Here is a 245,118-nt window from a genome sequence, read left to right as displayed (position 1 = left end):
TTATTATGCTAATAATTCTTCAGTTAACATCAAGCTAGGTGAGCAGGGGATCTAACACTTGATCCCCTGCTAAGGCTGTGGCCATTGCAAATGCTGAAAAGCCCCTGTGAGACTACACAGGATGCACAGAGGCAGCAGCTCAAGCTGCTGGGGCCTCAGGAAGGGCTGCTGATTGCCCAAATCTGCCAGCACACACTGTTTGTGCCCTGGCTCCTGACCTCCACACACACAGCCTGAAATCCAGCATGCTCCTGCTCTCCAGCATCAAACACAGCCCAGGAGGATGCATTTGCAGCAGGCAGGATAGCTCTGGCTCCCGTGTGATGCCCTTACAATGTGAGCACACCTCTTCAGAAGGCTGTGATCCTCCTCTGAGCCTCACATGCCTTCAAAGAGGGATTTTTTTTTCTGCAGCTCCAGCTCCTGAGTCTGAGTCCGTGCTCATTTTTCACTTCCAAACCCCAAACCAGAAGACCTTGCAGGTGACAGGGTGTGCAGAGAAGTGTGTAAATAGCTGCCCACTGAGATGATCAAGTTAATTAGGAGACAACGTAATATAAAACACAATAAAGGACTAATGAATGAACAAACAAGCCTCATTTGGGATCTTTTCAAACCCTTTCAAGCTTTGACTATTGGATGCTTGAGAGCCTGAGGAGAGGCAGCACCAGCACTGATTGTAGAATCCCAGAATCACAGGATGGGTTGGGTTGGGAAGGACCTTAAAGATCATCTCATTCCAACCCCCTGCCATGGGCAGGGACACCTTCCCCTACTCCAGATTGCTCAGAGCCCCATCCAACCTGCCCTGGACAACCCTGTGCCAGGGCCTCAGCAGCCTCACAATAAAGAATTTGTTCCTAATATCTAATCTATAGCTCTCCTCCTAAAGTTTAAAACTGTTCTCCCTTGTCCTATCACTATCTGCTTCTGTAAAAGTCTTGCTGTGTTTTGGAAGCCCCTGTTAGGTATGGAAGGTCACAATGAGGTCTCCACAGAGCCTTCTCTTCTCCAAGCTGAACAACCCCAGCTCTCCCAGCCTGTATTTGTAGGAGAGTTGCTCCAACCCTCAGATCATCTTTGTGCACCCAAAAACGTCCTGCCTTGGTTGCCACTGGCAGCACTCCTGCTGTTCTCTTCACTGGAGGCAAGTTTTCCATCCAGGTTTCTTCTTTCTTCACACAGGTGAGGGAAAACAAACCTGTCAGGTGCTTTTTGTGCATAAGGGAATTCTTTGTGTGCTTCACCTGTCTTTTACAAAAGTGCCGCTTTCACTGATCCTTTCAGACCTCGTCACCATCCATCACATCACCCAGGACACCCAGGAAATGTGAATCATACTGACTGGATCTTGTGCACAGAGAGCAAGGAAAATGCCTGGTACTTCCTCTAAGTTTGGGAGGATATTTAAAATGGCCCTAGATTATTATTAGCAATTCCTTCCACAAGCTAAAGATGAAAGACAAAAGAATCTGAAGGAGGAGGAATGGCATGAGAAAAGAGGGAAAGAAGAAGCAGCAGCATCCTTGTATGCTGTGGAGACAAGGAATGGGTAAAAAACCATCATTGCTGGTGCCTACATGCCCTGGGGAAGGCTTGTGATAGCTCACAGCAGCCACCAGGTCACCTAGCTGTGCTTGGGGGCCTTTCAGTGACACAAAAACATCTGAAAGGGCAATGATGCTCACCCTGGGAATGCCTCCAAATCCTGGACAGCCTGGCATCAAGGACACAGCACAGCTTGAACAGCTGGGGGAACAGAAATAGCCCAAATTCTCTCCTGAACTGTTTATTTCAAGACTGAGGTGCTTTGCACAAATCACTATCGATGCTCCTCTTCTCTTCCTGCCTCCCACAGCAGCTTCCTGAGGCTGCCCAGGGAGAGCCAAGGCTGGCACTGGTTCCAGGCTGGTTTTGGCTGATGGAAAACAGGGCAGGCTTGGTTCGAGCCCAGCACACTTGGTGCAGCACTGATTCCAACCCTGAGGGGCTGGCTCAGACCAGTGCAGCCTCCCAGAGCCTCCCCAGAGCCACACAGCCCTGCTGCCCTTCCACCATGCCCTGTGCATGTCTGCATCCCCCTGCTGCCCTTCCACCATGCCCTGTGCATGTCTGCATCCCCTGCTCCCCTTCCCCAGCCCTTCCACCATGCCCTGTGCATGTCTGCATCCCCCTGCTGCCCTTCCACCATGCCCTGTGCATGTCTGCATCCCCCTGCTGCCCTTCCACCATGCCCTGTGCATGTCTGCATCCCCCTGCTGCCCTTCCACCATGCCCTGTGCATGTCTGCATCCCCCTGCTGCCCTTCCACCATGCCCTGTGCATGTCTGCATCCCCTGCTGCCCTTCCACCATGCCCTGTGCATGTCTGCATCCCCCTGCTGCCTTTCCCCAGCTCTTCCATCACTCCCTGTGCACGTTTGCATCCCATATTTCATGCACAAATGTAGGTCATTGCTAAGACCATGTCTCAGCACACTGTGGAATCTCAGCTTTTCTCACCTCCCATGGCCCCGGGCTGCTGCCACACTGAGCTCTTCCTTCTCAGAGCCCCTGCTCCCCAGCCAGGGCCAGGAAATCTGCTGGCAGCAGCAATGGCAGATGCCCTGTGACAGGGTGAAAAGAGGGTGAGGTGTGACAAACCCCAGCCTCTCACCTGAATATCTTCAGTGCAACCACCCATCCACCACCCCCAGTGCCACGGAGACCCCTCCCAGGTGTGCCTCCCCTCTGTGCACTGGGGTGAAAGGAAAATCAGTTTGTTTTGCACACACAAGGCACTGAATTCTTGCAAGCAGGGGGGGAAGCTCCACATTTGTGCTGGTGGCAGCAGGAGCAGGGTCCGTCCTTCTGGCTTTTTACCGCTGGGTGGGCAAAGTCAAAGAACCGAAACAACACGTCCATGTACTGAGAACAAAATAAGAATAAGGGAGCTGGCAGCACAGGAAATCCACCTTTGTGCCATCTCAGCAGAGGCACAGCTGACCCAGCTGCATCTCTGGCAGGAACCCTTCCTCCCGTGGTCAGTATGTGCTGCACCAAAGGCCAATGCAGGCTGAGTGACACCAAGCTGTGACATCCTCTGCGTGCTTGGAGGTGCCACAGCACATCTCCAGGGACCCCAGTGATGAGAGCCAGCCAGTGGAGTGTGATGGAGAGAGAGCTGGAGCCATTGAGCCAGATGATTCAATGTGTTGGCCGTGTTACACATGGGGCTGAGCTGACCTCCTCAACAGCAGCAATTCCAGATTCTTCCCCCAGTGCTTCAAGCCAGGCTGTTTCCCCTGCACCTTCTGCCTCCATCCCAGCAAGGCTTCTAAGCCAGCAGAGTTATTACTGTTAAATAAAAGTAGCTCCAAACAAGGGCTCCTGGTGTCTGACCTAGCAGTTCATGGTTTTTTGGAGGGTCACAGACGTGGTGTACAAAAGCTCAGTGCAGCACTGACACCACTGCCTAACCCCACACCTGCTGAACAATCCATATTTGTGAGCTCCATGAACATTTTCTCTGTTTGCACACATCTTTATTAGCCCTTAATAGGCTGAAATAAAGCATTTTCAGGTCCTGCACAAAAACAAAATGCCAATGGAAGCCTAAAATTCCACATTCCTCATGCCCTTCCTCAGATTTCACCTTTTTAGACAGCACATCAAAACAGGAACATAATGGAGCTGCTATTACTGCTAATGCTTTTCCCATTATTCGAGGTGCAGGGAACAATTAGGTGGCATTAATGAAATGTTGCTACACTCAGATCTGCCAAGCTGCAGCTCCATTCACCTTCTCCCTTCCCCTTCTGCTCTTCCCCAGCTGCTCCCCATCAGAGGGCGAGGCACAGCCAGCTTGCCCTGCTTCCTCTGAAAATCCCATCAAAGAGAACTCCAAAGGCTCCGAGTTCCTTTCAGAAAAACAAAAGGAAGTGAGGAAGCATTGCCTTTCCGAGGCTTCTGCCCCAGAGCAGCAGCAGCAGCACCTTGATGCCTGCAGCCCAGGGCACATTGCACAGCAGCTGCCCGTGCCCGGCTGCCTGCTCTGCTGGTGAAGAGCCTGGCAGGTCTCCTCAGTTCTCCTTCCCAGCTTTTGTGAGCCAGACTCATTAATCACCTCTCCCTTACCAGGAGAGACCTCAGTGCACACAGCCTGCTCGCCAGCTTTGGAGTGAAAACAGGCAGATGGGGCTCCCAGGCTTTTGACCTGAGCTTGTGGGAGCTTTAGGTTCTGCAGCCCTGTGTGCACGGTGGTGATGCCCCAGCTGACTTGTGAAGTCCTGGTGAAGGGCTGGAGCTCTGAGAGGTCTTTCCTGTGGCTCAGGATGCCCAGGCTGGCATGGGCTGCAAGCCCAGCCTGATGGAAAGCCAGCCAGCCAGCCATGCAGTGATTCCAAGGCCAGCCACAGAGTTAAACAGCTGAATAACCCTGCCCTGGCACTGGGGAAGGGAGTGTCACTCACTTTATGGCTGGAAGGAGCCAGGAGAAAGCATCTTGGAGGGGTAAGAAAAGCTCACAGCACCACTGAAGCTGTTGGAGGATTTTGTATTGTGAAGTTCTGCATGCAGGAGCTCCAAAAATGGCATTTCCCCAGAAGCACAGCCATGGTGCCACAGGCCAAGCACTGGGGCAGCCTCAGCACCCTTGCACTTAAAGGGATGTGATTTGGGGAATCTGTATAAGAAACTTTCAGCCCGATTTCTACACAAGATGCCAGCTCTGTTTGGATCTTCACCAGACTTCCTCCTCCACCTGGGCCCCATGGAAAGGATGGGGTGAGAGCAGCAGCTTTAGAGAGGACAGAACTTGGCAGGTGTTTGGTTGCTTGATGAGACTGAAGAAAAGAAGGGTCAGGACCAGAAAATGACAAAGGGCACAAGTGGAGCAATCACTGCACGTGGTACAAGGTGGTTGGGAAGTGTTTTGTTAGCTACAGGCTCATGGAGATCAGCAGAGCTCCACACCTGACCAGAGAGATCTCCAGAGGCCTCCTCAAGACAGGTAAGGTAGGAAAAGTAGCTCAGAGGATTTGTTCTGAGCACACAGAGGTGTTTTGGTTTAAAGTGAAATAATGCTGGTGTCAGAAACTACATTTGTACATCTGCTTGTTTGCTCCTGGCCCCCCTCTCCAAGTGGTTTGATAATGCTCAGGGTGGAGAGGGGATGCCTGAGACATCCAGATTTGAGCCTGGAAAAGGGTGAGGGATCTGTGACTTCCTTCCAGCAGCAGTGAGGTGATTGGTCCCCTGTACCTGATCTTCAGGCTTGAACCCACCCAGGTGGACATCAGGACTCTTCAAAATCCTGACACTTAAAATGCCTGGAGCTGGCCAAGGGTAGTGATGCCAACTTGGGGAGTGAGCACTGGCTGTATTGAGCCTGTGCTCTCACAAGACTGAAGGGTTGTGCTGTGTTCAAGTGGGTTTAGAGCAAACAGAGCAGGGATTGATACATCTGGAGTGCTGTGTTCTGCATTTGACACCGAGCGTGCACCTCGTGTGCGTGTACTCATCCTCCAAACAGGCTCCTGCCTCTTTGCTCTCACACTAATGAGATATTCTCACTCATTTCTTTGTTATGCCAGCCCTAATTTCCAGCTCTTTGACACAGCAACCATTTTTCTCTAAAAGGCTGAGATCACATGGCAGGATTATAAATTTACTCCTGAAATGCACCATTAATAAATAATAAAGTGTTTATAAATATGCAAAATAGATTATTAGTCAATTCTATAAAATCTTGGCTACAGGAGCATAAAAGTGTGCCCTGCAGCTTGTATATCTATTATAAAAAAAAGAGGAAGAACTAAAAAGAAATTCAGATTCCCTTTTTAACTTCCAAGCAGTAAACGCTGAATAACTTATTTCTGATAATGATTATGTTAAAAGCAAATCATTTGTTTCCTTGAAGAGCAATGAACAATGCACTGCAAATATGTGATTTTAAAAATATTATGTACAAGCAGAGGGACAGAGTATGTCCTCCATTTGAGCAGCTCATTAAAAAGAAGCTCCTCAGTGAGAGCACCCTGAGCAGGACCACTCTTTTATTTAAGCTTAGCAAGCTTCAGGAGTGCTAAGAGCATCTAAATCTGCCCATGGAGTCAGACATGGGAAAGTTCCTGAGGATCTCAGCATTGCTCTGGGTAACCCCTGCCCTTCTAGCAGCACCCATCCTCATCAGGAGGTTGTTGCAGCAATGTTTTGCCTCGTTAGTCCAAAATAAAGAGATTTATTTCTCCTTTGCCACAGCTTTATCCACAAGGGTGTTGTTAATCTGTAACACACAGAGGCTGGAGGTGGGAGTCAGGAAACTGGGAATTTGGTGGCAGAAATACCATGGGAAGCTGGATGGCAAAAGGGGCAGGAGGGGAAGAAGAGCAGGGACCACTGCGTTCACTGCTGAGCTCTGAAAGCATTGCTGCACCATCAGCAGGAGGAACTGCTCTGACCCAAAAAAGGTTACACACAGAAAAGGAAACAGGAGACATTGCCTAAACAGACTGGTTTGGCTTTTTTCTGTCTACCTGAGAATCATCTCAGTGCCACTGGGATCTGTGCTGAGTCCTTATGCAAGGAGATGGAGAGAGCCAGGTAATTTCAGACACTGTCCAAAAGGCAGTACTGAGACAGCTCTGCTGACAGCCAGGCAAAAATGAAGTGGGGAAATGTCAAATGTTCTTGACCTGAGCTTAAACTTTTATGAATTGAGGGCAGAGGGAGAGAAATGTGTCTGTAAAGAAGAGCTTCTCTTCAGATAAATATGTTTGTATCAAGGCACAGGCAGCCTGGAAATCCATGGAGGGGAAACATCGGGGGGAGGCAAAGGATTTGGAAGTGATGCTTCAAGGAACTGATGACAAAGAGTTTATTTTTGCTCATCAGCAGTGCAGTGGCTATTCTGGGCTGGCATCAGAGCTGAGGAGAACCAGTACATCAACACAGGCCCTTTTAACAGACTTATTCCCTGGCAAGAAATGCACATCTGAAACTCACAGCTGAGGATTCACTGGAGGGGAGGCTGGCTTCTGTGATCCCATAGCCCAAGGAAAGTCTCTAAGTCTCTTTCCAATCTGGATGTAAGAGGGAATTGTGCCACAGTTATTTCACTGGCATTTAGACTTGGCAGAGGAGCCCCCTAGGGATGTTCTGTGCTGCTCAGCACAGGTCAGAGAAGATGTTTAAATTGGTTTATTTGGCTTTTGGAATTGGTAAAGGTCCTGGGCAGGTAACTAGTGCTAGACTGTTGATAAAACAGAATAACAACATGTACATTGAATTAAATTATCTCCAAAGAGCCACTGCAAGAAGCTCAGAGGAGTTAGGCTGAGCTTTAAGCAGGTGATGTGTTACCCTTCACAGAAAAGCCTTAAAATAAATTGTCCTGGCTGAGGTGCTGCAGTGGGTCACCTAATCCTTATCCCTCCTCATCCTTCAAACAACAGTCCCCATCTGCACAGGACAGAGCTGAAACCCTGGCCAGGGGAGTCCCTGTCCTTGCTTCACACTCAGATCAGTGGGTTCCCTCCACCACTGGGCACACAGACAACAGCCAGGAGAGTGCTCCCAAGCCAGGGCTGGCAGCCTTTGAAGGCTGGCAATTAGGATTGGAACACCTTCCAAGATAGAGATTAAAGATGCTGGTGGAAGCTTTGGAGCAGCTGCTCAAGCTCCTCAGGACCTGCCTTCTCCTTCCTTGTCCATCTGCAGCCTAAATGGGTTCTCCCCATGGAATTGGAGGGAGCTGGGCTCCCCTGTGCTGCTGGTCCCCCAGCATGGAGACAAGTGAGGGAACAAGGTGGCTGGAGACACCAGCATGAGGGGACAGAGAAGCCTAGAAACCAGCTTTATGCCTCCTGAGCCATCAAAAACGGCATCTGGATTTTTAACACCCTTTGCTTCTTAGCTTTAAAAGCAATGGCCACGCCTTCCATGCTGCTTTCTTCAGCTGAAGAGTTGTTTTCCATGAATTAGAAGTACTGTTTTGAAATTTATTTGGCTCATCTAGCATGCTGTGAGCAAACGGCCAGGGAAGAAGTGAGCCAGCCTGGAGTGGGTGTCTGTCTGGAACCAGAGCTAGAAGAGTTCCTGGCCTCTTCAAAATTGGTAATTGCCAGCTGATAGGGAGATTAACTATCCTCAAGGCTTCTGTGCAGCCTAGTTACACACTACTCAGTCTTAAGCAATTAGAGCTGTTCCTGTTTCACACTCTTAATAGAGCTTGTTGTCAGGCATGATTCCAATCATCTCAGTGCTCAGCTCCTGTCTCTGATAGCATTTGCCACACATCACTGACAATTTTGCAGTTATCAGTATCAAGGCATCCAAAGATCACTGGCACTGAGACACAAGGAAGACATCATCTCCACACCTTTTCCAGGGTTGTAAATGTGAATTAGCTCTGTTCACTTAACCTCACTCCTGCACACAGACTTACCAAGAGGACCAGCAGCTTGTACGAGGGTGGTAACAGCCACCCACAGCAGAGGGGAAGCTGTGCTGTACTTTGGCCCATGCAGAACTCTTCTAGATACTGCAGAAACATCCCCTTAACAGGATCCATTTAGAAAAAACATATATTAAGACTTGCCTGAGAAAATCTTTGTTGCAGCTTTGGGCTTTCCCATGTCAGAATTCAGGAAGGGCTAAGCTGAGCCTTGCCCTTTCCTCACACAGCCTCAGCTGCAGTCACCTTCCTCAAACTCAGCTCTTACTTAGGTAATAATTTCCACAGGTCATTTGCTCATCTTCCACTTGAGACCCCTTCAGAAAGGTAAGTACACCAGCACTGCAGCTTCTGCCTTTTGTTCTGTCCCATCCTCACTCCTGCAGCCTGTCCTGCTTAGCCAGAGTTAGGCTAGGGATTACCTTGAGGGGTTTTACACCTTCCTACACAAACCAGCTTAGCTGCTCAGCAGCTGGCTCAAGGCTGACAGCAGCAGTTTTTTGGGTATTCTGAATTAGATTGAGCTTCACTTTGCTGGCAGGACATAATTCAAAAAGCAGAGGCGGGACAGCAGCTGCCTCTTGTCTGCAGCACTGAATTACTCTTCAACTGTTCCTGAGGAGATGAAGACATCAAGGCAGAGAAATCATGGCAGAGGAGAGAGGCAGAGCTAATCCATGCACAGGGTGCTGGACCAGTCTCTCCTGTAGCTGCTCCAGAGGCCAGGAGTGTCTGCTCTCCATATCCAGGAGGAAAAAGGTCCCCTGAGAGCTGCCAAAAGTGTGGAACAAGCAGCCTCAGACTGCCCTGATCCTCATCACCAGCACTGCAGCATCCTGCCATGCCCTGAGAGCCACAAGGCAAAACTGCTTCAGAGATGGGCAACTTCACCAAGCAAGACTGGAGGGGAAGGAAGTCTCCTGAACAGCTGTGGTGTGACCTGGCCACCCCAGGGAGGGGACAGGGCTTGGCCCAGTGGTGCTCAGAGTCTGGGACAACAAGTGTGGATACACTTTGTGGGCTCTGAGGCACCAAACACCTCAAACACCTCATAAAGTCAAAGGCACTCAGATCCCTTCCCTGTTGCTGAGGATTTTGCCTTTGGATCCCAGCAGTAAGCCCAGCTTCCTGATGGTTGATGGGGACCTTTTATGATTAAACATATTCCTCCACCATGCTGCTAAAACCAGGTTTCCCCCTTGTCATGCCCTGATTCAGAGTCACAGGACAAAGGGACTTGCAACCCTCTAACAATGGAGCACACAGGAGATCTGACATCCACCTCATTCCAAAAAGCATCAGCCCTTTCCTATTCCTGCCTGAAACATAACACACAGCACAGGGATTTCAAGAACATGTTTAATGATGGCAGTTTCTACTGAAACACGTGAAGTCCATTCAAACACAACCAATTTTTTCCTTAAAAAGAAGCTTTGGTCACAATGACAAATTCTTTTTTAAAAAACTACAAAGCAATTGCACAAAACTGAACACATGGTCCTGATACCTCCTCACACACAAACTGCAGCAGCAGAAACTCATCTAACAAGGAAAAAATCTTTAACAAAAACCACAGCCCTCCACCCTGCAGAGATTATACCATGTACATGGAATTAGAGGGAACAGTTATGAACAAAATGTTTGGCTTAATTAGTGTCCATGTGTTCAAGCTTCATTAGTGCCCATAGACTGTTACAAGTAAGTTTGGTCTTAAGATAAACACCAGGGGATCACAGAGTCAGTGTGCTAAACAAGTGTTTGCAGTCATCTCTGCAGCTTCCAGGGAACAAAAGGGGGGAAAATGCAAATACAAAGCTATCTGTGTACTTAGTTCTGCAGGTAAGCATGGCACACTGACTTCTGGCTTCTCAAGTGTAATCTCTGGTGACAGGGCTGTGGCTGGAGCAAAGCAGCTGCAATTCTGTGCAGGGTTTTCCCTCCACATGCACAAAGAGAAAAGCCTCTGACTCACATACTTGGTTTGCCTCAGCCAGGAGTTGGAGGATTCTGTAAGCAGTAAGAGAGCTACAGACAAGACAGCTGTAATAACATTTCTGTTTTCATTTTCTGTAACAAAAAAAATATGCCTTTTAAAATGCTCTTGAACAAAGCAGGTTTGACTATGCAACACAAAATAGCAGCAGATACTAAGACACGTTACAGTCACAATCAGATTAAATCTGCAGTGTAAGATACACAGAACATTAAGGTAAAAAACTCATGTAGTGGTTAATGGCTATTTCTTCTCTGATGAACTCCTAGAACTACCTGAACCAAACAGTTAAAATTATTAAAACTATGTTTTAAACTGATTTCTACAATTAAAAAAATATTCATATATATACTATTAGATGAGTCACGTCAAGTGCTCTTAAAATCTTAACTAAATATAGCTATAGAATATTTAACCAGACACTTAAAATCACATACAGCAAGTTTTGTAGAGGTAAACATTGCCTCACATTTGCAACAGCAACTGAGTATCAGACAAAGCATTTGGATTATTTTCATGACTGTGAGCAACTGGTCAGGTTGACCTTTTATTTCCACCAAGCAGCTGCTGCTTCCCTACAAGCACTTTTTAGCTTATGGCACACAGTTTGGGACTTCCTCAAGGAGCCAGGAAATCCCAGCTGCTGTTGAGCACCTCCATCTTCAACATCTTAAAATACCTGATCCCTGTCCACCATTGAGATTTGGCCATGTTGTGAAAACAGTGGGATATTTTTGGTTTTTTAAGCTACAAGCAAGGGGAGCAGAGGGCCTTTGCCAGCCTAACTCAGCAAGTGACCTGAAGCTGCTGGAAAAACTGATTTCAAGAACCACCTTGCTCAGAAGGCAGAAGTGCCCTTCATGCTTATTTTCTTCTCATCTCTGTCCTACATAACTTGGTCTTGCCTTTCTTTTGTGCAAAGAGATGGTTTCATTCCCTGTCTCCACTCTGAGAGTGCCTGATGCTCAGCTTAATGAGTGTGGCAGGAGAGTGGGCATGAACATGTTGCCATGGTGCCTGCACAGACAGGGCAGCCAGCTCATCCCATCCCCTCCTTCCCCAAATGCCAACAGAAACTTTTAACCTCCCTCTCTCCTCTCAGCATTGCCACTTCTCTGACTTCAAAAGGGCTTGCTCTGCCCACAAAGTTCAATTGCCAGCCTTCACTCTTGCAGCCCTGAATAAACTCAGTATTTCCTTCTGGAGCATCCAGCCTAGAGCCTGAAACCTGTTTTACTGAGGTGAGGAAAGAGCTCCAGACCTCACCTGAACCTGCAGCATCGCTCCACTCTCTGCTCCCTGTGGTTCCTGCCAGCCAGAACAACCTGCCCAGCCCATCCTCACCTCACAGCTGACATGTCAAATATTGCTTGGTAACAGAGGCACAGAATGACTCAAACTATTCCATGAATGAAAATAACAGAGCATTTTATAGTGCCTTGATGACTAATATTAACACAACAGTCTGCTTTGGGATTTTTCCATCCAGGCTGAGTTGGCTGTCTGCAAAGCCTTTGCTGAGTCACAGCTAGGGGAAAGCAAGCTGTGGTATGGCAGCTGCTGGGATGAATGCACAAGGCTGCTGGAAAGGAAGAAAAATTCCCCTTCACCTCTTTTTACTGGCTGGAGGGCCAAGGGGAACCACACAGAACTGGCGCAGGTCATGGTATCATGACAAAGCAGTTTGGTTTCTCAACAAGCCTCAAATCTCAACAGGGCTTTAAAAAACAGATAAAAATCCCAAAAGTGGCAGCCTGCTGCAAGGCTGGTGCTTTGCCAGAAACTGCAGTCTCCTTGAGGGATTGCAACTGCAAGGCTGGGAGAGGGTCAAGCAAACAGTGGGACAATCCTAAAACAATTGGAAAATATGAATTCTCCAAGAAAAGCAAGGTTTCAGCCAGCTTAAAAACCCTAAAAACCCAAAATAGAAGGTGTTAAGGAGTGCAGTAAATAGTAAAATCTGAACTTCATCTGTGGTTACTCTAAAGGAAAACCACAAAGTGAAGAAAGTAACCCAGTTACGTTTGCCCTTTCTACCGCTGGCCTGGAATGCCTGGATGCCTGTGGTCTCCCAAACCCAACCTTTCCAGATGCTGCAATCCAATTCCCACAGTGTCATCCCACAGCTCTGACCTCTGCAGCACAAAGCACAGCTGGGAACAACAGCTAAAAATTGTCCTTGAGTTAAATGAGCTTTGTCAAGCAGGTAGTAAAGGAAAATTTCCAGTTTGACAGAATAGGATCATTTACATGAAGCTTCCATGAAAAATAAGACATGTTCTCTCTGCAATCCAATCATTCCACATGAGGACTTACTTTGCTTAGAAAAAGGTAATGAATTGTAGACAAGTTACAGTCAGCACAGGACAGTACAAAACACTGGTTTTACTCCCAGTGGAAGGGCAGAAAATTACAAAAATATATCTTCTTTAATCCAAGATTGTTGTAGTTTAGAGCATGCCTGATTCTTCCTATTTCCCTGTGGTCTCACTTACTGAAGTTGATCTGATCAGAGCTCCTTGGGACAATGAGAGTGTCATCATGAAAACTTAGTGCAATTGTTGTTTAAAAAAAAAATCAGTAGCAAGTCAAGAAAATTTCCTACATGAGTCAACCTCCCAACCCCCTCCCACCCAAACCCTACACCAAACATAGTGTGGCATTTCAGCATGGCTTACATTTTTACCATCTTAAGTCCTAAGTCACCTCTGTAAGGCCCAAAAATACTTCTTGATTTTTTTTTAAACACATGATCCGTTTAACAATGACTGAAGTTTAACAGTGACTGGAGTGTTGAGTTAGGATTTTAGAAAATAAGTCCTTGGGGCAGCTTGTCTTCCTTGTCTTCCTCCTTCTGCAAAACTTATTTAGAGTGTAAGGAGCTGCACCTTGTAATGCTTTGGTGACACTGCAGCCCTCCTAAAGCAAGAGAGCCCAGTTTGCAAAGAGGAACTCTGGTCATTCCAACACAGGAGCTGGGACACCAGGGAACCAAATGGTGCTGTTTGAGTCAGAAGATCCACAGCCTGCTGCACAAACAGCACCTCGAGGAGGTGCAGAGATGAAAGCCTCCCCTTCCTTTCACAGTTATGGGTTCAGCAGGTCCCTCGACAGCAGAGTGACGTCTGGCAGGGCACTGATGCTCCACGGAGCTGCTTTACCTGGAAAGCAGAAGAATTAATACAGCTGGAGATTTGCAATTCAAATTACTCACAGGCAGAGATGAGAACCCACGTGTGAAGTGGAGAAAAAAAAATCCCAGTGGCCACAAAGGAAAAGGCAGCATCATTCACTGGGATTGCCACTGATCCCAGCAGTTTGTGTATTTGGTGGCAGTGATGGGATCTTAGTGCCATGCCAGAGAAGAGATACCAAGGCAAGACAAAAGCAGAGTTAGATGAGGGAAAGGCCAGATGCTGGAAGATCCTGTGGCCAGTCCCTGTGCAGAGCAGAGAAGGGAATGTGCACATGAAACCACATTCTGCATCTCACAGCTTTTACACACCAGTGCACCCCTTACCCATCAACACACATGGACCATCCTCCTTGGACGTTCCTCCTGACATCCTAACTGCTTCAGGGTTCAAAAAAAATCTTAACAGGAACCTGTTACACTGCAGGAATAAGGCAAGAGCCCTCCCATAGGACTGCAAGAGCAGCAGAACATGGTGTGCTCTGCAACAACTGTCAAATAGCATCAGGAAAGAACTGGCCTTCAAAACCCAGCAAAAATTGCATTTTGACTATCGCTTTTTCTCCCCTGCTGTGGACCTATGGGAAATCCTTGACAGCAGCACCAAAGCTTTGGCAATTTGTTGTATTTATAGTGAGCTGCTGCCTGTGTTGGTGATTTGCACCCCCTTCAGATGAGGATAAATGATACCCCTCCATTTACACACAACTTGTCACTGCTGCCTGCTAGGGAAAAAAAAAAATAAGCTGCTATAAACCCCAGTACAATTCACCTGGCATCATCCAGAATTGCCTGCAGCTTTCACTGGAAAAAAATCCATTAGAGCTGCTCCCTTGAGAGTGAACACCTCGCAGTAACAAACGGAACAATCCCATGCTCCATTCAGAGCTGCACACACAGCCAGGATCTGGAAAGGATGTAGTCCTAGAGAAGGCACCAGGAGTGTAACCCATATTTTACAGAGACTCCCAAGACTTGGGTACATCAAAGGCTGAGCCCTGCAACTGTGCTGAAGATGTTTCTCTACAGTTCAAGGCTATCAGTGCCTGGAAAAGGGATGAATCCAGGATCCAGCCCTTACATGTGGTGTATCTTTCCTCTAAAACATCCTGCAAGCTCTCAAAAGCCCTTTAGACCCACAATGGTAGAATAAATATTCCTGTCCTCTTCCCTCAGCCTGCCACTTCTCCTTACACATAAATCCTTCTCCTTTCAAGAGCACTTTGGAAGATGCATTCCTAAACCACTTCTGTGTTCTGCCAGCGCTGCTGCTGCTGTTAGAGGAAAAATGACAATCCACAGGGAAAATAAACTGAGGAATTTTACTCAGCCGACAGGAAGGACAGAGGCTTCAATCTGCCCCAAGAAAAACTTTCTATCAGTATTTATTTAGGAGCCTGACACCAGGACTGGCATTTAAATTCCAGGTTCTTTCCCCAGCTCGGGGCTGTCACAGGGCACATGTGGCCCTGGACAGTTGTGAAATTCCCCCAGCTGGGCCCAGCAAGCGAAGCAGGAGCAGAACTCAGGAGCAGAACTCGCTGCCTCCAACAGCTGCAAATCAGCAGGGAGAGGAGCCACTGCTGATATCCCAGATTACTGAAGTGCTTTCAAAGCCTTTCATGTGCAAGGCACCACGGAATTTATTCAGAACCTGTTTTCAGTTTCCTATTGAAGCTGACAAGAAATCCCCCAATGAGCCTCGCTAGAGTTAATAAGCTTAACAAGCTAACAATTTTATTTACCTTTTCAGAAACGGGTTCTTTTTGCAGCTGTTTTAATCTCTTTCCTCTTATTACACAAAATAAGCAGAGTGCTCTGTGGTGGGGGATGGACACCAGTTTGTTGGGGATGTTTGCCTGTAACCTACTTTACTTCACTGCTCTCTGCTCAAGTATCCCTGAGTGCCAAATGCCTGATGAATTGATGGCTTAGCTCCATCCCAGAGATCACAGAACCCGGGCAAATTCCCTCTGCCTTCCTGAAAGAAAGAGCTAAAGGAGCAAAGAGGAGAGGGATATCTTCAAATCAAAATCTATTTGTAGGATGAGAAAAAGCACATATGGAGAGTGGGATCTAGCTTTCCACTAACTCATTTTTGAAGATGTGCAGCAAATCCCATCATAAAACTTGAAAAACTACCTGACATCTGGGAAATGATGACCAATATAGTTCATATGATCCAGGAATCAACTGGACAAGAATACTTTTTGGCCTTCAGCACAGACTGGATCGATGATCAAGAAGCAAACACTCTTTCCATTGCTCTGTTTGCTTTCCTTGTGTAGCTTTATAGCAATTTCAGAACAATTCCTGAGCTATTTATTCAAATGCCTCTCTCAACAGCAGAGCAAACATATAGAGAAACACACATATTAAAACAGTGGTTTCCACAAAGCTTTTTAAGGAGATATCAATGTCCAAGTGATCTGGCACTTTTACTCTGTGACAATGTTTGTTTCATACTTTCCACCTCTTTTCACATAGAAATGGTGCCTGCAGGATTAGAGGCCATTGACAGAGCTGCTTCCCTGCTACTGGAATGAGGTTGCAAAGAGGGGGTCTGATCCAGCACACATTTGACAGAGGCAGCACTGAGTGGCTTTTGCATCCACAGAAAGGGCTCTGTTTGGGTAAGATTTTGAAGTGGTCTCATTAGTCTGCCTTACTGGAGAAAGGTGGTTATTTCTTGTTGCTCCACTGCCCAGGGGAAGCCAGGGGGGGGAACTACTGGGAAGCCTAAAACTTTAAAGCCTCCTGGGAAAAAAATGGAAAAAAATAGCAACGACCTTCATCCAACAGCCCAATTTACACTGTCTGCTGTTCTTTGATGCCTCGTGTAAGACTGGAAACGAATCTGCACAAGGACAGAGCATTAAAGGAAAGAAAATTAACTGCACAAGAACCAATTGGAGAGGTAAATGTCGCTTCTCCCCTGTTGCTGCTCCATACCAACTGCCTTTTAATTAGAGAGCTGTTTGCATTACATGGGGAGAGAGCTCAGAATCTCAATTACTCCCCCAAAGTGCCCCCCCCACTCCGTGCAAGTGCCAGCACGGATCTTTCAGCAATGGGAGGGGATCTCAAATAAATCAGCTCAGAGCCTCCCACACTATGAATACCAACCTGGGGGGCAGGGGAGGACTGAGGCAGAGATACCAAGAGAAGACCTGTTAGAAGTTTGTCCCCTGACTCCCTGGGGGCAAGTCTGAGCTGTTCTTTCTGCAGCTCTATCCCTCTCTTCCCATCTGAACACAAGCACCTATGAAAAAAGTCCTGAATAGTTCAATGGTCAATCTCAGCAACTCAAATTTGCCAAGGAGTCTCTTTACTGGTGACAGGATTTGTGAACTGTGTGGGATATACTCTCCAAGCTGCACAAAGGAACCAGAGAGCTTGACACCTTCCACAGCAAATGTATCCTCAAAGAAGCTTTCCCAAAACCAGCACTGCTAAGGGGCTGTCTGTAAGATGATCTTCCCCTCCAAAATGAGCAGCTCTGTTTAAGCTAAACAAAAGTATGCCTGAAACAGCAAGGACTGCAGAAAATGTGCAATCTAATGGCTGTTGCACTGTGGCAGAAAGGAGGAATTCCCACAGCTGAAAAGAGGACTGGCTGGCCAAGAACAGGGACCCAGGATGAGCTGCTACCTTCAGTGACAGCAGCAGAGCTCCTTCTCCAGGGAAGCAACATCAGATAACACAAACACAGCTCTCAAGAGACAAATGGTCTCCAGCAATCTCTCTTTGTTCATCCACTATTTCACTTTTAAACATCTTGTCCTGAAGCACTGCCATGATTGAGATTATTCTGTTCTCACTCTTTGGGGAAAAAACCATCAGATCCCATTTCCAAAAGTTCACAGAGAAAGTATGGAGTTAAAAGGAAAAGGGTGGGACATGGGAGCTGTTTAAACAGTCATGGCAACTCAGATCTCTGCACTCTGGGTTTAACAAAGCTTCATCCCAAAGTACAAACTGCACAAGCTGAAATTATTAGAGCAAACCCAGGGCAGCTCTAGGGAATGGCAAAAGTCAGGTAAGGACTGATAGGAGTCTTCTAAATCAAGAACTAATTGTTTACACTAAGGCTTGACTCACACCCTTCATTGTTTCATGGCTCTCAACTATTTCCTGATTTTTAGAGAGAACTAATGCAGTGATCTGGGAAACAAGCAGTGGAGCATATGGTGGGGTGTGGTTCAGATGTTGGCACACATGTGCTCAGAGCAGATGCGGTGTTCCCCCTTTTCCAAAGTTAGGAGATGGGCACTGAGTAAAGTCTGTAAAATCACCAGTTGGAAGTTGTCAAGATCTGCATTTTTATAACTAGGAGAGCTTATTTCAGCCAAAGTAGGACAGATTTTAGAGTAGGCCTTATTTGGATGAGAACACAACTTGAATAGTGTGGATGGCTTGATGCAAACAAAAATAAAAGATGCAGATACCCTGATGCCATAAATCAAGAAGCAGCATCTTTATGTGCTGAGTTGTTGCCATAAATCTTCAGGCCCAGAATAGGCAGCAGAACTTTGGGGTTGTCACACCACTTCCATCTCAAGAAGACAAACATATTTAAGGAAAGTTTGTTGCTAAGGGGTAACTGCTAACAGCATCAGTGAGGGCCCACAGTCCTCTGTGTCACAGACCAACACAGGAGCACTCTGGTACAAATCTTGTGGAGATTCATTCTGATTTCCCTCCCAGGCTCACAGCCTGGGAAAGAAGCCCTGGATCCACGACCCTTGATCCACAGCCCTCCATCCAGTGTGAGCACACAGGAACGACTGCCAGCAGCTGCCCGAGAGGGGAAGTTCAGTCTGTCAAACCCTGTCAGCTATCTGGGACACGTGTACCCCGTTGTGCTGCTCTGCAGGGGAAAGAGGAGTGCAGACAGCCTGGGGCAGGGACAGGGTTATTGCAGGAGCAGGGGAGGACAGAGCTGTGTGCGCTGGGAATAGGCCGAGGAGTGTAAAGGAAAGGGATAATGCTTGGGCAAAGAGGGAGACTGTGACTGCCTCATCCCTGCCAAGTTAGCCCAGCAGAGAAATAAAAGAGCTGTTTTCACTAACAAGTGCTCAGTGAGCAAGTCTAACTGGATGGATGGCAGCAGTACCTGTATTTCACATCAAACACTGTTGAGTCTTCGTCCTCATCGTCTTCTTCGTTCAGAGGAGCCATTTCCACCCTCTCGGCCGGGGTGGTGATTATGTCGTACTTTCTGGTCTTCTTAATCCTCTTGCCAGACCTGAAACAGAGGTGGGAAACACTCTGTATAAAATGCCTTTATACAGCATTCCTTGGAGAGGCTGAAGCTGCTCCCAGCAGCTCTGACCCTGCTGGATTCAGACCCCCTGACAGGAAGGTTGCAGAACCAGCCTCTGTCTCCTCCTGCTGCCTTCCCAAGGCCACTCTTGGTGCCTGTGTGTGGAGCAGTTCCTTGCCAGCTGCAATCCAGGTCAGTGTCAGCCTTTCACTGCTGACAAACCAGAGATGCTCTGGCACCCACGGCAGGCACACGAATGCTGCAGCCACCACGTGCTCCTGCTGCCACACTCAATAAGTGAGACATGGGCTTAATCAGCTGAAGCAGCCAGAGGTTTAGTGAACATGTTCAGATGAGAAAGCACAGGTTAAGCCCTGCTGAGCCATGGGAATGTTCTAGGCAGGATTAGGAGCAAGGAGGTGATGCTGTCTGGGTACAAAATTGCCTGCTTTCCTTGCAGTCAGGCCAAGCTCAGGACTCTCACAGCAACAACCCTGGGTCTCACCTGAAGCAGTTTCAGGCTCCATCTGTGCAGGTGCTATGAAAAATAACCAACCATTGTTCAAAGCTAACTGTACCTACCACCTCTCCTCCCACAGATGCCAGCCTTACCTTCCTTTGTAAATGGAGATACTCACAAACCTGCACATCCCATGGTTTTGACAGATCCATTTTCTAACACTTACTTTCAATTAATAAACACTTTGTGTGTGGCTTTTCAACTTATTCTCTGCCTCCAGCTTGAATTGTGTGGGTCCTTTTTATTTACTTCACCTACTGTTTTCATGTATAGTAGGAAGGTCACACTGCTCATGCATGAATGCATTTTTGTGATTATACATTCAGGAACATGTTGATGTGTACTCGGCCAGCCTTCAGGGAGAAAAGTGGATGGTTTTGGTTAACAAAATGCAGAACTTTCCCTTACACCTCTTAGCAAACAAAACTGCTACCTGCCAAGCATGACAAGGGAGCTGGTGCAGGCACAAGCAAGCAGCCCAGCAGAGTTTTGGTAATCACAGCTAGTGCTCTGAGCACATCCCAATTGCACTTTCACCATCAAGAAGCCTTGCCCTGGCACATCATGCAAGGTGTGCCAGATTCAAAAGCACAGCTTTTGCCTCGAGAAGTCTTTAAAACAGTTACACAGCAACAGGAACTGGGGTATGAGCACTGCAGAGACACTGGGACTCCAGCCCTGAGTGTGCATCTCCACCACAGTGGTCCCTTCTAAGCTTAAAGGTAAGGAAATTTAAATCGGCGACCAGCTCTGATGTGGAAATCTCAGTACCTCTGCCAAAGCACTGCTTTTGGGCAGTAGTCCAAGGCTGAACAAACAGGTCCCAGCCCTTGGGATGAAGCAGTTTGCATTTCCTCCCTGTTCTAAAGGCTGGGGTTGCATCAGGAGTGAGGAGAAAGTCACCTCCTGGTCTAATCTTTAGAGCTATCTGTGCTGCTGTGTCACGCAGAGCAGTGGTGGTTTGCTCTTTTACTGCTGTTGTTGAAACAAGTGATTTTATATCCAGTGCAGGAGGACTCTTAACCCAAACACTTCAAAATCCTTTTGAAACCACTTCTCTGTTACTCTGCTTCCCTGCTAAAAACTAGTAGCAAAGTGATGGAGGGAGGTCTCCTCTTGCAAGTAAAACATTGTTTTTACATGAAATATTTACTCATGCTGGGAAGCCTAAACATAGACCAAGACTAACCTGACAGAACTAACCAAGCACAGCCTTACCACTTTGCACTCACATACAGGCTACAGGGGGTTTCCATGGCTTCCATTTAAGATCCTACCCAAGTATCAGGCCCACTTTACAGAGACCCTTCCTCTCTCATTCCTTCCCATCAGAAAATGTAACTTGTTCCCCAGAGTTCATCATAAAACTGTTAATAATGTAGTGGTTGAAGAAATTACTGCAGAACAGATATTTTTAGAAATGGGAAACTAGAATCCTTTTGCCTCCAGCCATTAATTAGTCTATTTGGGCTACATTTTTAAGAGGACCTGGAGCAGAACTCACTGTACAGTGACCTATTAATCCCCACAACCTCATTTAATGACGGTGCTCATCTAGGATAGGAAAGAAGCTCATTTTGCTGCTGGTTTTTGGCTAAGCTGCTACAACCAGTTGTTTGCCATTGATAAGGCAAAAAGGTCTTTCCCTCCCACCCTTTTCTCAATCCATTCCACCCCAGATTATCTAGGTAATTTGTCATTAATCTGCTTTCCAGAAGTCAGTTTTCTCATTTGCTCATTTGCACAACTCCCCCAGGCTTCATAAATACCAGAATTACCCGAGCTAACTTTGCAGGAAAGCCTTGGGAGTTTCCCTACATGCCTGTCAGGAAACTGTTTCACATTAAAACTCCTGAACCTCAGTGGGATCCCTGTAACCATCAGCAATGACAGCACAAAAAGGAAAAGCACTTCATTCAGCAGGTGGGATGAGGCAGCAGAGCAGCACAGGGCAGGAACTACAGAACACAAATGTTTCATGAACTTTGGAGACCTCCTGGACAGGATCAGGACACATTAGACCTCTTGGGCAAACAGAGCATCTCCTTTCCAGCCACATTCATTTTGTGGGGTTTTTCTAAAAGCAAACAAGAAGCATGCTGGAAGCTGTGGGCAGAGTGTGGCCCTTGCACAATGACAATGCACTCCCCAGGGTAGAAGTGGTTCTGAGTAGTTTAGCACAGAAAACCATCTTCCACTTAAAAAAATGCTGTTGCTTCTGCTGATTCAGCCACCCCCCATAATTAGGAGGGAGTGCTACAGGTCTTGCCCAGAATTATGAGGAAGAAAGAAAATCCAGGCTAACTGGGGGGATATGAACCTTTCACTGCAGACCCAGCGCTGAGGCACCACACCAGGGTCTGCCTGCTCCACCTCACATCCCTCTCCAGACAGCAGGGAATGACACACAGAGAGCAGAACGCTGCCTTTGTGGCTGTACTTTGACCAGAGGCTATTTTGATCAAGCACCAGTCATATGCAGCACTTCATCCTCCTTTCTGAGGCATCATGTGGTGGGGTAAGTGCTCAAATCAACTCACTGGTTCTTTGTATTATTTACGCCTCTAATCTATTTTAGTCCACAACCCTGACATTCAAAGATTATTCTTTTCCTGACCCAGAGAGAGAGAGGTCTCCGCATTTTTTACCTCCTGCTAAGAGATGTAGAGGGAGGGGACCATCCCCTGGAAAGGAAAAATATAAAAAAAAAAAAAAACAAAAACCCCCAAACTCAAAAAAAACCCTTATCCCTTCTAAGTAGAGTGCTTACTGGAAGTCTGATTAAGCCAGTCCCTCCTAGAACTGCAGCAATGTTCTATGCAGAATGGAATCAGGACCAGTTTATTTCCTGTTAATGAACTCCCTTAGCAGTTAAAAAAACAAAAAAAAAGGGACTAAAAACCTCAGGAAACTCCAGGCTTCCTACCAGCTGATGAATTAGATCAGCAATATTCCATTCCTGTTGATCTCTCTGGGTATCTCTGCTCTCTGGATGCTGCTGTGTACAACAAAGTTGAAGCACTAAGCCAAGTGCTCATGTGTTTTCTGGAGATGGGACATGTAGTGACAGGCCAAGGAGGAATGGTTTCCAACTAAAAGACAGCAGGTCTAAATTAGATATTAGGAAGAAATTCTTTACTGTGAGGGTGGTGGTGAGCCCTGGCACAGGCTGCCAAGAAAATCTGTGGCTGCCCCAACCCTGGAAGTGTTCAAGGCCAGGTTGGATGGGGCTTGGAGCAACCTGGTCTAGTGGAAAGTGTCCCTGCCCATGCAGGGGGGTTGAAATGAGGCAAACTTTGAGGTCCCTTCCAACCCCAACTGCGATTCCATGATCAATGCTGCCGCCTGCCCATGGCTTTCAACATAGGTCACACATACATATATTTTAAGGTTGGATATTTGGTTGATTTTGGGGTTTTTTTCCTCTCCATTTAATATAATTTGAGTTTTTCTTCCCTGTTGCTGGCAGGAACATAAAGCCTTGTCTTTGCTGGAGTACTGTAACTGGCTATAATACAATTAGTTTTAAATCAGTAAAACTCTCTGGGGTTAAGCCTTGGATGGCCTGGAGCAACTGTCCAGCTCATAGAACAAAGGGTCCTGTATCTTATGGTCATATGCTTGAACCTCTCTCCTCAATCTCATTTATACCACTTTTGCTGTTAGTGGAAAACTAAGCTTAAAGTGGTATTTGATGAAGAAATCAAAATTGAACAAGAAGAAAAAAACCAATACAACGAGATGCAAAAGAAGCAGTTTTTCTCTAAAAATCTAGATATACAGCAGCCTTTCCAGCCTGGATTCTGTTTGTTCAAGGGCAGGTTAAGACATGATGCAAACACTTACAGAGCAGAGTTTTCTGCAACTAAAACTTTGGGTTGCTCTCAGCTGGCCCATTGGAGCAAAAGTAACTTATCAGATTTCCCTAGAATGCACATGGTCCACCAGCACAGTTGGCCACATCTGAAAAATTCTGTTTCCTGTGAGCTGATCCCAAAAATTGCATTGCAATGGAATGAACTGAGCTGCACCAGGGGAGAGAAACAGGGCAGAACATGGAGGTAAAAAGGCAAGATCCAAAACTCAGATCAAAGAGTGAGTTTAGGCACACACAATCTGTTGCAGACACTGTGTTTCTCGGTAATGCAAACTACCCAACTATTTGCTTGAGAATAACATGGAATTTGGTTTGTTGTGGAAATGGTTTTGGGTTGGGAGCATGCAGAGCCCACGGGTGTAGGAAAGAAAGCAAACCCAGGACTGAGCTTGCAAAAAAGAATAAATAAATAAATACTATAGCAAATTAGAGCTTGCCACATGCAGACAAATAGCAAAGTCTTGGCTGGCCTTCACAGACCCCAGCAGCCACAGAGAGAAAGGAAATTCAGACCACTTCGGGTGACACCACATTCTGAACCACACAACCATCAGATGAACTCAGAGCACAACATTTCCAAAAGGAATGAAAAGGAATCTCTGAGTGCTGCCTTAAGAACTGAGCTGAAAGCAGGATAAATACATCTATTCCTACTCAAACAAAAAAGGGCAATAATATCAACAGAAAAATATGTAAAAATGAGATGTATATAAAAAATAAAATGCATAAAATATTAATCCGATGCCTGTGACGAGTATCTGGCCAATCAGTGGTTTATTTCATCTCTACAACTTATATAAAAGTATAATTGACTTCCAGCAATACAGAATAATTTCAAAGTGAAAGTTTAAGCAAAGACTGGATTTCAGCAAAATCTCTTTAATAGGAATCCATGACTCTTCAGAAAAAAAAAATCACAATGTTTTTGACTAAGTGTGAACAAAGCTTGTATTCTGATGGAGAAAAGCTTTACATTTATTGAGGGTAAATCCCTTATCTCTTCTGCAACAGAATCTCCACTGATCTGTGTTGTCAGCTACAAGTGTGATGCTGTACAAACATACCTGTTGGTATTCTTGTCTCGTTTGCAACTGGGATAAGTGTTTACAAACAAGTGCTCTGTCAGATAAAGAAACATACTCAGAAGCCAATAGCTTCATTTTCCACTTCCCCAGCAGGCTCTACCAAAGATACACATGACATCTCAGAGGGTGTTTAACATATCTTTAATGCTGCATTAACTCTGATCAGCTGTATAATGACGACTCTGGCATGGGAGAATAAATCCATCTTTCCCAAGGTGACTTTAACTTGGACCTGTTTTTGCTGATAATGGTATAGGGAAGGCCTTTAAAGGTTATCAGTTCGCCTTCTTTGGCTACCAATATTCAGCCAGGTCTCCTTGACACAAGATATTGCTTTATACTCAGAAGAAACTATGGCAAAGAAAAAAAACTCTCTAAGATCATGCACAACTAGGAGTGGAAACTTAGTGCAGAATGAAAAGCCTTAGTTATAGACTTCCTAATTCTAGCTCATATAATCTCTACCAATTCTGCTGTTTGTATGTGACAACTCTGTACAGCTGCAAAGCAGACATATTGATAAAAAAAAAACCAAAAAAACACCTCTTCAACATTTTATTGGGCTCTCCCAAACCACATCACTTTATGAGCACATTTATTTGCATTGCATGCGCCAGCTGCTGCAGACACTTAAGCAGAATACAGTTAAATGTCAATTTCTTCAGAAAGTACCAGCCCTGATCATTTCAGTTTATAGACCACACTTTGGAATACTACCACCGTGAACGCTGCCCTTCCTGCACGGAATGAGCTCAAAGTAGGAGAGGCAGAGCACTCAGCCATGCACAAAGGAGCTGCCTGAAGACAGAACAAGGAAGAATGCGCCAACTCCACTTGTTTAACTGCCTCTGTCACCTGAGCCACGGCTTCGCCGCCGAGCGCCAGCTGTTCCCGTCTCTTTCCGGCTGGCCCTGCCCAGCAGCCGGACACCGAGCTGTGACACCGAGCTGTGACACTTCGCCATCTGGGCCTCATCTCCGCCTGGGCTTTGTGTGTCTCCGTGGCCAGGTTTAAGGGAACTCAAGACTGCCTGCACACCATGGCCAGGCTCCCCATGGCTCCTCGGGCACCCACGCCAGTGTCCCACCACCGCCTCCGCCAACAGCCCCGCGTATTCCCACATGTTCCAGCGGACTCTCCCGCGTTCCCTCCGTGCCCACCCCAGCCGCACACAGCGGGTGCAGCCCCGCTGGAGAATCCCACCCGGAGCCCAGCTCCTGCCCCGTGTTTCTGCAGGAGCGGAGCGAAGCGAGGCCGTGCCAGGCCGGCACCTCCGCACGGCTCCCCAGGGCCAGCCACACGCACCGAGCTTAGAGCACATCACTAGCAGGTTATATAATACGTGATCATCTGTAATATACGTATTATATTTATAAGTAATAAAACAATCAACCAGGAGGGGTTTCCCCCCTCCGGCCCCTCGGGGGTGCCCCCGATGGCGGGTCCCGGCTGCCGCGGGCGGTGCCCACCTGAAGACGCGGAGCAGGAGGCAGGCGATGAGCGCGGCCGTGAGCGCGCAGGCCCCGATGACGGCGGCTTTGAGCGCGGAGAGGTCGCGAAGCATCGCGGGCACGGGGCTCAGCCGGGCCCCGCTGTGGTTGCCGGGGCCCGGCGCGGCGGGCGGGCGGCTGCCGTTGCCCGCCGGCGGCTCCAGGCTGCCGCGGGCGGCGGGCGCGGCGGGCAGGAGCAGCGGCAGCAGCAGCGAGGCCGCGAGCAGCGGCAGCGGGGCGGCGGCGGAGCGCATCCTGCCCGCTCCGGCTGCCCCGGCTCCGGCCGCGCTGCACCGAGCCCCGGAAGGCAGCGCCGGCCGGCCCGGCCCGGCCCCCGCCCCCCGAGAGGCGCCGCCTCCCGCCGCAGCCGCCGCCGGGGCCCCGCGGCCGGGCACAGCCGGGGCCGGGCCGGGGCCTCCGCTGACTCCGCGCCCGGAGCTTCCCGCGGCCTCGCCGCTGCCTCGGGCCCCGCTGCTGCCGGGGCCGCCGCTGCTCCCTCGCTCAGCACGAACAGCTCGTCTCAGAGAGGATCCAAGGGGAATGCGATGGTGGAGAAGGGTCTGGAGGGGCCATACGAGGGCACTTGGTTGTTCAGGGTGGAGGAGAGTGATACAAACAGAGAGGAGAGTGAAGACAGAGCTCACCGCGGGCTGCAGCTTCTCCGGAGGGGCTCTGTGTGACCAGAGACAGGACCCGAGTGAACGCTGAAACTGGGTCCCGGGAGGCTTAGGATGGATATTGGGAAAAGGTTCTTCACCCAGAGGGTGGTGAGCACTGGAACAGGCTGCCCAGAGAAGGGATCACAGCACCGAGCCTGACAGAGCTCAAGCAGCATTTGGACAACAGTCTCAGGCACAGGGTGGGACAGTTTGCATCTCCTGTGCAGAGCCGGGATGACTTCGGTGATCATAGCGTGTCCCCTCCACACAATTCTCTGTTTCTGTGATTCTGTGGCCACTTTTAATTACAACACACAACATGGGTCCAGCTGCAAAACAATCACAGGGTTCATGCTGCCATCAAACAGGTCACAGACCTCCCGAGCTGCTGGGTCAGCACGGCCCAGCTGCTACATCAAACAATTCCTACATCAGATTTATGTCTTTTTGCCTTTTTGCTGATCACCAGGGCTCTGCTTCCAGGGTAATGTATTTACAGATCTTTCACATCTTTAAAAATGTAAGATGTGAGAAAATCTCAGCCATCTTCTGCAAACCATCCTGGGGCACTGAGCATGTGAGTGGTACCATCAGCCAAGCCAGGCAGGGAGCATAAATCATAGAATTATAGGAATCACAGAACATCCTGGGCTGGAAGGGAATCACAAGGATCACCCAACTCCTGGTCCTGCAGAGGACAGCCCCCAAAATCCCACCTGGTGCCTGAGAGCGTTGTCCAAATGCTGCTGGAACTCTGTCAGGCTCGGTGCTGTGACCACTGCCCTGTTTCAGTGATCAACCACCCTTCTCTAGATCCTCCACCATCTTCATAACCCTCCTTTGAACACTCTCTAATATCTAATAAAGATATCTAAAATATCTTTAAATATCTAAAATTCTAAATATGTAAAATTCTATCTAAAAGATCTAAAGTTTCTTTAAATATCTATATTAATAAAACACTCTCTAATATCTAATAAAGGCTTTATATCCTTCTTGTGTTGTAGCACCCAAAACTGCAGACAGTGTGTGAGGTGAGGAGTAAATGAGGGAGCAAAGTGCCTGTGCCATAATACAGCCAAAAACAACTTTTGCTTTCAGTCTTCAGTATTCGCAAGAGCTTAATTGCTGCTAAATAATTGTACGTGGAGAGAAGGGTATGTAGGCACTGAAATTATGTGAAACAAAGGGGAAAGATGAAAGAGCTGATTTCTGTCCTATTAAGCTCTGCATTTCACGGCTGGCAGGGCAGGGTATGATCGATATTATATGTGTGGCTAAGCTGTGCAGGAGATGACAGAGGTGTGTTTCTGCAGGCAGTGTCCCCCCAGAGAGGTGGCAGTGGAATAATGCCTGGTTCATTGGCCTCCCCAGCCAATTGGGATGCTGTATCAAATGCCACCCACTCGGTAATAAAAGCATCCTGTGTGTTTTGCAGGAAATTCTTTGCATGAGGAAATTTTGACATGGACACTGTGCAGAAGGCCCCCTAGACCGTCTGAATTGGGCATTGTTCCGAGTTTATTTCATTGCTGACTTTTGTGCAGTTTCCCAGTTTCCAACATGGGGCCTTGGTTTATTTCTGTTCAGAAAAAAAAAAAATAAAATAAATAAATCAGTAAAAATTCCATCTGGGCAGGAGGTCAAATTGGTGGTGTGGGCTATTTCCCAAACACTGGTGTGAGCGCTGCTCACATGAGTTATCATTTGTAAACACTGACCCTGTTGCTGGCCCTGCCTGTTCTGAGATGTTTGCCAGCTGCTGCCCGGCCTCTGGCAGATCCCTCTGGCATTCATCCTGGCAGAGCAGGAGGGGGAAGATGAGGGTGAGGGAAGATGTGTAAAGGACTTCCAAAACAAGAACCACCTCCTGCAGTTTGAGTGAATATATCGGAGGTGAAGAGCCATTAACAACACGAATTTGGAGAGCCTAATTTGTTTCAAGTGGTTTCATGATTTCTTGTTTTGGTTTGGCTTTTTTGTAGGTTTATTTTTTTTTCTCCTCAGATCTTGACTGATATTTCCCATGTCATTTGCCTAATTTGGGAATCATTCCTGGGTCCCGGTCTGGAATGTGGGATTTCGCAACTCTGTTCTTCAATGACATCATGTGGTTTGTTCTGAACACAGCAGTAATAAATGAGAGCAAGGGGAACTTACCAGCCCTTCTATAATAAACATTTTATCTGAACAGTGATCTTTTGGGGATCTGAACTAATTTGTGGGGTTTAGATTTTACCTAGTAAGTCATGTTTTCCATGTATGTAGGACAAAGAGTCCCACTTGGATAACAAGGAAGGATTTTGGTTTCATCTCCCCCTTAGCAGTGGTGGCTGTGAAAGCCAGAGCTCCCGAGAGCTTTGGTAGAAGAACACGACTTTGAGAAATCAAGAGGAAGTTCAGACAGTAAAAAATGCAGAAAGTATTTGGTTTCCCCTCTGATGAAGCTTGTGTTTCATTCCTGACACAAACACACTCCTGGAGGAGAAGGCTCTGCGGGTTGCAGGGCTGGGAGTTGGTGTAGCTTTTCTCCCTGCTGAGTTTTCTTCCCATTTACACCTGCTTGGTGTCATTACAAGTTGGAGCTCTCAGTAGCAATTGCACTTTCTGTAGAAGAGCCTGTGCTGGCTAAATAGAAGGAGTGAGCATTTCTGTATGCAATTGCTTCTGGGAATGGCAGATTTCTGTATTTATGGATGCCTGATACAGGAGCAGCCCTGTTTGTTGGGGAAGGCTCTTCATGCACTGCTTAGCAATGCATATGAAGCTCGGGCTGTCCCTTTCTTTGTGCTCTCAGATGGCCTCCAGGCAGCACCCAGATGTATTTTTAGCTCTCAGAATAGGGGGAAATTTGCAAGAAATTGTGCAGAGAAGAAATAAGCAAAGGAGTGGAAGCTGGCTCAGTCGTCAGATTTGGGCAGGCTGGATTTGCAGGAATAAATAAGTGTTACTGTGAGAGAAATGAAATGGGTGCAAAATGAGGCAAACTACATTCCCAAGGATTTGCTGCAGAAGTAATACACCTTCTAGAAAAGACCAGGGTCCAGTAAGGAAGGAAATAAAATGGAGCTGGTAAGATACCTGTGCTCCATGAGCCCACCTCTGACATCTCAAACCCAAAAAAGCCAGGCTACCAGCAGAGATATAAATTCAAGGAGCAATCATCTCTCCATCAGAGAGAGTGCTTGAGCTTGGATGTCAGACAAGAGAGCACAGGGTAATTGCAAGATTTAATCATTCTTCCAGTGACTGTTTCTAGATAACCTCAACCAGCAGTGCAGTAAAACTGCAATGCCTCATCTATCACGAGTGGTCCAAGGGCTGCAAATATGTCCTATTGCTAAGTGAATAGGTAGAGCAGTGGTGTAGAGCAAGCAGGAGCTTCAGATATACTTGGACAAGTCTTTGCACATTCCTAGTTAGCACATTACATTAGCCTGTTATTTCTATAACCCTCTAAAACATTTATGGCTTTTTGCAGACATTAAAAGCCAGTGTTACTGCTGCAAAAGGCTTGTAATTTAAGTCTGTGATAAGCAGCAGATTCCTTTTAAACGAGGTTGGTGCAGTCATTAAGCTGGGGTGCAGAGATTATCTCTTGAGCAGGTTCTACAATATTGCTAATACACAGAATGTTGCAGTGCAGCAGTTAATCTAAAGAAAACAGGGAAAGGAAGGACAGCAATAAACCACAAATCTTTGTTTAGTTTGGATAACAATAATCAAAGAACACAAAAGCCGATTATGACTTTGCCTCCCACTGCTTCACTGCCTATTCATGCAGTCTGTCCTGGCTGGCCTGCTGAAGTGCAACCTGAAGGAAACTGACAAATAATTCAAGCCTTCTTTTTTTCTTTTGTCTTTTTCTTTTTTTTTTTTTTAAGATAACTTGCAAATGATGTCCTTAGACTGGTTTTCTTCATTTCAGCTGCATGGAATAAACTTGTCAGGGCGGTAGTGGCTAATCTTGCAGCCTCAGATATGGTTTTAGAGGTTCATTGATGATGTTAAAGTGATTGCCAAGTAGCAGGACTCCATCCAGAATTGCAAGTGACCAGGATATGGAATAAACAGAATTGGATTTAACCTCTACACTATCTCCCAGTGCAGCTGAACCATCGTCAGACATGCACTTATTTTGCCATTGCAGGAAAATCAGTCAGACCGGCTCAAAGGGGAAATATCTGTGCTGTGATAGTGCTTCTCATCCATCAGAACCTACTTACCCACGTCTCAGAAGTCTGCTCTGGCAGAAGAAGCAGGGAATCCAGCTGAGCCCTTGCAGGATGCTGCTCTAACACGTGGTGGCCATTGCTGCTGTGAGAGCAGCCCTCAGCAGCACTCATCTCTCTGGAGAGTGCAGCCAGGCTCCAGAAGGGCTGCAGGGCACAGAGGGGCCCTGTCACTCTCGTGTCCATCCCACATGGAGCCCCTCACCCTGGCAGTGCCTCTGGAGAGGGGATCACACTCCCTGTCCCACACTGTGCTGTGATTTGGAGCTGCTTGGTGCTCTTCTGTAAATCATGAACCACCCCAAAGGGCTACAGAAGAGGGAGTTGTTGGGAGTCACATCTGGCCAAACATCTGTTTGCAGGTCCCAGAAATGCCAAGACCCAGCAGAGCAGGGAGCAGGGGTGAGGCACACTGGCCCTCCAACACATCCCCCTTTAAATCCTGGTTTAACCGAGCGCTGCCTGTAAGTGTCATCCCTGCACCAGCCTTCCCCCTGGAATGACAGTGATCTTGAGTTGCCTGGAATAATTCTCTGTGTGAAGCAGCTCCCCTGGAAGCTGTGAGATTAAATCCTTGTAGCATCTTGTTACAGGGATCAGCTCATAGGGGATTATGGATGTGCAAGTGGCACCCGCTCTCTGGGGAAAGTAGGAAAACATCTGTTAACATCTGCAGCCAGGCTCCCAAATTCCCAGTGAGAGCCAGCCCTCAGCCCTCCTGTGGCAAGATGGATATCAGGAGGAAGGTGTGCTGACCAAAAGGTGTGCTGACAGCAGGAAATCTGTGAGTTCTCACTGCAGTTTGTTGCTTTCTAAAAGGGCTGAACCCTGTGGTTTGTTAGTGGGGTTTTTGTTTACTTGTTTCTGTTGTGATTTCCAGAGAAGGATTTTTCTGGTTTTACTTTAGCATCATGAAGCCTTATCTTTGTGTGGCTGGAGGGTCTCTATGGATGAGTGAGGAAATAGTAGGATTATGACTTTACTAGATCCAAAAATGAAAGATAAGCAATCAGGAAAGGAAGGATTATTTCTTAAATTGCCAAAAATTCACTGTTGTTTGTTATAATCTATTTAATTAAAATATCAGAAAGACACCTGGGATAGGAATTGAGCTGCTCAGAAGATTCAGGTATCTCATCCCTGTGAAAAAAACCTTACACCTATTTTCCACTCCCTTTAAAAAGCAAAGCAGAAAGGGAAAATGTCTTGATAGTTCTTCAGCAGCAAACCTGTTTTTTTCAACTGAATTTTGACACAAGAGGAGTGGGTGTAAAATATATTTGTTTCCCTTCAAAACCAACTAAATAAGTGTCGCTTCCTACCACACAAATTGTCACTTAAAGCAGCCTTTGTGAGCTGTGATTTCTACCCATCTCTTGTTTTGCTTCCTGAAACACCATTTAAAATATTTTCAGCATCACCCCAAATACAGCTGATGATTTTTGGAAGCAGCACTTCAAATGATGTTGGCTGTGAAGAATTAGCCTGGCACTAAACATCTGCTGTCAGTGCTGTTATCAGCTGAGTGCCACAAACCCTTCCTCACCTGTGGGATGCTAAGAGGTTTCCTGCAGTTCAGATGAAAGATGTCTAGTCCATAAGCCTATCCTGTTTCTCCCAATTTTCTTTCCCCAACCCAAACACCTGTGAAAGAATGTGGTGTTTATGAAGCTGGAGTCTGATAGCACTATTTGGAGCCAAACAGAACATCCTCCCTAAGGATGCACTGGGGTTCTAGCTAGGAAGATTTGCTAATTTAGTCCCTACTCCAACTCCTGTCCCTGCCAAATCTGCCATGCCTCTAAATCCTGAGCACCAAAAGCCCTATGAGCCCTTCCCCTGAGCCAGATGTACTTACTGTCTTCCAGTGTACCATAAACTTCATTTCAAATCAAACCCCTTAAAACTTCAGTCCAAAATTCAAATCCTTACTGGTAGAGTGAACCTTGCTAGAGCATGAAGCCTCATCCAGTGCAGGGAACAGCATACCCATTCTCTAGGAGAAGGACTGATAGAAAAATCAACTCATTTGAATTCAGCTCAGAAAAATTTTCCACTTTATGTCATGCTTCCTGCCGGCAGAATGCAAAGTCTTTTTAATCAGACTAAACATTCTCCAAATCCCTGGCCAGTGAGTAATAATGTCTACTTCTATAGTGTACTTCAAAGCCTCTCTTCAAAGCCTTCACTACCTGCAGAACACCAAAATGACCTTTATTTCACAGAGATAAAGGCACACTGGGCAGCAGTGCCAGCCAGGGGAGGATGGAGACATGGCACAGGATGCTCTGCACATGGCTTTGTACCAGCTTCAGTCAGAGGCAGGGTGGGACAGGCCTGGAGGTCACAGAGCAGTGAAATCATGCAGACAGCCTTTCCACAGGCAAGAGGACTTTAGCTAATGCCAGGCAGGGTGGTGTGAACCTACAGGCAATCCTCATTCCTCTGTTCCCACCTACTCCAAACCCTTTAGCACTGGGTGCTCTGGAGCCATCTCAAGCAGTCTGGCAGTGGATGCTCTTGTCTCAGTTCCCTGGCTGCACTGCTCCATCCTGCCTCTCCTCCAGAATGTCCTTCCCTGGCTGCTGGCAGTGTCCTGAAGGGAAGGATGCCACAGCATGGCAGGGACACTTGCACAGAAGAGATGCTCCAGCTGGCTAAATCTGCCCAGTTTGCCCAGGGCTTACAGATCAAGGATTTATTTTCAGTTCAGAGTGTCCCTTGGAGTTCTGTCCCTGTCCTAGCCCCCTGCTCTTCCAAGCAAAAGCTGCTGGGAGATGGTTTAAGGGAACTCAAGACTGCCTGCACACCACAGCAGGTTCCAAGGCCTAAACCTTGTTTGGAATCTCTAGAATCCCTCCTTAAATCCAACTCCAAACACCTAAACCAAAGGAAATACAGTAGAATTTTTAACTTGTAAATTTTCATCTGCCAGCAGAGGAGCTGAGTGTAGATTTCAGGGAAATAAGAGCGAGTTAGTTACGCTCCCCTGAATAATCCACTCCTGTCAGCAGAGGTGGCTAATAGAGGTTCTTCCTGGGCATTTGGATGGAAATTAATGCATGGAGGAGACAAAGCTATGTGCAGTTTGCAGACATGACACCATCTCAGTGAATGGAAATGACACATGGAGTTTTATTAGAGAAGATTCTTGGTGGACATGTTTATTAAATGACCTGCCTGCCAGAAATGCCAAAGGACTCTCTGTTTTCCTTCTGGCTCGCTGTATCACATCTCTAGGGCTTCCCATGGAGCATCTCCCCACACACTGCACTTTTTAGGCTTTTCACCCCATGGCATGATCCTAATGAGCATCACCTTTAAAGCTTATAGGCATCTATAGGCATCTGCAGAGATGAAACTTTCAATCTGCTCAGGTCTGAGATTCACTGCACTGGGATATTTTTGCCCCAAGTGTCTAGTCTATCCAGATTCCTTTGCATTATCTTTCAGCTTACCCTGGTGTTTTTGATCCCTTTCAACTTCATGTCACTGTGTGAATGCCTGTCATCCTTTTGTTTAATCCTTCCTTAGAGTCATCAATAAAAATGTCAGAAAAGACCAAAGACCTGATCTCTGTGATGCTCTAATAAACATAATTCTGTAACAGAATCACTCTCTGTTTAGTATTCTTTTTTGCAGCCACTCAGCTGTGATTTGGTCCATGGATTATTGTATTCAGATCATCCAAAGAGCTAAGTTTTGTGATATGCTATCAAGTGCTTTACCAAATCCAAAAAGGCTCACTGATTTTTAAGATCAGAAAGAAGCATGAGAACATCAAACCTGCTCCTTCCAATCCTTGAGTGAGCTTGCTAAGGTACCACTAAAGCATCTCTTCCAGAATGTCCAGAGTTGAAGATCCCACGAGATGAAAAATCAGACACTTTGCTTCATTAATCACACATATTGCTTTTTTTTGTTGTTTTGTTTTAAAATACTTATTGTTAAATTTAATCAGTCTTTGCTTTCTAGGCATTGGGTTTGTGTCTTTTTTTTTCTCAGATTAAAGATTGCCTGGTATCCTGTTGTTTCTTGCTGTGCTTGTTGATGTTTCATGCAGTGATCTTTGGGGTTTTTTTCCTTTTTTTTTATTAACACTGCTCTTGATTCTACAAACTTTTCTTTTGACATGTGCCTGTGTGGAGAATTCAGTCTCTGTGATGAGGAGGCCCTGCTTTCATGGAGCAATTTGCAGACTTTGAACCAGAGCTTCACATTCTCCCCATAAACAAATACCTGTCAGTCTGGCAAGGCTCCCTGTCCTGCACATCTTGCTATTGCCTCTGGGTTCCCTGATGTACTTTAATTTTCATGTGTCCATGCATAACTCATTTTCAAGCATTTCAAAGCTTAGGTAAGTTTCAAAACTATCTTTAAACAACGGTCCAGATTCTCAACTTGTTCAAATGTGGGCAAATGCAGAGCAACTGCTTTGAAGTCAGCATTGGAATACAGGTATAACTGTCAGGGGAGACAGCCACAATCTCTTTTGATATCTCTGGAGCAGGTCATGCAGAAATAGAATCCCAAACAATATCTGTGACCAGCTGTTCTGTTCATCCTGTGCCTCCAGTCATTCTCCACATACAGCAGATCTCATCCCAGCTGACAAGAAAACCAACTAATCCAAAAAATGGAATTACCTAATTTTCTTCCCCATTATCTGAGGCTCATAATAGAAATGTGAAACGACCTCCTCTATTTCAGCAGCAAAAGCAAAGATGCCAGTTGACTCTCAGTTCTCAATTCTCACTACATCATATTTCCATTTGCAAAGGTCAGGGGGTCAAGCCTGGTGGGGATTTTTGTTCAGGAAAAGCTCCCTACAGATTAAATGGGATTCTTTCAGATTTAAAGAGGGAAGGGGAGAAGGAGAAAGAAAGAGCTGCAAGGTTTTATTTAATGGAAAAATCCTACTTCTCAGGTGGGGACAGGCGGCTGACTTGACACCAGTTGCAGACTGGGAGCATCCTGTGCCTGTGCTCCACTGTCTCATGCCATAAATGGTGGCCAGAATCACACAGGCTTCCCTGTGTCCCCTCATTTCAGCCAGCTAGGGCTGTGCCATGCCTTTCTCCACGGGAGGGACAGGGAGTCACCCACCATGCTGTGGATTCAGGGATTCCCTGGAGCCATCAGTGAAGGAGAGATGGGAGCTCCATCCTCACACTCGTACCTGTGATGGACAGTCATCCCACAGGCAGGGAATCAAGAGGAGGGAGAGATATTTAAGCATTTCCTTTACTTGCTCAACCTCTGAGCACAAATATATGGGTGCCCAGGTCTGGGCTTCATCCTGTGAGCTGTAAATAAGGACCTGTAAACCATCTTAAGCTTGCAAATCTCCCTGTCAGCCTGAGAAATCAACTGATGTCGTCAACCAGAGCCAGCAGAACACATCTCATAACTCTCATTCCTCAGGGCTGAGAGCAAAACCAGCTCTGCCTGCAGAGCTGGGACATCACAGAGCACATGGAACAGGGACAGCACAGACCCATGCAGAGCTGCTGTCACCACCACCAGCAGAGCTGGGCTGCTTCCTCTCCAGGGCTGGAGCCCTGGATGAACGTGCCCAGATGCCAACAGAGCCAGTGGCATGTTCAGGCTCCTGGCACTGCCAGGGAAGCAAAGTCACAGCATCTCCTCCATGACATCTGGCATCAAATCTGCCAAGGAGATTCCAAATCAAATTTGCCAAGGAGATTTCTCCCCTGGGCCATCATCCAGATTGGTGACATGTTTGACTTGCATGGTAGTGAAGGTGAGCAGTAAGGAATGATTTTGCTCTTGGGTTTGAGTTTCACAGTGTCAGAAAGGCCCACACTTTATGTCTGAGCTCCAGAGCTCTACATGCCCTAAAGGAGTGTCAGCCTCAGGCTGTGAATTCAGGCCAGGTGGTTTGGCAGGGCCCTGCAGCAGCTTTTTGTAACATGCTGCTCTCAGAGCAGCTTCCTCAGCTGCAGGGCTCCAGGGAGGTGATGGAGGGCACAGTACCTGCCTGCAGCATGATGCCAACAGTGCTAAACTTATCCTTGTTCCCCTGACTATCCTCCCTTCCTTTTCCTGGCCACCCTTCCACAGCAGAGGCTGCAGTGGGACTGTGGAGGCTCAGGTTTATCCAGGACTGTGAAGCCAGAGGGGTGAAAGGGAGCAGCTCCCACAGCTCCTGAGAAGTGAGGAAGGGGGCAGTGAGTCAGGCAGGAGCACTGCTCCAGGTCCTGCAGGGTGAAGCTGCTGTACAGCACATCAGGGGCTTTTTGGAGAGAGAAGCCAAGCCCTGGCTGGCAGAGTTTCATCCAGACAGTAGCAGTGATGAATGGGATGTGATTCATGTAGCAAATGTGCTCCCGTGATGGAAATCACTTTGCTGCAGGATTGATGATGCTCAGCATGGGTCAGTTCATCTCTCCCAGTTCCCTGTCCTGGATCCTGCCAGACACAGAGAGCCCAGCTCACCCTGCAGCAGCCCCGAGCATCGCTCATGCTCTAGGACTGACTCAAGGCACCAAGGGGATTGGCTTTTTGCATGGAAGATTTTCCAGATCCATTTGTTGGGAGCTTGGGCAGCACAGCTGAAAACAGCTTTGCAGCCCCAACTGAAAGCTGCCCAGGGCTGCAGGGAGGCTGCAGAAACTATGACACACGCTATGCAGTCTGGGGGAGACAAGCAGATTTTGAGGGAACAAAGTGGTGTAAAAGAGGGTGTTTCTCACTTTGGCCTGCAAATAAGAGTGGAAGTTACAATAGGGGAAATCCTTGCTGGGAAACATTAGGAAGAATGAAAGCTGGATACTTCTGTGCTACCAAGTGAAAAGATGTTTGGGACCCAGGGATCAGATGTTCCTTTTTAGCTCCTACTTCATCCTGCATCAGGACTGCACTCAAAAAACAGTTTGAGAACAGTGATATCACCTGGGATGGGACTCCAGTTCCCCATAAGCAAGTGGTTAAACCCATGCAATTTTGTGACTTTCTTTTCCCAAGGTCAGGACCATCTTGCAGAACCTCTGGGGATAACAGAAGGAATTTTTCCTGCTCATTGGAAGCACCATTGCCATGTGATGGAGGCCAGCTGGGGAGAACTGAGGAGCCGCATGTGGTGGAAGAGCAATGCCAGCCTGCCTCTGGGACTGGGGCTGCTGCAGCTTTCTCTCCTGCTGTATGTCAAGAGGGTTTTAGTAACTCTTGGGACCTCTTAAAACAGATTGTCTGATTCCTGGCAGCGTATTTTGAGCGCCCAATTTGTTTCATGGCACAGAAGCATTTGTGGACCATGATGTTTCTATGTCAACACGTGCTTGAGGAGGGTTTTCTTTCACCAGAAGTGGCAGGTGTTAGAATCCAGATCAGAGCTCTCTCCACATCATTATTTTTAGAAAAGGATTTCTTTTTTTAATAAGACATGTTGATATGTTTTCTCTATGTGGGATTAAAAGCACTTCAGGCTCATGCATGGAATTTTGCTTTATAAATCTGTGGGAGTGCAGATTTCCTCCACTCTTGTCCACTCTTGTTATATTGCCTTTGTGAAATGGGAATAATAAACCTTGTCTGCCTCCTGAAGGGGCAGAGAATTAACTCTTTGAAGTTTGTCAGACCATATAAATGCCTTCCTATTATTAAACTTACTACTGCTCAGGGCTTTTAAACAGCTGCCACATTTCACTTCAGAGGAGGTTGCCTTGAATTGGTAGGTGAAGTGAACACAGTATATCAGGGTGTTATGCTGAAAAAAAACTTTGGGATCTGTTAGATTGAAAGGCCCTATATAAATATGAGTTATGTGCAGAAATAGATTTTATAACCCTATCATTCTCCTCTGGTGTACCTCTTAATCTAAGGGTTTCACTGTCTTTTATGAACACTTAACAAGACCTGTATTAAGCTTCAAGCCTCTTCAGAGCACATATTTTACAGGGAGTCAATGCAGAGGGGACAGACCCATTTTTTTGCCCAGCTTACACAGCAGGGCAGCGAGACAGACCCACCTGGCCTGCTCTGGTAATTAGTAATTTATAATGATCTGCTGCACAGAATATGCTGAGAGAAATACAGGAGCTTCAGGAAAAGATGGCCTCTAATGCTGTCATGTTTTGAAAGATTCACTGTCTTTTCCTCTCCTTTCAGCTTTTCTAGGAATAGCTGAAGACTGATGGTCTCGTTTAACACATGTAGGCTCCTGTTAAGTGGTTTTGGATTACAGGCTCAAGGGCCAGTCCCTGAGCCTGGTGTCTCTGTGTTTGATCTGCATACACCCATTCCCATCCTGTTCAGGAATGCTGGGACAAAATAATAAGAAAGCTTGTGATTGTCCCAGTTAATGCTGCTCTGGAGACACAATGGGGAAAATGAGGCAATTCGAGACCATTCTGTATTGAGTGCCAGAGTTTGCATTGATAGAAGATGTAGGAGAATGGCATATAAGCATTTATTGAAGAAAGACGCATGAGGATTTCACTGCTCTTATTTATTTTATAATATGCATTTCTTGCTTTGTGTCTTCAGACTACTCAATGAGCAATGGCTAATCGATCTTTCCAGTGTGGCCTGTAAAATTGGTAAATATTATTCTTGCTCTAGAGGCAGAGAAGTGAAAACAAGAAGACACAGTGGCCCCATGGAGCTCACCCAGAAAATCGGTGTTAAGGCCAGAAGTGAAGGCTCCTGACTGTTGCTGGCCATCACCATCTGTGCTGCCATGGGTGTGCCTGGGTGTGGCACCTTTCCTAGAGGAATTCACAGCACAGGCCTCATTTGTTAGCATCGAGATGTGCTGAGGGGCAGCATGAATTCTGGTTTCCAGCCCTGTCAGCCACACATGCTTCCCCAGGCATGGGGCTGCTAGAAGGGACAAAGCAGAACCTGGTCCCACTGTGCATTCAATGCTCAGCACGTTGTGTCAGCTGCATTTACAGGTACCATGTGAGTTAGAAATTAAATACTGTGAGACAGCCCCTTCCTTTATAGACACTTTATTTACAGCTGCCAAGTAAATTGGTTTTAGACAAGGCATCTGAATTTAGGATGTTTCTTTCCACCAAACTGCTGAAATTCCCAGGCAGATGAACTGTGAAGCATGAGGGTACCCTGGATGTGAAACATAAACCAGTTTCCTGTACCTGCTCTCAGATTGAGCTAAAGTTTCCCTATTAAAAATAAGCAGCCAGCACTATGGATGGAAATCATTTGCCTTTTTTGGGTAACATAAGTCTTAATAAAAAAAAATAAAAACCAAAAAGCGAAGCCTAAGAGCTTCACACCATTTCTCCCAGTTTGATGATCAAAGGTGCTTTTTGTTGTTTCTGCTGCCCCTGTTGTTTTACACCGAGAAGATTCAGTAAATAGGGAGCATGGGGAGCGTGCGGGGAGGAGGATCAAACTCCAGGAGCGAGGCACAGACGGTACCTGGAGGTGCCACATTTTGTACTGAACATTTCATTAGCTCCCACAAGGCTGACGCCTGTTCATTAGGCACAGACATCCCAGCCCAATTGCCCATGCAGCTCTGCGAGGGATCCCATCGCTTTATCCCAACGGTGCCGCATACAAAGCAGGAAGGCTCCAGATTTCAAGCCAGCTCCTCAGTAGGAGCTGTAATTAGGGATCCTGGTCCATCAATATTTCACCACATCTGCTCCTGATCTTGCTGTGGGATGTTTCTCTGTAGCTCGTGTAGCTGCTTAAACTTATCTCCTTGACAACTCTTTAGTTTAAACAAAGATTATTTTGGAACAGGAGCTGTCAAAAAACCCAGCAGCTCCGGGAAGTTTTCTTGTTAAAATATGTTGGCTCGGCAGCACCATCTTCTGTCCTGCCCTTCAAACAGCCTGGGATGTCACGCTGCGAACGGGAGCGTGTGCCTGGGCTAGCTCGGGGCTAAAGAACAGTTTGAAGAAGATTGAGTCAATGTTTTCCGTGCTGGGAGTCGAAGCCATAATGCAGCGATAGCACAGCAGATGGAAAGCCCGAGTCCAGCTCTGCAGGGACCGGCCAGCCCTGGAATCAGATCTCTCCCAGGCAAGGCTTTTGGGGTGAGATACCTTGGCTCTGGGGTTGTTCTCATGCTCAGGGGATTTATCACGGGCTGTGACCCCCTCGCTGCTTTGGAGGGAGCAGGGGCTCGGTGCTGCTCAGCACAATCCGTCTCACACTCGCTGAGCCACGCTTTCCCTGGGTTTTTGCTGCTGGGTTTGCTCAGCTTTGAGGTCATGATGTTGCTGGATGGTTGCTCCTTGCTTGTGCTGCTTGAATGGCAGGTCCCACTCAGCAAAGCCCAGGGAGATCCAGGGACAGGAGAGGAGGAAGGACTCAAAGGAGCCAAGGCAGACAGTGAAAAATCAGCAACGGTGAGAAATCGGGAATTACAGAAAGAGCTGCTCCTTGTCCCACTCCTCCACAGCACATTGGGATTCAGGCAGAGATTTGTGGCATGAAGGTTAAATTAGGAGGGCAGCTACAGTCATTTCTCATATGTTCCAGCTGGCTGCTGTCTCCTCAGCATCCTGCACACACCCTCTGGGCTGGCAGCTCACTTTACCTCCAAAATCAGCTCTGCTTCTTCATCCCACCACTCAGGCAACACCCATGTACATCTCTACAGTGTGTACAGGAGAAGGAGAGACAATATCTGTATTTACCTTTAACTTTAGTGTGTTGTTGCAGGCCTTAAGTAATTAATATCTGAGCAGCTCAGATCCTGGTGTGACAATCATCACACAAGAGAAAAGCATTCTTATGAAAAAGACAACAAAGCCCTTAAATCTAAACCACAGCAGCTCCCTTGTAAGAGACACTCTGTGGCAGGATTGTGCAGCACAGCAATCAGTCTCGCTTTAATATACAGATCAGGGGAATGTAAGAAATACTTGGAGAGCAGCCACAGCTTTCACAGCAGCTGCTGCTACGTTTTTGTCAGGATTAAATTCATTTCAATTATAGAAAGGCTTGTGATCACCTGCTAGGAGGAGGGTTTCAGCCTTTCAGGAGGCCGGGGGTGTGTATACAGCTATATTTAAATGGCAAATGCACAGCACACTCTGGTGCCATCCCATTTGCAGAGCACTCTGCACACATTCCCTAATGAAGTGTTGAACTATAGGTTCCTTCTTCCTTTATAGTGTGATATGAATGGACTTTTAAAGGAGGAAATTTAAAGGAAGTGAGGAGAGGAACTAAAATGGACATTTGTGCTGCTGCATTGCTCAGGCTATGTCAGGAGAGGGCTAAGCACCATCCCTTCTGGTGCTGCTGCAGCCCTTCACTTCCTACAAGGCAGCCATGGAATGTTCTGTCCCAGTGTAAGCACACAGACCCACAGCAAACACTCAAAATAACAATTTTATTTTGCACAGACATTGATGGACAAGATGCTGAGAAACCCATGTGGATGCCTGGAGGGAGAAGAGGAGGGACTGGAAGCTGGGACAGAAAATGAGTATCCAAGAAACGACCTCTGGTGAGAGGATGTGCAGTTTGACACAGCCCTTCTGCCAAGCACTGACCCCAAAGGGCTCTGTAACTGTGCCCAAGCAGCCAGAGCCTCATGGCTGCAGTGTGAAAGGGAAGAGGCTTACAGGGATTGTTCCAGGTTAAAGTGTGTTTTGCACAGTACTTCCAGCCTGTACCAGTTCCTTCCTCACTCCAAACCAGGTGGAGCCACAGACCTCTGCAGCTCCTGGAGTTTAATCATATTGAGACTTTGCCCTTCTGGGCCCTTATGTGTAGGAGGTTTGCAGAATTAGCAGCAGATGGTCCCACAAGAAATTCTGGTATCCCAGTGTGACTGCAGGAGAAGGCAGAGAGGGAGAGGGGCGCCCATTCACCTCCCACTCCCCATCAGGTGGCTGTAAGGGATGTCACCTTGCAGAGCTGGCCAGCAAGGTCACCACTGATGCTCCCCTTCCCACTGTGTCTGTCTTGTCATCATCAGAACCCACAATCACTGTGAAGGTGTCAAAAAAGGGACAGGAGGGCTTGACCACTCAGACAGAAGGGAAACCTTTCAGGGTGACAACAGCTGTGGGAAGTGACTTTTGGTGAGGAGGTCTGGCACCTCATGTTCTCATAGCACTCCTGGCAGGCAACTCACAGCTCCCATTTGACCTGGGAAGCAATGTGGCTTGATTGTCCTTTCAAAAATAAATTAGGAAATGGCTAATGCCAATTTTAACAAGTGTCAGAACAAAAGAAGCTTCCTAGCACTTTCCAAAATGATGCCAGAAGGTTGCTCTCAAAGGAATTAATTTTGTCTAATTAAATATCTTCACAGAGCTCTCCAAGTAACAAACCACAACATCAACATGCAGCACTCTGCAGACTAATGGGAGTCACACTGGAATTGGCATCATGTGCTGAAGTGTCAACAGATGGAGAGGGTGATCATGATGGAGGAGTGGGACAACAAACCTACCTTTCCACTTCTGCCCCAAATGACACACTTCACCCCCATCTCAGCTCACCCATCTGTTAAATCCATGGAAAACACTTCCTACAGCACAGATTCACCCAGAGGGCAAGCTGGCTATGGGTACAGAACAGGGTGGCAGAGGCCTTGAGGGAGCTGAGAGCTCTGGATTTTTTAAATGAGGTTCAGATGAGTGGGGGTAGAAGGATCTGGGGGATTGCATCTCACTCTGCACTGCAGCAATGGAACCCTCACTGTTTGCACCCCCTGAGCATTCAGGCCTGCCCAAGGACTCTCAGATCTCTGTGTTTTGTTGTACCTTGCAGCAGAGACAGCCTGGAGGGTTGAGCTGCATCCTGGAGGCAGAGGGCTGCTGCCAGCTCTGCCCTGGAGCATTCTCTTCTTGGATTGCTGATTCACACCAAAAAATCAACCAATTTTCCTTCCAGCCTGATTCAGTTACTGTCACTGGCTCCTTCTTTTCCTTATTAATGTCCCTAGGAAGTGAAAACCTTGTAATTACAATCAGCTCTCTTGCTACCCCCAAGTTGCTGTTCTGAACTCCTCCTCCTTTTTATTGAGGAGGATTTACACCCATGGCCATGTTTTGGCAAGCTGGAGGGGTTTCTGACACTTGCAAAAGAGAGCTTTTTAAAATGTACCATACGTCAACACCTCCTGTTTTATAAAACGAGGATTATTAGTTACAAATCAGGTCAAATGAAAAGAAAAAAAAAGTGGGAAATAGCAAAATCTTCAGAGGAGTATAAATAGCCAGTGGAAATTGCTAGTGCAGCCTGGTATAACACAGCCATTCCAGGCAGGCTCAATTATTTCTCCAGCTGCTCTGAAATCCCCCTCACTTTGCTACCTATTAGGAGCATTTGCCCTATTTATAGGAGACATTGTAACACTGAAACTCTGGATGAGATTGGACGTGGATGCTCCTGGAAAATCCTCCCTGTGTCAGCTGCAGCTTGCAGTACAAACCTGGTGCCTCAGCACTGCTCGGGTCACCTGCCTGCAGACAGGAGCATCTCACCTGCTTAAAAATGTCAAATCACTGATCCCTTGCAGCAGACAATATGATTATTCCAGGGAATTCTGGCTTTTTTAGTGAAGTGACAGGCTCTCAGATGAATTGTTTGCATGCTGGATGATTTCTGTTGACAGGGATAGTCCTTCTGCAGTAGGAAAAAAAATCAAAAACTGACTTTTTCTCTTGCAAATAATACAGGAGATGTACAAAATTGTCAGTGCTGTGTGTCTATGTCCGTTCAAATGTGTTTTTTTTAATGGTATCTCCCATTGCCACGGATCTGATCCCTGTAAATGCTGGGTAATAGAACATCTCCCACGGGTGGACAGGGGCTAAAGAGATTTTTCAGCAGGAGAGGGAGCTCTCTCTGCACCAACTGCTGGGGAACCAACGCCTGCTGCGGGCGTTAAAATGCCAGGGAAAAGCTGTGCTCACCATTTTGTCCTCGTGTGTTCTCTCATATGCTTGCAGGAATTTCACAGGCTGTTTAACTGCAGTGATTTGGGGAAATACATCTAGCGACGCTCTATAAATCTAATAGTTAAAAGAGCTTCCATGTGGGGTGTGCATTCATTTGGTCCAAGAAGAAATAACACACACACACAAGCTTTTGGAGGAGCTTGGCATTGGACAGGGAGAGCACACTTGTCACATCCCTTAGGGAGCTGCAGGTGGGAAAATTTCCCTTGTTTCAAGAAGCTTACAGAATGCTAAAAAGCTGTGCAAGACAGAGCCACAGTGATACTGAAATTCCTATTAAAAAAAAAAACAACAACTAGATCAGATGAAAAGAAGGGAAGGGAAGGGAAGGGAAGGGAAGGGAAGGGAAGGGAAGGGAAGGGAAGGGAAGGGAAGGGAAGGGAAGGGAAGGGAAGGGAAGGGAAGGGAAGGGAAGGGAAGGGAAGGGAAGGGAAGGGAAGGGAAGGGAAGGGAAGGGAAGGGCCCACGCTGCCTGGCATCCTGCTCTGGTGGTCAGGGAGGCAGGAAATAGATAGATAGCTGGATAGCTGGATAAAGAGTTGGACAGACAGCTCGACAGACGGCTGGATGGATAGATCCTTACACCCTTGAGCTCTCTGAGGCCGGAGCTTACAGGCACAGCTCTCACTGGGCTCTGCCCTGGCCCCGCCAGTCCCGGAGGGGAGCGGGGGTGCTCGGCTCTCCGGGCCGGGGCTCGGCTCTCCGGTCGGTCCGGGTCGGTCCCGCCGCGCGGGGGCAGCAGCAGCCGGTCTCCAGCCGGTCTCCAGCCGGTCTCCAGCCGGTCCCCAGCCAGTTTGTAGCCGGTTTCCAGCCGGTTTCTAGCCGGTCTCCAGCCGGTCCCCAGCCGGTTTCTAGCCCGTTTCTAGCCGGTCTCAAGCCGGTTTCCAGCCGGTTTCCAGCCGGTTTCTAGCCGGTCTCCAGCCGGTTTCTAGCCGGTTTCCAGCCGGTTTCCAGCCGGTTTCCAGCCGGTCTCCAGCCGGTTTCCAGCCGGTTTCTAGCCGGTCTCCAGCCGGTCTCCAGCGGGACGGGAGAGGGAGGCGCCGCATCCCGGGAATGCCGCGGCTCCCGCGGAGCTGCCCCTTCTCTCAGCCATGGAATCACGGATGGTTTGCGTTGGAAGGAACCTTTCATGGGCTGGGACACCTTCCACTACATCAGGTTGCTCAAAACCCCTTCCAACCTGGCCTTTAATGTTTCCAGGGATGGGGCATGCACCACCTCTACGGCAGCTTCTCCACCCTCGTTATAAAAAAAACGTTTTCCTTAAATCTAATGTAAATCGACCTTCATGCAGTTGAAAACCATTGTCCCTTGTCCCATCCCAACAAGCCCCGCTGAAAGGTTGGTTCCCATCTTTCTTGTGAGCCCCTTTACCTTTCTACTGGTATAGATTTGATTAAGAAAACAACATTTTTCATTTTCTGTTGTTTCTTCCCTGTTGGGATATCCTCATACACTAGGAAATTGTACAATTCGAATGACTGCTTAACTCAAAATTGCAACAGCCTTTGGAGTGAGCTCATGCCTGACTGCTGAATCGGAATATTCACTGATAAAATATTATATAGAGCTCCCTTCAGGGAGCTCTAAGGTCTCCCTGAAGCTCCTCCAGGCGGAACATCCCCTACTCTCTCTCCCTGTCTCCAGAGCAGAGGTTCTTCAGCCCTGTCAGCATCTCTATCCCCTGCTCTGGACTTGCCCCAAGCAGTTCCATTCCTTTCTGTGCTGGGCTCCCAGCGCTGGAGGCAGCTCTGCAGGTGGGGATTGCAGAGAGGGGCAGAATCCCCTCCCTCCCTCCCTCCCCTGCTGCCCACCCTCCTCTGGATGCAGACCAGGCCGTGTTTGGCTCTGTGTGCTGCCAGCACACGTGGCCAGGTCATGTCCAGCCTCTCCTGGCCAGTCTCACACCCACCAGCACCCGCCAGCCCTTGTGGCAGAGCTGCTCTCCAGCCACCTCAGGGTGCTGCCCTTTGTCACCCTCCATGTGCTCCATGAGGCCCCTGGGATGCCTTTGCTGGGAATGGCTGTGGGTGTGGGTGGGATTTAGCTCCAGTCACTGATAAGGGCAATGCCAGGCAACTGGCAGGGTGTTAAAGTGGATTAGAGTTTCATTTAGGGTCATTAGAGTGGATTAGGGTTTGATTTAGGGGTGTTAAAGTAGATTAGGGTTCGATGTAGCAGGCCCCAGATTTAAGGAGTCCATGCTGCTGCTGCTGGATGGTAAAATAAGGCTCTCCTACCCTTGTCCTCTGGGATCCCCAAATGGATCTGTGGGAGCTTAGTTGGATTTTCTCTCATATTTTTTGCTTTATTTCATCCTGAATATTTAATTTAAATATCTGATTTAGTTCAATTCTCCTGGCTGTTAACACACTGAATAAGGCAGATTTTAGCAGCCCTTTCATTACTTTATTTTGCTTGTGATTTTTTCTGGTTGCCTTTTTTTTTTTTTTCTTCACAATAGGAAAGTCTCATTTCCAATTTACTGCTGTGGACAAAGCAGTATATGACAAAGATGTATTTCCTTTTCAGACTCTGTGTTGCTTTTGGCTGGGTTTCAGGTCTGACCTCTCCCTATATACCAGATGTTTGTGCCCTGTTGTGGTTGGTGCTGGACTGAAAACATTACCAGACAAGCAGATCTTCTTTTTACTCCTTTTTAAGAAGAAAATCCTTGAAAAAAATCCTTATCCTTGGCTCAGAACAGGAGGGATTTAAGTCAACTCGTATAGATTTGATTAAGAAAACAACATTTTTCATTTTCTGTTGTTTCTTCCCTGTTGGGATATCCTCATACACTAGGAAATTGCACAATTTGAATGACTGCTTAACTCAAAATTGCAACAATTGCCTCACAATTGCCACAGCCTTTGGAGTGAGCTCATGCCTGACTGCTGAAACAGAATATTCACTGATAAAATATTTATGTGTTTAAAGAAGAAAGCCTGCAATACATACCTTAAAGCCATGACTTACATTTCAATCCCATAAACAGATTTGGAAAACCATTGGGTTTGTTTTGTTTCTCACTGTAGCAGAGCCATATTCACCTCTCAGCTTTGGGCACAAAGTTCATGGCAGAGAAATGGCATTTCATTTTGATTTAATCTCCCTGTATTTCATAGTTATTTCCATGAGGCACACAGGGGACCTCAGCATTTCACAGTGACAACAGGACTGAGTTGTGGACCTGCCTGTGCAAATCTCCCCAGCCAGCAGCAGGTAAAGGTTTAGGGGCTGGAACAGTCCCAGACCCAGCTAGAAGAAGGAAATGGGACCAGTGGGTCACATATTAACCAGTTCTTTAATGGAAACTCTAACAGAAACTGGAACAGCTGGCATGAAAACTGATGCAACTCTCCCAGGAGGTCACTGGTCTCATTAGGTACATATTTAACACGAATAGATTCCAGTGCTGAGCCAAACCACAGCATCAGAGGTGAAATCAAAGTCCCTAGGGAAAGCCAGTATCCTCTGAGCACTATTTTAATCTCTCACCCACCTTTGGTATTGACATTTATTTCTCCATGAAGGGGATTTTGTTTACTTGGGATAATGTGTCATTCTTCCCTGGGGAGCTGGAATTTTAGCCAGGTGCAAGTCATGGCAAAGCTTTGCCAAATGCCCCATGCACTGCAGTGGGTGGCACAGGGAAAACTGCAGTTCCTGGGTGGAAAAGGACAAGCCCTGGTGCTGGCATTCATCAGCACTGTCTAACAATGTTTGACCCAGCCTGCTGGGGGCTTGAGATGGAGCACAGCAGCCAAAACAGCAGTCTCCCCTTTCAAGTGTTCTCAGGGGTGCTAGTTTGGCATTATGTGTGTCCTGCAGTGGAATGTGCACCCGTTAGCATATTCCTCCAGAATTAATCAGACACGTGGGACATGGTTCTCCATGAGCAGGAAGTGAAGCCTCATTTCCTGTAAATCTGTGTCCTGTATTACTAGAATCCCTCCCCACAGCAAGCAGAGAGTGTGTGATGTGTTGACGTGCACACTAATGAGCATGTCAGCTGAAAGACAGCTGCCTCTGAGCAGGATGGCAGATGGCCACGCTCACAGGCTTCCTACCCCGACTGTCTGGAGGTCAAGTGGCAGAAGGAGTTTTCAGGAGAGGCGTAGAAACTTCTCTTCAGTTCTAAAACATGTATTTCAGGGGCAGTTGGATGTGGCATTGGAGCTTGAAGTGTTTCAGCAGGCACTGGCAGAACGTGCAGCACAGCATTCCCCTCCCAGGAAAGCAGCATGGCAGGGCTGGGCTGGGCTGGGCTGGGCTGGGCTGGCTGCTGTCTCACCTGACTCCACAGAACCTCGACCAAACTCCACAGCATCTCCCAAACATCCTCAGCAGGTCTGGAGCTGCAGATGTTGTCACACCAGAACAAGATCCTGTTGGCTGGAGCCTGAGCTGTTTGCAGGCTTTGCCTTTTTTGGGGTAACACAGGAATACTGTGCTTAGAAAATGTGTAAATACTGAAACCACAAGTGGGGTAACTTCTTTCTAAGACTGAAAGAGTTGGTAGGCTCCCTCTTACAGGTGATCTTCCTGCAGTTCCTCTAACATCTGGGGTGGCAATGCAGAGAAGGCCAGGGACTCTCTCTTTCTCCTTGCCTGCTGATTTCATGGTGCACATGCTGTGTGCTGTGTGCTGGGTTCAGAGAGACAAACTTCCCCCAGTCCTTGGTGCTGCTCGCTGCAGGCATCTTGCACTCCTCTGTCTCACTCCCCTATCTCCACTCTGTGTGTGCTGGCTCTTGTGCTCATGGAACTGGTCCAGCTGAAAAATCAAGAAAAAAGGAAAAAGACGGAGTTTGAGCCTGGATGAATCCATCAGTCTGGCTGACAGCACGGCCACTCGATAGCAAGTGTTTCCACCAGAGAAGGGGCTGCTTTGTCCTTGAGCAGCAGCTGATCTAGAAGCCAGCTATTGAAAAACACGTTCCATGAGCACTCCTGCTTCCCTCCAGCCCCATCTGTTGTGTCCCAACCCAGCAGTGCCCCTGGTGAGTCCTCAGCTAAATTAATTCCTGCCCCAGCACCCTGGGTGGCTGTGTGTCACCAAGGGTGATGAGAAGGACATCAGTCTCTTCCCTTAACACTACAATGGATTTGTGCCCAATTAAAATGACTATTAACTGTGGCCTTCATTAGTAGGACTGACAATGGAAACTTTTAAGCAAGTGTTTGGCTTGCAAAGAGGCGGAGGAGAGAAAGGATCACTTCTCCATTTATCACGGGTGAGTTACGAGAAAAAAAAACAACCCAACCTAAAAAAAATTCCCCATGAGTAATTTGAGTGCAATACAGCTGGATTTTAAAATTCATGATTTAGGCGTGGGAGGGAGAAGATATATTTTAAACCCCTGCTTTCTCCGCCCAGCCAGATAAGTTTAGCAAAGATCAGGTTAAAGTGGTGACTGTTTTCCTTCTTGGCTCGAGTGTTTCTGCCAAAAGTGGATTTTTATGTCCACTTATAAGGGAGCTGGAGCAGGGGAAAGGTGCTGTAATGGAAGTGCTGACATCACCTCAGCACAGGGCAGCCCTGCTAATGGTGCCCACAGAGCTGGAGGAGCTCACTTGGCAGCTCACACCCTCCTAAGCCTGACAGAAAAGCTCTTTGAAAATAACTTACTGCTCCAAAAATAAACGCAGAAAGCCCAACCTTCTTCACACGGAATGGGTGGCAAAATTGCTCTCAGCTTTATGGGAGTCCCAGGACATTGTCCAGGGCTTTCCCCAGCCAGCACTGCCATGGGATAGGGTTCATTGCTTGAGGTGTGGTGGGAATTGTTGGGTATGATTTAATAACACTCTAAAATAGGAGGGAGGAAAAACCAGCCAGGCTGGAACAGCCCTGGCCTAGCTGAGGGTGGAGGCCAAGCAGGGTGAAAGGGTAAAGGTGTCTTAGCTATGTCATGTCCTTCTGTCCCCAAGGAGAGCTGCTGGCCACCAAATGTCCTCTGACCCATCCAGCACTGTCCCAGGCTGCTGTGGTCCCACTCTTGGCTTCCTCACATATTTCTCATGACTGTGATCCCTTTTGCTTGTGTGGAGTGGCAATCTGTCCCCAGGGAGGAGGAACAAAGGCTGGGTGCTTTAAGGCACCATGCTGTGGGCTTTGGGGAGTTTCTGGTGATGTTTTTGGAGAAGCTGCCTTTCTCTTTCCTCCTGTTGGAATGCATGTTGTGCCACAAACCACAGGGCAGAGCAGCCCCACTGCAGGTGTGGGCAGCAACCACCCTGCTCCACACAGCACAGAGCCAGGAGAGCTGGGCTACAGAAGAGAAGCTGCTGTTTAACACCGTGTGAAAGTGCTTCAGCTGGGGACACACAAGTTATCTGATTTTTCAGGAAAGCAAGTTGAAAACTGAGTTTAAAGCAGTGAGCTGCTTTCAGAGGGGAGAACTGTGCAGAAATCAGGAAGTTCTCAGGGTTGCTGAAGCTGACACACTCATTCAAACCACAGAATCTAAAGGAAAATTTAAGGGAGCCTGGGCCTTTCAACAAGAAATTGTCCTTTTTACATAATGACTGTTTCAGCAGGGAGCTGACACTTCGCCAGCAGGACTCAGAGCACTGGGAATGCAAGGGGGATGCTCAGAAGGTGGGAGAGCAGTGGGGCTATCACAAGAGCTGGGAAAATGAATTGAAAATGTGTATTTCAAGGTGAACTTCTATAGTTTGGAAAAGTGATGGGGTTACTTGAAAAGCAGGCTCTGAAGAGATGTTTTAAACTCAAACCACATTAAGGTGAAGAGCCCCAACACATGCTTGTGCTCAGTGAGGCCCCAGCACGGTGCAGCACAGCACATCATTCACTCCTTGCCCTCCCTTTCTGTGGAAAATGTGTTTATTTAGTGGTGGCCAGTGCTGTGTTTACCCATTATGCAGCGACAACAGTGTCCACTGTGTGGAAACCCAGGTTGCGTTAGCAAACCTAACAAAGCTGGGGCATCTTTGCATTCCCTCCCTTGTCTGTGTTGACTGAGATGAAACCCCTTTATGCTTTCTTTGTCTCAGAGCACAGGCTTGGAACTGCAGTAGAAAATTCCTTTGATTCCCTCCAGCCGAGCAGAGGCTGCCACAGGGGCAGGTCCATGCCTGACCACGGGTCCTCTGTGCCTCTATGCAAGATGTCTTTATGTAACCCCAGCCTCCGAGCCAGATTAGCTTTCAACGAAATGCAGGTTTGCAGCTCTTCCAGGGAGGCTCTGCAGGAAGCCTTGTGTGCTGCTGGAGGGTTTTATTTCACTTCTCTGTACAGCTTGTAAAAAGCTTCTTGGAAACCAGATCTTTGCGTTTTACTTAGAGTTCACTTATCTGCCAAAAGCTGTTTCAAGTTACTCTTTCCGAAGCACGTTAAATTAATCCTTAGGTAAGAAGGAAACAGCAACAAGGACTGTGTATCTTTGTCGAGAACTTGCCACTTCTAATTATGTGTCCCTCTTCTAAGGTTTAATATCGAGGACTACAAAATGAGGTCAACCTCTATTAAATATAATGACTTTCCCTGTGGAGCTTACAATGAAAACAGCTTCACAACAAAGGCTTCTATTTAAGGGAGAGGAAGTTTCTATTACAAAGTAGTCCCCTAACTTGGTGTAGGGGCTTTGTTTTCATTTGCTGGCTACAACAGAGTGAAAAAAGATTTGGGTTGAGGTTTAACCAGTGCTTATCTGAGACAAAACAGGCAAATTAACACACGAAGATAGGGAAGAACAAAAGCGCTGTTGCTGCAGGAGCTGACCTAGAACCAGTCTGGCATGCAACATGTGATCCTGACTCACACCAGGGCCACCAGGAGCTGCATGCAGTGAGCAAAAAAGGAAAAGCAAGAGCAGCACGTCTGCGTTTCTATTTTTGCTGCAGGCTGGACACAGTTCCCCATAGGTACCCCAAGAATAGGCAGCGTGGTCTGCTCCTGCAGGAAAGAAATGAAACTTGTAAGGGATACAGGAGCTATTTTGGAAGACTTCTGGGGAGAGCACCTTTTGGGGCTGTGCTGTCTTGCTGGGCAGCTCCTGTGTGCTCCGGGGGCAGATCCTGCCCTGCCCAACCAGTAAGTCTGCATATCTCTGGTTTTCAGAGGTGCAGTGCCTCGAGCTGGCTGTTGGGTGCTTCTGTAGCTATTTGCGTGGCTTTTTGGCTTGGTATTAAAAGCTAGGTAAGCACAATGCTGTCTTATTAACTAAATTCTCTTTTACACCAGAAATGGAGGTAAATATAGCCATAATTTTATTATTACTATTATTATTGCTGTTGTCCTGATAGCAGCTTAACCACTGCCAAAGTTTGCTCTTTCTTTAAGGGCATTTTTTTTCTTCCTGCAGCCTTGCAGGAATGTGCCAGGCAGTTGTTAAAACGCTGCTCCTGCCAAGTGCAGGAGGGTCATTTTGGCATCAGCTCGCAGGCCCTACGAACTGCACCGCACCAAGGTTGCGGTGTTCGAGAGAGCAGCTCGAGAACGGCAGCCCTCGGCTGTTCAGCTCCGGCTGCTCTGCTCCCCTTTCCCTCGCTGCTGTACGCTCCTGATGGCCGCAGCCGGCCGGAATGGCATGAAAATGATATTTCAGTGCATGAATGCCCCGGTGCGCGGTGACGCACTGCAGGCTCCCCGCAGGAAGCACGGGCTGAGCCCGGGGCGCGCTGGCAAGCGCGATGCGGATCAGCCTCCTCCGCCAGCGGCGGTGCTCGCCCTTTAAGAAAAAGCCTGCAGTAATTTTCCATTACCCTGCACGGTCCTGTCTACGTGGCAAGAATTGTTTGTGGAAGCTGGAGCATCGCGGGTGAGGCGCAAGCCCCAATCCGGCTGCCGTTGCCTGGCTACGCGCTCGGCATGCCGGCAGCACGCCAGGCTCCTGGGAAGCACCTTTGTTCCCGAAAAGGGATTTGAGTTGTGTTTTCATGCCGAAAGCTGGGGACAAATGCTGCTTTTCTCAAGCAGCCTGGCAGAACTGGGCTTTCCAAACACCGCAAGCCAGCCAAAATGCTCAGTAGTAGTAGCAATAATAATAATAATAATAATAATAATAATAATAATAATAAACCATGGAGTCCATATCTTGTGACAGTTTCTCTTCCTTTGCACAAGGAAATATCTTGTAATGTTTGTTTGCTGTTGCTCTGATCATAGCAGTCGCTTAATCAAGGCAGAAATACTGTTAGCAAAATCCTCCCCTGCTCTTGTCCTTTCCATCAAATAAACCAGACGGATCGCCGTTGTTCTGCAACTTGATAAACAGGTTATTTTTTTGTTTTTTATGTAAGCTCTGGAGTCCTGATAGGAGAGTAATCTGAAATGCCTAAAATATTTCAAATGCTGCCAGCAGAATCTGCAGCAGCAGGAGGAGCTGGTCGGTGTGCTGTCCCTGCTTGCTGGGGCTTAGCTTTAAGTATGGCAGCAGTGTCAGTGCAACAGGCATTTCCATGATACCTCAGCATGGGTTCAGCTCCAGGGTAGGTTATTTCATGTGTTTGAGGCTCGATACTTGGCATTAACAAGAGTTCTGTGTTCCTGCTAGCAGCCCATGCTGCCAAGGTCTCTCGTAGCATCAACAGACAAACTACTCTGGTAGTTGTCACACAAGCAAGTGTGCCCCCTCACAAGTCCCCCCAACTTAGGTAATGCTGCCACTTGCTTCCTGCAGCAGCTCCAAGAACCCTCAGGAGTTGCTCCCCAGGAGGAAGGAATGAAGATTGCTTTGGGGTGTCTGTCTACCACAGGAAACCTGAGAATTTAAAAATTTGATATCAAGTGGAACACACTGAGCATCAGCCTTAATTCTGCTTCATGGAGTATGCAGCCAGAGGGGAGTTGTGTGCTTGCATTCTGGCATCCTGCATTGCACAGAGGAACAAACCTCACCCTACAGAGCCCTGGCACAGCGACACAGGGGACCACCCACCCAGCCCCACTCGTCGGGGAGCTCCACTTGGATCATGGCTTTAAGGCATCTCTCCTGGGCACAGGCACAGCCCGTCCTGCAGCCTTGTCACCCTGTCACCTGTCTCCTAACCACAACCTCTCTGAGGTTTACAGTTAAGAGATGTTGGTTTCCTGCAGTTTCTCTCGCAAATTAGCAACGTTCTGTGCTTTCTGGGCTCCTTTTCAGTCCTATTTCCTCACACCCAGCCTTTCCACCACCTCCTCTTCATCCCTGCTGCTGAGGGCTCTGTTGCTACCACCCAGCAGCTCCACTGATGCCCCGGCCATCTGGGGACCTGCACAGTGTTCCCCACCTCTGGGAGAGCCATGCAGGAAGGGTGGAGCAGGGCATGTTTGGCAGCTTGGCTACATGCCATCCATCACCTGGAATATGCTGGTCCTCCATCATTGAAGTGTGCCTTGTCTGATGGGAACGACTGAGCAGACGTTTGGGAGGGTGAGTTTCCACATCCCTAGGTCAAAATTTCCCATATGGGTAACTTGATAGTTAGAATCAGCACCTTATCCATGTTACACACTGCTTGGCTCTCTGCTCAGTGAACTTTTGGACTTGTTTTATCTGTTCTTGGATGGGTTTTTGTTTGTTTGTTTGGATTTTTAAAGGAAACTACTGTCTCAGTATTTAAAAAAAAAAAGTATCTAAGAAAAGACGGGTTTGGCTCTTGAAAACCAGTAGTGAGTAGTTGCCCTTTTCCTTTTCAGTGTGTTTTCAGAAGTGAAAAGCAGTACTTGGGAACTCTTTATTTTTTCAAGAAGGCACATAAACACAGAGGTGTGCAAAAGAGGGTCCCTTTCCAAAATACATCTGCCCTGTGCTGTGTCTGCTCTAACACACCACCACACTCACCTTTGCTTGAGATTTGTTCCACAGGAGAATGTAGAGGATCCTGACTGCCAGAGGAGGGTTTGCCTCCCTTGTTTGTGCAGTTAGGAATGTGGGTGAGTCACTGCTTTCTTTGAGGGATGAAACCTTCCATCCCAACCCTTGATGCCTTTATTTGCTTTTAGAACTGCAGTGCTGTTAAGGTAACTCACACTCCTGTGGCTTCTCTGGGGCTCAGGTTTAACATCTGGTTTCACGTTTTGTATTCCCTTTTTAAAAGCACAGAAATGGGACTACATCTTCCCACATGTGGTCCAAAATCCATAGGATCCTGAAGATCGTAGGAGATCAGAGCATGCAGCTGGTCCCCAGTGAGCGAGGCTGGTTTCCAGCACCACCAGGGCAGCGGGGTGTGGCTCTTGAATAACAACGGCCCTAATTAAAAGAATCAATTTCCAACGACAAAATTAGAACGAAATTAAATTTCGTTTCAGGAAGGCAAGAAAAGCAGAGAAAGAAAAAACGTGCTAGAAAGATACAAACCCCAGAGCACAGTTTTCGAACTTTTCTAGCTTTCAGCGATTTAAGCTTAGGGACCTGTGGCCACTTTGTGAATTAATTATCTGATTTCAAAGGTTTTTAAATGCCTTGAATGATATTCCTGCTTTAGAAAATGAGGTCCTTGTTTTATGGAGAGGTTTAAGTATCAGTTTCAGTTCTTTCTTTTATGTTTTGCAGATTGAAAAAAAATATATAAAAGACTTCACAATTGTGCCATTTTTCTCGGCTGAAATTTGACATCTAAACCTGATCTTTTTTCCATATATAATAGATGGTTTCATTCTTGTGTTGGCTTTGGTTGTGGTTTTTTTTTTTTTTTTAACACTGTAAATCTGCAAGTTATTCCCCAAAGCCCAGTATTTATATTTATTCCATAGCAAGCATGTGACTGGTGTGACTGCATAATTATATCAAAATGAATTTGAGTTTCTTTTGTTGCAAAATGTTCTGAGGCTACAGATACGTTTTGAATGCATAATAAGCCCTGGGTATTGAGATTACAAGAGAAACTATCTGCAAAATCCTATGGATTAAGGTCATGCATGAGATATTTAATTCTCCCTCCTGTGAGGTTTGATTGCAAGATAGTGTGCTCCCACTGACTTCTTAAAATGAGAAAGCTTGAAAAATTGACCAGATTCTGTCAAATTTGCTGCGCTGCTAGTGGAACTGGAGGTGTTGAAGAAATGGGGAACTGTGAGGAAAGGAAGAAGCAGAGACCAGGAGGGTCAAAATCCCTGCTGGTTCACAGCTTGGAAGTGAGGAAAGACACCAAGATTTTTTTTTTTTCCTGCCACAATTTGATCTACTATAGAATTCACTATATGAGAGGGGGCAGCTCGTCCCTCTGTTGATGTGATTGCAGCAGTGTCTCAGGGCTGCACTTGGGACCAAGGTTTTCTTGTGCCAGGCCAAAGGATGGGTCCTTGAGGGTAAAGGATGCAAAGTGTGGATGGGAGAAATGTGAGGAGCAGAATGGAGGTCGTGGGGGAAGCACCTCAGTCCTATGGGGATTCAGTGTATATATGATCAGTCAGTACACCATAGAGACTTGATGGAAGGTAAAACTGGGTAAAACTCTCTGGGGGACAGCCAGTCCCCAAGACCACTGCTCTACTCCACATCTGCCAGGAGGTGGATTCAGTGAATTCTTTTTTTACTATTCTTCTTCTTCTTTTTTTTTTTTTCCTCTCCATAAACTATTGAAAATCATCTGATGGGAATAACTTCCAGTAACTGATTCTGTCATACAAATGGGGTGTATCCTTATAGAGGACAAACCACCCTGGGTTTAAGTTAAATATAGATCAGCTGCATGGACTCCCTCTCCAAAAAAGGTGTGGACGTAACAATTTCACCCTGTTGCAGACACGATTAGTCACTGGTGTTCTTCATGCCGTTCTGTAACTAGGGCATGGCTGCTGCCTCACTGCCTGTCCGAAGGGACCTGGGTGGTGTTTGTGCAAACGAGACCGGGCTGAGGAAGGGGTGGAGAAATGCAGCTCTCAGCCCGGGATATATTTAGTGAATGCAGCTGTGGGAGGCAGCAGGAACAAGAGAGCTTTTGTATTGCCTGTGCTCTCACAGCTCACATGCCTAAATAATCTGCTAGTTTCTTACCCATATGTTTCCTCCCCCTGATCCCCAGTGTTTTTAATTTGAATGTAAAGTTATACTTTAGACAAAATCCTTCCTAGAGCTTAAAAGTGGGATGTGTTACAGTGTTAGCCTTGGTACAGCACTTCAGACGGGGCAACCTGCAACTTTCAAGGACACTGGACTTTCTCCATGGCAACTAGGAAAATTTAACTTCATCTTTTAGAGAAGATAGTGATGTTCGAATATGCCTTTCATGTGCACTGCAGAGCTTGCCTGGGGTGGGAGCAGACCTGCAGCACTGCTGCAGCCCCTCCCAAGCAAATAAAGTCTGCTTCTTGCCAAGGCTGCTGAGCTGTGGTGCAGAGCCTGCTTTTGGCACCCTGGGCACTTCAATGAGCTGTACAAACTCTGCTGCTCCTCCTGGCATCCCTGGGAGTCTGATCCAATATTCACTGCTATGTCATGGGATAAAAAAGGAGGACAAAAATAGGTTTACTGACCCTCTGGGTCCAGCGGGAGCAGGTTACTGTGGCTGTGCTTTAGGACTAATTTGTCTGTGCTCTCTGGCAATGTTCAGACTTGCCCCCAGAGAAAAAGATTGAGGCTGAGAATTCCCTGTGCAGCTTCTTCCCTGGCTTGTTCAGTGACACATAACAAGCCACGAGCTGGCCTGCCTCAGGCTTTAAAGGTTTATAACAAATCATACTGCAGCATGTAAAAATAATTTTTTTTTTGGTCTTGTTCTGATGTGGTTAAGGGGTTGAAAAAACAAGACCGGTGCAGGGTAGTGCTGTCTGGATAGTGGAGACATCACATTTAGAGGGAGACAGACTCTGCCATTGCTTTCCTAGAGCTCATCCCACCTTACAGTGTTTTTCCACCCACAGCAGCATTGCTGGGAGATGTTGCAGTGACACATCTGTTCTTGGGTAGAGCAGCACTCTGACCCTTCCCAGCCCACCATGGATTTGCTATTCCTGTGGCAGGGACCTGATATCCGTATCGGAAATGCACCTCCTGTGGGTGGCCTTTATCGTTCCACCACAGGCCAGCCCTGATCCCGAAACACATCCAGCTTCTATTAAAACTGAGTGGTGTACGTGTGCAGGATATAGCTGTTTGTCTATCGAAAATATCTCTTTTTTAAAGTATAGGAAAAATGCATCTATGAAAAAATCTGTACGAACACGATGCCCTGGGAACTCACACGGTCTTTTCTGTCTCGAATCCCGCGGACTGCGTGCCCGGGACTGGCTTTGTTTCCGCAGTTAAATGGTTAACAGGAGCACTAATTGGCTCTGAGCGCTCCAGCCCTTTGCAACAGATTATTGGCATGCTGGTAGGAGCAGCTCCCTTCCTTCCCTTCCCCCTTCATTATAAAAACATGTACTGTAGAGAAACCAAATACCACATGGCGCTCTGCGCCGAGCCCGTCACCGCTCCCGCTCCGTGTTCAGCACAAAAACTCCTTTTATATTTGGGAAGCGGAGGGAGAAAATTCTGGAAAGGCAAGATCGTGGCGATAGCGGCTGAATCGGCACATTTATTTACAGTGTGCAGGGGCTGGAGCCCACAGCCCCACACTCCCACGCCCGTGTGGGGAGCAGTCCCGGGGGGCCTCCGAAAGCGGAGGGGAAGGGCCGTGTTATGAAGGAGAACTCTCCCCGACAGGTTTCGGCTTTGCAGGGGAGCCGAGAGGCTGAATGTGAAGAGAGAAAAATAAAAGCTTTGCGGGGAAAAAACAAACAAAGAAACAAAAAAAGAAGTTGCATTTCTGTTTTCCCGAGGAGCCGTGGGCGTTTTGAGGCAGCTGTCTGCAGAGGCAGGCGCCATTTCGTGAGGCGGCATTAATGCAGCGAGAGGAGACATGTTGTGTTCGTGCAGTTCGGGTTTAAGGTTTTTCCCCTTGGTTTGAAGCAAGAGGCTTATTCATCCTAGTTCAGTCCAAAGGCTTTTGTTTTTTAAACTTGAAGGAAAAAAGTTACGACAAGCGAGGAAAACCAGGGAAAAGGGGGAAAATTCTGAGGGTATCACAGTATGCAAGTAAAATCAGGTCTCTTTCTAGCAGACAAAAAAATCTTACATGGTTCCAAAAATGCTACGAACTGTGTGGGGAGGATAACCAAGATGACAGCGTCGCTGTACACCCAGCCCAGGTGTGCAGGGAAAATGTGGTACATCAGGAATGTTTTAAATAGAGGATTTTTTTCTGCTACAAAAATAAAAAGTCCGACTGGTCTGTGCACACACGAAACCGGACTTTTGTGATTTACTCGAGCTGACTTGACTTCCAGGTTTTGAGATGCTAGTTTTGATCTAAAAGCCCAGACTATTGCTAGTGCTGCAGAAGTGCTCTTTTGATCAAAGGAGAAAATGGGAATCGTGGCAGGAGTGAGCTCAGGCTGATGCCCTTCAGTGCAGAACTCCTGGAATAAGCTGCAGCATTTTCATTAAGGGCTTTTGGTATGGGAGTTGACTTTTTACCACTCCGGGACCTTTCACTTGCAAAATGCATTATAAGGCTCATTTGTTTAACAAGTCTCTGGGAGCTGGAAGAGGGAGAATTAATGCTGGCATTTGGGAATACAACTGATAGTGCTGCATTTGATTTTGGTTTCATGTCATTATTTTCTGCTTTCAGAGTCAGGAAAAGCTGCTCATTTATTTTTCATGTAGCTGTATTTTTTCTCCTGGCTTCTTAAGGAGGCAGAGCTCATGAAATGGTGCTGTTAAAGGCCTGGAGCTTTTGATCTGACGTTCAGTTTCAACAAATTTCTGTTCTAGAGGTTCTGCACTTTGGGGAAGGCTGCACGTATAGATATAAATCAGTGCATCTTCTAAAAGAAGAGCTACAAAATGAGTGCAGAGGGTCTCTGTTTATTTTCCTTGGTGACCCATCAAGGACCATCCCGTTGCCAGCTGACCGGTCCATAATGTGTAGCTCAGAAATGTTGCAGCCTCTGTGGGAATATGGTGTGGGATTGGGGATGCTGCAGCAGTGCAGCATACTTGGGTGTGGGGCTCCCAGGAACGCAGCCGTCGTCATTTCAGCTGCTCACAAAAGACTTGAAAACTTCCAGCCACAGTATTCAAACCCCAGCTAGGTTTTCAAGGAGTATTAGTCATATTTAAGACTCCTCCATGTTATGTGCAGCTGAATTTTGCAAGGTCTTTGATCTCCTCGCTCTGGGTCTAAAGGTTCCTTTTCAAGCTTGTCACCTGCAAAGATTTCTTTCAGACGATGATTCCTTTATTACAGAAAAGCCTCTTTGCCATCTCACGACTATTATTTTTCTTGCTTGCCCTTTTTTACTTTTCTAAGGTTACATTCCATCTGCAGTTCAAACATAACCTGGGTGCAGTGCACTGATGACCAGCAATAAATGTAGAAGAACTCTAGCATGACATTTGTGTATATCCTTGGTTTGTTTGTCTACGACTGTGCCTTATAATAATAACAGAAAGCATAAAATAGTTTCCATATATAAAAATCACTTTTTCAGCATAAACTAATGTGCCTTTTGGAACCTCTTAATTAGGTTATGTTTTCCCCTAAACCTAATTCCACATTATTAACAGGACTTGAGTAGACTTCAACATTCCAATTTTGGTTACAATTTTAGTTCTGTTTAGTGTGTGTGTGTGTGTGTGTGTGTGTGTGTATGTATATACAAGAAGATAATCCTTTATTAATCTTTTGAGCAGGACAGTTTTCGTTTGTGCAGGAGAAGTCCTGTGCCTGAATGTTCATTATCAGCACCTGATATGCTAGCCTGGAGCACAATAGCTTAATAATTGGAGTTTAAGGGGGGAAAAAAAAGCTAGTTATTAAAGTCAGTGTTTCATTTTCATGCATGTTATAATTGTAAATTATTCAAGCATTTGCCTTTAGCTCCTACACATATGAACTTATGCTCTCCACACATTTTTTTCCCCAGTGTTCTATGGTTTCCTTTGTCTTACACCCTAAGTTGGAGTATTCAAATGTACTATTTAATATCAGTAGCATGTGTGCCTCGTTACAAGAAAATCTGAGATAGTTTCTAAATTAAAAACATTTTATTTTGACCTGTTTGTTTCTACTTCTGTCTCACGTTTGGTCTCTTCATAGCCAATAGTCTGTTTTAGGGAAGGTTTTTAAAGGCGTACTGAAGGAGAGGAATAAGAGGTGAAGTACCTAGCACAATTTATATTCTTTGTTTTGCCATTATTAATAAAAACATGAATGAAAAAGAAATGTTGGGAAAAATTAAAATAATGGTGTTGCAATTGTATCTGTATGTGCAAAGCTACAACGTGCTTGCTCTTACTCTTGAAATTCAGACCTCTGCTTCAGGTTTTCTTTCCCTTCTACAGACTGGATTAGTTCACTTCAGTTGCATTTCCAAGTACTGCTGTACATGTTCATCCCTAATTCACTTCATGTGCTTCCAAATCCTTAGGACAACATTCGGTTTAGACACCAAGAAAAAACTGGAGTGATTCCACGGGCCTAAATGTAATTACTCAGCCCTGAGTTAAAGGCACAGGCACATTACTTATGTTCCACGTGTTTAGAGTAACAAGAAGATATCAAATTCTCAGCTTTTGTCATTAAAGTAAATGTTTCTACACTTAAGACACATTTGTAGAGAGAAGTGATGGATTCTGGTTAGATGCATGATTAAATCTTGAAGAAAATAAATCTTGTTTTGGGCATATAGAACCTTGTTGGGATCTTCCTCTGGGTGAAATGGCAATGAAGGTGACAGTCAGATTTTTCAGGTGGTGATCAAGCACTGTGCGTGTCTCAGCCAAGATGTCTTGTGTTTGCTCTGCTGCTTTAATTGCACAAAAAGCCATTGACCTAATTTTGTGACAGGATTGTACCAGCCGTGTTTTCTAGGGCTGCTTATGTTTTGTCACAGCTCACCACCTAATATAAAACGTCGAAAATAAAAAAAAAAAGTGCACTGTGAATGGTTTTCAGCTGAGACAAGATTGTCACCCTAACTGGGTTGGTCGGAGAGAAGGGGAGTATTTGTTTCAGTGTGAAAATCTCTTTGTCCGCAATAGTTACAGCTGGTAATTCTGGAGTTTGTGTGCCTGACGTGCCCAGAGCTGCTCTAGTCCCTGGGCTGATGAGCTTTCTGAGTTGGGTAAAGTTCTGGCAGGAGCCAGTTTATAATAAATTGACTGTAAGAAGAAAATAGAAAACCTCATGGGAAACATCAGCCTGACACAGGAGCTGTTTCTGTTCAGGTGACATTCTAATCCAAATGTGTTGGTGCCTCACTACAGCAAAAATTGGACTCCACATCCAGCAAGTATTGACAAATACAAAAAAGTTTGTTTTGAGCTACTACATAAGTGGTCTTTTATATATATGGTGCACTACAACAGGGTGATTCAGTGCTTTGTCACACTGTCTATGAAATAAAAAAAGTATATGCTTGTAAGATTGCGGAAAAAAAGGTACCATTTCTTTTCCCTGCATGTGGCAATTTACTGAATAATGCATCATTTTGTCAACTTTTATATACCAATCAATAAATGCCCTACGGTGCCACCTGCACACAGGAGACGAGAATGAGGATCATTATAGAAACAGGCTTGAAACTTGCTTGAAATAAAAATCCCAGTTCTATACTTGCGGTTTTGGAGACCTGGGCTGTTTTTCTTTTCATTCTAGAGTAGCTGTAATTTATCTTGTTCAGTCTGAGTGAAATTCCTCATGTTTGCAAGGCCAGTGTGAAACCCTTTGCCTCCAAAACTCCAAGGAGATGTACCAAGAAAATATAGTTGTTGTTACAATCATCATCATAACTTTCCAAAGTCTCCACTAGAACTCAAATGAAGAGTGTGTAAAAATAAGAATTAGAGCTCATAGTTGGAATTTTATTTTGTCCTCGATTTTGTCATGTAAACACATATTTGTGCTAATCCTGTTTTTCCTTTTCTGATCCTATTCCTTAAACACTTAAGCAATCAAGCTTTACTGGCTTTTGCAGGAAATAAGTTTCAAGGATGGTCAGGTAAATGCCTTTGGAAAATGAGCTTTAAATGTGCATAAGGAAGTAATCATGCTAGAATTTCAAAATATCTGAACTTACAAAAAAAATTAATTTCATTGTCTAGATCTTCTAAAAAATTTTGCAACGACATTTAAAGTCAGATATTCTGAAGATTTGGTTTAAAAGTTATAAAATGTTCTGATTTATTATGTAACAATAAATGTGAGAACAGTATCTATTTTGAAATGTAAGATGGGATGTTTTTGGTGTTTTTTTTTTAAACAAACTCTTGATAAAACAATAACCACAAAACACTCTCATGACTCTGCAGACTCTGTTTCCAGCCAGAATGGTGAGATAAAGAACACTGCTTGCAGCTTCTACCTTTTAAAGTGATTTTAAACCCTATCACCACATCTAATCCTTGTATGGTTCCAGTCCTGCAAGTTTGCAGGCAGGGAACTCGATCAGTTCAAGTGTGTAAGCCAGGTCACAGCACCTGCCTTGGTGTGCTGTGCCTCTGGCATTACAGTCCCTGGGAAGGTGCACTTTAGTTTCTTATTTGCTTTCAAAGGTGATGTCAGCAGTAAGCAATAATTTTTTTCATGTAAGGAGACATGTAATACCTTGTTAACACTTTTATAAATGCCAGTGTCTAAGTGGAGACAAGTAAAATGGTCAGTATTTTTCTACCATGTCCCAGTCCTCTCATAAAAGTTTTCCAAGCCAAGCAGAATAGGTTTGTTACCTAAAAGGCAACCTTGAAGAAACAGAACATTCCATACAAGAAGTAGGGGCTAAAAAGGGGGGGAAAGAAACAGATTTGTTGTTCCAAGCTCCAGTGGTTTGCTTTAAGAAGCAATTAAACATATTATTATCCTATCACCCGTATTATTTAAGTTTGAAACTGCCTAGAGTTTTAAACTCTCTTAAGATTTCACCAGAATAAGGACTACTGCTTCTTTCTGACTTTCTTATACCTCTAAGGCTGCCATTTAAGGCAATAGCTGTGTGTTAGACATTGACCAAATACAGCATAAATACCTTGACTGAGATGGTCTCTATTTCTCACATCCATTTAAGATGGCAGCAAGGGTTAGTTTGAAGATGATCTATAATAAAAACGAAGAATTTCAAGTCTCAAACCTCCTTAAGAAAAGTGGATTTGATTTCCCAAGAAAAATGTGTGTATATTCCCTGGTGGAATTTATATAAAGCATAATAATTAATCCTCTCACTAGACAATAGTTGCTGGTCTGCAATTTGCTTTATTGTATACAGGAACTCATGCAAAACTGAAACAGTTTTGAGGTGTGTCGGTTGTTAAGGAGCTCTTAGATCTAAACTTTGAGCTCAGGCCACAAGATCATGTGTACAGTAACGGTCCTGACTCTTTGATACATTGTGACCAACAAGCTAAAAATTTGCTTAGAAGAGACCATTAAGTCCCAAAAAATATGTTGGACCCATTAATGACTTCCATTTAATCTTTCTACTTTTTATTAATAACTTGCTTTTCTTTGAAAGCAGGAATAGAGAAAGCTGAATCTTGGTTAAAATGGCTTCATTTTGAAGAAATTGAAAAAACACTGGGGTTTGGCTTAGATCGAAAGATTTTTTCTTTACCATATGTTTATAACACTGATAAGAATTTGTTTCTAATTATTCATAGTAATAAATCTTTTTTTTGCTGCTCACAAGGTTCATCGTTTTGAAGAGGAGCCCCATAGAAGTGCCAGCAAACCCCCCATATTAACATAATCTCAGTTTTTGGTGTTAAAGCCTAGGAACAAGAAGGGCATATGTAAAAGTTCTCTTTATGTGCATCGATGTGTTTGCAATTATTCATTACCGGCTGGAGCAAAAGTCTGGATTTCAGCTCCAGTCCCAGACTTGGAGCAGAATGAGCAGCACGAGTTCATTGCTAGAACTGAGTTTTATCCTTGCTGCTAGTGGGTTTATTGCTTGTCTTGTGACAATAGCAAAAAGCTTTAGCTGGGATCAATATACCGTAATCATCTTCACCAGTCACACGGGGAATGTGGTTCCATGCTTAGAAGGTGAATTTGTACCTACTTGAGCAGTTGCTGTGATTTTAATGGTCAATTACTGAGGAAGGAAACAGAAGGGGGGAGAAAAAAAAATGCATAATGTTTGTTTGACCAACATGTTCCAGGTTACATACAAAATCTGAAAATAGAGCCCCTGCCTGATTCAGGACAAAGTGATAACTTCAATAAACACCCAGTTCACAGGAAGTCAAATGCCTCCCACAAACAGCTCGCTGTGCTCAAAGGGCATTCCATATCCTGTTTGCATATTCTCTGTCCGAGCAATCTAAATTATTCTGTTTGGCCTAGGGCCTAGGAAATTGGCATTGATTTCTTCTGAAAAATGAGAGTTTTGGTTGAAGAAAATTTTGGTGACTTTTCTTCTTGTTCAGACTCCTGTTTTCTACTTCAAAAGGCAGATATAATACTTGACCATTTTGTCCAGTATTTGCCTTTCCAACCATTTTGTCCAATATTTGTCTTTCCATTATATTTGTGTCTCCAAAGATCTGTGGGCCATAACAAAGAATAAACTGCTTCACCAACCTTTTGGTGTCCTCTGTTACAGAAGGCAGTTTGGGACAGGTGGGGAAGGGACACTGCCCTGTGGGATCACAGTGTGCCTTTGTATGTTGTCCCTAAGGGATAATAACATGGGGCTGGGGGAAGGAAGAAAGGTTCTAGAAGAAAATAGAGTAGCAGAAAGTCAGGTTCTGTGCCTCCATGTAGAATTCCAGCCATAGACGCAATCTCAGAAAATAGTTCCCAAATTAGTAATGGAAACATTAACTTGTCGTTATTTTCAGACATGTGGTTCATAAAATATGGCTGAAGTGTTTGGTCTAATGATACACAAAGGAAGAAAATGTGTTATCTGAAAAAGAAGGAATGAACTTTATAGAGGAAATTGCAGTGTAGAAATGCTGAATTTAGGAGGAAAAAGACGGGGTAACTGCAGAGGCAGTAGGAATGAGAATTTTGTTCCACTGTTTCATTAGGAAGAAGAATGCAAACAGTCTGTTCCTGGTAAGGAACAGCAACACCATGGCTCTGCAGAGTGACTGTACTTGTGTTCACCTCCATGCAACTACTCAGGGCCAAGGAGGAGAGGAGGTCATGGATACTCGTGGAAGGATTTTCAGAGCTGCTTCACATCTTGGTGCCCAGGAAGGAAAAGAGCAGTGCTGCATATATTTAATGAAGATATTAGAGTTTGAGTAATTTTTTGGTTACACATAGCAGCAGTAGAGTAACAGACTTCCAGAAACATTTATCTATAAATGTACATAGGGTTTTTGGTTTTTTTTTAAGAGGAACAGTCTACTAGACTAGACAGTCTGGTACAGCTAGAGAAAATCAGATAACAGTCTGAGCACACAGGTTAGGTCTTGTTCAGGCACAATCTCAACTCTCCTGGCTGGAATCACACTACTCTTACAAGGCACTGTTATGTCTAGAATCTCTGATCTCTTTTCTCCCTTTCATCTGGTTATTGCAAGTGATCACACATATATTCTGCTAGAAACGTTCTTGTGTTTTGGGAAGAAACAAGAGAAAGAAACAATGGAATTTCTAATCTTGGTCTTTGCTGTGAAGTTTTACCATGCAGGATTGGCTGAAAATGCTGACATAAGGAGAAGTGCTGTTGCTACACCCTGCTTTCATCTGGATCCTGCCTCATCCTTCCCCCTTTTTTCACTGCTGGTGGTTTTCCAAGGAGGACAACGTCTGAGTTCTGTCCATGCAGGCACCTTTAGATACAGTTATATCTGAGCAGTTCCACTGAGAGCAAGAGGATTGGCCTTTGCAGGAATCTAAATGGGAAAGAAGTTGCAGAGCAGGCTTTCTGCTATCCATAGTCTCCGTAGACTAGAACTTCAATTTTTCCCCTGTTGTGAGAGGGGAAAAAAAAGGCATTTTGCCCCTTTTCAGTGAGAAGCTGCATTGGCTCTTTAGTACCACCACTGATTCCTTGACTGGAGGTTCCCATGCTGTGGCACCTTTATGTGGGTCACCACCATCCCTTCTCTGAAGATGGTAACACCTTATCCCACTGTCTACAAGTAGTAGATATCCTCTGCTATCCTATACACAAGGTCATCTTTGCTCAGTATTTTGAAAGGAAATACAACTCTTGGCTCACAATCATTCTTGTCAGCTGGCCACTTCCTTGTGGTTTTTCCAGGACTCAGCTCAGGAGAGAGCTGCCAAAGTCCAACTGTGTGATCTCTAGTGCCAGACTGGATCCTGAGGCCTTCCATAATCATTGGAAGTATTGTTAGTTTAATTCTGTCATAATAACCCAGGTTCATTAATATGAAAAAGGAAGATGTAGACAATTTCTTTCTGCTTTTAATGGAGTCACCTGGACAAATGAAAGAAGGTGAAAGGTGTGCATAATATTCAAAGTGACTGCTGAAGTGAAACTTTATATTAGTAAAACTGATATAAATATCAGTTCTGTCATGTTTGCTGTGTATGCTTCTTGCAGAGGGGCACCATAACTGGGGCTGGCACAGGATTCATGGCAGTGACCAGGAATGTGAGGGATGTCTTTCCATCTTGCTGATATCTGAAGTGGTTTCCATGGCTCTAGTCAAAACAGGAGACAGTGTCCTGGTGAGGCTGGCACACCAGAGTTTCTATGGTGTTGGCTGAAAAAAGCAGGATACCTAGTTTTATTTGTGTGTCTGTTTCTGAGCAGCATTAATGGGGGATTGATGTGGCAGACGGGCAGGTGACTGGGGCTTGTGCTGGCTCTGTGCCCCAGCCCGGCTCTGGAGCTGAGGGTGCACAACATCGGGGTGTATCCCATAGGAATAGAGGGGTTCGTGGCCCCCCTTCCCCGTGGGGATTCCGGCGGATGAGCTGTCCCTGGCTCATGTCAAAGGCTGATAACAGAGGTGGTGTTTGTGGAATGGCGGCAAACGGGGCCGTGAGATGCGGGGCGCCAGCAGCCAGCTCAGGGGGCTGAACCCCGCTGTGTGTCAGTGCAGGCAGGCAGTGGCATGGGGAGATCTCTGCAGCGGGGTCTGGCAGCGCTCGGGCCCGGCGGGGTCAGGGCTGTGCTGGGCAGTTCAGGTGGGACGGCCCGGCCAGGTGGGGCTGGGAGGGGGCGGCGGCCGCTCCTGCTCCCGCTCCCGCCTCCCCCTGAGGGGCGGCTGCTGCGGCCGGCGCGCGAGGAGGCGGCGGGAGCCAATGGGGGGCGGCCGAGGCGGGGAGCGCGGACCAATGGGAGGCCGCGGCGCCGGAGCGCGCGGGGCCCGGGCGGGGGGAGGCCAATGGGGAGCGGCGCGCGGCGCGCGCGCAGCCGAGGGCGGGGAGAGGCGGGGCGCGCGCGCGGTGCCGCCCCTTCCCCGCCGCAGTGAGGAGCGACCGGGCGGCCATGTTGTGCGGGGGGAGGGGAGCAAGGAGTTGAGAGGAGACGGCGGAGGCTCCCTCACACACACGGCACAAGATGGCCGGGAAGCAGCCGCAGCTCCCGCCCGTCTCCCGGCGCTGTCCCCGCCGCTCGCGCCGGAGACGCCCGGCGGGCGCTCTCGGTGCCGCTCCCGGGCGCCAAATCGGGCCCGGCGCTCTGTGGGCTCCGGGGCTCCGGAGGGCGGCGAGCCGGGCTGCCGAGCGGGGCTGCCGACGGTCGGGCAGCAATGGCGCCGGGCTGCCGAGCGCTGCCCGCGCCGCTCCCTCGCCGGGCGGGCGCGGGGCCGCCCTTGGCCGCGGGCAGGGAGAGCCGGGAGCAGCGCCCCGTCCTCGGGGCCCCGGGTGCCTGTCAGCGGGCTGCTCTTCGCCGGGTAAGTGCCGGAGTCTCCGGGCTCCTCATTGTCCTTTGTCCTTGGGAGGAAAAACAAAATGTCCTTGGAGCCGGGAGGGGGAGGGGGCGCTGCCTCCCCCTGCCCCCTCCTTCCCCCCCCGCCGCTCGCTGAGGGGACCTGCGGGTACCCTCGGGGACCCCCGTCCGTGCCCGAGACCGGGCTGGGCTGAGGGGCAGCGGCGGGACACGGGGAGCCCCGGTGACCCTCGGCGGCTGCGGGCGCTCCCTTCGCTCTCCTGCAGCACCCGGGAGGCTCCGCACGCCCTGTCCCCGATGCAGCCCCGGGGGGAGCCGTGGCGGGTTTTGGCTCCCCTGTGCAGCACCGAGCACAGCGGGGGCTGCAGACCGGTTCCCCCCAGCGCAGCGTTCAAGGGGGGGGGGGTATCTGCAAACCAGCTTGGAACTCCAATGCAGCAGTGCAGGGAGGGGGGAGAGGTGAAGGCTGTACGACAGCATCACCGAAATGTTTAGCCCCGTGTCTATGTAAAGAGCGTTTCTTGCCCGTCGCTGGTCGGATGGGGATATGTTTTCGTAGTTTCTAAGAACAAAGACGCCATGTCCTTTTCTCTTAAAAATAAAACTTGGAGTGGTTTTTCTGTGGGGTGTTGGCTTTTAACTCTTTGTAAACCACTAAGAGAAACGGGCTGCAGATGAGACCGATTGGTACTTTATGAAACAATAGAGAGAAATTGCTTTCACTGGAGAAACAGCAATTCAGGTGCAGAAGTTTAAAAGAAAACTCCTAGGAATTACGTGCAAATTTGATTTTGCAATTAAAACGGCAGTGTAGAAACTTAAAAGCTTGAGAAAAACAAAGCTCGGTCATGCCAAGTCTACTGTTTAAAGTTGGCAAAATACTACAGTTGTGATTTAGGCGACACTACAAAAAGAAAAGAGTTACTTAAATACGAATTACACGATAAGGAAACGGATGAGTTTGCGTCTGACATGGAAAGCTTTTAAAAAACATTTAATGGGTATCACGTTTGTTTTTATTATTCAGTTTATAGGTTTTTCCGAGATCTCACTGTTACTTCTCTTTACAAAACATTTTAATCATCCTTTCGGTGTTCTGATAATTTAGAAGTTGTACATGACCTATTGCAAGACTTTCTAAAAATGCAAGTTTAAATGTAATGGCTGACGTTTGTTTTGGGTTGGCTTGCGTTCAGCAATTACCAATTTAAGGGTAAAATTGTAATTTTAAATATATAAAAAGTCCCTGTAGAAGAGCAAAAGGTAAATACTAAAAACTTTAGTTTTAATTGGAGGTTGTGTATAGCCATATTTGTTGGATTTTAATGGTGTACGCTTGTGCAAGGTTATAAAACTCTTGTGCAGATTTTAAATACTGCAGTTGGAGGTAAATCTACATTTTTCGGTACTTCTTCTGCAAATAAGAATCTGTCATTGCAACAATTGAAGTTAGCCCTTTTTTTGGAAATAGAAATACAAGTTTTAGCAAGCACTGGACTTCTGTCACCTTTGTGCAAAGTGTTTGGTGTCTTTATTTTAGATTTGGATTATGGTGGTTTTATAACCCCAGCAACAGTTCTGCAGTGTAGAACAGGTTCTGGCATACACACTTTGCCCTAAAGAAAGTTCTAGCTTTAGGTGGGTGTCTTCTGGATTTGTCTTAAGTATATTACAGGATAATTTTTAAACACTTTTGACTGGTTTATTTTAATAAAATAAATTAGCAGGTAATTGTGCAGAAAATAAATTACTTGCAATTCATAATGTGTTTTATTTAATACTTCTGCGGCGGGTTTTTTTATATTTAAGGTGTAGGTTAGAATTTATACATCTTTTAATCCAGCATAAAAATGGTTTTTAAAATTGTATATTTACAGAATGATTCTACACTTCTAGAGTATGAAGTAATGCTGGTGATAGATATAATTGCTGCAAAATAAAATGATATGGCTTTTCACAAAAGGCAAAAAAAGTTGGCTAGAGGTTGTGCAAATATGGTGTTCCTTGTGTTAAAAGAACACTGCTTGAGATCTGATTAAAGGTTAAAGAAGCTGAAGGCTTTAAAACTGTATTCTAAAGGGCAAAAAAGATGGATTTTTGGGGAGATGAAATAACTTAGGACTTAAAATTCTGAGAAGCTGATGACAGAAGCCATTTTAAAATAACCTTGCTATCAGCAAAGGTTTTATTTAATTTTGTATAGTCTACTGCTAAAGATTTAAATGTGGAAAAAAAAAGTAAAAGGGCTGAAGGATATTGTGTGATAAATTACTCAGTAAAAAAAATCTTAAATTGGAATTTTAACTTCTAAGTTTTTCTAAATTAAAGTAATGGGAGACAGAAGAGCTGACTGCAGTTCTTCATGAAAAACACAGATCGTGCATGTTGTATGTCAGTCACTCATCTCCAGTGGGTTTTTCTTCAGCCAGGAATGTACAGCCACTCATACTTTTATTTTTCAGAGTTCAGTTCAAAAGGCAGTTACTGTGATCATAAGTTTTTCTCAACTTAATAATTATCTAAAGATTGATAGATTTCAGACATATGACTAATGCTGCTTTTCTAAAGCAAAATACTGAAAATTTCCATACTTTGTTTTTTTCAGGTAGGATTTCATGAACAGAACCTTATTTCCTGATAAGCTTCCAGAGGATTCGTTCATGCCTTATTTTTCTTAGGTAAGAATGGTTATACCTTGTGTTAGTATGTTCATTTCCTTGTTATTTTTTTGAAACTGGAATTTGCCTTTTTGCTACTGTGCAGATGTGGAAAGAAGAAAGACATCTCATTTTTATAGGGAGGGGACACATTTTATAAATTGTCTTGACTTCTGAAAAGCTTTCCTTTGCAGTTACAGGTAGATTGTCTTCATATAATGTCATGCTTATGTGCTGCTTGGGTATAAATTTCAGTTTACTAAGGCTATTTAATAAGTGGACTGTTTATTTTTATATTATATGGGTACTATATATATGTATTGTATTTGGTGGAAAAGGACAGTATTTGCATATAAACTGAAGTTCTGTAGGTCCTATTTTACTTAATGAGTTTGTAGCAGTAATCTTTGGGGAAATGGTAGAATTTGTATTTGAAGGTATTTGTATTTGAAGATTTCAGGAATTCATAGAGAAGGAGATTTTTGGGGGCCTTTTTTGTGTTTCGGGGGACTAATGCTTAAAAACGAAAGTTTTACCAACAGTACAAAACCAATATTCTTTCGTTTATTCAAAGACATTTCCTTTATGTGTTTTCAGAAAGTTTGTCAGTCAAATGTTAGTACTTGAAGAGCTTGTGTGTACCTTGTTTTCAGACAAACCTGGTTTTGTTTTTTATCTTTAAGGGCTATTACTGGATATGATTCTTCCAAAGATTCTGATGACTGGTTGGGCCAAAGACCTTGAGCAAAATTCTGTACTGTGCATGCCAGGTATGTTATACTGTTGTGGGGTTTTGTTTGTTTTGTGGTTTTTGTTTTTTAATCATCCTGGAAACAGTTTTTTTTTTTTTCAAAATAAACATTAAATGTTTAAGTTTAAGTGTTTTACCTTGTTGAATTTATTTTCTTTTGAGCTTGGTGCATTTGGAAATTGTTAGTATGTACGTACTACAGCAATGCTAATGTCTCCTGCATCATTGAAGATTTTATGTTCACTCACAAGTACAACTTTTTAACAATCTGCTATGACCATGTTGACATGTGGTGAAGCCAAAGGACTGTCATCTCTTAAGGATATTGTCTAATCAAACTTCAGGAATACTTTTCCTTAGTTCAAGGTATTGGTTTATTAGCAAGGGATGCTCATAAACTTTTCCTTTTCAAGAAATTGCTTATACAATAAACTTTAAAATTCTGGTTTTGGTGTAAATTTTATTCTAAAAGCCTAAAGTGGTACCCACTTGTTACGAGGTATCTTGCTCTCCTTGCGGTGTCAACAAAGCATCTTTTTAATGTTAATTTTTCTTTTTACACTTCAAATTCTGCATTTAGGATCAGAGTAACCTTTGAGTCAGGCTTTTACCACTCTGTAATTAAAAGTGGGGGATCCTGTTTGCCTGTCTTAACTGGTTCCTTTTCACAGCTTCCCGTGCTCGTGTACTTCTGTGCATACTCAGGACCTCAAAGCGTAAGGCGTCTTCATGAGGACACATGTATCAGGATTCCCAAAAATACTTTTGATGATTTGCTTTTTCAAGTTACATAATGAATCATCATAACCAAAAAATACAATTGTGAGCCCCCACCTGAGTGCAGCCGGGTTTTTTTTTTTTGGCTTGGATGAAGCCTTCAGTCTGCTCACAGAAAAGAGATTGTACACAGTTTTCCATAAGCTTTACAAAAATGCCTCTTCAGGTTGTAATAAAGCTTTATCTGCAGTGAGTCACTGCTGATGTTCAAGGTAGAGTTCAAATTATATTTATAGATATTGGACATGTGCCACCATCATGGATGTCCTGCAGCAAACACAGCTAACGAGCAAGGTGATATGTCACAATGTTCCTGCAACTACATCGTGTGACTGTGTGATGGGAAGTGTGAGAACTAGAAGTTTGTGTTAGAAGTTATCTCATACCTTAAGAACAACCGGGCATATCTGAAATCCCACGTAAGTTTTCAGTTTAGAGGGTCAAAAATCACAGATACTGCACAGTCTGTTACGATAAAGGCAAGCTCAGCCTGGGTCACACAAAAGTCTGATAACGCTGATGGGATTGAACCTGTCAGACTTGACTTACATTCCTGGTATTAAATTCTGAAATGTCTGAATCTGCAATTTCTATCTCACCTGCTCTTTACAAAAAAAGAGTAGCAAAGTAAAAATTAGAAAATCACGGTGCTCAAGAGCAGATCTTGCCTGACCTTGGTGTTTATGGTAATGATGAAATTCAGCACTTTGATCTTAATGTTCTTGCATCTTTCCAGTATTGTCCTAATGCTGATAGTGCTGAATAGACATTACAATAAAAACAGCTTTAACTTTTGTGAGCTCTTCAGAGCTGTCTTTTCTTGCAAGAACAACTTGTTTTCAGCTAACAGTGGACTCCCCTCTAGGAAAAGTAGACCTCAGTGTGTTAGATGCACACTACTGGGACTTGAGGGGAGTTCCAAGTTCATGGCTACGCTACAGCGTGCTCGTGAGGATTGAGGGGCGGTCAAGGTGAATCTCTCAGCTTGAGTCCAAGCCTTCTTGGTAGAGGAAGCTGTTCCTCTGTGGGAATACAAACCCCTGTTAAATATTCTCATAGAATAGATTCTGGTAGCACTGACAGCGTACGTGGAAGAACATTGCTGTGGTGATACACATCGTCTTTGCCAAAATACTTTGTTAATTAAATAATACAAGAGAAACCAGAAAATGTGATACCAGGTCGTAGCTTTTGGATGTCTGACCTCACCTCTTGCTGAAAAAGGAGATGCACTGTGTGATGGTTAGTGCCAGTCTTTGGGGGAGGGAGCCATATACCTGTGATGCTGGGCATGTTCTCTGTGATAGGCTGTACTGTACTTGGAGTGTCTGTAATTTTAATACAAAAATAAGCCACAGCTGTTAGGTAACCTAGAAAAAGTAAATTCACGTTTATTTTTAAATAGGGGATGGATTTTTTTAATTATCCAGGCTACAACAATTATAGCAGGCAGTCTGATTAAAAGAATTTGATATTAGATACAGGAAATATAGCTGTTAACATGAAAAGTTAATTTCTTTGAGCCAAGACTTGTATTTCCAAGCTCTGGTTTCTGGCTCGTGGCATAAACCTGTAGCTTTGGTGATTTTTTTCTGTAGTTGAAGAGTGAATGTGTTTCAGATGTAAAAATTTGAGACTCAAAATACAAGGGGTATATTCTATAATAGTGAAAAATAACTAATGTGAATGAAATGTAATATATTATCAACATCCTCATGCTGTTTTTACAAAACTCAGTGTTTGGTTTCTCCACTCATTTCCAAGAAAAGAAGTGTCACTACTACTACATGCTACCACTCTGACACACCAAAGATTCCTTTTGCACAAGTGTGCTGAGGTCAGAAGAACAAAACTCAGGTGGAGCCTTCGTAACACTGTCATTAGGGGAAGGTGCTTTGTGGTGACAGCCGTGTTAAATATTACCCTCATTAAAGTTTCTGTCAAACTACCATAGCTGTGTGCCTGCTCTAGAACTAAAGAAAACAAGAGCCAACTTGGAAGTGATGATGGCTGTGTAGCTGTGCCAAGAATTAATAAAAATGGCTGAGAGCTGTAAACTGAGAGTCCTCCAGTCATTAACTTCACCTGCCTTCATATAGACTGTAGTTTCTAAGTGGCCTTTTTTGAATGAAATGATTCAAAGGGCCCAAGTAACACTTGCTTTCCTGGTTCATTTTTCATGCCTTGGATGCCTGGTGGATGCCTCATGGCTGATCAGAGTCCAGCAGCCATGTTGTGTTTCTTCTAAAATGGTGGATGGGCACTTCACAGAAGTTCTGTGCTTCCATTTAGTAGCAGCTGCTTGTGCACATTCAGATACACTTTAAAATTTCATTAATGCATTTTTAAACCTCGCAATCTCACGTGCATTAGGATATTCTATGTGTTTCTGCCAGCCTACTGCTATTTTTTTTGGTTGTTTCCCTTTTTAAAGCCCTTTTTCTGTAATAAGAGTTTCAAGTAAATTACATCAACAAAGAAATTACAATCCTGCTCATCCCATGTTTCTTTCTACACCTCTGAGTAGCTGTCAAAAATGGAAGAGAAGCATTTAGAGGATTGCACAGTATGCTGTCACTGGAATAGGTTCATTAATTTTTATGTATTTGAGGCTATATTTCAATATAAGTAGATTTTGAGAGATTACAAGGGAAGTGGTTTGCTTTTATGTGTCAGGAGGATAAACTTGAACGCCTTGTTTCATGGAGTTGAAATTTACCCTGAAAAGGAGGTTCATGAGTTGTTTCAGAGTTCTAGGTCTTTCTACCTTTGCTTAAGGTAACTGTGATTAAGAATTTATTGATACAGATTGCCAGTTGGCATTTTCAGAGTCAGATTTCCACATCTGGACCTTGCCCATACATGAGTAACTTTAAGGTAGCATAGATAATTTGTTCTACATAAATGTTACATAATTGCCCTGCATCCAGCAGATACCTCCTCTCAGTAAAAAGAGCATTTTATTTTCTATTGTGAAGGGCAAGTGTGTTTGCTTAAGCATACTTCCACTTGATGCCTGATTGATCTTTTTGAAAAACTTCAAAGAATATCTTTTTTGTTGTTTTTTCTCAATGAATTTGTGGATTGGGTCTGAATTTCTTGGGTTGTTTCCAGGTTCTTTAATAACAGGTTCCTTAGTGATACTTTATTTTTTTTATAAAAAAATTCTGTAGCACATGCTGTGAGCTGGAAATGGTTGGGTTTTTTGTGTTTGTGGGGAGGTTTTTTGTTTGTCTTTTATGAGGGCTTTTGTAATAAAGGCTAATGCTTGGTCTTGTAGACCTTAAGGTCTAGATCTCTTTTATTTTTAAATTTATTTTAATTCAAGTGTTTTAATATTCCATTTTCCCTACAGATGTGTTGAGGAATTGATTTACTCACTCTAAGCAAAATAGCTGCTGTTGGTTGAAGCACTGGTAAGTTGTTATTCCTAATAACATTTACTTTTTAGCTTTAAAAAAACCCCAGCAACCACACATGGCTATAATGTTTAAATGGCTGAAGGCTTTGGCTGAACACATTCTAAAAGTCATTAGTGTGTGGCCATGTGTGCATGTGTGTTTCAGAAAAGCTGAAAAGGAGCCTGGATCATTCCTGCTGGGCCCTGGGGAAGTGAGCAGTACTTGGATAGTGCTCTCTCCCTGGCTGGCTGCAAAACAGCTTTCAGAGCCGATTGTAGTTCTGGGGGCTTCTGTGATTTGCCTCCAGATTTCACTGAGAACTTTCATATCATAGTTGTGCTTGTTCAGAAGGGTTTTTGGTATGCAGATGTCTGTCTCTAGAGAGGTACTACACACAATTTGGATAACAAATGGTGTGGAAAGTATAGCAGGAAGAACTTGCTGTACAAGCATCTTGTGTTGTCCTTATGCTTCTGTCAGGATCAGTGGGAGCCTTTGAGCAGACAGTGACTGTCTCCTGTTCTACAATTGTTCTGTTTCTGTTCTTCATTCATAAAACTTTGGCTTTGCACAAAATAATAAATGCCAGTACAGTTTCCTGTATTTTTTTTAAATTAAACTGCTAGCTGATAGACTTGAAATCATTCTTCATATAGTCAAAACATAAAGTTGGCAGGCTTGAGTAGGTAAATTAATTCAGTTCTATACTGGATGAATAGAGGGACAGAATTTTTTCCCATTTCCTTAAAGTGATTTGGTCTTGACCTTTTGTTGTCTCTGGCAAATTTCATGACTTTCTTGGGAGTTGCTTGTGGAAAGACTCAAGTCTTTTTGTCTTTCTTGCTGCTTAAAATTCAGACTTCTTGACTCTGCATATTTGATTAGGGCATCCATTGCATTTTGTGTACATGGGTTAACTTTTTTATGTGAAGCTCTATTCCTGTAGCACTGTGCTCTGGAATATATGCTATTCTTTAAGAGCCAGTTTCTTTTAGTCTGACATGCTACCTGATTGAGCAAGGCCTTCCTTAGGCTTCAAATAGCTTGGGAAAATGTTCCAAGATGCAAATCCACTCCTTTTAGTGGCTGGATGACAGTGAATTTTAGCTGTCCCATGGCTGTGGTTGTTAGCAGAGCCCTCCAGCAGCCACTGCCTTCTGCCCTGCCTCAGGTGCTGGAGAGAAGCTGGTTTTGTACTCCAGAGTCCTGGCTTCTCTCACTCCATGGTGTGGAGACTAACACAGAGCCCTTCCGAAAAGGAAAAGGAATTTGTGGGAGGTGGTGCTGCAAGCCTTGCCAAGCTGTCTTAGTCTGGCCTCCTGCTGCTTCTGGGCCCATTTGATTTTGGACCAATTTTACCATTTGAGTTTTCAGTCCTGAAGCAAAAGAAGTAGAAAAAGATGTAGCGAAAGAGATCATGGACTTGAAAGAATTAAGTTTTAATGTGTGTACACGAACTCAGTTTTGCTAAGTATTTAATTTCTTCTACTACTGTTGTCTGTAAGTTTTATTACTTTGTTCTTTCAGAAATCTTAAGCTGTTTTTCCCACTGCAGGTGTGTGTTGAGCAGTATATTTCTTGATATGTTTCTTCTCCAGCTATTCCTCAAAACTCTTCCTATGCTATCCACTGATGCCTTCCTAGCCCCAGTCACCTGCTAGAATCTCTAAACATGTGACTCATGTTCCATTTTAATATTAATCTTTGTGTGATTGCTACATCTTTCTGTGTGCATTTTTGTTTTTTTCATTGGGTTTTAAATTAGCTATTGTCAGATCTGGCTCTTTTCGTAGAACTTGGCTTTTCAGTTACACACTGAGTAATTATTCCATCCTTTTCTGGTTTACAATCCTTACCTGAAGGAAGAGGTGAATGTGAAACCCTTAAATGATTTTGTTGAAATAGTTGTCTACAAAAGAAGTTGTTTCAAAAAGCAGTTGTTGAAAGTATTGCAATGTAAAAGGTCTGGTGTTGGATTCTCTGGTTAACATGGTGTTTAGTTGAAGCACTGATTTTTATTTTTAACACTCTTTTTTAAGACAAGAGAGAAAATACTCAAAAACAGCAGGGGCTCTAATAAAGTTGGCATACTTTGCTTAATGCAATAAAATTTATTATTTAAAAATAATACACACAAAAGAGGGCATTTGTGAATAAAGCCACGTGTTATCTGGAATTAACCTTGAAATCTGACAAACCTGGCAAATAGCCTTTCTTACCTAAAAATACCCAAACCTACATGAGTTGTGCTTTTACTGCTCTGCTTAAGGAACATCTGATGGTGGTAAAAGCAGATTTAGGGCTGTCCAGAGCACTTAGTTCCTGCTAAAGATGGTACAGAATAAAATAATGGACTTAGCTGCCAATAGAAGACACTCCTTTCCTCCTGTGTAAAAGTTACCAGGGGTGTTGTTGAGAGTAAAACCTTGCTTTAATGAACTTTTGAAGTGTAGAACTTGAGGTTTGGTTTGCTCAGAACCTCATTTTGTCCATTCAGCTCCCTCTGTTGGAGTGAATTCCCTTTCCCAAGTAAGTTACCTTGGTTAAGAGTCTAAACATCAGATTTCATTCTGGAATAGTTTGTAAATGTGTTGGTGTCTAATGCATGAGAATTGTTGGGCTTCAGTCTTATCCTTTAAGGAATGCAGGGTCACAGTGGACCTGAAATGGCTGAAGCCCTGGGTTTGGCCATAAGCAATGTCTATTGTTGCTCTGATCTTTTAATACAGCAACAAATAATGGCAAAAAAAAGCTGAAGAGAAAAACTTTGTAAACACAGGTGTTTTGTAATTGTTGCCTTGAACCTTTAGGCAGGTTGGGAATGGATGGCATGGAGTGCCAACATGTTACCAGTGGTTTTGAAGGAAACTTTGTCAGGATTACAGGACTACCCAGGTCCCTGATTTATCATGACCAAAAGAACAGTGCTTGGAAACCAAACCAGCAGCTAGTAGATAACAGAAGCTTGAAAAATGGGTAGATGCCTAATTCATTTTACAGAAGGTATGGTAAACTCATGTCATCTAGGGAAAAAAATGGGTTTTTCAGTATCTACCTCAAGTGTAGGATCACTGCATATGTCTTCATGGAGGAGTGTATTTTTGTAACATTATTGAAATTTCTTAGTAAAATATGCCTTAATTCATAAGTAAACAAACACTGTGAAATCTTTTAAAGCAAATGTAAATTTCACAAGTGTAGAGGCTGCTATTAATATTTTGGCCATTCCTGTGGCATCTTTTTGATGTGTAATAACTTGGAGAACAAGAATGTGTTCTTAGTTATAATACCTCATCAGTTCTGTTTACTGCTAATTATTTTACAAGGTTTAGAGAAGCATTTAAGATGAAGGTCATGGGGTTACTTATGAAGTTCTTGGTCCAACCCATCGTAGGTGAACCGAGCAGGGAAATTTTCCCTGAAATTGCTTTTGGCAGGCTAACCCAACTGAAAAGAGCCTTTTAAAGGGTGACTAATACATAACTAAATTACCTTTTGTAGAGGTGGGGAAAGTTGATGTCAGTAATTGGATTTCTATATATTAAGCTTATTAAAAATAACTAAAAATAATTTTAATGATCTTATTATTTATGGGATTTCCATTGTACATATGTTAGTACTTCAGAGTGTTTGATAGTGTCAATAATGGACAACTTTGTGGGGGTTTTTTTCATGTTTTGATACTTCAGTCAAGGCATTACCATGAAAAAACATTCCAAATTTTAATTAATCTTCAAATGCCTAAATAGATTTGAAATTAATTTGGTGAGAACTGGAAGAAAAAAACAAAACCAAACCCAAAGCAACCCCAAAACCAGCTTAGTGTGAGGGAAAAACACCTTTACTTAATACATTGTTTTAACTGAGGATGAGTTGAATGTTTGAAACAGAGCATTTCTTTACACTTGAAAGTTTTGTTTCTGAAAGCATGAGTGTCCTGGGGTTGAATACTCCTGCAGCTATGCATGTTTCACAGTGCAAAGTGGAATTACTAGATGCCATATTCCAGTTCAATGTGCACGACTTTCCTGTTCTATTTAAAACAAGGAAGTCTCTAGAAGAGCATAAAACAGGACATATGGGCACTTGTGAAAGTCAGGCTGGGGCTTGTTGCACTGCTTCCAGTGCTCTTGGCCTTGCTGTAACTGGTTATTTTGAGGTGAGACTGGGGAAGCTGGGATGCTGAAGCAGAGACCACTAGATGGCCCCACTGTTTTTTTGCTGGGCTGTGGGTAATTTCTGCATCCCTTGTCAGAATCTGCCCAGGATTATCAGGGAGCAGAGTGGTGGTGAAGTTGGCTTTCAGGCTAAAATGAGGTTAAACCTATACATATTCAAAAAAATAAATTGATGTTGGAGTGCAGATACTCAAAATCATGAAGGCATTTTAAAACCCTTTTTGCATGTCAGCCTACAGTCAGCATTGGTTTCAGAATGATGTTCCTAACACTTAGTAACTTCCTGTACCTAAGTTTTGCATGTGAGGAGGAGTAAGGTTTTACTTGAAGTAAATTGAACTTACATTTCTTGGAAGAAGATAGGAAGATGGGAACATTGGGTTTGTATTTATCCATGTGGATGCTGTTTGTTCAGTTTGGTTTGTCACTCACCTGTGAGCTTGGTTGCAGTTCCATGCTGAGTACAGTTGGAATATGGCTCAGAGCCTTGCTGAAGGTAGCTAGTGTGACTTGTGACCATTTTTGTCTGATTTCTGGTGTGTCCTTTCCCACCAGTAACCAAACCAGTCGTTCCATTTGCTTGTGTGTGTGCTGTTGCACTGTACATCTTTCATGAGCTGGAAAACTGGGTTAAGATGGTGGAATGTCTTGTGTCCAGTCACCATCTGTCTATAAGAAACCAGTTTTCATTGGTTTTGATGGATCTTTGTTTTTGAAGAAAGGAGCTTGAATAGTACTTAAAAATCGAGGTTTGTTACAAGAACCTTGGTGTTCTACTAAGCAATATCAGTTTCAGGAGATGGGCCAGTGCAATGAAAATGGTTGCAAGAGCAAATTTCTTTGATTTCCCACCACAGATTTCTCTAGTGGTTTAAAAATTTCAAATGGAATTCATGGATCCTGAAAGGGTTCTTGGACTTCTAATATTTTCTCACACTTTTTTATAGTTTTGGTTAAATTTTCTTTTCATTCTCGAATTGATTATTTGACATTGTTTCTGATAAAAGTAGATATTGTGGACTATGTAACATGGAATGAAGCATCAGTTACATGTTTAAATTATCTTCAAGGTACAGTAGTTGAATGTCTTAGTTTAAAGCAATGATGTGTATTCCAACAGCATTTTTCTTCTAATTTTTCATAAAGAATCCATTCAGATGAAGAGTGTCAAAAGGAATCTACGAATGAGACACCAAGATGGCAGTTCCACTGGGGAGTGAGAGGTTGAGGAAATGGACTAATGCATGAGTGCTGGGATGTCTGTCCAAGAAAAGGATGTTAAAACGTGGACTCTCATGTTATTAAACCAGAGAAGATCTGGGTTGTGATCATCCTATCAAAATGGACTTTGCATTTGAATTAATCAGTGATTATCCAATGATGGATCTGTTTGAGAACTGGGTGGCAAAATTTTCCTTTTGGGTTGTTTTTGCATGACAGGCAAATTAATTTGGTAAAAGATCTGTTGCTACTGCTGTTGAGAAAATGTAATTTATAAAGTGACTTTAAATAAAAGGTTTTGGTTTATTTCACACTTTGTGTTTGTCCTTTCTGGCTGAATATTTTTTATTGAGTTGATATTGAAGTGGGTTACATTTTTGGTTGCTATTAAACTGAGAAATACTTTAGCTAAGTACTGGAGGCAAGGTAAAATTTTGTGCTATACTTGGTATCAAATGTGGTTTTCATTTGCAAATTATGTTCACTTTGCCATGACTTCCAATGAATTTTTATTCGCTGGCTTGTTCATTCAGGTGCTTAATACGAGGGGTTTTCAGTACTTGGCCTATTGTCAGGGCACTGCTGCTGAACTTTGTGAAGTTATTTTAAGATGGAATTGATACCAATTGAAGGCTGAGAAAATACGACAATAAAAGAGTACTTGAATGTTTTGTGTAACTTTTTTAGGTATGTTCTTGGGTTGTGTGTGGGTACAGAAACTTTTCAACAGATTTCCTGGACTACAGACTTCCTGAACAGTCTCTTTGGTCTTAAAATTGTTCTGTGCAAGTGTCCAATCTGCTTCACTGCTCTTGCATGTAGCCTTAGTGTTACAATACTGTGCCATGTGTTTGGTGAGAGAAAATGAGTTATTTTTGATATGGCTACAGATGACATATTAACCTTTGCAAATTAATTCTAAAATGGTTCTAATATTTGAAGTCACGATTTCCTTATAGGTTTCTAGTGGATCTGATAATTTAGCTGTAGGCATTTCTTTCCTGTATGTTTCACATGAAACTTGAAGTTGTCTTTGTTTTGTGCTGGAGGGTCAAGATGGTAAACCTGGTGCTGAGAGAACCTTGAAATTGTATTTGAAAACCCAAACAAAATCCTGTTCATAGTCTGTGTTTAACCACATTTGCCTTGCTCAGACTTTTTTGGAAAGACCCATTTTTGCCATGATGAGTTGTTCATACCTGTTCCATCCAGTCATTTTGGTGGTACATGCTTGCCCCAGTTTGGTTTTGCCATGTGTTTTTATGGTGGAGTTGGATTCTGGGACCACCCCGAAGGGTTTCTCATTCAAATGAGTGGATTTCCTTAGTGTTACCAGAAAATGTTTGGAATGGTCTTGCATTGTGGTTTTTCAATTCTTGCAGTTGAGGTGCAAGGAGTCTTCTGTGAATAATTGGTAAAGTGGAAATTTTTTTAATGGCTTGTGGCATTGGGGAGTTCCTAATGAAGCCTCTTGAGAAAGAGGATGGATGGTTGTAGGAGATAAATGGCAGGTCCCTGGAGGAATTAAAGGGGATATGGTGTTGGTTCTACTGGTCGAAGCCAATGGTTTTGGGCTGTTGGGAGGCTGAGCCATGGGTGTTCCCATAGAACCCCAAACTAGCCCATTGCCCCTTTGTCCTCCAGTGCTCCCCCAGTGGCTGATGGCTCTGTCTTGTTGTGATGCTTATGAATATCCAAGATGTTCTTGTGCTTTAAGGGGTTGGTTTTGGTCGTGGAAGACAACTGGTAGTCAGAATCGAGTGGTCAGGGGATACTTGGATCACTCCATTCCCTTGGTGATACATCCTCTCAATTCCAGGATGTCGTGTTGGAGATGTCCATTGATTGATTTGCAATTCTGCAGCTTGGCTATTGTGCAGCTTTAAAATTAATTTGTTGTGTTAAAATCTGTTAATGAGCATGAATGGGTTAAGAAAGTGCATTAGAAATGAGCAGTTTGATGGTGTTGGACTGGCTTGAGCGCAGTTCCTTGGCGTAGCTGATGGAAGTGCTGTGGCTGCTGGATTTGAGTTGTTGGGGGAACCACTAGGGAGGCGCTGTGGAGCTGCAGGGCAATCTCAGCTCTGTGGGCTTGGCTTGGGAGCGGGTGATGCTCCTGTCCCCCCCTGCCAGTGCCAGCACTGGGGGGCAAAGGGAAGAGCTCTTGTCTGGGGATTCTGCCACCAAACTGGGGGGAAGCTGCCCCTTGGGTGGGGTGACCCCCAGGGTGGGCTGCTGCTGCCTGCATGGCTGTGAGCTCCACTTCCATGCCTTCAAAATGGCTTGTAACAGCACCACTTCCTGTCCAGGGAGGAAGTAATTTTAGCCCAGGCACTGAAATATTTAACAAATCTTTAAAACAAAAGGCACAAATTCCATTTCTTTCTGGCTTCCAAAGGGTGCCTGAGCCACATGGGGTTAAGGTGCCCCTTGAGCTGGGGTAGTTGGAAGGAGCCAGGGCTGTGGGGTAGCAGGCACCCTTTAGGTGGAGGCTCTCTCTTTTTTTGGTAGAAATGAAGGGGTGGGTCTATGGTACATCACCTGAGTTGTGGGGTAAATGTAGAGAGTGTCAATCAAAGGCAGAGCTCAGAGCTGGGAAGGAGCTCTAGATGGCGGCTGTGCCTTAGAGAGAGCGCGCTCAGCTCCGTGCCTTCCCCAACACTTTACGCAACTTTCCCTAACTTTCAGGCAGCCTCAGGGGGCCCCCACAGCCCCTTGCCTCTCCTAGGCACTAATCGGGGGCCGAGCGGACCTTTTTCGGGCAGAAAAGCAGCTTTTGAGGGCTCCCTTTTCGTGCCTTGCTGGAAAGAAGAAGCCGTGGAGAGAGCCCAGGTCGTTGTTTTTCCAGCTTAGAAGCCATGGCGTACCTCCATTTTTGTGCGCTCTCCTAATGAGCTTTTTCCCCCGGACATTTTTGTACTAATTATCGCTTCTTTTGCTTTATCGGCAGCATATTTTTGGGATTAGAATATATATTTTTTTTTCATTTTCTGAAATTTGTATTTTATCGGTATAATTACAAATATTTTGGATCTGATGTTTTTCCACTACCCGAAACTAATATCGACTTGGTCCTGGCGGCGGTGCATGGATCAGGTAGGTGAGCAATTAATAATAATAATTTTTAGATTTCTGCCGTTTTGAGTACTTTGATTTTCGACCGATTTGTGCTGTATTGGGATGACGCAATAAGATACAGAGATTATTTGCATCCAGTGTTACTTTGGGAAAGTTTGCAGGATGCTCCTCTCCTGTGTTTATTCTCGGATTTTTCTTGTAAAAATGATTATTTGTTTTAAATCTCCGGTTTGCCGTGTTGATCAGTGCTGTGTATTGTTATAACAATATCATTGCAGCGTCAGGACTTTGTTCCTGATAATGAAAGCCAGTGAAACGAACTGGGACCTTACCTTTCTTTCAACTTTTGACAGTAAATACCTGGGCACAGGACTTCAAAGCAAACAGACACCCCTGACCCCCTTTTAATATTTAAGAATAAAAAGATGATGAGAAATAAGGACAAAAGCCAAGGAGAGGAGGGTTCAGTCCACAGCAATGCATCGAGGTATGACCTATCAACTTTCTTTTTTTTTTTTTTTTGTAAAACCTGTGAATACCCTGTTTACTTTGACAGCCTTGGGTTACTGTCAGTGCTTAATAGAAAACATTTTACTGATTTTGCTTCCTTTTTAAGGAATGACCTTGAGATTGTTAGCATGCCACACCCTAATTTTTTTTGGTAGCAATTTCTGAAACTTGTGTTGTGACTTAAGGGCCCATGTCCTAGGCAAAAGGTACTGTACCTTTATTCAGGGCAGCCCTTGCCCCTGTATGATGTTTTTCCAGCTTTTGAATTTCAGTTTTTAGGTTTTTTGTGCTGTGAAAAATGACCTTGTCGGTTTAGCCATTGCTGCATTGCACCATTTTACATACAAGGCAAATTTTTCTTTGAAGAATCTCAGAAGTCTAAACTTTAACTGAGGGCCATACAGAAGCCTGGTGTAGTAGTAAATTATAGTAAATAGGCACAAGAAAAAGTTACATGAATGAAAAAAAGCTTATTTTAAAATATAAACTGGAAAGAGCCTGTTTGTTGGATACCTCTTACTTCAAATTTTATTTGAGCTTGTTGAACTTTGATTCTGTGGAGGTATTTTAGAATATTTTTATACAATTTAACCAGACTTTGTCCTGCTGGTGATGGCATTTTGTATCATAAAATATACACTGGGACTGTTAACAAGAGGCACCAAATGATTTGCTTGTTTTGTTTAACGTATTTTTGCTCAGAGTATTTTTATTTACTTTTGTCAAGTAATGAGATTATTTACAGATTTTTAGAAACTTAACCTTGATGTGGGAAAAGTATGAAATACTGAAAATGTTTGTTTGCTGGGAATGCAGAAGCACAATTACCAAATAGCTCATTTTATATTTAAAAGGTCGGCTCTTCCAAAAATTGGAAATTAAACTATATGCATTTTTGGGTTCGGTTTGTAAATATCACTGAGTTTTGCATTTTGTTAATTTCAGTTGAATCTTGGTCTGTTTCTTTTTCTCTGGTGTTGTCTTGCTGCATTTTTAACCGACATTAATAAAAAAGAACTCTGAACTGTCTGTTGTATCACATGTGCTCTATGTGATGTTCAGGTGTTTGAATAGTATTCTTGATGTCCAGTATTCAACCTTCCTTAAGCACACGAACTTGAAATAGTGTGGCTATATATATTATCAAATTATTGTAACCTTCTAATATAAACTTGGATGGTGTTCTGGGTGTATTTAAAATGCAGTCAAATTTTAAATTTTAAAATAAATGTGGGTAAGATTGTTTAATTTGAAATTATTAATAACTAAATTAGCCTCAGGGATTGTTGAAGCACTTAAACAGAGCTTTTCTAATAATGCAGTTTAAAAACACATCAGATTTTCCCTTGTGCTTCCTTTACTGTAAATGCTGCACACAAAATATTATGTAAAAAGTCACCATTTATAAAAATTATTTTTCAGATTATATACATTTTTATGCTTTTTTGAAGTTGATATTATCAACAAGAGCAGCAATTGACATACTTTGTTGAGGAAATTGAAAGTATTTTCCCAGTGTTGGAAAGGAATAGGAGCTAAAATCTGAGCCATGTAGCAGGAGTCCCACAGGGGGTTTTGTCCTTAGGGGTATGAGATTTGCATAACGTCTCGTGTGCTTTTGGGGTTTTCATTGAAAGGTTATTTATCATAATTGATCATTTACATTTAACACCTGTTGTGTGAGGTTACCCTTCTCCCCCTTCACATCTTTTTTTTTTCTCTGAATTAACCTGCTGTGTGTGACACCAGCACACCTGAAGTGTGGGAACAATTGAGCACAGGATATTTGCAAGTGAACCCTGTTGAGCTTATTTGTGAGGTGTGAGTCAGCTCAATGTCATAAAATGGGCTTTACTTCCTGAGGTTGACCTGAAGTAGGGGAAATGATTTCTAGGAAGTAAAGCCACCACTTTGCTGTATTGTAACCCTGAAATGCACCGGTGTCTGCACTTCTCATGCTGCTGAGACCAGTTTGGTATCCATGGAAGTACCTGAACATGGAAGCTGCACAGTCCTGGTGGGAACCCTGGGTGGTGGAGGAGGTGGATATGGCCGGTGCCATTCACCTGGGCTGGAGAAGGGTGTTAGAGTGGAAGAAAATACAGCTCTTGCACACCACTGTAGTGCCCTAACTGAGGAACTGACTCCTTCTTTTCCAGTTCTAAGGGAATACAAAGGCCTGTGTGGAATAAACAGAAATGCCTGAGAATTGTCCCAAAGCAGATGATTTATTCTTGGAGAGAGAGATGGTGTTAACTCTTTACAGTTTGTAAGCTGAGGCTTGTACTCCTGCCTCTCTCCAGGTGCCCAGCAACCTTGTCCTTTGAGCTTGGACAGTAAATCCAACTTGGAGCTGAGTGATTTCATGCAACTTTGCCCAAGGTAAAAGTTGCTCTGGGTCTGCTGCAGTTCCTGCTGACCCCCACCTGTGTGCCTGAGATTTGCTCAAGTAATTGAACACAATCTGCTGTATTTTCTAGCATCTTCTGTGCTGCATGTCTGAAAGGCAGGTAGTGTGAAGGTACATCATCCATGGTCTGCCCTCATGGGAAGTGCAGAGGCCAGAGGCAGGCTGGGGCCCCCCTGAAGCCCAGGAGTGAGTTTTGCAGGGATAGCAAGTAACAGGCGTGGGATACGTAGTTTTCCTTTCCCTTGGCCTGTATCTGTTGCAGTTGTTCTCCCACCTCAGAAATACCCTGCGTGGGAACGGTTTGAGCTGCAGACCCTGCGAGGCTGGGCCAGCCCTTGTGTCTGTGTCCAGCTCTGGGCTTCTCTAGCATTAAAACTTATTTTTTGGGGGGAAAAGTAGGTTGCAGTGGTCTAGTTCCAAGGCCATTTTCTGTGCAGGGCTGGAGCTCCGAGGTCTGAAATGGCTGTTTTTGCTCCGCAGCCACCTCCCAGCGCAGGGCTTTGCGCAGCACAACACCCTCGCCTGACGTGGCAGCCATTTTATGGAGATGTCGGAGCACACGAACCGGCATTTTGGCCGGGGGGGGGAGAGCAGGGAAACGATCGCGTTAGGCACAAACTGCCCCCGGTGTGTGGCGCCGGGAGCAGGGGGGCAGCCCGTTGTGGCTGGGGCAGCGGCGGGGCCGGGGCGGGCGGCCGGGGCTGGCGGCGTTGGCCGGCGCTGCCACAAAATGGCTGTTCTTTGTGCCGCACCGCTCGGGCGCCGCGGGAAGCGGCCGCGGGGTTCAAAGGCCGCCCTGCGCCGGCCGCGCCGCCATTGGCTGCGCGCGCCGCGCGGGCCCCCGGGAGCGGAGCGGGCCGGGAGCGGCGGCTGCCGCGGCCTCCCCCCGCTTCCGCTGCTCTGCCGGGCGTGGGCTCGCTCTGCTGGCATTTTAACGGGCTTTCATTTTAATACTGCCAGCTATTTTCAGCAGTCACTTGAAAAGAAGCAGGGCTATTTTTTGCTGCGGATTTTTTATTTTCTTTTTTTCTTTTTTTTTTTAAACTTCAAAAGGAATTGTAGAACGCCATAGTATTCCCGGAACATCTGGGTTTTTTTTTTTTTGTTTTTTTTTTTTTTTTTTTTTGTCTTTTCTTTTTATAGAAATGTACAGCTTTCAGTATCCTTAAATCACCAAAATTCACTGTTTGCTTTCAGTGTGTATTTTGCAACTGATTTTCTTTCAGCTGAGTAGAAAAATTGAACACATTTGTTAAAATGCTTCAAACTGTGGGTTTCAAGTTTTTATCCGAGTTATTTTTTGGCCATGTGCATGTGCCGAGGCTTTCAGTTTCATTTGCACCGCCGCATTCTTCAACAAGGATTTTTTTCTCTCTCTCCCTTTCTAAGCTTTAACCCTTTGTGAAACTGTCCAGAGCCTTTTTTGAAAAGGAAAAATGCTTGATCAGTGCGGGACACAAAAGGAGTAATGTGCAAGGAATTCATATGAATCATGATGTAATCTGTGTGCAGCACAAAGGAGATTGTTCTTGTTTTGCTTTGTTACTTCTGTTTCACATTACCCTCGTGAAGGAAGTGTCTCATCTAATTACGCATGCACAATCCTGAGGCTTTCAACTCCTCTGTTCCCTGTTTTGTGATTGCTGCCAGAGATGGATACAGTATATACAGTGCTATAAAAAGAGCTCACCAACTGCAAGAAGCTACATTTAGCTGTAGTTCATTGTCTTCTGGATTGTTTTTTTTTTTTTTTTTAGTTAAATATCTTAAGCTAATTAATCAAATTGCATAGATTCTCTAAAATGCATGCTTTTGCTGAATAAAAATTGGAGAATGGGAATAAAGAGCTCATCTGGGTAATTGTGTAACCCAGTTTGTGTGGCACAGGCTGTGCTGGGGCTGGGGCGTTGCCATGGCTGGGTGCACGTGTGTGCAGGCATGTTCCCAGCTCTGGGAGTGCCTCCAGCCAAGGCAAGGTGGTTCACATGGCAGCCTGGAGCCTGTTCCCCTTTCTGTCGGGTTGATGTTTCACCTGCCACACTCTGAGGGCCACAGTTGCCCTTATCTGCACCTTGCCCCACTTCCTCCAGCGCTGGAGCCAGCTGCGGCTCGGTGGTGCCGTTTCCAAGAACGCGGATCCCGGCTGTGCCTCGGGAGCAGTGCTGGGGCTGCCATAACCACATTTCTGTGTTCAAACAAACACTAACACTGGCAGCTTCGACGGGGCTCGGAAGGAGGGCCAGGAAGGCCCCGATCCTTCATTTCAATCTCCCTAACTCCGTATAGGGATAAACCAATTCCTGTCTTTGTTTGTGTGTTTCGCCCCTCAGAAAGTTGCTCATGGCACTAGCAGGTTACTGAGCTGCCAAACTTGTCTCTGAGGAGTTTTTATACTGGGACACCTCTTAATTCAGGTTTATCAGTGCTGGTGTTGAGGAGCAGGTGAAGTACCTGAGACAGCAAACAGGAGTCTAGGGACTGAGCAAGCTTCTGATGCCATGGACTGGCTGCTTTTGAGCTTGAGACAGCCCAAGTAAACCTGCTTTGGGTGAGTTTGGCAGCTTACATTGTCATTGCATCTCCTGATACATAACCTGGAGGTGTGTGTTATCTTCTCCATCTTGTTTCAGGTTGCACACCACGGTTCCAGCAGGAATTGCAATGTTAAATTAGGCTGCTAAGTTCTGGAGATGGAAAAGGCTTCTAAATCTCTCCTTGCCCCTAGCTGAAATCCAGCTCAGGAAGGAGCTGATAATGACTGGAGAAAGCTTCTGTTCTGCTTTATCTCTCCTCTCCTTCAAGGAAAATAAATACAAACAGCACAGCACTGGGGGAGGGGAAGGCCTGGGTTACCATAATTAGATAGAAGCAGCCTTCCAGCAAAGGATGTGCTGTTCTACTGACATGGTGTCTTACATCAATCTTTCTGGTGTGCTTTTATTAATAGACATGTGCTAAAATGCCATGTGAAGATGCTCTTTCAGTAGGTGCTGGTGTGTATGTAAAGCTCACTTTCACATCCTGTAGAGGAGACTTGAAATAAAAAAAAAAAAGCCCAGAGAAAAAGTTTACCCCTAGTGACTCGCAGTGAAGCTTTTGTAAGTCTGTCACACTGTTAATGCCTCATTTTCTTAGAGCAGGGAGTATCTTTTGGATATAATGAGCCAAATGTGGCTGATTCTTTCCAAATGTGCAGCAGCTCATTTTACATTACAGCTTGTGTAGCACTGCTGCTAAATTACAATTTTCAATCTTCACCTTCCTTTATATTTACCTGTGGGCTGAGATAACCTACTCTGTACTACATGTGCTTTTCTTACCTTGACTGATAGGGGTTAAAAATTAAAAAGTTTTTAACAGTGATCTCAGATTCCTTTCTGGTACTGTGCTGGAAGTGCTGGCATGGCGTTTGATCTTGGCAGGGCTCAGTTCAGTGTGTCTGCCAGGCTCCACAGACGGGATGGGGTGGGATGCTTAACACTTCATTGCTCACCAACCTTTACCCCGGCTATGAACAAGGGTGTTGCAATGTCAAGAATCCCCTGACTCCAGAACACCCGACCTTAGGAAAAAGCTGTGTTGCAATTAGTTATGTTTCTTGCAAGTGTTATTGTTAGGTATAGATGACTTAATAGAATTGCTAATACGTTAATTATAGGAGTCGTTTGCATCTCTCTGTTGGGTAGGAATCTCTATACTTCACTACAAAGTTGTCACCGGTTGAGATTTGAATGCCATGTGCTGTCTGTAAAACTTTAGGCTTACATCTCTTGGTTAAAAACAGATTTTAAGAGTCACTTGGAATAACCCCCTCAGGCCAGATCAGGCTCCCTTATTTTGAACTGCACGTCACTTGGAACCATAAAGGAATTTCTGCACCATCGTGGTCCTAAATTTCCATATACACTCCATGTCTTTAATCTGAGAGGTTTTAAAGGAAGTTTACAAATGTTAAGGGAGAAAAGGCACCCACTTTTTCAGTACTAATTGTGTGTGCAAACTCCTGCCCTCTCACGCATCCTTGTGTCCTTTGCCAATGGGCTGCACCAGCATGGAGAGTCCCCTTTGTGCTGCCACTGAGCCTCAGGCTGGCTGTCCATGGGGGACATGGCTGGAACGGGAAGGGCGGCGGCACAGGGACAGCCCTGCCCGCTGTCGGAGGAAGGGACGCACCCCCGGCTCCTGCTCCTCTCCTTGGCTGGGGCTGAGGAGGAGTTGGGAGCTCCGCCCGCTGCTGTGGGATGTGGAGCCCGGAAATGCTTCGGAAATGCTTGGCTGCCTCCCGGCGAGGGAGAGATGGGCCCTTTCAAACCCTGAGAACTGCAATTGTTCTCTCCTTGCTGTGCAGGGAAAGGGAAGGATGCTGCCTTGGAGATAATCAATGGCGCTCCTTAATCAACCAGACAGGTTTTGACTCCTTTTGTCCTTCTGCTGGCTTTTCTTTTTTTTTTTTTTCTTTTTTTCTCTGTCCCCACTAAACATCCCAAACATTTTCAGCCTCTGGGCCTAAAGATCAGAGGGCTAGAGAGCCAGCTCTCCCCATCATGAATGAATTGCTCTTTTTGCTTGCTTATGCAAACACAACACAGCATCTTACTAGTGGAGGAAAAACCCCCACCAGCTTTGGGAAGGTCTGTATCATTCAGGATAGCCCAACGTGCTTTGCTGAGCTGCAGCAGAGCAGTGAGGGATATATTTAGCTCTGCCTTTGGCATTTGGGAGTCCTGTGCTGAGATAAGTAGCAGTGGCCAGAACAGGCTGGAAGTTTGCAGACACAGGTGGATTCTCCATGAGAGCTTCTCACATGCCCGTTTAAGGGGAGTAAAAAAAAGTTGCTGATCATAAAATGAGGTTAGGGAAATATTTTTATGCTGCTTTGAAAAACTTGTTGGTAATCTGGAAGGGCCAACCCTATCACCACGGGAGTTTGTTGTGCCCCTTTAAAGCTGGCCCACATTTGGACAAATCATATTTTGAGTATTTAGAGTTGTTTGAGACTCACTCCTAAACAGTATGAGGAGCCTAATTGTGTTTAGAATATTCTAGTTTAAGTTCTTGCTCGAAGATCAATGTGTAAAAGTACCATGCATAGGTATGGAGAGTAGAGGAGCAGGAGTATTTTTCTTCCTTCCCTTCCCCCCATTTCTACTTTTCCCTGCACGAAATAAACTAGGAAAAGCTCTTTCACCAAATGACCCTTCTTCAAGGCTTCTCACTCAGAAAATCTTTGCCTTGGGAGACAAGCAAGCACCAATCGCTTTTTAGCAGACTTTCAGAATAAAATCAAGGGAACTGAAAAAGCTAGGAATGCATTTATTTATATTCAGTGTCACAATCTGTCCTTTGCTTGGCTCTCCTGCACACTCCATGTGCAGTGTCTGTATGGCCTTGTCTATGATTACTGTGGTATTTGCTCAGTCTGTGCTACTCATATTATCTTCTCTTTATCTAGTGATCTGTAACTAGAACCCATCTTGTGGTGTTCTCCCTGGCTTGTTTAGCCTAAAGGTTAAATTTAGTTTAGTGCCTTTTTACAGCTACCCTGTGACTTGAGTGCACATATCAACATTGATGGTGCTTATTTGTATTTGCAATATATGTAGCCATTTCATATATATGTTTATATAGAAACAGAGAATGGTTTGGGTTGGAAGGGACCTCAAAGATCATCTCATTCCAACCTCCCTGCCATAGGCAGTGACACCTTCCCCTAGACCAGGCTGCTCAGAGCTCCATCCAACCTGCCTCAAATGCTTCCAGGGAATGGGGCATTCACAACCTGTCTGGGCAACCTGCTCCAGTGCCTCAGCAAGCTCACAGTAAGGAATTTTTTCCTAATATTTAATCTAAACCTACTTCCTTTCAGTTTGAAGCCATTCCCATGTGTCCTGTCACTACATGTTCTTGTAAATAGTTTCTCTTCATAATAGGGAACATCACATTTGTAGATCAGATATTCAAAGGAAATGTTTAACAGCAGCCAGTCCTCATCTCAGTCGATGTGTTTGCCCTTTCTGTGGTTTGTCACAGTGCTTGTGTGCTTGTACAGTTTGTACAGGTCACTTTAGGAAGACAGATCTGTTTAAATAGTTTTAAGTTGGTGGCCTGCACAGGCCTTGCTGCTCTGTGCTTTGGAGTAAATCTCAGGTTGGTTCTGCTGGTGGATGGGAGTGGCAGCTGGCAGCCTGAGCTGAAGAGCTGTGCAGGCTCAGGAGCCCCTCTCAGGTAGAGTTGGCTCTGCCAGACACCCTCGGGCTGACCCAGCAGCTCCTCCAGCCCTGGCCTGTTCACCCCCTTCTCAGGATCATTGAGATTGGAAAAGACCCCTGAGATCATTGAGTCCAAGCTATTGTTGCATTGTCCACTCTGCAACTCACCTGCCCTGCCAAGTGCAGTTTATTTCCACTGTTCCTGTTCAGGCTTGGTCCTGCCTGGGCTTAAGCTGGCAGTGACCTGCTGTTTCTCTGGGCTGCCCAGGTGTGGTATCAGGAAGCCCAGCAGGTCCAGCCAGTGCTGGGAACACGGTGAGCAGGGATGGGAGCAGGGAGGGGCTGTGTCCCAGCCACCTGTGTGGGGCATTCTGGTGCCAGTGAGCTGCTGCTGTGCACCTGGGTGTCACTTACCCACAGCACTGGTGACACTGTGGCCAGCAATGCACAGGAGTTCAATAGAACAGTTCCTGCTGTCATCCAGCTCCTGATGTTATCCAGCCATGGGATAATCTGCCAAGGTCCTTCTCCAGCCTTCACAGGGTGGTTTGCTGGTGCCGAATCCCTGCATTGGAGATTGCGAAGCCCAGTGGAATGTTGCTGTTGGGATTCAAACTTGTTTAGATTCAAAACATTCACAACAGTTCTTAAAGCTGGGAGGAGCTTTGCTTGTGGGAGGGTGTTGGGTTATTAATCCTCCTTTATTCCCCTGTCTGAATTCAAGTTCTGTCCCTCAAAAGCCACATTTTAAATGCTGGGGCAGAATGGTCCCAGTTAGAGCCATTCCCCAGTCAGTTCTTGGTTTCACAAATGCATGTTGGGGTCATTTTTTCAGCTGTCTCACACCTTCTGGAGGCAGATCTACTGTTAGTTCTTACTGAGAACTTATAAAATGATTTGCTGCTTGCAAAGATGATCCTCTATAAAAGGAAGTCATATGTGAAATATTAAATGCAAAGTCTGGAGGCTTCGGGCATGTGGTAATTGCCTTTTAAACTCAGATGCCTCACTGTAAAGGGTCTTATCGCTGCCTTTCAGCTACTTATTTCTTAGAAGGATCATGTTCTTCTTGGTAAGGAATGATTTAGTTTTGCTCCCCTTCAAGTCAGGAGCAGGCTCTTAATTAAACCAGACTTAAAGCCTAAAGTATTTCTTAGAAACCAGAGGAATGTATTTGGCTGAGTCTTTGCAGATCTCAACTTTTTTTTAGGAGTTTCTTCAAAGAAATTACCAATGGTCCATCTGTTGCTTTCTTTTCATGTTCATGGGTGTTTTTGGAGGAGGGTGGTCTGGCTGAATTGTGATTTTTGTGATAAATAATTATCGCTTATTTCTTACTTTTAGTTTAATTGGAAGTAGGTCTTGTTTGGATGCTAACTCAGGGGTATTAAACCAGGACAAATTCCAGAAATAACTTCTGAAAAGAGGACTTAGGTCTCTAGGTATATACAGTGTTAGGCCTGATTTGACATCTAATGTTGCTAATACATTATATTCTGTTGACAGGTAGAAATGCTTCCTGATTGTACCAGTGACAGTTAGAAAGGATTCTTTTATGAAAACAGGCCTTTCAGTTATTTTTTTTTATCTGATCAACATAGAAAAGAAGATAAACACATATTTTGCCTCAATAACAGGTTGTTCCTTAATTAAAAAAAAAAAAAAAAAAAGCTACAGCCTTCAAAAGGACATAATCACTTCTCATCTGTATTTCTTTCCTTAGTAGGGGAAGCAGGTGTGCAGGCAAATATCTGCACATATAGATGTGTATGCCACCAGAGAAGTCTCCCTCTTTTCAGATGACACAGTTCACAGCCTGAAAAAAAGAATTAGTGTTCAGACAATGTTGTGGATAAAGCACATGAATTATGGCTCTTAATGTGCAGAGAGCCTGTGTCCCTGTGTCCTTGAAATAAAGCTTAAGGCTTTGAGGAACAAAGAGCTCCAGAGCGGGAGGAGGACAGTAATTACTGTTCTGCCTCTAAACAAATACTGTCAGAGCTGTCTGGCCTCAGTCTTGCCTGGGCTGTTAAAATTACTATTCCAGCTATTGCTCACAAATCTGACTGAAGGAAAAACTGTCTTCATCTTCCATGTGTCCCTGTGGGACACAGGACACCAACATGCCTCAAGCAGAGCCTGATGTTGCCACTTATATTGTGACAGCAGAGGTTTGGATGCCTCCAGATCCCCTTCCTTTGTGGAGGCCCGGTGGGATGGTGTCTGCTGAGGCCTGCCCATGGACACCATCTGTCCCCAGAGCTGCTGGAGTGCCATTGCCAGGAGCAGTGTGGCACCACCATGGATCATGTGTGTGGCACCACCATGGGTTATGTGTGTGGCACCACCACAGGTCATGGCTGTGGCAATGGAGAGCTGTGGTGGACAAAGAGGGGGACTGTTGTAAAGCCCACACAACAAGGGGTGTACTGGGACATTGTGCTTTTGGTTCTCATGGATAACCTCCATCCATGGACAGGGCCTGGGCAGCCTGGGATGGCCGTGGTTCAACCTGAATTTCCAGCCTGCGTGTGGGACGCAATGTGATAACCCTGTTCCCTCAAACCCAGGCTGGGACAGTGAAACAGCAGCCACGGGTGATGGCTGCCCTTGCTGCTTGCGGAAGGGGCTCCTTTTGTGCCCCCTCAGGCTCGGAGGGCCGCGCTCCCCACGGTTCCCCTTCCCCGGGGCAGTGCCAGGGACCCATCCCAGGGTTCCATGCCAGGGACCCATCCCAGGGATCGGGCTCAGCCCCGCGGTCGCAAGATGGCGGCGGAGGGGCGATCACGAAATGGCGGCGGCGGCGCCTGAGGGCGCGCGGGTGCTGCCCCCTGCCCGCCTCGCGGCCCACAGCCGCGGATCCCGGGGTTTGTCCGGCCGGGAGCGGGGCGGGCCGCGGCTGCCTCCGGGCATCCCCACACGGCAACGACCCCTGCGGAGTCGGATGGAAATGTACACGTGCACATGCTTGCTTTGGGTTGGTTTTTGGTTTCGTTTTATTTTTTTTTTAATTTTTCTTTGTATTGTTTCTCCCTTGAATCATGAAATCTGAGCAAAGCCTTTCATGTGCTTTGTTACTTTTGTACAAAAGTAGAAAAAAAAATAAAAAACCTGTTTAATCCCTCTGCAAAGTTTTCCTGACTCTTCTTTCATTAGTGTTGTACCTAAGCAAATCTTTAAATATCACAAACACATCTGGCTGCCAAGTGGAAAGCTGACTGGGAAAGGGGTGCTCCTTATTCCAAAAGTTTGTGGCATCATCATTGTGTTTTTGTTTGTGGCAGTGGGGTTTTAATGCTGCCTTGCAGCACACCTATGGTAAGGTGTCCTGAGATTTCAGTTTGGTTTTTTGGCTCTTAAAATAAAAAATATATATGTTGGGAATGATTGGGAAAAGGTATTTGAATATTTTGGCCAGCTAAAATAGTTTGGCCTCTCATTGTTTTGTTGAGGAGCTTTCATTTAAGGGGATACACTGGGTGTTAACCCATTTTTATATAAAGATATTAAAAAAAAAACAAAAAATGGGGGAACTACACCTACTTAATATTCTACTCTTCCATTATTAGCTTGAGAAACGCAGTCTGCACAGCACTGGTGTAATCCTTTAAAGAGGAGCTGCCCCAACCACAAGCCCATATAAGCTTCTTTCTTCTCCCCTGTTGCTGAATTAATCATTTTTGCAAAAAGCATTATATTTAGCATCGTTCATGGTGTTATGGGCATAGTGTTTTTGATACTGGCCTCTTCCAGAAAGCGGATATCTGGTTTATTTGGAACCACTGGCCTCACAGGATGCAGTGGAGAGCCGTGCTGGAACAACTGCTCATCGTTAATATTGGAGGATGGTCTGTGGATGCTGCAGCCCCCACTGTGCCTTTCTCTGCCTCACTCCAAGACACCCAGATCTATCAGGAGAACCTGTGCTGCTGGTACTGCTGATGCTTCTCCTCACCTACCACCACTGCTTTTGTTCTGGTGATGAGCAGGAGATCCTGGACAGGGATTTTTGGGGCTGCACTCTCACTCGTGTTCACTGCCAGTCCTGGGAAGGAATTGCCTCTGCTGCAGAATGCCGGTGTGGGGTGTACACACAGGGTCCACACTTGCATTCAGGCTTTTCCAAACCTGTTGTTGTGGCTCAGGATGTGTCTCAGGTTTGCTCCCTTCGTATTTCACAGCTGTGTCAGTGCAGTTAAAATGTAACCTCTTCTTTCTCTACCATTAGTCACTCGGCATCCGAAGAAGCCTCTGGCTCTGACTCTGCAAGCCAGTCTGAAAGTGAGCAGGGCAGCGAGTCAAACAGCAGCTCCGAGTCCTCTGAGAGTCAGTCTGAATCTGAAAGTGAATCAACGGGTTCCAAATCCCAGCAGACCCCTCCTGAAACCAAAGAAAAACCAGCCTCTAAGAAGGAAAGGATAGCAGATGTTAAAAAGGTATTACCCCTGCTGCTCTGCACGGACACGTTACTCCTGTCCCCACCATGGAAGGTCAGGCAGCAGGACCTCAGTGAAGCTGTGCCCAACATCCTGGCCACTTTGCACATGGACCAAACAGCCTCTGACCTCCAGTGTCCCCAGGGGCTGTTTGGGCTGTGTGCTGGAGCCCTGCTGCTGTCACCCTTGAGAGCAGGAGCTGCTGTGTTTGTGGACCCCTGGGTCACCTAGTAGATGGTGGCAGGGCTGACTGGTGTGAATGAGAGGCAGGTGCCTGTCATCAGTACATGATCCTGTCATTTCATCCTCTCCCTCTGTCTTTCCACTCTATCCTGTCTCTCCTCAGAAGCAGTAAAGCCTCTCCATGGGATAAGTACTCAGGAAGAAGGTTTGAAGTTTGTCTAGGGTTTAAAGTTTGAACCACTTTGTTTTTTTTTACATCACTCTTCCTCTCAAAAAAGCATAGGAAAAACAAACAAAAACGAACTTCCATTATTTATTAAGTCCAGAACAGAACAGTGCTTCTTTGTTGTGGGTTTTTCCCCCCTGTACCTTCCCAGCTCCTCCCTAGCAATATTCCTCAGATAGTCAAGTTTTCCCTCCACTTGCTGTCCAGCAGGAAAAGGGATTGTAGATGTTACTGCTCATGGTATCCCTCTGCACCCCAGGGCAGAAGCTGCACCTCAGGTGCCTGCTTTACCTGAGGGATGGAGACACCTGACTAAAACAGGGCAGTGTGTGGTGAGAAAGAGGAGCCCAAATACCATTTGGAGACAGGAACTCAGTGAACTGAGTTCGCTTGGAAGGAGAAAATTCTGGTTAGGTCAGCTTTGTTTGTTTGTTTGTGGTGTGTACCCATCCTGTTGTTCTTAGCCGTGGGTTGCACTGGGCACAGCTTGCTCCTGAGAGTGAGTTTTATGGAGAAAGGTGCTGGGAGTGTAAAGGATAAGGAGGAAGGACAGTGCTTCCAGCCTCTGCTCCCCACGGACCTGCCAGGAACAAGTGAAGGATTTTGTTACCACCTTCTCCCTCCACAAAGCTCCAGGCTGCTGGCTTAGGTAGTGGTTAAATCCTCCAGTGTTCGGACTGGCAAGGGAGGATGAGTTTATAAGACAGTTGTGGTAACACCATATTAAAATCTGTGGTTTATTGTTGATAAGTGGGCACCAAAGGAACTCTTCTCTCCCTCTGAAGGATTCTAAGAGCATGTCCCCAACAATAAATTTTAACATTATCCTGTGAGGAAGTGCATCCATACCCAGGGTGATAATTAGCACGGGTGAAACATGAAAAGGTCGGGACACCCTTTAATAAGAAAGCCTCTCCCTTCCTTAATTTCTCTGTTAATGGGTGTCTTCCTTAGCTAGGTCTAACCTAGGCATGTTGATACAACTTCCCCTTGAATAACCAATGCAATTAATTATTATATTATTGTTTATTTGGTATTTGTCTAGATACACCCATGAAGGCGAGGTTAATCTGTGTTAGGTGCTATTAAGATTTGTCATGGAAGTTGCTCCCACATTGAAAACCCATGCCATTTAATAGATAAAAGACAAGTTCTTCAAACGGTTTGGGGAAGGAACATTAAATTTGAGGGTTTATTCTTTCTTGAGAATGTACCTCAGTACTTGCATGCCCAACAGATACACACTGTCACAGTCTGTCCCTTATCCCATTACTCCTTTAACAGAGGCACAAAAATTGCTGGGCTGCAGCCTTGTATCCATCACGCTCTCAATCCCATCACTGCTGCACCTGGCAGCGTAGTTTGATTTCCTTTTCCTGCCAGTGGCTTGCAGAGGTATTTGAGGATTGGAGAGAGAGAGAATCAGAAGGAAATGAATCAATGTAGAAAACTAAGAGCTCTGCTGAGGTAGAGAGGAATTGCTGGTGTAGGAATTTGACCATTTGACCACCAAACCATGGTGGTGGTTTGTGTCTGCCCTGTAACCCTTGTGTCCTGTCACCAACACAGCTCTGCATTCATCCCCCTCAGGGCATCCATTTTTGTGTCCCCTTCTCCTGCCCATCCACAAGAACAATTGCATGCTCTTATACACAGTGTATTGAACTGGTGAGGGCCTCATTTTACAGCAAAGAGCACAATCATTGCCAGCAGTCACCTCTGCACTTCCATGTGTCCTGCACTGCCAAACCACATTCCCATCAGTGCATTCAGGAGAGGATCCAGTGGCCACTGCCTTGCCTTGCCAAATGACAGGGTATCTTGCTCTATTTGCCATCCAGACTGGGCCACAGAATTCACCTTTGAAGCTGCAGCTGGCCATGTCTCCAGGCAGCTGGTGGGGCTTTCCACCAGGAAAGGAATTGTGCTGGAAGCTGTTAGTGACAGAGAATGGCCCTGTTGAGTTGGTAGGTCTGTTCATTCCATGTCCAAGGTGTTGCCTGCATTCCTTTGGCACCAGTGCTGCAGAGGGCTGGTTACCTCAACACTCTGTCCTTCAGCTTGAGCGAGCTGGAGAGTGATTTGTGCCTCAGTGGAAAGATGGACCACTGTAAAGATAACACTGAGATAAACACATGCTGCTTTAGAAAGGTGTCAAATATCCCAAAATAATAATAATAATAATAATAATAATAATAATAATAATAATAATAATAATCTTTCCAGCCAGTTTTTTAAACTGTCCATCTGCTGGTTGCTAATTCCCTAATGGTTTTTGGTTGATTTTTTTTTAAGCCACCATCAAACTTCTCTAAAATGTCAAAAATAATTGGGGTGAAGCAGGCCTTCTGATGGTCTGTTTATTTTGCAGATGTGGGAAGAATATCCTGATGTTTATGGGGTTAGGAGGTCAAACCGAAGCAGACAAGAACCGTCACGATTTAATATAAAAGATGAGGTAAGGAAAAAAAAAAGGATGAGGGATTACTGAACATAAAAAACCAACCAAACCCAAAGAGGAAAGGGAGGTCTCAACTGCATTGCCTTGTAAACACTGAGTCCCAGTTTGGTGCATGGATGTTGGATCTCACAGTTGAGGTCCCAGTCCTGCAGCTGGATCCTTGGCCTGAGACCTCTGGAGTGAGCTGGACACTGCCTGGGCTGAGTTCTGCATGCACTGATCTGATTGCTGCAATGGGGCATAATGCAAGTCCTGCTCTGATGTAGGAACATCTGGAGAGGAGTCTGTGTAATTAAAAAAACAGAACAAGACCAAAATGAAACACAAATCCAACCAGGAATAAAGGAAAGTTCCCAGAAACACCTCATAGCAACAAAACAGTCAGTATTGCCCATCCTGGAATGGATCCCACTAATAAATGCATTTGTGTGTGTGCAGCTTTATGACCCATCACTTTTCTTTGGTTGAACATTGGGGAGTCTTTTGTGCTTCAGTTGAAGGTGACAGTGGTCAGAGCCTGGCAACCAAACCTTCTAATTGTTCCTGTTTCAGAATGCTGTTGGGTTTTTTCCTGAAGATGTAGAAATCATGTTCTGCCTTCATTTGCATCTGACAGGTTTTCTGCATGGAGCATTTCATCTTCAGGTCCTCAGGAATGTCGAGTAGCTATAGCATAGGGGAAGGAGAACCAGAGAGAGGCATCTGTGGAGAGCTTGGGGCTGGAAATCTGAAGATAAGCAGCAGATTTTGAGCAGAGCAGGGGCCCAGTGGTGCTGTCTGACTCAGGCTGTTTGTGCTTCACCGCCAAGATGTGTGCTCGGATGCTCTAGGGGTGACACACAGGTCTCCAGCTCCTTGCTCTGGTGCGTTATTGCTGAGCCTTGGTGGCACCCCAGTGCCACCAGCTGTCCCCCAGACTCCTGTGCTGGCTGTCCCACAGAGCAGAGCTCAGGAAGGGGCTCGGGGTGCACCACTGACGTAGCTTTTGTTTTCCTTTTCAAGTTGGCAGAGGCTGGGCCCCTCTGTGTGATGCCCTGGCATGCACTGTGCCAGCAACCTTACACCCACCCCAGAGCTCCACTCACCCCCTCTTAGGGGCACAGGTAAGTCCCTTCTTTTTTTGTTTTACAATATTACGTGGTTTTGCAAATGTTGTTTTCTTTTTCAATATATTTATTTCCTACTACTTAAGGTAAAAATTAAAAAAAAAAAATCAAAAATCTGAGATGCAAAAACTTTGCTATACCACAAAATATTGTAAAAAACAAAAAAACAAAACCACCCCAAAGGTCCTTCAAATGACCCTCATCACTGCAACTTCTGTGAAACAGCTGAAATTTAAAAAATTGGAGCATGCCCTCACCCCTCTCTCCCCAAAGCAACACTGACTGCAGTGTCCCCAGAGGGCAGTTCCCATCTGCAGCAGAGTCTGTTGGAGGGTGTGACCTGTCAGGAGCACAGTGCTGGGGCCTCGCAGAGAGCAGGAGGAAATGGAAAGTCTTGCTTTTGGAAGCCACCAAGAAAGAGGAGATAGCATAGCTCAAGCCTGTGTGGTGCTGAGCACTCCTTGCTGCTGCTGGAGGGGGCAGAACCCCGAGGCACATCTGAAGATGCATTTTGCCTTCACAGGGTTAATCCTGTCTCCAATGACCTGCACCTCTTGCTTGCTGCTTGGGACTTCCAGCACAGTGTCTGGGGGCTGTAATTGCCTTCTTCCCTAATGCTTCTCTGCAGATTAGCAAAGAGCATCATGCAGGCAGTGTGGCAGGCTCAGAGACCAGAGCAAGGGTGGATGAGCCATCCCATCTCCCTGCGCTGCCCCGTGACTCACCTGCACAGAGGTGGAGGTGATTCAGGTTTTGGGACCCTGCTCAATCACTGTGTCCTCTGAGAGCAGCACTCTGGGCAGGGTTATTTGTGTGTTAGACATGGCTACCTTCTGAGGATTTCTGGGTTCATTGTGTAGGTGTCTGAGGTGTGATCAGGATAACTCATGATCAATATCCAGGCATGGGCTGAGCCATTGGGGAAGTGAAAGTGCAGCTTTGCATAGGAGCGCAGATCTGCTCAGAGGCCCAGAGCTGTCTCCAGGAACAAGAGAAGGTGTGAGTTTTTTAGTAAAAACACTACTTCCCCAGGCATTTTCTTTGCAGTTCATAAATCAGCTTCAGGTTGCAGCCAGGGGATGTGAGGTGTGCAGAACCAGGTGCCTTTCACAGTATTTAAATTGAAATGGGGGAGATTTAGGTTAGATATATAAAGGAAATTCTGCCCTGTGAGGGTGGTGAGACCCTGGCACAAGGTGCCCAGAGAAGCTGTGGTGGCTGCCCCATCCCTGGAAGTGTCCAAGGCCAGGTTGAGATGGGGCACTGAGCAACCTGGTCTAGTGGAAAGTGTCCCTGCCCATGGTGGGGGGTTGGAACTGAATGACCTTTAAGGTCCCTTCCAACTCAAACCTTTTTATCATTCCCTGGTTCTGTGATTATGGGGCAGTTGAGAAATCAATGTGCCCAACCAGACACAATCTTTTTACTATTAAAAGAATAGTTTCAGATTGAAATTGGTGACAAATGTCAGCGTATTTTTTTCTGTTAGAGAGAGGCCAGAAGTCATGCACCAGTGTGTCCCAAAAATACAGCTGGTTTTCTTATTGGAAAAAAAAAGTGCTCATTTGCATTTTGGTCAATGTTTTGCCTCATGTATTTGCTGAAAATTTAAACTGTGCTGGTCTCACTGGGAAAGAGAAGCTCAGCAGATATAAAACTAACCTGGTTAGCTGAGATTCTCCAGCTTTTCTGGAGCACTGGAGTTTGGCCTCTGTTAAGCCTGAAATGAGCAAATCCTCACTTTGACTTTAGTCTGAAATACTTTTGGCTCTGTTTAAGCAAGTCATTATCTTCCCTAGTGTGAGCTCCAGAGGCTCACCTGGACCTCCTCTCCACTGGCCTGGAATCTCCATTTCTCCCAGCCTGGGCCAGTGGCAAGGACACTCCTGGATAATCTATAGGAGCAGAACTTTGAATTGCTGTGTTGCTCTGCTTGGTGCTACATGCAAACATCATTATGTTTGTTCAGTGTTGCTCCACAGCAAAAGACAGTGCAATTAATCTGGTAAAAGTGTGTGCACTTTATGTGCTGGGAGAGGGAAGGAATTGATGGGAGGAATCAGTGAGACATGGAGAGGGAAGGCTGATCCCTTCAGCTGGAGATGAGGAAATTGTAGGAGGCCAGATCCTAGTCCAGCTGGAAGCAGTGGTGCAGGAATAAGTTGGGCACATTTTGATAAGGGGGAGCAGGTTTGTCTTTCCCCATGGCCACAGCGGCAGCACCCAGCAGGGCAGCACTGGCACTTGGGCTCTGGTGTGAGCAGTGTGACCCCAGCATCTCGTGCTGGGCTGACAAAAACCCCACTGGGACTGGGGATGGACTTTGCCAGTCTAGCTTGTGTCATTCGGGGAGGTGGCATTACAAAAATGCAAGTTGCATGTGATTTCCCAACCAGTGTGTTCTGGTGGTGGTGGTGGTGGGCAGACAGGGCCTCAGGTGCACGCTCTGCACCTGGCATAGCCTGGCTCTCTGGCTGTCCTCTGTGCTTCCTTAAACAAGGAATTTACCACCAGGAGACATGAGGAGAGGCTGAGGAGCTGCAGCAGGGCACTTCCCAGCACTCCATTCTGGGATGGGGAGGATGTGGGAGCACAAGGCAGGCAGATGACTCAAGCTGGGGACTGGCTGTGTCAGAGGAGATAGGGCTGGGCTTGACACACATCCAAAACAGACAATGCTGCCTTTGAAATATGTAAGAGAAGGTGGCTGAGCTGCAGTCACAAGTTATGTTTTTCAAGGTGGAAGAGGGGAGGAAAAGTCAAGTCATTTAGAGATAATCATCAGCTTTGTGGAGACAAGTGACAGAGCAGGGGGAGAGTACAGGCATTGGGAAAATGGACACTAGAAACTTGGAAAATGGGATTTTGGCACAGAAGTGGAGTTAATTTCAAAGAGCTAAAGGTTGTATTTGGTTTTCTCCCAATGTGATCTCTGACGCAGAGCAGAAGAGAAATCCACCTCTCTTTACCTGAGGCTTGCCAAAAGACAGCAAAAGTAAACGAGCACTGAGGGGCAGCTGTTAAAATCATGCCCAATGATTGGAGTGGAAAAGCTTCAGAAAGTGGATAAGAGATTAAAAAAGGAAAACTGAGGACTTCTAAATTTTGTGTGTCAAAACTGAAACCTGTGGAGTGCTTGGCTTGTGTTGCAAGGGTAGGTAGGGCTCTCCATGGTGTTTGCCAGGCACTTGCTTCATGGTTGGTAAATGAGACAGGGATTTCATGCAGGGCCCTGAAACAGGTGGATGAACACGTGTTTGTAGTAAGATATGGTGCAAAAGCTGTTATTGTGCCACATGCAACTCTGACACCACATCCAGGAAAGCTCATGGTCAGACATGGATGGCATCCAGTATTTTAGTGAATACCCTGATGCAAATGAGGCAGAAATTTCTGTGGGTGGAAGGAAAGCTGGAGAATGGGAATGAAGGATGCATGTTACAGCTCACACCATTCCACAAGGTCCTTGTGTGCACAGCTGTGTGAGCTCTGTCCAGGAGGGCAGTGGGGGTGTCAGGGCATGCAAACTCTGCTCTCCATAGTGATGGACAGACAGTGCCTGGAGCCAAAGCTGAATACTGTGGCAAAAAGCAGTTAGAAGTGGAAGATTTCCAGTAAGTGTGTGCAGCAAGCAATCTTGGAGGCTACTTCTGTCATTTTGATACTTCTTTAGAAATCTCACATTGGTTTCTTCAGTTTTGTCCCTGCCTATTTGTGTTTTCTGGGGGAGGCTAAGGAGAAGTCACGTTATCTGTGTGGTGATCTGTTTTCATGGTTGACTAGTTTTTATGAAAATGGGGCTGTGTGCAACCAGCATAAAGAGATTATTTTAGCTATCTTGGTCTGTGGGAATTCGTGACACCCACTTTTAGACTAGAACAGCAAGCAGTTAGAATAGCTCTAGATATATTTAGCCAAAGAGACTTCACTGGTGAAGACTGTAGAACTGGGAGGAAGGAAAGCAGCAGGACACAGCTCTGACCCAGTAAGATCCTTGGTGACTTGCTGTGGGAGAAAAAACCCAACAGTAAGACAAGGATACTTTTGATGAGATTATTGCCTTTTTACAACAACATTTTTATTTCATTCCTTATAGGAAGTTTGTGTAATGAAGGCAGAGGTCACAGTGCAATTGTTGGGATAAATTCACCCGTGGGTTTGCAATCCCTGGGGTGTTGCACACACTGCAGGTCTGCCTGGCTGCTGCTGCCATGGTGGATGCTGGGCACTAGGGCTGGTACTGAGGGCTGGATGGCTCCTGAGCTCAGGCACTTCAAGATAGGTGATGTTGTAGAGCTCTCCAGACTTCCTGCAGGGTTTCCTTCTTCACACTGAGAGCAGAGCAGCGGGACTGAGCAGCTGAGGTGGCTGTGCTGGGAGGCAGCTGCTCTGCACCAGTGTCCTTCAGGCTGCAGGGCAAGGACCCACCAGCACGTGTTTCACTTGCATCCTTGAGGAGCCAGTCCACAGTGAAGCCTACAACTTGATTTTCTTTCTTTTCAATTAAAGGCAAGTAGCGAGTCTGAAAATGAGAGCCCAAAAAGAAGACGCCAGAAGCAGTTGAAAAGAAAGTAAGTTTCTAAGGAAAGGGTTTTGAGTGGTGATGCTTTGGTTTATTTCTCAGAACAGTAGTGCATTGGAGTGTTTGATGGGAGTTGTCAACATGGTGATCTTGTAAAATAAATATTTTAATAATACTTTGGATTACTAAAATTGAAGTGTGAAAATAATCTATAGATGGATGCAATTTTCCAACCCTTGTTTTTGTACGTTCCTTCTGTGCCTGTGGTGGAATCTGAATGAGTCAGGTTCACTTTCTGTTGTCAGTCTTTCACTTTTCCATCAGATTACTGCTTCTCCTTCAGAGACACTTAAAACAGTTTAATCCCTTCTCCTCCCACCTTTTTGATTATCTGAGAATAAAATACCAAATTATTATCTTCTTTTATCTTTTATAACCCCCTGTTAAAACAAAAGAACTTCCATAAAGAATGCTTTGGATGTCTAAGCACCATAACTTGAGTTCACTTACAGTCATATTCTATTACCTTTTCCCATCTAATAAGTACCTCCTGGTTTTTCCATACGCTAAAGTGGGGTAGGGAGCTATGAACTGCCTGATGGAGAAAATCTGAACAGAGCCACATCATCCTGCTTGCTTTCTCCTGCATCTTGTCTTTTAACTCTTCATTTAGTTGTTCCCATCAGTGCAGGAGGGAAGGTGATAAAGCACAGGGAGGCCTGTGGTAGTATGGACCTCTCCTGGACAAGGGTAGTGCTCCATCCTTGTGGGCCCTCCATGTCCTCTTGGAGAGAGGAGAGGCTCCTCCAAAAGGCATTTTGGGGCTGCAGCTTTGTTCCTAGTTGTCCCCAGAGAATGCGCTTCCTTCCACTCATGTACAATGTGGCTTGGCTTCACACTTGGAAACTTGAATTGGTAGGAGAATTTCCATGGCAGGAGTCTTGTTCCATTTTCTGGGCTCCAAGGAGCTCTTGTAACTCTGCACATTTCTTCAGATCCTTCCAGCCCATCTCCAAAATGCAGAAGTAAAGGAAAAAAAAAATCATCAATCAAAGCCCTTGCCCACCCAGGTTTGAGCAGTGCAGCTCTGCCACCAGCACACGTGGTAAGAGCTGCTCTCACTCAAGGCAATCCTGCCACTGTGTGAGCAAAGCCCCAGGTGACTGAGATCCCCCTCCTAAAAGCAGAGAATCACAGCACAACATCCCCCCTGCATTGCACTGAACAGCCAAGGAGAGAATGTTGAACTTTTTTCCTGCAATTATGGACCTGATGGTTTGTTCAGCCAAGTGTTTGTGCAGAAATATTGTTGCCCTTCATGACCTACATTTCTGACCACAGAATTAAATGGAAAAGAGAGGTGTCTGCTGGAGAAGAGGATGAAGATGGAGGGGAGCAAGGCACCAGTGGAGAGAGTGAGCCTGAACCGAAGAAAATTAAAGCAAGAAGACCTGTCCAGAGGAGGTAAGGAATGGTTGGTTCATTCTCTTTTTCTGCCTGTGCTGTGTGGAGAGGAAATCCCTATTTGTCACTAATGAATTTTTTATGTAGTGTTATTACCTTTGTTTGTGACTTAGTAAACCTAGGGCTTAGTTATTCCCTCATCTCCCTATCTCATGCTCCAGTGAGCACTAGAGTGGTTTCCATGATAGTTAGAGCAGATTAAATCCCTTAGGAGTCTAATATTTGAGATCTGTGCTTCCTTAAAGACTTATTGAAGTGGATATTTACATAAACCATGCTGTATTATGGCTTTATTAACTCTTATTTTAGAACAGTGGCCAAAACTGGTGTTAAAAAGCCCCACAAAATCCAGCGTGGGAAGAGGAAGAAACCAGACTCATCTGAAGATGATGATGATGACGAAGATGATGAGACCCCCAAGAGACAAACTCGGCGAAGAGCAGCCAAAAATGTCAGGTGTGGAGAAGTGTGGGGTTGGTCTGGGGTGAGAGCTGGCTGGGGAAGGGGGCCCTGACTCCTGTGTGGTCCTGCAGGGACCTGTGGCTGAGGTGTGGCTCTTTTGGCAGGTTCCTGCTGGGCACATCCAGGGTTTGTCTCATTTTGCCATCTGTGAAGGAGGGAATGTTTACCAGTCCCTCCTAAGAGAAACATGAGGAGGTTTGCATAATATTTCTAAAGGACTCTCAGATGAGATTGATAATTGCAAATACTAGATGAAAATGAGCAAAAGGGAGCAGCTGTGCTGGACTGGACCAGTTGTCTGAGGGTGACTGGGGACAGTGTGTTGAGCCAGGGTGGGGTAAAGCTTTATCCATTCCCCTGTGTACCTTCTCACCTTTCAGGCAGTCCCAATAAGGGACTTGCAAAGAGCCATCCGAGTTATATTTTGTGGTGGTTAAATATGCACCAAAGATGAGAAGTGCAGTTCCTAGGGTAGGCACCCATGCAGCCTTTCAATGCTCTGCAACCTCCACAGAATAATCTTTCCCTCAGTAGTGGAGACCTTCACTGTTATGGCCTTGCTCCTGCTGCAGGGATTGTTCCACTTTATGAATCACTTGATGTTGGCCATGGTCAGAAAAACTATGTGGGCAAGATAGAGGACTAGTCTGGTAAAGTGTAGCTATCTGAGCATCTTGGGTAAAAATACTGAATATTTAAAACATGTGTGCTGAACGTGCACTGAACCACAGCATAAATGCTGGAGAAGCTGCTCCAGTCTGAGCCATTCTCTGTGTTGGTGGGCTGGGAAGAGTCAAGGGTTTTATATCAGTTTGGTTTTGATCTTACTCAGCTACAAAGAGGATGATGATTTTGAGACGGATTCTGATGACCTGATAGAGATGACTGGGGAAGGAGCTGATGAACAACAAGACAACAGTGAAACTATTGAGAAAGTCTTGGACATCAGGCTTGGAAAAAAGGGAGGTGAGTGGCTCTGGAAGAAGCCTTTATTTCTCTTGAACTGGTGCAATGCTTTTGCAACTTGAAAGTGGGGCCAAGGGTTGTTTCAGTGCTTTTCCTCTTTTCGTCTATGCCTCTTAGTTGCATCTTGTAATATGTAATAGCTTTTGTAATATTTAAAATCCTAAAATCTCTATAGTTTATGTGCTCAGCAGCTTTCATTTAGCCTGCACACATTTTAAAGATGCAACCATTGTTCTGCAATTCCTGCTTTTCTCTGCTTTGAAATATAAAACAGATCTAGGAGAGTCAGTTTTCATAGTCCCATTGACAAAGCCATAATGAAAATAAATCCAATGTTTTCTTCTCAAAGCCTTACAAAAATGCTTTTTGTAAAACTGAACGGTTGTGAACACTTTCAAGAGGCCTTTGAATTATACTTAAAGAAAAGCTACTTATGACAGATTTAAAAAGATTCTGTTGCAGGGAGAACTGTGTGCCTGCCTTACCGGCTTGCAGAACCTTTTGGGTGTTCTTTGTGCTCCCACAAAAGGTGTATTAGAAGAGTAACTTTCTGTGCTGCAGCTGATGCCCAGGGGTGGCTCAGGAGGGTTCCAAATGCAGGCTGGTGTCTCTTGCAGCCATTGGAGCTTCCACCACCGTGTACGTGACCGAGGCCAACGGCAACCCCAGCGCCGACTTCGACCCCGAGAAGGACGAGGGGGAGGTTCAGTACCTGATCAAGTGGAAGGGCTGGTCATACATCCACAGCACGTGGGAGAGCGAGGAGTCCTTGCAGCAGCAGAAAGTGAAGGGCCTGAAAAAGCTGGAGAACTTCAAGAAAAAAGAGGAGGAGATCAAGCAATGGTAGGCTTCACTTCAAGCGGTGATTTGGCCTTGGGCACTTTGTGTTTAGCCTGAGGTTTGAGGAGTCATGACTGAAAATGTTTGATTTCTTCTTACAAAGCTTGTTTCATGTGCACTCTGGTCTCTCTTTGCCTGCTGAGGAACATCCCCCCCACAGAAATGATATTTGTGGTGTGGAGGCTGGAAAATGGAGAGGACAAGGCGTGAAATCCACACTATTGCCACTTCCTAGCCTTAAGAATTTGGAAGGCTGACAACCAATGAAGGGTGCACAGACTTACCTGGCCCAGGAGGTGCTGTGAGGGCTTGCAGCCTTATTAACCCTTGTTAATTATGGGCTTCTCTGTGTGCACGTTTTTGCATCAGTTTATATCCAGCTTCCCCAGGAACTGTGAGGGGAGCTACAGTGTCTTTCCAAAGTGCTAAAGCTGGAGTAGCAGCTTCCATCTCTATTTGATTCCTGTGTTGAGATTGATTTCTTGCATCAGAATAAGGCAGCATTTAACAGGGAGACAATCTGAACATCTATGACATTTGCTTCTCAGCAATAATTTACAATTTTAGGAAATTTAAGAAACATGTCATATAACAGTAATTTTCCCCTGTGACTTGTCTGAATGACAGAACCATATAGGAAAGTAGATTTTCTATATGCAACATCCATGAGCACTATGACAGAAGCATTATAGTGTTTTTTTGTTTTGTTTTGAATTATTTTGCATCTAGGCTGGGCAAGGTATCACCTGAAGACGTAGAATATTTCAACTGCCAACAAGAGCTGGCTTCAGAGCTAAACAAACAATATCAAATAGTGGAGAGGGTAATAGGTAAGTGGAGCCAAGACTTTGGTAAAGGGGTGAAGTAGGAATGGGAACTTTATTCCATGTGACAGCAGAATGAGTGTGCAGCTCTCTCTTCTTCCCTGTCCTCGAGTATCCCTGAAGAAAACCCCATGGTGTTTACTGTATTTCATTGTGTGAAATTTAGGAATTTGGACAGTAGAAATCCAGGTTTACAGATTTGTATTTGTGCTTGTAAACAAGCGATAAAAATCAGGGACTTTCATTGTCTGGAGTATGGGATGACACACTAGTTTCCAGCAGGTTGCTGAAACTGTTGCTGCTGAATTTCTTTGTCTCCAGCCCTTTGGATGCAAGATGTTTGTTTCCAAAGCAGCAGCATGGGCCTGGCTTTTGTGAGGTCCCCTTTCTGTGGTGTGGTTGAGGATGTGGTTAGGCTGCAAGGCAGCTCAGGGGTGAGATTTTCATGATTAATTGATAAAAATAAAACCAGAACTGACTGAGCACTTTGGTAATATTGCAGTCATGTCAGTCAGAGGTGCCAACGCCCAGTTGCTTTGGGAATTGGCATGGAGAGCTGTGTAAGCTATTTCCAATACAATTCCTGTAAAAACGTGGGTGTGAGGCAGTGGTGGCCTGCCCTGCTCCCTCTGCTGGCTGCCAGCATTCCAACCCTCCCTTCCCTTCTCTCTCCAAACACAGCTGTGAAGACCAGCAAGTCTGCCACGGGACATTCAGATTTCCCAGGTAAAGGCACTTTTTTTTTTTTTTGGTCTCTCTACACTTTTGCTATGAGCCAAGACCTGTTTTGTGGCTGCCTGGGCAGTTCAGCCTGTGAGCCATGCTTGTGGTTCAGCTGCTCAGCTACAGGTGCTGAGGTTTGGGCTTTTTTGCATATTTTACAGCAAGCAGTCGCAAAACATCCTCGAATGACCCCGAATACCTGTGCAAGTGGATGGGGCTGCCCTATGCTGAGTGCAGCTGGGAAGATGAGGCTCTGATCAGCAAGAAATTCCAGCACTGCATCGACAGCTTCAACAGCAGGAACAACTCCAAGACTATTCCCACCCGTGACTGCAAGGTTTGCTGGCTTTCCCTCCTTTGCTGGGTTCCTCCAGGCTGGGGGAAGATGCAAGCAGTGGGAACATGAAGTTTTGTCAGAATAAATGTCAGGGAACATTTTTCCCATCCTCCCACCTGCATTTGAAGGGTTGTTTGCTGTTCTTGTATCGCACTTCAAGCCGAGATGTGAAGCCCTTTGAGTTTCATTTACTCTGTGCACAGTGAGAATGTTATGTCCCCCTGGGGAGTGGGAGGCTTAATTAATCTTTGAAAAGTGCTTCCTCCTCAGAAGGAGCTGCAGCAGTTTTAATATCAGTTGGATGAAAAAACAGCACACCTGGGAAAAGAGGAAGCCTGCAAGATGCTGATACAGGGAAGGAGAGGGACAGAAATAATGGGAGAAAAACCAAAAGAGGACAAAGAAGGAAGTGGAGCTTGTTCCGACTCCTGTGTATTTTGTGCAGCTTACTACACTCCTGGGGGACTCAGAGCCCTGATCATAAACCAGAGGGCAGCAGGCAAATCACAAGAAATGCAGACACAAGCACTGGCTAGGAAAATGTGGATGGAGGAGAATTTCTCTTCACTCAAACCAGTGAATAGATACACACTCTTTGCTGAATTCATCAATATCATTGCTGAATTCTCAGCCTTTCAGCCACTGAGAGTTCTGTCTTTCTCTTCAGTGGACTTAAGGCAGTTTTTATTTCAGGTGCTGAAGCAGAGGCCGAGGTTTGTTGCCTTGAAGAAGCAGCCCTCGTACATCGGCGGGGAGAACCTGGAGCTGCGCGATTACCAGCTGGAGGGCCTCAACTGGCTGGCTCACTCCTGGTGCAAGTATGTACACAGCCTGGCATGTTCATTCTGTGCCTTTTTTGTCCCTGAAGGACCTGGCACACCTCCCTTTCAAGTGAGGTCTTTACCAGCCCTCCTTCTGCAGCTTGGAGGATTTCAAATGTTATCATGCCCAGCTGCATTGCAGACACTGCAAGCAGGAGCTACCTAAAGCATGAACTTAAGAAACCTTGTGTGAAAACAAAAAGCATTTTCCCTGTCTGGGCCTGTTCACATGATGGATTTGGCTGAGCCTGGTACATATAAGCCCTAGATTTCCATTGACTTAATGGGAAAAAATGGTTTCTGGCTCAGTGTGCTTATATGTTCATTGAAGTCTTTGAGAGATGTCCTTTTAAAATTAGGCCACTGATTCCCCTCTGCCTGTTTTCCTCCAGTTTGGAGTCATCATAGTTCATTTTTGCACGTTATTGTGCCATGTTCAGTCTGGCTATCCCTGGGATCCACTTAGAAGTGTTCAAATAGCTGTTTTTGCACTGCCCCTCTCTGTCCTTGTCATGGATTGCTGTGAGACCTGACTAGGGGAGAGAGAAATGATTGCATCTGACTCCACCTTATCAGAAGGCTAATTAATTACTTTATTATACTATATTATTCTATACCATATAACATTACATCTAAACTGAATCTGCCAAACTCAACTCTGCACACACTGCTCTGAATGTCATGACTCTCAGCCCACAGTCCCCCCCCCCCCCCCCCACACACACACACACTTGGCCCTGACAGGCCAAGGAAACAAAACACCATCACTTTGGGCAAACAATCTCCATATTGCATTCTACTTTTGCACAAACACAGGCACAGCAAGTGATAAGAATTGTGTTTTCTTTCTCTGAGGTTCAGAGAGCATGAATCCCAGAAATATAGAATCGTGCCTTGCTTTTCTCTGTGAAGAAAAATGTGGGGCTACAAGTAGTGGCAGAAACATGCACTCAAGACAGCATTTTTGTTTGTTCTCCTCTTTTCTCAGGAACAACAGCGTGATCCTGGCTGATGAAATGGGACTGGGCAAGACCATTCAGACAATATCATTCCTGTCATACCTGTTCCATCAGCACCAGCTGTATGGCCCTTTCCTGGTGGTCGTGCCCCTGTCCACCCTCACCTCCTGGCAGAGGGAGTTTGAAGTGTGGGCACCTGAGATAAACGTGGTGGTTTACATTGGAGACCTCATGAGCAGGAACATGGTGTGTAATCAGAGAGCAAAGGGTGAGGGCTCAGGGAGAAGCACTGGGTGCACAGCAGCAGCTCGTGTGTGATGTGTGTGACACACAGTCAGCTGGAGAGGCTGGTGGATAGTGCTGGCAGCACTGCAGGCAGCTGGAGCTGGTGTGGATGAGTGTCTGGGTGTAACTCTCTCCTACAGGGAATTTTCTGCTTTATTTTGCCTCTTGGAGTGAGTGCAGGAGCACTGGCTTCTCTCAGAGCTGATCTGGAGTGAAATATGCAGTGAGAAGTCCAGCAGTGTAAAATGCTTGTCTTCAGTATTTGGGATTATTCAGACAGTGGAACACACAAGTGTGGGGACTCCAGTGGTGTCTGCAGTGAGGTGATGTGTTCATTAATGTCACAACAGCAAGTTAACCTTATTTTGTTACCTGTGCAAGTTGAACCATGTGTGCACTAAACCAAATTGTTCCTTGGGCACCTTGAGCTCATCAAATGGCACCCTTAGAACAGCAAGGGTTTGGACTTGGTTGTAGTCTCTGGCTTACAGCTACACTAAAATAACAACTGTTAACTCTTTCCTTTTGATAACATGTGTTCAAGTTAACTTTTGTCTCCCCTCACAGATACGTGAATATGAGTGGATCCATTCTCAGTCTAAAAGATTGAAATTCAATGCACTTATCACAACATATGAGATCCTCCTGAAGGATAAGGTGAGTCATTACTCCAAGAATGCTTTTATTTAGACTTTCTGTCATTTCCAAAGGAGAAAGCCAGTTCTCAGCTAGTGGGTTTCACCTCTTCCCTATGTGGCGATGGACAACTACAGCCACTATTTGCTTTTCCTTCCCAGTAATGCAAGCAAATGTGGGAATGTGGGACACATTTTACAGTGTCTTCACTCTTGTACTGCACAGTTGTGCTATTTTTTTTACATGTAAGACATCTGGCAGGACCCAGCAGTACCTGAATTTTTACCTGGTTTAATTTAGGCTTGTTAAGAGGACAAAACATTAGACTGAACCACTGGCCACAGTGTTAACAGTATGTACATTTTTACATCTACAAGAAATCTGCTCAGGAAATATTCATCAGCCATGTCAGTGTATCACTGAGTCCTACAAAAAACTAAAAGCTTAAAAAAAAAAAAGAAAGAAAAATAATTTAAATCAAAACTCTTGGATTACCTGAACTTTTTAGGCCTGTTCATCTGTTCTCCTGTTCTTGCTCCAGTGGGACCAGTGCTACCCAGGGCCCCAAGGGCATGGAGAAGGGGGAGAATAAAGAGCTGAGGAAGGACTGTGCTTTCTGGGTAAAGCAGAGGAGGATTAAGATAGGTGTGCCTGCTGCAGCACTATTGAGATACAGCAGAGTGTTGTACAGCATGGCTGATTTTCACCTTTTCCTTTCTGGGAAGGCACCCTGGTCCCCAAATTAGCAAGAAAATCCTGTGAGGGTGCAGCCGCAGGGGCACCTTGGGCAGCCCACACTGCAGTGCTTGGAGAGAGACACATGTGCAAGTGGTGGGGCCTGTCTGACCCAGCATCTCCTGTGTTTTTTCCTTCTCTCCCTCCAGACTGTTTTGGGAAGCATTAACTGGGCCTTTCTGGGCGTGGACGAAGCCCATCGGTTGAAAAACGATGACTCCTTGCTGTACAAAACCTTGATTGATTTCAAGTCCAACCACAGGCTGCTGATCACTGGCACCCCACTTCAGAACTCACTCAAGGAGCTCTGGTCCCTGCTGCACTTCATCATGCCAGAGAAGTGAGTCTCCTTTCAGGCCTTCCAAGAAATGTCTCTGTTCCATTCTTGTCTGTTAAGTAGGCTCAAGGGAGTGCAGAATGGCAGAAATCCCTGAATTAAACTCAGTGGTGTGACAGCAATGATAGGAGAACAGACATTAGTGGGGAAATCAAAGGTTAAATAACTAACATGAGGAGCATTTCTGGCAGCAAACTGAATGGGGAAACCTGATACATGCCTTTCAAATCTGTCTGCTGTCTTCCAGGCATCTCTAAAAAGCTAAACTTGTTTGAAGCAATCATTTCAGCCATTTCTGAGGTTTCCAGTACGCTGTGGTTCAGGCCCCTCTGCCAACCATTTCATGGCAGCTCTGGGGGTGCTGTCTGGCTGATTGTGTGTTCACAGTGTAACAAATGTTTTGTTTCCTTTAAAATAAAATGAGCTGTGGACATCTCTAAGGCTAAGGCAGGCACACCCCAAAGCTCACTGAAAATACGTTTGACTGCAAGAAGAGCTGTCCCCCAAATTCTTTTCGTTGGATCACAGAAAGAGCGAAGGAGAGGCTTGAGGTCTCCCAGGTGGAGGAGAGCAGATCTCCACATTTCAAAGGAGCTGTCAGAGGAAGCAACAATCCCAAAAGAGCCTTCAGAGCAGGGTAAATCAGTCCAGTTGTCAAAGCTGTGCCTGGGGGAGGCACCGTGGAAAGTTCAGAAACTGCTGCCAGGTAAATGCCAGCAGAGTAAAATAGTGGGAAACTTGGGATTTTGGGTCCTGGGAGTCAGTGTGGAGCTCAAATATAAGATGTTAGGAAGGTGTCTAAGCCCAGAGATCTTCTAGCTTTGCCAGCAATCTGTTCAGTTAACCAGAGCAGAGTGAATCTGTTATCTTCCACTGTGTTTCCATTAAACTGCTGCTCTCCTGTCTTGTGGTGCAGCAGGGGTGTATCCAACAGCTGCTGTTTGGTGCCATAAGACAAGAGCTATTCTGACACCTCCCTCCTCCTCCTTTCTGTTGCCAGGTTTGAGTTCTGGGAGGATTTTGAGGAGGATCACGGGAAAGGAAGAGAGAATGGCTACCAGAGCCTTCACAAAGTGCTGGAGCCGTTCCTGCTGCGCAGAGTGAAGAAGGATGTGGAGAAATCTCTGCCAGCCAAAGTGGAGCAGATCCTCCGGGTGGAAATGTCTGCTCTGCAGAAGCAGTACTACAAGTGAGTCACTGCATGAGCTGCTGGCAGTGCCAGTGGAAATGGGCACAACTCTCTGTAGGCCTTGGCAAGGTGTTCCAGTATTCTGTGCATACTGTGGCCTTCAGAGTGCAGTGAGACACCATCACCTGTAGTACTGGGAGCTTCCCAGCAGGAATATGAGGTAGTTGATATCTTTCCTTCTGGAAGATGTTTGTGTGGAGTGATACAGTTCAACTGGCCAGTTTTGCAAGACAGAGGTTATGTCTTTCCTGGGGGAGTGACAATATGCACAAAGTTGGGATGCTGTTCAGTATTAAACAGTGATAATATCAATAGGAAGGTCAGGTCAGGGTTTTTAGAGAGGAAAGAGCATCCTGTAAGAGAAGTGAGAAGAAATGGAGGCAGGGAAGTAGACTGATGCCTGAATGAGCTGTTCCTGAAGGTTTTGTTCCTCCAAGGCTCTGCTCTGCACTGAGTAATGATCCTGACATTCATTTTCCTGCCTGCAGGTGGATTTTGACAAGAAACTACAAAGCTCTTTCAAAGGGAACAAGGGGAAGCACATCTGGTTTCCTGAATATTGTGATGGAATTGAAAAAGTGCTGTAACCATTGCTACCTTATCAAGCCTCCTGAGGAAAATGAGAGAGAGAATGGCCTTGAGACCCTGCAGGTGAGTGGTGTCCTTGGTCACCACCTTTTCTCCTTAAATTTCATTCTTTTGTCCTCCCAACAAAATAATACCTGGTGCAGCTTCATCTTCTGTAACTTCTTCAAAAATAGTTCTCACAGCTAAGCCATTTGAACCCCCAGCCCTCCACTTCTACTGTAGGCAACATTTTATGGCCTTCTAGAGCAGGAGCTATGGGCAGTGTAGGATCTGACTTGTGTGATTCATTGTGAGTGTGGGCTCTGCTGTGTAAATCCAGATGATTAGATTAGAGATGTACAAGAGATGAATGACCCCAAAAGGAGCAGGTCTGTGCAGGTCTCTGTGTGATGTACATAAGAGTAAGATTGGAAATGATGGTTATTTCTTCAGTCTTTGATCAGGAGCAGTGGAAAGCTGATTCTCTTGGACAAGCTGCTGACCAGGCTGCGGGAGAGAGGCAACAGAGTGCTGATCTTCTCCCAGATGGTGAGGATGCTGGACATCTTGGCAGAGTACCTGACTATCAAACACTACCCTTTTCAGGTGAGAAACATCAGCATGGAAAACAGTGGGATCCCCTTGAAAGTGTGGGCAAAAGTGGAGGGAGCTTGAGCAGTGGGAGTCACTGAGTTCCCCAGAGGCTGGTGGCTGGGATTACAGGTGGCACTTACTGGAAGGAACTGGGATGTCCCTTCCTTTCAGTGTGGCCCCATCTCTGCAAAACTCCTCTGACAGGCCCTGTTTTGGCTGTGTCATGTGATAAACCCCGAGGACAGTGAGCACAGAGAGCCTGGCTGGCAGCCTGTAACGGGAGCCGCGGTGTCACCCGCCCTGTGCCTGCTCCCCGAGCATCCCCCAGCCCTTGTGACACAGCACAGTTATTTTTAATTGGTGGCTATTTTTAACAATTAAACACTGCAGGCAGCACAGGGGGCTGCAGGGCTGGCAGCACTCGGGTGCAGCAGTGCCTCAGGGCTCCTTTACCTTCTCTCTTTGATCACTTTTGTTGATTTTTGCAGCGCTTGGACGGCTCGATCAAGGGGGAGATCCGAAAGCAGGCGCTGGATCACTTCAACGCCGACGGCTCCGAGGTACCACAGGCTGGGCAGAGGGTTTGTGGCTGAGCCACAGCTTGTCACTGACACCAGGGGGTTAGTTCAGAACAGTTCTTTTCACAGGAGCCCAGGTACCTTTAAAGACATGGATATGGCAGTTTTTGCAGCCAGCCATATTGCTTGAAATCTCTCAGATCCAAGAAGAAGGGCAGCAAGTCACGTTTCCAGAAAGTTCTGAAGAGGCTGGGAAGAGCCAAAATTTAGTAATTCTCTCCCTGTTGGTCTGGAGAATGAGATGGTTGCTGAGTGATTCCAGTCTGAAGCTGGTTTTGAATATGAAATGACAGAGGCAAAAGAAGGATTTTAGGTGTTGGCAGGCACTGGAGTCCGGTGCTGGAGGTGAAAGTCTCCAGTGTAATAGGAGAGGGCATCTGAAACCTCTCATCTGGGCTTGCTGACTCACAGTGACTGGTGCAAGACACTTGTGTCAGTCAGCCCAGCTGTGAGAAATACCTTTCCTCACTCCAGGAGCCTGGGCTGGAGCGGAATTCTTGGCTCACACAGGGATTGTGAGAGATCATGGTTGTGGGAAAGTTAACAAAAGGAAGTGTGAGGGGGAAAGAGAAAGAAAGCCCATAGAACCTGCCCTTTTCCCTGTCTTGAGGACATCTATGGGGGCTCAGGCATCTTGGCTCTAAGATGGCACAGTCTGTTCATTGCTGATCTCACTCCTAACAGGATTCAGGCAGCAAAAATCAAGTTTGCCTGCTGCCTTTGTAGGAGCTTGGTGAGCAATGGGGTCTGACCTTCAGAAGTGACAACAAGGCACCCCTGCCTTGAGCTGCTTGTGTTGCTCTCCCATATTGATTCATCCCTTCAACTGGGCCAGCACTGCCTCACCCTGGGTCTGGGCTTAAAGACTGGTGCTGCTCAGCCTGCATGAACAGGAAAGGGAAGGAAATATGGGAAGGAAATCCTTTTTCTGCTTTAAGAAGCATGAGTGCAACAGAACCTTCCCTTTTACAGCTTTTGAGTCACCACTGCTGTTTTATGCCCACAGTTACAAGCTGGTTAACTCATGGATGTTTTTATTTTTTCCTTCCCAGGACTTCTGTTTCTTGTTGTCAACAAGAGCTGGAGGGTTGGGAATTAATTTGGCCTCTGCTGATACTGTTGTTATCTTTGACTCGGACTGGAACCCCCAAAATGATCTTCAGGCTCAGGCCCGAGCCCATCGGATTGGACAAAAGAAGCAGGTCAGGAGAGCTGCCTGGGTTATTTCACTGTGGCCTCAGTGTGTGCACCTAAACATCCTCTCACCTCACCAAAGCTTCTGAAAACATGGGCTTTTTGTCCCAGTCCTTGCTCCAGAGAGTGCTGCCCAAGGGAATCTCATTTAAAAAGCAGGAGACAAAAAGTAGCCCAGATTTGCCAGGTGCCAAGTCTTTCTCTTGGTTTTGGGCATACCCAGATCCCAGCCCATGGCATTGCACTTCTCAGCCTAGTCCTAGTGGACTCTGTTCTTTCTTGCCCTGAAAAACTTAAAAAGTAGAACATCCACCTTTTCCAGGGGTTATTAGATATGTGAAAAGCTAGTTTGGTGCTAGTTTGAATTCAGAGCGATTGTTTCAGAAGATTTTTGCTCTGTGCTTAGGCACACCACAGGATCTGTGTTAATTATCCTTATTTTAACTGGATACAGAGAGAATGTGTTTGTTTTTCTTCTGAAAAAGCACATCTGCACATGAAGAGACAATGTCAGCAGCCCAGTGAAAACAGCTGAGGGATGCATTGCTGTATCAGCAGAGCCTGTGCAGGAAATAGCTGTGGTCTCTTTTTGCCTCTCAGGTGAACATTTACCGCCTGGTCACCAAGGGGACGGTGGAGGAGGAGATCATTGAGAGAGCCAAGAAGAAAATGGTGCTGGATCATTTGGTTATCCAGCGTATGGACACCACTGGCAGGACTGTTCTGGACAACAACTCTGGGAGATCCAAGTACGTGGCTGTGTCAGGAGGCAGAAATGTCTGGAACACGTGGCATAACCAGCCTCCCTCCCCTGCTGGCATTTCCCAGTATTTATTTGATAGGGTACAGGGCAGAAGGCTAATGAATCATGGCAGCTTCCACTGATTTGGCTTCTGCAGCCATTTATTTGGATACATAGGATAAAGATGAACAGAAATTTCAAATTAGTTTTAGGGCACTACTTGTTTTTGCTTCTTTCTCTCACCCAGAGATCATCCTGGTTTGAGGGAACCTGGCTGTGGAGCAGCTGCATTTTGGCAGTGACCTCAGATTCTCTTCATTTCCCCCAGTAGATGGAGGTGGTTCCCATTGCAGTCTTTGTGCTGGAGCAGGAAAGAGAATAATAACAAAGCTTTTTATGGTGCTGGGTAGAAAACTTACTCCTTGCTTCAATTGGGAAAAACTTTGGTATGGTTTTGTGCTGTAGCAGTTCTGACTGAACAGCTCAAAACATCTTTTCCTTCTTCTCCTCTTGCAGCTCAAATCCTTTCAACAAAGAGGAGCTGACAGCTATTTTGAAGTTTGGAGCTGAAGATCTTTTCAAGGAACTGGAAGGGGAAGAGTCAGAGCCTCAGGTAGTTTGAAATTGAAATCACATAGCAGCTTGTAGTGCTCTCCAGGTCTGCAAGAAGGACTGTGTGTGGTTGCTCCTGCTTTGTTCTTGACTTGTGCATGAGAGCAAGTTGGTGAATAGGACATGTGGGAGTCTGGAGAAGCTGGAAGCAGAGTCTGGGATTGTGGGATCAGGGATGAGGAGAGCCTTGTGTTGGGGATTAAATGGTAATGGTCACCCAGGGAGTCCCTTGCCTTCTGGGGATTATTAGCTAGTGACAGCACAGCCTGCTGAAGGCTCCTCTCCCTGCCTCTTCTGAGCACTTGCTCAGCACCTTTTTTGGTGATTCTGAACAAGGCAGGAGTCAGCACAGTGCAGTGAACAGGTCGCTCTCTCCTGCCTGAGTGCAACATTGCTTGACAGTTTAGCATGGAGTGTTTTGACCAGTTCTCTAAATGGCCCAAGCAGCAGAGCTTCTCCCCAGGGAGACAGTCTACAGTTCATACATTTCACTGCCTGGAAATGCTCCCCACAAATTTTCCAGCCTTGATGGTCCTTTCCTTCTGTTGTCACCTTATTTGTACTTCATTGTCCCACTTGAGACAGTTCATCCCTGCCCTCTGGGATGACACCCTGCAGATATTTGCACTTTATTTAGCTCATATCAGCACACCAGCCTGTTCTCAAAGCCTCTTACATCCTGCTGTGCCTGGCACCCTCTGCTTTATCCCTCCTTCTCCCTGACTGGCAGGAGATGGACATTGACGAGATTCTGCGTCTGGCTGAAACGCGGGAGAATGAGGTGTCCACCAGTGCCACCGACGAGCTGCTCTCACAGTTCAAGGTATGGACACCCCCAGGCTCTGTGCTGGGATGTGGGAATGTGGCTCCCCACACCCTGAGGTCAGGAACAGGCAGGAGCACCTCGCAGAGATCTCAGAATCACAGAATGGTTTGGGTTGGAAGGGAACTTAGAGATCATCCAGTTCCAACCCCCCCCGAGGTAGGTATTAATTTAATTTCAGGAAAGTGGTTTTGAAGGCTGTGAATAAAATGCAGAATTTACCAAATTTGGAAACAAACCCAATAATTTACAAATACTCAGCAGTACTCCTTAAACTGCACGTACTTCCTCAAAAGCTGTTAGTCCAAAGAAGGGCAAGGAGCCAGGAATGTAGTGGCATAGGGATCAATTATGGAGTAGTTATGGATGTGTTGGCAGAATTCCTGTGGAGAAGGAGTTGAGGCTTAGCAGACAGCTCTGGGGTGTTCCTGCCAGGAGAGGGAATTGCTAAAACTTCTCCCTTGCTTGTAAAAGGTCGCCAACTTTGCAACCATGGAGGAGGAAGAGACAGAGCTGGATGAGCGGTCCCAGAAGGACTGGGATGATATCATTCCAGAAGAGCAGAGGAAAAAGGTGGAGGAGGAAGAAAGGCAGAAAGAATTGGAGGAAATCTACATGCTGCCTCGAATCCGGAGCTCAACGAAAAAGGTACAGCCCATCTTGAGGGGATGAGAGGCTGGAGGAGAGAGCTGCCAAAGAGAATGCTCAGGGGAAGCCTCCCTGCCATCTGAGCATCTCTCCCTCCTCCAAAGTTGGTTGGAATAAAGCACAGAGGTAGCACAGTGATCTCTTGTTGGCACTGTGCATTGCACCAATGGTTTGGGATGCAGCCTGAGGGCCCAGACTGGACTTGGTGTAACTTATCTCACCTTAGCAGACAAAATCAAAATAATCTGTAGTGACCACAAAGCAAAGTACCCAATTGTATTGGATTTTGCTGCAGATTTTGCCATTTTTTGGTTCTTTTCCTTGGGCTCTCTAGCTTCCTGAGTGGCTCTTGCCTAAGTCTGGATCCTGAGGACCAAAAGAGATGGTGTCTTCCCAAGTTCTTCTTTATGTAATGGGATCTACCCCAGTACAAAAAAAAGCTGACTGTGCAAGGATGCTCTGCTGGGACATGGGACTTTAAGGGGTTAGAACTGTTCTATGGGGTGAGCTGGGGAAAAACATTGATGTGAAAAACACAGAGAAGGATAATTCATGTTGGATGAATCCAGATTAATTTCTGAGGTGTCCTGGTTTTCAAAATAGTCTGAGGGACTGTGGCACAAACACATGGAAATCAATATTTTCACATCTCTTAGTAGATCAAAATGAAAAAAAAAAATAGATCAAATTGTGAAACTGGTGGCTGTAAAAGGAGGATGACCACCACAGCCTGAGCCAGCTGGGAACTGCAAAGGTGTGCAGCCTCTCTGGACTGGCCACATGGGCTCCTGCATCTTCAGGAACGGATGCTCAGGTGGTTTACAGCCCATTAAATAGTGCCAGTGCACTGGGGACAGAAAAGGTTGTCAGCTCATTAGATGAGCAGTTGTTAAGTGTCCTGCTGTTTCTCTGGTACCTGCAGGCTCAGACAAATGACAGTGAATCTGATGCAGAGACCAAGAGAAGGCTTCAGAGATCGTCTGGGTCAGAAAGCGAGACTGACGACACCGACGACGAGAAGAGACCCAAGCGCCGGGGACGCCCTCGGAGTGTCAGAAAAGACACTGTGGAAGGATTTACTGATGCTGAAATCAGGAGGTCAGTGCTGGGCACAAGGGACAGTTCAGAAGACAAATATAGAAATCCCATGCAGGTGGGGAAAATCCCAGTTTAATCCAAGATGTGCTCACCTGTAAGCACGTCAGTGGTTAGGCAGAGCTGGTTCACTGGCACAGCTTCTGCACCTTTATATAGCTCAGCTTGATCCCAGCTGATCACCTTAACATTCAGGTCAGTGTAGAGTTGACTGGATTGTCTTTAGTCAGGCTACAGTGAAGCTGGTGCCTGCCTAAAATTAATCCACGCTGTAACTGCCCTTAGTGGGCCAAGTGGATGGAGCTAATGCTGTATAACATGTGAGGTCTTAGGTGCCATGAGCTGCAGAGCTGGAGAAGCCAAGGGCTCTGGTCTTCCTGATATTTTTCTGGCAGTCATCCTGCTGATTTCAGCTCTCAGTGAAAGGCAGGCTCTGGCAAAATGACCTCATGAGAAGCAATGGTCCTGTTAATCTGAATGTGTCAGTCTCTGATGTCAGCTGGAGACTGCATTTCAGAGCATTGTTTTCTTCTCCTATCTTCTAATTCTTGAGTCTTTCCCAGAGATCTTTGTCTTACAGCTCTACCCAGATGTTCAGCCAAAGATGGAAGAGAGGGAGTTATGAGTTTTCCTTAACTCTCTATCTCTGAGCTGGTGTATTTTTAAGCAGGAGATAACAGAGTTTTTGGGCTGTGATAGCTGCCCCATAACCATCTTGAAACCATGGAGCAGGAGGACATGTTATAATATGCAATATAACAGCCATTTAGGTTATTGTGATGTAGCAGAAAGGGGCTGAAAGAATACAAAATGAAAATAAGAAGGCAGAAAATTAATTAATTTTAAAAATAACCTGTAGTTGTAGCCATTGTGTCTACTCCCAGCTCAAGGCAATGTTTGATTGCAGCAACTCTTGCTCTAAAGATGTGTTAGCCACAGCAGGGATTTTCACAATAAAAATAAGACATGAAAATAAATAGCAAACCTCATCTGCAAACCTCTGTGATGGATTGAACCACATTTGGCTCTTCTGTGATGATCTTCTGTGATGGGTTGCTACATTTACAGCCCAAGCTTTAAAATTACTAATGACATTGATTTAATGCCTCTTTTCTTCCTGGAAAAATGAAGTTAATAATTACCAACATGGTGTGAGCCAATGCTTTCTTCTATTTTGTTTTTTGCCCTACAGTAACCACTCTTTTTTTTTTTACCCCTCATCTGTCAAACACTCAACATTCATGACAATGTTGTGTTCTTCTTCAGCCAAGGTCACAAAACTCTTTGTGGGGGCCAATGGATGAGGCTTCCCAGTGCTGAGGGATGCTGAGCTGATCAGTGGGGAATGCAAGGGTGATAATGTGACAGGCTGTAATTAATATATTCAAGCATATTTCTGATGTTGGACCTACTTTTTATGGCAGCTAGTTTAGTTTTTTTAATTTATTTTTTTTCTCCTTAGGTTTATCAAGGCTTACAAGAAGTTTGGATTGCCTCTTGAAAGGTGAGTCCCAGCCTGGCCCTGCTCCAGAGGGGAGCCATGGAGGCACATTGAGCACTGCAGGCACACACTGCTCTGGGTGTTTGACACAACCTGCACTGACAGCACAAGCCTTGCTGTTCTGCCACAGACCCCAAGCTCTGCTGTGCACTCCCTGGTGCCTCTGTTGATGGGCACTGATGAATGCTGGCTGAAAACCAGCTGGAGCAGTGGTGGTGCCAGGCTGTGACACAGCAGGGTCCTGCTGGCACAGTGCTGCCCTTGGGGCATTCCCACTCTGCCCAGAGAGGAGAGGGAGCAGCTGTCAGAACAACAAATGCTACCCAAAACACTTGCCAAGCTTCTCTATGCACGTTAGCCTCAGGACTGGATTTGGAGCATCTTTCCATGCTCTGTCCCTCCTGAAGGGAAACAAAGAGAGGCATCATCCTTAAACATGGATCTGCAGGGCCCTGGCTCTGGAAAGGTCTCAGGGCTGAGGCAGAGTTCCCTGAATGTATTATAGGAGAACTTCAGTGCCTTTTTAGCTGGTTCTGCTCTCCTGGTATGAATCGCAAGGCTTGCATGCGAGTCTTGATGTTACTGACTTCGGGCAGGCAAAAGGGACAGCAGATGGCAGCTTTGGACCATCAAATGGAGTTAATGTGGAACTGGAAAAGCCTGAGGGAGTACTGGACAGTCACAGAGGGTCCCTGTTGTCCCCAGGAGAGACAGTTCTCACCTTTGCTTTGGTACTAAAAAATCCAGAGGATTGGATCAGTTTTTCTCCATCTGCACTGCAGCTGTTAGACAAAAAAAAAAAAGACAAAACCTGGGTTGTTTCCTGCACGAACTCAACTTGTGCATGTTTTATACATTCACATGTGTACAGCACTGAGCTGTGAAACAATGGAGTAGGAAGTGATTGAGAGAAGAGCTGCTGTATCACACACAAAACTGTCCCTGTTCCCCAGGCTGGAGTGCATTGCCCGGGATGCTGAGCTGGTGGACAAGTCTGTGGCTGACCTGAAGCGTTTAGGGGAGCTCATCCACAACAGCTGTGTGTCAGCAATGCAGGAATATGAGGAGCAGCTGAAGGAAAATCCAGCAGAAGGTAGGCAAGGGGGTTGTTAGGGTGGTTTTGGGAGTGTTCCATGGAGCTTGTGAGGAAACCATTCCAGTGCTGGACAGGGAGGCCACATTTTGAAGCAATGAACAAGAGCACACTTAAACCACCCCATCTCTGCCAGGCAGCTCTCACCCTCAGAGAGGAGCCCCTGAGCTTTCTGCTCAGACTGGAATTGCCTCTTGGGTCTGTCAGCTTCTGCTGGACATGAGTTTTTGTGGGGAGAGGCTGCAGTGACCAGTTCATTGAATGCTGGGCCACAAAGCAAAGCAGATCTTATTTTAACTGGAAATCAAACTGGTGCTGTGTACTCCACAGTAAAGCTGGGTCCACAGCAATTCCCAGAGCTGGAATCACCACCCACTCTCTGTCTGGCTGCTCTTTGCTGTTTGTTTGGACATACAGAGTCAGGGATAGATTTCCTGCTGGGTCTCTGCCTGTTGCAGCTGACCAAGACTGCAGAATTAACAGCTACAGTGTACTTAGAAGTATTTTTAAGAAAATGGTACTGGGAGGTGTTTAAATTGCAGATCTAAGCGAGTTAGTGGAAGAAAACTTATATTTTGGGCCTTATATTTAAATAAGAGGTTGCAGGCAAGGTCTTGATCACTGTCTGTGAAGCCATTTTACAGAGACACTTCCTTCTGTAAGAGTTCCCTTAATTAATGCTGTGTTTTATTGCTGAGCAGGGAAAGGACCTGGAAAGAGACGAGGTCCTACCATCAAGATTTCTGGTGTCCAAGTCAATGTGAAATCCATCATCCAGCACGAAGAGGAGTTTGAAATGCTGCACAAGTCCATTCCCTCAGACCCAGAGGAAAGGAAGAAGTGAGTTTGGCTAAGTAGGCAATGCAGAAAGAGGCTCAGGGAATTTGGATTTTGTAGTGGGAAGAGAATAGCCTGGATGTGTGGATTTGCTTTGTCCTCCACAGCATTAAAAGCAGCTCGTGTTTGAAATGCCTTTAGGTACCGCCTGACGTGCCGTGTCAAAGCTGCTCATTTTGATGTAGACTGGGGAGTGGAGGAGGATTCTCGCTTGTTAGTGGGAATTTACGAGCATGGGTATGGAAACTGGGAGCTGATTAAAACAGACCCGGAGCTGAAGTTGTCTGATAAGGTAGGTGGCTTTGCTTGCTGCTTCCATCGGGTCCATTGCAGTGCTCGTAGCAAACACGCCTCATGTATTCCAGAAACAGATGTTTGTGTTTGTAACTACTCCAAAAACCATGATCAATGATAATGAGGAGAACAGTGGCCTTCATGGAATGTTGCATGCTGGATGGAAAGCAGAGTTGTGCCGTTTGGTGGGCAGTACCAGGTGAACCACACTGAACTGATGCAGGCAGGAAGTGGCAGTGCTGACATGTGTGGTTCCATGCACAGGGTGGAAGAGGCTTTGTGACTTGATGTTTCCTTGAGCATCTCACAAGAAGCTGAGTGTGAATTTCTGAGTGGAAATAATTTTTCACAGATTTGACACTGCTTATGTGAAGGCTGGTCCGTGTTAGCTTCGAGGGTATGGTTACACGACTGGGAATGGCAGCACAGCCAGCTGGAAAGCCTCCATCTAGTTCCTCTGTTCCTCAGTCATCCCCACAAGAACAGTTTACAGGCACCATGTTGAAATGATCTGGGTTAAAAATAATCCACCATCCGTTGTGTCAGTGTGGTGGAAAGAGTGTGGAAACTGCAGCACAGGGCTGAGGAGCACTGGGAGTCTCCACATCAGCTTTGCTGCCAGCCTGCAGCATTCCCCTGACATCCCTGCTGGTGCTTTTAGCAAAGATCAGGCTCTGCCTGAGAGCCCTCCATGTGTGGAGCTCAGGAAGGCATTTTGCAATGGAAACAGCTGCCTGAAACACGCCACCCATTTTCCAGTGAAGTATGAAGCAAACCTAGCTGGCAAGCTGAGCTATTTCCTCCACAAAGTGTCACCTTTCAGCCTTGTTTTCCACTAAGAATTGTGCATCTGTGCCCCTGCTGTAGCAATGTCTCAGGTTACCAGAGTGACTGGGCTGCTGTGACCAAGCTGCCACAAACAAATCTGAGGTGTCAAGGCGAGTGGACTCAGTTTTGCAACTCAAAGTCCCAAATATAGCTTGTAAAGGGTTTTTTTCCTTCAAGAGAACTCAGCAAGCTTGCAAGGCTGAGCAAGCCTTGGGATCCTTTAACTTGTGCAGGATTCCAAGGGGAGGGATGCTTGCTTGCTAGGAGCTTTGCCTTTGGCCAGACAGGGACAGGGAAAAGGAAGGCTTGAGCCTCCTTGTTCCCCCAGAAGGTGCAGCATCTTCTGCCCTTTGCTGGGTCTGGAAGGGCTGCTGCTAATGTGTAAATCTTTTGTCAAGCTTTGTGCCTACGGGTATATATATATATTTTTTTTTTTTCTTTTTCTGCTTTATCAAAGATCCTACCAGTTGAGACAGATAAGAAACCTCAGGGAAAACAGCTCCAGACCCGAGTTGATTATCTACTGAAACTGCTGAAAAAAGATCTGGACAAGAAAGAAAACATGAAAGATGGGGAAGAGGTGAGATGTGGCTGCTTGATTGTGAGGGTTTCAGGGGGAGTGGTTGGCTGATGGCAGGAGACACCCTGTGTTCCCAGGTCAGCAGATATAATTTCTATGAAGGAATATGGACTTATTGTCTGATTACATTGTGATAATACTCATTTAAATTATAATTAATAAGGGGCAGGTTATTACTGCTCTTACTGAAGGATTTGGGCTCATCAGGCTTCCTGCCAGCCTGCAGGACCTGCAGCTGTTTGCACAATGTTCAGGAGATGGGAATGGTCCTCAGGAAGTAGCTGTAGCTATTTGCTTTCCCTGACTTGTTCTGTTTTTACCAGGGCAAGCTAAAGAAGAGGAAACCACGAGTGAAGAAAGAGAACAAGGCTCCCAAAGTCAAAGATGAGCATGGGAATGAACTCTCCTCTCCTCGGCACTCAGACAACCAGTCAGAAGAGGGTGAAGTCAAGGTGGGTCAGCCTTGGTGAGAAGGGGCTTTTCCTTGGGCTCTGCTGTTACTGCCCAACCTCACCTTGGGAAATATTCCCAGCAAAGCCCCCAGAGTCAGAGGCACTAAGATTGAGTTCCCACAGGATTGGCAAACTCACAAAACCACCCATACAGCTATTGGTGTGAAAGAAGGACCTATCCCACCTATTCTTTTAGCTCAGTGCTTTAAGGGATTTGGGGCATCCCAGAATGGCCACAAACATCCACACATTGACTCAGGGGAAAGGTTGTCTCAGGACAAAGCCTGTTGCCCTTATAAAGGAGAGAAAGAAGAATTGTTTCCTTCTCCTTTTGGGCACGTCAGCCCGTGGTGAAGCTGGAGTTTACCAAGGTCATGCTGTTGCTTAGAAAATGTTCAGACTTTGAGTGGTTTGGCTTGCAGTCTGAGGCTTTTTGTTCGTGTGCTGATCAGTATCTACCTCAGGGGCTGATCGTTCTGGAGTGCAGCTGGCACAGGAGAGCAGGGCTGCTCTGCAGCTTGCCAGCTTGTCACAGAGTGGGGCTGCTCTGGTTTTCATACCCTTTTGTCACCTTTGGGGGGATGGCAGCTGCTTGAGCAGGGCTCGATGTCTGCATAAAGAGGTGTGAGGGTAAATCTGGATGGACCTCAAAAGTTGCCTGTGTTTTAAGGATGTTTTATGGAAGAAAATGTACATGAGGTGAGGGACTCCAACTTTGTGCTATGACTGATATTCTAGGAGGATGGCTTGGACAAGAGCCCAGTGAAAAAGAAACAGAAGAAGAAAGAGAACAAAGAGAACAAGGAAAAACAGACATCGTCTAAGAAAGAAAAGGAAAGCGATAAAGAGAAAAAGAAGACAAAAGACAAGAAAGAGAAGGTATGTGGTACTTACAGGAGCAGCATGATAGGGAAGACCCTGAGCAGGACAAACTGTGAGACTTTGGATTAGTTAAAGGCCCTGTGTGAAGAGACATCAATGAAGCACCATGGAGTGAGGGGGTATCCCTTTTTCAGCCCTTCTGAATGGCCATAAAAAGTAGAAAAGGCAATACGTCCTAAAGCTTCATGGAATGTGACCAAAACGGAAGAGATTTTTGTCAGGCTGCCTTTAAAGTACAGCTGTCCCTGTGACATGGGTATGGCCACAGAGCTGATGCTAAGGAAAGAGCCTGGAGCACTCAGATCAAAGTTCTGTCCAGCTGTGATTTATCATAGGGTTGGCAGGTCCTTGTCTGTATTCCCCTTTAATTTAAACTCACCCAAATGACCCAAGTGTCCACACCATCAAGACTGTAAGTTGTCATTGTCACTGTTCAAGACTCAACAGAATGAGTGTTTCAACATCACTGGTATGCTGGAGACTCAAATGTCTCTTGAATTTTGGGTACAACTGCCCTGAGGCTGGATGCAAATTGGAAGGGGGGTAAAAGCTTCCATAATAATGACCTGAAGTACCTGTCCAAGGAACAGGTATGTACTACATGCCCAGTGTGTTTTGACACTGAGGTCATAAGTGCAAACTAAGAAGTTTTGTTGCCTATGTAGGGGAAAGTTTGCTTTCCAGAGATTTTTGGAGTGGCTTTGACTGCAAGTAAGTAATATAGTTAAAAATGTACATGATCAGGCCATGATTTGAGAACTAGTGATAGCACATAAAATTGCAGATGCTTGTAGATATGAGACTACCCTGAGCTCTGTCCTTTGCAGGGGAGAGATACTCTTTATTTTAACCTCTCTTCCAAGTCTTCAACATTGGTTTCTCCCCATGAGCGTGAATATCGTATTCATGTCCAAACTGTTGGCTCTGACTTCTCCCTGCTCCCTCATGGATGACATAAAGCTAAACAGAGCCATTGCAGCTCAACAGTTGGAGATTTTGGGAAGAAAGTTGTAGGAACAGTGCCCAGGTTTAGCAAGTGCCAGTAACAACAGTGTGGAGGTTGTTAGCTGGGTCACTGGGGATCCTCCATCCTGGCTCATCGCGTGATGTGTGTAATTTGTCCTTGTAAAGCCTAAAGGTGGCGAGGCCAAATCTGGAAGTAAAGGGAAGAGATCACAGGGTCCTGTCCACATCACTGCAGGGAGTGAGCCAATCCCCATTGGAGAAGATGAGGATGATGATCTGGACCAAGAAACATTCAGCATAGTGAGTATTTTCCTTGGGAAATGGGAGGGCAGTGCTGAGAGCCCAGCGAAGTTACAGAACACCCTGTAGCCTTACGTTCCCTCTCTTGTAGAAGCCAAGGAGCCATTGAAGCTCTTTCAGGCAAGGAAATGCAGGGGAGTTTTGAGGGTGACCTTGTTGGAGGTGCAGAGCTGTGTAAATGCTCTCTCAGCAAACATGCCCACAAGGCTCATTGTAAAAATTGCCTTTTAGTCAAAGTTGTCATGGCAGATTCTCCTTGGCCGAAAAGTTCTCTCAATGCAATTTGAGAGAATTCTGTATTTGCTGGAGGTCCTGTGGGGTTTTTTGTCTTTTTCTTTAACTTTGCTTCTGTGATGCACAAAAGATCCAGGCAAGCAGTCAAAAACCCTGTCTGATTCCTTATCTGTGCGTGGTGTTGATGTGCCCAGGCTGAAAAACACGGTGCTTTCATTTCATGTCTGCTAGTTTTGGTAAAAGCAAGCATTAAAGTGACCAAAGATGGGATTGGACAGGATTGAATTCAGCAGTCTTTCAGCTGGAGTGGTTGGTTCAGTGTGTGGAGGCTTGGATTCACTTCCCTGCCTGCCACGGGATCTGTGCAAGCGCAGACCATGTGTGGTTACTGCTTGCAAAGCAAATTGTTCCCTCCTAAAAGGCAGGGGCAGTGGAGGTGGGGAAAATCTTGTCTTTTACTGATGATTGTCTGCAGCTTGTCTAACAATTTGCTATTTTATAGCCGATTTCTCCTTGCCTAATGGCCAGACAAAGCTAAATGAGCTTCTTTTCGATTAACGGGGCAATGATGTAGAGCCCTCCGCCAAATTAATCACATTCTTCTCTCTGTTGTTCTTTCAAGTGCAAGGAAAGGATGAGACCAGTCAAAAAAGCACTGAAGCAACTTGATAAGCCTGATAAGGGACTGACAGTCCAAGAACAGCTGGAGCACACACGCAACTGCCTCCTGAAAATCGGTGATCGCATCTCTGAGTGCCTTAAAGCCTACACTGACCAGGACCACATCAAGCTGTGGAGAAGGTGAGGGATCATTTTGTTTTCCTTAGCTGCTCTAGGATATTTTGAAATGGTAGTCAGAGGCTGCTGGTTTTTTTTTGTGGATGGATGTGCCATTTGCCTCTTACTTAACCTGTGAAATCTTGTGTTTTCTGGTCCACTCAGTCTACAGAATCACAGAATCATGGAATGGTTTGTGTTGGGAGGGACCTTAAAAATCACCCAGTTCCAACCCCCTGCCATGGGCAGGGACACAGGTCACTAGACCAGGTTGCTCAGAGCTCCATTCAGCCTGAACCTTGAACACTTCCAGGGATGGTCTTCCATCACCAGTCCCAAGCAAATGTTTTCTCTTCAAGTTGTCCTGGTTTCATTAAAATTGATTTCAAAGCTAAATCACACAAACCACTCCAAACCTCTTTATTTTACTTTGAAGAATGTGGTTCCAGCCCTCTTGATCATCCTGTTCTGAGCTGAGACTGTTTTCCAGAAAGGGTAGAAGGAATTTGATGTTGGTTTGGAAGTCATTGGCAGTTAAACTGCTGCTTGTAGCACTTAACAGAAAACGTTCATGTCCTTCTAGGAACCTATGGATATTTGTGTCAAAATTCACAGAATTTGATGCCAGAAAACTACACAAACTCTACAAGATGGCTCATAAGAAAAGATCACAGGAAGAGGAGGTGAGACCTGAAGTGCTTTCCCTTTGATTTCTGTCCTTAAAAGTTGCTGCACTGGAAGTACCAATTCTTTCTGCCTCTTACTGTGGGTGTTCTTTGTTGTTGGCACTGTGATTTGCTCAACATCTAAACAGTCTGATTGCATTTGCCTTCTTTTTCATGTGGCATTTCTGGTCACTTTGTCCTGGTGTCCTGACCAAGCAAAAGCATTGTTTGGTGTGGCATGTGATGTTCAGTTGCCTTGTGGAGTGAAAAGCCTGGGCGTGCTGCCCTGCAGAGATCAGGTATAGAAGCAGAGCTGCCAAACTGAGCCTGTCCTTCACCACGTTTGTGCCGTTCTTGAGCACAGAGTTGGCTCAACTCAAAGAGGCAGGAGAATCCAGAGCCTGGCAGACAAGGCCATTGCTCACAGTCCTGCTCTTCTGGTGGGAGAGCAGCTGAGCTGTATCCCTCTGTTCCACCTTGCAGGAGCAGAAGAAGAAGGAGGACATGTCCAGCATGAAGAAGCCGTTCCGCCCAGAGCCTTCCGGCTCCAGCCGTGATTCCGTGATGTCCCAGTCCCATGTGCCTCACAATCCTCACTCCCAGAAGATCCACATGCCCCCTTCCCACACCCAGCAGCAGATGCACGGCCACCCCCGGGACAACTATGGCCATCCAAACAAGAGACATTTCAGCAACACAGGTGAGCACTGGGAGGCCTGGAGAAACCTTCCCTTCTGACCTAATGCTCCTGGACACAAATCCTTCTGGGTGTGGCTGCTGAGGCAGAGTGGAAATCTTCCAGGGTAGAAATCCATTTTGATTTAGGTAGAATGGACATCTTTAAGTATGTAGCTTGCTGTGTAGTCTGACTGCAAAAGCCCAGGCTCAGAGAAACTGCTTCAGTGAAGGACAGAGATAAGGGGGGGGAGACAGAAGGTGATAGAGAGAGACAGAGACTGCTGTGAGAGCAGCTCAACCTGATCTAGGAATTCTTTCTGATAAAGAAGAGCTAGTGGCAAATGTCACGCAAAATTCGTAAAAATTAATATGTATGAACCTATTGTGAAATTATATGCATATGTATTTGAGAGGGGTATAAAAAGAGACCTGAAGTTCCCAGAGGTACGCATGTCATTTTAGGGGAATGATTCCCACATGTGCCCAGCACTGTAATAAACATACCGGCTTTACAACTTTCACAAAAGTTGTGGAGTTTTGTTTATCTCCGCTTAATACTGCTCAGGTTTAAAGGGGATGGGAGAGAACATGCACTGCCACTGTACTTACTGCTGGGCTAGAAAACGTGGTGATGTGGTGAGGAAAAGAATGTGAGTAAGATTTGTGAGGATGATAAAGAAATAGCGATAAAGAAATTCAAAGAATAAAATGGACCCACGTTGTTTAGGGAGGAGAAAGTTAAAGGAGTGTCAATAGCTAGTATTTCTTGGAGAATTCAGGGCAGTAAAACCAAATCATGACAGAGACTCAGAGGTGCTCTTTGCTCGCGGCAGACCGAGGAGACTGGCAGAGGGATCGAAAGTTCAACTACGGCGGCAACAGCAACCAGATGTGGGGCGGGGAGCGGCACCACCAGTACGAGCCGCACTGGTACAAGGACCACCACTACGGGGAGCGGCGGTCGCGCGGGGACCCCCACCGCAGCTCCGGCAACTACCGACCAAACAACCTGTCCCGCAAGAGGCCCTACGAGCAGTACAACAGCGACCGCGACCACCGCGGCCACCGCGACTACTACGACAGGTGAGCGACGGCCTGACTGGGTCTGCACGCGCAGGGGTCTGCTAAGGAAGGCAGAGCCTCCCCTGAAATGGAAAATGTAAACACCCTCCCTCCGAACTGGTGTAATTTTGAGATTAAGGCAAAGATACGGGAGCAGGAATAACAGTTTTTTGTTAGGGGAGGAAATGAAAAAAGTAAAATAAACAATGTAGTAATACAAAACAACACTGACAGGGTCAGAATATGACCCGACACCTTCTGGGTCAGGGTGTTGGCAGCAGTCCCATGAAATGGTGACTACAGCCCTCCTGCAGTGCCAGGTGTGGTTCTGTTGGAGCAGTGATGCTGTAGAAGGGTCTAGTCTTCCTCTGAAGGAGGGTAGTAGTACCTCCAGTGGTAGTGTAGATGAGCCTGGTCTTCCTCGGGAATCCAGTGGGAAAAAGTCTTCTCCTCTGGGAATCGAGAGGGAAAAAGGCTGCCTGTGGTGTTCCAGATCTCTGATTATATCCAGGTAGGAATGCTTGGCTCCTCCGCCTGGGCGGAGCATCTCCCAATGGGATGATGTAATTTTATCAGTCATACAGTGATACTCATGGCCATTAACAGAAGATATTTCCCAGAGGGAGGATTGGTTGTGGAAGAGATAAAGAAAAACTAAGAAGGTAACTAAGAAGGTAACTGCTCCACAGATAGGAATAGAATGCACACGCCCATTTCCAACCTAAGACATTGCCCTCACCTCAGTGGGCTTGGGGAGCTGATCTCTGTCCATTTTTCTCTGCACAGGCACCACCACGATTCCAAACGCCGGCGGTCCGAGGACTTCAGGCCTCAGAACTACCACCAGCAGGATTTCAGGCGGATGTCTGACCACAGGCCCCCCATGGGCTACCACGGCCAAGGACCCTCGGACCACTACCGGTCCTTCCACACAGATAAACTGGGCGATTACAAACAGCCCCTCCCTCCATCTCACCCTCCGGTGTCGGACCCTCGCTCGCCCCCCTCTCAGAAATCCCCCCACGATTCCAAATCACCTCTCGATCACAGGTCACCTCTGGATAGGTCATTGGAACAGAAAAACAATCCAGATTATAACTGGAACATTCGGAAAGCGTAAAGCGACGGAGAGGGCGAAGGGCACGCCCGAGATACTGGGATTGGTGCGACGGTGGCTGCTTTCTCCAAGCCAGCAACCAGAAACTCTGAACATGCTGCTATCATCTGGCTGGGTCAAGGAGGAATTTGGGGGAGTGGGTGAAGGAAGATTTTCCCTAGTTCTTGATTCTGGTTTAGATTCCCATTTCCTTTCCCTTTTTTTACCATTGAACTGTTCTGTCATGGAACCAGCCTTGCTGCCTCGTTTGTTGTTTTGTTTTTTGTTTTCCTCAGTCCAATGGACCCAAGGGAGTTTTTCCCCAGCCAGTGTTTCCTCAGAAGGAGAAGGCAGATTGATGCTGCTTAGGATGGTGCAGAAGGCTGTGTGCCTGCTCTGACTTGATGTTATGTGACAGATGCTGCTTTAGGGTCGGGATAAACTGGTTGGGCTGGGATTTGTGTGTCACCAGCATGGGGCAATGGGAGGATATGTTCAAGGAGGGACAGGAAAGTCCCTCAGCAGCCAAACTTGGTTGAAAGAGGGACTTGATGTCCCTGCAGAATGACTCCAAAGGTGCTGGAGCCGTGCTGGTGACAATTCATCACTTTCCTGGCTGTGTTATCATTTTCATGTCTTTATCCATTTCAAGAAACTGGCTCTGCTTTGATTGCTGTTGTGTCCCCTGCAACAGAAGAGGTGGGGGGATCTTCCTCCCATCTCCAGAGCTGGAACTGGCAAATCTTGACTCTGGGAGTAAGTGGGAGCTGAGAAAAAAAGGCCAACAAAAGGCTTAGTTCACTTCTAACCATCAGGAAAGAAATTGAGGTGAGAACATTATTTCCCAGTGGACAGGGCTCAGGAGTTCATAAGAAAACTCTTCTCTTCTGTCATGGGCAGCTTGAGTGGTCCAGGAACTAACAGATGCTGGCTGGGAGGTGCAAGATCAAAAGATGGCTCTGGGCATACTGGAACTCCTAATCTTCCTGCCACTAAAGTCTCTGGTCTTTGGGCAAATCATTTCTCTCTGTGCTTCACAAAGCAGTGATCACAAACCTTTGCTGTAAGTGAAAGGTAAGGGATGGTAGAGCAAAGTGAAATAGGAATATAGTGGAGTGATCACTGTTCAGGGAATGGTCACCTTCCTGCCACCTTTCCAGCAGTCAGCAGCGACTCTGAATTGCTAAAAGTACCTGCAATTACAGACCTTTTGTTTGTCTAAATTGGAAATGAACCTGAGGACTTAGCACCTCAGTGAGCAGGGACAGAATGAGGAATTCAGGACTGGTCTGTAAAGATCCTTGGAGCAAATGTCTTAAAGCCTAGCATGGCAGAGGAAAAAGAGGAATATGCAGCCCAGCTCAGTGAACTTCAGGGCAAACACTCCAAGCATTCAAACCACAGTATTTGATGCAAACCAGCATCCAGCCTGGACACTGGTGTGTTGAGGGGTTGGTTGTGCACATCCTGCTGGCCAGAAGCACCTTGGGTGATTATTTTTCAGGTTGGAGTTCCCTGGAGACCACAAAGGCTGCCCTGAGCATGGTGTCTGGGGCTGCATCACCACCCAGAGCTCAGTATTAAAGACCAGGCTGTTCCAGACTCCTGTTTGGCAGGGCACAGAAGCTGGGCCTCCTATTAAGATGCCAGTATTTGACTCTAATAAGCTGTGATGTCCCTTCCCCAAAGGACTGAGGGCAGATGGGTGTTCAGGGCTGGCTTCCTGACTCCAGGCAGTGCCTTGGAAGGTGCATGCAAACTGACACTAAAACTCCTCCATGCAGTGTGTGTCCCTGGAAATCTGCTGCCATCACTCCTCCCCATCCCGCTGCTCCAAGGGGACACACTGGAAGTGTTTTGTTCCCCTTTTGTTTTTATGTTGCAAGATTTCCACCGAATTCAGGGCAGTTTTGTTTCCTTAGGGGCACTTGCTGCCCTGATAAAGTGTTACACTTGTGTTTACCTGTGCAGGGTGAGGTGAAGGCAAGTCTTCCACAGTCCCCCTCAGAGGGGTGGGAGGTGTGGAGAGAGCACCTTTCCGTGGTGTTTCCCACTAAGCTGTGATTGCAGGCTGTGGTATTCAACAAAGAGGTCCTTTCTTTTCAGAGGTATTAGCTTTTAATGTGAAAATGGAGGCAGCAAAAAGAATTGCTGTTCTTGTCACGGTGCTGTCATGGTGGGAAGTCTGTGCCATACTCGTGTAGCAAAGGCAATACTGGCAACCAATGTGAGGGCTGGTGCAGGAGAGTCCCAGCAAGAGGCATTTTCTGTGTCGAGATACAGGGGTTTCTGCTCATCCCAGCATGAGGTAGGTTGGGATTTCCTTCTTGTGCAACAGCAAAAGCTTTACCCATATCCACTGGAGAGCTGTCCCCACTGTCACTTTAGCCTGATGTTGAAGTCACATCATGTCCACTCATGATGGGTGAATGTTTGCTGGGTTTGGCTTTAGTGAAGCTGGAGAAGGAGATTTGGGAGAAAGTCTTCCCTGAGCACACACACACACACACACTTATGCATTTTATGTCCCCTCAGCATAGGGACCATAACCAAACACAGTCACGGGGACAGGAGTGGGATCAGAGGGGACACATCCACAGCCATAAACTTCTCTGTGGTGTTTGTGACAGCATTGGTACAGCTCTCCCTTCCTAACCACCTGTGGGATTCCCTCCAGCCTCTTTGCAGAAAATAGCAGTAACTTGCTGGGGTTCAATTTAAAAAAAAAAAAAAAAAAAAAAGTTTTTCAGCCTGACCTCTTTGGAAATGGTGTAAAGTCATGAGTTCACATGGTGGAAATCCTGCAGACCAAAACTTGCTGTGGGGACAGGCGATGTGGTCCCAGCCAAAATGGACACGGAACCGAGTGCTGAAGTCCTTGTGTGAATGGTTTGTGATCCACACAAAAATATTTTTCTGCTTTCACCCGTTTCCTCCCCACCTCTGCCTCCCCTCTGGGGAGAGAAGGACTCTTACTGTAAAAATACGGACTTTTAAACCTGTTGACTAAAAACAGTAATTAATATTAATTTATATTTGTGAAAGAAATGCCACTGTCCTAGTGATTTCTGATGTAAATATGTTGTTTATATAGTATGTATGAAATTTTCCTACATTGTAAAACTGCTGTACTTTTGATTCTTGTATATTAAAAAGTGTTACTGAGATTTTCAGAAGGGCCCCAGTGTGATGTCTCTGGCGGGTCCTGTGGCAGGTCTGGGGGCTGGTTTAGGATCACAGGGCCCTTTCCTGCCAGCCACAGCCAAGCCACCATGGATATTTTCACTGTGCAGGAATAAGCATGTTCTGCTTGGCTGTTTTTCCACAGTTTCACAGTCTGTGGTGATAGAGACTTGGAAGCTTCTTCAGATGGGAATTTCCAGCTGATCAGAAGGAGCTGTACATTCTCTAACCCAGACCCACCAGGATTTCACTGGGATGATACTGATGATGATGTGTTTATCCCACCTCCACGTTTTATGGATCTCTGAGGATGTGTAAATTTTCTTTTTTACATTTTCTGGGGAGAATTCCCCTTTCTCTGGGAGAAGTGTTGCTCCTGCTGCCATCAGTGAGTTCCCCTGTCTGTTCCCAGCCCCTCCTGGGCAGGATGTGCCTCTCCCCAGGTGGGATGTGATGGCATCCAGTGGCTGCTTTGGTTTGGTCTTTACCCTCCACTGCTCACACTGAGGCCCACACAGAGCAGGGACTGGAGCCATTTCTCCCAAGTTATAAAAGCTCATTGTAAAAAGCACTTTTCACACCTGTGGCCACTGGGTCCAGCCCTTCCCAGTCTCTCTGCTGCTGAGCCAAGTTTCAGCCAAGAGTGAAATTTCACAGCTGAGTTATATGCTCCTGAAAAATGGATTTCCTAATGGAAAGAGTGACTGGCTGTTGGCCATGGGGCTCAGCTGCAGGGAGGCACAGGGGCTCAGGGAGCTGGGCTGCCTGTTACGTGCCTGGGGGAATCTACCTGAGGCTTTTAAACTTTTTAAAAGTTTAAATGTTTTTATTTTGATTTAAGCAGGCAGGTAAGGATGTGAGCACCCTGATGCCAGGTGTCTCCCCCAGCCCTGCCTTGCACCCACCCCAGTGAGGGGACAGGGCTGTGCTTCACAGAGGGGCAGACCCTCTAGAGGGAGCCGGTTCCTAGCAAAAAGCTCATTTTTGGTGAGCAGCATCACTCTGCAGTTGTGGCTGCTCCTGCACAGCTGGCCCTGCCTCACCCCAAGCACTCAGAGCCCAAGACAGTGGCCAAAGGCCAGGGGATGGGCAGGCAGAGCCAAAGTGGGGCTGGAAACCCACCCCAGGCCCCAGGTGGTGGCACTTGAGCTGCTGCCCTTCACAGAGGATGGGATGGGACCCTGGATCCCTCAGGGGCTGCCCCCTGAGCAGCCCTGAACGTGGTCTGGAGAGCAATCTGAACCTCTCCCAGGTGCCACAAGGCCACCACTGCCACCACCAATGTCCCTGCACATCCCCCCTTACCTCCTGGGGATGATTTACTGCCTTGTGTGGTTAATGGGGACGGGGCATCCGTGTGCATCAGGGGTCACCATTCCCTCACATCAGCACTTTGTGCCACTGGAACCTGCAGGGGCTGCCAGCTCACTGTCCCAGGCTGGACAGCAGGGCACCATTGGTGACCTCCTGGCAGAACAGACAGTGAGGGAGACCCCTGGCCCCTGCACTCTGGGCACTTTGTAGATGAATATTCAGATTTAGTCATTTCTCCCATGCAAGGGGTGGCAGAGGCAGTGGATTTGGATCTTTCCAAACACTGCCAGTTCTCTGGGCTTTGAACAGGGGAAGGCCAGATGTCAATCACATCTCTGGTGCTGGGCATCACTGCATGGTTTCACCCAAATAATGTGTGTTTTGAGCTGCTGTGGGTGTCCCACCTGCCCTCAAGCATCTCCCTGCTGCTGGGACAATGAGTCCCTTCAGATTTCAAAACCGGAAAATTTAACAGAAAAAAAAAATGCAATTTTGTTTTTCCTCATTAGAGGGCAGCAACAAACCCAGCTGGGACAGGAGAGCTGCCCAACAAAGGGAGGAATTGCCATTACTGGGATGTACACCCCAATGTGCTGTGGTGAGCAGGGGAAGGGTGGTGGCACCCACCTGGACCCCATTGCTGCACATCCCCCTTCCCAGAGAGGCAAGGCTCTAATGGTTTATTATCTACATTTTCACCCCCATCCCCTTTTTAATTTTCTCATAAATTGAACTCCAGAGTGAAATTCTCAGTAGGATTCAGGACAGAAATGAGCTGTCAGAGGGTCCTTCAGGTGGAAGAAAGCTGCTTTGGAGTGAGTGCAGAAATGGGGCAACACTTCATCCTGAGTGGGGAACAGCACCAGGCAACACACGGGGAACAAAGCGAGACCCACTCGTTTATTGTCAAAAAAACCTCAAACTTTACTTGTGTTCCTCTCAATAAATAATTTACAGTATTTACAGGCGGTGACACTCCCGTGGGTCTCAGCACAGGGAGGAGCTGGGGGGGCATTTTCAGCATGCCCCCCCTTTGCCTATGTTTTTTTGTTTTGTTTTGTTTGTTTCCAAGTATCGGGTCCTTCTTGGCCACACTTCACCTTTAACCAGAACTGGGTCAAACACAACCAAAATAAAGTGCTTCACTGTTTGCTTCTAAAACAGGGATACCCCAACAACCACCTCACACCATCAGCCACCACTGGAGCACCCACCTGGACAGAGGGAATGAGCCAAGCCATAAGCAGACTTTCCTTGGATGGAAACTGTCCCTAAACCACAGCGTGCCATGCTGTGGGGTGATTGTTTTATAGGAAGGGGAGCTCTTAAGGGAATTATTGACCTGTTGGCATGCTTTGGCTGGGCCAGCTCAGGCAGCTTTCAAGCAGCACTGTGTGCTCAGAGAGAGGCTGTGCACAGCTGCTTTTAGCTGTGGGATAAACCTCTTCTTTGCCCAGAGACAGATTTTAGCTTTTAAAAAGTGTGTTTCAACTCCGAGGGAAGATAAAAATTTGTTTTCTCTAGAACAAAGGGAACAGAAAGTCCAAATCAGCCTGGCTGAGCATTAGTGCATTGGGAAATGAAACTGTCCAGTGCTGTGGTCCAGTGGCTGCTCCCTCAGCACCTCCAAACTGTGATATCCTTATTTCAAAATCTCCCTAAACAGAGTATCTGGGGCATCAGCAAACAAAGCAAGGAGCAAAGTAGTAAACACATCTTTTTGTTTCTTTTCTTTCCTTAAACATTTAAAAACCAATTACATCTTTTCATCTGTACAGTCACACGAGATCAATGCCAGGGCTCTATATATTAAAGAGACAATATAAATTACATCAATTGACACAAGTTTGCATTTCTCTGCTGCTTTACAAATGGAGCTCTAGAGCTGTAAGGACACAATGAATAGTCATGTTCAGTATTTACACCAGGCTGCCTCTTGGCACCAGTTCAGACTGCCAAACCAAGCCTGTTCCCACCTCTTTTGGTGCTAAGCTTGTCTCATCACGCCCAGAGACCTCCCTTTTGAGAGCAGGAGGTGCCCCCAAGTGTGACACGTGTTTTGGGGCTCGTTTCTGGGAACTTCCCCCTGAGGAAAGGTGGGGGAAACCCACCAGGAAGTCGTGAAGGCGCAGACCAAAGGTGGTCTTGATGTTTGTTCAGTGAGCCATGGGGTGAACCACAGAGGAGCACGGAGTGGAGGAGATGGGCAGCACTACGTGGTGGGGGAAGGAGATGATGGATGGTTTCGAGGCAGGGAACAGACATCTGGAGGCAGCTGGGGGGGGTCCTCTGCTGCATCCCATCTCCTGGCTGAATTCTGACATTGCCCCATTTCTGATTCAAGCCCTAAAGGGCTTAAGGTGCAACTGGTCTGCAATGGGGTTGCAAGTCGTGGCCCCAGGACGGGGAGCAGAGCAGAGACCTAGCAGCAAAAATAAAGAGCACCATGCTCCTGCTCCATCCCAGGGCTGGGCCAGGCAGGGAGGGGCTGGAGGGAGGTGCAGTTGGGTCTCCCACTGAGCAGCCACCCTGCTGCCAGTTTCAGGGGACCAGAGAGTGAACGGTGTGAGGAACTCATCCAATGCTGGGCAGAAGTTGCAGAAACCCCTTGAATACTGGCCAGGTTTCTCCCATTGCCATCAAGAGTCCACGGTGGGTCCAGGCAGAGAGAGACAAGGGAGACAGGAGCCGAACTACTGAGTGAATCAGCCAGGTGAACTGGCTAAAATAGGGGACGCCTTTGAACCACAAAAAAATGCAGGCCAAGGCTTGAGGAACCTGTCCTCCTTCCACCCAGAAGGTGCCAGCAGCCAAGCAAGTGTGGGTTCATTGCCCACCATTTCGGCCCCTTGCACCACCCTATGCAACAGTAGGGCTGTGGGGCAGAGCAGGAAAAGCAGAGCCCAGCCCTGGTGAGCAGGACATCCTGCCCTGCTGTGCTGGTCCTGTCTCACTGCTCTGTGCCCTCCTCGTGGGCTCTGCTCTCTGAAGACAAAGCCATGTTCACACACGCCAGTGTCACAGTCACCACGTGCACGGCTGGGACCAGGGGAGTGCTACAAGCAGAGTAGCTACAAGGGCTCCCCAGCACCCCCTCAAATGGCAGCAGGAGGAGGGGGAAGTGAGCAAGGTCCACACAAGGTACAGTCCAGCAAAAACTCCTGTCTGGTCCCACTGGCAGCACATTCCTCCCAGGCAGGAGCTGGGAAGGTGGAGGACTTGCACCAAGAGAGAGACTGAGTTGAGGACAACCCATGTGGCTCTGATGTCCAACCTCTTGTTTTCCAACACCTGCATCTCATCTCTGGTTGCCTCCTGCTCCCCTTTCCCTTCTCTCCAAGGTGTGAAGGAGCAAACCTCTATAACAAGCACAACCAACACAAACACAGCAGTGCTACCCAGAGGGTGGGATGCGTTCCCGTGGGCGCCGTGTTGCCCGGGCTCAGCACCCGTGTCCTTTCATAGAGGTGCAGCTTGTCTTTGTTGGAGTGAAGCATCTTCACGTCCTCAAAGGCATAGTAAGCAGCCAGCATGAAGTTGACATCCCCCGTGGTGAGGAGGTCAAAGACACAGGACTGGAAGTAGAGGTCCTCCACGGGCAGCTTCTCCCTGCACTTGGCCGTGGCCGTCTCGTAGGTGAAGGCCTCGGGCGGGGCGGGCAGGCTGGGCCCCTTCCTCCGGGCACGGCCCTCCGTGGCCTGGGCCGAGCGGACGGCCTGGAAGTCAATCTGCTGGTTGGCTGGGCAGCCACGGAGGCACAGGTAGAGGCCCTGGCTGTCCCTGTCCTCCACGGCGTTGACCACCTCCTCCGGCATGCGCACGGCGAAGGTGAGGTAGCGGCCCACCTGCCTGACCACGATGGTGGTGCCGATGTACTTGGCCTGGATCTCGATGTGCTGGCCCGACACCTTCTCCGTGATCTTCAGGCTGTTGGCTCCGTGCTTGTCCCCTCCGTTCTTGGAGCCGTCAACGAAGGCGGCGGGGAGCTCGTCCATCTCTGCCTGGTACACTTTCTGATCCACACACTCCTGGAAGCTCTTGAAAATGATGGTGAGCTGTGGGGGAGGAAAGGAGCACGGTTACAGCCAGTGATGACCACCTGAGAGCACCCAGCAGTAGGGTGGGAGGTGGAAGGGCTGGATGCTCACTCCAGACAGGAGCATGACCTTCATTCTCACAGTCCTTCATCCTAAGAAGTGGCCCTGACTTTCAGCCCCCCCAGACATGGGGATCCTGCACCAGCCAAAGGGCGAGAACATTGTGTAGGGATACAAGACCCAGAGGCTTGACTGAATGCACCACCTGGATCTGCCTGTTATCTCCAGGCCCAGCAGAAGAGCTTCCTTGCAGCTGGAGCTGGGTGGAGTATCCCTGCTCACAGGCCTGTGGCAGCATGCCCGTGCACGCAGCACTGCCTCGCCTCCAGGGCTGGCAGATGGCAGCAGGGAAGAGCCCTGACTCCCTTGGAGGCGGTGGAGCTTCTCTTCTGACTCCCATGACATTTACATCCCAAGGGCTGGACCAATTTGTTTCCCTAACCAATTGCAGACCAACAGGATTTCTCCCATGGGCCCTCAAACACATCCTGCTCCATCTCAACCCCACAGGCACACATGTGCTCAGCCTGCTCCAGTGGGGTGGCCCTTCAAGGGGTGACTTTGTGGTGGCCTTGGCACTGCTGGGTTAATGGTTGGACTTGATCTTAAGAGGTTTTTCCCAGCCTTAATGATTCTGTGATTCTATGACACAAACATAGCCCAACGTGCCTCCTCACCCCTGGCTGGGCTCAAACACAGGCCCCTTCCAGAGGAAGGACCTCACTGTGCTTGCTCTTCCCTTGCTGGCCTGGCTTTTGGAGGGAAGACCCGGGGAGGAAAATGAGTAGACTTTGCATGTACAAACAGTACAAACTACGTTTCCTCTCCCAGCTCTTGCAGAGTTGCTCTTGCACCTTTCTGCCCATGAGGGAGAAGTGGCAAAGGGGACCTCCAGCCACATTGAGCCCTGTGAAGGGGGAGACTGAGACCTGGCCAGAGTGGGGTGGGCTGGAGAAGAGAGCAGAGAACACACAGAGGCCCAAGGACTGAGTGCTCCCATCGTTTCCAGCAGCGCAGTGCCCACAGCAGCGCTTCCCACAGCTCACGCTGTAGATCTCATGACTAATCCCTCCTCACCACAAGCCTCTGAGGCAGATAAGAAGAGAAAAGGCTCAATTAAGATGGTGATCCTGCGATCCCAGCAGGTCCTGGGATCCTTAAGGATCTTCCTCACCACCTTCCTCAAGCCAGACTTCCTTGCAACCTTCAGCAGGTTTTGATGTGTTTTAGCAGATAAGGACATCAGAGTATCATTGAATATCTTTTAGGGGGTTTATCTGGGACACGTCAGAACCTCACTGCCAGTTCCAGCTCAGGATAAAGGGGTGACATCCAGAGCAGAGAAGCAGCCCCTGTCCTACACGTGCTTCTCTCCTCTCCCCACACACAGGGAGAAGCAGAACTCCCAGACATGGTGGGACAGGACATTTCCCAAAAGCAAGAGCATGCCTCCTGCTGAGCCTCCCTTTTTCTTTAGCACAAAAAGTGCCCTGTTAGCTTCAGAGCTTGTGCACCAGGGGCAGCACACCAGTTCCTCAGCTCCAGGTCCCTCCTGAAGCTGAGCCTGTGACACACAGGTCCTGCTGTATCACAGCAGCACATTTTCTCTTGGGCTCTCTGTGTTTGCCTTGTACCTTGTGGATGTTTATTTAGTCTGTCAAAGAACCTCCAGAACAAACTGTTCCCCACAATATGTCTTCACTTGGCTGCAAACCACACAATTACAAGCCTGGGTAGAGGAGAAGGCAGTGTGAGGAGCTCAGCTCTCTCCAGGCTTTTCCTGCAAGCTGGAGCCTCCCAGAACTGGAGGGCAGTTCTGGGTTTGTTTAGGCCTTGGGGGTCCCCAAGAGGTGCCAGCATCATTCCTGACCTGGCTGTTCACAGCAATACCGAGGTGGGAGTCTTCTTAATTTGCAATACCTGGCTTGGCCATGAAGGCCCACTGAGGTGCAGCACCTCAGCCTGCTCGCTGTGCTGGGGCTGGATGTGCTCAACAAGAACCACATTTCAGTGAAGGCTGGAGACAAAAAAAGGATGGATATTGAGGGACAGACATTCAAATTCAGAGGAGCTTATGCTCTGTCTTACCCTCCCCAAGGAGATGTGGAAATGGAGGAAGACACAGAGGAAAGAAAGGCTGCTCTGAAGCCTTTCTGCCCAGGGGGACAAGGCTCACCTTGCTGGTGGCGGTGGCCGAGGAGCCGGGCAGCACTGGCGTGTTGGTGACCTGCACGTTCAGGTAGTTATTGTCTATGAGCGGCCAAGCCCCCTGCACCTTGCAGGTCTGGAAAGTGTCCGTGAAAGTCCTGAGGTGGGGGTCCCCAAAGAGCCCACAGTGGGTGTAGTTGGGGGTGGCCGAGTGCTTGTGGAAGCTCTTCTCGTAGTGGCAGATCTCAGGGCTGTCGGAGCGCTCCTGGCTGTCCCCGGGGGGCAATGTCCGGAGGCGGGGCTGGGACGTGGGGCCATCCTTGGAGCAGTTGTGCTGCACCATGAGATCGTCTATGCCATGCACGGCCGAGTGGTAGGCCAGGTCTCCCCTGCAGGTGCGGGCGGTGCGGCGCGTGCAGTGCGCGTAGGCCCGCAGCGCCGTGCAGAACTCGGGCGCCTCCTCCGCGCCCAGGTGGTGCGAGCCCGACGTGGCCGCCCAGAACTCAGAGTTGCACTTGAGGATCTTGCATGGAGATGTCACTGTGGGAGGGCAGGAGAACACAAGGGGGTCAGTGCTGGCTTGCCCAACTCCAGCCCGTCCTGAGGCCGCGTCCTCCTCCCGCTGCCCAAACTCATGACACCGGCCCGGCCGCGTGACGGGGCCTCGCTCACCAGACGTGACCCTCTCACATGACCCAACTCTCATGCATCAAAGCCAAAGAAACCAACAGGATCTGCCCCAATTGAAGCCAAAAAGGGAAAGAACATGCAGCCTTTAGATGAATGATCATGGGGGGAAACCGTGGTGTGGAAGAATGGGATATATTCATAAGCAGTGATGAGGGAGGATCATTAATGCAATGGGGTTTCTAATGCCCTTTTAGGGTTTGACATTCTAAGCTCTGTGCTGCGTGAGTTACTGGGCACTGTGTCCAGACTGATCTCTACCAGCACAAAGCTCTCTCCCTTTTCCTCCTTCACGGGCTTGGGAAAACAGAGCAGCATCACAAGCACTGTTGCCCAGGTTAGAGCAGTGCCAGGACCCACCCTGCAGCACAGCCAGAGGCCATCCACCATCACCAGCGCCACAGCAGTGACGCTGCAGCGCTCGTCCCTGTGCCTCTGTAAAGAAACAGGAACCAAACCACCTCTTTCTTGACATCTGTGCGGCTCTGCCCAGCCCTGGGAGCCCGTTCCCCACCACGGCCCGCTGAGAGAGAACAAGAGGTGGAGGAGAAAAACCGGCACAGCAGGTGCAGGGATGCCAGCGAGCCCCCGCCTTGCCTTCCCTTCCCTTCCCACCCGCCGTGTGCTGCCCAGGCGGAGGCAAAGCCAGAGGCTGCAGGGCCTTTGCCGGGCTCAGCCGCAGCCCTGGTGCTTCCTGGCAAGGCAGAGGAAGGCAAAGAAAATTCAGATCCTGCTTCTTCCCCCCACACACAACGTCTGCTCCCTGGGGCAGTGTGGCTTCCCTGGAGCAGACTTGAAAGCAGCTGTGCGAAAAGCACCCGGCCATTGCTGAATGTCGCAGACGCTGCTCTGCCCCTGCCAATTTGGAGTCTTGCTGGGTGAACCCAGGCTCACGCTACTTAAAATTCATGGCATTTTCCTTCCTCTCCTCTTAATCGACCCCCTTGGAGCGCTTGGAAACAGGATGGGTTCAGGCAGAAAAGGCAGCAGGAGGAGAAGACAAGCCCCACCATTTCCAGATGCTTTCATGGTGCCTTTTGCAGGCGTACCCATATATTCCTGTCTTGGGACTTGTTTAGAAGGAGCTTGGCAGGGCACCCGTGCCAAAAGTATCTCAGATTTGTTTAGAAAGAAAGTTACAAAAGCCAGTATTGTTTCAGGGAAAACAGTATGTTTGAGTTTTAAACATCACAGTGCTGGAAACCTAAACAGAGTTGGTGCTGGAAAATCAGAAAGGGAGACTTAAGACTATAAAACATTGAGCAGTTCAGCTGTGAGAAACAAGCCAGTCTCCTCTCTGTTTTGAAGAAGACTGAAGTGCAAATAGGAAACGGTGACAGGTTCCTCAGAGTTTTAAAATTCATTTTTAATAAACTCAGATGGTAGCAAACAGCACTGAGAACCCGGGAGCTGTTTGGTGTTGGCAGCATCCCACTTAAACCTGCAAGAAGCTCGGTGGAAAGCCTTTAACTCATCATTGACCAGAGATGACTCAACAACAAGGTTCTGACCTGGGACATGGGCTCATATTTCTGCATATAGGGGTCAAATTTAAAGATATTTATTATTTCACACCCCTCTCTTGTTCATCCCAGGAGTGTGGTTTTCCAGGACTGTCATAATGGAAGGTCCGAGTCAAAACAGCACGGCAGGAGTGTGACCAGTGCCACCACTGCTGGTTATCCCAAACCCTTGTGGCATCAGGCAATTAAAGTCATTGCTCTCCTAGTTGTTATGTTAATGTGCAGCTTGAGGATGCCTTGGGGTTCCGTGTGGCAGAAGGTGCTGTCACTGCAGCCCGACCTGCCTGCACAGCCCCAGGACAAGCTGGAGGACACATCCCTGGACACGCAGGAGCCACACACCCCACAGCTCAGCAAGGCACCAGGATGCACTACACAAAGCATCACACACCCCACAGCTCAGCAAGGCACCAGGATGCACTACACAAAGCATCACACACCCCACAGCTCAGCAAGGCACCAGGATTCACTACACAAAGCACCACACACCCCACAGCTCAGCAAGGCACCAGGATTCACTACACAAAGCACCACACACCCCACAGCTCAGCAAGGCACCAGGATTCACTACACAAAGTATCCCATCCAGGGAGCAGCTTGCAGAGCACTTTGCCTGCTCCAGCCCTTCAGCTGCTGTGTAGAGAGGATTTTTTCAGTAGGAACAAACCCACTGCCTCTTGTTCTTCAAGGATTTGCTTCACTCACTTGGATTTGGAGATGCAGGCTGCGTAGGGACAGAGAGGGCCCTGCTGAACGGCCCCCCAACACCCAGTGCTGGGCACACCCTGCTGCTGAGCATCCCCCAGTGCTGCCCTGCCCGGGGTCACACATGACTTTATAAGGTCCTGAATTAAAAAAATCCCAACCGAAGGGAGGGCAGGGAAGCCCATCTCCTTCCTCCCTGCGCCTGAAGGGGGAGCGTTCTGCTCTGCGATGTTATCGCTGCACTTTTGGCACTGAGCCCCTTCTGGCTGTTTCGCTCAGGGCCCCATATAAGGCCAGATCTCCCAATCCAGGTGCCCCGGCCCTGTGCGAGAGGGGCCTGTGTGTGCCTGGCCTTCCCATGGACACCTCCCCAGCCACCCTCACGGCAAACCCCTCATGCTGCTGGGGAGGGACCACAGCTGACAAAGGCTGTGGAGAAAAGCAAACACGACCCTCACCCCTCCCAAACAGCCTTGCCTCGTCCCCTCTGGCAGCAGCTTTGGCACAGTGGTGCAGGCTCATTTGTACCCTGGCCAAGAAACGATGTTTATTCAATTTCGCATAATCTATTTTCCATCGACTCACAATGGTTCTGTTTTTCAACCACAGATGACTTAGCATGGAAACAAATCCCTCTCAAGCAGGAACCTAGCAAGGCTCTCCTGGGATCTGTGAGACATCCCCAGGTCTGGGTGATTTCTTGTCCATGGCAGAGCAGCCTTCATCTCACACACAGGTGACTTTAACCCCTCCAAGCCACCTCCTAACCCTCCCCATGATCTTCTTTCAAGGCCTTGAAAGGTGCCACTCAAACCACCGAACAAAATTTCCTTTGTTATCTTGAAACCAACGGTTTCAGAAAGCTAAAGCCAGGAGGAAAAAAAAAAATCAGAAAACAACCGGGACCAGGACAGCCCCCTCCCATATCCCCCATCTGTTCAGGGACATTTCCCGTAAGGTCTGTGCCCACTGAAAAGCCACCCTGTTCCTAGGCAGGCTGTTTCAGGAGTTTATCACCTTTACAAAACACGGGTCTTGGTTCTAAGTGGATTTTATCTGACTTCATTGTAAGGACATAAAAAGAACCAGCGATTTTCTCCAAAGCAGTAAAACGTCCGTTAGTGACGAGTGTGTTTCCCACAAAGATATTTACACACTGCAAGCAAGTCCCTTGTCAATCCTCCAGATAAGCTTAATGGTTTGCACTTTTAAGTTCTCGCTGGAAGGTGTTTGCCCAGCCCCACCATCAGATCTCCCTCCAGCAGCCTTGTTTCCTGCACAACCTACCACCCCGACAGGACACGGGGACAAAGACACACTCACAACTCTCCCGAGGTCAGCCCTTTAACCAGGACATCCCATTGAGCATGGAATGAATGAATTGTGACCTTTTCCTGAGCTCCTGGTTTGGAAAGCCCAGGTCCTCCATTCAACAACATCCCATGGACCACCAAACACACTCTCAGGGCTCTGGGGTACCAGATGCCCTCATCATCAGTACATTGCATTACCTGATGTCAAATTAAGTGTTCAAACGTATGCACATATCTAACTTTAACAGCATTTAATTATCAGTGCCCCCTCCATTCTCCCTTCAGCGGGTGTCAAGTAACCTGGGTTTCATTTACCCAAATCAGGCTCTTACAGAAAACTAGCACAAAACCAACATTTCATCTGTTCTCCTGTAATTCCTGTAACAAAGAGAATTACTGGAAATTAATTTCTGTAAGCAAAAGCCAATTCTTTTAAAACTCCTGAATGCACATTCACCAGACTTGTTAATTTTAAAGTGTTCACTGCTAAGCAATGTTTTTTAATATCCTCTTGGTTCCTAACGGGCTGGAAAGTATTTCATCACCCACATGTGATGCAAATACATCATCCCGCGTTTTTCCAAATACATGGATTGAAGTGTAGATGTGCAAGCCTCACACATGCAGTAAAGGGCCTTTTTGGAGAACACAGTAAAACGTAATTACCTTTGGCCTCAGATCTGAGCACCCAGACTTAGGCTCCTAAACACATATTTATTTAAGTAATCTAAATAAACATATTTATGCTGACACCTCAATAGGAAAGGCACGATTCTCCAAGGTGCTAAATACCAGCAACATCTGCCAGCTTCAAGGAGATGTGGGCTGCTCCGCTCACAGGCAGACAGCAGTCACCACCAGCATGAAAACGACCCCAAAAGTGTTAAAGAAAAATTTAAAAAAAATCACACTGCTCCTTAAAAACGCAGCACAAGGGATTGCTTCCAGCAAGGTATCAGGAGTCCCAAGCAAAAACTGAGGGAATGAACACTGGGCTTTGTATCCAGCCCCTCATGCTGCTCCTGTCCCAAGGGGTGTCCCCACAAGCCATTCCTCATGGCCATGCTGGACCCACATCTTGATGCCCATGAGAGTTGTGAGATTAGATACAAAGAAGGAATTTTTTTACAATTAGGGTGCTGAGACACTGGCACAGCTTGCCCAGAGAGGCGGTGGGTGCCCCATCCCCAGAGACATTCAAGAAGTCCTTGCCCATGGAAGGGGGGTTGGACGGGGTGACCTTTAAAGGCCCCTTCCAACCCAAATCATTGTGTGACTCCATTTTATGACACGGATCAGCCAGCGCCTTGTCACACCAGGGAGAGAAAGGAGCGATTCGGTGCAGCCCTGATGGATGGGATGTCACGGGCAGGGACAGCTCTCCCGCACCCCACGGGGCACCGTGGGGCGAGGAGACCCAAGGGCCACCTGACCCAGCCTCGGTGAAAGGATTTGTGCGGGAAGGCAGCGCCGGGCTCTTCCAGCGACCTCCTTTGAACTGTTAATCAAGCACAATCTTGCAGAATAATAGCCTGGTTATTATTGCCTTGTTTGCATAACAAAGAGGCCCAATAAAACTGATTTGACTGTGCTCAGAGGGGGTGTGAAAGATCAGCCCTGAGAAAAGAGCTGCAGGAATGCAGCAAACTGCTCCAAAGCCTCAACCCAGGAAGAAAGACAATGCAATTTGCCATCAAGAAAAGCCCAATAGACCAATAAATTACCCATGTGCAAAGGGATTAGATCAGGTTTCAGTTGCACTGAAGTGGGGGAGGACCAGGAGGAGGGGACTGAAGGAGAAAAATAAACCTGACTCTCTTAAAGAGCTGGGGCTCATATTTTGCAAGGGTGTGCATGGGGAGGTTGGGGCGGAGGGGCCAACCTTCCACGCTGGGGCCGGGGTTATGTGCTCATTTCCAATGGCAAAAGCAGCAAATGCATTAAATCCAGGCAAAGGCCCTACTTTGTGTACGATAAAGTGATTTTAGATGTACCCCAGAGCACACCTCAAACCATGCAGCTTCCTTTAACCCAGTCTTGCTCAAGAGGATGCTGGGGGAAGAAGAAACCAGTTCCTTGAAGTCAGAAGAGGGACACAGAAGGATTTTTCTCGTTTCAGCCCATGTCAATCACTAAATCATCCGGAGGACCTGCCATGGCCACCTCCTTTCTGTCCTCAGCCCCGAGTTCACAGCCCCCCATCTCTCCTCTGCAGGCATCACAGAGACACGGGGCAAGTACAGGCAGGAAACCAGCAGAGTCAGTGTCTTCCCCAGCTCCAGCACAAACTGCTGCACGCCGCCGAAGGAGCGAGCTCTTGATCACTGCTGTCACTTAGTCAGCTCTTTTGGCTCCAGACTCAGCTTACGGCTGACCCGGCATGCTCCGCGCCAGCCAAGGCAGCTCTCCCCAGCCCCCAGCCAGCGCTGCTCCTCCAGGCTCACCTCAGCATCCATGTGCAGGGAGCAGGGTGAGCAGACACCAGGGGAAAGGGCACCACCCATGGAGCTGCCAGCCAGGGCCGTGCTGCTCTGAGAACTACCAGCAAACCTTGGGGAGTTCAGTCTGCACAATGGGCTGAGAGGGGAACCAGCACAACAGATAACACAGCAACAGAGTCACAGACTTTGTTCTTGAATCTTCCTCCTGGGATTTGGGACTTAGTGCTGCCTTTGCCTCAGCTGTTGAGCTTTGCCTGCTCAGAGGAAGTGGTGCCAGTGGGTGGTTCAGGAGATGCAGGTTTTACTCCTCCACGAGCTGGCGGATGGAGGATGAGCAGGGAGGGAAGCGATAAGGCAGTGATCTCTGGCTCTTCCTCTGCAGAAGGGCACTAACAAAGCTGGCTCTCAGCAGCACAGTGTGCTGCAGGCTAGGAAGCCGTACTGGGGCTGCACACCTGACTTTCCCCATTGGGAGTGCACCCAGACATTTTCACTAACAGTTCCCAAGGGCTGGTAAATTTCCTCAGGCAAATGGTCCAGTTTAGAGATGAGGACACTGAAGGATGTCAAGGCTTTCACCCAAGATGAGCACCGTGGGAAGGGAGGTGAATTTGCACTCCCAATGCCCTGCATGAAGCATCACCCTCACCTTGCTCCTCAGCCACCACCATTCATGTCCCCATCCCTCTGGAGCAGCGGTCCCTGGATAAGGTCACCTCTGCCAGCCACCCTCACCGCCGAGTGTTTCAGGTTTCCAGCAGACATCTCTCTCCCCACGCCAAAGCTGCTTTCCCAGGCTGCCTTTGAAGGCAGCGCTGCCACCCACCAGTGCCCGGGGGCCCCCCAGGTGTGGCAGTGGGTCCCTCGCCCTCCTCCCCCTCGCCCGGGCCGCGGCAGGGCTGGCAGGGAAACGCTTTCTGCTCACAGGTGTGGATTCCCTCTAGGAATAATCATCCCCGCTGTGCTCTTGTGAAATTTCAACCCTTCAAACGCAGAGGTAAATGAGATACAAAACGAGGAGATGGAGAAAAGCCCGGAGCACATAAATCTGGATGAGGCAAATTTATACAATTAGATGTCTGCCAAAAAATTGCGGCATCTCAATCGGAGGCACTGGCTTGCGCAGGGCGTGGGGTGGCAGCTGCCCGGCTGGAAGGCGGCAGCCCCACAAGCCCATCAAGACACCTGACTGATGCTGGAGCCCCACCTGGGGATGAGGGGACCCTGTGGATCCATTCCTGCAGGCTGGGCTCCTACCCAGCACCAGATTCCCTCCCCATCGCTCATACCCCATGGAAGCCACAGAGTCTGTTCATCTTTCACGGCCACAGACCTTCAGCGGTTTATTTATTTTTAAATGCTGCCTCTCCTGGACTCAGGTTTTAAATTTAAGAAGAAAAAGTAACTTTCTAACTGGAATCCACACCCCCAGTCCCACTGCTCCCCCCCACTTGTATACCAGCACAGTGATGCTTTCTCATCACTGTGGGCTGGCAAAGTTTGGAGTCATGTCCTGCCATATGCCCTTGTCACCTCAGAAAGGGCCAGCTGGAGTGTGTCACGCAGCAGGAGAAAAAGGTAGCTTGTCCAAAACCCAAAATGCCATAGATCATTACTAAGGCTTTGGGGACCAAAGTCAACAGCTGTCCAGGAAGGAGAGGAAACCAAGGGAGGAGAAAATTCTTTGGCCTCAAGTGAAGCTTGCTCTCTGCCTGACCCATAAAACCTGCACGTCAGGGACAACTCTGCTTGCTGGGAACTGAATGGCCAAGCACTTCTGGATGCTCGTGTAGTACAAAGTGGGACTCGACACCCTTCTGAAGGACCTGCTGTCCCTGCAGCTGTGGGGACATGAGACCCTGGCCACCCCACACACCACAGCCAGGCCGTCAGACAGAGCGGCTCAGTCTGCGCCTACCAGGGCTGTGTGTGTGTGTCGGAGCCAGCTTGTTCTCTGCAGTGAGAGCCTGATGACTTCATCAAGGGGATGGCATCTGGTTTTGCAGTTGGCTATAATTCAATTCTCCCCCTTGCTGCAGGAATTTCAGCTGGTGGAGCAGTGATTTACTCAGCCGGGCTGCACTTGAGTGCAAAGCAATCTTGAGGCTACAATCGAACGCACTGTTATTTTGAGAGCTCACAGACAAGGGAATAAATATCCTCTTCTTTTCATCCCAGTAGCTGCCAAGTGCAGGCTACAGAGCTTTTTAAAGGCATTTAGGAGCTCTCCTCTAACAAGTGCACTCTGGATGCTGTGCACGGTCAGGCAGGACCTTGCCTGAACAGCTCACTCCTGATCTGTGGTATCAGGATGGGATTTGCAAGGACAGCCAGACACAGGTCAGGGCACCCCTCACCTGCCCACCACAGCTGCACCTCCATGCAACCCCCATTTTCCCCAAAACCCTTTCTCCATCACCCCAGCACACATCACTCCTGGATTCCAGCAGCCCTGAGCTCACCCCAGCCCTCTTCCAACCACCTGGGACCCTGAGGCTCTTTTGGTCCTGGCTTCCTACACTCCCCCTGACTCCAAGTCTGGTGTCTGCTCCAACAGGAAAAGCAAATCAGACCAATCAAACTTATCCAGATGGATCAAAAGCCCTCATCTTTGACCTCTTTCACTGTCTCACCAACACTCATCCCTTGGGAGCAGTAGGGCTTGGCTGTGGGATCCCCTGAAGGACTGACGGGCTGGGGAGGGGCTTGCTTGGGCCACACACTGCCACGCCAGAGCCTACGGATGCTTTATGGGATGTGCCCATCAGGGAGCCAGAAGAGAGACCACAAAACTCATTGTCACTGGGGCCACAGCCTGGCTCTCCAGGGACAGCAGGTCAGGACAGAGCCCAAGAAGAGCCCCCAGGTCAGGAAGTTTTTATGGTTGCCCAGCCCTATGAGCACTTTCATGTGCACATCCGACTCAGCACAGCTGTCCAGGCCACAGAGAAAGAAGCCTCCACTGTTCCCATGATAAACCCAAAGTCACTCTTAACATTGCCTTGTGCCCAGTAACCAAGGGCCAGGAATTCCACGATTTTCTGTGGAAAAAAGCTACATATCCACCCCATCTACAACAAAAACAAGGCAAATCCTTCCAGCCCCACAACGTGCCTCGCTGGCAATGGCAGAGAACTCCCTGTTCCAAGTACGAGACCAGCTCCAAGCTTGCAACAAAACAGGGAAGCCAAAATATTTCCAGGTTTACGTTTGAATCCCTCCCTTCTTCTCTGCCCTGACAACATCCCGCACAGGCGTGTTCCTCCCCTGCCTCCACCTTCCCCAGGATGGGCTCCATGTTCATAGCACTCTGGGGGCTATTTTAGCCTCTAAACCATCTCAATTTTGGCTTAATGCTGCCATCACCTTCTTGCCGCTGAGACAAAAGCCATTTATTGCCTACCCTGATACACCTCCAATAAGGTTGGATCCTTATCTGGAATCCACTGCGCTGCCTGGATGGACCAAGAGCAGAAAACTCCAAATTTTTACGGAGGCAGAAGTGTATTACAGACAAAACAGCCAAGCTGGAAACAAACAGGGAAAGCCAAAGCAAACCTGAGCCTGCCACACCTGGAGCAAAAAACACCCAGGGCCAGATTCTGGAAGTACAAAAGGATTTGCAAGAAAACTAAGCACAGCCTGTACTGGGAGGCACAGGTTTGGTTCAGCCAGGAGATCAGGGTCTCAGCTGGGAGAGCACCCATGAGCATCCAGCACTGGGACTTGGCACAAGCTCCAAGGAGAATTTCTGCCAAGGAAACTGTGAGCCAGTGGCGTGCTCTGCCCAGAGCTCCTTCCCCAGCTGCCTCGCGGTCACCCTGACCTACGGCCAGAGCACCCAGCCCAAGGGCATTGGATGCTGGGGGCTGCCCAGGAGGCAGCAGGGCGAAGCCACCAGTGTGAGAGCAGCACAAGTGGGAATCCAGCCCGGGCTGCGAGCGTAGGGGGGGTTAAGCAAATAAATAAATAGGGCAGGACTCGGCGAGGCACTGATCTGACACGCCGAGCACCCGCTTGGGCAGCCTCCAGCGGCCCTGCTCACCTGGGGCTCCCAGGAGGGCTGCGAAGCCTCCTTGGTGCTGGGAACCTGCTGGGAACCCACAAATTCCCAGGAAGCATAGGGAAAAAGGATATGGCAGGGAATAAATCCCCTTTTTCCCTACCTTCCCACCCACAAAGCTTTCAAAACAAGCCCCCAGCCTCCTTGGTGCTGCAAACCTGCTGGGAACCCACAAATTCCCAGGAAGCATAGGGAAAAAAGGGGCAAAAAGGATATGGCAGGGAATAAACCCCCCTTTTTCCCTACCTTCCCACCCACAAAGCTTTTTTAAAAAGCCCCCAGCCTGCTCGCAGCCCACGGCACGGGGAGCCCCGTCTCCGCCTGCGCCCCGCTCCCGCGGGCTCTGGATCGCCTCGTTCTGCCAGTTCTTTGCACCTTATTTGACTGCTGAAGGGAGAATCAAACAAAGCAGCCAGCCAGATCTCCTATCAAGTTCTTTCTTGCACCGTAAATCTCACAGCCTCGACGCTTTGCAACTCAACCGCTCCAAAAAGGGCGTTAAGCAACACATACGGGAGCAGCTCCAGAGTTTCCAGAAAAAAAAAAAAAAAAAAAACAAAAAACAACAAAAAACAGGGGGTTCAGCTTCCAGCCTGCTGGGAAGTTTCATGGGAAGAGTGGGGTCCAGAGAGACACCTCAGTGCTAAGGGCAGCGCTGAAAAGGTCTTCCTGGAAGAGGGCGAAGAGGGCAAAGATGGGAGGAAGGGCGTAAAGCAGTTATTTATTTATTTCCTACATGTGTGTGCAAGACTACTTCACCTACGGTTATGCAAAAGAAAGGCAGAGGAGATTTTAAAATTAACAAGTTAGATTTTTTTTTTTTACAAATGAAAGTTTTACAAAAATAAAAAGGGAGATACGGCGATTTAAGCCTTAGAGTTTTTCTTTCGCCCTCCTGCTTTCTCTCAATTTTTTCCCCCCTTGCAAGTAAAAAAAAAAAAAAGAGGTAAAGAAACTGGAGAGTTTTGGAAGGAACAAATCCGCCTCTGTGGACTGGGTTTCCCCTCCCCCAACAAAAACAAGCACTCAGGGCTTGAAGGAATTTGCAGGCAGAGATCTGCCAAAAACATTGTGAAAAACTATGGGGGATTCATTGGAAACAGATGGCGTTTTCAGCTGTAATTCTGAAATTCTCCCCTTTTCTGACACAATACAAACATCGGGGCCGGGGGCGGCGGGGGGGCCGAGCCCCGCGGCGGGTGCGAGCGGCCGGCCCGGGGGTGCCGATGCTCGCGGGACCATTTGGTTGCCATCCCGCCCTCGGACAGCACAACAGCTCCCGGCCCAGCCAGGACAAGTTTTCCAAGCAAACGAGGCTGCCGAGCCCCCAGAGCCGTGCGGCGATGAGGGAGAAGGGGCGGCCGCCCGGAACGCCCGCGCATCCCCCGCCCGCCCGCCCGCCCAGGTGCGCCCCGCGGCCGCGCTCCCCCCGCCGGGGCCGTGCGACCCCCGGGCCCCCATCGATCCCAAATCACACCGCGAACACCCCCCGAGCCCCTCCGAGACCGCTCCCCGGCTCTGCCCTCAGCGGGGGCTCGCAGCGTGGGGCACACCGCTCTGACGGCAGAAATTTCCGATGGGGGGGTTCATACGTCGGTCACCCCACCAGTGTCCCCCCTTCCCTCCGCGGCAGCCGGGAAGGGCAGAAGAGGGTAACCTGGCGCTGTCAGGAACACCTCCCTCCTCCCGGCTGCCTTCGCCGCTTTGATTTCCACCATCTCCTTCCTTGTGGGATGAGGAGCGGGGAGACAAAGAAGATGAGGTCAAGGAGAAACACCCACCGCAACTGCTTGGGGAGCGGGGAATTGGGGGTGCACGCACCAAAACCGAGCCCCGCTTGCTTATTTTAAACATGTGGCAAACTGCTGCGAGGAGAGGGAGAGGGAAAGAGGCCCAGGGACAGGGGAACGGGGGCGGCGATCCAAGGGCTGCCAGAAACACAAGGAAAAAGTCTGCAAAATAAAAAGGCTGTTCCTTACCTGAAGGGAAGATGCAGAGAAAGACAGGGAGGATTTGGAAAAGTCCCAGGGCTGTGGATCCTGCCCCTCTCCCCATACCCATCCATCCAGCTCGAGCTTTAACCACTATCCTCTCCCTGGAAGAAGAGTTTAAAAAGGAAAAAAAAAAAAAAAAAAAAAAAAAGGAGAAGGGGAGAGAGGAAGAGGGGAGAAAAAAAGGGAAAAATAAATCAATCGAAAGAACTTGGGGAAAAAAAAATGAAATCAAAAGCCCCGCATGGCTCCGCGGAGCACGGCAGGCACGGGCGGCCCCAGCTCCGGGCTCTGCACTGAAAGATTACACAGACTTTTTCTCCTTCTCCTTCTTCTCCTCCTCCTCCTCCTCCTCTCCGTCCCCTCCCATTCCAACCCAGCCCCAGCCATCAATCATCCCGCTGGCTCCCAATGCCTGCATCCTCCGCTGCGCCTCCTCCTCCGAGCGCGCCCGCCTCCCCGGCCATGCTGCGGGAAGGGGCGGGAGCGGCCGCGGCCATGGGAGCCCGGCTGGGAGGAGCGGGGAGAAAGAGCCGGGGAGAGCCCGGAGAGGGGGCTGGAGCTGGGGATGGGGCCGCCAAGCTCTGCTGTGTGTGTGTGCCCCCAGGGAAGGGGGTGGCACTGGTTCACGCAGGATGGGTAACGGGAGGGGCTCTTGATGTGTTCCGGCATCGCAGCTCGGTGGCACTTCGGGAGAGGGGCTTCTTCCCACCCCATCGGGTCTCAACGCCCACTCTGCCTTCCCTGCCCCTCTCCCATGGGCCTTCCAAGAGCCCTTTGATCCAAAGAACAAGGTAACCTGGCCCTGGGATCCTGGGTCCAAAAAATTAAGCAGTTTGGGGTAAAGGGGCTGTCATACAGCACAGGAGGGAAACTGAGGCAGGGAGGCTTTAGGCAGCTGGTGTGGGGTAGGGGTTGTGCGACAGCGACACTGAGGTCTCCAGCCTGCTGGGGGATGGTGTTCCCCCAGCACATGGAGCTCCTCCATGTCTTCCCAGCCCTGGCACCATGGTAGGTGAGAGTTTCACAACAGTTCCAGGTCATTCACCCGCACCTGCACTGGCAGCGGTGAAGTAACCCCAGGTGACTCAGAAACAGCAACTCTCATAGATCCTTATCATTAGACTGGCACTCCTTACATAGGGGCATGGCTGTCAGGTGCCCAAATCCAGCTGCCAGCCCACCAAGGACTGATGGAGATGAATAACAGTACCTAAACTCACTCAGGGCCACCACCACTGCCTCCTCTGCACTTACAGACCTGGATGTTCACTGGGGGAAAAGTCTCACCAATTATGTTGGCAGGGTCTCACTTTTGAGCCTCCCTTAGAGACCCTCTGGGCAGTCACAGGCAGGCACCAGCCCTGGGAGAGCCCTGCCTGCTCACAGACCATCAGATGGAACAGCAGCTTGGAGCACACGGGAGTTTGCCTGCTGGGTTTCAAGATCCTGCTCTTTTCTCCCTCCTGCAATGCCACAGCATGTGGAGGTGAGCAGATTGGATCTGCATCCCCACCATCCCAGGGGTCTGTGCCACCCATGAGAGGGCTAGGCTGGGAGGAAAGCATCCACTTAGCTTGGATCTCTTAAAAATTTCCCTTGAGGGATGTTTTAGCCACAGTGAACTAAGACCACTTCTGAATGAGGGTGCCCAGGGGTGTAGGCTTTAATGACTTCCCTGTTTTGGACCATTAGCTCTCCTTTGATGGCGTGTCCCCTTGCCATCCGGATGTTTCATCTCCTTTCTTTTGAGGTTCTTATGCAAAGAATAAGAGGATGCTGGTTGTTTTACACCACCCTTCTCCCAACTCTGTAAGACCATGCTTCTTTCCTCCTGCAGGTTGGTATAGGCTGGGATACTCCTTGACATTTCTTTTAATTATTCTTGGAAACCTCCTCTTCTAGCTCATAAACATCCTTAAGGATGCTTTTTTGAGTGACTGTGGCTTAAAATCTCTAATCAGAGTTTGTGATCTCCTCCCTGTCATGGATTGAATCTGTGATCCAGTACAACAAATATTCCATAGAAGAAGGAAGAGGAGATGGGAATAAATATCCAAGAAGCAAAGATATCTTTTAACACCTATCTATTTCTCCATGAGGGAACTGAGCCCCCATGCCTCCAAAGAAGGAGGAGCTCCTCTGGGGCTTTATCCAGGCTGCAAAAGGAATTAAAACACTGCAGCTTTTCCATCTGGGACCCAGATGGGATCCAAAAATCCTGTGACCCTGCCTGCCTAACGGCATATCTGCCTTGGTCCTGCTGGTCCTGGAGCTGCGCTCAGATGGTGTCCACTAAAGTCAGAGGGAGCTCTATGTGCAGAGGAGCTGCCAGAGTGGGCAGAGCTGGGCAGGAGATGAAAGCTGGCAGGCCGGATCCAGACCTGTAGCAGAGGCAGTGTGGGAGGAACGCCGACTCGAAGCACCTCTTTGTGGGGGATGTCAAACAGGGGCAAATATGTCCAAACCCTGCCAGCTGCTCCTACCACCCAAGAAGAAATGCCTGCTGATGGGATGTGTAGGCAGCTGGAGCTGGAAGGGGCCTAGGGGGAGGAGAGAGAGGGGCTGTGAGCCGGGGAGAGCCCAGGGAAGGGGGGGGAGATCCAGGGGATGGGGCTCCAGACCTCAAATCCTTTCCTCTTTCTCCCACCCTCTCCTCTTGCAATGCGACTTTTGCTTTTATTTCAAAATAAAAAACACATAATTTCTGCTGTTATCCTGGTTGATGACATCTAACACGATCTGTTTAACTAAAAAACTCCATCTGAATTACGAACTTTTAAAAGCCAGCTGTTAAATAGCTGCCGTGAGGCTGCTTTGATGGTTTGACCTAAAGCACCACTTTGGTATTGCCGTTTTGGGGCAGGCTGACACATTGCAACGATAGCCTGGAATCCAGTCTGAGGCATTACAGTTAAAATAAGACCCTTGATGGAAATTCTGCCTTTGGTGTAGGGAAAACTGTGCTGCCATAAAGCAACGGTCGGATGCCCCTGGCTCCAGTTTGTAAAAATTTCTCCTTGATTTTGCTCCGTTGCATCATGCATTGCAAATGGGATTGCTGTTCTTGGCACTGATCAAAGCAGCGGATTTCGCTGGAGAAAACAACAGATGTGTCCAAACCGTAACTTCGGGGAGGAAAAGGCCCCAAATAAGGTGTGTTTCTGAAATCCTGCTCCCCCTTACACATTTTTGAAATAAACTTCACCTTTCTGTTCAGCTGAATGAAAGCTTTGGACTTTAAATCGCCTACTGAATCAGAGGCTGCGTGAAATTCGGATCTGTGCCCTGCTTTATGGGCATATCTAGGCTTGGAAATGTGGAGCTACTGCATTTCCCCCAACTTCTTTCCCTCTCAAAGGCCATGCAGGACTCCCTGTTCAGGCAGGGTTGAGCCTGATGCTCCCTGCAAACAGAATGTGGGAAACCACCCACCACTGACATGCAACCACTGCAGTGGCTCAGCTCTGGGGCACAGGCACCTCCGTGGTCATCTGCACCTTGTTGCTGTGTTTGGTGTCACTGTGGAGGGGTGACATGCAAATCACAGCCTTCTCCGAGGTATTTGCAGGATGCTGGAGGAGTCACAGGTCCCATGGGACACTCAGCTGGGCTGAACTTTCCTTTTCTCTGCCCTGCGGGGCTGTGGGCTTCAGTGGGGCTGAGTGAACGTGGCTGATTTGAAGCCAGAGGTTTGCAGATGAGGGCTGCCCTTACAGCCTTCCTAATGGAATCATTCACTACCTGTAATTATATGGCTAAAATAGTAAACATGGGTATTTCTGAGGGCTGCAACTAGTAGTTAGAGGAGTGGATGTCGGGGCTCCTGGTCTGCTCCTGACTCTCCCGTGAACTTTCTGTGTGGCCACTTTTCACACCACTATCTCCACACTCCTGCTCTGCCTCAGGACACGGTGTTCAACTCATGGCTTGTCTGGGATAAGCCATAATCACTCCTGCAGGAAGCTAATCCTGAAATGTTATGCAGGGATATGTGTGTGTTTGGGGTGAGCAGCAAAAAGCAAGCTGCTTCTTAAAGGAGGAAGAAAGGAATTTTGGAATGGAAACCCCCAAGTTGTTGCCTGGAGAGGTTTGACAACTGATCCCAAAATGTTTGTGAAAATACAAGCAAACATTTGTGCCCTGAACAATTCCCTTACTAAAGAAGAAAACCCTCTGAATAAGAAGAGCCAAAAATACCCCAACATCTTATGCAGTCACAGCCACCTCTGATATCTGCAATTAAATTTAAAGACCTTCCTTTTACTCATCATTCCAAGCTGCCAAATACGCATCTAAACCCCTTTCCCTACCAACGTTTCCTTGCAGGTAGAGCAGGAAAATGTCCCCCTGAGATCTCCTTAGGGCCCTGCACTGAACTTTGGCATCAGCTGGATGGGGCAGGCAGAGAGGACGGCACAGAGCTGGGCTTTGAAGAGTGACCCACTCCTGCGTAGCAAAGTGCAGAGAGAGGTTTGTTGGTTTATCTAAACCCTCCTTCCCACAGCTGCCCCTGTGAACATCAGCCTCACCAACCTGGCTGTGTAAAAAGAGGCCAGTTGTGAAAGGTGGAAAAAAAAATACAGCTTTGTGCCACCAGTAAATGAAATGTAAGAACTCTTTTGTTGACCTGCATCCTTGCATCTGCAGATTAACTATTTATCAGCAACCCCCACTGAAGTCACAGTGGGTAACCTTCTCCCCTCAAATTGCCTGCTCCAAGCCCACAGCCATAAAAATCACCTCTAAATGCTGAAAAACAGCCAGGCTGCAAAAGGGGAAGGGAAGATGGGCTGGTGGAAAACTTCCAGTTTTACCCATGACAGAAAACAAAACAAGCAGGGTTATTTTAAGGCAAATAGAGTTCATCACATTGACTTCTTTCTTTTTTTTTTGGACTTGTTAACACTCATTTGTGTCTCTCCCTTTCCCTAGCCTGCAAAGCCCTGGGGGTGCGAGGCCTAATTCCTACACATGGGAACATGTAACCATCCCTTGTTCGGCAGCGTTTGGAGGGCTGGCTGGAATTCACCATCTGTATATTTCATTCTCTGCAGGGAGCTGGTCTGCCTGGCCCAGTCTCCTCTTTGGGGTAGTGTATCTTCTTCACATCTGGGCTCCCCTCTAAGCAAAAATAGAAGATGGGCTGGGAGGTTCCCTAGAGCGAGTTCAAATGGCCAAATGTCAGCTCAGCAGAAAAGATGGATAAGTCTGAACTGCCAAAAAATGATCAGAATCATAGAATCACAGAATGGTTGGAGTTGGAAGGGGCTGATTCCCCTGCCATGGACAGGGACACCAGAAGAATTGCAGAGAACTGGGTGCTTATCAGCAGAGACAGAAGCTCATCTGTGTGATGGGACAGTTTTTCTCTGCTGCTTTTAAAAGCTCCTGACATGTCCAGAAAGTGCAAACACAGCTCACTAATTCTCCTCCTCTGACTGGCAGGTCAGCTAAGGACATCTCCTCGATCCTATTTAAAGGTGGGAGATGGCATTGAGTGTTTGCAAGCCTACATCTGCAGCAGCCCTTTGAGCAAGGGCTGTTTGAAGGATCCTCTGGAAAAAGCTCTGTGAAACCCAATCAGCCTTGCCAGGTCTCCTTCTGTCAATTTGCAGCAGCAGTGGCCAGAAATACAGCCCAACACAGGATGCCTTTCCTGCCTTCTCAGTTGTGAGACACTGAGCGACAGTGACCTCAGCTGATTTAAAACTTTGTCCTGAATATCTGAGAAACAGACATTCCTTCTTATGGGGGGAAAACCCCAAACCCAAACAACTTTAATCCAGCACTTCTGTGGGTATTTTGGCAAAGGAAAATGGGAGTTTTTGTGAAGGGGGAGCATCTTGGAGTTGGCACCAGGAGTCCTCCCGGGCGTGCCTGGCTCGGGCTGGGCTGGGCTGGGTTAGGGTTGGGCTGGGATTAAAGCTGGGACTGGGGCTGAGGTTTGAGCTGGGACTAAGGCAGGGTTGGAGCTGAGCTGGGACTGGGATAAACTGGGCTGGACTGGGATTGGGCTGGGCCGGGGCTGCGGCCCCACTGGGTGGTGCTGTTATCCCTGCGCCGCCTGCAAAAGTATCCAGTTTATAAAATAAATGCAATCCAACGCCGCCTTAAACCACATGACATAACAGCAGCTTGCGAGCTCCCATTAAAATCTCAATTTGGGGAAATTGATTCTACCTCTGAGCAATTGCGATGCAATTACTCCAACAGGCAGCAATCAAGAATCACATCAAAACAACACCAAACTTTCATCTCCTGCCTCACAACCACCACCACAACAAAAAGCACCTGTCTTGCAAACGCAGCCCGGTTTCCATAAATATATGCAATTTTTAGGAAGGGCAACGTGCATGTCCCAGAGTGGAAGCTCGGACAGGGGCTGCTCTGGCTGGTGCGTTTGAACTGTCCTGTCTGGGGGCTTTATTCTGTCCCCCCCGTCTCCTGGAAGAGATTTTTGGGCTATTTACGGGCTCAGGACATCAGGAACGAAGTCGCTCCCGCTGCCCTGCCGCACTCCAGCTGCCCATCCTCTCCCTGCGCACAGATGTGCCCGTCCCAGCCGTGTCCCACATCTGTCCAGCTGTCCCCTCCCGCCCTCCTCCCCTCGGGGCTCCGAAACCCCCCAAGCACTTCGGAACCAGGGGAGAGCTTTGTGTCCCCGCTCCGGTCTCGATAACCGCGATCAGCCCCGGGATGAGCAATCCGAGGGAAAGGGGGAAATATTGGGGAGGATGTTTACAGCTCTCATCAGTGGTCTGCAAGGAATTACTCGACTGACTTAGCGCAGCAGGGAGCAGCTTTAGTGGCAAGCATCAGAAGGGAGGATAAATGAATAACCTCATGCATGCCAGCTAGCGCCGAGCCGGGCAGGCAGCGCCGGGCAGGGGAAGCGGGAAGAATCCAGGTTCTTTATAAAAACGGCCGGGAAAGGGGGAGCCAGGAGGGGACCGGGAGCCTCAACAGGTCCGGAGGAGGAAGGGCCATGCAGGGAACCGGGGGGCATGCGGCCGGGGGGTCCCCAGCCCCCTCCCCGCTTACCTTGGCGGCCGCATCAGCCTCTCCAGCCCCGCGGGGGTCGGTGCAGGCAGCGGCGGCTTTATTTAATTTTTTTTTTTATATTCTTTTTTCCAAGAGGGGTAAATAAAAATAAAAACCGAAATAAAATAAAACCCAAAGGAAATAAAATAGTAAAAGCCCCCACGGGCCGAAGCGGGAGTGGCGGGGGGTGGAGGCCGAGGGGCGCGGGCAGCCCCCCGCCCTGCGGGCAGCCCCGGCGGGGTGCAGGCGGCCTCGCTCAGCGGGACGCGGGGAGCCGCATCGCCCTCCCGGAGCATGTGAGAGGCAGCCGAGGAGATAGAGCCAGATAGGGAGGTCCCCTCCCTCCTCCCTCCTTCCCTTCTCCCTCCTCCCTCCTTCCCTCCGCGCACGCTGAGCAGCGTCGTTCGCAAGGAGCGGCGGAGGGAGGGAGGGAGCGAGCGAGCGAGGGAGGCGCAGCCCCGAGAAGGGGGGGCTGGGGGTCTCCGCTGCAACAGCCCCGACCCCCGGCACCCCCTCTCCGTGTGCAGGCAGACAGGGCTGGGGCACATGGAGGAGGATTTCAGGGTTTTCCCGGAGCGGCGGGGATGCTCCACCTGCAGCAGGAGGAGATGGAGGGGAAGTGGAGTTTGGGGGGTACCCCCCCTGTCCAGCCCCTGGGGTGTGTGTAGGTGCTGAGAGCATCCTTACATTGATGGGGGATGGTGACAAAGATTGGGACTGGGGCGGGAGGAGGACCCTCAGCAGCAGTGTGTGGTGGGGAAGGGATGGAGACCCCAGGCTGCTCTCAGAGCCCCTCAGTGTAGCTGCCCACCCCAGCTGCCCCAGCACCCAGCATTGCCGAGAGCTGGGCAGTGTGGCAGCTCGCCCTCAAGTGTCCCCAGCACTCCTGGTGAGAGGCCTGTGGGGGCTGGTTTTGGCAGGCACGGGTACCAGGGCAATGCGAAAGCTCTGGGTGCCGGGCTGTGCCAACCCAAGTGTCAGACACACAATTAATTACTGCAGCCCCAGAGCCACAAACACTAAATATGCTGTTGCCGTAGCGTGTGGATAATAGCAGCTCTTTGCAAAGTGTTTCTTTCTCCCCTTTCTCCTCTGTGTGCAAGAGACAGCGACTGCAGAGAGCACACAGCAGCTTTCCACTGCTTGATTAAGTCAGCAGTGAAGACAAAATGTGCCTGTACAGCTCAGGCTTAAGGAGGGATTTGAGTGTGTGTAAGGTACAAATTAGAAAATGGATGTGATTTAATCACAACAAATCTAAACAGCCCTGCTACAGAAACCTTGCCATCAAAGAGGGCTTTCTCTTAAATGTGGGCACAGTGAGTGTATAGTCCTGACAAAGGAACAACGTGTTTGGGGTGAGTTATTAAAGCAGGAACAGAGAGAAGACTGGGGAAAGCCTGATGTATACCAGATAAGTTATCAGTTATAGAAGGAACGGCTTCCTTCCGTAATAATTATTTGCAAATCAGTCCTCAGTTCTGGATACTCTGGTGTCTGGACACCACAGCAGAGACAGAGCAGCTTCTGTCAGGCTTGGGATGCTGCACAGACAGGAAACCAGGCACAGACCCTGCCTGGGAGAAGGTAAACTGCTTGTTCAGAGGAGCCCAAGTGAATGCAGCAGACAAAGAGGAGGGGGGAGAAGTGATGGCAAGGCCAGGCCTTCCTGCAGGTGTGCACAGTGGGTCGGGCGCGGGTCCCAGGCTGTAAAATGCTGTACACTGGAGCGTTACTAATCCCAGCTCTCGGGGACCGTGCCCCTGCTGGCTGGGGGGGCACTGCCACCGCCACCACAGCAGCTTTGCCTGTGCTGGGGAAGGGCTTCCCTCAGAAGACAAAGCACAAGACAGAAGAATGCTAATGCACAGGGCGCTGAGGTGCCTTGGAAACAGCAGCAGAGCATTGCGGCGGCAGCAAATTGGTGCTGAGCCCGGTTCCTGTTGGGAGCCAGGAGCCCCAGAGTGGGGAGGCTCCACCAAGGCACAGCTGCATTCGTGGGAACTCTCAGAAGTCTCCGCTGGCCGCTTCCCCTTGGCTCTTATCGGCGCGCCCGTTAATCTTTGGCATCGCAACAGGAGTTGGCACCTCCAGTTCCAGGTGCAAGGTGCATGTCTTTGACCTTGCCATTTCCTCCATAAACTCCCTGCGAGGTGTGAGAGCAGCAACGGCCCTGCATGGGCACCTTCTGGGGAGCTCAGCCCTGTGGGGACAGCAGCACCCAGCTGGCAGGGCAGGGGTGGGGATGACTGCGGGTCCCGGGGCAAGAGAAGGCCTTCATTGTCCTTGCAGGGAAACTCCAAGAGTACTGATGTAAACTTGGTCCCCAGGTTAAAATTAGATCCAGCATATTCAGATTTCCCATTTCTTTGCTTGTCTGGTGAATCCCCAGTTTAGTGCCTGTGAGCAGTTGCTTAGCCCTGGAGATGAATTTGCCACTCTGCCAGTGCAGGGACCTTCCTGGCCACAAACCAAACAAAGCAAACAGCACCAGTAGAGTTTGTCCTTCCAGGTATGATTAAGACAATGCAAGTGAACAGGCAGTTAAAGGAGGAGCTTGGCCATGGGAGAAGAGGAGCATGAGACCCATTATCAGGAGGCAGGTGGCTGTCCTGAGAAGCAGGAGGACTCAGGTGACCTGGGGAATATTGATGGGGTGGGATATGCCGTAGAATATAGAATGTTTGGGCTGGAGGAGACCTTAAAGATCATCCACTTCCAGCCCCCCTGCCATGGGATATGTGGCAGAGATCACAGCCCACTGACACTGATGGAAATCATCTTCAATAGTTTTTGGGCATCACCAGGCTGACATGCAGGTGCAACTGAGAGTGTGAGACATATGAGCTTTTCATCTGCCATTTCCATCCATGCATGAGGATTGCCTAAACCTATTATTTTGAAGGCATTTTCCATGCTGCAGCTATCTTCCTTGACCTCTAAAAGATCTGGCTGATCCTGATCTCAAGATGAAAGATTGCCACCTCACGGGCTGTGAACACCCGTCTGTGAGATTAGGCCCTGAATTATTAATACAATCAATGACTACCTCTTTTCATCCTGGAAGAGGCACAAAGGAAAGCTGCAGGGGCCCTGGAAGGGAGGGAGGATTCTCGAGCAAGGGGGGAAGGAGTCACCAGTGGAAACTGGTTTTCTTTGGGTGGAAACGCCTCCTGTGTCTGTTTTATTTTGGAGGCAGGAACAATGGCACCATTCAGGAGGTGACAACCCAGCTGTGTTGGTAGGGCTGATGGTGGCACTGGGAAACCTGTGTCCCCAAGGGAGGGCATTCTTCCTTCCAGCCCCTCTCCTGCATTCAGTGCATCGTGGGCTGCACTAAAATGGAGGCCCAAAGAGCCTGAACTGCAGAGCTAAAGCTGGAGCCACCGAGGAGAGGAGGAGCTGGGGAGCACGGGGATGTGTTCATCCTTCCAGTGCACAAAGCTACCAACACCTACACTCACAGGTCACACCTGTGTTTTGTGGGCTGTCTGGTGGGGTTTCTTCACCATGGGAAGGATGTGGATGTCACCAGACTGGAGTGAGGGATGGACTGCAAGGCCATGCTGTTGCTGCCTGGAGCAATGTAACCTTTCCTTTCCCCTCTTCCCTGTGGAAGCTTTAGTGTGGAAGTGTTGTGACCATGTGCTGCTGGGTCTGTGTCCTGATCTTTACACTTTTCCATGGCTTGAGCCTGACTGAATGTTTGGGACATTTTGGTGATATTAGTTTCTTTCTCTTTTCCCTGTTGCATTTGGGAGGAAGGTACCATGGCCCCATTCTCATCCAGCACCAGAGAAAATTCCCCAGTTCTGAGCCCCACATGGAAAATGAAGCTAGTTGGAAGCCAAAAATAAAATTCTATCTTTGCTCTGTTTTTCAAGAGGTTAAAAAATTTATTGTGCTAGTGAAGCTATTATTTCTGGGTAGATAATGTAGAGCATTGCTTCAGTGCTGGCCAAAATGTTTGAGAAACATTTTTTTCCCCTCCTTTTAATTAAAGTTCATATTAACACTGCAAATAAGATAAGAAAAGAAGTGTTCAGTTACAATTATGTAGCGCTTTGTGATCACAAACAGATTCTGTAATCCCTACTCAGGGGGTTTCAGAGCTGAATTTAGCTTATTTCAGAGTACAAAGTTGAGCTCAGCCAAGACTGCTCTCCTACTCTGTATGATCCTCATCTGTGCTCTGGTCACACAAGGGACTCATGGCAAGACAGGCTGCACAGCCAACAACATCCCACAGATGCATCAGCTGCCCTGGCTGGGGACCAAACCTCCTTTTTGCCTAGGCAGCTATTTATTAATATTCTTCTACCTATTACTTTTAAACTGATGCTTGCTTCAAGCATCAAAACCTGGTACTGGTTCAGCTGCAGCTGCTGATGGGCTCATTCCCAGAGATGTGAAGCTCTTCACTGTGGCTGAAATTAAGCATTTACGGGCTCTGACCTGGTCTGTGTTGTCCTGTCCTAAGCAGAGCCATGGCCTATGGGCAAAGGCAGGATCCTGAGCAGGTGGAAAGATTCCTCCTCCCTCACCTGTGCCTCTGAACTTTCTGACCTTAAAGAATTTGCAGCAGGCATGGGAGTAGTCTCCTGGGTTCAGCATGGCCATCCTGTGTTTAAATTTAGGCACAAGTTGAAATACCTGACTGAGAGCCTTGGAGTGACATTTACAGTAGAGCAACCCCTGGCACTTAATGGACTTAGTAGAGCAATGCAATCCACAGCAAATGTGAGATTCAGTGCCAGGCTGTGCATGGATAAAGCTACAGAGACAGGGAGATGGACAGGAGTCAAGTGCATCTGGGCTTCTGGAGAGCAGCCCCAGCTGCTCATGGCTTCTGCTGTCATTCCTTGACTCGATGTCACAAGATGGAAAGAGCAGAGGATGGAAGGTCAGTGGCAAGAGGATGCCCTCTCCACAAAAATAGTCCTTTGCTGTGCTGCAGAGCTCTACCTCCGTTTCCAGGCAGCTGTTAGAGAAACATTTTGACATCATTATGTCTCCTAGAGAATGATGTATGCCTCCACCAAGAGGAGCTTAGGGAGGCATTAGGGTTTTATGTGAGTTTAGGTTGCAGTTTGCAAAAGTGCTTTGTTCCTAAAATGCTGATTAGTTTTGCTGCAGACACTGGTGCGTTAGAGGCAAGTCTGGCTACAAGGTGAGGTAGAAATCACCTGCCAAGCAATTTGGAGAGCTTAGGCCTCCCCAGATAATTCAGTTCCATCAGGTGACTCATGCAGGACACCACCAGAAGAGTCTCCAGTTCGGAAGGCCGCATCTGGAGAGTGAGTGGTGAGGTAAAATTAAATTAAATTGAGAAGTTCAGCCAAGGATTTTGGGATTGTTCTGGAGAGATAGTGCTAACTTCAACATCAATCACTAGAAAGAAAGACTAATGAAGGTCTGGGCTCCAAAAAGCAAAGGAGCAATGTGGAGAGTCTCAATACCACCAAAATGGCGCGAAGACTCCGAAGAAGCATTAAATAATTAATTAAAATGTCTGAAGGCACCTTAGACCTTTCTCCCTGTATCAGGCTATGCACTGTGGGGAGATTAGCCAAGTTTGAGGTTACCCAAACACTTGTGCCCCACTGTGCAGGGCTGATGTCTCCCCTCCCTGGGACCAGCCACCCTCCCCTCTGCCACTGCCGGTGACCCCCTCTCACTCCCTGCTCTGCTCCAGCGCCTCCTCACCGGGGGAACACAAGGGGGAATACAAATTGGGCAGCACTGGAGCATATGGAGGGGAAGAATGCTCAGCTGTGAGTTTCAGGGATGGGTATTATACAAACCCAGCCACCAGCACGTCACCTTTTCAAAGGCTTCAAATCCGCTACAAATTGCTTCTGAATGACAATGGGAATTTCTCGCCCTTCACAAAGCCCCCCGAATTAGCATCTTTATTGGAATAAACTAGCTAATTTCTGCAGTCCAAGGGCTGGTCTGGAGAATCCCTAATTCTAATTAGATGGATATTCATCAGCACCCTGATGCTCGCAGGGTGTCTAGTCCAGCCAGGGGCTGCCACCTGCCCAAGTGTGAATCAGACAAAGGGAAGGGGAGCGTTCAGTCCCCGGGGCCAGCAGCAGAGCAGGACATTGCAGGGACTGAGGGGTCCTTGTAATCCTCAATTTGTTCTTTGTGCCATTTGTTAATTCCCAGGGACAGGGTGGGGAGCCTGTGCTTGCAGGAATAATGATAAATCTGTGCCCTTCACCATCCCTGTTTGGCAAATAAACCTACAGCTAAGCCAGGCTGGCTGACTGTGGCCTGGCTGAAACACTTTAGGAGTGGAAGGAGGTTCAGTCTGTCTGTCTGTCTGTCCATCCTGAATAACTGCATAACAGCTTGTGATTAAAATCAGATTTATCTTGGAGAATGGTTGTGGGGTTTCTCCAAACCAAGGGCTGATGCCCTGCAGTTGGCAGTGGTGCACAGATGAAATTTCTTCTTTGTTGCTACTACTAGATTCCATAAAGGGAAAAGAGAAGAGATAAGCAAAAATCCATAAACATAAATACCCCAAAACTAAACCTCAATCGTTTTGCAGGGAAGCAGAGCTTATTTCTCACTATGCACTGAAAATGTGAATACCTGGGAGGGCTTTTCCTGGACGTGTGCTCCTGAAGCATTAATTAATTGGGCATTAACTGGCCTGGCTCAGAGCCAGGATGGCTCAGGACTGTCCCCACAAAAAAATCCTGATCTGTAACCCAGGTACCAGCCATGCTGTAGTAACTGCAGTGTTATCAAGAGGGGGAGAGTGAGTGATGTACCTTCCTCCCTCTATCTTTAATCTCTGGTCTGTTTGGCCAGAAGTGGCTCAGATCAGTTGCATTCAGTGGCTCTCAGTGTCAGCAGAGCAATATTTTCCCTTTGTTTTTCTGTTAAACTCTTGGATTTAACCCATGGGGCATGGCTGCTCAGGAGCATTGAAGTCTCCACGGTGTCATTTGCGGGGGACAGATCCTTCAGATTTTATTCTCTTACAAGGTCAGGCTCGATGGAGGAATGCTGGAAATGTCTCATCTCTGTGCTGAATAAACACAGCCTGAGGGCAAAGCAGGGCTGGTTTTGACACTGTCTGTCTAATTGTCAGAAGAGTGAAGCCCCCCAGATGTGCAGCATCAGCGGCAAAGCTGGTGGCTCCAGAGTCCTCATAACTGCTGTGCCTCTCCCAGCGTGCTGTGGACCAGGCAAAGCAGCAAGCCCATGCCAGGCTGCTGTCCCTGTGCTTCCCCCACGGATAAATCTGTGCCTGTGGTGTGTGCTGAGAGCAGCTCACTGCCCTTCACACCGAGCACCAACCACCCAGCGTGCAAACCCATTCCTTTCTGTGCCTCCCACCTCTCCGAGGGTTAATGGAAACAGGAGATGGGCTGCTGAAATGCCAGTAAACAAGGCTCAGCTGCTGAGGGGAGAAGGTCAAAGGACAAAAATGAGAACAAGTCTGTGCTCAGCCTGGCTGCTGCTGCTGCCACCTGCCCCAGCCCCAGGATGGAAATTGCTGCTTGACTCTCCCTTCCTCCTGTTGAAGGTCTCACCCTTCATCCAGGCTCTCTTTGTATTTCAATGGATTTGCCAGAGGCTTTCTTCTCCCCCAGACCAGTGGCTGAGAGTCCCATGGATGCAAATTGTCTTGTTCTGGGTTTTTCTGAGATGGACACACAAGGGTTCCTGCTGAGGAGGGGATTTGACCCAAAACATGCACAGCAGTGAGGTTTTGCTTCCCATCACCCAAAAAAACCAGTGAGGTTTGCTTCCCATCACCCAAAAACTGCCAGGCCACCCCTTGCCTGATGCAACACCTTACACAGGCAGATTGCAGAGCCTGAGCCATGGTGCTGCCTGCTTTGTGAGCCTTGCTGCAGACTTATTTATGCTGGAAAAATTTATATTTGAGAATATTTTCCCCAGACACTGATGGGCAGCCACTGCTGGGGTGGGATGTGGGAGCCTTGATTTGGGCTTTCCTATCCCTTGCCAGTGCTCCTGTCCCAAGTATCAGCCATCTTTCAGCAGTGCTCTGGTGATGGGATTAACGTGCATTAGGAGGTTTTGTTCTCATCTCTCCCTGGGAGGATCAGATGCAGTGAAATATCTCATTTTGCTGGTTGCTTTTTGAAAAATGTGTGGTATGTGTTAATGTTAGAAAGGCAAGGTCAAAGGAACAGGGCCGCAGGACACAGGGCTGGAAAAACCCTTTTAGGGCAAGGATTTTGGCCCTGTTACTGTAGCCCTGTTTGCACTGTTTTAGAAGCAGTGCAGTTGTTTACCCCCAGCACATGTGCTGCAAGGCTGTTCCTGGAGCCCAACTGTTTCCTGTGAAGAAATGTGGAAGAAAAGCTGCGGATCTTGTGTCACTTGTCCTTCAACAAGAGAGCAAGCCCTGTGCCAGCTCAGCACAAGCTCCATCTGCTGCACCTACAGGCATGCAGCTTATCCTGCCTTGGGAGGTTTCTGCCCTACCCAAGAAATACAAGTTGCTGCTGCTACTGATCCCAAAGTTTTTCATTGGCCATTTTGGCTAGAGGAATGCGAATTTGAGTTTAAACAGTTTTGGCAGAAATCAACCCTGAGAGGAGACTTTCTTCAGTTTGTAGAGAGCACTGATGGCATGGTTTAGGAAGGATGTTGAGAGTAACAAATCCAGCTGAAAGAAGCATCCATGTGAGCAAGTTTAAACACCAAAAGCCATTTAGGCATCATTGGTACATTGCTGCTGGCCTCAGGTACAGCTGTTAACTGAGCCCTTTGATGGACAAAGTGTCAGTGGCATCCCCACCACAAACCTCCTGCATGTTTGATCTGTGACCCATTTCTCCTGTGGGGCCAATGCCCCCAGCTTGACCTGCTTGAGTCAGAGTCATCTCAGCCTGAAACTATTCCTCATGTGGAAGCAGAAGTGCTTTTAGATCAGCTGCTTGGGGGTAATTTATACCTCTAGTGCACCAGAAGAAGTGTGGAAGTGTGGATCTATATTTCTAGGCACTTCAAGTTTTGTGGGTGTGGTATTAAGAGCTCTGGAGAATTCCCTAATAATGATGTCTCACATTTTGCTTCTCTTGGCTTCTCCATGCTGAAGGTCATCCTCCTTCCTGGCTCACAGTAATGGAGAGGTGTCCAAAGAGGGTTGCACCTTCCTCCAAGCAGATGTGACACAGCCACCACCAGAGGTGACCACTGAGTGCACCTGGGCCACACACCTGGAATGAGTCCCACACTGAATGGTACAAGTGGGAGGCTTATGGACCCTTTCAGGAAACAGATTTACAAAGACAGGAGTGTTTTCCCAGTGCTGGAGTGAAATAAGTGGTAGCAGTGGCAGGAACATTGTTTTTGTGGTGAAGAAAACATTGTGTGGCCAATGCCAATAGAGCATGATCCAGCTTCCTGGAAGAGTCTTTGAGCAATTTGTTTCCCTTTGGCAGTTGGCACCCTTCTCCATTCTGTTCCCTAGGGATTTCAGCTGAGCTGCTGTGTTTTCAAAGCCCGGTCTCCAAACCTGTGTAGCTGTTGAATCAAAGGTACATTTGCCAGAAATTTCTGGACCCAAACCTGGCTGGGAGCTCTGTCCAAGCCATCCTGGACCTGAGCTGCTGGCCCATCAAAGTCAGCAGCCATGGATGGAGTGGGTGAGGTGCTGAAGTGGTACTGGCTGATATTTTGGCTGCCAGGCTGGGGTGGGAAGGCACAGGTTATGTTTTAGGAGGGAAGAGTCTTCTCTCCCCAAGGCATGAGTGTTGCTGGCTCCAGCTCCCCCAGGCTGGAAGTTTTAAAGGTTTGAGTGCACATAGAATATTAGAATGTTCTGAGCTGGAAAGGACCCACAAGGATCACTGAGTCCATGGGATACTTGAACAGGCACTCCTGGACATGAATATTGAACAGATCCTTCTCCAACATTTCTTATAAAAGGAATATACTTTGTGTGGTTTTTATGTTCTTCATCCCTACAGATCCCCAGCTACACCATGGGACCAAAATTGCCTGGGGTGAACAGTCCTTGAGGGGATGTGACTGGATCTGGAACAACCCAGCAAACCACTCAGTGCTTTAGGGAATGAAAAGGAGCTGGTGTTCTTGTGGGGATGGAGTACAGTCCCTCCCAAAACCCTCTGAAGGCAGATGGGGCACTAAAGGGCATTTATCACCATGCCATGGCTCTGCTCCTGGGAGATTTCCATTTAGAAAGTTAATAATGCACTGGTAGGAGGCAGAAGGCAACAAAGGCTGATATTTTCAACTGTTAATTAGCAAGGTCACACTGCATTTATGTTAGATTTTCCTGCTGTTGTGTTTTAATTTCATTACAGTTATGTTTGTTAGGATAGAATCACAGAATGGTTTGAGTTGGAAGGGACCTTAAAGACCATCCAGTTCCAATCCCACCACCATGGGCAGGGCCACCTTCCATGAGATCAGGTTGCTCAGAATATAGCTGGGATGGGCATGGATGAGCATTGAGAGAATTCTCCATGCACAACAAGAATTTTTTTTTCCTTCCCCCAAACAGGCAGTTCATGCACTGCTTGCTCATAGCAGCATATTTCTGGAAGACAAGTCATTTTCTTCCCTTTAAAAGGACTTGGGGGAAAAAGGACCATCATTTCCAGGCAGAAATTTTTCTGAGGAGGATATTTTTGTGCCTGGCTAAGGAGAGACGTAAAAAGGTCATAGAAAATTAAAATCACATGCTCAGAACATTTTGGGGCAGGTGTTTTTCCTAAGCCAGAATTCAATATTTGAAGGGTGTATCCCGGGATTTACATTCCTCCTGATATTTCACCTGTTGCAGCCGCACAACTGGAAGGCCAATGATTTCATACCCCAAGCAGCCTGGTTCCTCTGGACCCAGCTCAACAGCAGTGCTTTAAACCACTGCAATGTGCAGCTCTCACAACCCTCAGGCGAGCGCTCCGTGGCTGCATTTCACTTGGCATGTAGGCTCTGGATGAGGAATGCACAGAATTTCCTTTTCCACCCCGTCAGATCCTCTGTCTCGAGCCTGGCCCGGCCCCAAGAGCACAACGGATGCAGCTGGAGAAGGGCAGGTCCCATCTTGCTGCTGAGCCCCAGTGACGCTTCCCCTCCTGTGCCGAGCCAGCCGCCAGCAGCTGGAGGTGCCTGAGTCCGCGCTGAGCATCAGCTGCTGCCTGGGGAAACAGCTCCTTTGGGAGCCAGCAGGGTTTGTTCCCAGGCTGGAGGGGGTGATGGAGCCCAGGGCTCCTGTGGGAGAAGAAGAGGAGGCCTCGAATCTGATTGAAGGTGTTTTCCTGATTTTGCATCTTGGTTTCCCTGTTGGTGCCGGGCTGTGTGAGCGGGTGATGGGAGCACAGCTCTGCCTGCAGCTTTGTCCCAGCAGGAAAACTGACCACAGCTAATTGTGATTCCTTAGTGTCAGCAGCAGTTGGGAATCAATAGGGAGCTTTGAGCTATCAAATAATGAGGCTGGTTAATCCCTTGTGCTGCTCCAGAAAGGTGTTTGGGAGGAGCGTTGCTCTGGGGCAAACATTTCTCGGTGCCACTGATGCTCTGTGAGACTGAGAGGCTTTCCCACAGGTCTGCTGGCTTGGCCTTTGTTGCAATGGGGGCTGTAAATACAGGATCAAATTCTGTCTTATCTCATCCTTAAAAATTATTTTTCTTGGCCTGGGATGGAACATTAACTTGCTTCTTTCCCAAAGCAGCTGTACAGCAAAGATGGGATTGAATGAACCTCTTTCCCTTGAGCTTAGGAACAACTCAAGATGGGTAGAAAGCTGCTATTGCATCACTGGTACAGAAATAACTATAATTCACACCATGTACAAAGATACCAGAGTCTGATTACTACCAGCAATGGCTGTATTGGTCACAAGTCTCTTTATTGCATCAGGAAAGCAAGTTACATCCCAAGGATGTTGCTGAGAAATGAAAAAGGGGTTTTAGTTTTGTTTGGTTTTTCTTTTTCATTTTTTTCCCAGTGGAATTATCCCAGCAAACAGTGTATAAATTGCTGGAAGAAAGTCAGACTTCAAAAGACATTAGAAAGTATTCCTCTTCCTCCCCAGACGATAGATTTCCTTTATTGGAAGAACAGTGCCTTGAAAATAGCCTGTAATAAAATTTGCTGTTTAATTAGACTTCATTTAATTTATGTATTTAATTTTGCTGGGATGGTTAAAGACTACTGATGTTGAGGGAATTTCCTTTTTGTTTTTCCTGTGTATTTCCTTATCTTAGAATTTCTAGGACTGTCAAATGTTCTCTTCTGGTTTTGCTAGGTCTTCCTTAGCTGTGTAGAGGCAAGTTTGCCTAATAATGTTTATTAACTTAATCAAAATATTAACAAAGACCTCTTTTAAACAAAGTGCTGGCCAGACACTGGAATGAAATAACTGTTAACAAAACCTATGAGTTTAAACTAGAAAGGAACTTTCTGCATTCAGCTTTGTGTTCCTAATGGTGTCATTATTTTGCTATTTAGTAACCATATAAAGCTCAACTCTCACTTGAATTTTTCACATCAAAAATTACAGAGAAATGAAAGGTAATTTCTACAGAGAAGTTTTTCAGGCTTCTCTCGCCAGCAAAAAGAAATCTAAGCTTAATCCTACATATTGATGTCTCTGGCCTCTTGGCCAATTGGGTTGGATTTAGTTTAACCCAAAGTAATCATCAGGTCATGGTGACTCTGGAAACAATTTTTTTTTTTAACTGAACTACTTTGTTCTTGTCTCTTCCTTGCAGTTGCTATGAAGCAAAAGGCTTCAGTTGTCTGTTCTCCAGAGATTTCAGCAGCAGCAGAACAAGTGCTGTGCTAATGAAATCCTGCCTTGGTTTAATCTAAGCAGGGATTTGGGATAAACTCTGTTTGTTCAGTGACTCCCCAGCACAGAGGTGCCCTGGGGATGGCTCAGGCTGTGGCACAGACCTTTGGAGAGCCAGGCTGGGGGCTGAACCCAGGCAGGGCAGCGTTATCTCCAGCTCCTGGTGCTCTGCTGGCTATCCCAGGGATGGAGAGCAGGGGGAGAGGTGACTCTGGTCTCCTCTGCATCACTGGGAATGTCTTTGTGAGGTGATCAGCCACCAAAGCAGTGCCTTGTCACCCTGCTCACTGTGCTGGGGATGCCAAGCACTGATGGTGATGGGGGGAAATGCTCCCATCCTGCTGCTTGGCAGAGCACCCCAGGGCCCTGAGCTGCTTGTGCAGGCTGTACATGATGTACCAAACTGTCTGCAGCAGGCAGGTAAGGGCACCTGACCAGTGTGTGGTGTGGAAAACTCCCTCCCAGCCTCTGAAGCACGTTGCAATGCTGCAGGATGTAGAAAATGGACAGCATTTGAAGTGTTTCCTTATAGGATAATCAGAGGAAGTCATTGTATTAAATATCCATTTGTGTCATTAGCCTTTTATTTGGTGCTTTGTCCAGACATCCTGTTTGCTTCCCCTTGGAAGTAATGAATATATTTCCCCTGTGCCGGGTCCGATCCAAAGCTCCGGCGGAGAAGCAAAGGGAGCTGGGTCCAGTCCTGTCCTCAGGGGGGAAGGACACCTCCAGAGTCACCTCATGGGTAAACATACAGCAGTGTTCATTGGTTGTCCTTAAACCACACTCCAGCCCTGCCCAGAGGTCACAGTTACCCGTTCCCTGTGCTACAGGGAAGGAGCTTCTGGCATTTGGGACCTCACGCTGCTGTGGTGGGACATTGCAGCAACATCACTGGGGCATCCTGGCTGGCCCAAGGCTGAACCATAATTCTGTACATTAGGAGGTATCAGGTGCAAAGAGTTTTGACCTCTCAGTCTGTAAACTTGGAAAGTCACAAAACTACTCTACATTCTGGCTGAGGAAGCTCCCCCCACCACCTTTCAGGCAGGCAGCATCCGTGTCCAGCTACCTGTCTGCAGTAATTGCTTCATACCTGCTGCCTTAGCCATCCTCAGGGCTTGAACCTGGGGTCTCCCCAGCAGGCAGCAAAAGCCACTGTTTCTGAATTGGTGTCTGGGAAAAGATACTGAGGTTTTATATGTGGGGCCTCAAGGAGGGGGCATGATCTCTGCTAATGAGTGGAGTACAGCCACATCCACGGTGCACCTCAAATACCAATGGAATGTTGTTCCAGCACGTGGGATCCTGCCTGAAAAACAGCTGGAGGAGCTGCAGAACCCCTGAACGGAGTGCAAGAGAGAGGGAAGCAACTCTTTGTGTCTGTCTTTGGTGCCAGGTTGGGAAGGGTTAACAGGGAGGCACAGCCCCTGAGCACGGGGCTGTTGTTCTATGCAGATTGGCTCCTTCTTGTTTCTTCTATTGATCGCAATCACTCAGAGCTGTGCCTGTAACAAACTGCCTTAAATCACTGCAATCATAATAAGCACCCCTTGGTAAATAATGCATGAGATGTCCCTAAGCCTAGATTCATTAGAAGGAAGGTGCATATGGACCTTGGTAACAATCAGGGCTTGAGATGGGGCTGGGCTGCTGGGATTGAGATGTAGTGGCTGCTAAGGACGAGCCCTGAAGTGAGCTGTGTTTCAGGAAGGCTCCCCAGCCCCTCAAGATGTTGGAAGCATCGACAGGCTCCTTTTCACATTCATGAATTTTGCAGGAGATGTTTAAAATGCCTCCAAGGTTCACAGCATAATACAGGTTGGGCGGAAGAGGGCTTGTGGCAAGTCTCCAAACAGCATAATAGCAAGGCATCACAATTAATAGTGTTTAATACACCTTAGTGACAACAAAGCACACACCGGGTAACAAGTTTTGCTGTGAAAGCCTCACAGCCAAGTTAATGGTCTGGATATTAGCAGCCTTTGTTTGAAAATGCAAATTAAAAATGCTTCGTTTTCCCTTTGTCTTGAGGAGAGTGGAGCTTCTTTAGGGTAATTTTGCTTGGGCCGGGATTAGTGTAATGCTTTGGCCAGACCCCAGAGCAGGGCAGGTTCGGGTGCTGCTGCCTTCATTAGAAGGTTCACAGGGCAATCTGCAGGAAAAATTGGTTGTGCAGTAATTTCCACCTCCTTTTCATTCTAGGGAGATGACTTTTTTGTTTGTGCTTAGTGGCAATGATAAGTTTGGCTTTTGTGTGGTTGGGGGAGACTGAGGAGGAGGCAGGAACATTCCTGGCTGTATCAGACAGCTGTGGATGGTGATGGGTCATTTCACTCCATTATGGTTTCTGGCAAGTGAGTATTGAAGGGGGTGTGAGGGCATCGTGTCTCAGCGATGACTTCATTTGGCTCTCTAAACAAACAGCCCTTCCTCACCAGGTGCAAAAGGTCTTGGATTTGTTTTTTTCCTTCCCTGAAGGGAAGAGAAATACTTAAAGCTAAAATAGCACCAGTGGGTCGTGTCTGCTGGACAGCCATGGTGGTCCCTGCTTCCTGTGAGCAGGGAAAACTCACTGAGCCCCTGTGGGGTGCCTGCATGGACACATGGGTGGGTTCAAAAGCCAAATTCAGATCTGTGCTCACACTGTTGGCTCTGGGCTGTCTGTATCCAGCGTGCAGGTCTGCTGGGAGCACCCACAGTGGGCTGTGTAAGGTCTGAGCTGGCCCAGGACATCGAGGCAGTGGTCACTAAGCCCCTGGAGGTTTGTGCTGGTGGAGGGATGAGCCTCTGGTACGCTTGATCTACCTGAGATTAATTGTCTTCTCCTGGAACACAAGTGGGGGGACTGATCTTGGGCATGGTCAATGAGTCTGGCCTTGAAAATGGGTGAACTCTCTGGTAACTCAATTTGCAGCTCACTTCCAGCTGTCCTCCTGCCCCATCCTTCACTGGCACTTGCACAGAGAATCACAGCATGGTTTCAGTTGGAAGGGACCTTAAAATTCCCCTATTTCCAGTGTCCTGCCATGGGCAGGGATACCTCCCACTGGACCAGCCAGGTTAATGTCCCATCCAACCTGGTGTTGAAAGCATCTGGATGTTTACCTCACCATGGATCAAACCTCAGCAATCCCACTTTTCTCGAAGGCAGGAAGCAGGAAATGTAGAAGTGCTGAGAAGTCTACTGTCCCTGTAAAATGTCCTCTTTGCCAGGAGATAGCTGGTTTGGAAGAACACCTCAGCTTCACTTCTTCCTGAACCAATCCAGAGCACTTCCTAGATGCAAATAATTTAAACTTATGTCACACCCCATCTCAGATAAAACTAAAACCCCATCTCTCTTGTTGGTAGTCACTTCTTAAACTTTCATTAAACTGCTCTACCTCCATCTCCAAAGCTGTATTTTTGTCCTTGATACTGTTCCCAGAAGGCTGCTGCAAAAATTCACAGCTGGTGGCTATGGTTAAATATAAGGAAGAATAGCAGAAAAATTTCCTCTCTGAAAGTACATTTCTGAGTGCCAAGCTCAGCCTTATCTCCAGGAACAGTCTGAGGAGCTTGAGATGATTTTTGAGTTCAGGGTTTGTTTTTTTTTTTTCAGAGTCAATTCTTTTTGCTTCTTTCTGATGTAATTAAAGAAATGAATCCCCCAGCAGCTCAGCTCATGTAAAGCAGAGTTCCCCACAGAAAAGTGGTGATCCTCGGTCGTTTTTAGTTAAACTATTTTTTTTTCTATATTTTTACCCACAGAAAGTTTTAGAATGCCAAAGAGAGAAAAGGCCAGCAATTTTTTAGCTGGTCCAGTTGGACTGGAGAAGAAAGATCAGCAAACCCAAGGAAAATAAATGGGGAAATATTTCCCAGCCTGCCTTCACCTTCACATCCTTGGGTGCTGCTGGCTTTGCAGTGGCAATTTGTAGCCGTGGAACTGCCAGGCTGGCCGGGTTCCCCGGGAATGGAGCCCCAGGATGGGGATGCTCTGCAGGGATGCGGGATGCTGAGCGCGGCGTGCAGCGCATCCCCTGCGGAGGGAGCAGCGCATCGGGGCCGCTTCCTTTGGTACCCTGAGCCAGGGTGTGAGCCACGGCCTCCAGAGGTGAAAGGCTAATGCTCCGGCTTCCCTCCCAGCCGCCGAGCCCGCCTTGGGCTTTGTTAAAGCGATGCTCTGCCTTTGGGAAACCGCTCCTGCGAGGCGCAGCCCGTGGCTCGGTGCGCGGGGACAGCCAGCGCTGGCTGCGGGCTCTTCGCTCTGTGATGGTCAGCAAACAGCCCGCAAGGAAATCTCAGCTCCGCCTGGACAAAGGGAGAGGATAATCAACTGGAAAACTCGCTGGTTCAACCATGGGCTGGCTGCCCTCAGCCCTAACCACTGCCACCCACCCCTCCCCAGCCGTCTCACGAGTTCTCTCTGAGGTCTCAGCACAGCAGGCAGGGGTATTAGGCTCATAAAGGGTTTGTTATTCACACAGAGTCCTGTGGATGCCATGGAAGCTTGCTCAGATTGCTTCTGGGTGAGGCCACAATGCTGGAAGTGGAAGGGGATGGGGTGTTCTTAAGGCTGGGAAATCCAGGGGTAGTTAAAGCCCATAAATAGTTCTCAACTAATGAAATTGCTGGGTAGGGAAAAGGGGAAAACAGCTCTTTTTTAAAGCAGATGAGGCAAACATGCCTCCCAACATATTTTCTGCCTATAAAACTCAGCCTGGGTTTCTAGGTAACTAGAGCAGATACCCCAGGGAGAAGTCTCTAAGGGCTTCCCACAGTTGCCAGCTTTGAATAACCAAATGCTGGCTATCAAGTGAATTTGGGACAGAGCTTGGCTCACCCCATCCCAGCTCTCCTGAGACTCACTTGTGTAGGGAGCAAACCTGAAAGCCTGGGGGTCCTTCACCCTCTGCTGGGATCCAACACTCACCAAGTGCAAGAGAGATCATTTTTATATGATCAAATGTGACTTTCTGTCTAGCTCTGCTGAAATTACAGTGTTGTTCTCTGTCTGAGCACTGTCCTGGCTCCTGGGACTGCTCACCCTCTCACAGAGCCTCATCCTTGGATGGCTCATTCACCTGCTGGATCAGGATTCAAATTCTGATGGACATTCAAAAGGTTCTGATCCCACTCTGGATCTTTCTGTTTCTTTCTTTATGCGGTTTGACTGCTAAATTATTTTATTTTACTTCCAAATTGCTTTCTTTCTAAGCAGCTGTTACTTTTTGCAGCTCAAATTCTCTGCTGATCTCAGGCTCCCCTTCAGTTTTGCTCACAGTCTTGCTGTGTTTTGTAATGAGGCAGTGAGTCAAGTCAGTTATCAAAGGCATGGAGGGGTTCAGATGTTGGGATGGATATTTTTTCCTTGCTGGCCATGCTTTTCTTGCAGGACCAGGTTGCAAACAGTGGGAGATAAGAAAAAGAGTTCCTTCCTTGCAATGTGAGCAATGGAGCTGGGAGTGACCAGCACTCTTATGAAAATGATGTTGAATGTTTCTCCCTGATTCTTTGAGATATTTGGGTTTACCCCAGTCAGTGGAAATAAGCAGTCAGATCCCAGCTGAGACTTGATGTGAGCTGAGGCATTAAAAACAAATCAAACTGGATGAACATTTGGCTTCCATGGAGCATTTTTACATACTGGCTCCTCATCTTCACTGGATTCAGACAAGTTAATTCAGTGTGTGAATGATTAAGGGCTCTTGCCTGTCATAAACTGAGTCCTGAGTCCAGGGAAACCTCGAATGGCAAAGAGGGGAATCCAGGGGGGTTGAATGCACCAGTGCTGCTTTGTGCACAGGGACAATTTAAATCTGGGTACATGTTTTATAGAGAAGGTAAAGAGTCAGCCCATCACCACTGTCATATAAGAGTATCTTGGGCTGCAAAAGACATGGATACTTTTCCTGTGAGCAGCCAGGGATGCTGGCAGGGACCAACAGGGATCCTTTACCCTTGTGCTTGCATTTAGCATTACCCATATGCCAGTGCAAACAGGTGGCCACCCAGTGAAGGTGGCAGGCAGTGCCTGTATCCTCCTCCCCATGTGGAGAAAAGTGAGCTGCTGCTGATGGGTGTGGGTAGGTTAGGAGGGCAGAGATGGCATCTGCCTGCTTCCAGAGGGCCAAGCCACAGCCAGCATGGCTGAGTATGACTGCAATGGAATCTGGTGAAAAGTGCATTAAAATGCTTTTCTGCAGATGCAGAGGTCAGGTGTGACTACAAAGGCTGAGAGAATTCTCAGCATCTCAGGATTAATTAACACCTTCTGCCAGTCCCTGCAAACACAAGCTGCTCTCGTGTTTGCAGAGTAGAAGGAGCTGTAAATGAAACAACAAACGAAGAGATTGTTGTCTTAATCAAAGTCTCAAAAAGATTGTCTGGAGAATGAGTTCCAGACCAATCCTGCCAGTCCCTGTGGCTGGCATGGATGCTGGGCAATCCCAGCAGCTGCTCCCACCTTTCCAAGGTGCCCTGTGCTGGGTCCTGTTCCTGCTCCTTTTGCCCCATGTTCAGTTTCTGCTTCCCCACGTGTCCTTACTCCCAGCCAAGCCACTGTCCCAGGCCAGGACATGGCTCAGGGGCTGGCATTGCCTCCCAAAAGCCAAGGGGTTCACAGGTGGTGTGGCTGAGCTTGTCTCTGACCTCTCTTGCTTGGCTACACTGCTCTCTCTCTACCTCTTTGGCTCTGGGCTTACCTGAGCATCTCTTTAGCACAGGCTTGCAGTTTAGTGCAATCCCAGATTATTGTGTTCTGACATCTGCTCCAAAACCAGTTCTAGTTGGGCTCTAACCACTTAGGCATAATTTCCTAGCTCACATGATAGTTTGAAGCCCACAGGAGCTGTTAATGTCCGTTCAGGTGTTCAGCAGAGGCTGGTGTGTGTGGGGAGAGGAGGACTGTGTGTTCTGTGCATCCCTCCCGCCCCAAAGCCATTGTTTTTATCCTCAGATCTATTTTATTCTCCCCACTAGGCACTTGGGGAGGACAGATATAAATTAAAAGCAAATTATGCAGCCTGATACCATCAGTCAACAGACACCTATCTCTGCCCACACACCCCAAATTAATGAAACAACCATTCACATCTGACTGCAGACTGTGGAAAAGCTGAGGGAGAGGTTTGAAGGTCAAAACACTCAGACACTGTATCCATCATGTGTTTGGGCATATTTTGAATAGTGCTGCATCAAGCAGGTGTCTCTCTCTTTGTGGCTGTGTTTGGCAGCACTGGCTGCTTCAGGTGACAGCCACTGGATCAAAAAGCAGAAGTGGTGGCATGAAATCCCCCTCAGAGGGAAGATGGATGGTGTGCATTTCTGTTCAGTGCCTGGAGTAGCTGATGCACTCTGGGACCTGCTCCTGCTGTGGGGAACTGTCTCTGCAGGTGCACAGTCCTGTGGAGAGTGTTGGCAGCCAGGTGAGGGTGCAGTCTCGGGTTGCTGTTGATATTTGCTGCCCTAAGATGTGCAGGGTGTCTCTGCTTCGGCCCATGCAACTGAAGAACGAGTCTGGACTCTTCACTTTTCAGTCTTGAAGTTGTTTATTAATTCTTATCTATAAAATTTTCTTTCTGCCCAGCTGAGGTCTGCTCAGCAGGGCAGCCACAGGCACTCTGACTGCCCCCAAGGTGGTGTTGTCCTTTTATACTACAAACTACATAGTATAACATATTTACATTTAATTCCCAATACCTATCACCTATGTTAGACAGTGCACTTCTACTCTAAACCAATCCCAAAGTGCCACCATCACTGCAGAAAATGGAGAACAAGAAGAAGAAGGAGAAAGGCTGGACACGCCCAAGTTCCTCCATCTTGTCCCCATAACCCCCATACCAAAAATCCTAAAATCTACATTTCCACCATGTGATCATTTTGGTATTGCACCATTCAAACCTGTGCGACTTTCAGGTCCTCATACAAAGTTGGCAACTGGGGTCAAAATGAAATCCCCAGGTGCTCTGGGCAGCATGCCAAGGTCTCCGAGACTCCCGGAGGGATGTGCTGAGTTCTGACCGTGCAGGACACTCAGCATCCCTTTATTGTGGGGAGGGGGTGCAGGATGCCACTTTTCTTTGCACTGTAGCCCTCCTGCTCCCCTGGAGCTCAGTTCCAGCTGTGCTAGCAGTCAGGGTTAGCAGCATTTTGATCAGTGAGAGATTCAGTGTCCCTGGATCCATCCCACTCTGTCCATCCAGCCATCCACCACTTCCTCCCAGCTGCAGCTCAACTTCACCTGTGCAAATGTGTTTTCCCATTAAATCCCTGCTTGCAAAGCTTGCAGAGACTCCAGACACGGAAACCCAAGTGCTCTGGGCTGTGCTGCAACCAGCTGGGTGCTGTTTATTGCCCCCAAAGCTCTCTGTAATTGCAGGAGCAGGGCAGGGCTGGGCTGCAGGCTCCTGTTTCATGGCGGGCAGATGAGAGCAGCAGTTTTGCTCTCACGCTTTCTTCCACACGAGGATTCTGTGTCCCTGCATGAGATCCAGGTCTGGCTGCTCAGTGTGAGCTCACAGAGCTTGGCAAGAGCCCCTGGCCCCTCTTCATCTCTGCCCAGCCTTTCCTCATGGGTAGTGAAGGGGTAACCCTTGCGTTGGAGGGAGGCTCCAGCTGGTGTCCATAAAAGAGATCCCACATTTTGTGTTTCTGTCCTGCAGAGCTGAAGAGGTAAATTTTCCTCTGCAAACCCACTGTTCTGCTAGGGAAGGGTAAGGCCAGGCCTGTCCTGATTGACTCTGCTCTCCCATGGTGGAAGGTGAGGTGTAAAATGAGGCATTTGGAAGGGGATGATGGAAGATGGGAGTGACCCCAGAGGTGCAGCTTGAGGGGCCCACGGAGCAGAGACCTTAAAAACTGCATGCTTGGCACTGAGGACAGCCTTCTCCATGGCCTGCTCTCCATTGATACCTGCCAATTCTCCATTCCTGACTCAGCTGATTACAAGAAGCTGTCATTGCCACGATTTCTGGAGATGGCATTTCCTTCCTCACATTTGCTCCTGTGGCTGTGCAGTGAGAGCACGAGGGTATTTCTTCTGCTTGGTTGAGAAAAGCATCCAAGCTGTCTCCTTGGTATTTCTGCATTTCCCAGGAGCATCCAGCTTGTGAAATGCCATTTTCCCCTGGTGTTAGGAGCTCTGGAAGCTGCAGGCAGCCAGAAGATCAGCATCTTTATATCATGAGGACTTCTTTTGGGAAAAGGCAACTGCATAAGGAATTGTCATGGATGCATGAATGAAGTGTTGAAAACCAGATGAGGGGCAGAGCTTACGGGGAAAGGTGTGTCTCTGGGTGTGCTGAAAGGAAATGTTATCTCCAAATTGCTCATTAAAAACCTCATTTTAATGTCCTGATTCAGATCCTGTTTATTCCAGTGCAATCAGGAGGAGCACAGCTCATGCCAGGGATGTGGCAGTACCCAGGTGGTGCAGCAGGAGGAATTTGGGAGCAGAGGCAGTCCCTGCCCCTGGGACTCCTCACTGTGTTGGAGCACACAGCAGCTATAACCCACCCCAAAATCTGCCCCATTTGGGGGAATTTTGCTGTCAGAATTGAACACAACCCCCAGCTGCTGAATCTTTGGTCTACCTGGCTCTGTCCATCAGTGAGTCAGTCCTTGGTGCTGCTCTGCAGATCCAGTAATGCTGTGTTGGCAGATTCTCCAGGCAGTTCACGGGTAGTCATTCAGACCCTGTTCAAAACCTCATGTAATAAGTTAGTAGCAAGGCAGCTTCCAGAGCTCTGCTCTATTCCAGCCAACTAGAAATTACACTATTTTCCAACTTCATTATTACCTCTGTTTTTTATTATAGCATCATTATAGTGAGAAAACTGGAAAGGAAGTGGGGATTGTATAATGCAGGAAATAGTGAATTAATACCTCTACCATATGATGGAACGGTGCAGAGCTGTGACCGTGTCAGGAAAATATAAAGCAAATAAAGATCATGTTGGCTGGGTGAGGATGGGACTTTTCCACTTGCTCAGAGGAGTATTAAGTTGCAAAAAGAATTATTTCTCAGAAATGCAGGATCTACATTTTCTCTTCTCATGCACATGCTCTTGCCTTTGATTAAAGCCATCGTAGGGATATTGAATGTGGAGGGGAAAAAGAAGCTTTTATGGTATGTAGATGGGCTTTAGCACATCAGCAGAAGAAAGCTGATTTATTGCCTGAGAAATCGTGTCAGGGCATTTTAAGGAGGGGGCTACGTATGGTAATAACAAAGAATTGTCTATTCCTTATCATGTGCTTCTCCAGGGCTAAATCCTGAGGAGTGTTTATTGGCTCTTGAGCATTTATAACTACTGGCTTTGGTGGGCTGGGATCTGAATAGGAAAGTGCAGCTTGTGACAGCCAGGAATGTAGAGGGGTTTGTCTTTTTTATTCTGAAAGAGCAGGCCGTTCTAAACAGTGCCTAACATCATTTTATTCTTTTCCTTGACACTTTTTGAATTACATTTGTATTTTCAGGCTCGCTGACCTTACAGTGACACACACAAATCAGACAAACAACCTGCTATTTGCTGTGTCCCCCTGAAATTTCTGTTGGAACATGGAAATTCCACTGCTATAATACATGGAAATGGCTTTGCCTGCAGTTTCTGTGGATGCTCGGCTAAAAGCCTTTGTGAAATGTATCCCTTAAAAAACCCATTTTGTTTATAGCAATACCAGCAGGTAATTAAATGTGCACATATATAATTTTTATTTTGACACCATCTTTGGAGAAGTGCAGGGATTACTTGGGGTAAACCAGCCCTGCACACAACCCGTGTGTATTTTGTGGTGCAGTTGTCAGACCTCAGCAAATGTGCTTTTATAAAATGTGCTTGTTACTCCCCTCCCTGGGCTGCAAAGAGATGCAGCTTTTAGAAACAATTTCTTATTTATGTATCTTATGATCATTCCAAAAGCCTGACAGCAACGGGATGGAGACGCCACTCAGCTGAGTAAACGCCTTGGGAAGAGCTGCAGGCAAGGAGGGGAGAGCACAAATATCAGTTGGGAAGCATCAGTGGGCGAGGAACTATGAATTTTAAAGGATGAAATCCGGATTATACGTTTCTAGAGGCTCTTGAAGGTTTAAACTCTTTACAGCCTGTTGAGAGCAGAATGATCCCTGACTTCCTGCGGGGAGGCCAGCGCAGGGGTGGAGGGATGCAGCTGTGTTACCGGCCTGGAGCAGCTGGACAAGGCTGGGAGGGATGCGAGGAGGGATTTTACATCACCTGAACTCGCAGGGAGGAGCTGGGAAGGAGTCACCGAAGCTGCAGTGAGGCCCTGGAAATGCAGCAGCTCTTGGTCTCACTGCTGCTGCCAACGGGACCAGTGTGGAGAGCTGGGGGCAACTCCCGGCGATGCTTTCAAAGTCATAGAGTTGTACAGGGAAATTATGGGATGTGAAATAAAATACTAGGTGATCGATGAAAAACATACGTTTATTGAGATGTAACAGTCAATTGCATGGCTGTTAAAACAGCTATAACTGGGTATTAAATAATCAGTTCAGCTGGTATTTATTTAATATAATCGCAGCCTATTAAACCTGAATTAAGTACAGAGTTAAGTGTCTCTGGGACACACGGCTGAAAATGGTGCCAGGAACATTTTATGTTGCCTGAAACCCTTTGTGGAAAAGTTCCACAAACATGGACTCTGCTGAACTATCCTTTGCTTGATGGGGGAAATAAAAGATGAGATTTTAAATTTTGACCTGGGCTGCAAGAGAAATATCTGCAGCTGTCACGTAGACACAGACCAAATGTAGATGCTTAATTTCTTCAGATCAAAAATGTTTGAGTGACTTCTTGGAACTGTTCCTTTCCAGATTTTTGTACGGTTTATTTTGCTTTACTTGCACATCTTTGCTCCCCTGATTGCCTGACACTTACGCAGTTATTCACACCAGCACAATGTGAGTCCAAAGTAAATGTAAAATGCTGCTAAATCAACACGGGATTTGCTCTGACCTGGCTGGGCTTACAGATGGGAGGTGTGGATAAGGAGGAGCTCACACCCTGGAAATGAGGTCGGAGGACCCGAGGGGATGTAGAGTCCTCAACTCCCAACAAGCTCCCTTTTTGTTTCCAGCAGCTCCCGGGGGTTTGTGCCCCTCTCCTGGGCTCGGGCCATCGCTGGCGTTTGCTCCATGAGTGTTCCAGGGCTGCTCTGGAGGCAGCTGGTGCCAAACACCTCGCAGCAAGCACACAGCAATACCTGGGATGAAATCTATATCTGCTGCTTTCTGGAATTGCTGCTAAACCTCTCCTGGGTTTGGGTCAAAGTTTTCCCGTTTTTGCTTGTTTTATGCCTCTTCTTTCTCTTTATAGTGACAAATGAAACCAAGTGAAGACTCTTGTCTTTCAAAATAAATATCCATACCAAATGCCATGTCAACTGCATATGGTGTGCATTATAGATTTATTTTCACGAGAGCTTGCGAAGAAAAACTGCAATCAGAGAGTCAGGACAGACCCTCACTCATTAACCCTCGATGCCAGGGTTTCTTTTACAGGACTTTCCTGAGCCAATATGTCATTTCACCATTCCTGGGGTGTGGAGAGCTGATGGCAATTTATCCTTCCCACTAGAGATGTGTTCCCCGATTGTGGCAAACACAAGCGGAGAGGAGGCGATGGAACCACACCGGGTGCGATGCTGCCTCCCAAAACCTCACCTGTTTTACAGCAGGGGCAGAAATCAGCCAGGATGGGGCAGATCTCAGATCCTGCAGAACCTGAACAGGACTTTCGTGAGCCAATATGTCATTTCACCATTCCTGGGGTGTGGAGAGCTGATGGCAATTTATCCTTCCCACCAGAGATGTGTTCCTGATTGTGGCAAACACAAGCGGAGAGGAGGCGATGGAACCCCTGCCAGCCGTGATGCTGCCTCCCAAAACCTCTCCCGTTTTACAGCAGGGGCAGAAATCAGCCAGGATGGGGCAGATCCCGGATCCTGCAGAACCTGAATGTCTCAGTGTAATGAATGGCACCGCTGCAATGCCCCTTCCCCTCCCTCCTGCTAATTATCCCGTGTTTAACAGCCGGACAAAACCCCTGCACCTGCACAGCCCCGGCCAGCACAATGCCAACAAAGCAGCGAGGCAGGGACCCCAGGGCTCTGAAAGCCCACTTAGAAAAAGGATAAGAGAAAAGGGAGGGGAAAAAAAGGAAAAAAAAAAAAAAGGAAAAAAAAAAGAGGAGGAGGAGATTCGCTCGCTTGGACTTTTTCACTATTGGAGAGAATGGGTGAAAGCCCCACAAAAGCAGTTTAATAAAGAGGAGAGGGAGAACAAGGCGAGAGGGGAAGTGCAGGGCAGGCTGAAAGGAAGGAGGGCTTTCCAGGTTGTATTGTTCCCTCCGGAGATCCTCGCTCAGCCTCTCAAAAGCCGTGGATGACATCAAGTTGATTGGTTTTGCCGCAGCCTTAAAAGTGGGCTGGAGAATCGGTGTGAGCCTCTTGCACACGGGACCCACTTGTGAGGAGCACAAAATGGGTCTCATTCATGGCACTACAAAGCGGGGAGCTCTGCTTTGATGTGGTGCTGGATGGCCCCTTCACCTGTTCCTTCCCTTGGGAAGAGATGTTCCTCCCCTGGGTGAGATATTTTTGCCTGCCTTTTTGGCCAAGTTCTTCCTAAAAATTGCTGCAGTTCAGCAATAGATGAGGCTATGATTTATTTTTTTTAAATACCAAAATTATCTAATAAGAAGAATAGAAATAATTTTTTTTACTTTCCATCCAAAAGTGTAGACTTGCTCCTCCCTGGTCCATACTCATTTAAAAGGAAACCTTATGTAGAACCTGTGTTTTTATGGATGGGTCAGGTGACTATTTGGCTCAATTTTAGGGCACAACTTTTAGAAAACGCTGCTGCCTTGCCACAAATCGTGGTTTATGTGCCCTGTGGGGAGATTCAGGCTCCCAGGCTGATGGAGGGCAACTCAGAGGGAGCAAAGTGGGGTGCATTGCTCACAGTCACCCGAGGGACAACCTGAACTGCCACAATTTTTTTTTGTGTGATAGATGAGCTGTGCTGCAGGAGGGAGACCAGAGAGGCTTGGTTAAATATCTTTCCTGAGGTTGCTGAAAGAATGAGTGTTGAGGATGGCCATAGATCTCCAGAGATTCTAACTTCCAGGCCAGTGTGGCCATACCTTTAGTCATCTTTTCTTGTTATTATCTGTATGGGATGGAAATAATGGAGCCCACACAGCCCAGATGAGGTCCCAGATCTGTTGTGCATTTCTCCTTGGCTGAGTTAGCACTCCCTGACCCACGGTTTGGTGCAGAATTCCTCAGAGAGCTCTTACAGGGGGGAGTCTGTTCCCTGTGAATGAACTCCCTGATGTAAGGATTGACTGCTGTGTGTGCTGGGGAGGTCTGGGACACCCTGAGCACACCCACATCCCCTTCACAGCACCCCCAGGAATGCCAGGCATGATGCACACAGGAGGGTTGTGTGTGACTGACCAGCCAGGAGATTGCTCACAAGAGCAGCAGTACAGTCATTAAGGGCTTCAGGCATCACAGGGCTGGTCTCAAAACATGAGCAGAATACAGTCAGGCTTAAATAGCAGAGTGATCAGAAGGTCAGTCCCAACAAGAATCCCTAGGAGTCTAATATGCTGGACATAAATTAGTATCATTAGCTCAAACACCTCGAAATGGGAAGTAAATTACTTCAGACACTCCAGACAGATGGTATCCACACACCAGGCAGAGAGCCCATCTCCCAGAGCAGTGCCAGTCCTTCCCTCTCCTGTGGGCTGGAGAGCAGCAGGGAGATGGGGACTATTGCTTGATGTGAATTCCCTGAGCCTCCTGGAAAGCAGAGAAGGGGCAAAGAAAAGCAATTTTTGCCTGGGAACAGATAATTTTTCTGGAAGTACTGCTTCAATTCATCCAGAACATGAGCAGCTGAGAGAAAAACTGGTTCACTAACCCAGTCTCCTGCTGCGTTCTCCTAGAGTGATAAAAATATGGCTGGGAAATGTCTGTACTGTTTATTGCTTTGAAGTCAAATGTGCGCCGGTTATTTTCAGAAACAAGGGAGCAGAAATGCTTTCTGGCTGGCTCTGAGCTGCAAGGCCATGTGACAAATTTCCCTTTCCCTGTCCCCCTGGTTTTGTACACACATGGATATTTTGACTATATGTACTCAAAGTAGACCAGACCTTGGTGTGCTGTTTGGAGATGTGTGGCACGGGAATAAATCACAGAAGAGAGCAAGGGAGGAACATGTGCTGCTGCCTGGCAGCTTGGGTTTGCTCAAGACAAGGCTCTGGAAGAGGCAGGTGGATGCAGATAGATGTAATTAAACATTTTTCCAAGCATTTGCATCCCTAGGCATTATTGAAGAAGTTAAACCAGACAATAGACTAGCTTGCGTTTCTAACAAACCGCAAGAGTTTTTAAAAACCTAAAGTATCAAACACACTGCAAGTATTCTACATCCTTCCACAAGTCAATCTATTGTAGAAAGAGCACACAAATCACTAAAAATAATTCTTGAAAGGCAAAAGATAGTTTTGTCACTCCTTCAACAAAAAGCACGTTCCTACAGCAGATCAAACTGTGTGAGCCTGTGGGTTTGAGAGGAGATTCAAAGGGTGTTTGGGGAGTAGCTGGTGGGGTCAGCACAATGCTGACAGCTTCAGGTGGGGAGAGGGTTCATGGCAAGGAGAGGGGAGAAGAAAGCTGGTTTCTCTGGTTTTCATGGCTACAAGGTTTAAGAGTGGCTGTAGCCTTGGGGGACTCCATGGAAGTGGTGGAGGAGAGGACACAGAAAACACCTGGGCCAGCCCTCTGCCTCCTACAACCACTTGAAAGTGTCCCAGGACATCAGTTCCAAACAGCCAAGCAAAGTAAATCCAGACTTTAAAGAAAGCACAAGGTTAAAGAAGATTATGGAGCTCTTTTGTTTCCTGTCGGGTAGCCGCTATTTGCTTTCTGACCCTTGTGATTAGATAAAAGGAAAAAAGCCCTTGAAAAGGTGACTTAGGTGTACTCAGGGCCATGGAAATTAGAGCTGCTGTTCTGACAAGCACGAGATACTGGACCTAGAGCTTAGCAGAGGGCACCAGGGACTAATCCCCCACCTGATGCCACCAAGAGCAAGGCAGCCCTGCCTGGGGCACCCCACAATTCCCAGATCTCCAGCTTCCCCTCACAAAGCTGGTGCTGTCCTGCCTGTGACACGGGGGCAAGGCTAATTGCATGGCCCTGGTGCTGAGAGCAGCCAGGAGCAGAGCTCCCCGAGAGCACTGCCTGCTCATCACACTCATTACCATCATCCTGCCCTTCCAGAGGGATGGATGGATGGACGGATGGATGGATGGACGGACAGATGGATGCAAAGCCCCAGCGCCTCGAGAGGGCTTTGTGCATAGAGCTGGGCACTGACAGAGAGGAGAGCAGGGCCTGGGCTGGGCTTGATTGAGTGTTAATGGGTCCCAGCTGGGAGATAGGCTCAGCTGGGTGCCAATTACCCTAATTGATAAGAAGCTCTGATGGGAGCCTTGGAGGAAGCTGGCTCCTCACCGAACTTACTAAAGGGAGGCTGGAAAAGGAAATAGCTGCTGTTGGGAAGGGGGAAGGCTTTGGTTATTGATTTCTTTTTGTTCTGTTGTTGTTTGCTTGGTGTTGTTTGTTTTGGGTTTTTTGGTCGTGATTTGGAATTGCGCTATTAGGCAAGTGGAAGAATTGAAAAACAGAACCAAGAGAGCTGTGTTGTGGGTTGAGGTTGCAGTGAAACAAGCAAAGATACCCAGAAGAAGGTTTCCCAAAAGCAGGTAAGAGAAGGGAGCCTTGGCAGGGCATCCTGATGGGTGTCTGCTTGTTCAGCTACTTGTAAGGAAAAACCAGAGCTGCACCTTTCTTCTTCTGCTCTGATTCTTTCCTGTCGCTGGCCGGGGACTGTGCACAAATCACAAACGGGATGGGGCTGCTGTGGAACGTGCCTGGAGCTGCTTTATTTTCCAGCATCAGTCTCATTACATGGTTATGACAATGGGAAGATGCCACCAGCTCACATCCCAGGCAGCAGACTAAGAACTTAATGTTACAACTCACTTTATAAGTTTTTTGACCAATCACACAAAGCAAAAGCACATTGACAGTAGTTCTATCCAACCACTATAAGCACAGGTACCTTTGATTAAACAATGCTTGCTTATTTTAAATACAATACCTACTTGTAAGCCTTAAAGCACAATGCACAGAGCTCCATTATGAGGCTTCAAACTTCCTAATATCTTGCTAGATAAACTTTCTGTAGCTTAGGGAGTTATTCTAGACAAGCATTAATACACAGACCATTGTTCTATTTGTCTTTGCTTTTCTACTTTTTAAATAATTTTTCTGCTGACCAATCTCATGGCTGCTGCTTAGCTCTAATCACAGTTCTGCTGCATCTGAGGCCTGCCTTTTGCAGCTTGCCCAAAACCCTCTGACTTTGTGGATTCCCACACTTTCCCAACAAGGGAGTGGGGCTGGGAGAGGAGTGTGTGGAAGCTCAGGCTGTCAGGAGCTGGTTCTGTGGCTCTGGTCCCCCCTTGCTGTGGCAGCTGTGAGATGCAGAGCTGTGTGCAGGGACTGAGGGGCTGCTCTGATGGAAGGTGGGACTCTGGGGGCCTGCAGGAGGATCTGGCTCATCCCTGTGCTAGGTGAGGGTGCCTCTTGGAGCTTGGCATGGCTCTGTACTCGCTGCTGCATCAGATTCTGTGTCAGTGTTGTGTGGGGAAAAGGGGTCAGGGAGAGCAGCTTTTTGTTCTGTGTCTGCTGGCAATGCTGATGTGAGTGATGGCTTTTGCCTGATGGTTTCCTTCCTCCTGGGACCTGCTTATTACCCTTGGAATACATGGGAATAGGAGGAAATAGGAACTTCTGGCTGTCTTGGAGTCAGAGTTAACCCTTTGTAAATGAGAAGGAAACTGAGGCACGGAGAGGCCCTGCACCAAGTGCAGTCCAACAAACCTAAATTAGCTCCACTGTGCCAGGTAAATTCAGCCTGTAAGCACACAAGCACATCTGGTGCTGAAGACTCTCTGCTGTTTATTTTGCTGCTGGTTTGCTGAGAATACCTGAAACTTTTCCTTTGCCTGCCAAACTGCTCCATAGCCCTGGCTCTCTTCTGAGAGGTGGAACCTTTGGTGTCTCAGTCAGAGCCCTTTAAATCCTTCCCACAAAGGGTTTTCCTTTCCTGTAGGAGGAAGGAGTGCAGCAGGCATTGCACAGCCTTGCTGCAGTGCCAGACACTGGTAATAACCTCATTAGAAGATCCCCTCTTCATCTTTCTTCCTCTCTAGGACCATAAAGCACTTGCAGATGTGAAGGCAGCTTCCAAGCATGGCTCACCTGCTCTTTGCAGTGCTTGGGCTTGATGCAGCTCCAGGGAGCTCTTTAGAAAGCCCTGTAAAAGTATCAAAGGGATGAGTGGATGCTTTAAAACCCTTGGATAGGGTTTTTCTGGCCCAGGTTTTGTGAAAGTTTTGTTTTCCTGTGATCAGCCAAGGTACCTGGGCAGACCAAAGGTGTGTGTCTGTGCCTGAGGCTGTGTTTTGTACTCATTAGTTCTGGCTTTGTGCATTGCACTGGCCAGTGGGGCACCTGAGCTGCATCATCTTTGCCAAGTGCAGGACTTGCACTGGTTTTACCCTTGTGTGCTGGGGGAAGCAGGCACAGAGGAGCTGGGTGCCATTTAACATATTTAACACAACATAGACACCTAAGCTCTCAGAATTATCCTGCCAATATTTTTGGAGCTGGAAAAATGCATTTTTGTTGAAATAATGCATGACACTAATTTGTTCTTATTGTGTCTTTGAGCTATACCTGCACAACAAATTTTGGACTTGAGGTGGCTCTTTTGAATCCCAGCCTTAGATGATCAGTATTAGAGGCTTTTGCAGAGAGGGTCAGAAGGGAGCAAGCAAGGAGTGATTCTCCTCATTTTATTCTCTCAGGTGCTGTTAAGCAAACAACGCTGGCCATAACCATATGAATTTTATCTGTCTCTGCTGGTGAAAAAGGAAAAGCACAACAGACATTAAGGAAAGCAGCATAGCCTCATCCCCCAGTGCCTGCTGCTGACTTATCAGCTTTTAAATTGCTGACAAATGACAAGCTCCTGTAACGATCTAGTTCAGAGGGTACCTTCTTGGAGGAGCACAGGGATGCTCCTGGCAGGGTCATTACTGGAAGTCGTTAATCACTGATTTGATATTCAAAGCTGATGGCGAAGTCAAAGCAGGTCAGCATGCTAATGGCCATCAGCGGTGGCAATGACCAATTTCCACAGAGTTATTGTCAGTGCAGGCGGCCATGAGCAGCTCAGAAAAGGCAATCTTTTATTTTTAAATGGGAGCGGTACGGGGTGGGCTGCAGGGGCAGAATGAGCTGCTGCTGACAGGAGGCAGATTGGCTCCTAATTGGGAGAGGCAGCAGCCAGGAGAGGAACAGCTGGAACTCCAGGGACAGGGAGCATTTCCCAGCTGAGACCTCTGCTGTCGTTTTGGACAGAGGAATTAGCGATGGTGATGGCTCTGGATGGCATGAGGAGTGTGTCACAGGGGGCTTTACCTGCGGGTGACTCTGTCAGGGGACTGAGGGCAGCCCTGCCCTGGTGTGGGAGGTGGGCAGAGCTCTGAGCTGTCCAGTCTAAAGGTGGAAAACAAATGCTGGGAATGCTTGAAGTCATTGCTCAGCCATTGAAAACAAAAATGTAATTTTTTTTTTTTTTTATGTACAGCTGGTTCTGGCAACCCTAAAGACACTCCAGAAACAGCCAAGGCAGGTTTTGGTGTGTTTTCTCCTAGTCCCAAGTGGTAGATGGAGCTGGAGGAACCATCTAGAACACAATTGCTGTGAACTGCTGGTTTGCCAAACATGGACAATTTGTTTTCATTTGTGTCCGATAGTTTCCTGCTCTGTCAAAACAGCTGAGTCATTTTTTCCATGAATGTGATTTTTTTTTCAAGTATTTTGATATTTCACTTTCTGTTTTAAACATCTTAGTGAGTGGCTCTCCCTCAGAAGTTTTAATTTGCTTTCTTTGAAGGTGGGCACTGGTTCTCACTGGGAGCACAGTGGTGCTGCCTGGCCATGCTTCAGAGCAGTGATGGGTTCTTAGTCCTGTGCTCATGGGGGAGGGAATTTTGTGCTAATGGCAGTGAAAAATTGGAGCAAAAAGTCTGTCCCTGCCCTATAAATCTCCATGTCTAACTCCTTCCTGCTATCTCAGGCAGTTTTCCTCAGAAAAGAAAGATTGCAGCATCACGATAGGCACGCTCATGGCTCTGAATTATTGACTTGATAAATGTGAATCTGAGAAATCTCAAAATTATTTCTCTGCAAAAGCACGTGTGGTGTGAGAACAACAGCTCTGGGAGTGCAGAGAGCAGGACAAGCCCTGTTTGGTCACCCTGGTTTCCATCTGGGAATGAGGCAGGAGCTTCCCACCCTTCCCTTCTCTGCCCTTGTGCTCCAGTGGCCTTTAGCTGGTGCAGGTACACATGTATGAGGAATTGGATGTGAGAGCAGCAATTAATTTCACATCATACCTTTGCTGTCCCTGCTGTGGGCCAGATTTGAACTACTGACCTGGAGCTGAAAGTCACCCCAGTCCCCTAATAGTCCCCCAGTTTTCTTCCTGGCTGTGCTAAAACCCCATGGCCAGGCTGTTCCCTGCCTCCCTCAGGTCCAACCCTCTCCCAACCCTCTTCCTTCTCCCCACCTCCTCCATGCCTCTGCCTGCTGGGCATGGCCAGGATAAAAGGAAGAGCAATGAGAGCCATATGTGGAGCCTTTTCACCCCTCTGCTGTGGCCTGTGGTGAGCCTGGCTGGGGGTGAGTTGTGCAAATCCTGGGATGCTTTGGGTTGTTTGAGCCTCCAGATATGGCTTTCAGGGCACTGCATCAAGTGGAAATGTGTTTGCTGGGGCACAGTTGGGTGTGTTCAGGAGCAGAAGACCTGTAACTGGCATCCAGTTGAAGAGCACAAGGCTGCATCTGATTCCTTTCATCTCCATGTGATCCTCATGCATCTTTACCCTGCTCTGGTCCCCTGTATCTCCCCATGTGGGATGTACTGGAAAGCAAATTCCCAGCATCTCTGGTGCTGCAAACAAATGGAATTGCCCTTTCCCATAACACCATCTACAATCCTCTCCCTGATGTAGAGTGGGAAAACCCCTCTGACCTTGCATCAGCCAAGATGCAAGATCATCCATTTTCCTGTCCTTTGTGCTGCTGAGCCACAAACCTGAAACTCCAGAAGGCAGCCTAAGACTGACATGCCCTCGGGTGGGGAGGTAAATTGAGCGTGGTTGAGTTTCACTCTGTAGCCAGAGGTTGAGGGCTGGAGCTGTCTTGCCTCGAGGACCTTCAGAAACAGAGCTTGAAATGTTATTTCTGAAAGGGGATTAGCCAAACCTGAAAGTATTCCTGAACAGCTCCACCTTAGCAGAGCAGGCAGGGAGTGCCTGTCTGGTGTCTCTCAGCTTCTCTCTGGCCAGGCTCCTTTTGGTGTCCCAGGGCTCCTGGCTGGGCTGGGATCTAGGCTGGGTGAGCAGCAAAGCAGAAAGGAGTTCCCATCTGATGGCCCAGCACTGTGAATTATCAGCAGCTTCCATCCCATTCCCAGTGATCTCCAGCAGCCCTGGGATGAGCAGGAGCCCCTCAGCACTGGGGACTGCTCTTGTTCCCACTCGCAGCAGAGGTGACGCAATTGGGGCTGGATCTGCCCAGTGCCAAGTCTTGTTGCTGTGGTTGCATGGAGGGGAGAGGGGCTTCCCTGAGGTGTGTTTTATGAGGCCTAGAAGCCATGTGAAAGGAAGGAAAAGTGAACTACACCCTGGTGGGATATCCTGATTTGGTGCTAGCCCTGAAGAGCTGTGCTGTGCTCTGGTGAGCACCAAGAAGCGAAGGCGTGCTCTGGCAGCAGCGAGGTCTGTGCTGCAGAGAGCTCCCACCCTGGAATGCAAGAGCTTTTATGGGCACTAATAAATTAAACCTCATGTGTTGACTCTAAAAACGTGGTGGTAATGAACCAGCCTGGATTTACAGATAAGGGGAGCAGGGCACAGAGTATGTGCTCATTTCCCTGTGCTTGCAGGGCTCTCCAGCAGTGTGGGTGGGATGACACCCAGGAGTCCATCTCTCCTGCACAATGGGCTTTCCTTCAGGCTCTTGCTCCTTGCCAAAATGAACCCAAATATTCTCTTCCAAAATCCCCCCTCTGATTTTCATCTAGCAGCACGTGGGGTACTTGTGACTGGCCTTGGATAGGTTCCTCAGAAAACCAGGCTTGTCATTAACCTGGAGTTCTCTGTCCAGGAATTCCTCACCAGTGAAGGAAAAAAAAGAGTTCTGGAAATCAGAAAAATGCTGCTGGCTCCATAGGTCCCACTGTCTCTGTTTTCCAGAGCTGTGGCTGCTTGGCCATCCCCCTTTTGAGGGCTGGCTGCCAGATCAGTGACAGTTCCTGAGGAGGGGAACACGTTCCTGCAGGTCCCATGCTGAGCAGGAGCTCTGTGAGCCCTCCTCGCCAGCTGACACAGAAACACAAGAGGCACCCTTTCCCCAGATAATATTTTTTTTTCCCCTCTGTCCTCTCCCTCTTTCACAGATGTCTTAAGGACCTTACTAAGTCTCACATTCAGGCTCTTGGCCCTGATGAAGCAGAAGCTGCCTGCAGGCAGCTTTTGGACAGCTGGATGAAGATATCACTCGTCAAGCATCAGCCCTCTCCAGGTAACAAATCTTTTGCTCCTGCTGTGCAGGAATGTCTCAGTCACAGGCTCACACCTGAGGCTGTCAGCCTTCAAAGCCCCTCTCCTGGGACAGGGAGTGGTGCACACACACGTGCTGCTCTGGGGCTTGGCCCCTCCAGTCCCAGCCAAGCAGCTCCCAGCTCACCCAGGGCACTGGGGGAATCTCAGTGCAGGCCAGAAGGAATCTCATCCCTTAGAAAGAGCAAAAGATGCTGTTTCCACAAAGGCTCATTGGGATCCACCACTGTCCCCCTCTGCAATCTCCCTGCAGACCCCTAATCCCCCCTGGCACCCCCCACCCACCCAGCTGGGATGTTCCACTCAGCCCCCACTGCTGCCTCAGTCTCCTCCTCTCCCCTGCTGTGTAATAATGATAATAATAACAAACACTTTAAACTAACCTTTGTGTCCCTCCAGGGTCAGGAAGTGAAATGGGAGAGCACAAGGAAGGATTTATGTGAATGTGAAGGACGTTAGTTCAGGAGGTTGGTCCTGCTCAGTGAATTAGTGCCCCTTGGTGTCTTGCTGCAGGGAGGTGATGAGATGACAGCTCGGTCATCCTGCTGTCATATGGGAGAAAAATGAGTGTATTTGGGGCAGGAGTGAAGGCTGGCAGTCCTGGGAAGGTCCATGCCTTCCCTAAACTGCTTGGCAGCTGGCTATGGAGGCTGGGACTGAGCTCCTCTTCAGGTGCAAGTGTGGGCTTCAGGTCCATGCCCAGTGAATTTTGGCTACTGCACTCTCTGAGGGATCAGGAAGGTCACATTCCCCTTTTGTAGCAGCATGAATATGGAAACAAGGAGAGTATTTTGCCTCAGAAATCGTGTTGCAGAGGATATGATGACCTTGTTCTGCTTTCTGGGTCTCCACAGGGCTTTTGGTTTGTGCAGTGTCAAAAGCAAGCTCTGAGCACTGCATGTGCTGGGCTGTGCGTGGGGAATGGGGTCTTTGAAGCACTGTAATGTGTTTTTGCTAGGGAAGCCTCTCCCAGGACCAACAGGAAATATTTCTGCAGTCTTTGCCATGTGTCCCAAAGCATGAATTGCCTCCAGCACATGGGGAGGGTGCTGAAAATAGCAGCATCCAGACTTTCTTTGGGGGAAAAAATAAAATAAATAAATAAATATAAAGAAATGGACACATGGTAGGCAGCAGGAAAAAGGCAGCGATGGAGCCCTTCCAGGGAAAACAACTCTGTTATGGGTCGTGGAGTAAACACAGATGTCTGGAATTGCAAGGAGCAGAGCCATCCTGGTGTGTTGGGAGGGTTTGCCTGGGGGATGCTGCAGGGTGAGACAGCAAATCCCTGCAAGGGATGAGCTCTGGGACAGGCATGGCAGCCCTGCCTGGGTCTCTCCAGCTGTCCTGGCCTCTTGGCTGCCCTGTGGGGGCTTGAGTTTTGGTTAGGGGCAGGGAATTTAGGGAATGGGGGAAAAAAGCCACCAACTTGGCCAGAGTCATTGTTGGGTGTTTTTATCAGAGTGGAGTCAAGATTTGATACCTCACGTGTCACTGGGCAATCCCACTTTTGCTCACAGCTTTAAACCATGAGAAAGAGGACCCTGAAAATCAAATGCATCGTGGGTGAGAACTGGCAATGTGCTCTGAGAAGGGAACAGAGAGGAATTATCCTTCCCAGACAAATCTGGGTCCTGCCACTGAGCTAACCTCTGCTGGAGGAAAAATTATTTACATTTCAGTTACCTAGATATGGGAAACAAAAGGAAGGAAAAAGCAGCAATTGTTTAAAAAGAAAAATAACAAAGCTGTGACAAATAGCTGATCTACTTGTTCCTGTCTGGGAGGAGCACCATGATGGGCTGGAAGGACATGGCAAAGTTCTCCCTTCTCTGCTCTGTGAGCTCCCAGCTCTGAGGGTTTGGCCGGCAGAATTCTGTCCATCGCTTTTTAGGAGTGCAGTTCTTGCGCGCGTTCGTTCTTGCGCGCGTTCGTTCTTGCGCGCGTTCGTTCTTGCGCGCGTTCGTTCTTGCGCGCGTTCGTTCTTGCGCTCGTTCGTTCTTGCGCGCGTTCGTTCTTGCGCGCGTTCGTTCTTGCGCTCGTTCGTTCTTGCGCTCGTTCGTTCTTGCGCTCGTTCGTTCTTGCGCTCGTTCGTTCTTGCGCTCGTTCGTTCTTGCGCTCGTTCTTGCCCTCGCTCGTTCTTGCCCTCGCTCGTTCTTGCCCTCGTTCTTGCCCTCTTTCCTTTTTTTTTCTTGCATTCATTGTAGAGGCTGAAAGGAAAGGGAAACTAAGTCTTGAAAAACACAGATGGGAAATGTTAAAAATTATGTTCTTGTAACATTTCTCATCTGTATTTTTGGTTAGGTGTGTACTCGGTCAGATGTGTACTCACCTGTATTTTTGGTTACCTTTTTTTTTGGTTAGGTGTGTACTTGGAGATATTTTAGCAAGGATTCCTTTTGAAACTGAATTTGACTGCATTTCTCAAGGAAGGGAAGCCAGAGCTGCATCTGCAGAACTGCTGGGCAAGGAGACCTGGAGCAGCCCAGCTTCCTGCAGTGCAAATGGACCTGGATTCTGACCTCACCCGGGCTGCAGGCAGTTGCAGGAGGAATAAAAAGTGAATCTGGGCTTGTTGCCATGAATAATATGATGTCTTTACATCCTGACCTAATTGTATTAATTCTTCATGGCAAATATCATATGGAAGTGGCTGATTAGTAGCTAGCAATGAGAGTGGTATTGGCCATCTGGTGTGCTCAGCTTGGAAGGGAAAAAAAAAAGATCAGGATGAAAGAAAACTGAAACACATGAGTCTTTCAGATAATGAATTAGCCAGATTCATTAAATTTCAGTTCAGATTTGTCTCTGCTGACACTTGTGTATGGGCAGGGCAGGAGGCAGTGGTGTCTAGGAGGAAAGTGATCCCTTCAAGCTGATGGTGGGCAGTGAATTGTGGTTATTTTTCAAGTGAGAGCCCATAAGAAACAGTGGTGTCAGCTCTGTTGTACTTGAGCTACTCACAGGTTTGCTTCTGTTAACATTATGATAAATTTCTATGAGCTTTACCCAGGGAGTGCAGCTCGTTCATGAGCAAAATTTATTAACACCAACCTGATTTTTCTTTTGTGAGTAAAAGTAGAGCAGAAAAACTGATCTTTCTTATGTCTTACCTTGGCAAAAGTATCTCAGCTTTGTCTGGCAAGGCAGTCACAGAAATCCTTCCCTTTAAACTCTGCTCGCCTCTGGTGCATAGGGACAGGCAGCTCAGAGACAAAAGACCTGTCTGTGATTTTGCTCTTGTTGATTTTTAATTTTTTTTTTCCTTTCCCTGCAGCCCTGGGAGAAGGTGGTATGATGGAAAGGGATTCTGCACTGCTTGGGCAGCAAAGATCTCCCTTGAGATCTCCCTGAGGTGTGCACATGTACTGAGTGAGATTTGCCTTCACACACCAAGATATTGGGACTTGTGATGAAGGATTTTGCTGTTGTTGTTGTTGGAATTAGCCAGGAGGATCCCATCTTAGTGTGGAGAACAGGGTGGGAGGCTTGAAATGAGTCCTGAAGGGCTCCAGGGGGATGACAAAGTGGCTGGGTTGGGGAGAGCAGCCAGGGAACCTGGGGCTGAGTCAGAGGTTTCCATCTGTGCAAGGGTTGTCCAGAGGTGAGCCTGAACTCACTCTTTGGCCAAATGTCCTTGCTGGACTGGTCACTGAAAGGGCCTGGGCGTGCCAAAAGTTTGCTGTGCTCTGCAGTGCTTCCTCCTGGGAGGCTTTGGGGGAAAAAAAAAAAAAAGTTTAATTTATTTTTGTTACCAGGGGATTTCCTGCATTGCACCTGTGCAGGCTGGAAACAAGTGAGTGGTGGCAAGTTTGTTTGGAGGAGAGGGTGCTGGAATGGGGGGAGGAAAAGGGATGAGAACTCTTGGCTTAGGCTCCAGAGACCATGCCAAGCCCAGAACTCTGCTAATCCCATGCTAAATCTCTGCAATCAAGGAGGTCTTGAAGGCAACATTAAGGATGGTAAAAAGGGGTGGATAAATTTCTCAAGCAATTGAATTTGGAATACTTTTCCAAGACAGCAGCACTGTGAATTGGCAGGGGAGCCCTGATCCCTTGGTGCCAGGTATGGTTACAGGGGGGAGCTGTGTGCCTTTGTCTTTATTCCATGTTTATTGTGTACCTAATGAGCTCTGGTTTTGCTTTTAATTTAAGCCAGCCCTTCTTCCCCCCTCTCCTCCCCAATAATTAATGATCAACACCATAATCCAACCTGATTGCCTGACAGACAAGGAGTGCTCTGTGACTGTGGCCTTTTTAACAGGCTCCTTATTAAATGTTCCTATGGATAAACAAGCTGGGGGGAGCCTGCTGGGGGTAATTCCCAAACACTCCAGAGCTGCCAAAGCTCTGGACCAGAGTGTGTGTGCTGAGGGCTGTGGGAGTCATTTTCAGTGGCTTTACTGACAGATGCTCCTAATTGTGTGTGTCTTTCTCTGAGGGATGAGTCATGGGCTGCTGGGAGCAGCAAGAGGTTCCAGAGTAGCTTTGATGGACATGATTATTGCAAGAAGCCCTAAATTTAGGATGCTCTTGGAGGAGCCAGGTTCCTGGGACATGGCTATTACCTTACCTCCCTTTTTAAAGATTGGACTTAATGATGTTAAAGGGCTTTTCCAACTGCAATGATTCATTCAGGCAGGTGCTGGGGGATCTGACCTGGTGATGTTGCAGGATAAAGGCTGATGTGCTGTGGGCTGGGAGTGTGCAAACATCCCATTCCCAGGAGGAAGGACCTTCCCAGTCCTGCTCCAGATTGACTAAATGGGGTCGTTCCCTGGATTTATTTCAATTATGATTTTAATGATGGATTTCAGACTCCTGTAGATACCAGGGCTGGTTGCAGGGAAGTTTTTCATGGCTGTGGCTGCTGACAGAGGGCTGGGTTTGGTGACCCCACTGTGTCTCACTTGGACTGCAGGATCTGCTCTTCTCCAAGGTGCAGGGCTGCTGCTGGAAATCCTGCAGCTGAGCACTGGAGGGTGGCTGTTGTCAGCTAAGAGTGTAATTTCCTATTTATTTTACTTAAAGACACAGATGGGAATCACTCTGGATCATTCAAAAAATCTGTCTGGGTCTGGAGGCAGTGACCTGCAGGTCAAAGGCTTTGTGCCCTGTGCAGTCCCTGGAGATTTGGGGACATTGAGCTGCAGCCTCACATATTTTGCAGTGACTGCTGCTTTGGGAGCCAAGTGTGCAGCTCCTCAGTGTCCCCTCCCTGTCACACTTCAGCTGTTCACACTGTGGTTTTTGAGGCTGACAAAGTGGCATCTGTGGTTCTTTCCTCCCTCACCTTCTTCCCAAATTGTTGTGGCTTGTGTAAAGCTCTACCCAGTGGTGGATCAGCCCATCAGCTCCTCTCAGAGATCACCTCATGGAATACAGACCATGGATCCTCTCCATTCCCTGCCAGCCTTTTCTTCTGTAGCTACAATCTATGAGCCTGATTTTGTGCCCTGAGGAAGAATCTTGGTGACACCATGCCCAAAGGGGGGTGGGCAGTGAGGCCAAACTTGTCTGGAATTCCATTTTTTGGCTGGATGGTGTGATGTGGTGAGCAGGTGTTGTGCCCACACTGCTGCTTCCAGGATCTCTCTGTTTCCCAGAGAAGTGGCTCTTTATTTCTCCTATGGACTCCTGGTGTTTGTTCATGACTAACCTAAAAATAAACAGCATCTTGCTTAGAAGCAAGCCTTTGCCAGCTGATTATGGGGAACCTAAAATATACTGAACTCTGATTCATCAGGGCATGATATGATTTGATCCTTTTATAACTGGTATGTGGAGGACTGCTTTATAAATAATAATATCACGTGATTAATTTGACACAGAAGTTATAATTAATAACAACATCCCATGTGATGGGAAGGGTGAAGGCAGGCAGACACCTTTCCCACCCTGTCTGAAACATGTTGAGGCAATAAAGCAAGTGTTAAAAATACACCTAGCATGGCACTGCATTTAACAACTGCCTCAAAATGAATCACAAATAAAAACACAAGCTTCCATTGATGAAAAAATTGGGATAATGATGATAAGCAAGTGACCTCAGCTGCAATGGATGGCACTGTGCAAGCACACATAATTATGCAAGTGATTTGCTTAGCATTGATGGTGTCTGCTATGAGGTAAAATCATCCTGGAGCACTGTGGGAAGGTCTGTGTCACAGACATCCTTAATGAAAAATCCTTTCCTTAGGATCTTTCCTCCTGAGAAGCTGAGAGGCCTCAGGAACAAAATGTAAACAATGGTTATCTGCTGCTGTGGAGTGCAACAGGGGGATCTGGGATTGGGCTCATGTGGTTGTTTCTAATTAATGGCCAATCACAGTCAGCTGGCTCGGACACAGAGTCTGAGCCACAAACCTTTGTTATCATTCCTTCTTATTCTTTTCTTAGCCAGCCTTCTGAGAAAGTTCTTTCTTCTGTTCTTTTAGTATGGTTTTAATGTAATATATACCATAAAATAATAAATCAAGCCTTCTGCAACATGGGGTCAGATCCTCATCTCTTCCCTCAGCCTGAGACCCCTGTGAACATGGTCCCAGGTCTGTGCAAAGCCAAGCAGGGCCAGCCCTTGCTCACTTGATTCAGAGCTTCACTGAGCTTTGGGAAGCCTCTGGGGGGCTGGGATGGTTCCTGCTCCCTGCATTTTGCACAGGTTTGCTGAGACCAAGGCAGAGAGAGCTCCCCCCTCCAGGGACCACCAGGCTGTGCAAATATCTGCATGCAGCCACCTCACAGCAACCTCAGTGGATGTTTGTTCATTTGCTCCACTGTTAGCAGGACCCAAATGTATTGTTTTCAAAACATCCTTGCTTTTCTCTCCAGCGGTTTTACTGCTTCCAAATATGTTCTGTGCCCTTGCTCAGCAGTAGGTAGTTATTTAAAACAATACATTTCTCTTCTGTGCAGTGCTTTCTCAGAGGTCTTGGCTTGTTCAGGCTTTAACTAGGTTTCAGCATGCAAATTTAATGTGTCATTGTGGCATACTTAGGAATAATTAATATAGAGGGGTTACTTGTAAATTGGTGCTGGGGACAGATTTGTTAGGCCAACCCCAGCAGTGCTTTTCTTTAAATGCTCAAGCTGATGACAGGTTTGATGTGAGAGTGACTTTACTAGTGGGAGGAGGCCAGCAGGAATATTTATATTTTGGATGTGTGTGGTGGGAAGTTTTTGGGGATTTTTTTGGTTTTTTTTTTTTGTTGTTTGTTTTTTTTTTTTTTTCCCATCTTCACTTTCTTTCTGTTCCCAAATTTTGCAGCTGTGATTTGATTTACACAAAGCAAAGTTGCAAGTTTGCAGTGTTCCAGTTCCTTCCCTCATCAGGGGACAAGAATGGCAATTCCAGCAACAAATTTGTTCATTTGGGAAATGGGCTGGGGTGTTCCACGTGTGACATGAAGGCACATGAACTTATCAAGACTTGGCTGAGATGTGGCAGATATTGATGTATCTGCTCTAGCATGAAGCTTTTGTTAAATATTTCCAGGAGGCTGGAAAAACTTTGGGGGTGCCAGAGTCAGCTCTTTTGCTATCCACTAAAGCTGACTGACCCTTGTTCACTGCAGTGCCCTTCTGGGAGCACAGTGCTAAATATTTAGGAATTATTTGTAAAATTATTTGTAAAATGCAAAAAAAACCCCAACCATTTGGAAAGCTGCAAATTCCCTTTTAAACCTCAAAGAGGAGGGAAGCCCTCCTGTTTTGGGATGCAAACTGGTTTGTTACAGAAAGGGATTGGGAACAAAGCTTCCCTGAAACATCTGGGGCTGATCCCCATCAGAGTCAGGATGCAGGACCAGATGGTCAGCTCTCCTGTGAAAATTCTATTTTTTATTTACATGAAAAGACACTTTTAGTTGTGGGGGAAGAATGTAGCCAATTCTGCTGTGAAGAAATGTAACAAAAATGAAAAGCTCCTCTATTCTGAGAAGCTCCCTGCCTGTTTGAATGCTGTATCAATAGGAGTATCAAATGAGGAGTAAGGACATCAAGAAGGAAAAGCATCAGCTCTTTTTTGGCTTTTAGGGACCAGCAGAAATACAGAGGAAAATTGCTGATAGCTGATATATTGACCAGTTTTCATTATAACCTCAGTGTTTCTTTCAGCTGAAAGAGAAGATATGATATGTCTTGATTAAATGAAATGTCATCTCAGTGTTGAATTAATTACGTAGAACATGGGCAAGGACTTGGTATTGTATTAATTTGGCTGCTCTGGAGAAAACATCAATAGGCTGTTTGTGGATGACAGCTTCATACTCTGTCAGCTTCTGCCTAGAATCTCACAGCTCCTTGCAACTTCTGGTCTGTTAAGCTTGGTGTAGAGGCAGTGAAATCATTAAAATTTCCCTTTTGTACAAGCTAGAGCAGCACTAAGAGAACTTTCAGGCTTTTCCTCTGCAGTTCAAAGCAATGGGAATTTGTTAGGGGTGTGGAGGACTGGACCCTAAATAAGCCCCTGAAAGCCTTTCTGGTCGCCACCAACTTGCACAGGATTGGCCTCAGAGATGGAAAGAAAAGACCAGATTTCCATGTTATTCAGCACTGAAGATTTTAGATGAGTGTTGAGTTGCTCCCTGCCTGGTGGCTGATTAAGAACCAGCCACAGCCAGGGGCTGGCAAAGATCAAGATTGGTTTTACAAGCAGAGATCGACTCAAGTGAGTTGTCACAGTCTGCTTTTCTGGGAAGAGGCAATTATAACTCAGGAAGTTCTGATGTGAAAATTATTTTGGCAGATATGTTCTTTTTTTAATAGTTTATGCATGCAAAAGCAATAGGGAAGATAAGGTGATGGGAAAGGTGAATCAAAGCAAGAAAATCTCTTTGTGTGGGGTCATGTTTTGTTTCAGAGATGTGCTCAAAGAAAATGCAGAGATATTCCCTGGATTTGCCACCACGTTTAATAGCTCATTTCAGGCTTGAGGAGAGGATTCCTGGAACTTTGCAGAAAGGCTTAAAACCTGCTTTTATGAAGGACCCCATGGGCAGAGATACAATGGCTGATCCACCCACAGCATCCCAGCCCTGATTTGGGTTATTCTTGGGGCCAGGCAGGATAATGGGGTGCTCAGCCCCTCACCCTCCCACAGAGATGGCCAAAAAGCTTCTGGTCCCTACCAAGGTGCAGAGCTCTCCCTTCCAGGTAGAGCCCCAAGTCACCATGGTTGTTATGGCAGTCGCCCTGGGAGGTTTCACAGCACAGATGTAGTTTTATGGTTATTATTTATTTTTATGGTTCATTGGATCAAGGTTCCCCAATTTGCTTCATAGCTCTCCAATGTCAACAGTTATCAGGCAGCTGCTAATTGGGGGCTGGGTCAGAAAATCAGCAGCTTCCTATCACTGAGAATCTCCGTGGGTGATGTTTCTGACACCTCCAAAATCAATGGCAAAGAGCCCAGCTTGGAGGAAATTTAGACACTGAGGAAACCAGGAACACACCCTGCTCTCCTGTACCCAACTGCAGTGACAGCTCTGAAACCTGATTTCCACACTGATAAAAGCTAATGAAGCATGAAAGAGCATCATTAAGCCATAAGCAGTTTTTGCATTAGAGACTGGATGCAAGGAAGGATCTGTTGGGGTTTTTTTTGGCTTTTTTGTGTAACTGAGCAAGTGTTCTAGAGAATTCAACCTTTGAATGAGTGAAAAGGAGAGGCAGACAAAAGATAAGAGGAGAAGAAAGAATGATGACATCCTTAGAAGAAAAAGGAAAAGGGTAAAAGGATTAACTTTTTGGACAACATTTCTTAAATTTCAAATTCTTGCAAAAGTAGCAAAAAATGGAAAGTAAAATGTAGACTAGTCATAGTTTAGTTCCAAACTTCCACCCCCTCAATGGCAAAAAAAAAAGGTCAGACAGAATTTTTGGTCTCAAAACTTTCAGACTTTTAAGTTCTGGTTGAGTTTAAGCCTTTAAGTGAACTTAACCTTTTAAGCTGAATTTAGTTTTCTATCAATTTCTAGGAGGCAAAAATCTTTAAAAACAGCATTTTGCACCTGCTCTAGCAGTGGCAGAGACCAAACTGTGCTCCATGATCCTTGCTGTCCTTGCTGCCACCTGTGCCATGGTTTCCAGGTGGCAGATCCTGCAAACCTCGTGACAGCTGCAGTGCAGGAGGGGCAGGAGTTGGATCCATCCAACCTGATTATTCCACAGGCTTGGATGGCAGGTCACGGGCATTTCTCTGAGCTGAGCAAACAACTGACATATGTGCACGGAGAACAATTTCAAAATGTGCACTTGATAGAGTTTAAATTATAAGACACTGATGTTTTGTGCTGTTTTTTGCTCTGAGAAACCACTAAATCTGTCGTGCTCTGCCCACGTGCCACGCAGGGATGTTGTAACTCCCCACCCAAGCTGATTCCCCAGCCCTATATTTCACCTTCCTTTTGATGGCTCTGTCATTTAAGCCTTCAGATAATAGGCCATTATTCTCAGAGTTGCTATTATATTTTATTAATAGGAAGGAGGGGGGGGGAATTATTGTCACAAACTCTGAAGGATTTGCACTTGGAGCACTCAGAGCTCTCCAGAAGGGCAATCCATTCATCTGCCTGGCTGGATGGATGCAGATCTCATCCCTTCCTCCCTGCTTTTCCTGGTGCTGCCAGCCTGTGCCAGCCATGGGGACAGGTCCCACCCCAGGCTGGTGGCAGGAGCAGCAGTTTGGCCTCCCAGGAGTTATGCAGAGAGGGCTCTGTGCCAGCTGCAGTGGTGGGTGATGGATGGAGGCTGGGTTAGTGCAGCTGAGCTCTGCTCTCCCATCTGTGCGTGTGGGTGTGTGTACACGTAGAGACAGCCAGAACAAGTCTGTTCCTGTTTGGGAGATCAGTGTCAAAAGTGGATTTTGTAAGAGCTGGCCAGGCTCCTGTTTCCACATTACTAACCAAAAGCAGTTAGATGGTTTTTTTTTGGGTGCCTCTGCTTTTCCAAATCACTGCATGGCTGTGTCTGTCCCTTCAGAAAAGGGAAGGATGTGCTCCAGAGCCTCTGTGGAGGCATGGCAGCAGCTCATCCCAGTTTGGTGGGGCTGAGCATCACATACTAGGGTGGCCAAGGTGTGACTGCAGCAAGGAGGGAAGGAAAAACCTGTGCTGGGGGGTGGGGACCAGCCTGCAGAAAGGTTTCTGCTCCCCTGGTGCTTACAAGAAAGGGATGAGTACAGACACGTTGGATCCAGCTGTGGCTCCCTTTGTGTCTGTACAAATTGTACCTTCTCCAACCTTTCAGACACATAGGACAAGGATTTTTTTTTTCTTCTTCTTCTTTTTCTCCTTCATTCATTACCCTTGGTGGGGAGTCAGCTGCTAATTGCAGTGTCCTGCATGTGTCCATCACTGCCCACTGAAAAGCATCTTCTGGGGGGTGTTTTAAGCACCGTTATAGAGCTGGGATGGGGGAAAGCAGTGAGGTGTGGTGGAGGAAAGTGGCTTTGTGGCTGCTCTGCCTCTGCTAGCAGGAGGAGGGGGAAAGGAAGGGGAGCTCCAGTCTGTGCATCATCCATCCTGCTGCATCTGGGGAGAGGGGTACACTGAGCAAGAGCTGGCCCTGAGGGGAAATAAAACACCTGTGCTGGGAATCAGCTTTTAGCTACTAGCCATTGCCTGACTGGTTTGGGTTTTTTCTTGTCTTTGACACGTTTTTCTCCAGCTCACTTTTCTGTCAGGCCCAGAACAAATGGTGTTTAATGTGCAGATACAGCCCACAGCTGGGATAAATGTATGCATTCCTGCACCTTTGACTAGCTTTAGGTATTTGTCTGGGGGAGCAAAAGTGCTTCCATGTTCTTGGAGAAGGGTCGTGCATTTTATGCAGAGGAAGAATATAAATTCATAGCTACCTACTACAGCAGTAGCAGCTGGTTTTATTAGACCTGCTTGTATCCTAAATGGTCTGGTGCAGTCACCAAGGTGCTGGTTTAGAGTCTGAGAGAGGATGCTGGCAGCAGGAGCACAGGTGGGCTATAAAAATCCCCTATGGCCAAGCTTTGGGGTGGTGGGGCTGGAAAATTCCTGTGTGTGACTGTGGTCACAGGGGTCTCAGGGTGAGGGAAGAGATGAGGATCTGACTCCATGTTGCAGAAGGCTTGATTTATTTTATGATATATATTACATTAAAACTATACTAAAAGAATAGAAGAAAGGATTTAATCAGAAGGTTAGCTAAGAACAGAATAAGAAAGAATGATAACAAAGGTTTGTGGCTCAGACTCTCTGTCCGAGCCAGCTGGGCTGTGATTGGCCATTAATTAGAAACAACCACATGAGCCCAATCCCAGATGCACCTGTTGCATTCCACAGCAGCAGATAACCATTGGTTACATTTTGTTCCTGAGGCCTCTCAGCTTCTCAGGAGGAAAGATCCTAAGGAAAGGATTTTTCATGAAAGATGTCTGTGACACCTGTCCCCATACCCAGTCCATGCTCTGGGCTCCAGAGGTTGGTTCTGCCTTTACCTTAGGGTGAGCTGGGGCAATCCCCATCCCTGGCAGTGTGTGAAACCCATGCAGAGGTGGTGCTTGGGAGTGTGAGTGGTGAGAGCTGGGTTGGACTCGGTGATCCTGGAGGTCTTTTCCAGCCTAAATGATTCTATGATTGTTAATGCAAAGGCTGCACTGCCACAAACCAGCACTGGCCAATTGATATCCACTATGGAAGGATTTGAAGATGATCTTTCCCAGAAGAAACACTGCCAAACATCATTGCTGACAGAGCTGGAGATAGAAATGGGAATTCCTGACTCCCTGTTCAATCTGCAACCAACAGATTTCAACTGCTGAAAGAAATCAGTTGGGAAGTCAGTGGGTGCTTTGATATTTTAGCTGTTCATTTTCAGTGCTTTTTGTCATGTCCTTTTACATCATGAACTTCAAAAATTCCTGGTTGGCTGCAAACAGTATGGTCTGGTTTTCAAAGCTGCTGAGCTGTTAAGAACATTTTGAAAATTAAAATAAGGACTTTGGGTTCCCAAATATATCCTCAGGAGCCCAGGTTTAAGCACTTGGGTTTGCATACTTTGTTTTTATTATCTGCACCTTTAAGATAGGAAAACAAATACAATTGCTGCTCAACACTATCATTAATCCAAGCAATTTGAAGTTAGTTTATTTTGTTATTAATTAGTCAATTAATTCTGTTTGTTAATTCACTCTGTTGCAAAATATCAGGCTGAAGAAAATTTCTGTACATTAACACAATAAATCTTAATTTGTTCCTGCTGTTTTCTGAGTAACCCACAGCCAGCAGAAGTCAGATTTATTTATTTTTTCCATTTTCTCTGGTTAAGTCTAATTCTTGGGCAGTTTCTTCTGTCTCTCTGCTGATTCTTCGATTTTTAAGATCCCAAGGTTCAAAAGGTCTTCAGGGAGACCTTGTTTGTGTCCTGAACTCAGGAGCAAGTATTGCAAGTCCCAGTTTGAAAAAAGGAGCTGCTGATACTAATTATTTTTGTTGCTTGTTTATCTCTTGATAGTTCCTCCAATCCAATTAAAATCATTGCTGTTCCTTGCAGGTGGCATGGATCTTCATTTGGATTTTCATAAACAGCAGCAGCTTGTGAAGACAACGCTTCTGTGAAGGGTAAATTCACTTTTGAAAATTCACCATGAAATTCACTTTTGTTCCAAAAAATAAAATGAAAAGAAATGCAGAGACTGTGGAGCTATCACAAGCCTCCAGCAGTGAAGATTTAAGATGGTAAATATTGCAAAGCTCTTAATAACCCATATATCATGACTCTGTTTTGATGATATTGAAAGAATTTGGTCTTGAATTACCGATAACTTCTGAGAAAGCTGCCAAGAGAAAAAAACAAAACGGGCTCTAGAAAAAAATACCATTTAAAAAAAAAATCACCATCCAATTTCAAACTATTCCCTGAGAAAATTATCTTTAAGATAATTCTTATCTTTAAGAAAATTATCTTTAAGATTGCAGAGGGCAATTGGTGTAATGATTTAAAGTTGGGCTGGAAGTTTTGATGATATTGAAAGAATTTGGTCTTGAATTACCAATAACTTCTGAGAAAGCGGCTGTTTCTGTTTTGATGATATTGAAAGAATTTGGTCTTGAATTACTGATAATTTCTGAGAAAGCTGCCAAGAGAAAAAAACAAAACGGGCTCTAGAAAAAAATACCGTTAAAAAAAAAATCACCATCCAATTTCAAACTATTCCCTGAGAAAATTATCTTTAAATGGCAGAGGGCAGTTGGTGTAATGATTTGAAGTTGGGCTGGAGGTTGCAGGCTGCCTGTGGGTGCTGGCAGTGGAATGGGGGGCAGTGTGGAGGCTGAGCTGTGAGACACAGATGCTCCAAGGGAAGGCTCCCGGTGCCACTGCATGAAGTTCATATTGAGCAGTGACGTTTGCGCTCCATGGGAACCCAAGGGAGGCCATTAGGAGGGCTGGAGAGGGAGGGAATAATTTTACCTGTCAGCTTTGGAAGTGGGCAGCTCTGGGAGCATGTGTGAATACTTGTGTGTGTGTGAGAGATCCAGAAACTAATGAAATAGAGAGGCTTGGCGGGGACTGTCAAGGCTGTGGTTAGAGGTGGGGAAAGAGCTGTTTCCAAACCCACAAGATTTATTTCTGGAGCTGGTGGGTAGGTGGGAGGCAAAGTTAGCAGGCTTTACCCTTCAGGGCTTTCATCTGCTTTAAGTTCAGTTGAAAATATTGCTACTTGTAGGAGCAAGCAGGCAAGGTACCCATGTACATCTTACAGGTGACTTCTTTACATTTTTATTTAAATTTTTTTCTCTGGTTTTTTTTTCCCCACTCTTTGATTGCTCAGTGTGTGAATAAGGAGCCACAGGGAGAGAGGACTCCAAATTCAGTGCTTGCAGCTCACAGGGCTCCCAGTGGTGCAGCACTGCCCAGAACTAACCTGGCAAACCTGAGCTTTCCTTTTGGGATGGGAGATTGAATGGTGCTAAGCTGCTGTTAAAAGCTGTGCAAAAATGGTCCTTGCTCCAGGAGCTGCTGATACCAGCACTGGTGCAGTGCATGAATGTTCCTGTGCCCACAGGAAGGGTTGGCTGAAGTCTGATCTCAGCTTTGTGATCAACGTGGTCCTCATGAGTGATGAACCCCAGATCTTTCATCTCATTGCTTTTAGGAGTTGTGCATCTACAGTATTTTATATCCTGGGCAGGTAAAGCTGATGAGTGTCACAAGAACTCCACATCCAGGGTTTTATTGTCAAATCCTTAATGATTTTCAAATTGGATGTGTGGGGGTGACATTTTTTTTCCTTTTTTTTCCCTTTTTTTTTTTTCCTTTTTTTTTTTCCTTTTTTTTTTCCTTTTTTTTTTCCTTTTTTTTTTTCCTTTTTTTCCTTTTTTTTCCCTTTTTTTTCCTTGTTTTTTTCCTTGTTTTTTTCCTTTTTTTTCCTTTTTTTTCCTTTTTTTTTCCTTTTTTTTTCCTTTTTTTTTTCCTTTTTTTTTCCTTTTTTTTTCCTTTTTTTTTCCTTTTTTTTTTCCCTTTTTTTTCCTTTTTTTTCCTTTTTTTTCCTTTTTTTTTCCTTTTTCCTTTTTTTTTCCTTTTTTTTCCTTTTTTTTCCTTTTTTTTTCCTTTTTTTCCTTTTTTTTCCTTTTTCCCTTTTTTCCTTTTTTCTTTTTTCTTTTTTCTTTTTTTTTCCTTTTTCCTTTTTTCTTTTTTCCTTTTTTCCTTTTTTTCCTTTTTTCTTTTTTTCCTTTTTTTTCCTTTTGTTTTTTTTTTTTTCCTTTTTTTCCCCCAAACAAACCCTTCGCCCTATTTCAGTGCTTTCTCGAGGCATGTCTACGTTCCTTGCTGTGGAAGAGGTCAGTGGGGACAGGACCTTGGACACAAACAAGATTTCAAACAGCCTGAACCATCCGAGGGTCCCTCCCTGATTGTTTCTAGGACAAAGCCCAACTGCAGCACAGGAAGGAATTTCAGATTAGCAGCCAAACATCTCAGGACCTTGGTTGTGGTGCCCTGGATCAGCCAGCAGTGATGGGTGCAGGTGTCCTTGCCTCTCCTCAGTGCCCACACAGGCACCTGCCCTGCCTCTGCCAGAAATCATTGGCCAGAACCACAGAATATCCTGAGCTGGAAGGGACCCCCAAGCTGTGAATATGTGCATCAACTGCTGCAGCAAAGCAAATTTATCATCGAGCAGTGCTTTGAGCTGACACACTTGTGTGTCTCTGAGGCAGTTATTTTGGGGGGAATATATATATATATATATATATATATATATATATGAACTAGGGCTTAAAAACTTGGCTTGAGCTGGGGGCAGAGAAGGCAGCTCACTTAGCCTGAGGAATGCTTTTGACAGAGACTCGTTGTCGCCACATCTCTTGGCTGGGAATAAGTTGTACCTTTCCTGCAAATGGAAATATTTCTCTGAAGCCCAACAGCTGCAGGAACAGCAACTTGCCTCTTGATCACGTTTTCAGTTTTAAAACCCATTTCTAGTCCAGCAGCGAGGAGAAAAAAACCCCAAAGCTCATTCAAATGAGCTTTTTAATGGAAAAAGTCACATTAAATCTAAACCAATTTCATTATCTTGAGTCATGACTTTTTAAAGACTGGGGGCTGAGGCTGCAGTTAACATTGCCTTAGCAATGCTCAGTATTTATCTGTGAGTGGAAAGGCAATGGTGGGGAAGGGCTGGTGGTGTTACTTTTCTAAGGGCCTGATCATTTAGCTATCTAATTTGGGAAGCAGGACTATCTCTGGCTGGCTCTTATCACCCTTTCAGCGAGGCAGATAGCAGCCAGCACATTACTCAGCCTTACCCCATGGATATCTGGTGTCTGAGTGTGTGTTACAGAACAGAGCACTGAAACCTCTCAGTGCTGGGCACAGAAAAGTGGCTTCAGCCCCACCTGGTAAGAGCTCGATGGATTTGTCCTCTGGGCTTGTCCTCATCACCTGAATTGAGAGACCCTCGGTGGCTCTGCTCTGTTCTCACTCAATTATTTACTTCTTCTGGGGAGGGGATGTGCTGTGAGATAGGAAACTTCCTAACTTGCCTTATAAACTGCAATAATGATATGGGAAACTTTATTTATAGCTAGAGAAGGACTTTCATTTTTTCCTATCTCCTGCTGTCTTCTCCCTGACAGCTGGTGGTGAGGCACCAGGGAGAAATTTAACCTCTTACTGGTGCTTTGCAGCTTTGTTTTCCCCACAGGGTTTCAATGTGGGTAGCTTCTGTGGGAATTTTTTTTTCTTTTTCTGTTTTGCAGATGGAAAATAGAGACATGCAGTTCAGAGGTGTTTGTAGGGAGTCTTCTGCCTTGAAACAAAACCCTCAAACTGCTCCAAAATAACTTGTCAAGTTCTCTGCATGCCTCCTGATGGACCTTATGGATTATTTTTACGGATGCTTGTGATGCATGAAAGTGAAAATGGTCACTGCAGAGGTTGGAGAGCCATGGGTAGAGCCATGAGGCTGGTAGGAAGAAGGTCCAGGTTGCCCTTGCTCACTGAGATGTGACACATCCCACACTGACCAGGGTGGCTGAGAAGCACCCATGGCTTTGTTCCATCACCCCTAAACCTGCCCCAGTGCAAGCTGGCCCTTTAACAGGAACCCACTGCCGTGTGTCTAGAGGGGAGCAGAGACAGAAAGGAAGTAATATTGAGTCACAGCAGTCAAGAAGGATCAAAGATTGGCTATTTTTGACACACAAAAGGGTAAGTGATGCTGAACTCTCTCTAGACTGATTACAGCTGAACACAAAGCATTTTAACCTCTTAATCCTCACTTCTGAGTTATAGCCCCGACACTGAGGGCTTTTGTGGCTTTTTGGAGATCCTCTGCTGCGTGTGACCCTTGTGCCAGGCAAATAAAACACACCCCTGGCTGCTGCACAGCATTGCTGAGTGCTGAGCGTGGTGCTAATCCTGCAAACCCTGGGGTTTTCTTGCCTCCCTCACTGACCATAAGTGGAATCCATGGGAATTCTGACAGAGAAAAGCAATCAGGGTGGATGGGGCCTGGAGCAACCTGGGATAGTGGAAAGTGCCTCTGCCCATGGCAGAGAGGTTGGAACAAGATGATCTTGAGGGTCACTTCAAACCCAAACCACTTTCTGTGATCTATGAACTGTGGATGTAATCTCTCATTTCCCATTTGGATTTGTAGAAGCAGAACCCCAGTTTCACCTCACTATCCTGAGGATAGATAGCCCTAACCTCCCTGAGTTTCCCATCAGAGAAGCTGTTCCTGGGCTCTCCTCTGTCATTTTCCCTCCCTGGCTGTCACAGACATCTTTTATGAAAAATCTTTTCCTGAGGATTTTTTCTTCCTGAGAAGCTGAGAGGCCTCAGGAACAAAATGTAACCAATGGTTATCTGCTGCTGTGGAATGCAACAGGTGCATCTGGGATTGGGCTCATGGGGTTGTTTCTAATTAATATCCAATCACAGTCCAGCTGGCTTGGACACTGTCTGAGACAGAAGCTTTTGTTACCATTCCTTCTTTTTCTATTCTTAGCTAACCTTCTGAGGAAATCCTTTCTTCTGTTCTTTTAGTATAGTTTTAATATAATATATATCATAAAATAATAAATCAAGCCTTCTGAAACATGGAGTCAGATCCTCATCTCTTCCCTCATCCTAAGGTCCCTGTGGACACTGTCACACCCTGGCCATTCAGGTATCCCCTCTCCAGATCCTGAAAGGTTCCTCTGTTCTTTCTAGCACATGCACTGGTGTTCTCTGTGAGTCCACATCCACTGATTGTAGATGTGAAAGCCTTGTTTTGGTTTGAGCCTCGTTTGTATTGTTTTTGGTTTGCATATTTGGGCTTGACACAAAACCCAGCAGAGAGTCTCTTCCTTGGCCAAGGCCACTGCTGCACTCACTGCAGATGAGCGTGGTGCTCCAGGGAACCAGTTTTATTCCAGGCCTTGCCAGTGATTCATTTCTGGATGCTGCCTGCGTGATTCCCTCTGGGCCTCAGTTTCCTGTTCTGTAAAATGGAGATAATACCCTTTCATGGCACAGGGCTGCTTTGAAGCCTGTACAGAATTACTCTGATGTGTTTGGATGAAAGTTTCTCTAAAGCAGATTTAAAAAAGCATGCAGCTCTCATTGAGGGGTTTGTATGGAGTGATCAGGACCCCAGAATTACTTCCCAGGATGAATGTGTCTGTGTTGAACCCTCAGACAATGCTGAACACTGAAACTATATTCATGTAACTCTTCTAAAAGCATCCACTGTTGGTGCCCATGGCAGGGTTTGCTGCTATTCATTCTTTTTGTTTGTTTTATGTAAATCCTTTTTCCTTCTCATTGAAAACACAAACAAAAAAAGGGATGACCAAAAGAAAAAAAAAAAAAAAAAAAAGAAAAAATTTTTGCTCTGTAAGCCCCATAAAATTGATTCATCTTGAAGAACTTTTTAGCAGGACCAACCCTCTCTGCCTATCTGTGTGATTTTAAAACAAACTCTCCTCTTTCTCCTGGCTGTCATGTTATAGAAGAAATACCCTGAAAGCAGAAATGAAAGAGAAAATGCAGAATTTTTGTCTCCTTGCCTTTCTCACTCCGGTCCCTTTATGCGCTCTCCCGCCGCCCCCTCCTCCGTGCCCTCCCTCCTGCTCTGCCTCAGTTCCCATTGAAATGTCAAATGCAGCAGTTGTCTGCGAGTGAAAGAGGGACTCCCTGGTGGGAACGGGCTGCCCTTCTAACCTGAAGGCCTCGGCTGTTCTCTTCTCCCCTTTTTGGTGTTTCCCATCCCACTTTCTCAGAAGATGTTGTGTGGGGCAGCACAGGCTCTAAAGGAATGAGTTTCTTTTCACCTGGCCATGTGAATGGGCTGGCACAGAAACCCTGGCTTATTCTCTCAGACTCTGGCAACAGCTTACACAGAAAGAGATTGTTTCGAAGAGCTGTCTCTTTTCTTTCTTTTTTTTTTTTCTTTTTTTTTTTTTTAGACCAAGATAGGGAAAAAAGGCTGAGAGATGCTGGCTGTATTTTAAGCTCCCTCCTTGGGTGCCAAAGGAGTCCTTGGAGTTTTGTTGCTGCTACTTTTGTTCCTTTTATAGTTTCCATTCAAGCCCCAGGCATTCAGCTCCCCTTTGTCTTAGTCCTACTTTTCCCAAGCAGTTGACATGAGAATTAGTTCAGAAAGATGGTGGAGGTTCATCCAGGACCATTGCCCCATTTTAGTCCAGGGCTGTAGTTTTTGACTCTTTGGTGGAAATTTGGAAAAGAGTGACTTTTCCCATGCTTCTGTGAGCAAATTATTTAGTTTCAGATGAGCTCTGTCTGAAAACACGTGACAACAGTGTGCAAAATGCACAAATTCAATCCTAACGTTGAGTTTTGTCACTTAAGATTGGAGAGGCACCTTAAAGATGAAAGAAATAAGGGGTGCATGAGTTTTCAACTTTTTCCCCTTTTTTTGGCTCCCTGTTTATCTGTTTAATGTGGCTGGTTGTTTTTTGCAGCTTTCTGTCCTTTACCAGGACCTTGGGCATTTTAGAGCTGGTCAGTTGAACCACAAGAAAGGTACCCAGAGGAGACTTTCCCTCCTTTGCTTTGGATGTCTTTGCTTGGCTCCTTCAGAGCACTGTCACTTATCCAGCTCACTTTTGGCCATGTCTCTGTGCCCAACTCATTATATCTAAAGTTTATATATATTCAAGAGCAAATTATGCACATGGCTTGTGAGTGATTTGATTGCCAGCGTGAGAAACGCACACGCTGCTGATCCTGAGGAACGGAGCTGTCGCTCGCTGATTTAATGAGTAAATAATGAATTATTCTGAAATACTGTAGGGATATTATGCCAGTGGTTCTCTTTTGGTCTTTACACACATTTTAACTCCAGTTGGTTTTTTGTTGTGTGTGCATGTGGTTTTTTAAAAATCTGAAGTTTATTTTCGCAGTGGTGCTTGGAAAGCTGTAAATGATCCACAAGGAATTAACAGACAAAAATCCCTGGCTCTGCTCCACCCTATTGAAGTCGATGGCAAAACTCCCATTGAATTCAGTGGAAGTAACAACCAGGCCCTGTGAGAGTAAACAATAAATCAGTTTTATAATCACAATATTTCTCTATGTCCCGTTCTTAGTGCCTTATGTGGCAGAGGTGTTAGTGCTTGTATGATGATGAAAGGCACAGACAAATCACAAACATCTCAGGTGAAATACAGGCTTGTGAAGGTGAAATTTCTAAATTTGAAAGCTTTGGGTAAGCTTCACCTTTCAGGCAGTATTTTGGAAACCTGCACTCCAATTCTGTTAATGACAATTCATTTTGAGAGGTTGAACTGCCTCTCCATCCATCATGTAGCCAGCAGGTGCAGGAGAACATTTCCCCTTTCTAGTTTGTAAAAAGTGCAGTTTTTAGAGACATGGGAATGTGAGAATCAGCAAACTGATTCTCCTGCCTGGACAAGTGGACATGTCACAAATCCCATTCCAAAACTAATCAGGAGGAGATGGATCATCTCCTGCCAGAGACCTGCAAATGTGGTGCCTGTGGTTAGAAGTTTGCAGAAGCTTTTATCCCTGTGTCTGCTCTGGCACATCTCAGCATTAAAACTATTCTGTTAAATAATAGGAAGGTATAAATAGCTCAGAGGTTTAGTTCTTATTCAGCCTGTTCTGTCAGCAGAGTCCAAATCATTTGATTAAGGAAACAAATATCAGTATCTTACATTTTGTATGGGGGAACCCATGGGCCCGTGGCACAGCCAGATATTCAAGGATGGAGTTCAGTCTTTTCCTAGGTCCTAGTCTAGCATCTTATCCCCTGCCTTTTAAAGGCTTTATCCCTAAAATGTGTCTTGAGTTAAGGGCTCTGTATTGTAAAGTTTTCCTATTGATTCCTTCCCTGGAGTTTGTTCCTTTTGGAGGAGATGGGGCATTGATAATTGCTTCAGCTGTTCTTGACTGTTACAGGGCCCTTCAGCAGAACTGTGTAGCCTGAGTGCTTGTGCTTTGTAAAACAACCATTTGGCCCTGCAGAATGGCAGGATTTACAGGTTTAGCCTTCTTGATTTGTTTTGAATTATTCTGTATGAGCTATTCATGGAGGGTACAACAGACCTGAAGGTAAGGCAAGGTTGTTACTAGACTATCCAAAGATGAGTGCCATGGAAATAAAGTGCTATTGTTGCTCTTGAAGCAATGACACTGACTGAAATAAAAGACATCTGGGTAGGAAATAGCAGCCTGCTTCCAGGGAGCATCCATGGTGTACCTCAGCTTGCCATGAATGCTAGCCCTGCTAGGCAACCAGGAAAGGGATCTGCAGGCAGCCATGAGCCAGGCCAAAGAGAGAAAAAGGAAAAAAAGCCTAACCCTGAGAAAAAGGGGTGCATTCTTCCTAATTGTGCTTTGGAATTGAAGTCTTTTTATTCTTGCCTTTTGTTGCATTTTTCCTCTTCCTTTTCACGCCCCAGCAGCAGCAGCCTGGGGGTCTCTGGGAAGTGCTGGGTGGCCGTGTCCCACCCTTCCAGCTCTGCCTGGCCTCCAGGTGGCTTTGGGGCATCTCTCGTGTTCATCTCCCACTCTGTGCCCTGGGGGCTGGCTCAGACTGCAGCGCTGGCCCTTAGGAAGGGAGGGTGGAACCTGCCCCAGTGTGCTGAAGGGCAGAGTCTGGCTGTGGCTGATGGCAGAATTGCAGTTTCACCTAAGGATAAGCATCCAGCCAAAATTGACAGGTTTTTTTTGAAGTGGCTGGTGGCCAACATCAAGTTCAGAGTGTCTGGAATGTTTAATAGATGTTCATAAATAAAACATAAATATCTCTGAGCAGTACTTTGAAGAAGGCGGTGGTGGACAAAAGGAGGTGTGAAATAGGATGCCCAGGGTTAGGGGAGGAGTCAGTGGCAGAGAGAATTGAATGTGGCTCTCCCCTGCCCAGGCTGTCACCCTCACTTCTGGGCCATCTTTTCTTGTGCAAGTAGACTAAACCTCACTCAAAATCAAAGTGTGAAGGGCAACAGAAAGGAGGAGGTGTTGCTCAGGGGAGAGAGAAATGGCTTTGGGCAAGAGCTGAGAGGAGCTGGGACAGCACAGGGCAGCAGGGCAAGAGCAGTGGCAGCACCAGTGGAAAATGCTCTGAGGCTGTAAGGAAGCAGGACCAGGAGCTGTCTGGGTGAGGAGAGAAGTTCCCCATGGTGATGGTCTCACCTCTCACACACATTTCTTGTTGTCTGTTTTGCCTTTTATGTTTCCCTGTTCTCCCTTTATTTTTAGATGTGCACTGGCAGCAAATGGGTTCTCAAATATCAAAATTTTTGACTTGATTAATGAAAATTTATTATATATGCCTCCCATTTTTAAACAATGAAGCTGTGATACCCTCTGGAGACCCGGAGCTACTGGAAGTAACCTAAGGCATCCCCTCGTCTCAGCACAGGCTCAGGTTGAAGCGCAGGGAAGGCTGCAGGCAGGACCAGCTGTAGCTCAGGCAGCAGCCTCCAGAGGGAGAGAAGGCTTTCTCACAGGCTTTTATGACCAATGTTCAAAGGGAAATGCCTTTAGAGAAGAAAAGGCTGGGCTTTTCTGGCTGTACAAAACTCAGACCTGCAAATCTGCTCTGTGGCTTTGTTTTCCCTGATGCTTCTCTTCTGCCTAATCCTTCCCTTTGCTCCTGCTGATGGCTGGGGGCTTCTTTTCTCAACCTGGGGGCTTTAAAGCTTAGCCTGGGATGAGGAATCTCACCTAAAGAGATTCAAGTCTTTTCTCCTCGGTCAGAGACTCATCATCCCTGTGTATGACAGGACAAATAGCCTGGACAGGAGGGGAACAAACTGATTATTTCCCTTGAACTGAAGGATGCCCTGGCCCTGTGTGGTTGATCAGTGGACAAGAGCAGCACAATTGGACAAATGACCAATCTAATAGCTAACAAATGGGAAGCACTGCTGCCAGCAAAGGAGCTGGCTATTTAAAGGCAGCAAGAGGTTTGCAGCAGCAGCCCTAGCAACAAGGACAAAAGTTATTCCAGACACATGAGGCAAAGCCACCATGAACCCACTGTAGCATGCTATTAATAGGAAGGGGGCCTTCATTAATTTCTTAAATGGTGATGCCAAAACATCAGAAGAAATTTGTGGTGCACATAAAGGAGCAGCACGTTGCACTGTATCTAATTGCCAGAGTAATTATTTTCTGCTATGCAAATTACCAGGAGCAAATCCACTGCAGTACATCTATGTGTATTTAATTATCATCAAGAGCTGGAGTTGAGGGACTAGATTTAATATGTTCATAATGAAATAGTCAGAATTTGTGTGTGCATTTGCAGAGAAGTCGTTATTTTTCCACAGCTGGATTTGTTTATTTTAAATAAATCATTATGGCAGATACAGTTTCTGCGTGCTTGCCCATCTGCTGATTTATCGTAAAAATTGTGGTTTCATTTCTATGGGTGGTTTCTATCAAACACACATCACCCCTCTTGCTTGCAAGCTGCATGTTTCTGTAGGATTTAAGGAGTAGATCAATGCAAAGAAAAGCTGTTTTGTCCATGGATAAACAAAGGCTGGAGGAATAGGAGGAATCAGGACCACCTGGGTGGGTTAAGGTTTTGTAAGGTTTCGGGTCTTCATACTTACAAGCTTGTTGTGGTTTAAAACCAGGACAAGGATGAAAACTGGAATTCTAGAAGCACCCATTTGTAAGCCAGACTCTTACTGTTCAATGTCTATTTGATGGTGTGCATGAGGCAAGTTAATGCTTTTGGTTTCTTGGAAATAATTTGTATTTTCTCATCATAGCAAGAAACAATAGCAGTGTACACAGGATGCAGGATTACCACTCTGAACCTGACATGGTTCTTCCCCTCTTAAGCTTCAGACTTTCTGGGCCAGAGCTTTATAAAAGATATTGGGATATCATTTCAAGGCTCAGGTTATAAGAAAAATATTAAAACTGAGAAGAAATTCTTTTTCCACTTTGTCATGTTTTGGTGGTTTTCTGTTAATGCAACTCTTGGAAAAAAAAAGATCTGAAATCCAACAGTGTAGGTGGCTGTTCAGCCAAGAAAAATCATGTTGTGTAGTCCCCAGGAGCAGTGTGTGTGACATGATCCTGTTAAGAACTTGGAACCTGCAGCTCTGGAGGAGATGCTCCAGTCAGGAGAAATGATCAGTTAGGACAGATTTATTTCCTGTGTAGCTTTGCTTACCTTGGTCTGGCAGCACCAACCTGGATGCAGTTGGCTCCCATTCAACACCCAACTGTTTGTTGTGGCCACAGTTTCAAAAAGCAGGAGGGCTCCAGGCTGTCCCGGTCCTGCCGTGCCAGGGCAGTGCCAGGTGAGATCGTGGCTGCAGTGCAATTAGAAACACAAACCACTGCCAAGCCTTTGTGTTCCTTTGTTTCCTCTTGTGGACACCAACTCGAGTTACAGAGCACAATGAGGCAGGGGTGACCAAGGGTCACCAAGGTGCTGTGCTGTGTCACGGGCCCTGGGCTGGGGCCAGCTCCTGGTGACATTGCCCTGATGGTGCCCACAGGACCCTTTTTCACAGTGCCCCTGAGCTGGTTTGTGCATAATTGATGGGTACCCTGAGGTTCTGCCTCCCCCTCCTCCCCAGGACGTCCTTTTCTGTGTTAGTTTATTTTTTAAATAATTAAGAGGCTGTGTGACTGCCTGTCTATCTGTCCCGCTGGAATTCCTCTCCAGCTGCTCTCATCCCTTTCCACAGCCCCTCCTTTTCCTCCCCAACAAGATTTTCCTTTCACTGTTCCTTTAAAAGGGTGCCTTTTATTTTAGCTTTGTGCAATCAAACCCCTGAGCGCTTTTTGAGTGAGATGCCCTTTGCTGCTTGTTGGTCCTGAAATCTTTCCCTGCCCAGATTCCCTCTCTCCTTCCCATTGAAGGAATCCTTTGATGCAAGGGCATGATTTCCTCTTGCCTGATGGGCACCTTCTCTCCCTGCAAAGCACAGTGATAAATGTCCTGTCCCTGCAGCATGAATGGGTGTGTGCAGCTGGGGATGGCCAGGGGACCCCATTCCCACCCTGTTTGTCCCCTCCCGTGGCTGCTGTGGATATGAGGTTATTCCAGCAACACTCCATGCATCTTCTGGAGGTATTGGGAGCAGGGATAAGAGTCTGCTCCCTCTCTCTTCCCACAGCATCCATTTCACTGTGGTGCCAAGCAGCAGAGAAGCTGTGGCACATCTTAATGCTCAGCTCCTGAAGGTGTTGGCTTCCCTTCTGCTGCCACGATTGCCTCTGTTCCCAGAGGAAAGTCCTCCAAGCAGAAGAAGAGAAGCCTCAAAGCACAGTGGAGCTGCTGGAGATATTTGCTCTGTGTTTTGGGCTTTGTAAAAGTGGTCGGCATCAAGGGTGGATGGTGTGGTCCTGGTGGAAATTTGTGATTTTTGTGTAAAAACCAGAGACCTCAGGGCAATGCTGGTTTTTGGGCATGGATTTGGGAGTGAGAAATGCCAAGACTATGCAATTCCCTTTTCATTATCAACAGAATATTTTGTCAGATTGTTCCTCTTGACCTCATATGAAGACCATCTACCTATTTTAATCACTTCATAAATAAACTTGCTCCCCATCTCTGCTTGCCTGGGCTTGCTGCTCTCCAGATCCCCTTTTTAATTGACACACAGCTTGTGGTGTGGCTGGGGGCTGTGCCAATAACTCACATATTCCAGGCATGGCAGGCAGATAGGCCCCCTCCCTCCAACACCACCATTCCAAGCAAACATCAGACAAACACCCAGCTTTGATGTGGCTCCTGGGCCTGCAGCCTCAAAAGAGGAATCTCTGGAACCCCCTTTGCACCAGTTCCTCATGCCAGAAATTGCAGCAGTGTCACACAGCCAAGCAATTGGGTGCTCAGCGTGGCACAGGGAGGGTTTTGCAGCTCCTCAGCTGACAGGGTTGTGCTGGAGAATAATCAAGAGCAGCAGCCTGAGGTCGGCAGGGATTCGGGCTGTGAAAATAATAATAATAATAATAATCAGGGCTGGGGAATGGGTGATAGGGCTGTTGTCAGACCATCTGAGGCACTTGTCAGAGGACATTAGCCCTGCAATTAGGAGAAGCTGGGGAGGAGGGAAGGGAAGACAGCAAGAGCAGAGCTGCAGCAGGGAGGGCTTTGTGTCAGCACACAAAGCTTTTTTCTCAGCAGGGCTGCTGGGATTTGCTCAGGTCCCCTCCCAGATAAATTAACTCAGTACAACACCTGCTCCTTTAATATGGCCAGGCTAACTCCACTGAAGATCCTTCCTTCCTTCCTTCCTTCCTTCCTTCCTTCCTTCCTTCCTTCCTTCCTTCCTTCCTTCCTTCCTTCCTTCCTTCCTTCCTTCCTTCCTTCCTTCCTTCCTTCCTTCCTTCCTTCCTTCCTTCCTTCCTTCCTTCCTTCCTTCCTTCCTTCCCTCCTTCCCTCCTTCCCTCCTTCCCTCCCTTCTCTCTCTTTCTTCCTTTCCTTTTCTTTCCTTTTCTCTCTTATTTTATTTGACATTGAAGCAGCCTGTGAATTCCCTTCTCTTGTTTTCTTCCACTTCTAAACCACCCTTTCTCATGAAGGGTGTGAATGTTTCCCCCCACAAGAAGGGTTGGAAAAAAACCCAACCAAACAAAAACATTTTAAAGATTTAGAACAAACCCCCCCCCCAAAAAAAAAAAAGGAGCCCAAGCTGGCAGGAGGTGAAGGGTATGTAATTGCTGTTCCTTCTGCAGCCCTCTAAAGCTGCATGCTTTAACCATCTGAGGACAGCAGGAAATTTTCTCTTCCAAGAGAGTCCAATGTGGGGTGTGCATTTTCTCTCTTTCCAGGAGGGGTGTGGGGTGAAAGAGGTGGGCTTCATTTTCCTTGGGATTACCTAAAGCTCCTTCCACTTTTATGCTGGCAACATGAGGTTTCATCAGACCTCTGACCCTGCCCTGAATAAAAATATGGCATTGCTGTCAAGCAGAGCAGAGGGCTTGAACTTAACTGGATTCAAGCACTGGAGAGGCAGAGTTCTTGGCTCATGGAGGGAGGTGTGGGGGCTCCTCTGCTCCCAAATTCAGCTCAGGCCTAGGGGAGTCCTGTCTGTGCTGCTGACTGAAAAATTTCACCCTGAATTTCCTTCCAGGGTGTTTTGTTTGATGCTCAGCTGTGCCCTGGCTGCAATTCCATGGATTTATCCTTGACAATGCCCCACTGGCAGCAGGCTCCCTGTCAGTGGGGTGCACCTCAAATTCATGGAGATGTATGCACCAGTTTAACTGCAAATAAATGCCACATTTGCTTATAGCTTGGTGTTTGCCTTTCCCATATGAATAAACATCCCTGGCTGCTCCTCTCCGTCCTGCCCACACCCTTGAGAAAACTTTCACAGCCTGTTTGCTGCCCTTGGCTCTCAGTTTGCTCTTTGGACACTTTTCCTGCCAGACTTTGCAGGTTTTTTCTGACCTCTGCTGATGGTCCAGCGTGCTGTGGTTTAATGGTGTGTTTTACAAGGCAGCAGAAGCCTCAAAGCATCTCCTCTTGCCTCCTTGTGTGTCGTGCCTCCCATCTTGGTGAGCTTGGATGTATCCCCATATGTCCAGTAATGAGCATGGGCTAATTGCCTAGGCAGATAGAAAAATAGATAGGTAATTTGTAGCTATTTAATTTTACATTAGGTGGAGGGATGTAGGGGCAGAGGCTAATGTTGTTGGCATTTCTTTTCAGGGTTGTTAACCAGATATGCTGCCTCTGGGGCATAACAATGCTTCCCTCAGTAGAGCTCTAATACTTTTATTACGTTCTTATTAATTTAGCAATGGCCCTAAAGTCTGTGAGGCACCTTCCAAGGCATGATCCCTGCCCTGAGGACCTTGCAGGCTAATTCCAAAGCATGATACAACCGGGGATTACTCAGTGAGAGCAAGGGCCTAATGGAGTAAGGAATGGTTTGTGTTAGATAAATGGATAAGGATGAATCAGTGTAAGAGTTAATCAGGTTGTTCCTCACAGGCACGTGGGGATAAAGCAGCTCCTCAGGAGATCTGTGGTGTCTTTCAAGCAGGGACCAGAGCTGGAGGTGTCCCCTGTCTCCCAGATCCACATGGATGGATGGCAGCTCTGGGAAGCAATGTGCATAAACTATGGGAGCAAATGCTCTGTCAACAAAAACCTTGGCTGTCACCTCCAAAATTGGCCGTGTCCTGTCCCCCAGAAACACCAACAGCTCTCACTCCACCTCCCCTCTTAGCTCTTTGTGGGGCAGAGGCTGGGGGAGGTTTTTTTTATTTTCAGTGAAATCGTAAAGCTGCATTTCTTTTATTTCTTTGCCACAGATTTCAGTTCTTGGGGAGCCACAAAGGGATGGCCCCAAACAAAAGAGCCATGCAGGAAGCTGGGAAAGGGCTTAAGCTCAGGGGTGGCCAAGGGTCCCCCCACCCCCCCAGCACCTGTCCTCCCTGTCTGAAGCCTGGAGCTGCCCAGAGTGGGACAGATGGGTCTGCAACAGCTGAGGGAGCTCAGGGAGGAAAGCGAGAGCAGGAGCCCTCCCCTCGGAGCAGCACGGGCTGGGGGGAGCCAGTGGGGAACATTTGGTGTCCATGTGGCATCTGGCAGCAGAGTTTGCTTCTCTGGCATTTCCTTTGGTGAAAGGAAGAGCAAAGCAATTCCTTTCCAAGCAGCTGCTCCGCTCCTCTGGGAGGGAACTGCATCCTCCTCCTCCTCCTCCTCCTCCCTGCCCTGGCCCTTTGGCAGGGTGCTGCATCCCAGCCCCCTAAATTAACACCCCCAGCCCCAGGTAAGCATCCTTTACACTCATTTACTCGCCCATATTTTTCTACTACTGAGAAAAGAAAACCTCCCTGCATCACTTGCTTTAAGAAGGAGTTGCTGTGGCAACTGGACGCTGCACTCAAAGTGCCTGGCTCTGTCTTCTTGACATCATTGTTTGACTTCCAGTTGCTGGAGCAACACATCTCTGGGAAGAACCAGTGAGGCTGAGGTTTCTCTTTCTTTCTTCTCTCCTCCAGGTTTTCTTTGGGGCCCAAGAGCAGCAGCAATGGTTTGCTTTTCACTGAAGACACACACACACACTGTGAACATATGATGGGAAGATGTCAGGCAGTAGCAGAAGGAATGGGGGTAAGGTCAAGAGCTCCTTACAATGGGGGAATTCCTGCAAAACTGAAAAAAACAGAGAGAGAATGAATGAGCTGTTATGTGTCCCAAGATCAGAGGGTTAGAGAAGTGCCTCCAGCACACTCAGTGTCAGGCATTTGCCATGTAATGCTTTTCTCTTGGTGGTTCTGAGCCCCAGGTTTTCCCAAAGCAGAAACACAGCTGGGGTGACAAGCAGAGAATGTGAAATGCCATCAGATATAAGTCAGTACCACAATGTAGCTCCTTCATTTCCTCTCAATGAAATATTAGACTTACAACTTCCTTCCAAAAACTCTTTCTTGCTGTCCCTGTTGTCTCTGGCCAAAGAGCAGCTGTGTAACCCGTGCCAGATAACTTTCTGCTGCAGTGGGATGCAGGAGGGCACATGGGACAGCTGTTCACTGAATTATTGCTCTCTAAAAGCTGCCTGTGCTCCCTGGTAATTGTTCAGGGCTCTGGCTGTAGCCACACAGGGGGTTGGGGGTGCTGCCCATGGGGTGCACCAATGTCACCATTGTCACCATGTCCCCGTTGCCACGGGGGTTTCTTGGTGATGCACTGGGACTGCAAGAACCAGAATGATGTTCTTTGTCAAAATGCTTACAGCCAGCACTGCTCAGCCCCATTTTCACTGGGTTATGCACTGTGGTGGCTGCTGACATCCAGGTCCTGCCTCAGCACTTTGGGTGAGCTGACATCATGGTCCTGCTCAGAGCTCCTGGTAAATGTGGCTGGTTTTTCCCAGAATTGTGGGCTCCTAGAATGATTTGAGTTGGAAAGGACCTTTGAGTCACCCAGTTCCATCCCCCTGCCAGGGGGTGGGGGTTTTCTCTGGGATTAGAGTTTGCAGAGCTTGAGGTGACAACAGCTACTGACTCTCAGCCTGCTGCTGAATTCCCACTGCTCCAGGGCTGGGGTTTGAATTCCTCCCTGGCAGGAGGATGACCAGGTGTGGTGTAAAGGCCAGGGCAGGAGGGAGGCTGGAGCTGGGATGATGGATGCACGGGAATAAACTTCTGGTGTTACACATTAATGAGTAATAAGTGAAATGTCAAAGCCAGGATTGTTTTTTGGCAAACATTTTAACCTTAAAACCTTAATTATAAACTACTGCACTTTTAGCAGGCCAAACAATTCTTTGATTGCCTGATAACACAACCATAGGATTTCAATTTATATCAGTAAATTAGGAGAGACCTTAAGTGATGCTGTTGGATGGGCTAGGATCTGTGAAATTTAAAGTGCAGCTTTTAATTGAAATGGATTTGAAGTTCAATGTTAATTTGGAAAACAAAATTTGAGAAGTAGTAATAAAAAATGTTAAGTCTCTTGGTGTCAAGATAAAGGTGAAGGCAACTGTCATTAAAAGATATTTAGACTTATAGAATCATTAAATTTGGAAAAGACCTCTAGGGTCATCAAGGCCCACTGTTAACCCAGCACGGACAAGTCCACCACTAAACCATGTCCCTCAATGCCACAAAATTACTTAAGAACCTGAGATTTTTCTTGTTCTGAGAATTCTTGCTAAGGTATCTGGCTGTCCAGCTCATACCACATTTCCATATATTTACAAAAGTGCAAACTTTTTCACAATGAAGTTATGGTTTCAGTATTGCACCCTCAATGCCCACAAAATACACAGCATTCAAATTAACAAATATACATGCCTCAAAGTCTACACAATGTCAGCCACAAATATGCAGGCAAGAATGCTGGTTGCTAGAGCTTGGAGTTAGCTGTTAGTGAAACATTTGTATGGTGCTCAGATAATTTGTTCTTTAAATGCCACACATGTACCACACGGTTCAGATGTGGTTTGAGGAGCTATAAAATGGGATTTCAAACTGGTTCTGTCCCTGCTCTTAAAGCCATGGCTCAATTAGGGCTCAGATGCGTCTGAGCTCTCGGGCTGGCACCCTGAGTCAGGGATTTGGGACTAGCTGGGGTTTGTGGGAGCTGAAAGGCAGGGATGCAGCTGCTTATTAGTGAATTTGTGCACGTGCCAGTCTGCAGTGAAATGTACTTGAAATAACCTATCCTAGATGCCTCTATGAGGATGATGGCCCTGATGATTTAGCTATTTCGGTTCCAGCCTGAATTATTCATGTCTTTGAAAACACTCATGAATTATTTGTGTTTTCGCTAAATATATAATTTAAAACCCCAAATCCTTCCGACAAAATATAATATTTATTCATTTCTCACTGCTCTGGTGTGCTGCCCCTACCCTGAGACAGCCCTTGAGCCAGAGGCTCGTGGGGAGATGCACAGTGAAGGCATCAGCATCCCTGCCCTGACCTGTGCCCACAGGGAACCAGCCCCTGTTGCAGCAAGGAAAAGCAAAAGGAAGACTTAAAAATCTTAGATCTAGCCCCAGTTTGTTTCCTTTAACTTCTGGGCTCTGGGTTTTGGGGAATGGTGACCATCTCACACACATGGGTTTGGGATTTAGAGGCTGCTCTCACAAGCTGACACGCCTGGATTGAAGGTGCCCAGCAGTGGATCAAAGGAGCTTGATCCCTGTGATGGCAACTCCTGATCTGGTACAAATTCAGCACCTGGTTCAAATGCATTTGGCAGCTTTGTGACATACCTTGATCCTGGGAACCTTCTTGCCAAGTCCAGAGCTGTGTGTCAGATTGACAAAATGTGGCCAGCTAACCCAAAGCTGCAGCACATCACATCATGTGCTCGGGCTAATTCAGCAAAAATGTGTTTGTGCTTGATCCAGATCGAATCTGTCCTGCCACAAAACCTCAGAGCACAGCAGATGTGATATTAATAGATGTGCAACCACAGCCTGAGCCTCTCCCCCTCCCCAAACATCTGCAGAGAGGGGGAACAGCAGAGCTGGGAGGAGGCATCCTGCAGGGACAGCACTTCTGCTCTCCTTTAACTCTGTGAACTTCCCAGAGCTTACATTAATTTTAAAGAAAGCACTTTGGCATAACTGACAAAAAATCTGGTCCCTTCGCCTCGGGGAATTTGTTTCTTCCAGGGAAAGTTTGAGTACCTGCTCTCTAATGAAGCATCTTAATACTTCATGTAGTTTTTCTCTTTTTTCTTTTCCCCAGTAAAACTGCCACAGTAATAGTAGTTTTTTAACCTCTTTGGGCTTCATATTATCTTAATGATCTTGATTTCATCTGAACATAATATTGGCCTGAACCACCCAGTGCCACTGCTGTGCCCTTGAAAAATGTCCTTTCCATTTGGTTGCTTCTGAAAGACCAAGGTCTGTGTTCTTCCCTAGTTAAAAAAAAGGCAAAAAAAAAGCAAAAAAAAAAAAAGCTTCACAGTTTTCCATGAGATTCCCTGGTCTTTTTGCTTTTACATTGACACTACATTCCAGTAGAAGTCTTTCATCTTCCATGCTTCTGTCATAAGACTTTAGATTTTTTTCCCCCCCTCCCTATTAGCTGATTAATGTGCTTTCATTTTGTCTAAAGTGTGTGTGTGAGTGTGTGTGCGTGTCCTCAACAAAAGCCTTTTCTCTCTTCATCTCTGTGTTCTGGGACTGAGGCCAAGTTGTGATTGTAATAATGTAATCTCTCCTGAATACTTGAAGTGATGGGAAAAAATGAGATTTTGAAAATGAAATAGATTAATCTATACAGCTAGAGGGGGGAAATAATGCATTTTAATTAGCTCTTGAGAGTAATTTTCCTTAAAGTAGTACAAGCCAGGTGTGCAAAAGTATTCTCCTGCCTTAAGAGTCTTGTTTCTCCTTCTGGAGTCCTTGGAAGAGATGGTGACAAGTGACAAATTCATTTGGGATGCTTCTGTTGAAGGGATTGAACATAAGGTAACTTGATGGGACCTGATTTTTTAGAGGTTGCACTTAAGGATCCATCTGAAAATCAAGCTCCTCTCCCCCTAAAAATGCCTCAAACCCTGGAGCAGCTGCTCACTTCAGCTCGCAGGAGGACTCTGTTTTTTTGTGTGCTGGTGCACACAGGGGAAGGGTGATTTATCAAGTTGTTTTATTTAACTTTTGTTCAGGATGAGATCATTCCCTAAAAGGTGTTCACAGTTTATTCCCTGGCTGGCTGGGGGGAATGAGGCTGTTTTCCACCAGGCAGGGGCTCAGGGCTGTGCTGGAAGAGAAAAGCTGTGACTCACCGTGTACCTGCTCCTGCTCTGCCTGCTTGGGAAATGACAATTGAATGGCTGTGCCCATTCTCACAGGCTGGGCAGGGGCTGGTGAGCACCTTCCATACCCTTCTATACAGCCAGCATACTCCAGTGACTTCTGATTGTCAGACTATGCTCGTTATCACCCTTAGTTATGAAGCCATCTCAAATTTCTTTTTCTTTAATGGTGAAGGAGCAGTTTTCTGATGGTACAGCAAATAAAGCGTGTAGCGTTGTTGCGTTGAGCAGTGTTTGATGCATTGGTAAAGATGTTTATTCAGAGAATCATGGAATGGTTTTGTTTGGAAGAGATTTTCAAGGTCATCCAGTTCCAACCCTTTGTGCCATGCAACATTCCACTAGACCAGGTTGCTCAGAGCCCCATCCAACCTGGCCCTGAACATTTCTAGGGATGAAAAAGTTCAGTTTGGGCAATTTTTGGCTGATTGAGTCTGGTCTTTTCCCAGAACCACCTCCACTTTTCCTATTCCATCTGCATAACAAAAATCTCCCATCCTGGAGTGCTAACAAGCCACAAGCCCCTCAACCTCCTCTCTCAGCCCTGGTCTACAACCAGCTGCAAAGGACACATGATTTAAGAGAATGTGCTGTTTTACCTCGGTCTGAGTTTTATACCCCAGCCAGGCATATTGAAATTTTTCAAACTTCCTTTTCAATCAGTCACTTTGGCATCGTAATGGCTTGGGTTGCTCTTTTCTTAAGTCTGTTTTAATTCTTTACCTTTGTATTTTAGCAGCAAGTTGCCTTGAATTTACAGTTCCTGTTGAATTCCTCCATGAATAGCACCTAGGTTTCCTATTCTGCAGCTGCAAACAAGGTTTAAAAGCTTTTGGGATTTCTTGGCAGCTAATAACTCCCAGACTCCAGCATAGTTCATTTTCAAAATGTTTCTCATGCTTCAATCTGGACAGCGTTATGCAGGTCAGGGAATCCTGTCAGACTGGGGGCCAGGGGAGGATGTTCCATCAAAAGCTTTTTTGGCAAATTAAAAGGGGGGGAAAAAAAAAAAAGGCCAAAAGGACCTTTAGGAATACTGCTTAATATCCTTTCCATCCAAAATAGGAAAAGCACCTGTAACTGATGCCAAGCACAGGACAAAATAAATAAATAAATAAATAGAAAATCCCCGAGCAAGGACCTCCAAGTGGAAATATTTCCTGAATGATCTCACTGAGAATCCCGTAAGAGGCTGGATCAGTTTTCGGGAAAAGGGAACATGGGCTTGAGCTCCATACTGAAAGACAAGAAAAAGCTTCAGGAAAAAGAGGAATGAGCCAAACCCAGATGCAAGCTGTCAGAGGTGCTGGGATTTTTTTTCACTCCTGATTGGGACCTTTTGACATTTGCACCTAAAATGTCATAGGAGTACAGCAAGGCTTGAGGGGAGGAAGCAGGTCTAAAAATTGACATAAAAATGATGCTTGTAGCTTTCAGCTCATGCCTACCCTGGCACAGAGGCAGGGCTGAGCAGGGCAGAGCTTGAAGGGTGAATTTTGTATTCCCAGACCTGCATCAGTGTGTGAGGGATGTGGCAGGTGATGGGTTGAGCAGCAGAGGATTTGTTTAGTGTCACCTTGGACTTGAGCAGCTCCTTCAGCTGTGCTGTGTGCTCAGTGTGGACAGGGCTGGTGACAGAACATTTCTAGGCTCATGCCCTCAGCTAAATTTCAGGCTTCTCATTATTACAGACTGGCACTTTTAGCAAGAACATCAAGCTCATCACCAAGCTGGGGTTTGTCCTTAACTCAGAGTGGATCTTTGCTTGTGTCTGACCTAGAGTCAGATACTGGCTCTCCTTTTTAATGATGTGTCTGCAATTAGTATTTATTTTAGATTTAATCAGTCAGTGCCTGTCAGCAAAAACCTCAATAATTATGGTCTTGTTGTCAGGGAGAAAGGAAATTAAACCTCATGAGGTCACACCAAGGCTGTGAATGTGCTCTCAGTGAATTTGGGATCCTGGGCAGGACTGAGTGTATTTAGGGTCATGACCCAGAGCAAAATGCAACAAGGTTTTTTTCCTGTATATTTGGGCCAAATTGATGCAGTAAGACACATTTGGATGGGTATTTTCACTTAGCAAAAACACCTGCTCAGAGCTGGATTTCACTGTTCTGAATTTTTGTGACTCATGCTTGGTTTCGCTTCTGCTCTTCTTCATTTGTCCTTCCAAAGAAGTTAAACTGGATTTATCCTGAGATCCTGGATGTATCCTGAGATCCCAAGTCCACCAGTCTTTGCTTCCAGCTGCACTGGAAATGTTGCAAGGCATTTTCTTTTACAGGTTAAGAAATAGAAGATGACTGCATCATACAGATCAGATGCTTTGGATTGCAAGGGAATAGGAGAGGCCTCCCTCCAATTTTAACTGCCAGGAAAAAGAATCTTGAAGTCTTTCTTTTCCATTGCAACACAGGCTTATGAGATAGAAGAGACTGAGGCCTGCCAAAGTAAATCCTCACTGAGAGCCTGCTTGGAGCTTTAGGGAAGATCTGAAGAACTTATCTGAGTCGAATTAGTTTGCCTAATCCTGGTGATAATTTGGCTGGAGGTGTTCCCTCCCCTCAGATTCAGTGCAGGCTGCATGCTGCAGTACTTAGGCACAGATTTTACAAGGACAGAGAGTCTCAGGGAACTTCCACAGCACCATGTGAACAGCTCCAGCTTGCCAGGCTGATGCACTCCATCAAAGTGGACTTTTCTGTCACAATGTGATGGCTGGATGTGAGGTACAAGCCTGCAACTGCAGGTCTGCTCAGCAGGAGAAGTAATGCACGTGCCATATGGTAGAAATTGATGTCTGGTAATAGATGTTTCATACATTCCAAGAACAACATTTGCTCCAAATGAAAATTCATACTCTTTAACTCTTTTTTAACCCACAGCTTGATTTTAAGCTGAGCTCTCTGCTCAACCTTAAGGTTCTGCTTTCTTTGAGATTCCACAGCATCCATAACAAGTACTACACCCTTCCTGCACAAATACTCTCAGTGGGCTCAGCTTTACTGTCCCCCCATCCCTGGTGCCCTGCTGGGAGGGCTGCACGGTGCTGACAGCTTTTAATGAGCTGCAGAAACCCAGGGCTGCTTTCCAGGGGGGAGGGCAAGCTTATCTCTTTATTTCCAATCTCAAAAATACTCTGGGGTCCTGGGAGATGAAGGGCCTGTGTGTGTAAATGTAAAAGATAATTCCAGCAGTGTTTCTGGCAAGTGGAGATGATGGAAACACCATGACAGAACCCCCCCATGGTGAAGATGTGGTTGGAGAGGGCATTTCTGTCCCAGGCTCAGTGTGCTCCAGGACTGTGCTTATTTAGCAGAATCAGAGGGAAGAGGGTCCAGCATTACTGAATAGCTCAGTATTAAATTGCATTTGGGGTTTCATGGTCAGATATTTCATTTTAAAAAACCCAAACAACTTTTTTTTTTTTTTAATAACTTACAGTATTTAGTTGTAAAACAGTAAGTTACATATTGGGGAGATTAAAGGATTAAAGGAACCAAAAAGAATAACTACTAAACAATTTGTAACCTCAGAGTAAGGCTGTATCTTATTTTCAGGAGAGATGTGATCCTTGAGTACGTCATAAGAATGACCCTGAGAAGTTCTTTCTGCATAATTTAAACCTGACTTGGTTCAGCAATAGCAATGCTTCTCTCTTTTTGGGTGTCTTCAGTGAAAATCGCCTCTAAATCATCCTTTAGGAACAAATGTGGAAATGCAGTAATGTCTGGAGTGGAGGATGAAGTGTTCAAACAATGCTGGCACTGCTCAGCACTGAGCTTTCCTGCCCTGGGAATTCACAACAATACCATATTTCTCTGAAGCTTTTAGGGGCATGCAAGGTACCAGAATATGCTCAGTGAGTTTAGGGAGAACCATGCAAACCCTGACTGCAGGACTGACTGGGGTCTCCTCAGAGCTTCATACACTGATTTATCAAGGGGAAACTGTTCCCCACTGCTCCCTGAGCTCTCCAAAAGGGCATCTACCAAACCCCCATGCTAGGATCTGCAGGATACATGGGGATATGGATATCTTCAAAAACAGCTGGGCTCTGGGTATAAGACAGGCAAGCAAAGGTCTTCACCTGGGCACAATAATCCTTCAGCTGCTCTACATGTGATATTTAGAATATATCTAGAATCTAGATCACTAATATGAAATATATCTAGAAACATAAAATACAAATTAATAATATTATAGTATGTATATGTCCTGGACACAGTTATACCTTTCCCTCTGGAAAAATGTTTCCTTTTCTCCCTCCCTGTACATGACTCTGTCCAAGCTGTGCCACTTAAAGTGCATTCATGTGGGTTTTGTGAGGCCTTTTCATTCCAGTGGGGCAAAGGCAGAGTCCCATCAGGTAGAGTGGCAAAAGCTGTGCCTGGTGAAGTCCAGGGGGTCACAGCATCAGATCAAAATGAGGGAACAAAAACAGAGCAGAGAATTGCAGCCAATATGTTGGGGAAGACTCCAAGAAAATAGCAAAGCTGCCTTTTTGTGGGGACAGGATGTGTTAACTGGACAGTGGAGTGAGGAAACACCAGGAAGAGACCTTCACTTGCAGAGGGAGACTTTGTCCAGTGTTGTCTCCTTCCTCCTGGGCTGGCACGTGCCTCTTTGGGCTGGTGCCAAGGGAAGATGCAGGGCAGGTCCTGGGCTCCTGTGACAACCCTGAAGGCTGTCACTCTCTCTATTTGTGATACACACATCACATGTGGCAGCAGAGGGAGGTTTTCAAGCCTCCTTTTCCAACATTTAATGGGACTCTGAGCAAAGGGAACAGAGTCCTGGGGCCTCCTCCCATCTCTGGATGTTTTGCTGGAACGATATTTGGGATGCACAGGCCCATTTTTTTTCCAGCTATAAGGGAAAAGAGTAAGGAGAGAGGGGACTGCTGGTAGGAAGGAGAAAGCCTGCATATTTTTCCTGCATGATCACACAAGCAGCCCACACTTACACAGGTTATAGTGTTGGCTTCTCCATTTTAATGTGATGGGAAGGTGCCTAGAATGATGGATGACCTCCTATAGTGGAAGAATGCTTTCTGTAACTGTAGCCATAAATTCATATCTAAATCTCAACAGACTGAAAGGCACTTCCATCTGCCTGAGGAAGATGATGTTGGTTTAAGAATTGTTTTTCCTGAACCATGCTGTTTCCTATCAATATAAAATTTCTTCAGAGAAGGGGGCTGTGGAGAGAATTGCTTGTGCTGAAATAGAGTTCTGTGGGAGCTGTTTCATGTTCTCCTGAACCTGGACAGGGCTACCATCCAGAAATGAGCTGCTGGAAAATACCCTCTCCCCACAACACCAATTTATGTGTTCTTCTGCAGTCACTCTGGTTTCCACCTGGCCTTCAGCAGTCAGTCTAGTCAGGGCTGCATTTCCCTGTCACTCAGCCCTGGGATGAGAGGAGGATCTGCCCGACAGTGGCACAGGGAAGAGCAGGTTCCAGGGCTCAGAGCCTGCAGATGCGCAGATAAAGATGAGAGGACATCTGGGCTCTTGGCAGGGGTTTCTGAAGCGGCTTCAAGAGGGGAGGAGGGAGGGGCAGGGGATCATCCTCCTTTCTTTTGAAAACACTGGAGGGTCCTGGAGACAGGGCTGGGCAGGGGAAGCTGCCAGATGTGAAGGGATGCTCAGCCAAAGGAAAACTTCCAGAGGCTCAACCTGATTTTCAGGGGTGTTCCCATGCAAAGCTTTCAGACTGGTCTCTCTCCTCAGCCTTGCTCCCAATCAGAATTATTTTCAGGCTGGTGGTACAGTGCCCCACCCTCAGCCCCCACAGCTTGCACGTATCAACCAAAGATATACAAGTTCTGGCTTTTTTTTTTTCCAGGTTCTTGTTATTTAAAGAAAGAATAATCTCAAATAAGCACAATCTGTGATCGACCCATGAAGACACTTCAAGGTTGTGCTGTCTGATAAGCACAAATGGAGATTGACTATCTGAAAATTCATATATCCCCCCTGAAACCCCCCAGCTCAGAAGTACAAATATCTCTCACACACAGAATCACCTAGGGTCAAATTCTCTGCTGGTGTAAACTGGCAGAAATCCACTGACTTCTCCCATAAATCAATTTAATTAAAAGTGTCTTCTGATGTGTCTTTGTTTAGCAATATTGTTCATTTGAGAAGGTGTGATGGCAAGAATACAAATCCCTTTACATCCCCTCCCTCCAGCCCTCTGGCTAAATTTTGTTTGTAAAGAAAATATTTATTTTTTAAAACCGGAACAATAAAGGCATTGTTCACAAGGAATCTTTTGTTCTGCCAATGCATCCACTCAGAAGAAGCTTATCTGAGGTTGTGGATTGGAGAGGGAGGAGAGAAAGGGCCAATTCACAGGTAGGAATTGCCCATAAACGCAGGGACAATGAGTTCACCTGATAAAATCAGACCACCCTCCCTGCAAAACTATACCTGAAGCATAAAAAAATTAGTACTTTTTGAACTTCTGAAACGCTGTGATTTATTTAAGAACGTCTTTCTCTTATCTTTTCCACAAATCTGACTATTCCACCGGGGCTACCCCATTAGGCTCAATTCAGCAAAATGCTCCCGAGCTTAAACTCACCGGCAAATCACTTAAACACATGCTTAACTTTAGGCAGAAGCTTAAGTCTCAGGCATTCGAACCATTCACGAGTGATTTATTCCTGTCCTTTTGGAGAGCAGGAGGAATGTAACTTGGCCAATCCGATAAGGAGGCAAAACCAAAGCGACAGACCGAGGTGTTGGGAAATATTTGCTTGGCTCTGAACTTGTGTATTGGCTGGAAAGGGTTCAGATGTTTCCTTGAACTCTGTAGGGAATCCTCATGGGTTTTTCCCCTGCTTTTCACATGGGCTTTAGGCAACGCGAGGGCTCCGAAGCCCCAGGTGCTCTCGCTCAGCGTTTGACAGCATGGAACACATCAGGACTGCTTTGAGAGAAAGAATCGGGACAGATGGCCAGCCTTGCTGCATTGCTATGGCTGCCAAGGGTCAGCTCTCAACCAGGGCCCTCTCAGCCTTCAGTGCATCTGTGACTTTGGATTACTTAAACTATATAGAAGGTGTGTCACGAGCACTCTTCACATTCGGGTCCTGGATCTCCCAGAACCCTGAAATGTGAGGTGTCACTGTGCCACTCTTATTTGTCCTGTGCCAAGGCAGTCCCAAGAGCAGGTGGTGCTGGAGGCTGTCACCACAGTCACTCCTTAAACACCCTTTGTGGGAACTCAGCACATCCCTCTGGGTGTCCAGAGCTGCTTGGGGGCTCAGAGACCCTGGCACTCAGCCCAGAGCACCTGGGGATTTGATTATGACCCCTGGAGCAAATTACCAGCTTTGTATGAGGACATGAAAGTCACAGAAGTTTAAATAATGTAATAGTAAAATTATCACCGGGTGAAAAGGTAGATTTTGGGATTTTTAGTATGGGGGTTTTGGGGACAAGATGGAGAAACTTGGGCACGTCCAGTCCTTCTTCTTCTTCTTCTCTATCTCCATCTTCTGTTGTGATGCTGGCACTT

General features: G+C 46.9%; 3 protein-coding genes and 1 long non-coding RNA gene across 6 annotated transcripts; 2 read left to right on the top strand and 2 right to left on the bottom strand.

Moving 5' to 3' along the window:
- Positions 1-9,774: 9,774 nt before the first annotated feature.
- FAM174B (family with sequence similarity 174 member B) lies at positions 9,775-26,227 on the bottom strand. Its single transcript, XM_071441281.1, has 3 exons — positions 25,837-26,227; positions 18,736-18,867; positions 9,775-13,587 (listed from the first exon to the last, which is right to left on the bottom strand). The coding sequence occupies exons 1-3, from the start codon at positions 26,109-26,111 to the stop codon at positions 13,584-13,586; spliced, it is 411 nt and encodes a 136-aa protein (XP_071297382.1). The 5' UTR covers positions 26,112-26,227; the 3' UTR covers positions 9,775-13,583.
- A 14,284-nt stretch (positions 26,228-40,511) lies between these two features.
- Positions 40,512-44,410, top strand: LOC139596609 (uncharacterized). The gene is made up of 3 exons (XR_011681371.1): positions 40,512-40,782; positions 42,103-42,206; positions 43,020-44,410. It is a non-coding gene; the product is annotated as an uncharacterized lncRNA (long non-coding RNA).
- A 10,623-nt stretch (positions 44,411-55,033) lies between these two features.
- On the top strand, positions 55,034-140,411 carry CHD2 (chromodomain helicase DNA binding protein 2). Of its 3 annotated transcripts, none has more exons than XM_071441279.1 (43): positions 55,034-55,055; positions 72,039-72,111; positions 72,774-72,860; positions 76,974-77,034; positions 82,344-85,514; positions 85,850-85,983; positions 98,854-99,061; positions 101,842-101,928; positions 107,547-107,608; positions 108,901-109,023; positions 109,333-109,479; positions 110,318-110,451; positions 111,069-111,294; positions 112,021-112,121; positions 112,797-112,841; positions 113,000-113,175; positions 113,869-113,993; positions 114,985-115,201; positions 115,808-115,897; positions 116,761-116,951; positions 117,949-118,137; positions 118,626-118,788; positions 119,158-119,310; positions 119,787-119,858; positions 120,929-121,078; positions 121,671-121,819; positions 122,329-122,425; positions 123,155-123,247; positions 123,722-123,895; positions 124,818-124,993; positions 126,453-126,494; positions 127,445-127,584; positions 128,286-128,424; positions 128,563-128,713; positions 130,001-130,123; positions 130,447-130,575; positions 131,314-131,454; positions 132,589-132,723; positions 133,580-133,758; positions 134,318-134,417; positions 134,883-135,099; positions 135,911-136,160; positions 136,926-140,411. In XM_071441279.1, the coding sequence occupies exons 6-43, from the start codon at positions 85,922-85,924 to the stop codon at positions 137,257-137,259; spliced, it is 5,490 nt and encodes a 1,829-aa protein (XP_071297380.1). In that variant the 5' UTR covers positions 55,034-55,055; positions 72,039-72,111; positions 72,774-72,860; positions 76,974-77,034; positions 82,344-85,514; positions 85,850-85,921; the 3' UTR covers positions 137,260-140,411. The 3 variants fall into 3 exon arrangements, with proteins under 3 accessions (XP_071297380.1, XP_071297379.1, XP_071297381.1); XM_071441278.1 differs by lacking the exon at positions 55,034-55,055 and adding an exon at positions 69,001-69,437; XM_071441280.1 differs by lacking the exons at positions 55,034-55,055; positions 72,039-72,111; positions 72,774-72,860; positions 76,974-77,034; positions 82,344-85,514 and having other exon boundaries at positions 85,537-85,983.
- Positions 140,412-142,613: 2,202 nt separating this feature from the next.
- On the bottom strand, positions 142,614-167,905 carry RGMA (repulsive guidance molecule BMP co-receptor a). The gene is made up of 4 exons (XM_071441277.1): positions 167,745-167,905; positions 160,689-160,804; positions 148,006-148,517; positions 142,614-145,787 (listed from the first exon to the last, which is right to left on the bottom strand). The coding sequence occupies exons 1-4, from the start codon at positions 167,756-167,758 to the stop codon at positions 145,092-145,094; spliced, it is 1,338 nt and encodes a 445-aa protein (XP_071297378.1). The 5' UTR covers positions 167,759-167,905; the 3' UTR covers positions 142,614-145,091.
- Positions 167,906-245,118: the final 77,213 nt, after the last annotated feature.

Source organism: Agelaius tricolor, unplaced genomic scaffold (assembly GCF_023055355.1).
Source record: "Agelaius tricolor isolate 1412-34295 unplaced genomic scaffold, bAgeTri1.0.p SCAF_16, whole genome shotgun sequence".
In the NCBI taxonomy this organism is placed as follows: Eukaryota; Metazoa; Chordata; class Aves; order Passeriformes; family Icteridae; genus Agelaius; species Agelaius tricolor.
Note: the sequence above shows the minus strand (reverse complement) of the source record. Positions and strands in the feature narration are given on the sequence as shown.

Excerpts from the sequence above, each read along its gene's own strand:
- CHD2 (XM_071441279.1), top strand. The coding sequence starts at position 85,922 with ATGATGAGAAATAAGGACAAAAGCCAAGGAGAGGAGGGTTCAGTCCAC. Across the intron at positions 116,952-117,948 it reads CACTTCATCATGCCAGAGAA|GTTTGAGTTCTGGGAGGATT; the intron begins GTGAGTCTCCTT and ends TTCTGTTGCCAG. Across the intron at positions 130,576-131,313 it reads CAGAAGAGGGTGAAGTCAAG|GAGGATGGCTTGGACAAGAG; the intron begins GTGGGTCAGCCT and ends CTGATATTCTAG.
- RGMA (XM_071441277.1), bottom strand. Across the intron at positions 148,518-160,688 it reads TCTCTGCATCTTCCCTTCAG|TGACATCTCCATGCAAGATC; the intron begins GTAAGGAACAGC and ends GCCCTCCCACAG. Across the intron at positions 145,788-148,005 it reads CGGCCACCGCCACCAGCAAG|CTCACCATCATTTTCAAGAG; the intron begins GTGAGCCTTGTC and ends CCTCCCCCACAG.
- FAM174B (XM_071441281.1), bottom strand. The coding sequence starts at position 26,111 with ATGCGCTCCGCCGCCGCCCCGCTGCCGCTGCTCGCGGCCTCGCTGCTG. Across the intron at positions 18,868-25,836 it reads CTCCTGCTCCGCGTCTTCAG|GTCTGGCAAGAGGATTAAGA; the intron begins GTGGGCACCGCC and ends CCTCTGTTTCAG.